This window comes from Camelus dromedarius, chromosome 36 (assembly GCF_036321535.1).
Source record: "Camelus dromedarius isolate mCamDro1 chromosome 36, mCamDro1.pat, whole genome shotgun sequence".
Taxonomy (NCBI): domain Eukaryota; kingdom Metazoa; phylum Chordata; class Mammalia; order Artiodactyla; family Camelidae; genus Camelus; species Camelus dromedarius.
This window is the reverse complement of record NC_087471.1, coordinates 7,120,795-7,365,082: the sequence shown is the minus strand read 5'-3', so window position 1 is coordinate 7,365,082 and position 244,288 is coordinate 7,120,795. Positions and strand designations below refer to the sequence as shown.

General features: G+C 43.9%; 2 protein-coding genes and 2 non-coding genes across 5 annotated transcripts; 2 read left to right on the top strand and 2 right to left on the bottom strand.

Moving 5' to 3' along the window:
• The first annotated feature begins 3,727 nt into the window (after positions 1–3,727).
• On the top strand, positions 3,728–7,480 carry GNRH1 (gonadotropin releasing hormone 1). Of its 2 annotated transcripts, XM_010995760.3 has the most exons (4): positions 3,728–3,798; positions 4,567–4,708; positions 6,031–6,126; positions 7,302–7,480. In XM_010995760.3, the coding sequence occupies exons 2-4, from the start codon at positions 4,568–4,570 to the stop codon at positions 7,338–7,340; spliced, it is 276 nt and encodes a 91-aa protein (XP_010994062.1). In that variant the 5' UTR covers positions 3,728–3,798; position 4,567; the 3' UTR covers positions 7,341–7,480. The 2 variants fall into 2 exon arrangements, with proteins under 2 accessions (XP_010994062.1, XP_010994053.1); XM_010995751.3 differs by lacking the exon at positions 3,728–3,798 and having other exon boundaries at positions 4,523–4,708.
• Positions 7,481–8,769: 1,289 nt separating this feature from the next.
• TRNAA-GGC (transfer RNA alanine (anticodon GGC)) lies at positions 8,770–8,841 on the bottom strand. Its single transcript has one exon. It is a non-coding gene; the product is annotated as a tRNA-Ala (tRNA).
• Positions 8,842–10,956: 2,115 nt separating this feature from the next.
• Positions 10,957–187,504, bottom strand: DOCK5 (dedicator of cytokinesis 5). The gene is made up of 52 exons (XM_031442198.2): positions 187,409–187,504; positions 140,134–140,217; positions 125,073–125,113; positions 119,734–119,789; positions 117,776–117,872; positions 107,658–107,806; positions 105,020–105,155; positions 103,802–103,959; positions 103,513–103,594; positions 100,999–101,128; positions 98,728–98,800; positions 94,908–95,050; positions 92,549–92,674; positions 88,098–88,222; positions 86,596–86,694; positions 85,219–85,291; positions 82,691–82,794; positions 81,482–81,665; positions 77,597–77,694; positions 77,274–77,363; positions 75,565–75,665; positions 73,009–73,143; positions 68,892–69,003; positions 68,140–68,210; positions 67,403–67,509; positions 65,393–65,529; positions 63,398–63,493; positions 58,717–58,815; positions 55,214–55,308; positions 53,895–53,973; positions 52,455–52,555; positions 49,956–50,014; positions 49,499–49,653; positions 48,653–48,738; positions 46,345–46,504; positions 45,514–45,554; positions 44,755–44,845; positions 43,328–43,447; positions 39,875–39,964; positions 38,291–38,395; positions 34,537–34,678; positions 33,456–33,537; positions 32,227–32,311; positions 31,703–31,789; positions 29,572–29,748; positions 25,603–25,686; positions 24,831–24,968; positions 23,232–23,398; positions 17,499–17,667; positions 16,689–16,827; positions 15,655–15,758; positions 10,957–15,075 (listed from the first exon to the last, which is right to left on the bottom strand). The coding sequence occupies exons 1-52, from the start codon at positions 187,449–187,451 to the stop codon at positions 14,971–14,973; spliced, it is 5,610 nt and encodes a 1,869-aa protein (XP_031298058.2). The 5' UTR covers positions 187,452–187,504; the 3' UTR covers positions 10,957–14,970.
• On the top strand, positions 73,373–73,446 carry TRNAT-AGU (transfer RNA threonine (anticodon AGU)). The gene has a single exon. It is a non-coding gene; the product is annotated as a tRNA-Thr (tRNA).
• Positions 187,505–244,288: the final 56,784 nt, after the last annotated feature.

The window sequence follows — 244,288 nt, the reverse complement described above, 5'->3', positions numbered from 1 at the left end:
AAGCGTATCGAACGAATTCATAGACCATGTGGCTATGTTCATCTAAAAATTTCAAAGCATTTTTCAGAAATTTAATACCAACTGATAGAAATAACCTACAAGAAATCCAGTGATGCTTAACCAGAGATAAGTGATTAATGTGACAATAAGGATCAGCAGTCTCACCTCCCCGTTCAGGAGCCCTAAGGAAAGACCATACCTGCTTGAGCAGCAGTCACTGTCAGAAGCGCATCTCCTCCAGCAAACAGGAAATCAGCTGGACAGTTTAAACAAACACCCATTCAAACATAATGGACTCTTGTTGAAAACCAACCTCTCACTGCCTTTATCATAGTGAGATGGGATTCTACCACTTCATGTCAGAATGGCACTACACATTTCTCCAGTGAAGACATACAAATGGCCAATAGGCACATGCAAAAATGCTCAGTATCACTCATTGTCAGAGAAATGCAAATCCAAACTACAATGAAGTATCGCCTCACACCAGTCAGAATGGCCATCATTTAAAAGTCCACCAAACAAGAAATGCTGGAGAGGGTGTGGAGAAAAGGGAACCCTTCTACACCATTGGTGGAAATGTAATTTGGTGCAGCCACTATGGAAAATGGTAAGGAGGTTCCTGAAAAAACTAAAAATAGACTTACCATATGATCAGCAATCCCACTCCAGGCATATATCCAGGGGAAACTCCAATTTGAAAAGATACCTGCATCCCAACATTCACAGTGGCACTATTTACAATAGCCAAGACAGGGAAGCAACCTAAATGTCCACTGACAGATGACTGGATAAAGAAGTTGTGGTACATATACACAAGAGAATACAAAAGCCATAAAAAAAGAATGAAATAGTGCCATTTGCATCAACAAGAATGGACTCAGATTATCATACTAGGTAAAGTACGTCACACAAAAACAAATATCACATGATATCACTTATATGTGGAATCTAAAAACATGATACGAATGAACTTATTTACAAAACAGAAAGAGACTCACAGACATAGAAAACAAACCATGGTTACCAAAAGGGTAAAGTGAGGGGGAGGGATAAATTAGGAGTTTGGGATTAGCAGATACAACTACTATATATAAAATAGACAAACAACAAGGACCTACTATATAGCACGGGGAACTGTATTCAAATTCTTGTAATAACATATGATGGAAAAGAATATGTAGTCATTTTTATGGCTGAATAGTATTCCACTGTATAAATATACCACATTTTCTTTATCCAGTCATCTGTTGATGGATATTTAGGCTGTTTCCATGTCTTGGCTATTGTAAATAGTGCTGCTATGAACATTGGTGTGCAGGTGTCTTTTGTGAAGTAGGGTTCCTTCTGGATATATGCCTAGGAATGGGATTACAGTATAACACCATTTGCAGCAACATGGATGTCCCTGGAGAATGTCATTCGAAAGAGAAAGAAAAATACCATATGAGATTGCTCATATGTGGAATCTAAAAAAAAAAAAAAAGAGAACATAAAATACAAAACAGAAACAGATTCATAGACATAGATACAAACTTGTGGTTGCCAAGTGGGCGGAGGGTGGGAAGGGACAGACTGGGATTTCAAAATTTATAGATACTGACATGCATACGCAGAATAGATAAACAAGATTATACTGTATAGCACTGGGAAATATATACAAGATCTTGTGATAGCTCACAGCGAAAAAAAATGTGACAATGAATATATGTATGTTCATATATAACTGAAAAGTTGTTCTCTACACTGGAATTTGACACAACATTGTAAAATGACTATAACTCAATAAAAAGATGTTTAAAAAAAAAAACCGGACACCCCAGTGAAAACTGGATGCATGTCATACGTAGATGATTCAAATTTACTTAGAGTCAATAGTAAAAACTACATTTAAAATTGACTACACTTCAATAAAAAAGTAAAAATTCTTCAAAACTTGCAAAAAAAAAAAAAGAATATGTATATATGTACCACTGAATCACTATGCTGTACACCAGAAGCTAACGTCACTGTAAATCAACTATACGTCAATAAAAAAAAAAATAATGGCACCTAAATTATTTGAAGTTTCTAAATGAAATAATTAAAATAATTTAAGTGAGATAAAGTAAATCACTTATGCTCTAGTTTTTAATTCCTCCTCTATTTGCATTTATACTTTAACGTTTATCCTCTTCTTTATCCTACCACGGATCTGACAACCTCCACAGAGGTGTCTGGGCAAAGCAGGAGTTTCTTTGGGCAGAATAAATATTGCTCTTTATGCTGAAATCCTGGCAACTGTAATCATTCCAAAGACACTGGTCAACAACTGACTCATTCAGCATCCTACTCAAGGAGAAATGGCCAATCCCAGCTCAGAAATGAACAAACATCCAGTTATTTTTAAATGTTCTATTGCTTGGTTAATGTAATAGGCCTGACATCCAATTGTACATGAAGGTTTAATTCTGTGTCAGATAAAGCACAGCTCTGATGCAGAAGTAGAGGATGGGTCTAACCTGGTTAAAAGCTTACTTTGCGGGGGGTGGGACAGCTGAGTGGTAGGGCGCATGCTTAGCATACACAAGGTCCTGGGTTCAATCCCCAGTACCTCCATTGAAAAATAAATAAACGGGAGAATTAAGAGGTACAAATCATTAGGTGTAAAATAAGCTACAACGATGGGGAATATAGCCAATATTTTATAATTACTATAAATGGAGTATCACCTTTAAAACTTTGTGAATCACTATATTGTATACCTGTAACACATATGGTACATCAACTATACTTCAATTAAAAAATATGATATTGTAAAACAAATACATAAATAAATTTTAAAATGTTTTTTTAAAAATAAATATATAAGCCTAATTATCTCCCCCCCAAAATAAATAAAATTAAAGAGGAAGAGCAAATTATTCTTTTTTTAAAAAAAAGTCCTTACTGTGTATTCACTCATTCATTCATGTATTCTTTCAAATCTATACTTACTGACTGCTGACTGTGCTATGGATTTGTTAACAGATACTTAAATAAGATGGGGTCCTTGAATATCCTGAGTTACAGCCCAGGGGTAAATCAGGGGAAGACAATCATGTGTTTAAGTAAATGTAATAAAGAGTAATGTTTCTCGCTTTTTCAAATGCTTGTGCTGTGTAAATAAAACGTCCAAGGGCTCACTGCTGGCGTGGGACATCTACCTGTAAAATTTGGATAATGACCCCCCTTTGCAGGACTATAATGATGAGCGAGGCTAGTCTCACTCACATGCCAGGTAACTATTATTTCTCATCTTTGTACTCCCACCGCCTTCAGCACAGGGATTCACATGTTTTAACTCAATAAGCATCTCCCAGACATCCTGACTCGACGTCTTTAATTATTACATGGCCTCGTCCGTGAAAACTTCTATGTGAGCATTTAACATCACTTATTCTAAGACGGCTATCTTCCTTGAACTCTTGATGGGTCTGTCAGTTTTCTCAAGGGAATCCTACCTGGCTAGATGTTAATCTCTCTGAATTGTAAAAGCCTTAGTCATGGTTTTAATGGCCAAGATTTAAATAAATTTATCAGATACAGCAGTGGGTGCTCCAATTACATACACCATTAAAGGGTTTTATGTGAAGATTAAAAAACATTTACTATTAAAACAACAACAACACAGTCCATGTGCAGTGCAATTTACCAGCAGGGGAGATTTCAGTGTCCTGGAAAAGTTCCATATAAAAAGGACGCTAGAAAAATGAAAAGTCAGATTCAACACACTCCAAAGGAAGCTTGAGACGTTTTCAGCTCTCTACTCTCAAACAGGTAAAATGCTTTGTATTTCTAGCACTTTTTTTTAGACTGCATGCCACTGTCTGTCTATAGCACATTTTACACCCTAAGGGCCAGGAAAGGTGTCTAAAGAAATCTTGAACTTCAGGGTCCTTGCCACCCCCAGCTACACAGATCCAGCCTTTGGGAAATTGCAACAGCTCATCAACCAGTGTTGGATTTTGTTTTTAGCCTCTTCCCCACCAGTGAAAATTCATTTGTGAAAACTCCACATGTCATCAGATAATTCAAGGCTGCCTTGGCCAGGGAGGCAGCTGGTCTGGGACCCCGTGCTTTGAAAAGTGTTGAGTCCTCTCTTACTTTCACAGATGGTCCAGCCAGCAATAATGTGTGCAAGACCAGGACAGATACTCAGCAAAATGTAATTAGCACCGCAGTGCAGTCATTTAATGTCAAGCAACTTACATTAGCCAGAGATTCCTGGGAGGAGCCATTTTCCGAGCAGATGGCTCAAGTCTCTTATTCCTGGAATGAAAACCAATCACAGAGTGGGGGGTGGGGAGTGGAATATTAAGGCAAAAAAAGCAAACTTGATAAAGGAGGAATCCTGGGATTTGGACAACCAAATAAATAAGAAACATTAAGACAGTTCAGTTCTAAAAACTACTCAACATGTGAGTTTAAAAGACTGACTCTAGATGCCTCCCACTTCCATCTTCTGCAGAGTTAGTGACACAAACCAGAGGTCTTTGCTCAACCCGGTCTGGATCTATTTTTGATGGTTGCATTGATGTTCCTTAGAATGGAGCCGATTTCCAAACTTCTAGCTGGACTTATTCTGCTGACTCTCTGTGTGGTGGGCTGCTCCAGCCAGCATTGGTCCTACGGATTGCGCCCTGGAGGAAAGAGAAATGCTGAAAATGTGATCGATTCTTTCCAAGAGGTAAGTGGTAAGTGTGTCTCAGCTTCAAAATGAAACGTGGCTTATGGGATTCCATCGAACTAACATCCTGTGTGCCTTCAACAGTACTCTCGGCTCTAACGTAGGGATTCCGGGGGAGATAAGGCACTTACAAGGTCCCATTCCTGCTGTAATGCAGACAGGGACCAATGAGACAAAGAGCGGGAAGAATTCCAAGAGGAGCAAACGCAAGGGAGTGTGCCATTCTCTGAGGATACAGAATTGCCAAAGGAATTAGGAACCATGGGATGCAGTGAAGGTCTCTGGTGCAAGATGATCCTTTGGGATTTGGAAAGAAAATCTCAGAATTTCTGCTTATTTTTTTAAAATTTCTATATAACCTTTTAAAAAATCTATATTAGGTCAGCAGTACATTTTTAGAACATAAATAAATATCCTTATTAAAGGGGCATGCGCTGTAATATTTTTAATGATATGAGCCCTCAAGCAAAGAAGTTGGAGCCCCTAGAAAAGAGGAGTTAGCAAGCTCAAGGAGACAAAATATATACTGGAAAATATGCTGAGTCTGACTTCCTATAAATCAGATTTCAGCACTAGTACCAACACCAGCACAGAGTACTTGATTTTTTTATCTAGAAAATGTGACTTCTTGGGGCCCTGTGAGGATTACAGAAGAAAGGCCATGTATCTTGGCTGGTTAATCCAAAAAATGTTAGTGGATTAATGAAAAACATTTGCAATTTTTTTTTTTTTTTTAGTTAATGGGAAACAAACTAGGCTTTCAAGGATGAATGATTCAGGGCTAGACACTCAGTATAGGTTGGAGAACGGCAAACATAAGCTAGAGAAACTTAATACTATTTAATTTTCATTAAAAAGAAACCTCTCTTTTTATGAGAAATAGTCAAGATAATTCAATAGGAGATAAAGAAGCCCAGAATTTGAAAAAGTCTCCTTCCCACAGACTATATGTGAGCAACTCTCTTAACTATGACATATTTAATAAAAACTAGAAAATAAAACCAACCCTATTCATAACTATAAATTCTTGTATTTTTTATATACCAGCCCCTCCTGAGGCTCCAAGTGCTTCATTCTCGTCATCTCCAGGGAGAAAATTTATCCCTCCTTACCCTTGCCCATTTCCTCCAGAACCGCACACCAACCTATAAAAATGCCTGACAGCAAACCGACGTTCTTTTGAAGTCCCCATCCCATTTCGCCGCCTTCTCAGCCCCACAATCCCCATGACTTCACTTTCCAGACACAATTTTTGGTGGAAACGGAAAATACCATTTCACTTCTTTATCTCCATCTCCAAGAATCACGTTCTTTTTCTGCAGATAGCCAAAGAGGTCGATCGACTAGCAGAACCTCAGCGCTTTGAATGTACCATTCACCAGCCCCACTCTCCCCTCAGGGACCTGAAAGGAGCTCTGGTGAGTTACAGTGTTAATAACATGGAGCTTTAGAGACGGATGGGCCTTGGGTACCACCTTTTGGGTCATCCACTTGGGACAACCACCTCTCAGCCACTGCGATGCTTACCTTCCTGATTGCCTGAGTTCCTCCTGCACTGGGCCCTCACCATTTCAAAACACTCTTTCTCAGTGGTTAGACAGTACTAATGGTTGGAACCTTCTTTTTCTTTCTTAAACTAAATTGAAATCTTGCAACCCGTATCTCCTAATCTTGGCTCTCGCCTTTGGGATGAATAACAAAAACCAATTTCTTCCCACTGCTACATGTCAGTTCTTCAGGTATGTTCATCAAACCCCCTAGACTGTTCCTCCCTAGGCTAATTCATACCTTCCCACCGGACGCCTCAGTACTTCTTGATATGACATGGTTTTGCCTAGAAATGTAGAGATCAAAAAAGGTGTTCTAATTGTTTCCCCTTTGCAATAAGCATTTCCAAACTAGTACACTCATAATTCAGAGCCACAGGTTTGACTTCCAGTTTGCTGACTGGACTATAACAATTTTCCAAATTCCCACCAAAGATGGAAATCTACTAACCCAATGTAAGTTTTTGATTAAAAAATTAAATATATATATATATATATATATATATATATATATATATATATATAAAGAGAATTGAATATAGAAACTGAATCTTGAATTCAATGCTGGTGTTCTCGGAGCTCCGTGGTCCACTTATTTGCAGCAGTTAGAAGGCATTACAATTTTCAGTTACGCCCAGGAACAGGGAAAGTCTGAATAAATCATATACGAAGACGAGCGAGTTTTTATTTTCTCCACTGACTTCAACTTCTACGCCCATAGGACAAAGGAAAATGTGCACAGACAGCTTTACTTCCCCTTTTTAATCCTGCTGACCTCATGAGAAAAATGATAGCAATTAGTGAAAATTTCTAAACACGACGTTGGAAGGAAGGAATTGAGGAGAAAGCTCAGTTAATAACAGATGGATAAATTCGACCTTTCTTTTACCTGTCTTCACACCCTTCAAACTGTTTATTAAACAATGTGTAGACAAATGGATCTATTCTTTCTATATCAGTACATTAGAAATTAAAATGTCACAAACATAATGAAATTCAGCTCATAAAATCAACCTTGATATATTTGTTACTCACGTATTTTTCAGGAAAGTCTGATTGAAGAGGAAACTGGGCAGAAGATTTAAATCCGCTGGGCCAGAAAATTTGACAAGTACAATTCTGACTGAAACGTGTGACTCACTTAATGTCTGTTAATTGTGTGAACTTCAGACATTCTTAACACCAGGTTGCACGTTTCATAATCAAGTGCTGTGCTGTGAATAAAGTAGCATAAATGTGAAGTCTTCCTCTGACTCAGAACTCTGGTGGGGAAGGGACATTGGAAGCCCACACAGGGGCCCCCAAGTGTGTCTACAGTGGGTGATGGAAGGTGGGATAACAAAGTCAACGTTATTATTGGCTACAGGTATCTCAAGGCTCACCTCCACCACCAACACCCTGCACCCACAAGGACAATGGTCACATATCGGTCTGGGCCCAAAACTGATTCAGCTACAGTTTTCTCTGCGGTTGTAGCTTTATCTTTGACCATACCCTTCAGAAGCAAGATGGCGACACGGCCAAAGCTTCCTCCCCAGATTGTCTCCAATCCCTTTGAAAGTCAATGGAGGGGGAGGGTATCGCTCAGTGGTATAGGTTGAGCTTAGCAGGCGCGAGGTCCTGGGTTCAATCCCCAGTACTTCCATTAAAAAATAAATGAATAAGTAAATCTAATTACCCCCCAAAACAAAACAAAAATAAACAAACAAAAATCATTCAAAAAAAAAGAAAAAAGAAAGAAAGTCAACCGGAACCTGAGAGAGGCCTCGGGGAAGAGGCTCCACTAGGCTCCTGGTCTGACGCTCCTTCTGGCTCCACAGGGTCCAAGTTCACCATAGCAAGCCGTGCACACCAGGTTTGGGACCAAGGCCGAAAAACCACAGTGTGCCCCTGCCTGATCTCTTCGGTATTTCTCTTAAGTGACACTATGGCCTGCAGTCAGTGAAGACAGGATTCAGGTGTTCCCATGTCCCCGGGTCAAACAGCACCGCCACCACGCATCCTCCAGAACAGGCTAGAATATGTGCTGAAGTATTTTCATTAACCTTCACAGTGACCTTGGAAAATAGATATTATTGCCTCTCCTTTAAAATGAGGAAAACGGGGCTCTAAGAGTTTACAAGACCCACTCGGTTCTGTCGGGTTCCAAAGTCAGTGCTCCTGTAATGCACTGCGATAAGCAGCCAATGGACTTGAACGTGGAAGCCCAGTTTTTTGGTTACTTGGAGTTGAAACAGGATCCTGGGGCGCCTGTGTCAACCTAATTTCACTGGTGACCACTTCTCCACGTGGCCCCAGATGCTAGGACACTCCTGTTCTCCTTCATCCTCACAGGTCCCCAGTGACTATGAGACCATTTGAAAACCTCAAATTTCAGATAACTTGCCTGATGTCACAGGAACTACTTATGCCTACATCTCATGGCGAAGACCTAGCTAGGCTTTTTTTCTTCTTTTAATCAGACATTGGGAACCTTCTTCCTTCCCTTCAAAAAAAGAATTTTTTTTTCCTTAACGGAGGTACTGGGGATTGAACCCAGGACCTCGTGCATGCCAAGCACATGCTCTATCACTGAGCTATACCCCCCAGGCGCACCAAAAAGACTTTAAACAGGCGTCAGAAACCCCCCATGGGGGAGAAAACCCCTACTTTTTAACACAAATAATTGCTACTGCACAATGCTAGATTTCCCAAATATCTCCATTTGAGAACTCTCTAAAATGGAATCCAAAAACTTCTCCTCCCTCCTTAATGAAATTAGGCAGTGAAGTGGTCCACAATCACCTTAGTTTTTTTAATGGAACAGAAGGCAAAACTGCATTATTTCATTAATCAGCTCATATGACACAGGATGAGAGGCTTTTACGTTGCCAAACACTCAGGAACTATTTTTTACTATATAAAAACAATCTAATTTACAATCTTTACATGAGTTAACACATTACAAAATTAAGCCCACACACCTGTTTATCTAATGCATCCTGTTTGGAAAATCAGGTTTCCTTGGCCAAAGCTTGTCTTTGGGACAATTTCTTTGGAGACAGCTGTGGACATTGCTGACTTGGGTACCAAAAAGATGCTCTCAGCCCAGCTCCCTGATGCTGAAGTCAGAGGCTGGCGATGGCATCAGGTTATTCGCAATTTATGTGAACACGTCAGATGTTTGATTCTCCAATGGCCCAAATTACTAGGGGGAAGGAGAGAAAATGAGCCCTTTATTAAAATTTTAAACATTTTCCTGAATCTGAAGAAGTCTCTAACTCATCAACGTAGCTTCAAAAAGAAGTCTGCATCCTTTCAAAATAAAGGATGAGGAAACATACTGAATGATACACTTAAAAAGTTCTCAAACATACACAGCTTTAAGTGATCAACTAACAGAAAGAACGGCTTGAAGATAGACCATTTCTAGCAAAAGTTTTAGAAGCGAGGTGACTGGGGAAAAAAGCTAAGAATCACTGCATGGGGTAACAGCACTTACACATTTTGACAGTGGAAGATGCTCTCAAGTAGCATTTCTCAGTGGGGACCCTAGATCCTAAGATTACCCAGGTTGACTGACTTAGTCTTTGGAGCCCAAGCCATCTGCATTTTGAACAAGCCTTCTGGTGATTCTTATGTACACAGACAGTGGAGCATTATTGCCCTAAAAAGCTATAAACTGTACAAGTTTTAAAGCACTGGGATGCCTTCTTTAAAATAAAAAAAAAAAATCTATGCATAAGCCCAGGATTTAGAACAGCAGTACACTCATAGACATAGAAAACAAACGTATGGCTACCAAGGGGAAGGCGGGGAGGGATAAATTAGGAGTTTGGGATTTGCAGACACACACTACTATATATAAAACAACAAGGTCCTACTGCATAGCACAGGGAACTATATTCAATGGCTTGTAGTCACCTGTAATGAAAAAGAATATATATAACTGAATCACTATGCTGTACACTAGAAATTAACACAACATTGTCATCAGCTATACTTCAATTAAAAGCCAAAACCAAAAACCAGTGGTGCTACGCTAGCTGGAATGCAGCTGCCCCTTCTTTCCAATCTGACCCACCAGCAGCAGGGAGTTTAAGAAATGCACCTTGAACACCAATTTTCTAAAGCTGCTCTTTCCTCTAAGGCATTGGTTCTCAACCTTGGCCTAACACTGGAATAACATGGGAGAGACTTAAAAGAAATACTACTGCCTGGGTCCCACCCCCTTCCCTTGGATATTCTGATCGAATTGGTCTGGGCTGTGGCTTCTTGCCAGGTTCAACCTAGTTTGTTCAACTTAGTTTGAGAATCAGTTCCCATCCTTTCCAGGGAAGTTATTACTAAATATCCCTTTTAACCTCTGCATTTCTCCCTTTCCCTCTGCCTAGTTATCTGTGGTGAATGAGTGGAGAAATAGAACTTCTGTATTAAACTAATTGTTATAAGAAAACTGTCAGATCAGATGCCAAACGGATGAATGGGGTGTGGGCGGAGGTGGGGGAAGAACCAAACAGTTTGCAGTTTTTATTGCTTCCCGGCAAAGATGACTCGATGACCCCACAGCACAAGTTGAAACAAACAGGACCTGTGATGAAATGAGACCAGAAGGAACAGTGGGTGTGAGGTTGTGAAGGAGCAACGGTAAGAAAGAGTTCAGGAATGATTTCATTTCATGAACGTAAGAGTAATTAATAATAAGCTAAGTACACAATGAACTTGAAAATACATTACCATTTTTAATTTACAAAATAAATAACAGCAAATCTGAACAAAAATTCTCTAGTTCAATGCACATCTTCTTAATGGTTCATGTCTGAAACCCAACTCATTTACAAAATCATGGCTACTGAGACTTTTGACAAAGTTTGGATGAACAACTCAGAAAACATGACTGATGGATGAGTCTGGGCAGCATAAAAAGATGAGGCTTGCCTGGATTATAAGAATCTGCCTGAAGTCATCAGCCTGAAAACTTTTACCTTCTGTAGATTAGAACTGATGGTTGCACTCTCCACCCACCCAAAGAGGAACTTACCTTTTCCAACTTAATTTTAAAATCCCACTTAGGCATGGTGTATAGCTCTAAAAGCCTTTGAACAACAACTTTCCTTCTCTCTCTCTTTGATTTACTTATAATAAAAGAGAGCTAGGGCTGGAAGGATTCTAAAAATCACGTAACCTCAAACACGTATTTTTTTTACACGAGGAAACTGAAGTCCAGGGACTGACTACAAATCGACTTGCCCAAAGCTATATTCATTAGAGTTTTGTTCTGTGTTGATGGTGCGGTTTTTCTTCCCTTTTCATTATACCTGAAAAGTGAGAAGAAGGAAGATACAAAATTGAAGGGCCTTTGAAATACCTTTTATAAGATGACAATACCTTTTATAAGGGACACTTCTGTGGTGCCGGAAGCAGTCCACGGGTCTGGGAGGTGGTGACGTGCGTGTGCGCTAACACAGAATTCCATCCATCTGTACACCTAAGATCTGTGCCTCTAACTTGCATATAAGTTATATCTCAGTTTCAAAGCCCATAATCTGGGGGAAGGACTCTCGAAACTTGGAAAGAGTCAGCAAAGGGAGATCGTTATTTCTAACCCGGCTTCATCTCTGGTTTTGTCTTAGGGACCTGAGGGTGGCAGTTGTTCTTCATGGGTCTCTCTGATTGAAGACAATGACTGTAACTCTGGAATCAAGGTGTGAAGGTGGAGGAGGGGGAGGCAGCCCACGGCCCAGCAGCCTTATTTAGGGTTTCACTTTCCTTGAACGCCATTCTCTTGCCAATCCCACGGCACACCACAGTCCTTGTACACTGGGGCTGTTTCCTTTGGACATGCTGAACCGCCATATCCTGGGGGTCTAGGATGGTGTCTGGCATTCAGTAAGAGCTTAATATATGCTGAACAAAACAATTCTTAAAAAATGACCTCAAAGCAATACAAGTCACCAGGATAGAGAAAGAGGGAAAAAGGGATTTAAAAAAAAAATCCCATAAATCAATACCCACAAGGTTGTGACAATTTAGGGGCTACTTCCAACGTCTTTCAATATTTCAGAAAGCTTACCAAGGAAACTAAAGACCAGGTCTTTCTCTTTTCATTCCCTGGCCCTCATCTCTCCTAGATTTACAGTAATCACAAGGCATTTCTTTGCCGTCTCCATCTTTGATTTCAGGACACACATTACTTAGGATCTTTTGTTAAATATGACTCTTTCTGACCCAGTGGCTTCCCAAGGAGATGACCCTTCCAGTGTCTCCCTGTGACCTACTGTTCACAACATTACTTGGAATCCTTTGTATTCAGCCAGGAGAGATCTAGTATTTCCATAACTGTGGGAAGGGAGTCCTATGGAAAAACATTTTTAAAAAGGGAAGGCATTTGGGCACTGGTGTATCTGATGTCCCAAGCCTCTGACCAAAGCCAGGCTGCAGGACTCACCCCCACTGCTCGGAAGGGATGTGCTTCTGGTCTGGTTTCTTTGTGACCTAGTCTACATCCTTCTATTTTAACGGCAGCCTGGAAAGTGGGGTGAGGTACTCGAATCCCTGCCAGCCAGTCTGCCCGGCAACTTCTCAGAAGCTGCTCCCAGCTCCAAGTAAGCCCTGCAGAGCCCATCCGTTCCTTCTCATTCTCTTTTCTTGCCACTTAAAATCCTCTTCAGGTCTTATTAATGCTTTGTCTCCAGATATAATTACATGAGATGCCACCTTTTGAAGAGGAACTGTTACGCGCAGCGCTAACCTGCACTCACGTTCCAAATGATCGCAAAAAAAAAAAAAAACAAAAACAAAGAATCTCAATCACGTGTTGAAAGTTCCCGATCTTACTCAGGCCCAGCAGAGACCACCAGAAAGGCCCATTTCATGAGCACCTACTGCACATATTCCATCTCACCTGAGCCCCAGAGCAGCCTGTGTGGCAGGGATGAGCCCTATTCTGAAAAGCGAAGAAATGAAAACTCCAGAGAATTTCAAATAGTTTGCGGGAGCTTGCAAAGCTGAGAGATGACATAGGTGGGTGGACTCAAACCTGAACGGGTTACTTCCAGAGCCCAGGTTCTTGCCTGGCACAACACCTCACTCTCAGGTGGAACAAAAACAAGAAAGTAGCACTTTTAAAGATGCACATGAATTTCTTGAGTAAGGCTGGACACATCTCAGACGCTTTTTTGTTTGTTTTGTTCTGTTCTGTTCTGTTTTGACTTCCCTGACCCTGTGATGAATTAACACGTCTCTCCTAAAAGAGGTGGAGGCCAGCGAGCCCTGATTCTCGGAGGTAAACTCTCTCCTTCTCTCTCCACCTGAAAGGAAAGGTGACCTGGCCAGGCTGTCCCCCAGAGAGCCTACCCAAAGGGTGGCCCCCGGGATCTACATTCAAAAAGTTTTCTATTTTGCTATAAACACCTAAGTGGTATAGAAATAGCTGGGACACTTCCACTGCTGTTCCAACTCGGGGTAGGGATGGAAGAATCTGTCAGGTTGCCTTCTAGACGTCACCTGGGGATAACTCTGGTCAGCAGGATGGATTAGTAGTGAGACTCAATATTGCAATTTTTTTTTTGTGCGTAGCCTCAGTTTCCTTATCTACAATGTGAGGGTGTGTTTTGTATGAACTTTAAGGCCTTTCCAGGTCAAAATGTCTTTAACTTTGTGTGGCTGTTTCTGTGTGTGTCGATAGTATTTGATCCTCTCAATTACCCCATTTTTTCCTTCCGAAAAGAATATTGACATTGGTACCATAAATATGTAATCAAATCAATTCCACAATCAAGAGGAATAAATAACCAAAGAGAGATATTGCACTGTATTCTCCAGGGCAAAATCAGGTTGCAGCCAGGGGTCACCGAGACACCCAACTGAGATCTGGAAGAGAAGCAGTTGAATCCAGGCTGCCAAGTCCCTCAGATCCAGTGATTTGAGCTCAGATGAGGTGACGGGGAACTGTGTACAAAAAAAGGAGCTTCAAGAGTCCGTGGGAGGAAAGAGTGACTGTTGGGCAGTGAGGCCATTTAGTTGGGAGTGTGGGGGACTCCTGGTGGGGGATGTGAGGGGCAGCTTTCCCAAGCCACAGGTGGATGGGGGTCAGGGATGCAGGAGCTCAGGGCTCATGATGGAGTCCAAGTTCTTTCAACGATGATAGCCATTCTTACTTGAAAGCAGCCCATCTCCCTTAAAAGGATGTTCTTTTCCTCCAAGAAGACACAGCAGACCTCAGAAAGATAGACTATTCTGGCTACCAAAGTACTTGTCTCAGTCTCTTTCAATAGGTTCTGAGGAATAGGGTATGTCCACGGGAGAGAACTAAATCTTACGCACAGCTTTTCAGAAACCAAGCGAGAAATTCCTCCAAGGACTAGGTTACGGGGGTGGCTCCTCCACCACCACGGTGGGGGAAGAACTTCTCCAGGTTCTTGGATCCCCCGGTGGCTCTGCACCAGAGGCTGCAGTGTAGTAACGGGGAGGGAGATCTCTCCTTTGAGAAACACACAGGATCTGGCCAATTCCAGAATTCCACATGGACTGGAGGAGATGCGGCAGGGACCCAGGCATCAATCAAAGGGAAGCTTTCGAAAGAATGAAACCAGTTCTGAGCTGGTGAACCTCAATCCCAGATCAGGAGAGGCAGCCAGCGGGGGCCCCATGCAATGAGGACACTGCCTCCCCGAGGCCAGCTCCCAGGCATCAGTGGTCCAGGGCACTCAGAGTTCCAGAGAGAGGACGAGATCCTTACTGGGATCCAGGCTCAGAAGAAAGGATGCCAGATTTCCGAGCTTTTGGAGGTGGAGGGGGTGGGGCTTTGGCTTCTCTTCGGACAGGCAGTGGGGGCGCAATCTGGTGGAGCAGACACACGGAAGGAGAAATGAGTCTTACCTTTCTCCCTAATTCTGCCGTCTCCTCCACATTTCCGACTTTCTGCGTTAGCTTCTAACTGATCTGAGTTTATCTACACAGCCTTTGCAAGGTGAAAAAGGAAACAAGACTGATTCCATCTCCCCCTTTCTCTTTGCGTTAATGAGATACACACCAACACTGCTGCATCCCCAGTACTTGAGGACTCAATAAATATGTGTTGAATGAATGAAGGAAATCCATCAGAGGCCATTCCAGAATGTTCACTTGGAGGAAGTAAACTCTTTAAATGTGAACCAGAATTCACTTATTTCACTTGCCTGTACCCAAGGTGAGGTACAAAAAAAGCTCTACCTTCAATGTGTGAAAGGTCTACTTGCACATGGTTCCTTCCCACTGAAAACTCCCCTTTCATGGTTTCAGGATTGAACCAAGACTCGATTAGAGTGAAAAATGGATGAGAAAACCTGCCTACTAAAAACCTTGGGACATCCAGTGCTGCATCCCCATGAGTTGGGGGGGAGGCGCCCTGGCCCCCTATGACCGCTGTGGCCCCCCTACCTCTGTGGAGTTCCTCTGGCTGCTCTCGTAGGGCTTGCTTTTGGGGGGCGGGGGCGGTGGGACAGTAGGAGTCATCTGCTCATCCGTCTGCAAAGATGGGGAGCCTGGAAATGACACAAAGTGGATGAAGGCAGAGAGAATTCATCAAGGAATCTCATGGGACTTCCAACCTGGTCTATCACATCACTAAGGTCACATTCTATTGCTTCTGTGGACAGAATGGAAAAGATCCCTTACCCTTTGTGAAAAATGCAGTGCCCTTCACTCACCAGAAGGCTTCACAAGACGTTCTTGAGTAAAAAATCCCATTTTGGGTTCAGGGCTTTTACTATTAAGCTGAAGATGAGAACATTTTCTAGAACTCAGAGTATTACTCTGTTCTCTGACATATCCCAGTGCTTAGAAAAAGCATCCATCACATACTAGGTAGTCAATAAATACTGGTTCAATTGAACTGTCATAGTTCTATCATGTAAAGGGGGCAAGATCCACTTGCTCCAGGAAAACTTGCCTGAATTATCTCTGACTCTTGGCTGACCATTGTCCCCTGTTTGGTACGATGGTTTCCCCCTCTGCTGTTCCTTTGTGCCAAGGGGACCTTATAATTCTTCTCAGGCGTTGTGTGCTGCTGATTCCCCAAGCTTGGCTCTTAAGTACTATATAGAATGGGTCTATTTCTTTTCCTTATTTTGGACCCTTGGCTACATAAAGTACACGGCTATCTACCCAACAGTTCCCAGGTTACTCGCTTCCTGTCTGGTCCTTGTCCAGATCTACCTCACTGATACCTTCACAACTAGAAAAGGGACAGTGAGACCCTGTGGATCTCTGTACAGAAAAGTTTAATGACTCTTACCATCCTAAGGACACCTTGCCAGACTCTAACTGAATTCTACCCACCATCCCTGAATTAAATCAACTTCACAACAATCTCATACACCTTGTGTCTATTTTGGCTAAAAATGGTCCAGATTCACACACATACTCCATCCCCTAAAACCACAAAGACAAGGGGTCTCTATAGGGGAACTTACTCAGGGTCCTGGTAGCTTTAGGAGTGAGTGGGGGTGGGCTGAGGGATGTCGACTGAGGCGGTGAAGAGCCATGAAACGGTGTCAGCCGATTGTCCGACAGCTGGAGACTCTTCGGCCTTTGTGCTTTCCTGGCTGGACTCTAGTCGGGGGGTGGGGTGGGGAGACACAGCGAAACGTCCTCATGGTGAGGAAGGCTGAGCTCATCAATGCTCGGAACAACCCTCCTACGGGGCGGAAACTTGTTAAAAGGGCAAAACTCCAGGAGCCCTTTCTAAGCTTATCGCTGTTGGGGGGCACGAGGGCAAAGACACTGACAGGGAACCAGGGGACCAGGGGACCACAGACAATTTTCCAGCTGGCCACGGACTTGATTTCAACCATAGTGTCATTTAGGTTGGAAATAAGCTACGCTGACTATCAGAGAGAGCTGGTCCTGCCACACTTAACAACTTGATGTGGCTTATGGAAGAAAAAGTACCTGTTTGGTTTTTTTTTTTTTAAGTAAAAAGAAGAGAAATGACAATGTTTGGACAGCCTTATGGAACACAGTGGCGAGAACCACACTCCAAGCATCAGCCCACATGTTACACTGTGGGTAAATCTTACGCCACTATTGATTTAGACTCTGATCTCTGTCTGCACTTTTCTCAGCACAGCCTGAGATCTGACACCCTCACAGGCTGCCACGTCCTGAGAAACCACGCCAGGCTTCCATCTGGTGACCCACGGCTGTGAAGTGGTTGGTGAGGTGCCCAGCTACAGGGAAAGCCCTGTAAACCTGTGGTGCTGTGTCTGGCTTGTTTCGTTTACCAGCAGATCAGGCTCCAGCGCTTTCTCTGCGATGACCTGGGACTTGCTCAAGCTCCAGTCTTTTCTCTTGAACTTGCTGACCCGGCTCTCGCCGTCCTCGCGGAGGGCCAGCTCTTCCACTCGGGCACCGGACGAGGCCCTGCGCTCCAAAAGCGGCTCCAGGATGGACCTGTCGGCCACAAACAAGGACAAAATCAGAAAACACTGATCACACGACAGTCAAAACTGACTCCAAAAAGACCAGGGGAGATGCTCCTCAGCCTGAACTTGACCCATAGTTTCCCTCTCAGGTTCTAAATCCGAACTCTCAACTGCCAGTGACTATCTCAGGGTCTGCGTGTACAGAAATGAGACCATCGAAGTAGGGAAAGAAAGCACTAGTGGATATTTATCTTATCCCAGGAAGACATGGTCTTGTTAAACTCAGAGGTAAAGACAGAATTCACACAGTAAAAGATGAATAGGCAGCTTTATGCAGTGGGTAAGAACACATGCTCTGGAGACCAACAGCCTGGGTTCAAATCCTGCCAACACTTACTTATTGGGTGACCGTGGGCAGATAGCCATTGTGTGCCTCAGTTTTCTTATCTGTGAAATGGGGGTAATAATACTACCTACCTCAAAGGGTGACTATAAAATGTTTAGCACAGTGCCGAGCAGCTAGGCGTACTCCTCAAATGTTTTTTAATGACAATGAGATTTTCAAGCACCACAGTGGAAAGTGATTCATTCAAGAATCATAAAACTGCTATCGAAGGGAAGAGCTTGCTGAGAAACAGGAGTGTTTCAAACTATCTCCCCATAAAGTACTTATTAATTACAAAAGGGAAAAATAGGAAGTACTATTTTATTTTAAATTTTTTTATTTGGGGGGGAGGAGGGAGGTAATCAGGTTGATTGATTGACTGATTGATATTTATGTATGTATTCATTTATTTTTAGAGGAGGTGCTGGGGATTGAACCCAGGACCTCAAGCATGCTAAGCATGCGCTCTGCCACTTGAGCTATACCCTCCCCGCCAGGAAGTACTATTTTTAAAATAGAAAAGACAGCGGGCAAAATCTTACCCTCATGGTCCATTAACATCACCAATAAGGGATGAACGGACATGATGGGTCTCTGGATATCATACTTGAAAAGGACACGACATTGCACAAAAATGGATAACCTGAATCCTAAGCATGAGGAAACATCAGGCAAACCCAAACGAAAAAAAATTCTATAAAATAACTGGTCCACCATCTTCAAAAATGTCAATATTATGAAAGACAAGGAAAGGCTAAGGAAACGATTTCAGATTAAAGAGGAATGAAGAGACATGGTTACTATAACACGTGATCCCGACTGGATCCTGCACCAGAAATTGCTACAGAAGACATTACTGGGACAGTTGACAAAACTGGAATATGGGTTGTAGCCTGAAGTATCGTGTCAGCGTCAAACTTCCTGAATTTATAGACTGCGCTGCATGTAGTAAGCGGCCATGGTAAGACGATCCACTTGTTCTACAGCCATGATTTACGCAACCCCCTCTCAAAGGGCCGAGTTGGGGAGTGGGGAGAGACAGAGAGAGAAGGAATGAACGTGGCAAAATGTAAAAAAAAAAGGGGGGGGGGATGAAGAGTTAGAAATCTATCTTTATGATGTATATTGCTAACAGCTTCTGAATGGGTATTTAATGAGCTCTGGTTTGATTTTCAATTGGTACAGGAGGGGAGGGTACAGCTCAGTGGTACAGCGCATGCCTAGCACGCACGAGGCCCTGGGTTCAATCCCCAGTACCTCCATTAAAATAAAGAAAGAAATCTAATTACCCTCTCCCCAGAAAGAATCACTTCAAACAGTTAATTGCTCAGGGACAGAAAAAAACCACCACCCAAGATCCTACTGGGTCTATTATCACTCTACCTGAGACTGAGAATGAGAGTGAGTGACTGCTGACACCAGCTCGACAGGCGAAGATGTGAGTTTCAGGAGGGCCCAATTACAAACCAAACCAAGCCATGAGATAAAGACAGTGTAGGCTCACAGTGTCTGTGTTTTTTTTTTTTTTTTTTCCTACACTGACTACTTCAGTGATTCTCCTGAAATACCAAAGACTAGTCTTTTTCTAAAAAAATTTTAGTTTGGGGCCTCTGCTCTGCTGGTGCTCTGGGCACGTTCTGAGTGCGCGTGCAGTGCAATCCCTTCCAGCTTCCCTTATCACAACGCCCTCTGTTTCAGCAAGTAATTCTCTTTTGGGGCCTCAGCCGCCCGTTTGCCAAACTGGACGGGTGCATCCTAACGGGAAAGAAGTGACTGTTTCTAGACGGCACACCCAACAACCACCATGGAAGTTTCAAGGAACACTATGACGTAACACTGCTAGTAGGAGAATCAAGGTCATTAGGTGGGGATGTTTGAGCTAAAGAAACATCCTGATTAAATGTTGGAAAAGAGTATCAGTGATGCCTTCTTACTCGCCGGGCAGATGTGGGCAAGAGCAGCGACCCACCTGTCTGGGGTCACGGCGCACAGCGGACCCCAGGCATCTATCTGTCTGTTCCCTGCCCTAATGGAACAGCTATTATGGTGTCTCTGATTCTCAACAGCTGCTTGAAAACTTCCCTTTTTTTTTTTCATGATACAGAGTTTATTTAAGAAAAGAGTCTTACTGAGCAGAAGAGAACTTCTATGCTTTCCACAAAGTACATAGTAGCACATTATGGCATGAAAAAAACCACAGAAGGAAAAAAATAAACAAGTGAATCATTACTTAATACATCAGAATTCACAAGATTAAAAATAGTCCAAATACTTAATATGGGTGAATATTATTACGAAAAATTATATAGTCACTCTGACATTGCATATGGCATCGCACGTTGGTATTTGTGTGATTACTGAGAATTTAAAAAATAATTTCACCCTCTGAGTAGGTAATATATGCTTCTGGAAATGCACCCTACACTTGCCCTTAACCAAAGGTGGAGATGTGATCTGGGAACATATCCCAAATAATCATAAAACTATATGTACACATGTGTTTGCTACAATTCTTAATAATATAAATGCATGTTACATTGGTGCAATCGAAACGTTTTTGTATTAAGTTTAGAATGAACTTCTATGATTATCTGTTTATAAATAATGACATGATAGCTAAAATATCCTATAGTAGGGAGAATTAGTTACGACCCATTCATATGATGCAATGGTAGATAGCCATCAAAAATGACAACAAATAATAAAAAAAATTATATAGCAACATGGCAAATGCTTATAATAAAAAGATAAAGAGGAAATGCAAATGCCAAACTGTATCTGTGCTATAATTACAACTCTGTAAACATATTTATGTCAGTGGGGAAAATAATGGATAAATTATTTAGGAAGTAATAAACATTTGATTTTTAGGTAGAAGGCCATTCGTACAGGTTAATTTTTGTGGTATAATTATTATTATATGGAATATCAAAATTATAAATAAATGTTGAGTCAACTGATTTAACTTATATTCAACACTAAAATACACAATAATGCTAAATACTCATCATGTATATTAAATGAGGCAGTGGGTCACGAAATGGTACATGCTTTTCCCACTTGAACACAATTATAAACTGACTCTTTTAAAATATTTGAACATATGGAAAGGCACTCCATGTTTCTGGCAACGAAAGCTCAACATCAAAAAGCCGTAAGTTTAGCCCATAAACTTAACAAGATTCCCAATAAAAATAACAATAGGGTCCCAGACAAGGTAGTTGAAAATAAGCAATGAGTAAAACTAGCCAAGTTCTGGGGAAAAAAAAAAAAAAACCTAGAAATTAAAGACCTTTAAAATATGTAGTAATTAAAACTGCATTAGCAACGTACATCAACTACACAGGTAGATGTAAGAAACAGGAAAAACAAAAGTCCATAAACTGACTAAAGGACATATTGGAACTTGATTTTTTTTTTTTTTAATAAGCCTGACATTTCAAATCAGTAGAGAAGACAGTTTGCTCACTAAATGTTTCAGGGAGAACTGGGGTAGCCTGTAGGGGAAAAAATTGGCGCTATACCTCACACTTCACATGAGAATAAATTTCAAAGAATCACAGATTCTATTGTCAATAGTGAACCCCAAAAATTAGTTTTTTGTAGTCTTATCGTGGGGAAGGCCTTTAATTATGATATAAAACCCAGAAGCCATGAAATCAAGTATTAACTTACCTGACTGCATAAAAAAAATTAGCCCAACTAAATAAAAACTTAGAAGTGAAGTCAAAAGACAAAGGAAAAATGGGGGGGGGGAGGCGGATATTTCAACTCATAATACAGACAAAGGGCCAACATCCAACAGAAAAATGTACAAAATATTTGACCACAGTTCGCAGAAAATAAAATACATACAAGCTATTAAACGAATGAAGAGACTTCACACAACTTCACACAAGAGAAATGAAACAAAGACACAACGTAACTGTAGAGCACAGAGAAATATATACAATATCTCGGTGAAAAAGCATGTGACAATAAATATATGTATGTTCACATATAACTGAAGAATTGTGTTCTACACTGGAAACTGACACAACATTGTAAACTGACTATAACTCAATAAAGAAAAAAAATAAAGTTTTCAGAAAGCAAAACCCTCCCCCCCACAAAAAAACCACAATGTAACAAAAACCCCATTCCAAGAAATTATTTTCCATCTATCAAATTGGCAAAAATTAAAAGGACTGATAAAGACACAATTTAGGGGCAAGGTGTGAGTGACCAGGCACCCTGTGTGTTGCTGGTAGGACGGTAAATGGGTATAACCTCCCTGGAGGTCAGTTTAGGAATCATGTTGAAAACTGCACTTATACATGTTTGACAGAGCCATTTCACTTGTGGAATTTTTCTCATATTGATATGCTTGAATATTTATAAAATAATACACATATATTTAAGGTTACTCATGGCCATCACCGCTATGATAGGAAAAGGCTGAAATCCACTAAGTGTCCATCAACAGACACTGATGAAATGCCTCGTGGTACAGAGATACGGTAAGATGTCTGCAGCTCAAAGAAAAGAGGAGGCTCTCTCTGTTCTGAAATGGAATGGTTTTCAAGATACAGTAAGTGAAAAAAAGCAAGGTAAACAGAGTATCATATGCTGCCATTTATATATCAAAAACACATAGGGAAGGCTATATATCTAGGAATCGCTCTGAACAGTACAGAGCTGCTGGGAAAGCACCCAGAACAAGAGCCTGAAAGCCAGCATCACTTGCCCTGGGAGCGTGGTCCAGGTGAGCGGCGAGTCAGGGACGGATGGGAGATTTTTCATGATACATCCTTTTGTACCTTTGAAATTTCATATGTGATTATATGACCTATTCCTAAAATAAATGTAAATTTTAGAATTACTTATGAAAAACTGAAATAATGTAAAAAAAAAAATCAAGCAGTAACTGCAAGTTATTGTGGAAAAAAAACAAAGTCAGGATGTGATGGTGGGGGTGACTGGATGTGATAGGATTATGAGTGATTTTCCCCCCCATTTATCATAACTGTTGTTGCCACCGTGTAAATAATGATATTTCTCACGAGGGAGATGAGGAGAAAGACTCAAAGGCTAATAACCTAGGAACTTGGAATTATTTCCCTTATGAAGATGCTGTACCCATACTGACCAAGTCTCACTCTGGTGACCAAAGGCAAACATCAAGGAGTTTCCCCACCCCTCCTGGCCGTTAAAGATCAAAGCCTTACCCATTAGAGCCTGGTCTGGAGGGGGCATTATCCGATGAGTTAGAAGAGGTGGAGATCACAGAGGAAGTCACCGAGGTGACGGACAGTCTCCGCAGTGTAGACAGCGTGATGTAAGGAAGCACCATGGACCCCGTGCGGCTTTGCTTCCTCTCGGTCAAGTTGGGCGGCTGAGGGAGACATGATCCCTCAAGGTCAGCTGGCTGGGAACTCAGCCCATATGAACTGGCACAGCCCCCGTCTGTCTGTGGCGCGTGCCTCCTGATTTCGCCGGGACCCCCTTCTGACGGCTGGTGCCTGACACACATTAGTTGTTAAATAGTGCCAATACTTGTATCCTTAGTTACAGACACAACTTAGGTTAAATCTTCCTTGTTTCTAAGACTAGAGAAAAATTCACCCTCATTTTCTGCCAGCCCCATGAGAAAGGAAAACCAAGATTTCATTACCCACTAATAAAACACAAAACCCTCTGTCTGCTTCTCCAGATTAGCTCCTATCAAGCCATTTAAAAAACAGAATAATTGGCCTAATAGAAGGGTTTTGGGTTGAAATGGCACACCTGACACTTAACCTGGTGACTTTCAGGACGTAAAGGAACACTGATTTACTCTTAGGAAATTTGTCTTTGTCAACTAGGAACTTGTATAAAAGACAAATGCTCCTAAAAGAAAACTCTCAACTAGCAGTAGGTTAGAAGGTAAATTCGTAGGAAGGCATGACAATACTTGGATGGGTGAGAGAGATGATCAAAAAGATTCTCGGGAGAAAAATGTAGCGGAGATGGAGGTATGGGGACAGGGGACAGGAGTACATGAAAAGAAACTCAAGAGTTTTGATTTGAGGAAGGAGAATTTTTGAAAACCTAGATTCAAGAAAAAGACTTCTAAAGAGAGCAGGATGAACTCCTGTTTTACAAAGAGCAGACAAATGAAGCTGGAACCAAGCATAGCACAGCTGTCAGAGTGAAAAGGTTAGCATACAAAAGCACCCCTCCACCTAAATTCTTGGGAGGAAAAAGGAAAACTCTGAGAAATACGTTACAACCGTCCAAAAAAAAAAAAAAATCATGAAATCAGCTACATGCATTGTAAAATGTAATTCACAATTCTTTCTCCCCTTCAAAAGTGTGAAGGATATGAACATTTCACCAAAATAAAAATAAAGATTAGGGAAAAGCTCTAAGAGTAAGTCTGGACACGACAGGGATTAGCGGTGTCCGGCATTAGGGAAACCTCAACTTCTACTGGTGGTCCCCAGACCCAGCAGTAGCACCACCTGGGGGCATGTTAGAAATGCAAATTCTTGGGCCCCATCCCAGACCAGCTGAATCAGGAACGCTGGGGATGTGGCCCAGAGAAGCGTGTTTTCACAAGCCTTCCACGTGGCTCCGACCATCATTCAAGTCTGAGAGCCGCTGTCCAGCACAACAGTGGCTGAAGGACACCCAGAGCAGACCCCGCCTTCTCTGACCTGCACCCCTAAGTGTTTTCCTGCCATTCCTTTGCTACTTTGACTCAATTGGCATTTGAAAAACTGATCAATATCATAAATGGTACAAGAGACCAGAGAAAGCTCACAGGCTATGTAGACAAAGCGTACCAGCGTGATAACCCCATAGAGCTTTTCCACTTTCTCCTTGAGTTCCCGAAAGCAAGAAGACAGCCGCTCGTGCAACGGCTTCAGCTGCTCTGTCAGCTTCTCCCCGTGGATGCGGATGCCCTCTGTCAGCAAAGGCATCTGGAAAAAGGGGCATGAAAGAACAGAATATGGTTTAGGAAGAATTCAGATTGGGAGGTTGGGGAAGGACGGAGGGTGGGAATGGGCAGATAAACCGGTGGACAGCATTGTATCGAACGAGAACGCTGCTTCTCAGTGTAGGGCTTGGGAACCGGACGCCCTTGGGTCAGTGACGCAGAGGAACACGCACACCGAGGACACAAGCAGCCGGGGAAGGGCTGATGGGCAAGGTAAGTCCACGTGAGCCCAGGGGCCCTTCCGTGCAGGAGAAAGGACAGGTTTCAGCCTTGGACTGAACTGGACGGCTGCACTTCCACTGTTCATTGAAATAGTGACAGAGAGAGAAACAGAGGCCGGCATCTCTCAGCTGGAAACACAAGCCAGCAAACCAATTTGGGGGCTTTAATCTCCCCTCTAGGAAGGCCTCTCCCAACACTGCAGCTTAATGGAATATTCTTCCTAGGTCGCTTCACCAGATAAATAAATAGGTTGTGATTCCAAGGGTTAAGGAGAAAAAAAGTAACCCTAAACATGGGCTTGTAGATGGAGCCCTAGAGAGTATCCTGGTGTCATGCGTTGTGACGACCCACGGACCGCGGAAAGCTGCCCGGCCATGCACCTCCCCTGAACATACCTGCAGCGCTATCAGTCGCTTTAGCAGCTCAACCTTCTCCTGGTCTTCAGGGTGCTCCTGCAGGTACTTTTCTGTGAAAAAAGCCTAAAAGCAGAGCATTTGCAAGCAGTGATTAGAACACATTCCTATCTGTGTATCTGACCCGCAAAAGAAGGGGAGGGAAGCCTGGAGGGGTGAAAAATGTCTTCTGCTCTGTCTGATCACCCAGGAATGATTAAGTAAACACTCATCCCTTTCTTGGGAGAGACCCGCAGCCACCAGAGTGGACAAGTCAAAAAGGTATGGGTCACCGTGTCGTCTTTCTGGAACCATGCAACTCCTAGCAAGAGTTCATTCTCAACAGCAGCTACACATGCACACACGCACACACGCACCCACACACCAAATCATCACCAGCAGAGCAGAACGTCATTCATTAAAATAACTTCCCCAAAGAACTAAGGACAGACCAAATGACAACATCTAAAGGTTCTTCATTAGATTAAGGGCCTAAATAATTATAAAGGAAAGAGCAAGACATTAATAGGCCGAGGATGGGGCTGAGAGCTCATCTGCTCTGTCACAGGTTCCAGGCTGCCTCACCATTTCTGAAGATTCAAACCTGCACTTTTTTACTAATCACCTATCCGAAAGGCTACTTTGAGGACAACATGAGAAAAACGATAGATGTGAACATGTTCTGAAAATGTTAAATGCAGGATGCATTTATAGGTCAAGACCGTGTCACCCATAATATCATCAATAAACATTCATGGAAAGGCCCTAAAATAGGGAAGTAAAACCCAAACTCAAACTATAAACATACGGGTTACACAGAAGACCGTTTTGAAGACAGAATTCATTAGAAGAGGAAAAATTAAAGTCTGGAGTGAACATCTGAGCTCCAAAGAGTTCAGAATGGGAGTTATCTATTTTCTCCCTTAAGCATCATTTCTGAGAGTGCTTTCAAAGACCAGTCTTCAGGGGGAAGGTATAGCTCAGTGGTGGAGCACATGCTTAGCACGCACGAGGTCCTGGGTTCAGTCCCCAGTACCTCCATTAAAAAAAAATCTCAAAGACCAGTCTTCAAAGTTCCCCCTCACTCTTCTGCTCCACTGCTATGAAAGTCACCCCATTACATGAAACCCCAGAGTTCCTGAAACTACATGATACGGTAATAAAAGTGCTCAGCCCACTTTACATGGAAAACAGAGTATGTATAAACTCTTTACTGTGTGGGAAGATGTTATGGGTTGAACTGTGCGCCCTCCTCCAATTCACAGACTAAAGACCTAATGAGCCCTGGAACCCAGAATGTGACCTCAGAAGGACACAGATTTGTTGCAGATGTAATTAGCCAAGATGAGGTCACACTGGAGTAGGAAGGACCCTTAATCCAATCTAACTGGCTGTCCTTACAAAAAGGGGACACGAGGAGACAGACACACGTAGACAGGGAGAACACCAAGTGATGAGCCAGGGAGAAGACAGTCGTCTGTCAGGCAAGAAATGCCGAAGACAGCCAGCAACCCACGGAAGCTAGGAGAGAGGCCGGGGACAGACCTCCTCAAGGTCCTCAGAGGGAATCAACCTGCGGACACCTTGGCTTCAGACCAGTGGGTCAATTCCTATTGTTCAAGCAGCCCTTCTAGTTACTGCAACACTAATTCAACAGAGAATATGGATATATGGAACCCAAGTATCACAAAAAGGAGGCACATTCACAGAGCAGCTCACTGTAGCACATTCATACCTGGAGGGACTGTCAATATAAACGGAAACGTGGTATTAGATTAAATCTTCATCTACCTTTACCTTTCAAAATACAAACAGTTTAAATTCTAAAAAACTTTTTTCTTTGTTGCTTTTTTTTTTTTTTTAAGGGGAGGTGGTAAGTAGGTTTATTTATTTACTTGATGGAGGGACTGGGGATTGAACCCAGGACCTCATGCATGCTAAGCATGCTGCTCTACCACTTGAGCTATACCCTCCCCTCTGAATTTTTGAAAGTTGAAAAAAGTTTGATTTTTTTTTTAAGTTTTTTTTTTAATGAATTTATTTTTTAACGGAGGTACTGGGGATTGAACTCAGGACCTTGTGCATGCTAGGCATGCACTCCACCACCGAGCTGTACCTCTCCCCTAAAAATGTTTGATTTATGATAAATGCACTGAAATTCCCAAAGCATCAGTGGAGTCGGGGGACATTAGAGCAGAGTGCCCTGAAATTAATTTTTCTAGCTGAGTCCTGCCTCACAACAGAAAGGGATGATGAATTATAGCAAACAGCTCCTGGGTTCCGTTCATGCAGGCAATGATTAAAAAGCTGCCTGAAAATAGGTCGCCTGCATCACGTAGGTAATGATGGGCTCCCCAGTTGATTGTAACAGTTCAAGGTGATCGATGAGTTTACCTCTTTCTTATGTTTAGAAATGTACAAAGTCATGTATATTAATTAAAAGTATAAACTATATTTTTTAAAAGTTCCTGAAATGTATTTGTTTATATCTTTCTTTTCCTTTCCTTTCCCCCAACCATTTTAATTAGAAGATGGTCATGTTGGAAAAAAGGTCACGTACGATTATGTAATACTCACAGATATTGGCATATATGAATCAGAATTCAGGGGCATTCTGAAAAAATATGAGTACTTGGAAAGATACATCAAAATTAGTACCAGACAGCTTGTAGTGAAAAACACACACTGACACGATTATAGCATAAAACCTGTATTGTATTTTGGGTCCTAGTTTTGTACTGAATTCCACTGTAACACTGGAAATTATTACTGAAACCTAACATTGGCAAAGTAGAATTTCTCTCTGGTGTTGAGACTTCCCTGGCTGCTGAGAATAATAAGACTAAAGGAGGCTGAGAGGTTGACGAGAACAGAGAAGAAAGATCACTATAGCAGCAGCCAGAGCAGAGGTAAGCACCAGTCATGAAGGACACTCAAACCACACATCTGTTCCAAGTAGGCAGAAGGAGGGAGGAAGCAATCCAGCATCAGTCAAGCCTCAACTACATGGCAGGCGTTGTATGATGTTCCGTATTTTAGGATATCTCCCTTATGCCCCACGTCACTCCTATGAGTTATTTATTTTCCTTGCTTTTTTTGAATATGACCCTGGGGCTCAGAGAGGTTACATATCTCGCCCAAGAGCACACCATGGCCAATGGGAAGCCAGAACCAGTCATAGAAGCAGCTGATTCTGAAGCCCCCGGTCTTCCCAGGACACTGTGTACAGATGGAAATAAAAGAATCAGCCCACTTAACCCCTGCTCGCCCTTCCCATCTAAGTCCTTTCCTTTCCACTCACTCTCCACGCTACTCCGCAGGGGTGTCTTGTTTATTGATATTCAAGAAGAGGACTCCAAAATTATTTAGCCACTGGAAACATAGTTAACAATGAAAAGTCTTGTCTCTGTTAGTTATATATACTTCACTGAATGTTACTTACTGAGTGCATTACCTCCACTTTAAATGGCGCAACATCCAAACCATATGCAATGGATTCCCACGTGGTGAGCATCCCTGTCCTGTTTTTCCAGAGTAACAGACACAACACGTAGCTGAACTAGCTTAACTGTAGGGCCAAGGCCAGCATTTGTCCATACAACCAATGGCACACCAAGTCGGGCCAGAGGTTCCTAGAATCTAGTTCTGAGTAGAGCGTGGCTCTGCGTTTCCCATGGACGCTGCTTCCCTTCCAGAGCACCCTCAGGTCTGAGGTCCACCTGAACGCTTTCTACCTCCCAGGGGAGAGCGGGAGTGGGAGAGCGAAGAGCAGGTGAATCAACCCGGGCTGGGTGGCTGATGGTCTCCAAGGGGTGGGAGGTGAGGGATAAGTTTTCATTAATTTCATTTGTCCATTCATAAATAGGGGAATGTGAAGTTGTAAGAAACGAATGCTGCACAATGCCACCGGAAGAGGCGGGAGACATACGCCAGACCTGGTGGCCCTGGAGGGGATCCCGGGACACAGCCTACCTTCTCGTAGTTGGAGTACCCCCCCATGACAGCCGGGTCCACGATGCCACTGAGCAGCATGGAGAGGGGGTGCACGGAGAGGGACCGGTCCCAGGCGTGCTGCTGGACACAGTTGCTGATCCTCTCGTTGGTGAGCTCCATGGTTTCAATGGCGTTTTCCAGAGGACTGATTTCCTCCTGGGACAGAGTGCATGGGACAGGAGGGACACTGTGAGCTCCACAGCCAAGACCAGAAAACACCTAAGTGTTCCCCACAAGAGGCACACAATTTCCACCAAGTTATGGAGGAGTGGTGTTCTGCTTTTCAAGGTCATGTTTCTTACTTAGGACAGCACACTTAACTTGAAATGGTGTTGGCAAGCTGCAAAATAAGCTTTTTAAAATCTTGTTAGAAAGTACAAGGGTGATTTAAAGGTTGGGGCTATGGTAATGATTACCTCTTGTGGCAAAGCAGCCACAGAAATTTTGAGAAGGCAAAATTGGAGCTGTAATAATGATTGTTTCTTAGGTAAATCTTCCTCAGTGATTTTTTGAGAGGATCACTGACAACAGAATAGCAGTATTATCTGATCCAAGATGCTTCTGCACAACCAAAAATATTCACTGGCAGGCGGAGTTGATGTTCCTTCCATGAGAAAAGGTAAGTGATTTTGAAAGACAAACATTCAGACCATACATTAAGTCACCTCAGTATAGGTTCTGTGGTTTACAGAAGTCAGAAATAATGGGATGTATTAGGTGTCACAGATGTATTGGGCTGAATTACTGATGAAAATGAAACAGAATGCAATACAGATTCAGAGAGAGGTCCTCCTGTGGAAATGTCCTCCAAACCAGCTTTCAAGAAAAATTAATCTCCTTCTTCGTTTTACCCATTATCAGCCAGCAGGAGCTACTCCAGACCTGATTCCAAAAGTCTCTGCCCAAAATCATATTCATGCTTGAAGAAAAATAGCTTATTACTAGTGGTATGGAACACATCAAACTTCAGATCTGTTCAAGACATATTTCTTGAATGCTTATTTTATGCAAGTTGTATGCTATGCACCACTGTTACGAAAGTGATTAAGATTTTTTTTTAAGTGACAAAGATATAATTCATGGCTGGGAAGAGGTTATGGTTTTACAAGGCAGTGGGGCGGGGTTCGGGGCACAGTGTTTCAAGACATGTAAGCACCGTAGGTCACTCTTTAGAAATAAGCCCAGTTGTGACAGGGTACAGAGAAAGGGCATCTAGCCCAGCTTGGGAGTTTCAGAGATGGCTTCCTGGAGAAGCTGGTACCTAAACTAAATCTCAGTGGGCGTTAGGTTGAGAAGTGGTGGTGAGAGGGCACTGTGGGCAGAGAAAATGACCCAATGTGATGGAGGATTGAAATAGCATGGAATGAGCAATTTAGCTCCAACAGACTTCACGGGAGATGAAGTGGAAGAGATGAGTCACAAAGATCCCGTACGTGTGCGCTAAGGAGTCTGGGCTTTCTAGTCTGGGCACTGGGGAGCCACAGCAAGGTTTTAACCATGAGAACGGAATGGTTTTCACCACAGAATTCACACTCTGAGGCAGTGAGGAAAATGGACCTGAAAAGCCAAAGCAGGGAGGCCAATCAGGAGGCGCTTTCAATGGCATCAACCAGAGATGAGTGAAGCACTAGAAACAGGGTACCATCGTAGGAGGGGCCAGGGGAAAACAAAGACAAAACGGATTTAATAATAACACTAAAAAGGTAAAGCGAAGAGCTCCGGGGAGTGATGAAGACAGAATAATCTAGGCTGAATGGTGATATGATTAGCTGAAAATGAGAGGAGATGTTCTGAGAGAGAAGAGTGTGACTGACAGGAAACATGAAGGAGGAATTCCAAAAATGTTTTTGGGCGCTGGCGGGATGGATGTGGAGACAACACTCATTGGGTCATAAAAGACTCATTCACTGTGGGTAACCTTTAGGGCTGCGGTTGTAACATCAGTTTTACAAAGGAGTTCTATTCTACAAGCATGTCTTCTATTTCTCTTTTGGAAAATGAAGAAGGCTGGCCGACCAAGCTAGGGAGAACCAAAGGGGGAATTTAACAAAGGCTCTTACTATGTTTGGAGACAGATTTTTTTCTGAGTTCCCATTTTCAAATGACTTACTGTTGAGATCTGCTTGACTTCAAACCACTTGAGGATCCCAGGGAAGGTATAGGCAGTGGTATATGTAGTCCTTTCAATCCACATGGTCTGGTGGAAGGAAGGAAAGTAGGATATGCTGGTTAATTCCCAGGCGAAACAGCAGACTCACTGGTTTAGTGGAATGCGATTCCATTTTCAAATGCCTCCGTAGTGAACGGGGCATGCGTTCTCCCAAACTTTGAGGATGCTGAGTGTTTAAAGTTGAAAGGAGTTATCTACTGGGGCCCTCTCACCCTCTTTGATGGGAAATTTGAGGTCCAGAGAGACATGACTTGCTCACGATCTCAGTGGTTGCAGGCTCAGAGTCCAATTTCTGGACCCCTAATCCAGAGGTTTCCACTGAGAGGATGGGCTGCTGTCTTAAGCTCATGGAACCTCTACCCCCAGGGCTGTCATCATTCCTGCTGCAGACACCGGGGAGGTGGAAGGCCACCGTTTTGCATGTCAACGTCATCTCGGTTGAGAGGGAAAGGGGGTGCACTCACCGCAAACTCATTGTCGGGGTCCTTCTCTCCTTTCCGGAACGGCCGGGAATACGTGAACTGCTGCACTTCATTGGCTCTGTAGTAGCTGGGGAAAGACACGGCCACCACGCTGTCGCTCCCTCCTTGCAACAAGCACTCCCTGACCTGACTCCAACAAAGCCTGGGACGCACCTCGCACAGACCCGGTCCAGCCCACCACACTATCTCAAAACTCACAGTCTCCACAATGTAAGGCTGGAGGTGGTGCACAATTCAGTTTCACTGCACATCTTGATTTTATTATTGATGGCTGCACATCACAGCTCACAATTTTGAAAGGTCTATGTATTTATGTCCATGTTTGTGATCTCAATTGTGCATTTTCTTACTTTGTTTTTTTTTAGAGGGGAGAGAATTAGGTTTATTTATTTAATGGAGGTACCAGGGATTGAACTCAGAACCTCGTGCATGCTAAGCACATGTTCTACCACTGAGCTATACCCTCCCCCCTCATTTGTGTAGTTTTCTAACAGTTCTATCAATCCTACTAGCATTTTAGCTTCTCAAGAGAAGGAATTAGGTTTTTAATCATGGGGGAACTCACCAGGCAAGGTGAGGTCAGCCGCTGCTGACCAGTGAATGCCTCTGAGAGGAAATAAGGGCTAGGGGGGTTGAAACCTAAGAACGAAATGCCTTGTTTCCATCCTTCTGCTTAAAAAAACCAAAATCCCCCAATTCCTTTGCGTTACCAAGCTCTTATACTGAAAATGGAATGGGCAGTCGCTATGGTCCATATGTTTGCGTCCTCCCCCAAGTTTCGTACGTTGAAATCCTAATGCCCAGTGTGATGATGATAGGAGGTGGGCCCTTTGGGGGATGATCAGCTCATGAGGGTGGAACCCCCACAAATGGGATTAGTGCCCTTATTGAAAAAGAGACTCCACGGAGCTCCCCCACCCTCCCTACCATGTGAGGACACAGTGAGAACGCGACCATCTGTGAGCCAGGAAGAAGGCCCGCGCCAGACACTGAACCTGCCAGCGCCCTGACCTGCACTCCCCAGCCTCCCAAACTGTAAGAAATAAATTTTCGTTGTTTATAAGCCACCCAGTCTTTGGATTCCTGTTACCACAGACCACTGGATGAAGACGACAGGTCTTCCCAACTGAGGCTTTGGTTTTGATGAACTTCTACATGAAGTGTGCGAGGGAGGCCAACGGTTTAAAACAGAAACCCCAAACCCCACTTACTTTAAGATCTGCTCCGGAACTGGTTTATCCTTATAGCCGGGAGGCAGGCTCATTACAGGCTTCACGGTGAAACACTGCATGTCTGAGGAGCTCATTAAGGAAGGAAAAGGGCGGGGCCAGGCAGAAAGGACCGCCTGTTTCTCTCGCTTTACCGATGGAAACAGCACCTGCGCTGATCATTCCTTTGAACCAAATGCCAGGACTGCATCGAAAATCGGATTCCCTTAGGTATTACCAAAATGCCTTAGTAAGTCATAATCTCAGGACATCTTTTGGTCAGACACATGGGAAGGAGAAAATAAGGATTTATCCCAGAAAACCTTTCTTTCCCAAGCATCCACGATGTATTAACAGGCCACGATGGCTCTTGTTCGAAAGGCATGTCTATTCATCTACCATTATTACCGTCTTTCTGTAGCTGCTAATCAATCTATATCAATAATCATTAACATATACTGAACTTTCATTATGTACCAGGAACTGTTCTCAGTATTTTACATACAATCTTTACAAGAACTCCAAGAGGAAGGATGATCATTCCCACTTCATAGATGAGAAAACTGAGGCACAGAAGGATTAAGTACTTTGCCTAAAGTGACACAGTGACAGAACTGGGACTCGAACCGAGGCAGTTTGCTCCACAGCCCTCTTATTTCCACCCTGCCACACTAGCCCTGTCTCTCTGACCTCTTTTAGAACACTGTTCGGTTTTATAGTATCTTTATGTTTAAGAAAGGATGTAATTGATTTTTCAATAAGACATTATATGTTACCAAAAAAAAAAAAAAGCTATGCATCTTTATCCAGAATTCAGAACAGGAAGTCTATATTCTCCTCCCCTGTGGCTATAACTCACATCCCTTCATATTCAAGACTTGATTATCATCTCTCTCTCCTTTAGTAACTTTGTAGCCACGAGCTAAGGACATTAGGTTCCCAAAACTTTTACACAGAATGTGAAACTGAGTCAGGATGGTTAAGCGAGTGGTCCATGGACAGGACACGTCTGCCGGCAGGGATGGGACTGAACCCTCAGCCTCTGGGGCCAGGCTGGGGCTGCAGGGGCGCGGGACAAGGATACGCTGCTTGGGGGAGGACTTGACGTCCTCTCCCGGGGGCGTGGTGCTGGTCATCTTCTCGGCGTTGGGGAACTGGGTCAGCAGCCGCAGGCTGAAGTCTTCCCGCCTCTCGTACTCCTTCCCTCGGTAGATGAAGATTTTGTTCTGCGGGTCAGAGACAGCAAGGGGAAGAATTCAATATGAAGATGAAGGGGCCCAGGGGGATCCTGGTCTTGAGGACAGCACTGTCCTCCCCAGGCGAGATGCAATCCACCACTGCGTTCTCACTGAACACCTGCCACGGGCCCCACAGTATCCATCCAGACCACATCACCAAAGAGCTCGTGGTTTATTTGGGGAGTTAAGTCCCAGGCATAAAAATGCTTTGTGCAAATAAGTTCATTTGTGTCATTTTTTTTAGATTCCACATATAATGACCCTTGTCTCTCTCTGACTTAGTTCACTTAGTATGATCACCTCTAGGTCCTACTGTACAGCACAGGGAACTATAGTCAATAGCTTCTAATAACCTATAAAGAAAAAGCATATAAATATATATGTATAAATGAGTCTCTACACTGTACAACAGAAACTAACACAACATTGCAAATCAACTATGCTTCAATTGAAAAAAAAAAGTTAAGCCAATAGGCACATGAAAAAACGCTCAATATCACTAGTTACCAGAGAAATGCAAATTAAAACTACAACGAGGTATCACTTCACACCAGCCAGAATGACCATCATCCAAAAATCCATGAACGATAAATGCTGGAGAGGGTGTGGGGAAAAGTGAACCCTCCTACACTGCTGTTGGGAATGTAGTTTGGTGCAGCCATTATGGAAAACAGTATGGAAATTACTCAAAAAACTAAAAGTAGACCTACTATATGATCCAGCAATCCCACTTCTGTGCCTGTATCCAGAGGGAACTCTAATTCGAAGATACATGCACCCCAATGTTCACAGCAGCACTACTTACAATAGCCAAGGCAGGAAAACAACCTAAATATCCATTGACAGATGACTGGATAAAGAAGCTGTGGTATATTTATACAATGGAATACTACTCAGCCATAAAAAAGAAGAAAATAATGCCATTTGCAGCAACATGGAGGGACCTGGAGATCGTCATTCTAAGTGAAGTAAGTCAGAAAGAGGAAGAAAAATACCACATGATATCACTCATATGAGGAATCTTTAAAAAAAAAAAAAGGACACTATGAACTCATCTACAAAACAGAAACAGACTTACAGACTTAGTAAACAATCTTACTGTTACCAGGGAAAGGGGGTGGGAAGGGATAAATTTGGGAGTTTGAGGTTTACAAATGTTAGCCATTTATATAAAAAATAGATTAAAACAAAATTAGGAAAAAATCCTGTGGGGAAAAAAATCTTTGTGCAGTGCTTCTCACAGGGCAGCCCCAGGATGACAGCTGGTATGCAGGACACACTGATCCACAAGGAGGCACGGAGTTTGTGCCCTAGTGGGCAACTGTGACGTCACCAGGTATGCTGCTTAGTTTAGCTGATGTTTCATGGCCAGAAATTCTCAACGAAGGAAGGAAGGGCATTATAAGGTACAGGCTCCCTTCTCATCATGGTCCACGAACAGTCAGGGAACCAGCACTTTGAGTGGCACTGCTGGAGAGAACTCAAAAGTACGAGAGCATCCAAACAGCCGATGCTGGACAACACCTCCATCTCCTGAAAAATAACTGCTCTAAATACCTTTCTCTCCGTTCCCAACTGCAGTTTTCTTCTCTTGAATAAAACGAATACAAATTGCGTTTTTTTAAAAAGAAATTTTCTAGGCCCCAAGCGTAGGCGGGATTGGCCTCACAGCGGTTGTAAGTTCAAATGTCGTCATGTTTCGAAGGTTCCTGCTCCTCTGACCATCCCTCACGTAAGTACTCAGCATTTAAGGCCCATACGTGATCCATTTTGAACTAAAATCTGGGCCCACGTTGTCCCATAAAATGTTTTTAAAAATCACCTGTCCATTCATATAACAAGTACGTATCGAGCAGACAGAAAATTTGAGAACTTTCTCCGAGCAAGCAGAGAAATGCTAGATGCCATGAGTATGATGGTGACCTTGCTTTCACAAAACTTACCTTCCAGTGGAGAGAAACAGGAATCAAACAAGGAAACAAGTAAGTAAAGATGATAATTTAGACAATGTAAGTACCGCAAAGGTAACACCCCTTCTAGGCTCAGCACAGAGGGTACTGAAACTTGCCAGAGCCTTTGGAAGAGATGACAAAATGCTTCCAGGCTGGGGAAGAGTTACGTGACCGGTACGTGCATTACGAAATTCCATCATTCAGGCCAAACTGTGGCGGGCAAGGGACCCGAGTACGAGAAAACACTGATTGTACGATGTGGACAGTAACTGAAAGGAACCCGATGAGCTGAAGGTCGGCACAAAGCAGCTCATCGCGAAGGAGAGGGTTTCAAGGAGGACCTGGATGGACGGCGAGGGTCAGGAGAGGACAGGACCACCTGGCACGGAAGCGAAAGGAAAGGCAACACCCAAGGCAGGAAGCTCAGAGTGCGCGCAGAAGAAACAGGCTTGGACAAGCCAGGTCACAGGAGGTCTTGAAAGGCAGGTCGGTGGTCCCAAGGCCCCGGAATTCACCGGAGGCTCTGGAAGGAGGGAGCAACATGATGAAGACAGAAGCGCAGACAACCTGATCTGCCCGACAGTAGGGATGCAAGGCAGGACCCAGGGGGAGAAGGAGGAGCTACGGGGCCTGGCGTTTGGTGAAGGGAAAGGAGATGGAGGCGTCCGTGAGGATTTCCCCTTGTCATCACCCTTGAGGGACGTCTGAATTATAGCCAGTCTTTGGCGATTATGAATAACAGTGCTGTAAACAATCACATACAATTTTAATGCGAACATAGGTTTTTGTTTCGCTTGGGTAAATACTCCTTGCTTAACCGACTCATTCAGCAGAGAAGACTTTTACGTCGGTTTGTGTGATTATTTAACTAACATCTCACCCATTAGGTTGTGAAATCCAGGAGAGCAAGGACCATACCTTATGATAAGCATAATGATATCTCTAATGCCTAGTGTGTGCCTGGCACACAGTAGGCCCTCAGGAAACAGTTACCTAATGAATGCATGAATAAACTTCCTTACTAGGTGCTATAAAGAATGTAAAGTCCTTTCCATTTTTTCTTGTCTCTTTTTAATTAGGGGAAGGAAGATGCATAATACATGTTTAAACATAGCTCAGCACTGAAAGAGGTTTCTTTTCTGTGGGAGAAGGTAAGGGTTTTTTGTTTGTTTTTGTAAAATCAGTATCACATTATAGAAAACTTTGAGAAGGAAAATAAACATGGTCCTTCGCAGCCTTACAACAAAACCATTTTTATTTTTGTGAAACTTTTGCCGTCTTGTCCTGGAGATTATTTGCTTTCAAACTAGCTCTGGCTGGAAATAAAATAAACAATCAGCTACATCCATCCACACATTTCCCCAAGCCTGACCTGCCGCAGCAGACCCTCAGAGGGGATGGTTCTGTTTTTCCCTTTTTCATTCCACCTGGGAAAAGTCATTTTACAAAAGAGCTGCCAGAATACCAGAGGTGGCAGGGGTGTGGGGTGAAGGGACCGGCCGCTCAGGAAGTGGAGTCCCTCCCCGACCTCCCACAATGAGAACACGGTGCTCCAGCTGCTAGCACTCCAGACGCATCTGGGAAAGAGATGAACGCCTCCCTCCTTGAGACTGCGCGCGGCTTAACGGACCACCCTCAGGCTCCTTACCCGCAGGAAGGAAGGAAAGCCCTGTCCGTAGTATCCAACAGCAAAGTATTCAGGCTGGGGCCGCATCGCCTTAATGATGTTCTCATAAAACGAGGCCCTTTTTTTCTGGAAAACAAAACAAGCCATTCCTTAGGGAGGTTACAAGGGCACCGTTAGGGTGGTAAAAAAAAAAAAAAGATCAGGTTATTTGCTTTGTTATTTCCCATGTAACACACAGAAATGAAAGGTCTTGGAAAATATCTCGTGGGCCAAAGAGTTATCCTTTCCTTGGCTTGGAGGTTTTGGACCTGCGTCAAGTAGGCCTGGGAGGGTCTGGGAATCCCTGCAGTTGTTCAAAAACACACGTGTGCAGTCATCTCTGGAGGGAGGCAGGGCTTAGCTTTGGCCAGTTTCCTGAAGGGGGTTCAGGACCCCTTAAAGGTTAAGAAGCACTTTCTGAGATTCCCGGAGGATGGCTGCACATACGAGAAAAGAAGTTAAAGAACTTTCTGGTTCATGCAGGTGGTTTGGATTAAAGTCCTCGGCTCAGCTCCCAGTGCCCAGAAGGTGGTGGTGATGCTCTGTTTTTCAGTATCTGGTACCACTGCTGTCTTTAATTCTTCCCCTGGGGAGAGGCTTCCCAGCTGAGACGTAGAGGGTCAGCCTTAAAGAAAGTCTAAATAGCCAGCCAGGACGGCGGCTTGGAGAGCCGTCTCCTCCCACAACGGTTATAGCTCGACTGTCCATGAAGGTTTCCATCACAGTGTTTTCTTAGAAGGGTAACATGTGACTAACATCTCAGCTCAGTGTAGTTCACGAAATTCACAGGTGATGTTTTGCATGCTGGCAGGAGCTGCTACAACACACTAGCAAATTCTTTTCAAAGTCATCTTGACAACTACCTCGTTCAATTATTACACGACAATGGGTGACCTGACCTTTTGTGATTCCCCCAGTAAGAATGACCACATGTAAACACTGTGCTGGCCTCCCATTGAGCATGTAAAAGGGGATTTTCATTTTGCTTGACTGTTTTTGTTTTTGTTTTTGGTGGGGAGGTAATTAGGTATATTTATTTATTCTTAGAGGAGGTACTGGGGATTGAACCCAGGACCTCATGCTTGCTAAGCATGCACTCTACCATTTGAACTATACCCCCCACCTGGTTTACTGTTTTGAAATAGGTGACCTGTTTCAAATAGGTGACCAGGCGTAACATACAAGTTCAGGAGACTGGAAGGGTAGAGCACTACAGTGACATTCAGAGCAGGAGGAAGGCAAACTTTGAGAATCAAAATGCGGCAGAAGCATTTTACAGCTTACTATAAATGTGCACCAGGGCATCTTTGAAACGGCAAAATAAGGCTCAAAGATGAGCAGTTCATACATTCAGGGCCCTGAGGAGGTGGACCACAGAACAAGTCATCTGGGGACTCATGATCACAGCTTTCAGATCTTATCTTTCTTCATTTTGATTTCAAGCAAGGCGGACTTCTCCACTGAAAAGAACAGCCTCGATGACCTTCTCAAACTGACGAAAACATTTTCACAATCACCATACTCAGCCTCCCTGCCGGAGGCGCGACATCTCCAACCAGGACTCACCAGGAGATTGCCAAGGCCCTCGTAGTCAAACACTTTGCTCTCGTAAGTCTCAGCCAACTCTTTGCTCAGCTGGATTGCCTTCTCCCACATCTTCAAAACAAAAAGAAAAGCAGGCTTACAAGGAGAAAGAACGCAGCAGTCAGAGACCCAGCCACAGAAGCCACTCAGGAGTCCCTGGCAGTGACGAGGGAGGTGAGGGGGTTGAGTTTCTGTGCAAATTCCCGCTATGCCTCACCTCTTGGATCAACGAAACCTGCCCTCTGACATCATGAAGCTACTGTTCCCTGGTGGCTTTGCCGGGGGGGGCATTTTCTGTTAACTCTGTTTGTATCTTGTGTCCCTGAACAAAGGCATATTGAGCTTAAAGGGCAAAGCACTAAATACCATTGAAGGCGGAGGGGAACCAGTTCCAAAGCCTAGGTCTTGAGAACAAGAAATTCTTGTTGGAGGGGAGAAGTTGGTGTGGGCTCTCGTTCTGCTTCTGGCATGTGCGTGTGTTGAGTTAGGTTGCTGGGGAGGAGGTAGAGTGAGAGAGAGAGGTCTAATCGTACTGCTGTGTGGAATTTGGGAAACTCTCTCCAATTTAGGACACTGATTTCCTATTTCTAACTAAACTATCTACTTAGTTAAAGATTAAGAGCTTCGGGAAATGCCCAAGAGCATTTATGACCATGTAAATTACAGCCTATGGCACATATCTGGTGTCTGAGGCTGGCGTCCCAGACTGACGGTCGCCTGTTCATTTGGGTATCTCATAAACATCTCTTAGCTGGATGCTACTCACAACGCAGCATCTGGAAATGCCCTACTTTAGTCTTATTAATCAGGTGCTACGTTCCATTGTTTCTGGCTGCTGAAGGAAATGTGCCTGCCATACACATACAACTGTATGTGCCACATACAGTTGGAAAACATTCTAAACTTACATCTTTTAATATTATCGTTTGCCAAACTTGCCCCTTCTGAAATCTCCAGGCCTGGATCGCTGAAAAGGCTCTGAAATGTGCCACATGGAAACCACTCCAGCTCAGCTGGTAAAGGAACAGCACCATGGGGCCCAGTTCTCTCCTCATTCACCAAATGCTAAGTGATGTGGGAGACAGCCCAGCATAGCAGTTCTTAAAGTGTAGTCCCTGGTCCCTGACAGCCCCCAAGACGCTTTCAGGTGGTCCATGAGGTCAAAACTATCTCCTCAATAATACTACTAAGGTTTGCCTTTTTCCAACGCTCACTCTCTCATGAGGCTACAGGTGGGAGTCTCCCAGAGGCTATGGGATGTGTGATGTCATGGCGGATCAGATGTAGCAGCAGACATTTGAATCTCGTTGTTTCTAACGAGCCAGATGAAACGGAGGCTTGCAGAAATGGCAAACGACGTGTATCACTAACGTTTTGGAGGATATAGTCATTGTTCATAAATAGGTCTGATTTCTATTAACAGGTAGTAAGTTTCTTACTGCTGTTAAAAGAACGAGCAACTATTTAAAAATTTTGTTTTAATTTCTAAGTGTATAGCCCTCAATACACATAATGCATGTGAACAAAACCTCTTGGTGGTCCTCAAGGATTTTTAAGAGGGTAAAGGGATGCAGAGATCAAGAAGTCTGAGCAAATATACTTGTTCTCGGGGCCTCAAGTTCTTCATCCGTAAAATAGATGTTGTACCTACCTTATAGGGTTATGGGGAAAATTAACTTAGAAACAGTCTGGAAATCACTCCAAATAGTAACTTGCACTAAATAGATGGTAGTTATTTTATTGTAATGATTGTGTGGCTTATTTATTCAATCAACAGTTTTCACTAATAAAACAGGAATGGTGACTAGGAGAGGCAGCCCTCAGAGCCTCCAGGCCTCTGAAAACAGTCAAATATGGAATCTGCTTTGTTTCCATAGCACACACATTTTTACTTTCTCCCCCTACCCTTTCTATGTTTTGTTTGTTTGTTTGTTTATTTTTCACAATTTTCAATTTAAAAGCCTTCCAGCTGGACACACTTTTCTCCAGCTGATCACAGATTCCACAACTTTGTGGCCTAGTTTACTTGGTTATTTTACTTTCTCTGCCTTGTGGGCATTTAAGTTGTTTGTTATGTACAGACTATGGGGTGAGGCAGGAAGGGACCTGGGGACGGGATGTGCCCCTGGTGTCAGCCAACAACCTCTGGAGAATGCACTGAAAATGATGGTACTAGCTCCTGGCCCTCGGTGACATTTAAAATGTAAAATTATGATTATGGGGAGTGGGGCCCTGGGCTGCCCACTGTATTCTCCCACTGGGTTAAGTTAACTTAAGATCAAGATACTGGGGTTGGTGGGGAGGGAGGTATAGCTCACGTGGTAGAGCACATGCTCAGCATGCACAGGGTCCTGGGTTCAATTCCCAGTACTTCCTCCAAAAACAAGTAAGTAAGTAAAACCTAAGTACCTTCCCAGAAAAAAATTTTAAAAAAAAGATCACGATACTGATCTCTATTTACTGCCTTTCTTACCTTAATTTATCTATTCATTTTCTCTCCCATTAAAAATACCAGAATTCAAAGATACATAAGAGAATAATAAAGATTAAGTCATGAGTCATTGTTACATAACAAAGAATAATCTGTCTGGTCTTTATCCTGGATTCCTGGGAGGAAGCTTCTAAACTCTTGGAATTTCCCCAGTGACAGAAGTGTCTTTGTTCCTCATGGTGAACCCTCAGACCACCTGGGAGTTCATGCTAATGACGCGAATCATGGTGGACACATAGCTAGTCTCAGAATGGGGGCTGGCCTGGCCAGCACCACCGCCCCCCTTGTGATTGGAGGGCTGAGGTCTTGAGTGACACCATATCAGCCAGACCTCCAGGGAGGAGATGGGGATGTGGGATGTAGGGGGAGGCAGGAGGGGTGGGAGGTGAGGGGGGAGGTGGCTGGAGATGGAGTTTATTCATGTGGCTGATGTTTCAGTCAATCCAGCCAATATCATGACACCCCAATAAAAGCCCTACACTCAGAGCTCAAATGAGCTTCCTGGTTGGTGAACACATCAATTTGCCAGGAACATGATGGGCCTGAATCACGGGGAGGGGACACAGATGCCATGTATTCGGGACCTTCCTAGACCTCACCCTGTGCATTTCTTCATTTGGTTGGGCCTGATTTCTGTCCTTTAAGTTAAAACTGCAATCATTAAGAACAGCATTTGACCAACTTTTGTTGGTTATTCTAGCATATTATCAAATTGGGGGGCGGGGTGTTTATAGGCACTCTCTCCCCAAATTTATAGTCAATTGGTCAGAAGTGTGGGTGGCCTGGGGACCCCCTGAACTTGCAGCTGGCGTCTGAAGTTTGGGCTGTCTTGTTGGGGACGAGGCCCTTAACCTGTGGGCTCGGCACTAACTCTGGCTGGTGAACGTCAGACCTACAGTAGCGCAGTCTTCGCCTCGTACAACAACAAACCACCGAACACTCACTTTGCCTTTGTCAAAATATGATATGATTTCTTGGTACAGCTTCTCTTTCAGCTCTTGCTGGGTGTACACGTAGTAACTGTCCCTCTGAAGCAAATGGGGTACACAGGGCTTGTCAGACCACTGAAAAACACACAAAGCAACGAAAGAGATTAACGGAAACGCATCACTTCATTTAATTAATTGAAGGCGATGAATGTAACAAATATTCAGCTGAAAAAATTCACAAAAATATTGGTATGTATCTTTGACTCACCCCTACTGTGTTTTCGATGATTTAGTAAACACAGAAATTGCATACACTCATACACCATACACACGCCAGCTTCAAAGTAAGCGTCATGCGAAATGGACACACCCTCAAATCATTTCCACCAAGGTCAGGAACAAGGTGAGGCTGCCAGTCAGCATGACTGTGACTGTGCTGGAGGTTAGCATGCATACAACCAGGTGAAGGAAAGAAATCAGAAGTACAAAAATGAAAAAAAGGGGGTAAAACTGTCACATGATAGCAATGACTGTTTTCTTCAAAATCAATCCCTTTGCAGAGGGTGCCGACTGAAAAACCGCCACAAATAAGGAGAGAATGAAGCAGTGGGATTAAAAAAAAATTAACTCATTTAGAAATCATTTAGAGATAGACTTCATATAAATTATAAGTGTGCTGAAGACACCAGAAGAAAAGACCCCAACAAGAATAAATCCACAATGACCAGGTTCCCAGGCACAATGATGTGAATACACCTAGTGTCACTGAACTATGCCACGGAACCACTTAAAAATGCCTCAGATGGTCAACTGTCTGCTATGTGTATTTTACCATAATTAAATTAAAAAGAAAAAGATATCTAGGAATCAACATAACCAGGAACACCCAAGACTTCAACACAGAAAACGTTAACATGCCATCGAAGGGCACCCAAGCAGACTGTGACAAATAAAAAGTCACACCATGCTTTTGGATAAGAAAGCACTCTTTCATAAACATGGAAATTCTCCCTAAATTAAATTATTTGATATTAGTTAGAGCTAGAAATAATTATTTGGGATTCATGATGTATCGATGTATTTGTATCCATGACACGGTAGAATTTACTTAGTGAGAGAGCATAGATGGGCAAGTACTTCTATGGTTCTATTTTAATGTACAACTTTGCAGTTTTACACATTTTTTAAACATATATTTAATTAGCGTGTGCTTTGTTTTTTAATTAGCATGTCAATACTAGCAACCTGAAAGCTGTGCTCTGCTTCTTAAATAAAAGACATTTTCCCAGCCTTAGTCTGAAAATTAGCTGTGCCGCTTGAGAAGGTATAAAAATATTCTTGGATGAAAGGGTCCCCCCTTGAACAGGGATGGCTTCCAACAAAATCATAATGTGGCCCCAAAGGGCCGGGCAGCTGACATCCTGCATCCCTGAGCCCCTTACCTGCAGGAGCTCGGCGTGGAGGAGGAGCGTGTAGGCAGCTTCGGTGTAGTTCTCACAGTCCCGGTGCAAGTCCCGCAGCTTGTACAGGTATCTGGTGAGGAGCGGAGAAAGGAGGCGCTTTGCCGCAGGGGGAACCGACAGAGTGTTCAGCCCGCGTCCCAGCCGGATGGCAGCTAACCATCCTCTCTCCTCTGCTCCACGTGAGTGCTTCCTTACTCTTAGGCAGAAAAGAGTTCGTTCCTATTCCTTAAAGTCTCTGTGCTGCTTCCGGGCTTTGTGTCTTTCTTAATCTACTGGTTCCACTTTGCACTCTTCTTTTAAGGCAATGATACTTAACTTTTTATTTGCTCAAAAAAATTTTTTTTAATGTCAGAGTCATGAGAAGTTCAATGAGAGCTATGGAATCTCTCCCCAAGAAGATGCATATCGGTTACGTTCAAGTTTGTTCCATGTTCAGGGCTTCCTGGACCCCAGGCTAACAGACCTTGACAGAAGGTGAATTTCCACGTCTCCCCTTTCCCGATCGCCTGGCCAGAGTCCTCTACCCTTTCCCCCAAATCCCAGCACAGTCCTCCCTCTGCACTTCTCTGTATCGTACTTAATTGTATAAAGAGTTCACCCTTTTAGGAGGCAGGGAGCATTTCAGATACTTGTTGGTGTCTCTCAAAGCAGGAAGCATGGTATTGGGGCTTATTATTTGTTTATTGGAGAAATAAATAATAAAGCCGGATGCAAAAGCAGAAATTCCCTCCATCTTACCTTATGTAGATGTCCTCTCTCTTCTTTTCTTTGTAAAAATTCTACAAAACAAACAAACAAACAAGTCACAAAATACCAGTGTCAATCTGTTATTGATGAGCTTGGCACAAAAATAGCCAACCTGTGACTTGCATTTTTCAACACTGTCCCTTTTCCAAAGATGCTCTTCTTTCCCTTTTAACAAATACTCCCCCCAAAAATATGGAAGTGACAGTTTACAAAGAAGAAAAGTTGAAGGACGTTTTTAGGACCATGCTTCTGAGAAATGTGAGGGAAATGTTCCGCGTGAACCGACAGCCAGGGCACACCCATGTCACACGAGACTCTGTTTTCTCGGGAGGTCAGAGGTGGTAGGTTCTTGATTTATCTTAAGCAGAGGAGCGTGTGGCAGCCTACACCTCCGAGGTCTGTGGTCCAGGTACAACTGTCTAGGGAAAGGCAAGACCACAGAGCTCTACCATTGTGAGGACTGCATGGACTAAATCCTCTACTCAAGCTATGCTGTTTCTACTGCATTTTTGTTGAGTCATTCTAACAACAAAGCAACCACATATAAACAAGACAGAGAAACAGGCTGAGGGTGGCCTTCAGCAAGAGAGTTAAGATCTGATGCTGCATTTTGCATCCCTGTTTCTGCATTTATCCTCAAGGTCTGAGGCAGCTGGTATCTGTGAGTTCAAAGCTGAGTTGGCCATTCTAATTAGACTCAGCAGGACACGGACTCCAGAAAGGTGGTCCCGAGGTGCCTGCTGGATCTACTTTGTGCTGTGCTGAGGGGTACAGGCGTGGCCCGGCCCTGCCCTCCCGCCATCTCAGGGGTGGGGCACGTACCAGCACATTAACGGTGCAGCTCATGCGGTTCTCTTTGCTTTCGTCATGCATGATGATGGTTCTGTAGTCTAAGAGATTCTCTAAGAGGCTGCTGACCAGGAGCGCGAATACTTCCCCGGAGCTGGAGAGGTATTTATGTTTCCGGCAATGTTCTAGGAGCCTGGAGGGTGTGAAGGAAGAGACAAAAGCCCACATCCCACATCGCCATTCCAGCACCACTTATGAGCGCTGTCCAAGGTCCTAGAAGCAGGTGGCACCAGACGAGGAGACACACACCCTTCGGTAACTCCATCCTATCCTACCCCGGGGCCTTCACGCACAGGGCTCCTCTCTGGTTCTATGTTTTCTTTAGGTCTGTAGCTCAAATCCCACCGTCACTGAGAATCCCAGCCCGTGATGACTTTCTTTGAACTCCTATGAGTATCTGTTTATTGTTTTTATCTTCTGTCAATACCACAGAAATGAGAACCTTTGCCCAAAAGGTCTCTGTGTACTATCTGATCCTTCTATTCATTTAAGAGATCATCTTTTCTCTGTCTTTATTCTCCCTAAGGCCGAGTACCTCAGGGCATCCTGAAGGCACTCTGGCGAGCCTCGGATTGCTGCCCAGCCTAGAGGAGCCTAGGAATCCAGTACACATCCAGACATATGGCACTTCAGATAAAAGTGTTATTTTTCAGGAAAAAAATGCACAGTTGTAAACAAATAGACTGAGGTTAAGCTTTTGGTCTAAATCCTCTCCCTCTGGACCCAAATAGAGCAAAGCTTCTATAGAAGCTTCCTAGATTAGGCAGTTAGAAGAAATCTTGCAGAACAGAAGAAAAAAAGAGGGAAAAAAAAGGGTTCAAAGCATTAGTCCAGACTCTCAGAATTATTCTTGTCCTTGAGCACTGGAGATTTGTGCAGTCACATTTTTCTGCATGTGTGATCCAAGAAGAATGAAGAAAAAATAAGATCTCCGGGTGAAAATTCAACTGTAGGGTTTTTTCAAAAGTGTAGTTTCATCATTTGTAAATGTCGTGCGTGTGTGTGTTTGTATGTGTGCATAACTTCTGCATTTAATTTCTGTACAAGATCAGAATTGGAGAAGTGATAGGTTAAAAGGTTTGAAGCTGAAAGGCAGACCTAGTGCAAACAGGAGGAAAGATCTATCATCCATCACAAACAAAGTAAGAAGGACTCCTAGTTCTTTAAAATACAGATGAGTCATCAGTTGCATTTCTGAGTACCCAGTGTGCTGGTTTCTTAAAAAAAACATTTAAAAAAGAAAAACAGAGCTGAGAGTCCCTGTCCTCAGACTCAGTCTAGTGCCCACCACCCCACAAAGCAGGTAAGTCCTAGAGCAACCTAGGTACCTACCCAATCAGCAGGTTGCCTGATATCGTAAGAGTTCAGAGAACACAGGAAATGGACAGTCTAGGGTAGTTACAACCCAGGAAGATGTGAGGATCCTCAGATAATGACAGTAACAGACACCAGAGCAGCTGACGCTGACATCAGCCTGAGCTCCGTGGCAGACGCTGTGTTTATGCATCATCTCACTTAATCCCCACTAAAACACAGATTCGACTATCACAGATGAAAACATTTAAAAAGGCGTCAGGATAAATCGTCTGTCCAATGTCAAAATCCTAGTATGTGGAGAAATGAGATTTGAAGCACAGTCTCTTAACACCAACATCCAAGGGTTTTTAACCACTCTTTTTATGTTGTAAGTCCTTGTGTGCAAAGGGGAGTAAGAGGACTGGAAGGTGATGGGTGAAGGTGTGTGGGGGTGCAGGGCGGAGCAGTGGGGATGATGTGAGCATAGGGAAGGAATGAGTATGTTGGGTTGAGCAGAGGGTGGGGGACGGGGGAGCGGGGAAAGGGCCACCTGGCTGGAGATGTCCCTGGTGTTCTCAGATATCCTTTACTGGGCATGAGGTATTTTTAAATGTAAGTGGACCTTGAAATGCTTTTCCTTTCTCCTTTAAATTATTGTTTTGAAGCCATAATTAGAGGCGCTAGCACTTTTGTTAAAGTTCAGCAATTCAGACACTGGGCTCGATGCCACCACTCTGTCCATCCCCCCCTCTCCTCCATCTGCTCTGTTCTCCAGGGCCGGGCTGGCCGGGGAAACACAAACATGTGACTCACATCAGATAAACACATGTCAGCAGTGGATGGTGTAAACTCCATGAACCCCACCGAGCACCACTTGTGGTGGTGGCCCCAGCGATGCTAAGATTACTCAACTGGCCTGTTAAGTGCAGCAGTTGATGCAATCAACTTGAGATTTTTTTTGTGCGTGTGTTTCTGAAATACTCACAGTTTTTCCAGAAGGACCTTGTATTGTTCATCTCCTCTGCCTCCTTCTACCTCTTGGTCCAGCCTTGTGATCAACTCATTCTCAAACTGAAAGCAGAGTCAGAATTTCACAGAACGCCATATTCTTAGAAGAAGACACGAAAGACATCCAGCCAAACTTTCTAGGTCTGGTCTGACCCATTTACTGAATTGTGAACTATTTCCAACATGCACAGAGGAAGACCGCACTTCACGTCGTCCATTAACGGTGCACCAAGGCCCCAGCAAAACTTCCTAAAGCAGTGCATTCTGCTACTTTGTCCTCTGCTTTATGTTTTCAGAAAAAAAAAAAAAATTTACCCTAAACATTATTTTCCTATCACAACTATGAATATAAAAACAACTTAATGATTTTAATTTCTTATTTTATTTTTGGTTCTTGTCGATGTCTCAACCACAGGATTATTCGTGCAGAACTTGGTGGCTGTAAAATCTTCCCTTCAACATGAATATACTGCAGAGATAAGGAAACTGAAGCATCGACAAAATATATCAGACAAACTTTGGTCTCAAAACTAGAAATCTCTGCACCATTCCCTTAATCCACTGAATATTTGCAAGAGATAGGATTGAAATGCAAGAAGTCAAATTTTAATTATCCAGAGGTAAGAGTGATGGTTTAGGAAACACAGGTAGCAAAAAGGCTGCTTCTAGGGACTGAGGTGGAATATCTGATTCTACATCTAGTTGCTTTACAAACTAAAATGCAAAATAAAAGTAGATCAACTTGGATTTACATTATTTAGGCGACTGCTTCTCTATGTAAAAGAAAATAAATAAGTAAGATTACAGGTCTACTGCTCCTTACCATATGGAAATTGCCATTTCCACTGAAATTGAACTCACACTGCATCATATCAAAGAAAATGGGGATGGTAGCTTTCCGGAGCTCGACTTCGGGGGTCAATGTGACCTCCAGAATGGGACCCACCATGGATGGGATGAATTTGATTTTGTGGGGACCTGGAATGAAAGTTAAGAAAGGGTATTAAAAAAAATAATTCACTGGAAGTAAAGTATTAAAATCTCCCTCCACAGGGCCCGTAAGAAAAGAAAAAGCTTATGTGGGTAAATCAACTCAATTCAGAAGTGAGTGACTGAAGATTGTATTCTGATTTAACATATGGATGTCATAGGAGACTCACGAGTCAACTTTCCCTTCCAGACACACACAGACTAAATAAATCTCAGGGTTCTTGGAATTACAACGATAAAGAATTCATCGCGGGATGCATGTCTCACAGGAGTTTGGGTCATTCACTTACCCAGGTTATACCACATGTCCCGGATCCTAAAGCCAATCTCCTTTCTCATGTCCCCGTATCTAGGAAGAAGATCACACACCACGAGAAAGATTACAGAGGAAATGAGTACACGTAATACAGTGATGAAGGGAGCAAAAAAGAGCCTGCATTCCTCTCGGTCACAAATAAGGCAGGTTTTGAGGCAAAGTCACGTTGAAAGATTTGGTTGCTACCTAAACAAGCCCCCAAAGAACTGAGCCACAGAGAAGTGGGGGGAGCTTTCACAGCAGGAAGAGGACCTAAGGAAGTGCTGAAAATGACTCAGAGGGTGAGACTGACAGGCTTACTGAAGGGAGAAGAGAGAAACACGCTGGTTGCTCTTTTCTTTCTCAAATTTTTAATTTAATTTTAATTTTTTGGAGGGGTAGGCAATTAGGCTTATCTATTTACCTAGTACTTTTGGTGGAGGTGCTGGGGATTGAACCTGGAATCTCATGCTTGCTAAGCACACGCTCTACCACGGAGCTATACCCACCCTCCCCCAACGAAATAAAACATAAACACGCAAGAAGACGAAGATGAATGAGGTGTGATTTACACAGTAATGTGGCTGATGTCTAACAAACATGCTGCCTTTAAAAATATATATATATATATATATAATTGAGTAACCCTTATCCACACCAGTTCACTCTTCAAAGTGCTCACACTGGAACATAGTAGATACACATTCTCAGTGGGAGCGACAGTGTCCCCAAAGGGGTGAAAATTGGTTTTGGAGGGGGCAAAAAAGCTTACTGTTTTTCCATATCAAGTACAGAAATACATTTGGTACATAAAGGGATAAACAGTCTATCTGTGGTATTCATGTTTCAGGGCAAGGATGTGATTAAAAAGCAATTTCTGAAAAGGTTCTTTACAGGAGTCGATAACGAAGGAAAAACAAGTAGAGATCTAGACAACGGTGCTTGGGTGGAGGTGAATCAGAGTCCCCTGGAAATCTCTCAAGGAATGCATATGCCTGGGGCTGCCCTGGACCACATACCGTATCAGAGGCTGGGGGCTTGGAAAACTGCATGAGGGTGGGTCAAAAGTGGATACTGAAAATGTTCCCAGGGAATTTGAATATGGACCTATGACCCATCCTATCAGCATGGTTCCACATCTTCTACTTACGCTATTATTGTACCAAACATTTTTTTCAAATTCCTGCTTTGGAAATGCCTTCAGAAGCTAGTATAAAAACATACTTAGAATTTTTAAAAATTAGAAAATAACAAAAATCCTATTTAAAAATTTCTCTTACTACTCCAATTTAACAAAAGTACCTAACCTAATTTTATAATTAATATTAGACAACGTTATGTGGTCCATGTCTGCCTTAGAACACACATTAAATGATGACTATTCTTATTCTTTATTAATAGTACTGTTGATGCTACTTTTAATAAAAATAAGAGGAGTCCTGAGAGAAAATTCACTCACATTCCTATGACCTTAATATAAATGTTATTTCCCAAGGTTTATCTTTGCCCAGATGCATATATATTTTAACAAGGGTTGTACTTACAGTCACACTTCCCTTTAACCAAAACCAGAACCATTAATCACAACTAGCCACTTTATTTACCAGACTTGGTGTCAACTCATTTCACTTATGGTCACTGAACCAAAATCAAATCCGTCCTTGAATGAAGTTATGTCATTTAAGGCATTCCAAAGAATGAAATTAAGGTATTCATCTTAAAAATCAAATATCTCTTGATGCCCACCCCACAGGGAAGTCTACAAAACAGGTTTTACTTTTATCTTTTAAAGTGCAATCACTAAATCTCAATCTCTGGGCCACCAAATTTAGCATTTTAGGAACCAGAGGGGTCCTAAATAATGTGCCTAGAATTCCAGACATGCTGGCAAGGGAACAGAACTAAACTTTCCCAGCGCTTTAAAGGATACATTTTCTCAAGTTCTTTTTAACTACACAGTCTTTGAGTTTCCAGACTCTCAATGAACTCTGAAACAGATGTGAGATGAAAGCAATGAAAAATTTCCCTACGTCTCTCATCACTCTTACACACAAGCCCGTTTTGAATTCTGAGCCAGGAATCTGGAGGGCATTTTTACGTTACGTGTTAGTTTTGGCTTCTCTGCTAAGACTGAGAGGTAGATCAACGGTGCCAGAGGAGCCTGCTTTGTGAAGAAATGAGTGAGAGAGGCACTATGCCTGCAATTCGGAAAAGCTGCCAGCAGAGGGCAGCTATTCTCGGAGACAGGAGGACTGCTGGCCTCAGTGCCTCCCCATGTAGAGATTCCATGAAAGAAAGCGATGGTTGATGGGAAAATAAACGGGGCCTTGAGAAAAGAGATGTGAATCTGGGAAATCTGAGGTCTGCTAAATGACTGTTTTAAGACCTACATCACTAACTACCTGAATAGCCAGTGAACAGTAATTTCTGTGACATCAAAAATCATGCTCTAAACAGAAATGATAGAATCAAGCAAGTTTAAGAGGACACTTACTTTTTTACAATTTTGTTGCGCTTGGCTTGAGAGAAGGTTTCCAGCTGAAGGGACTCATGGGTGAGAAATGCCACTGCCAAATGGAAGTAATTATTCCAGAGCTGTTCAAAATTAATTGTGTGGGTGAAAAGAAATGGAAAATCACATTAATAAGGGTCATAATGAAACAGTGCCACATGGTAGATTCACTTGCCAGAAATTACAGAAAAACAAAATAAAATCCGCAAGACTTCTTTTCCTCTCTAGTGTTTCAATTATTCAGCCCTGGAAGTTTTAACACTTTATTAATATTAAGGTTTATTTTTTTAAAAAATTCAAACTATGATATTTGTCTTTACTCCTGGGATAAAGAAAAGTTGCTGCCAAGAAGTGTACCTATTTTGTAGGTAGTTTGGCCATACGTATCAAAAGCCCTAACTTGTCCTGCCAAAGTTTTGAACTAGTAAATACTTCAGGGCTTTCTCCTGGCAAAATAAAAATGGGTATTAAAAAAATCTGTTTAAAACAAGGAAGGCCATCACAGTGCTATTTAACATAACAGAAAATGGGAACAATCTAAATGTTCATAAGAAGGAGGGAGGGTAGAGCTCAGTGGTAGAGTGCATGCCTAGAATGCATGTGGTCCTGGGTTCAGTCCCCAGTACCCCCATTAAAACAAAATAAATAAGTCTTAATTACCTCTCCCTTCCCCCCCCCCAAAAAAAACAAGCAAACAAAATGTTCGTAAGAAGAATTTGGTTAAATAAATCATGGTCCAGCCATATAATGGACTGTATTCAGCCATTAAAAATGTTGTGAATGTATTTATGATCATTGAAAAGATTACAGAAAAAGTAAATAAAAGCAGATCAATAGGTAACCAAAGAATTGTATAGCTTGATTCTGTTTCAGTGTCTGTGTGTGTATAGACACACACATATGTATACCATTTTGACATACATACACATACAAACACACATGTGTATGCAATATGTATATATAATCTCCTCTGCTTGTGACTCTCCACTTGAAAATATCCACAAATACAAACACAGGCCATGACACAGCAAAAGCATGTCACCAACAAAATACACGCTGGAACGGAAGCTTCACGAGAACTGGACCTTGTCTGCCTTCACCAGGGCCTAGACTGGTGCCCTGTACATAGAACTCGCTAATATTTGTTGGATGAGTGAATGAAGGAAGGAAGGAAGGAAGGAGATGGCGCAAGTTGTCACCTGGTTTGCTATCACCTGGACTTTGAAACAGGTGTGTATACGAACCGCTCTTTGCACACTAAACTGTGTGCAGGCAGAGGGATGCCTGAGTGCTTACCTGCAAGCACGCGTGTATTTGTGTGCTTTTGTTATGATAAAATCTGGGGTGATGTTTTCCAAAATGAAGCAGTTCTCTTGCTTTGGCTGAGAACTCAAGGAACCCGCAGGGGAGTCGCACGCCTACCTGAAGTTCAAAGCTTGCCTGATCCATGAAGAACCTTGTGAGAACCTCAGCAAACTGGTTTATGGCACGGAGGAAAACCCTGGGGGAGGAAAAACACACCAGATGGAAAAGGCAACTTCATGCTCTTTGAAACATTTTCCATACACGTTAAAAACCGAAGCCAACCACACCTGGACCTGGCAACGTAAGACCCGTAGGTCTATCAAGGTCCTTAAGACCAACAACAGCACAGTCGACACACAAGGTCAGCTTCTAGAACTGACTACTAGCACCGCTCAAGGCTGCACCTCGATGTAGCCAGTGCAGGGTACAGCTGAGGGACAAGCCAGGGGGCGCCTGGTCCTCAGATCTCTCCCTCTGTAAGTCTCTCCCTCCGTCATGATTGCTTGTGCTTAAAAGTCTAGGACTTTGGATGCAATTGTTCCTCTAATCTGTACATAGATGGGAAGGGTTCTTCTAATCAAGGATCAGGGCCATGTAGACTTAATAATGTTTATCATAATGATCTCCTCTATTTAGCTCTTTAAAAATCCCAAATCTCTTTTAATAGAGTATCTGTATTCAGTTCACTTTCCTTTCATTCAACACAGCTTTGTTGCTTACCAGCAACTGCAAAGCGCTGGGTCAGGTTTTGCTTTGAAAGAGGTGGTTCCTGGTCTCAAGAAGTCTACAACCTGGTGAGGGTCATTTGCAACCTGTACATCTAACCACGACCCAAAAAGGATATGGAAAATTCTATGCAGGGGTGTCAAAGAGGTATGGGGAATTAAAAGAAGAGAAGATGACATCCAGGCCAGACAGGCTTCTTTTGGAGATGGCATTTGAGAAGGACCCCAAGGAATGGGTGGCGTATTGATGGCCAGAGACGATGGGGCAGACACTTCAGATGGAAACGGCAGCTTGAGGGGAAGTACAGAACATGTTCAGGGACAGAGAGAGGCCAGTTTGGTTGGAGGGCATGGAGTATACACAGGGAAACAGTGGAAGATAAGGTTAGAGAAGCAGGGTGGGCGGAGCTTGAATGTTGGGATGTCAGGATAATGATGGCTGCATGGAGCCACTAAAAGATGCCACGTGGGCTGACACTGATAATCAGCACGGGAGTGACAAGGAGGTTATAGTAGGAAGAAGAAAGTTGAGTCCAAGTCAGAGCAACGGCAGCAGCCAGGGTGAAATCAACATGAACCCACAAACCAGGATCACGAAAACGGGAGGACCCTTACTTTCCAGACGACGGACTTGAGCTGAAGAGATTCACAAGGGTCAGAAAGCTCATTACCAGACCCAAGTGCCTCAGGACCCATCACGGGCAGTCTCACCTGCTCTGCGTCATATTCATGACCATCCAGTCTTTGGCATAGACATTCTTTCCAATCAGATCCTTAAACATGATAAAAGTTTCCATGAGGAAGTCCTGCAGAGAGCAGAGGAGAAATGGTTGGGGGAAAGCTGAGGTTACACTTCGTAAGTCTCTCCCCTCTGCACATGGGCATAAAGGAATGCTGGCTGTGTCAGAACAAGTGGTCCCCTGTCCCCCATGACAGCCTGCCTTTTGAGGAAGGTTTACAGAGCATTCTTACAGCCATCACCTGATTTGACTTTTACACCAGATAACCCGATAAGGAAGACAAGGATGAAAAAATTGTCTACATCACACAAATGGTAAAACTGAGGCTGTGAAAAATTAAATGACTTGTCTGAGGTCATGGAAACCAAGCAGCAGGGGAGCTGGGAAGAGACCGTGGGGCTCTGGATCCCAAGTTTAGAGCCATCATATCTGTAGTTCTCTGCTGCCATGTGTTGTCTGAAAAGATCTACTGCACTTACAGCGAATCCACCAATAACTATTGATAAAAAAAACCTGAGACTTAAAAAAATCATCTTTAAAAAATTGAGTTATAATTAATATACAATATTATATTAATAAATTTCTGGTGTACAACAGTGATTTGATAATTTTATGCATTATGAAACGATCATCGCAATAAGTCTAGTTGTTTTTTATATGGTTACCATCTGTCACCACACAAAGTTGTTAACAATATTATTGACTGTACTCACTATGCTGTACATGACATTCCCCCCGATTTATTAACTTTTGGCTGGAAGTTAGGCCCTCTTAATCTCCTTCACCTCCTTCATCTGGCTCTCTACCCTCCTTCCCTTTGGCAACCGCCAGTGTTTGAGTCTGCGAAAACGGATACTTCTAACAACTCTGAGTCCAATCCTCCTTTATTATTTTTAGAACAAAACAAAAATGCTATAAAATGAGAAACAAAGCCATGATTCTTCCTATTCCAGGAATGTTACCACATGTAGCCTGGGAGAAGGCTCCTAAATGGCCCTTAAAAAAAGCTTAGGCAGCGGACCGTGATGGCTGTAACAACAAATAAGGAAAGTCCAGCATCGGGAAAACAGCTGCGCTGCTTGAAAGGGGGCTGTAGCGAAAAAGGAACTCAGAACTATCGGACTGAAAATCAGAACTTCTAAAATTTATTCGTTAGTTAAATTTAGACATTTTCCACTTAGATTCCTGAAACGAAAATCCAGTCCAATTTCTCGGGCACTAAAGCGTGCCGTTCTAGCGTACGGATTACATCACGTACAGAAAGAACACGGTGCTTGGGAGGCAGGGGGCCTGGGTTCTGTTTCTAACAATATCCCCCCGAGACACTGATCAGGTTGGTTAATCCGGGCACTTTGGATGCCAAACGGCCCAGGAATGGGAGCGATTCTGGCTCTGAAGTCTGCACCACCCTTGAGTCTTCCCTCTGCTTCAGGGGAGAGTCAAACTTTTCTACCCTCCATTCTGAAATCAGAGACAAGAGTTCACAAGTTTTTCCACTCTTCATCATACATTTTACATGCACCCATTATTTATTAAGCATTCTATTAACTTGTCCCGTCAAGTCGAGGGTTCACGGTTTGTGAAGCAAGGATGAAATGTGGATGCCGGTTATCTGCTTCTGACACCAACTCAACATGCAACGCTTGATGCTCTAAGTTAACTGTAAACAGTGAGGGCTTAATAGAGGCGGTTCACAGATAATGCAGGATCACTTTATCTGCCACTTCCCCAAATCTTTCAAGTGATTATTCAGAAGGCAGCAGGAGAGAGAGAAAGGACAGTCTATCAGAAGTCGGGAGGCCCAGCTCCGCCACTGATGACCGTAGTCCTTCACAGGGACAACAATCCCCTTTTAATTAGGTGGTACAGGAGGAAGAGCTCACCACTGTCCTGGAAAACAGGAGTTAAACCTGGGTTTTCCTGCCTACTAAATGGAGCCCAATTGTCAAGACTCTGGATTTAGTATAACTCCTATTCTACCTGCTTTCAGATGGAAATATGGGGGGGAAAAAAGTCACTGAACCATTTTTATATTAATCTGTTATACAAAAATAAAAAATAATTTTAAAAATAATAAAATTATCATTAGCAGTAGCTGGCCATCTTAAGTATTAACTACATGCCAAGCACAAAGCTACATATTTTCCAAGTGTTAATTCAATCAAAATTGATGTTAGCCCCCAGGGAGGGACTATCTTACAGATGAGAAAATTGAGGTTTAGTGAGGTGCAACAGCTCTCCCAAAATTTTGTAGAGGAAAGTGAACCACCCAGAATTCAAACCCAGATCTGGGGTTTCTGAAGCCTGTGTTCTTAAACCAACACCACCATCTTCCCATGGAGGAGAAACCCTGCCACCCTCAGCTCCCACCTGTTTCCACCTCTCCCCACCTCCTAATCCTCTTGCCTAGATCTCTGTAAGTACAGCTACATAACGCTGTGCGTTCCTGTATCCACGCCACCCACAGAGCGTGGCCTGAATGGAGGCCCACCTAGCCCTGCAGATTAAGCCACATGGTCCAAGGACATCATTCTGAGAGTTCATCACTGGGTCAATGACAACCAGTAATAATAAACAGTACTTCCTCTGCCATTCCTTGTGTGTTTTTCCATCATGTGGACCTCACAGAAAGGAGGGTGATTGGCAAGGAAGGAGCTGGATATCCTTGGCTGTACTGGTCACATGCTATCAGCATAACATAGGCAGAAAGTGGAAAATCTAGAGCATAAGGAAGACTTGAATATGCACGAATGACGGGAAGTTCTCCGGAGCAAAGACCAGTGCAATGAGACATCAGACTGTTAATCCAGTACCATGTCCAGCCCACCGCTTCACCAGACAAGACGGTACCTTCAGGGATGTTTTAACAGCCGGTAACAATTCCCTGAAGAGAAGGATCCTGGGAAGCAGCCAGAGGCCTCACTTAGCCTCTGAGGCCGCCTTGGGTTGTGTGCTTAATGGTAACTATCAGAACAATTTTCTTGTTAAAAACAAAAGACAATGGAGTGTGTTCCACTGAAGATAACTTACAAACGTTCCAAAGGGCAAGCATTACCTCCGTCTCCCTATCCAGGGGATACGGAAAACGATGACACCAAGCACATCTTAGAAGCCCACACACGCCTCTGCCTCCTAAAATCCTGGCCACGGCATGAGTACCTACTGTCCCCGAAAATGAGGGCAAAGAGACCTCCCAAATGTTTCTAAATACGGGCTCGCTCTAAATCCAAGATCCTTCGTGGGGCTGCGTGAGAACCTCCTGGTCCATGCAGTGTTGTCTTCTTCAAATCCTACTGCAGAGAAACAGTAAGAATCAACACACTCCTTTTCGTGATCTCTGTGGAAACCACGCAGCCCTGGAGGTGTATGGGGAGAGAATCTTGAACTGCTGATGATGCTCAGTTTTGGTCAAGTGTTTTTTTTACCAAATACAGGAAGTCTTAAAGTTTCAAGGACCCAGTGAAGTCAACTTACAATGATGTCCTGTCTGGTTTTGAAAGTGCTGATGTAATGGCTGTAGTGGCTGTCATCCATCTGCTGCAGGATGGCAATCATGCAGGCGACAAAATTCCCCTGGAAGGAGACAGAGAACACACATCCAAGCTCCTCAGACCACCGACAAAATAAGATGCAGGTGAATGTGCTGTGGTCTCCCCCATCCAATAACCCACGCAGGGACCCCTCCACGCTGCAAACACACTGCATTCTAAAGGTCCAAAGGCACGTGCTTGGCTGTTTCTGCTTAAAACAAGCTCCTTCCAGGTCTGAGTTAAGGAACGTGGAGGGCTTCACCCATCCTGTTAACAGCTGTGATCTGCGAAATCCTACAGGTCAGGGGATATGGGCTCTTAAGATCTCAGCCACATTACTAGTTAAGCTAGAACAACTTGTAGACGTTGAGTTTCTTGTTGAGATAGAGGTGTAGCAGAGAAGTCCGCGGAGAAATGTCTGAAATACTTAGAGCTTTTAAAGAAATCTGAGCTTAGAGGAAAGCAAAGAGGAAACAGAGAGGTAATCACACTCAGAGCGGAAGAGCAGAGAAGAGGGCAGGAAAGGAGAGCTCCCTGCCAGAACACTTCAATGTCATTTCTCCAGCTCCAGAATCCTTTAGCCAGGGATGCTGGGCATCACTGGTATGAAGAAGGGGACCTGGTTTGAAGAAAGGCGTTGGAGAGTTGGATGATTACCATCATTTCTATTTTTGAGGTCAGGAATTACGTATTTAACTTGCTTTCCCCTAGTCCAACTATATCTGAATCATAGATTTAGACCTAATATCTTCCTGTATTCATACAGTTACGAAAACAACACACATTTCAATGAATTTGGCATGGAGATGAAAATACAGCTGCTCTTGGGATGGAGAGAATAACTTCCTAAATACGAAAGCAGTGAAAAGACTATCCACGTACACCTCTCTGAATGAATGTCTGAATTAGCCTCTTTCATTTAGAAAAGTTTATTCTTCTAATTATAGAGTAATGTAAATTTATTGCACTAAGGCTTTGATATCTATTGCCAAACCAGCATATAGCTTGCATTACCATCAGCACCTAACACTGGTCGTTTCTCCAGGCATTTGCTATTCTGGGCACTGGAGTTTTATTTAATCTCATTCTTGGTTAATTTGCATTCCCTTTGTTCTGAATGACACATTCTGTCCATGTTTATTATCCATATGGCCATTTGTGTTTTTTTAACTTTGCTTTTTGCTTATATTCTTTACCCATTTTTTAAATTAAAATATCTTTTTTTAGTGGTTTGCAATAGCTCTTTGTATATTAAGGCTATTAGCCATTTTACAATGTTTATAGTTTGGTGCTTGACATTTATTTTACATATATTTATCACATACTGGGGTTTAAATTTTTTACTTAGTAAAATCTAGTTTTTTCTTTTATAGTAGCCTTTCAATTTAAAAAAAATCAGGAATCTCTTTTCTCTTACAAATAGGTATGTACTTTTTTTTTTTTTTTGGTATGTGCTTCTAGCTGCTTATGGTTTAATTTTTTTTTTTTACCTTGAACTCTTGATTACATCTGAAAATTTTGTGGGTACAGCATGAAATAAAATGTCAGACAAATTTTTTCCACATTGTTCATATATTTTGCAAATCACATTTATTAAATACCTTCACTTTCCCTACTGAAAGGTACCAAAATTTCCATATAATCTAAAGTCTCTTTAAAGTTTCTTCATTTCGTTCTACTGATATATATCCTCCATTCATGAGTCCAACACTATGTTAATTAGAGTAACATTGTAATGTTTTAAAATCTGATCGGCAAGTCCTCCATTTTTACTTCCGTTTAGCTATTCATTTATGTGTATTTTTTTATTTCTTTTTGCTCTCCCACTTTTGTGAGTAAATTAAATGGAAATTTTTTTTTTTTTTACAATCTCTAAATAGGTATGGCTGCTATACAGAAAAGCCACTGAATATTATTTGTTTGAGACTGGTTAGTTTAATACACTGCTCATTAGTTTTATTAAAATTTCAATTAACTCTCTTGGACTTCTCAGATATGGTAGTCATCTCAGGTAAAAATAATGACAATTATGATCTTTTTTTAATATTTATATGCACTGTATTTTTGTCTGTCTTACTACATGGGCTAGAATTTATAGAAAAATGCTAAACAGTGTTGAGGTTTGACATCTTGATTCTCCTTTTTATGACCATCAATATAATGTGTTACCTGTTAACTGTATGCCCAGAACATCTCCTATTCTTAATTTGAAATAGATGTTATATCTTTCAAATATATTTTGGCATTCAAGGTGAGAGCCTTTTTCCTTTTATTAAACTGATAAATTTTATTACTGGATCCTCTAACATTTAATTATTCTTGAATAAGAAAAAATTTACTAAATTTATATTCATAAGATATAAAAAGTACATTATTGCTTTATACATGTATGGCATATTTCTCTTTGGGACTGCCTGTCCCTTGTCCCTCCTTATGTCTGCCCCTTGCTTTTTCCCTTCTTGTGTTTCTCTTTCTCCAGCATGCTCACTTGACTCCAGGCACCTCAGCCACGTCCCCTCCCTTCCTCTTATTTTAACAGAAATGTGACGGAGATTCTGCCAGTTTTACATTCAAACATTCAAATCCTAACCCTTCTCTTGGAACACAGTGAGCCAAGGTTCTTGAGTTAGCTTAAACAAGGGAGACAATGGATGATTTCACTACTAAGAGAAGCTGAATGGGTAAATTTAAATTAAGATAGTGTATTAAGTGTCACCTGTAAACCAATATGTCATTTCCTAAACAGAGTTACCAGTCTGCCTTTCTCTATAAAAAATTTTAAATCCATGACAGAAATGGCCTGGCAAAAGCAATTAATGGTACACTGAGTGTCTATGCCTTGAACACAAGATCTGAATCCTCTTGTAATGTGTTCTGGATCACCCTGAGTTGTAATCTAGCAGAGAGACACCCCCTTACTTGCAGTCATTTCTCTGTATTCTTCTTTGGGTCTGCTCTCTCAATTACATGTGAATCTTCTAAGACACACGTTAGGGTTTCTAACTCTGGCTCTTGCCTCTGCCTGGAAGGCCCTTCCCCATACATCCACGTGGCCCTCTACTTCGCTTCATCAAGTCTTTGTCCAAACTTTACCTTCTCAGGAAAGCCATTCTTAACCACCTTACTTAAATTTGTAACTCTTCTACCCTGACCCCGCTTACTCCGCTCATGTTTTCTCCGCAGCACTCATCTCCTAATACCATGCAGTTCATTTTTTGTTATTGTTATTGCTAGAACACGGCTTTTTTAAGGTAGTGACTTTTTTCTGTCCTCCTTTGTTTCCTGATTTATCTCCAGGGTCCAGAATAGTGCCTGACTCACTGCAGTTTCTCAATACATACTTTTGAATAAATGAATGGTTTTTATTTACTATAGCAATTTGGGATAGTTCTGTGTCTTCTAATTAAAATCTAACCATAGCTTTTAGTAATCCCAAGTAAAAGACACTTCATTTTAACATGATATAACCTGGCCTTTCAACAGTTACCTCTGGGCTCAATCACACTTTTTATCTGACATTTCCCAGACACAGTGGATGGAGAATAAGAGGCCAGGGCAACACTGGCGTTCCTAAAAGCACGCAAACCCCAAGTTCTTTCAACGTTTTTTTCTTTGAATCAAAAAGGCTGGATGGTAACAGGGCACTGATCTAAGAGCACACCAAATATCAGGGGAAACGTGATGCAAGGGGGAAAACTGGATTTATCAGAACTCCTCTCACGGTGACTATGGCACATAACCTGCTAAGCTGCCGAGGGCTGGGCATGGCCACACGTGCAGGGCTCTCCATCCAGACTGGCTGCCTGGGGCCAAGGCCACCTCGGTCCCCTGGTGCTTGTGTAACCTAGGGCAGGCTTCTGCACATTTCCACATTTGAAAAATGGAGGCTGGTGGGAGCTTTCAATGAGATAGAAAATGCTTAAAAGGGTTTCGGGCACACACACAGGAGTGCGCTAACAGTGACCACCATGGTTTTCATCACATGGCTGGACGTACTTATGTGATTACTGTTACCATTCTAACGAAGGTGGATCAGACAGCACGCACACACTGAGAATCACAGCCCAACTGCTTGAGGTGACAGAGGAAATGCTGAGTGCGGTCAGCTAAACCTCGAATTTTCTGCTCACAAAGGCTCATATTGTCATTAAATAAAATAGTAAATATTTAAAGAGCGTTAGGTGGAGTGGGTCTCGAGTTCTCAGTCCACCTAGGGTGCTCATATATCTCAGTGGGTCTCTGCTTTTATGTATTTTAAGAGTCTTTTGTTTCACCTTCCATATAAGCAAGGCTCCTTAAGAAGGGGTCCTTAACCCTCCCTCATTCGCCTTCCCTACCACCCCGTTGCATCATTTTCCCACAAGGGAAAATCAGCGTCAGATTTCTGCTCGCAGTAGTGACCAGGGGTCAGGCATCCGAGGAGGCTGTGAAGTTCTGGACTCCCCTCATTTCTCGAGGGAGCTATACACCCCAGCACACAGTGCAGACTAGGAGCTGGAGGTGGGCGGTGGCGAGGCCTACGTGAGTCTGGTCTCAAGATGCTGGGCCCTGAAGCCTCCCAGTAGGCAGGTGGGACGGGGCACCAGGACACAGCAGAGGCAGCATGGCCCCTGAGCAACACTCACGATGTGGGGAGACTGTCGGCTCATCCCGATCACGGTCCGGTTGATCCTTCGCAGCAGCCGTTCCATTATCCGCTGTATGTGCGCATCCGTGGGGCCCTGGGGGGGGGGGGGGGGGGACACAGGAATGCACTCCACATCTTCAGACTCAGCTTCACCTTTCTTAAGGAAACCTTGGACTGAGGAGTTGCACCTTTAACTCTTATTCTGGTTCTTCCCCACAAAGCAACTGCTTGTCCAAAGGGGGAAATGCTTTCATAGCATGACATATAATGTTATTAAGGAATCTGTTGAAAATAATTGGTTCCAACATTTAAAAGAGGAATGTGCAGATGTGGGGAAGGAATGCCTCCCTGATGACCCAGATCATCTGGTCTCACTGAGAGCTCACCGTGGCCACCGACTCGACAAACAGTTTTAGGGGGCTCCCCGTTAGCACGAGGTACCCAGTCCTGACACTGAGTAGGTTGCCCCGGACAACTAGGCACATGTGTGGGAACGAAAGGCAAAAGTACAAAGTTCTTGCCACCTTCTGGGTAGGAGGAAAGAAACCAAGAAATTCAAGTCAAGGAGACTGTTATGGACCAAACGTTTATGTTCAAAATTCCTACGTTGAAGCTCTGACGCCAAATGGGACGGTACTTGGAGATGGGGCTTTAGGAGGCAGTAAGGACGTGAAGACAGGGCCTGGACTGATGAGTTAGTGTCCTTATAAGAAGAGACACCAGAGAACACAGAGGAGGCAAGGCCATGTGAGGACATCGTGGAGCCCTGCCTAGACCAGAGTGTCCACCACCTTTTTTTCAATCTGTAGGGCTCGGAGCTCCATTTTACCATTTTAATTACTGAGTTCGAAGAGTTACTTTTAAAAAATACTGTCGTCGTGACATGTTTGGTCACATGTACTTATTTGCTGCAAAGCACCTGGTTAGAAATCAAATTCCAATCACAAAATTCCTTGGGAAAATTGATTGTACTTGACAATGTGGTTTCTAGGAACACATGTAAGCCAAGAAGAATAAAGGGAGGGGGAGTGACTTCTAATGAATAAATAGCAAATAAATCGCACAAATACTACGGAGGGGCTGCAGGAGCTCAGGGGAGGGGAGAGACGGGGGGGGTAGAGAAAGCAGGGGTGTCCTGTCCTTCCACCGCTGAGGCGGGGACCGGCAGGGCTGCCGGCCTGCCCGTGTGACAAATAGCAGGAGGTGAGGCAGGCTGGTGCCAAGCTGGGCTGGATCCCGGACGGGGGGCTAAGGATTTAGCTACAGGAAAAGGTCCAGTGCTCTCCAGAGCCCTCAGCAGAACCGAATCTAAAGATACTGGCCAGAGAAAGGGCTCAGGCGAAACCAGGGGAGGTGTCCGGGCTCTGTGGGAACATGGCCGTCATGGGGGCTGGCGACTCCGGTCTGTCTTCAACTGAACCCAGACTCGGGGGCAGGCTCTGACAGGCCTGGGAGCTGTGCAATCTCTAGAACACGGCAAATCCAGGCAGTGGGGCCCCAGGTTCTTGGAGGGGAAGGAGATGAGATAAAATTAACAAACCAACCAAAGAACCAACCCACAAAAATAACACATCACTTCCACTAGGCTCCAGAAGGAAGAATCAGTGTCAGAGAGAGTAAAAAACTGAGACCCTCTCAGAAGCTCAGGAGTATCTACAAGAGTACTGACAGGTACCAAAGGTAGAAGAGGATAGAGGTTTCTATGAAACAAGTCCAAACAGGGCTCTGGTTCTGGAAAGTCTCATTGGGGTTTTTAGTGATGGGCAAACTGGGCAAACTGGAAACACCAGCCGGGAGCAGCCCCAGCTGCAGGTGGACCTCCCTGGACCCAGATCCGCAAGGCGGGCTCGAGCCAGGAGAAGCCCCTCTAACCACCTCTGATGCGGGGGCAGCCGGCCCCAGCGCCCTGGGACCACGCTGCCCGGGGTCTCTCCAGTCCGCGGCCGTGGGACCAGCGTATGCCGTGCTCTGCAGCAGCGACGCCACGACTCACCACATCCTTCCGGTCCAGCACTTCCAGGATGCAGCTCAGAAGCTGCGAGCTGGCCTCGTGGTCAGGCCTGCTGGAGTTGTCGTCTAACTGGCCGCTGAGCTGGTCTGTCAGCAGTGGCAAGAGCACGTCTCTGCACTCTGGGGGAGAAAACGCGGCCAGCTCACCGCCCGAACAGCCCGGCTCCTTCCTGCCGCCCTCCCTCTGCCTGTTCCCGCAGCCCCCCGCAGGGGCTCCCCCGGCCACCGACGAGCATGTGGGTTCAGGCCAGGAACCTCAGCCCTGCACCCTGATCTTAAAAACAAACAAACAAAACACTCCAAAAATTACACCTATCACATGTATGTGCAGCCAAAGGTCGAAAGTATTTAACAATTCCTTTAGCTTTCAAAAAAAAAAGTGCCAACTTGATCTTTGCAAGCTAAGTCATATGAAACCAATAAACTAAGGAAGTTAAATTGCTGTAGTTTTTTTGAAATTTTCCACCTAAGGGAGAAAAGCTACTCTAAAATTCCTACAAATCCTGAGCTTTATCAGCACATCGCAGTGTGTTTCACACCCTGTTCCAGTCTTCGCAGGCACGAGGGCTTCATAAAGTAAGTCACCGCCTTTCTGCTCTGTCTTCCTCCCGGCATCTTCACGAATATAAAATGTTATTCCAATGAGTCCGGGGATTCTGGGCACTAACAGAAATGACTGTGAATGGTGACAGTACTTCCTCTAATGGAAGCATCCAGTGCAGGCTTGCTCTTCTGCTCTGACACCTCATCTTTATTTTAATCTTCAGGTATGCCTTCTGCATCCTCAGAGGCAGAGATGATCACAGCACATTAAGAGATGTACTAACATTAGGTTTTCTACTTAAGAGCACCCACGAGCTTTCTGCACTGCCTCCATCCGCGTCCTTGTGCCAGCTAAAACGCACAGGATCAGAAAACACCAGCACCGAAAGAGGCTGCTGGTTCAGTCTAGTTCAAGTCCGTCCTTCCATGGAGACAAAAGCTGAGACTTAGAGAAAAATCTCTCATTTGTCTAAAGTTACGTAACTAGCCAAGGGCAAGGTCAGGAGGGTTCTCCCACCAACCACCCACACAGCCTTTCCTATTTCTGGGGAGTCCTGCTGGTCCTCAGACCCGCCAGCAAATACATGCAGCATGAGTCATCCTCCGGGATCCCCGGACCTGGTGGTGGCTTCAAAGGAAGCTCCCGCAGCTGCCCCACCCAAGCGAGCCTGGGGTTGACTGGGGAAAGACCAGATACTGGACCTCCTTCCCCATGCCAACTTTGGGACAGGAACAGAGATTTACACTTGGTGGCTACGCGCTTGACTCTAGTTACAAAATGAAGAGTATTTTATCAGGGTCGAGTTTTCTCCCCTCCATCCCTCCCTCCCCTCCCAGCAGTATGCTGGTAATCCGGCTCCCCCACCAGACCCCACAAAAACCTCTCTGATTCATAGCAATAGCCAGTTTCCGTGGTGTAAGGATTTCCACCACGAGCAATTTTCAGCTACTAACGTGACTTGACCGTGACGGAGTCGAGGAGAGAGGCGCACAGCAGATCTGCTGAGCCAGCACCAGTGGCGCCGCACACACCGCTGCCCCACTGCATGTCTGCATCGCTGCCCCGCTGTATCCCTGTCTCTATCCCCCAGCCCCTATTTTTGAGGTTATGCAATAAGAATAAGTCAAAAGAGATGCATTTGTTTAAAAGGACCATCTTTCCTGCTTGCCTGTTACTCTCCAGGGTTCCAATTTTGAAGACAAAGTTTTCTAACGAATGAAAACACTTGATTCTTCGAATTAAAGATTAAAGAACACAGATTTTGCTCTTTGAGGAACTATGGGCAATACTGAACTGATTTTGCCTTCTCCTTAAAACTGGCTTTCCAGGAGGTCCTTAAGTACCAATAAATGACTGGCAAGGACATTACTGACATTAAAAAAAAAAAAGGGAGCATTGGCTGAAAAAGACGCAAGACTGGAATTTCCGCAGTGTTTGGTGGAGACTCACCCGACTGCCGAAAAAGACTGCTCTCTACTATCTTGGTCATGCAGTTCAGTTTCTGGCGAACTAACTGGTTGTCAGGGATGCTCTGAATGAACTTGCAGAAGAGCATGCTGAAAGAGAAACCCCGGGGGTTAGTGTTCTCATTCTGCCCAGTCGAAGGCAGCATTGCACACCTCCCCTCTGCTGTGAAGTTGATTTGGGCATGGAGAGGTTTACCTGGAGTTTGCTCCCCAACGACCTGAGAGTCTGTCTAGGGAAGGGGAGGGGGGAAGGGGGAAGGGGAAGGTGGGGGAACAGGAAGGCTGTGTTCCCTGCTCACTCCAGGGCTCAGCCTGGGAGCAGAGTGGGCTTAAATTGCCAAAGTTCAGTCAGTTCCATCACTGCTTTGCAGACCCTGCTCTCACACTCAATTTCCGCACAATCCTTTTCCAGCTCACTCCACCCTGTGTCAATCACCATCTGACTTTGCATTCCTGGGGTACTTAGGTACAGGGCTGGAAGCACATGATTATGCACATTTCTCTGTAGGTAATTGTACGTCTGTGTGTTTTGTTTCCCTGGAGACAGTGCAGACCTCTCTCAGGGGCCGGCTTTGTGTCTTTGACATCTTTACCCAGAACTGAGTACAAACATGTAAGCAGTCACCACGTGTGAGAAACACAGCACGGGCTGCGGCCCGAGCCCAGCAGGGGAGCTGCTTCTCTGTTCAAGTCAGGAAACAAGGGTTTGGGGCTCTTTACCTGAGCTCAACAGGATCGAACACAAGTTTGACATCATTTATTATGCTCGGAAGGTACTTCAGGGCTGCCCCCTGTAAGAAAAACACCAAAGGTAAGCTCAGGGCAGAATCCACTGCTCGATCCCAAAGAAACGACAGATGCTGGGATCTTAAACAGTAAACTGGACACAGACGCTCTCGCGATGAAGAAGAAAGCTAATGTTGCTAAACACGATCTCCCAAGATCATTTCCCCGAAAAGTCAGGAGTCAAGGCTTTCTGTCTTTACTACCAACAATCACTGTCCATTTGGAATTCATTTTTCTATCCAAGGAGGTAATTGAAAACTTGACGTTTCCCTCACAAAGTTGCCATCGTGAGCAAAAAAATAAAGTTCAGATTTGAGCCTTTAGGGATAACAGATCTACACTTAAAAAAACTGATGATGGTGATTCTGGGCGGCTGGGAAGAATGGGAGACCTAAGGATAAAACCTGTTCCCTGAAGAATCATCAGTATCGCTTGGCTGAATTCACAGGGGCCACAAAAGCATCCAAGGGACGTCTGAAAGGGTAGCTTGTCTTTGGCAAATCGACATTTGCAAATATAAATGCTCATAAAAGTTAAAACGCAAGGATTTCCTTTCTATAAGTCATTCTAACATTAACAAGCTTTCTGGGAACTAACTTTCATTTTTTTTTTTATCCCCCACCACGGCCAGTTCTCCGTTGTCCCAGAACAGCCTCCCCACCAACATAGGAGCTACCCAAGCTGACCTTGATCTTGACAGCTTCCTCCAGGGGCCTGTCCATCAGCGTATTGAAAGCGATAAATAACTGGCGGATTGAATTACTAAATTCATCTCCATCTTCGCTTTGGCCATAAAATCTTAACAGGAAAAGGAGAAAAGCAGTCAGATTTTCCATCTTTAAAAGAAAAAATTTCAAATAGATTTGTTGCTGAAACGATGCTGGAGGCCCAGGGCCACCACTTCACGCTGCGCATGGAGAAGTCCCAGGATGCTCTAAGGTGGCTCAGGGAGGAGCCCGGTGGCTAGGACGCTGTCACCACCTGGGCAAAAGGAAGGGAGTGATTCATAAGTAAAGTCCTACAACAGAGCGCTCCCATTGGCCCCCAGAAGCCATCTGAAGGCCAGCCCTAGGGATGTCCTCCATCCCCGTGGCGAGTGGGCGGTTCTGACACAGAAGAGGGGACAATAGGAAGCTGCTTTGCTTCAAGTAGCAGGTGAGCCCCACCCTCCTTAGCTCATTAGCGGAACGTCCAATCAGCAGGGGCCCCCTCCCCAGCTAACCTGCCTGACACCCCACTCTGGCCACACCTTCCCCTCCCAGCCTCCCTCATTCTCTTCTAATCATTCTGTCTAATCACTCTGGCACTGGAACCATTCTGCCTCCTCTGATCCAGCCCTGACCACTTGAGCTTAAGTTTCCGACAGTGGGTAGAGAAACTCCTCAACCCAGGAACGATCTGAACCCAACCCAGTCTGCAAGCCCAGTTAGTGTCACTGTATCCACTGAGCTGGCCATGCTGGCGCTGACCTCCTAGGACACAGGCCACCGTGGTCTTCACTGGTTCCTGCTTGTTTGATTAAAGTGCTCTGCTTGCCTTGAAGACCTGTCCCTCAGCTGGAAAGCTGGTTCTTTCTCAGAAGCAGAAATCAGAAGGTCTTTGTCCCGTTTCTCAGAAACACAAAAGTCCCCAAATAGTAATTTAAATGCATTTACACTGGTGGCAACTTTACCACCAACTGGTCAGAAGTAAGGATGGTTTGAACTTAGAACTTCATACACACACTCAAATGCATACGTACAGGCATGTACATATTTATATTAGCTTCCTCTTTTCACCTACACCTTATGTGGTACTCAGGGAATCTGAGCTCCTCTGAGATGATTCAATCAGAGAGCAGGTAATTCTCAACTCAAGCACCCTGCAGAACCATAAAAGAACTTCATTCGCAATTTTGTCCACGAAGTGCATCAAAATTAACACACCTCAAATGGAACTCACTTGATTTCTTGTTCACCTTTAAATCGTCCAAGTCTCGGCAAAAAGCACTCCAAGCCTAGAAGTCATCTTCCCTTTCTCTCGCTCCCCCACCAAATCTAACAGCAAGTCCTATGACCTCTTCCCCCTACATCAGTCCACTCTGCACCTCAGTGGAGACAGAGTCACTGCATCTCACATTTGAACTATATCAGCCTATTAAGTGGTCACCCAGGTTTCACTCTTAACCCCTGATAACTCATTTTCCACCCAAGAGATGAGATGATCATTTAAGCTGTAAGCCAGACAGCATTGCTTCTCTAACTGAAGTCCTTCAGTGGCTTCCCATTACACCTGGATTGAAACCCAGACTCCGTACTATGGCCTAGAAGAGCCCCCATCATGTGCCATGGCCCCCAGGCCCTGTCCTACCATTCCTGATCACCATGCCTCCAGCAACACCAGCTTCTCTTAATTCCTCCCAAATGCCCTCAGTGCCCCTACAGGACCCTTGCCTTAGCAATTCCTGCTCCCCATATTTCTCTTCCGAGAACTTCAGAGGCCACCTCCTCGTCTTTCAGTCTCTACTTCAGGGCCAGCTCCCAGAGAGGTCTCTCCCACCGTCTCCCCTGGTCAATGTCACATCAGCACCTCCCCTCCCAGCCCTCATCCATCTGAAATGGTCTTATGGGTTTCTTTCTTTATCAACTGCCTCCTTGGCCTTGATGTAACCCACAAGCACCATCAGAGCAGGAACCTGCTCTCATTGGCTGCTAGGTTCCCAGCACCCAGAGCCCTACTAGGTACCCTATGTCTGTGACTTTAAAAAAGGGGACTAGTGTGACACTGAGGGATTAAGATCAAGGTTCTTGATGTTCTACTGTGTCTATCAAATCCAAGCAATCGGAGAATGCAGATTGCGACTCTCTTTCCCAGATCAAGCTCTTCTAGTTAATTTCATGGGTTAATTAACCTGGCTCTTCCCTTGTTACCATGTAATCTGACGCTGAAAACAGTGGCCCAGATGAATGCAACATTATGAACCGTCAAAGAGCTAGTGAATCATTAATGGAAAATATTGTAAAATGTCATCAATTAAGGTTTTCTGTTTATGTTTCTATGAGGATTTTTATTGCTGGACATCGGGGCTTGCTATACAAACTTTTAGGCTAAGAGAATGTTAGGACACCCTAACTGAATATGAAAAATTCAACATAACTACAAAATACGAGGAACTCACTATAGGAGACCATTTGAAGAGGAGAGACTACAGAAACTGCGTATGACCTGTGCTGGGCAAACACTGCTTGCTTCTACTAGGGAAGGAGTTGTTGTTCAACCAGCTCAAATGTTAAGTCATTAAGCACGTTGAAAACCTATAAAAATGTACAAATTCATTGCAGAAACTTAAAAAAATGCAGGAAGAATAAAATGAAAACCTATGCAAAACTCTCTTACCTACAGTTTTACTCCTATTAAAATTTTAGCATCTTATCTACCAGCTTCCAGACCTATAATATCATATCACACTGGTGTCTTCTAAGACCTGGTTTTATTATTTAAGAACCTATCACGGTTATCTTGCCTCATTAACATACCCTACAATGGAAAGGGCTGAATATACACACTTTAACTTTCACCTCTGTTCATACCTAATTGATTTTTTTCCATTAGATAAATTTTCAGACAGGGAATTACTGGACAAATGTGATATTTTCTTTTGCTTTGTGCGTGTGTTTGCTTTTTACTCATAGTGCCAACTTCTGTTGTTAAGAATTTATATTCTTATCAGCTTTAAAACACAGGGCCACTTTTTGCCCGACCTCAGCAAAGAATAAAGATTTTTCACCTTTATCGAATGTATAAGTAAAGATGCTGTGCGTGTACTGCACTTTAATAGTATAAATACATCTTTGTTTTAAAATTTATCTGACCATCTGGATTTTTCTTTTGTACATCATGTTTTTGTTTTCTACTGTTTATGGATATTTATCATGGGATTAATTAGAGCCTTTAAACAGTAAATCTATTGACCTCTGATCTATACTATATGTGGCAAGCTTTTTTCCCATGTTAATTAAGCACCTTTAATCTTATTTATGGTTTTTAAATATACAAAGTTAAAAAAATACACATGTTCAAATCACAGGCTGGAAACCCTCTTACCTAAAGTTTTACTTCTATTAACATTTTAGCATGTTATCTATTCAGTTTCTAACCCTACCTTAGAAATATATTTGAACAATTTGGAAATCCAACCATTACTGAAGGGTAGAGATGGCACTGGAATTGTGGCATTCCCAGAAAAATTATTTACTCATTCTTGATTTCTGCTGTTTTTGATAGAGCTGTTATTCTAGGAATCCAAGCTGGGAACTATCATATCTCTAGGGCTTGGCTTCACCAAGTCCCTAAGCAGGGTATCAGCAAAGAAACACACGTCTCAGGCAACATCTCCCCCCAAACACCTGCCACTCTTCCACCTATTACCAACAACAGCTCATGATCCCGGATTGTACACCCAATATCACCACCAAGCCCCCTGCGGTATTAAATACAATCTTGCCACAGACACCTGACTTCTGAAAATTACTGTCACCAACAAGGGCTTTCAACAGGTTGCACTGAAGCTCCAGCAACCCTAAGTTCTGCTGTTGTGACTGCCCAAGAAATTCTACTGATCCAAGAGGACTCTGCATGGACCTTCTCTGATGGCTTCACAGTCCACCGTTATCTTCAACCTCATCTTCAATTTCAGCCCTGAAGTTCTGAAATTTGGCAGATTCACACCCCAACAGCTGATGGGGCTGAACATGACAATGAGGACTTAGGAGAACTACGTGAAGAGAGGACGGAGGGTATCGACACTTCATGAGTCACCATTACCTCAGGTAGAGCACTCTAGACTGGATGATGAACCTAAACAAGTACTTTAAGGCTTTCAAAGCAGCGAAAAGCAATTCCGTCTTGCTGGAGTCTTCTGCATTTGCCACGTAAAAGTTCAGTACCTTGGAGAGTTTCCTTAAAAGGATGAGAAAGGAAAATGTCAATGGGGCCAAGTGGTACTTGGAGGGTTAGGGTACCCTATATAGAAGGGAACATGGCCTCCTGGGGAAGCAGAAGTCACAACCACAGTAACTGTATCTTCTAGAACATGCCCTGAACAGAGAAATTAACTCCTTTGCAGTTTAGTTTCCTCACTGCTGTCTAAGTTTAGAGCTTCCCTTCTGTTTAGAAATGGAGGATGGGGGGAGGGTATAGCTCAAATGGTAGAGCGCATGCTTAGTAAGCATGAGGTCCTGGGTTCAATCCCCAGTACCTCCTCTAAAAATAAATGAATAAACATAATTACCCCCTCAAAAGAAACTTTAAAAAAAAACACACACAGAAGAACTTAGAAATAGAGGATGGTTTCTTCCCCTTTGCAGGATTTTTTAAAAGGATCAAGAAATGAAAGTTGAAAGGACTCGTACCATGAGCATGTTTTAATCTCTTACGTGTTAGACAGGCATCTTCAGATGTTCCTGAAAGGAAGGGATTGTCTCCCTAACGTAGTCATCTTAAAAGAAGTCTAATTCTGTCCAACCCGCCCTAACTTTTTTGGGGCCCATAAACTGGAGCCAGATGGACACTTCACTGAGTGTGGGAATAGGAGGATCCCATGGTTATGAGTATCTGAACAAATAAAACTGCTCTGGGATTTTATTTGTTTGGTTTTTTGTTGGGGAGGGGAGGTAATTACGTTTATTTTTTTATTGTGAGAGAGGTACTGGGGATTGAACCCAGGACCTCATGCATGCTAAGCACACACTCCACCACTGACCTATACCCTACCCTCTGCTCTGGGATTTGAGGTTGCTCTTTGTGTCCTTCTGGAGTCCTTGGACTGGGCACTGTCTTAATCTTGGGCTAATTCACACTTTGAAGGCACTGATATTTTGAATTTTCCTTCTGGGAATCTCTGAGTTCTCCTAGTTTTAAGGAAAACCCAGAGGAATCATGTAGAAGTGGTCAATTCTTGAAAATAAATCCAGATCACCAGACACATACCACCTGGACTGCTGCACTAGGCTCTGTGGGATAAAGACCCAATGATAGGGTTTCGTCACTTGTAGATACCGCTTGCTTGGAAAGTGGGGCTACTTGGGGGAAGAACCCTTTCACTGGAGTGTCTGCCGCTTCCCCCCATCCAGGGGGCATGATATCCATCGTGTTAGGGGTCATGTTGATGACACCTCTTTTATGTCACTTATGTCTTATTATACTTCTGGACCTTCCTGCAAATAAAACCAAGAACTTTCTCGTTTAGTTCAAACACGGACAGAAGGGCTGGATGATCTGACCTGACAGAGCAGGTCAGCAGCCAGCCTGATAGATCAGCCGGCAGCAACTGGCAGCAACTGGCACGAACTGGCACAGGCCACTGTCAGAAAGATCTCTGCCCGTGTCAGCTACATTCCTGTCACTGTCACGTTGCTCTGCACAAAGGAGGGGGTGACAGGCCACATCTAACACCGTGGTGAGCTGACCACTCCAGGGAGAAGCTCAGCGTGAACATTAGGTACTTTCTTTAGTCAGGGGCTCATGAACCAAGGACAGAAAGAAGGTTATACCATGGAAAAGGGAGAGACCACTCTTTCTTATGTGAAAAGAAAGGAAGGAAGGAAGAAAAAAAGAAAGAGAGAGGAAGAAAGAAAGAAAGAAAGAAAGAAAGAAAGAAAGAAAGAAAGAAAGAAAGAAAGAAAGAAAGAAAGAAAGAAAAAAGAGAAAGAGAAAGGAGGGAAGAAGGGAGGGAGGGAGGGAGGGAGGGAAGAAAGAAAGAAAGAAAGAAAGAAGGAAGGAAGGAAGGAAGGAAAGAAAGAAAGAAAGAAAGAAAGAAAGAAAGAAAGAAAGAAAGAAAGAAAGAGGAAAGGAAAGAGGAAAGAAAAGGAAAGAGAAAAGAAAAGAGAAGAGAAGAGAAAAGAAAAAAGAAAAGAAAGACATCTTATATCCTCTAAGTAATCAATGCTACAAAGCACCTGTGGGGCAGGGCTGAGGGCACGAGCCTCAGTTCCATCACATGTGGTCCTGATTAACCCAACGTCTGATGCCCTTGGGGCCTCATGCTGATCCCAGTGACATCCACCTCCTAAGATCCTGGGTAGGGTCCTCTGTCCTTGGCCCTGCTCCTAATGGCTTCAACTCCTCACCTGCAGATGCTCTGGATTCTTAAAGAAGTACACACAGCCTTCTCGCCCCTTTAACTTCCCAGAAGGCAGTGCATGAACACCATCCCTTTTCCAGGGTGAGGACACTGAGATGGTTCCCACCTGCCACCAGGAACCTCAGAACAAGGTCCTGCGCTTAGAGGCACAGCTGCTCAGCTCCCGTCCCCTCTGGTGTCCCCAAGAGCACACACACCCCACAACCCAACAGCGGGTCCCTCGCGGGCCTCGTACTTACACATAGGCCAGGGTGGCGCTGAAGTGCTTGTAAATGTAGGTCTCCAGGACAGGGTTAAAATGCTGGAACTTGATGTCTCCTATCAGTGAGATAATGAACACCTGCCAAAGGTGGCAGCTATAAATAGCGCAGCACCTCCCCAGGCTCTTCCGGCCACGAGCCGGGTCGGAGCGCCCGGGGCCTCCTTTCCTTCCCGCTCACTGTGGCAGCATCCCCACGCAACCCTTCCAGAGCTGAAGGCCAGTCTCGGGGCTGCTTTTGAATTGAACGGGAGCAGAGACTGTGAAGGGCCAGGCACTGGGCTAGATGCTCTGAGGGAACCAACCCCAGCCAGCACCCCAGCTGCCGGGGAAAGGGGACAGTACACGAGGGATCAAGTCAGGGACAACGAGGGGACGGGAGGGAGGAGGGTGTGGGGAGGGCTCTCCTGTGGGAAAAATAAACACGAACCCCAGGATGCAGCTCATGACATCCCCCCGGGACACGGGCCTCCTCGGTGCAGTGGACAGGCTCCCAGGAGCTGAACCTCACCAGACCTTCCTCTCAGCTTTCCCCTCCCATCTTCACTCTTATCACCACCAGACACGCCATCTACAAATAACCACTTTGCACCTACTTGTGACAGAAGAGGACGAAAGAAGGGGCCCCCGGGACGTGCACACATGCCCAACGCCAGTCAGCCACCCCGTCCCCCAGGAATCTGACTCCAGGCCTTGTCCCAGCAACTCATCACCATCATCTCCCTTGCCTGTAAACCTGACCAGATGTTTCACCAGCTGGGGGCCCTTCTTCTCTCTTCATCTCATATCCTCAGCTTCACTATCCTAACCTCTTCTTTTTTTTAGATTTTTTTTTTTTAAGTGGAGGTGCTGGGGATCGAACCCAGGACCTCGGGCATGCTAGGCATGTGCCCTACCACTGAGCTATACCCTCCCCCTCAGCCTCTTCTTGAATATCCCAGTCTCTCCAAGCTGATGAATGACCTAAAGCTGCCATGTACCTTCCCCTCCTTTGCTGCATCGTTCAGGTCAAAGTCTGCACTGAACTTTAACCCCGACCATCAGAAAACGATGTCTAGTTTGGATGTGCTGGCTTCGTCCACTCCACCGCCACCTCTGGCCTTCCCAGAGTCTGACATCCCTTCCCCTCACTGGGGTTTCAGTTCTCGGAATTGGCTGCCTGTTTTAGTACTTTGTTTGGCAAATGTAATTGTCTGCTGGGTCACCTACTGTACAGAAGGACACTAAGGCTCATCTCTGACTTGCAAATCCAGTCTCCCTTGCAGGAACACACCAATGCACACATACACAACAAGCCACAATTGCCTTCGTAAACGGCATCTCCCGGTTTAGGACGAGATGCTTTTCAAGTGAGTTAAAATGTAATTTTATGTTAAAATTAAAATGTTAAATGAATCCTGTTTTAATGAAGTTAAAATGAAATCCTGATTTCAAATGTAATAAAACACCTCATCTTCCCTAATGAGAAAGAGAAAGTCTATCAAAAAGTCAGCTCTAACAGGAAACAAAGACTTAAAGGTCTTGACTGTAAGTAAGCTACTTCTGGGAATTTAGCCTAAAGAAGTCATCAGAGAGATGGAGACAAATATTTATGAGGAAGGATTTGCATCACAATTATTCATAATAGTGAAATATCCCAAACTACACATTTGCGAGCACGAACACCCGTGAAGACGTTTAACTGCTTACCAGTGCATCAAACACAAGGAAGTCATAGGTTTCATTGTCCGACATCTCCATCATTATGTTAAACAGTGCATCTAGCGTATCCTGCAAAAACTGAAGAAAAACAGAGCGGTGATTTGGTGCTTTCGGTTCAGCTCCATACTACAGAAATTGGGGGATAATTAGCTTTCAGTAGAACAAGTTTAAGCATAGCGTTTTCTTAAAAATTGGCACACTTGCTTCGCCAGGTAGATAACAAGTTTTATGTTTACAGTAATTGGTTTAATTTAAAATACTGAACTAATGATTCGGTGGCTGTGTCTCTAACCATGCATATATAAACGTACCTTAACAATCTCTCCTCCGTCCACCTCCATCAACTTCTTTAAGTTGTGTTTAATGTTCTGAGAGTTCGAACGCCAATTTAGCAAGCCTAACAGGTCAACTAGGAAGAACAACCACAAACCATAAACGTGAGACACAGATGAGCAGAGCAACCCACACCGTTTCAGGACACAGCTACAGAGCTCTCTAGAAAAGATCACAGCTCCTAATGGTGGCTAATACCTTATGCAGTCTTTTAATTTACTATCTCCTACCTAAATCAGAGAAAACCCTGTGGTTTTCTTTCCTTCCTCACAGAGGAAAAAAACCTAACCACTAATGGGCAAGGACAGAAAAGGATGCCTGAATAGAATTCACCTCTCTCAAATAACCACATCACAGACTTACAGATGGAACACTCTTAACGTCCTACCTTTCATCCGATGCATCGCTTAACGTTTCCCTTGCTACTACGTGTGCTGTGCTGGATTCTGGGGCAATGGCGGGGACTTACGTACATGCATTAATTCATTTAAACATCACATCCATGCTGCAGATTTTACTTTTTCCATTTCTGAGATGAGGAAACCGATACTTTGTGACATTAAATTACTTGCCTTAGGTCACACAACTGCCAGGGAGTTGGTATGAATGGAATTTAAATATAGATTACTCTGATTCCAAAAAACCATGTCCTTGCTACCCTGTCATACTTGAAGTTTCCTGGAGTTCTTCAAAGAAATAAACAGATGAGCAAATCAGATAGGTTGCTATCTTGAAGGCAGGCAGAGCATTCGATGAGTGGTCCTTAGGGTAAGTCTGAGACAAAAACCTTGACATGTTTTTGGATTTAAATTGCAGAATCCTGCACCTACTGTCTAGCACAAGGAACTACATTCAATACCTTGTAATAACCTACAATGGGAAAGAATCTGAAAAAGAACAGACAGATACATGTATAACTGAATCACTCAGCTGTACACCTGAAATGCTGTAAATCAACTAGACTTCAATTAAAATTAATAAATAAAATAAAACGCAGGCTCTTGGATCTCTAAGCCACTTACAGCTTTAATGAACGTCTAGATTCTAAAAGCGTAACTAGAAAACAGAGGAGGCATCTGGACTGTCACTCTTACCATTTTGTTTAGTGCATCACTACTGTTAGCATTTACAAAGCATCACCTAGTAGAAATGGCAATATACTTTTTAATCAATGGATTTGTATGTATATACAAATATATATACAAATATATATGCAGCATATTGTGTGTGTGTGCATGTGCGTATATGTATATAGCTGAAAATGTATTCTGTTCATTAGAAAAGTCAATGTGTTTCACAGTCTGTCTGTTTTATTGGCTTACAAACTGTTTAGTCCCTGGGAAGCCTCCAACGCCTAGAAACGTCCCACTGTCAACAGAACAGGGTTCCAACACCACTCACAGAGGGCAGTAAGGCCCCAGCCACGACCCTCCTATCAGCCCCATCGCAGTCAGACAGATCAACTCCATACTCTCCAAACTATGAGAAGCTCCGGAATGGCTCCATGTCTTTGCATGTATCTTCCTATTGTCTGAAATGCCTAGAAAGATCATAATACTACGTGTTTGGTCAGCTCCTACTTATACTTCAAGACCCATCTCCAACTTTATTCCCTCTGGGAGGACTTGCTCAATCATTCTGTTATCTGCACGCCCTCCTCCTTGTACATATGCATTAGAACAAGTAATTAACAATGCACTTGGTATCTCTTGGCTCTTCCCATAGATCTGAGACGCTTACGGGAAGGGATCATACTGCACTCATTCTTCTAGCTCATCTGAGTGCTAGGCACCTGTTAGGTGTTCTATACATGTTTGACCACAGGTTGAATAGATGGATGGAAACAGAACCAGTTGCTCCAAGGAAGCCGGCAGTGTGCTCAGTACAATGCTTCAATGTATTCATTCATTCATTCATTCAGCGCCAGTCCACTAGGCACTGTCCACTTCCATCTCCCTGTCTTCTATCTCTGCCACAGGTTAGTCAACGGTACCATTACACTTGTTACTTCATGCACTGCCGCCTGAGGAAAAGGATTTCGATACTTCACCAGGGATGGAGAGTCGCTTATCAGATTCAAGTGTCTGCAAAGAACCCACTGATCAGCCTAGAGGTTTACTCCCTGGAGATACTAGCATGCCACACCACTGCTCATACTAGGAATATACCTGGCACCTGGTGAATCCTCAGGTCTCAGGGGTGTCACAGTGTTACAGAAACAGCCCCGGACTCCCCACATCTCTGGGATTCACACAGGTCAATGCCTCTAGCTCGAGTGAATTCCGTTCCCTGCCGCACAGGATTCAGCCCGTTGTACGGATGTACCGCACTTTGTTTATCCATGCTACTGTCAGTAAACAGCCAGGTGGGCTGTTCCCAGTTTTCAGCCATCACAAACAACCCTGCTGAGAACATTCTCATACGCCTCCTGGTGTCCAAGTGCAGCAGCTTCTCTGACATATAAAACGAGAGCAGATTAGATTCTAGACTATCAGGAAAGACCACTCCACCCATGTTAGATGCCACCTAAATGTCAGCCACACTGGCCCCAGTTTACATTCCCATCAGAGGCAGGTAAGAATTCATGGTCCTCTGAATAATAATCCCCAAATTTAGGGTAGTGAATACCTCTTTGGGAGAGGATTAGGGACATTTAAAAAGGAAAAGAATGACAACAGAAAAATCCTAAGTTTTCGGGTTACAAATATCTATTTTTAGACCCGAGTCCATCACTTGTAAGTTTAGGCAAAGTATTCTCGCACTTGAACTCGGCTTTCCGCTCAGTCAGCCGAGGTTAGTAGCGGCGACATGGGTGTCTGCGCGTGCTAGGGTGCTGGCACGGGCCCCACACCTGCAGACCCTCGAACTCCCCTCTCCCTCTCCTGGGACAACAAATCTATTCTCACCCTCCATACAAGCCCAACAACAAAATGATCCCACATAAATCAGTCTGTTCTGGTTTGGAAAAAATTCATAAAATAACGGAAGAGCCTACAGGCTCTGTTTGTAACCAAGCCCAGGGGCTTTTAACCTTTTGGGACTGAATAGCCCTCCTCAGGCTACTTCCTGCCTTTGGTCACGGTCTCCGTGTGAAAGGAGAACCACTACCCTCTTGATCAGCAAACACGCTCCTCAGCATCCTGCTTCTCATGACACGTCGAACTGGTTCTTTATCCTTCCCATCAAATCAGAAGGAAGCAAACACAGGAACAGCCACGCTCATGGTCTGTGGCTGGGAATGCCCTGTCTCCTCTGATGTTCACGATGGCGACCCATCTTCGCACGTCTCTGCCCCTTTCCTGTCCCCGTCCAGGCTGACAGCAGGCCACTCCCCTCCGGTTTTGTTTTTGTTTTTGGGGTGGATAATTAGGTTTGTTCATTTGTTTGTTTGTTTAAATGGAGGGACTGGGGATTGAACCCAGGACCTTTCTACTGCTTGAGCTGTACCCTCCCCTTGGCATCTTTTGTTATCCACATCACACAGAGCACAATATTCGAGTTCTTTGCTGCCTAGAAGTAAGGAGACATCAGACTTCTGAATTTTACAGCCTCTGCTAATGGATGCATTGATAAGTTTTTACCATCAATGGTGTTTAACGCAATGGTTTTACCATGGTGTTTAAAAAACACCAATGTGCTTCTCATCCTGGTTGAAAGACGAAGAAGCCCCAGAAAGAGCTTCAGCTATCTGATCAGTTCTACCCAGGACGTCATGTGCAGAGCAGAGAATGGAAGCCAGAGAGCCCAGGATCCCAGCTCAGAAGACACGGCCCCATGTGGTCCAGTCCCCTGAGGCTGACAAAGGAGCCCAGGCGGATCAAACAGAAAACCCATTCCGGTGCCCCGCAGGTCACCACACCTACCGTTCTGTGTGAGCTTCGTGGAGCAGATGAGGGTGGCAATCTGAAAGCTGTCTTTGGTGCTGTCCTTGGCTGGCGTGAAGTTGGCGAGGGTTTTGGATGCTTGCAGCTCCTTTTCTTCCATCTCTACCTTGGTTCCAGGCAGGGTCAGGTAGAATTTGGCATCTTCCATTTTCTTGTTGTCGCCCTGCAAAGGATGCATGTGAGGGACACCCGATGATGGACAAAATCCCTTACATGCAAATAAAACAGCATCTCTGACGGGCACGGTGCCTTTCCGGGAGCATGAGAAACGAACTCTTATCTAATTAGGTCCCTTCCAACTCTGAGACACTATGATACCTTTCCAGAGTCGGAGCCCAGAAACCATCTCAGCACTGAATGAAAACAGAGTAAGTTATGAACTAGAAATCAGTAGCCTTGTCTCCCTTTATATGTAAATAAATACAATAAATATGTAAATAAATAAGGTTGGATTTCATTTTCTTGAACATACAAATGGTCCCCATTACTTTATTGGGTCCACTGAGGAGAAACAGCTTGCCATGGCTTCCAACACTATTTACAAGCTAAGGAGAAATTACACATCAGGTATGAAGGGAAATTCACAGCAGGGAGACTCATCTCAAAAAAGCTACCCACTGTGTGGAAAGCCTCCCGAATCCTGCTGGACCCATGAGATCTCCCAGCGTCTACTTTCTAACCTACAATCTCAGGGAAGCAACAGATCTGCAGCAGTTAGAGGGGAAGAATAAGGACCAGACTGTTAGGGAAGGAAAGGAGGTCCCACAGCAGAGGAAGGGTGCCTGGCTCACGCTGATATGAAACCCACATCCTACCACACGCACCACACGCTACCCAAGCCCAACAGTGCAACTGTCAGTGCTCCACAAAGGGTGGCGCAAAGAGCAGAAGCAGAAGGGAAGCCCTGGGCTGCTCATCTCCCCGGAGGAGATGCAGGAGATGGAGGCACCATCCCTCAGAAGACTACCTGCTAAATGCAACTTGCTCTTTCCAGAAAGGGGATGGGAGACCAAGCAGCTGGTGTGACCACAGCCCTCCAGGGATCTAGACTTGAAGGGGCAAACCCGTACAGCGCTAGGGAAGTTTCTGATGTTTATATACATCAGTCTGAAAGGAGTTTTCAGAACCAATTTCGGGCAGAGGAAACATCTCCTCAGCAGTTTGTTGAGCCTCGTTCGTTAGTACCACCTTATAAACCACCAGGTCGTGCCTCCCGTCCTGCAGAGTGGTGCCATCCGGGTTCATCAGTTTCACGAAGGCCACCCCAAAAGCTCGCTCCGATTTATCTCTGGCTGAAAAGACAGGAACACACGTCTGAGTGGTGCAGAAAGATACCAGGAGGTGATGTCCATGAGAGCTGATCTGACATTTGGCTCTGGGGTTTGGTGTTCAAACACAGTTCGGCGAGATCCAATGAACCATCAGTACCACACATGTCACAGGCTCCTTAAATGCAATATTCCCCTAACTGAAATCTTCTGGTGCCCTCAAATCAACTCCTCTTTCTGCGTTTGTGAATAAATGAGACCAGCATCCATTCAGTCGGCCCCATCAGAACTTCAGGGTTGACACTGACCCCACTCCGATGCCAACTCCGAGTCCTGAGCACCTCTGGTTGCTCTGCCCTTTCTCCCCACCCTGCTGTTCCCACCTAAGTCCAGGCCACCCTCACCTCTTGCCTGTACCCCCACAACATCTTCATCACAGGTCTCTCCATCTCCAGCCCTTCTCCACGCAGCACTCTCTCCACACTTCTGGGATTTCCAAAATCAAACCTAATTAGGTCACCTGCCCTGGTCCCAAGCCCTCTCATGAGATATCTCACTATTGCTCTCTTAAGACAGACTCAGTATGTATTTTACTGATTATATTCTAAGGTTCATGGTGCCACCTAAGGCTTCTACTCTCCTTTCCAAGGTGGTAGCCCAGGTGCCAGGAGAAGTGGGTATGGGTGCCTCGTGGCATTTGGGGAGGGGGGTCCAGCCTCCTAGGGAAGCCAAGGACCTCCCCATCCTGGTCTCCAGGTGCGGGCCTCCGAGCTCACTGTGTCCCCTCCTTAGACGTCTTGGCTGCGGTGACTCATAACCTGCTCTCACCACAAGGACAGCCCCCAGGTCTGCTGTGACTCAGTGTCCCCAGGTGGGCTGAGCAGGAATCTGCCGTAGGATTATACAATACTTTACCTCTTCTCCTGTTGATGGCCGTTTGAGCTACGTCCCACTCAGGGGCACGATGACTAAGCTGTTGTAAGTATGTACCAAACCACCACCACCACCATCACCCACATAGCGCTCTTAACTAGCTCCTCCATAACATGGTTCAAAAGCAACTTCATCCTTCATGATCCGTCTCCAGCCTGGAAACAGACTGCTCAGCTGTCAATCCAGGTACTTACTAGTCCTGTGACCTTGGGCAAGTATTTAACGTCTCCGTGCCTCAGTTTCTTTATGTATGAATATGGATAAAAGTAGTGTGCACCGTATCAGACTACGGTAGACCCGAAACAAAATCGTGTACATACAGAGCTTCACATCATATCGGGTACAAACTAAGAGCCTGACAAATGCTAGCTTAGTGTAACTGAATGAGACTGCTGGTGACTTGCTGACATTTGACACTGATCGATTAAAATGGCAATTTCAGATGGTCAATCTAATATTTCATTTTCCAGGTTTTTTTTTGGGGGGGGATTAGGTTTATTTATTTACTTATGTTTAGAGGAGGCACCGGGGATTGAATCCAGGACCTCGTGCATGCTAAGCATGCGCTCTACTACTTAAGCTACACCCTCCCCCTCAATCTAACGTTACGACTGCTCCACTTCAGCCCTACCAAGCTCACTTTGCTTTTCAGACACGTTTCTCCACCATCAGTCTTTGCTGGGCGGACTCCTGCTCACCTTCCAGGCTCAGCTAGGACGCAGGAAATCTTGCACATAAACCCCCAGACGGGGCGAGGTGCCGCGCTACGTGCCACCTTACAGCCTGTGTTTGCTGATACAGCACGCATCATGCCAGGCTGCACTTCATCGCCTGTTTTCCTGCTCATCATCCTAACGAGACCACAGAGACTCTTCGGAGCAGTGGCTGGGTCCCATTTGCTGTCACACCCTGGCCTGCGGTCTGGTATGCAGGTGGTGCTCAGAACATTCAGCCTGGAATGAAGGGCTGCACTTTTCTGCAGTGCTCAGCGAGAGTGACACTTCCAGAAATTTGGGGAACAATCTGAAAATAACCAACATTCCTCCCTGTTCACACCTTAGAAAAGTCAATTCATGACCTGTGACCTAAGGCTTGACACAGTACTTTCATGAAAAAAAAATTATAATAATTTTGGAAACAACAGAGGAAACAGTTCTCTCACGCCAGGACTTCTCGGCAACATGGCAACAGATGTTGTCTAAGGCGGGAGCCATAACATACAGCATTTCTTACCCCTATTCAAGTGGGAAACCCTCTCAGAGATGTCAGAGAGCACCTACTAGCGTGTGGAGAACCTTAGAATTCACAGAACACATTTTTGGGGAAATTCTGATATAGAATGATAAACACCGATCTTGGAAGCCCAGAAAACTTCATTAAAAAAATTTCTTTAGTAGCTATGAATCTTGAAATAAAAATGTCAAATATTTCGTTCTCCAGACCTACGGAAGTGCTGTCAAGCACGAGTAAATACTTTTTTGATGGAAATTATTTCGTCAACCTCCTGATACTTACATTCCTGAGATGACCGGTGTCGGAAGGTAAATCTTATATGACAGTGAGTGACCTCTTCTATAGCAATGGACACCTACACAATAATAAGGAATTAAGAGGTTATATAAATACAGTACTTTGCCCTCATAGCTCATTTTATAAAATGAGGCTCATTTTTGAGTAATTCCTATAGAATGAGATTTGGGGTAGGGTTTCATTCAAAGGAGTCTGAGCTATTTTCAAAAATGAAAGAATCTCCAGAGAAGATCACCCTTACAGTTTATCATAGATTCTGAAATTGGAGACAGTACGCATTCCTAGTGCTTTCTCACGTATGAAATAGGAATTATTTCAGAGGGAAAACACAAGTCCTTTCAGGTCTATACGGGAATAATTAGGACCCATAATAGAAGGAAAAGATAAAATATTGGGAACAAGAAAGCTTTTTTTTTTCTTTTGCTGCTTACCTATATAGAAGGGGCACGGGAAATAGATTCATGAGGCAGTGAAAAGAGCAAAGAATTTCTGGCAAATAGTTAAAATATTCCATTTTATAATTATGGCAGGATTATAGACTGGAATATTATGCAAGTTTCTAAAAACAGATATCTAAAGAATTTTTAATGCCTTAAGCAGTTTGAAAAAGGCACCATATACATTTGTATGAATAACATGATTCAAAACCTACAAAGTATATAAAGTTGGGGGAAATGGTTCCTTCTGAATTGAGACATTAGTGAATTTTTTTTTTTTTTTTTTAGTTTTCTAAGGAGAGCTCACAAGACTTTGAAGATCAGAAAGATCTGATGGAGCCTGGGGTTCAGAAGAAGTGGGCCCCAGTTTAGACTGTGACACTAAGTACCCAGAGGGTCTCTGGGAATCACTGAACTTCTCTGAGGGTCAGTTACCTCGACAGCGAAAAGGCAACTCTGTCTGTTTTAGTTGCAGGGCTGCTGAGAGGTTCCCATGAGACGACTGATCTGAAAAGCACTTTGGAGTTTGTAAGACATATATTTAAACTGAAAAGAGGCCCAGAAACCTTGGTGAGAGGCCAAGAAGGGGGAAAAAAAAAAAAAGAAGTTAGGAAACTGCTTGCAGAGTGTGAAAATCTCCATTTGGTTTTGGACCAGCTTGGCAGCCCGTTACATCATCACCGCCACAAGTTTCTCCCTTCAAATTTCAACACATTCGCGAACGAGAATGTTATTTAAGATTTCTGAAGCCTATGAAAGATTAAATGCTCTTATGCAGAATTACGATGGTCAGTTCAGTTCTTACTGCACACCACAGACAGCCCACCTACAACATCAGGATAAAGGAGGAACGATTTGGGGGTGAAAAGAAGGAATCTCAAAGAGGTTTATTACACGACCGGGTTTACAAATAGCACAGTCTCACCTTGACAGTCTCATACCAACAGGGCTGTTTGACTTGGTAATAGACCACTGACTTGTACTCGGAAATGCCTTCATATCCAGCTCCGGGATGAATCGCTTTCTTTGGATGGAAAGAACGAATTAGGAGGGGACAGTATTATCTAGAACAATCTGGGTTCTCCATGTGGCCAGCACACCCCTTACACTGGCAAACATAGGCTGATTCCATCTAGGGGTGAGGAGCAGAGTAAGACTGAGTTTCTAAGCACTTTGAGGGTCAACGTGCATAAATGCGGTGGTCGGCAAGGCTCCCAGCACCCCACTTCCTCCGTGGTATCACTTTTATTCCCTCTTCCATCCCAGCCATTCTCCTCTTTCTTTCTTTCTTCCTTCCTCAGGGAACAGAGGCCAAGTGAGGGTGTCCAGGAGCTATGGCCCCTGTGCAGACGCACCACCGTGGGAGGTCCTGTCTACACTCTGCTTTGAGGACCTGGTGTGTAGGTACGGCACGTTCACTAGAACTCAGGGCTGCGTCTCTTCCTAGCAATGAACCACCTGGTTCAGCAGAGCCGGGTCTCCAGGGGGGCACTTCCAAGCTGGTGAGCAGAGCCGTGGAGACGTACACTTCAGCTCCCAGACCCAAGGGCTCCCCCCAGCGGCACGAGCAAACCACTCCCATCCCGTGGCGACACCAGTCTGCTTACGCCCCTATGCAGAATACAACTTGACTTGGTCGGCTGATTCCTTCAAAGTTGATCATACCCATGGGGAAGTGATGGGGTGTGTCCCACTGACTGGAGTGGATTCCAGAGCAGGTAACTGTGGCTCATCCAGGAGGGACCAGAGTCAGCTGAGCCAGTGAAAGCATCCCGTAGCCACCCCTGGCCTATCCTTCTCTTTCTTTCTTTCTTTCTTTTCAAAAAATGTTTTTTCTTTGATGTCAGAATCAAGACTCACTTCCGTTGGAGCAACAGTGCACTGGGAGCCAGGACACCTGTGTCCATTCCTACCATCACCGCTAAGTCCTGTGCTTCTCCTCTCTGGGCTGCAGTTTCCTGATCACTGCAACTAAAGAGCGTGGCATCTGACCTCGAACCAGGAGCCCTTCCAGTTTCACAGCTCCAGTGGGCACATCTCCGCTCACCCCGCTGGAGGATGTGGCCCCCACATCTCCTGGGGCAGGAATGCCACTTTGCACAAGCCTCAGAGGAACTTACCAGGCTTGAAAGTGACTAAGTAACTTGAAGATGATAAGAAACCACTGCATCAGAAGCGTACACATGACATCCCTGGTGGCCTGAGGTGCTTCTCAGCACCGGAGAACTAAGAGTCTAAAATAAGGGTCTAAGTGAATTTACTAGCAAAACTGGTCATTGCTAATCACAAATTCGACAGGTTTCCTATTTTTTCCTGATGAAACATCAAATGCACACCACAGAGGAGAACGCTCAACATCGCGCCCAAAGTGCTCATTACTGGAAGGGAGTGTGGGAGGGACGCGGGATTGCCGGGGGTGCCACCTACCTCCAGGAGCCTGCCGTCCTCGTCATACACAGACATGGTCACCTCCACATTCTTAGGCGTCTTCTTTTTCCCTTTGTCAAACTCCCCATGGATCAGGGTAACATAAATATCATTGCGAACATCTCCTGCAACATGACAAGCCAGCCATCCTGTAAGCAGTGCTGAGAGGAGTCATTTTTAACTTTCAGGATGTAACATATAAAGTGTAAGTAAAATATGAAATGCTCTGTCTTTATAATAAAACTACTCATATAGCAGAGGTTTTTATGCGTACTGTTACCTTTAGCTCACCTCATTCTACCCTTCTGTACATACCATAGTGTCTCTGAAGTACGGTTTAGTGGTCCATCAGGAGATGAATGGATAAAGAGGATGTGGTATGTATACATACACAAAGGAATACTACTCAGCCGTAAAGAAGAATGAAATTCTGCCATTTGCAACAACATGGATAGACTTGGAGGGTGTCAGGCTAAGTGAAATATATTAGACAGAGGAAGACAAATACTGTATGATACCACTGGTATGGGGAATCTAAAAAATAAAACAAACCAGTCAATATAACCAAAAAGAAACAGAGTCACAGATAAAGAGAACAAACTAGTGGTTACCAACGGGGAGAGGGCGGGGGGAGGAGCAAGATAAGGGGGGAGAAGTAAGCGGAACTATTATGTATACAATGAATAAGCGACAAGAATACGTTATGCAACACTGAAAATATAGTCAATATTTTATAACTATAAATGGAGTATAACCTTTAAGAAGTGTGAATCGCTATGTGCGTATCTGAAACTTACTTTTTTTTAATTTTCATTTTTTTTTTTAAGGGAGGAGGTAATTAGGTTTATTTATTTGTTTTTAGAGGAGGTACTGGGGATTGAACCCAGGACTTCTGCATGCTAAGCATGTGCTCTACCAGTTGAGATATCCCCTCCCCCTAGAACATATTTTATGTCAACTACACTGACATAAAAAATATGTGAGTGATGCTTTATCCACGAGGATATTCACTGTAGTGTTGTTTGTGAAAAAGACAACTTGGAAACATCTTCAATTTCCGGTCACAGGAACAGGGGGCTGAATAAATGATGGCACAATAAGATGAAATGAAATAATGTGCATTTACTCTTTGGAAACTGGACTGAGCACCGGCTGTGTACCAAGCACCGTGTTAGGTGTTTAGGGGACGGTGAGCCGTGCAGCAGCCACGTTCCCACACAGCTACAGTCTGGTGGGCGAGGGAAGCACTATCAGAGAATCACACACAATGAGATGCATTGTTACAAATGAAGGGGAAAGCCAGGCTCGGCGAAAACATAACACCAAGTCCCGACCTTGTTTGGAGGGTGTGGGACTCCTTCCTTTGAGCTAATATGGGAGAAGTGAGTGAGAGGGAGCGACAGCAGCATGTGCAAAGGCCCAGGGGTAGGAGACACATGCCTGAAGTCTTCAAGTGCGGGGGAATCTGGTGTGAGACGAGCTTACAGAGACACACAAGGGACAAGTCTCCCTGAGGCTTGCAGGACAAGTGAAGAATCTGTATCTTCTTCCTGATTATAAACAGAAATCATCGACATGTTTTTGGCAAGGAAGGAGTGGGACGGAAATCAGGGAGGCATTTATAAAAGCTCCTTCGTGCTACAGCATGGAGAAGAGTGCATGAGGGAGAAGGAGCAGAAACAGGAAACCAGTCAGGAAGTGATGGTCGATGTCCACGGAAGTGATGACAGTAGCTATGACTCGGGTGGTGGCAATGGGACGCAGAGGAGGAGGTTTCCTCAAGGGAAACCTGGTGGGGCTTCTCCACGAATTTTGTACGGGGTGTAAAGGGAAGGAGGCGTCAAGGGTGACTTCCAGGCCTCTTGTCTCTGCAAGGGGATGGATGAGGGGCGATTCTCTTGGAGAAGACACAGGAGAAGAGCCAGGTCTAGATGCACAAGGGTTACACATTCCAAACGTGGGTTCTGAGTAAGAAATAACCCACTGAAGAGAAGAGTGAGCCCATCGGAGGGGGGCATGTACCTGCTGAAGTCCTGAGGCAGGAAGTAGTTGGATCGATAGTAATGGGGTTCAAAGGAGGGGTCCTGGACCTAGAGATCGGGATTTGGAGGCAATGAACACACAGAAGTGATCACCGAGGGAGAGGACAGAAGGGAGAGAGAAAGGGGCCTGTTACGGACTGAACTGTGTCCCTCCCTCCCCGAAAGTCATACGCTGAAGTCCCAAACCCTAGTACCTCTGAATGTGATCGGATTTGGAGACACCCTTTAAGGAGGTGATCAAGGTCAAATGAGGTCATATGGTGGGTCCTGATCCAACATGACTGGTGTCCTTGTAAGAAAAGACTGGGTCACAGATGACACACAGACCGGCGGTGACCATGTGAGGCCACAGCGGGAAGGGGGCCTCCTGCAAACCAAGGCGAGAGGCTTCAGAAGAAACAACATCTCGACACCTTGACCTTGGACTTCCAGCCTCCAGAACTGTGAGAGGATAAACCTGTGTCATTTCAGCCTCGCAGCCTGTGGGAACTGGTTATGGCAGCACGAGCTGCCCAACAGGGGCAGAAGGACTGAACACTGAGGAACCCCAATATGCCAAGGTGAGGTCGAAGAAGATGAGGTGGCAAAGGAGTCCTGGGAGAGGCTTCAGGGGAACGAAGAAAAAGAGAAGAGTGTGGGGTCACCGGCAATGAGTGGGGAACATTCTAAGGAGGGAGTGGCCAACCCTGTCACGGGCTGCCCAGTGACGATCATTAGGCTAAAAATACCCACTGGACTTAGTGACGCTGTCATCTTTGCTGACTCGAGTGACAGCCATTGTGGATGGAATAGAGGGTGGCTGGCAGGTGGGAAAACAGAACATCATCACTTCCAAGAACCTCAGCTACAGGGAAAAGGGCAGCAGAGGAACCTGGAGCCTGTTTAAATGGTGATGAGAGGTGAGGGACGATGGTCCAGATCTGTATTTCTCAAACCTGGCTGATGACCAGAACCCCATGGAGGAGCCCTGGTCTTACAAACTGAATCAGAGTCTCCAGAAAAATCTGGGAATCTGTAATTTTAATGTTTCTCAGGTGATCCTAACACGCTGATACCAAAAGCAGCATTTGGGAACCACTGTCAAGACGGTGCTTTATGCCTCTGACAGGCCTGGCGGTCTCTGAATGAACACTGTTGATTAGAAAGAATCTTTCCAGACAGATGTCAAAGATAAATTCACTTTGCCCAAAAGATAACCCTCCATATTCGATTTTGTCAGATTTCTGTCTTGCTGTAGCAGTAAGACTGCCTTCAGTTATAGGAATAGCACCATTACTCATTTTTATAAACAAGAAGAAGACAACACATTTCCCCAGAATGATGATGAGTATGTGTTAGGGTGAAATGGCTCCGGAAGGGATGAAAAAAGCAGATGGAAAACTACTCTTCATGAGAAAAGGAGAAGATAATCTCCATTCTATGGGTCTTTCATTCATTCATTCCACAGATACTCTCTTTAACACTCACTATGTACAGAAATGTGTTACACCAGGAATTGACACAACACTGTAAACTGACTATATACTTCATGTAAAGAAAAAAATACATGTAAAAAGAAATTTGTGAGGCATCAAGTTATTACTGCTCCTTAATATCCCAAAGGAGGAATAAGATCTTATAATAGTTTAAGAGAAACTGAGTTTTTAATGCAATGGATAATAGCTCGGTTTTCTAGAATTTTTCTAACATGCCAAAGATTGTTTATTCATACAGTCTATCTATAAAATATACAATGTATTCATATTTTAATATCTGTAATACATATATTTTATATAAAGTTCCTTGAGGGGATGATTGCCTGTTACCATTATAACGATCAAGAGAGTAAATGAGTTAAACCAGTGAATTCAAGAGAACGCACATGCAGATCACCAACATGTGGTGACAAAAAAGATGAAAGTAAAGCAGGAAACTGCAGAATGTTTACAGTCTTGTCGCCACAAGTACAGTGAGAGCCAGGAACACAGTTGGAGCTCAAGCCAGTGGAGCAGAAGGTCCAGCTGCATCTGAACCGGGGAGGCACCGCGCCGGAGCTCCCTGGCGAGGAGCACATGGTGCTGGTGATGTCATTGTGAGAAGAGCGAATTATGCTCCAGGCAGAGAATCTGAGCTGTGTGGCTCTACTTAACGGGTGGTCTAGGAAAGTACTTCGGAGGGGCTTGTGCAGAACACGGAGAGAATGCAAACAGAAATTTCTGAGTTACTTTTAAAAGCATTAACTTAGGCTTTTCCATTCGGCAGTTTTTTAAGGTATGGAAACCCTGTCTGTATTTCCCACTGTCTTGGTATCACTGAATGCAAATAACGAAATCTTATGGCTCCAAGATTCCCATGAGAAGTAACTGCTGCCTGGAAGGCAGTCCTACAGGACACAGAACAGGACACAGGTGAGTCAAGCACAGTGTTTACCTGGAAGGATTATTTCCGGAAAGCCCATTTTCCGGGCAATCGCTGTTGATCTATCCACCAAGTGTGAAAAATTTTTCTGAACCTGCGTGAGGTCACCCGGCAATAGCTTCAAGGACACCCAAAGTCCTTTAAAGAAATAAAAGGTAAACTTTCAGTTCTTTGTTAGGATCTATATAATAAATGCACATACAGACGCTGAGAAAAATAAAGGCGTGGTATTGATACACAGACACATGATTATAAAGATGTAAATTCTCTCCCAGTTAACTTAGAATTTTAATGACACTCCCAACAAAATCACAGGACTTCTTTGAGAATTTGAGAGATGTGAACAGATGTTTAGATAGCCCCCATGAGATACCAAAATACTGTAAAGTTATAGTAACTGTGATATTAGTAACAGAAAAGATATATAAATCAATGGAAACAATGAAATCAAGTAAAATTATATATAGCAATTAACCATACAGAAAAAGAGACATAACAAATCATGAAAAATGGAACAATTTCAGACATGAGCCGGGATAATTTTCTACCTACTTAGGACAGAATTAATCTAATCTCTCACCACACATTCTCACTAAAATAAATTCCTAACACAATAGAAAAAAAGATAGGAAATTAAAAGAAAAATAAGTGTACAGCTATTAAATCTCTCAGAATGAACCATTTTTCTAAATAGAAAAACAAATGCATAAATCATAAAAGCAAGAGTTATCTATACAAACTGAAATTCTGATATTCATAAAAAAGTACAAGGCACAGTCCACATGCCTATAAAAGGCCTGGTGAAATCCTTGTAAGAAATTACGAATTTAGACTCATTAGAAGAAAACCCTTAAGATTCTCACAAATGAACAGAACGTGAATAGACAACCCACAAGGAAGTACAAGAAGTTTATAAATATTTGACAAACCAGAAATTGAGATGCATACGCCCTAAACAAGACAGGTTGTTATTTTCATTAAACAAAGAGCTCACAAAAACTGAGAAGGAAAACTTGAGGAACAAATATACATGAGGGCTAGAGAATTCAACATCAAGTTGTTTCTTAAAATTTGAGAGCGCTTTGGAAGTCGACTTTTCCCCTTTCAAACAGGTAAAGATTTTTAAAGATCAGTTTGCAAAGCAGGCAGCTGGGAATTAGTGCCCACTGGAAGAAATCTATGGGAAGCTTCTGGCAATATGTTTATGTCCAGGTTTAAGCTTGTTCCCATCGTTTGACCAAGAAATCCTACTTCTGGAATTTTCTTAGGGACGCAGTCCTAAATACAGAAGCTTCATATATAAAAGTGATCATAGCAGAATTATTTTAACTTACAATGGTGACAAATTAGAAAGGACTTAAACGTTTACATAGGGGATTCCATGCTCTAAAAAAAAAAAAAATCCAAGCAATGGACTATTACACAGCCATTAAAATTTTTTATGAACAGCATAAAAACATTCGAAACTGTTTTGTTCAGAAGGGAGAGGAGGAATGGTATTTTTTTCAATTTTGTTAAAAAAAAAATTATACATCCACAGCAATCTATCTAGTGTAAGGGTCTTCTACTCTAACAAATGACATCCTTAGACTAGGAATTCCAAAACAACAGAAAACACACTGAGTTATTTACTTTCAGATTCTCTGATGCCTCACATGTATTCCTCACTCAGGATCATTGAGACTATGCGGCAAACTAAATATGCTAAAAATGTGTTTTCTAATTGCTTCCACTTTGGAAGACAATTATAGAGTAGTATAAAAAAAATGATTCAATCTTCAAAATTATCCCCAAGTAATCATCATTTTGGTATTTGAATTTTGAAATTTTAATTATTTTCCATTTCTATTTGAATTAAAAATGCACTTTCAATTAGCAGAACTTCTCTTCATTAAAACTATGTCAACAAAATGATATACAGAGGTGCTAAAAACAACGAAAAAAGTTTTGCTGGATAACCCATTATTTTATATTAATACGTATTCATTTGCATCCCTTTGGTCTCCTTCTCAATTAGAGGCAATGGAAGGCAATAAACATATTCAGAGAGTGGAACATGATGATCCTTATAACTCTTTTTCTTTGTGCATTTACCTAGAGACAGCACTGGGATTATGGGGCAGACAAGAGTGAGGAAAGACTCACAGGGAAAGAATTTGTTCTACAGAATTGACAAAATACACCTGCGGTCCAACTCCAGTCTCTTTAGTCTCCACTGCCTTCAGCAGGAAGCTGAGGTGGACAGTCCCCAGCACGGTCTGTTTTATATCAGAGGAAGATAATGAATGGGCCAGAGTCCAAGGACTCAGCTCGGAACGCCACCCCTCCCCTCCCAGAGGCCCCTCCCAGCTCAGTCCACAGGGCGGTGTACCTTGTCCTTTGTGATTCACTTCCTTGGCTGCGATCACTTTATTCAAGACTGAAGTCAGTGGCTCATTCTCTCCAATCACGTGGGATGTTATCAGGGGCGACATGATTAGCTGCCTCTGCCGGATGTAGGTTTCCATTGCAATTCTGGGAAAGTCAGAAATGATTGGTAAGGCAAAAAGAGGACCCCTCTGTAGCACAGCCTCAGATAGTGGTGGGTCCGACAGGAATAACTTGGAAATATAAACACTAAACGAGGCAGGTGAGTATAGGTCAGTGGTAGAGTGTGTACTTAGCACGCATGAGGTCCTGGGTTCAATCCCCAGTACCTCCATTAAAAAAAAAATTTCTTTTTAAAAAATAAACACTACACGAACCTAATCACAGGACACTTTCTATCTTTCTTTTACTTTCCCACCCTGTGCCTATATCTTAGACACCGAATTCATCTTGAGATAACCTAGGGGGAAAAGGAAAAAAAAACCAAGAACAAACAAAACTGATGGCCACATGTTAACAACCAAAACTGAGGCAGCGCCTGACGCACTTTACAAGGTGGGAGAGGCTGTGGTATTGGAGTCAGAAGGACGGGGAAGGGACAGGAGACCCAGTTCTGGTTCTACTGGACAGTGAGCTCTTCCAGAGTGGGCCCTCTGGGCCACAGTTTCCTCATCCGCAAGGAAACGGGCCTGGATCATGAGCCTTGAAGGCCCCCATCCTGTGCCAACCCTCAACGTACACGAGCAGGACATATGCAGCGGCTCCCAGATGTTCTTAGATTCCAACGTGATGACAAACTGTATTTAGGGTTGTAACGGCACAGACAGCGGCAAACAAGTGTCACTTTAATGATCACATCGGGCTGAGGCTCGTACGGGGTGACCAAAGAGCCCAGCACAGCCCCCATTCTGCTGTAAGCAGCATTATCAGTGACCGAGGATCAGCCTGGTGCAGGACAATGGTCTCCAGTCTTCTCTGCTGTGGTTCTGTTCTCCGCCCAGGACACACAGGCCAGCTTTCTCTGCAGGGCTCCGATCTGTACCCTGACAATAAGCGGGGGAGCACACTCCAAGATGTTACTGGAATGTGGGACTGTGACAGTCTGAATTGTTTTCCAACGACTCTCAGACGGACTCGCAGAATGCACACACAAAACTCCCCCAGGAAAATCACTATAAAGTTTTGAGCTAAGTTATGAAAGCATCTGCCATCAATCGTAGGAGTTAAACGCCAGAGGCTGTGATTTGCATCGTGAGAGCTTTACTGTGGCTGCTGGCCGCCCAGTGAGTGGTAATCAAATTAGGGCTGGGCTCCTCGGAGATTCAAAGCACGTATTATTATCCGGTGGAGATGATCTGAGGGCTCACTGTTCCAGCAAGGCTGCCAGATAAGTGCTGGTTCCAAAAGCAAGCAGGGAGGCACGTAACCAAAGGAAGAAACTCACAGCAGAAGTGAAACAAACATATAAAAGAAACACATCTGAGATAACGCGTATCTATAATGCTATTCTTATTCCATATATACTTATAATATTATTTTTATGGAGCAGAATAACTTTCATACCAATGAATGCTGCCCCTATTATTTACATATACATATGTAATATTATATATCAGATTATTATAAAATATTCCATAACTTTCACATCCATGATGTTGCTCTTATTACATATACATATATAACATATCTTATACATAATACATACATACGCTATATGTGGATATATAATAGAAACAACTTTCATGGATATAAAAGTTATTTATGTTTTATCGTAAGTATAATATATTTATATTTTATGTATTTATATATTCATATTTATGCTATGTATTTTATTTAATTACATTTATATAAGCTATAATATACTTGAGTTAATGTTTAAAATCATTTCATTCAATATAGTAATATCAAAGTATAATATATTTTAATATATCATATTTACTTGATGTATTTAAATCTATATGTATGTATTTATTCTGGGAGCAGCATCCATGAACTTGAAAGTTACATCATAGTTTATACTAGCACTGAGCTACAAAAAGTACTGACCTCACCATATTCTTGGAGGGTCGGTATATAGGTGGTAGGATACTGGATAAGTATATACTTTTTAAAAATTTAATAGCAGCTTCTGGATGAAGGGGAGAACTATTTAGCATAAGCTATTTGTACTGCGATATTTAGGAATGGGTCCAAAGGTGCTGGACTTTAAATTGAAAGATAAAGATTCCTATATTTTAAATAAAATTATATATAATATTTATTGTAGAAAAAAATAGAAAACAGAGTTAAACAAAAAGAGGGGCAAAATCTCCCAGTTACACCCACAAATAATCACTGTTAATTACGGAGTATATTCTTTGAAATTTCTAAATTTTACGGCTTTCATGCACTGTAATAATTTGTATGCTTATGATTAATGTTTCTTTACACCCACCAAATGCTGGATATCATATATATTTTAAAAACTTGGCCAACCCAAAAACTAAACCCCATTGTTTAGTTTGCCTTTCATTGATTCTGAATGAATTTATCGGCCATTTCTTCATATGTTTCCTTTTTATGTCCTTATGAACGCTTCCATTAATTCTGTATCTATTAAGAACATTTACCCTTTTTCATACACATTGCAAAGATTTTACTACATTTTTTTCTATGTGTAAGTTGTTTAAGAGTTTTGTGCGGTTAAACCTACCAATGTTTCTTTCTCAGTTGAATCTTTGGCGTCTGACTCAGAAAGGCCTCCCGCATGTAACTAACATGTAAAACTCTCATTTTCCCATAGTTCCTGAAGGTTTGGCTCTTACATTTACATGTGTTATCATCCGGAATTTACAATGTTATAAGTTGTGAGATGAGGCTTTAATTTATGTTTCTTAAATGGTTAGCTAATTTTCTCAATGTTTTTTTACAAAGTTTATCTTTCCCCATTGATTTTAAATTAATTTTTAAAAAATCATATATTACTTATTAGTTAATAAAACTCTGTGTTAATTCAAATAGCCTCGGGCTGGTTTTGGGAAAGCTGAGTTTGTCACACTGATCTGTTATGGTGGCTGCGGGGTGACCAAGACAATCATCTTCTCTGACGGACAAGACCGCCCTGTTGGGAGTCAGATCCAGCACTGTCCCCATCACTCGTGCGAGGTAAGTGGCACACGGCTGCTGGAGCCAGCCAGGACGTTGACACGCATGCTCCTTCAGAGTTATGGGGGGTGAAAGTCATTCTCCATCAGCCCCGCGGTGGCCCACCCAGGGCTCCCGCTCCTGAAGCTCAGTAAGGGGAACTCAGCACAATTCTGTGGGGAATCCTTCCACTCACTCCCGAGCTGGCTTTCTTCCACTTGTAGGAACCCAAGGATGAGACCACCCTTCACTCTCGCATCTCTACACCCCTGTTACTCAAAGTGTGGTCCCCAGACCTGCAGCAGCAGCATCCCCTGGAAACTTGCTAGATGCAGACTCCAGGCCTCCTGGATGGTGTTTGCGCTCCAGCAAGATCCCAGGGGGTTCATATGCAGGTTACAGTCTGAGAAGCCCTGCTGAATCCTTGTCTTCCGTGACACCTGTTCCTTACGACAAAGTCCAGCTAGACTTTGGCATTTCTGGCATCCTTTGGTAGATTTGCCCTTTATGTTCCTTTGGTCATTTCTGTAGAATCACTCAAGTTCAGTTCACCCTCTTATATTGGTGTCCAGTAGGAAGGACTTTGAACAACATCTTCTGTTGGCTTCTCTCAGACAACCTGGCTCTGTGCTAACACGCCACCCAAAGGCCTCACCCAGGTCTCAAGTCACCCAGGATAAGTGCCCAAGGAGTTTACTTACTGCTGAAAGGGAATAAAATGTTGCTTTTCTTCATCATCCACTTTGCCATGTATGATATCAGTAATATCCATCACTAGGAAAAAGAGAAACTTAATTAAAGATACTAATTGCTTTCAGGCCCCAGTGCGTAACTATGGAAAATTACAGCATCAGCGACCGCAGAACGCTGCAGGGAGAAAGATAGCAAGCAGGGACGTTTCTTTCATTTCTTCACCACCAGTGACTCCCGGCGTGCCCACGCCCCGCCGAGCAGGACAGCAATTCATCAGGAGCTCAGGCCGGAGCTTGAGGGTTCGCAGATCAACCCTGCAGACCACGCCCCTTTAAAAAATTCTGCTAAACCAAGTTACTGAATTCTTGAGTAACTTGACACTGACACTCTGTAGTAAGCCTGCGTGCAAAGGCAAGGGAACACATATCTTTGGCAGGAGTGTCAACAGAATAAAAGATTTGGGAGAGGAACTTAAGGCTTGAAGTGGTCCACTGTCCCTCTGACATCTGCTCACCTGGGGTCCATATAAACGAAGGGCAGGCAGGACACGAGCAGAGCAGACCAGGGGATCACACAGGGACCTGCTCCTTCGTGCATAAGAAGAGAAATGGAGAAAGCACGGGTCTAACCCTACCGCGCGTGCTAGCTCATTTATACCAATATCATTAGTCCTACTTTAAGAGATGAGGAAACTGACCACAGGAAAGGCAGGCAGTGTTCCCTAGATCAGAAGTTTTAGGTGAAAAAGCCAGGGTATGAACCCAACAGCAATTACAAGGCCAAACCATTTAACCTAACCATGCCTGCTGCCCAGAGAACGAATAAGAGGGCCACTCACTCTACAGTTGCTGAACTTACAGGGCTCCTGGCAAGAGGCCATCCCTTCATTAATAAATTACCATCTGGCCATAAAACACACGCCAGTAATCCCCTCCCCCAGGTAACCCATTGGGAGATTAGAAGAAGTACTGACAGAATGCAATACTATTCAGCCATAAAAAGAATGAAATTTTGCCATTGGCAGCAACTTGGATGGACTTGGAGGGTCTCAGGCTAAGTGAAATAAGTCAGCCTCACCATCCACCTGACCCACAGGTCGGCCCTGACAACATGGAGTGTCTGGGCCCTCGTTCAAGGAGCAGAATTATGACCTTCCACTGATGGCTTTCAAAACCACTTCGTGACCAACTGTCAGAGTAAGACCGAAAAATATACGTCCTCAATTTAACAAACTCCAGATGAGAACAGAGGGCCTCTTGGCAGGTTAGGGAGTCTGATTCAAGACAAGAACCCTCCCTGAAAGCAGTTCCTCTGAAGAGGAAATTTCCTAGACAGGCAAACCGCCTTCCAGGGAGAATTCTATTTGATTGAAATCAGTTACGCGGCCGCAGGCAGGCAGGGAAGATTCCAACAGTCCCACGGAGGCTTTACGGAGAGGGCCTGCTGTGCGCAAGACACAGTGCTGGGCAGCCAGGGAGAAACAAAGCAGGGCACCCAGGACCCACGAGACACTCGCTGGCCATTCCAGGCAGTAAATGCTGTGTGTCTGATACTGACGTTGACAAGCAAACCCAGCTCGCGCTGTCTCGGGGCCTCCCTCCCTCCCTCTTCTTTCTTTAATTTTTGTGTTATTGTGGAAAAATATACGTAACATAAAATTGACCATTTTGACATTTTTAAATGTACCGTGCACTGGCATTAGGAACGGTCACGTGGCTGTGCAGCCATCACCACCCCCACCTCCAGATGCTTGCATCTTCCCAAAGGGAACCTCTACCCGTTACACACTGACTCCCCGCTGCCCCTCTCCCCGGTCCCTGGGCCCCCACTGCTCTACTTTCTGTCTCTGTGCATGTGACCACTCTAGACCCCTCCTATAAGGGGCATTGTACAGTATTTGTCTTTTTTGTGACTGGCTTATTTCACTTCACATAATATCCTCAAGGTTCCTTCCGGTTGCAGCATACGACTGAATTTCCACCCTTTTCAAGGCTGAATGACAGCCCGTTATGCGGACATACCATTTCATTATCCACTCATCCATCAACAGACAGCTGGGTTGCTTCGACCTTGTGGCTACTGTGAACAATGCTGCTGTGAACATGGGTGTACAAATATCTCTGAGACCCTGCTCTTAATCCTTTTGGGGGTACAGAAGGGGAATTACTGGATCGCAAGTTCTACGTTTAATTTTTTGAGGACCCACCGCACTGTTTTGAGGACCCACCGCACGGCTGCACCGTATTACATTCTACATCCATCTCGCGGTCTTTCCATACCTGCAACCCCAAAGGGTCTTCGGAGCCCACAGGTGTGCTTTTTGCCTTCCTTGAGCTCCATGTGGCCGACCCGGACGATCTGGCACACGAGGCTGATGCGAGGCCGGATGAGGTCTGTGCTGCTGAGGTCCTAACGGGGCAGAGAGCACAGGGAGGCGGTCACACTGCGTCACTCTGCCACCTGCACTTTTTACTTCTTTTTTCTCTTCACTCTATAACACAATACCCTTCAGAGCACACTTCCTCCTGCTGAAATATCAGGACAACTCCTCTCTTCCTTGACCCACCCAAGATTATCAAGGCATCAGAGGAAAATGGCTGGATTCAAAAAAGGAATTAAAAAAAAAAATTCCTCGGCTCTTACTTCAAATTTATAAATCAGATCGTGTTCAATCTCAAGTCTCTAGTTTACGCAGGGTACTTAAAAATCGGGTTGTTGCTACTTTCCACCCTGCCAAGGCATATCTGAGCATCAAACGCCTTTCAATGTCAAACGAAATTAAAACTTGCAAGACACTGATGTTTACTTGGTATCCACACGTGCTGGTGATGTTTCATTTCATCTTCCAAATAATCCTGCGGGGCAACTATAACCCGGAAATTCACATGCACTGCTTTCTGTAATTATTTACCTATTTTATGAGAGGTATCCACTGAGAGCATCTGGGTGTGTGTTGATTCATGAGAACCTTGTTGATGAATGTCTGTCTTTTTGTGGCTTGTGTTCTATGCTTGTTTATAGCCTTAAAAACGGGTGAGTAAACCCACAAATGAGCTCACGTGTCTCACTCGCATGAACAGCAGAAATGATGGAATTGCACCTCAAATTCTTTCCATGAAACAGCTGTCCAAGGGCCTCTTTACTGAACCAAGACTTAAACTTTTTAAGTTAATCACTCCAAATTCATCCTCTGTAATCTAGTTAACTCAGGCCTCCAAGACAGGAATATATACCAATGGTAACATCGGCCTTGAACTTCTACTCTAGGTTTTGTGAGGCTACCATTAACAAAAAAAAAGGACTCCAGGTGACAGGTTACATGAACTGTGGCACACTGATAATATTCAGTAACAGATAATCATTTAAAACGAAGTTTTTGTAGAACATTTAATGACCAAGGAATTAGCCACCTTTTATTTCATTGAAAAAGTTGGACATGGAATTTGCATACAGGAAGGGCCTAACTGACAGGGGGAGTCGGGTAGGGGGATGGATTGCAGCTCTTCTAAAACGGTGTTGGTTAGAAGATGGACCACAGAGTCAGTAACACGTTTTTAAATGTGTTTTTGTCAGTGTAGACATTGACCGATAAATGCCTTCTGAGCTTAGGGGAAAAAACCTCTGCAGATCTTAGACGTGAGGAGATACTCTGCGTGTTGCGGAGAGGTTTTGGAAAGAGGTCTAGGTCTTCCTTGTCAATGTTTACTAGGTGGTGAAGATGTGGGTGGGTCAGCGCAGGGACAGTAATCAGACCATGCTTATCCAGGGGTGGGAGGTGTAGAGAAGAAATGAAGAATAATAAGGAGAAATGAATGAATGAGCCAGTGCTGGGGCCACTGCTCCTTCCTATCAATTCCTTTGCTGCTTTACCGTAGACCCTGCTTTCCTTGCTGTGAGGGCGGGAGGAGAATAAGGAGATACAATATGGGCGTGGCTTAAGGGAAAAGGGAGAAAAGGAAGCCGGTATCTCCTTCAGGCCTGATGGGAACTGGGACACCTGCCCATCAAAGCTGCTCAGAGCAGGTGACAGCAGCTCCAGGGCATGTCAAGCACTGATGTCATTAAAAAAAAGTGAGAGAGCCCCCAAAACGTTCCGAGCCCACAAGAAAGAGTCACCAGTCTCCAATCTATAGCCCAACAGTCTTCCTTGCCCTTGACCCACATACAGCAGCACCCCTCCAGCCTTGGGGATGTGGAGGAAGAGAGGACAAAGCCCATTAGAACATAAAGCAACAGGGAAGTCTAGCCCAGTCTTTGCTGGGACTGTCCGCTCGCCCTGGAATGCTCCCCGCCTTGTCTGCACCGCTCACCCCTTTGCCAACTGGAAGTTCTTGCACAAAGGCCCCTCCTCCCCGAGGTCCGCCCTGACGCACCTATTTCAGACGGCAGCCCTTCCCCAGCCCGGAAACTCCCTCCCAGGCCCCCCAGGGCACTCGTAACTTCTCCCATTGCACAGAATGTGCTCGTTTGTTTGATTATTGTTTACTCCTGTCTCCCCCATTAGGATGAAAAGCTCTTTGAGAAGTGGGACTTCTTTTTTTTTTTTTTTTTAGAGGGACATTTTTTTTTCTGATGTATCTCAAGCCCCTAGATCAGAGCCTGGCATCTAACAGGTGCCACTAAATCTTTGTTGCATAAATGAGCGAGTTACTCCTGCTGGAGGGATGATGATGAATATTGTTTTCATGTTTTCTTTCTTTTTTTTTTTTTTTTTTAAGTTTTCCATATGGTTTACCACATGCGCCCACCAACACCATAAACAAAGGGAAGTGTTAAACGCAGCAAGGACTCACAGTGAAGACGGCTTGAAGGTTATTGAGTTTCTCTATTTCCTTGGGCATCCCGTTGCTGCCCCAGCGAATCAGGTAGTTCTCACTGGTGAAGAGGACAAAAAAACTCTCAGTGAGGGCCTAACGGGGGTGGAAACTACTCTCAGTGCAGACTTAATGGGGTCAAAAGGCGACCCCGAAAAGCTCAGTGAAATTCACCAGGCAGAACTGAGACCACGCCAAGGACCACCCTCGGGTCTCCTGGCTGTGGCCCGACCTCCTCCATGAGGGACACCCAGAGGGTCCCCACTACCTGATGAACGTGGACTGGTCCGGGTCATAGAGGGCCATGAACAACTCTGCGTCTTCCCCGATGTTGCAGACAAAGTTCTTGAAGTTCACATAGAGGCCGTAGGTGTGGACAGCACTGAAGATGGACTGACCCCGCAAGTCCAGATTCTGCAGAATTGACTGAACACAGCAAACGAGAGAGAAAAGCATCTTGGTTTCAGCAAACGGGAACAAACTGGCAAAGACACTGGCCTGCACATGGAGGACAAACGTTATCACCACCCACGAGGAGAAGCGCTTACTGAAAACAAAACGCATGTAAGCAGACGGGGGACCGAGCGAGCCCCAGCAACTCAACACGTGCTGTTTACAGAGCAAGCATCTGGACGTTATGATAATTCACGGTTTTAGCGTCTTCAAGAAGTTCTCATGTCTCACAATGGCTTCGGGATAAGCCTCAAAAGCGTAAAAGTTATGGCCCATTATCCTCTGTTCGGGCACAATTCTCAGTGCAAATAAGAGATTCCACTGGAAAGGTCCACCCTCAGGCATGGTTAGCCGTTGGAGTCAAAGACACAATTAAATATTATTACAACTGCGCTAAAGAAATAAAACCTATCAACTAAAGAAAATAACAGAAACCTTTACTCATCGGAACAGAAGGACTGGAAAAAGATAAACCAAATCATCAGTTGGGTTGGGCAGCCACATCGGTGATTTTTTTTTTCTTTTTCTGTACCTTTCTAAGTTTTATTTACTGGCCAATTGATACTTTCAAAATCTTCCAAACACTTCATTTTATAAATATTATTTTGGGAATCGTAATCTATGTACTAAATATAGACATTTACACAGTACAAAGTCTTTCCTCCCACCCAGCTCTCTTCCCAGAGGCATCCATTCGTTGTCAATTTCTTGTTCATCACTCCAGAGTGATCTGCATGTAGGCAAGCACACGTACGTCTATTCGTTTTAAGAAACACAAATAACACTATTTTATACACACCATTCTGTATCTTGCTCTTTTCCCCTTAACTTTGCAACCTTTGCCATCTTTCCAGGTCAGAACATACAAAGCTGCCTCACTCTTTCTGTCATATTTTGCTTCTAAAACCAAGAGAGGGATGTTTTTCTAAACAACATTTCCATCTCTGTTGTCAACGACTCCCTTTCCCTCATTAAAAACAAATGCAAAAATGGAACCTCCACGGCCAGAGCCTGCACGTGCGAGGAAACGTACCTTCTCTTCCTGGATCTTCTCCTCAATCCTTCTCGAGGCCACTTCATGGGCCTTGAAGAGGGCGACGGTGCTGGTCTCATCTGGGTCCAAGATGTTCCCGTTGTCGTCCCGCACGACCAGATCCAAGCCCAGCATCCTAGAAGGAGAGGAGTGGTCAGCTGGGTCTCCTCACCAGGAAAGCAGACCCTTTCCTGAAGAGTCTGCAGAGAAGAACCCAGAGGATTCAGGTGAAAGGTTGGGTGCTGGACAAGCCAAGATGAGAAGAGCCCCCTGACTTTTCTCCTTTCAATTTCTGCCTCCTTTCTACACAACAATGATGCTAAAAAACTTAAGATAATGTTACCCACACTCATATAATGATGTGCAAAGTAATTTGGTCCACAGAACCTCAACAGAAAAGGCAAAACTGGCACTACCTCCAACCAAAATCCTCTGACCGACGCTTCTTCCCCCCAAGCATGTGTAGTTTGGCACGGGAACTATGAACGACGAATGCGCAGATACTGGTGAGGGGGTTTGCCTTGATTTTCTTAAAAGCACAGCCCTTAATTCAAGACCATCTTAAAGGAGATCCAAGAAGTAAGTCCTGGTTGCTGGTATCACAAAACCCATCTCAGAGCCTGGGCTCTGGTGTCAGCTGGACCAAGAGTCACATCTTGGCTTGAATACTTGCTAGCAAGGTGACTTCGGATAATCTACTTCATTTTGCCAGGCCCCGGTTTCCTTAGCTGTAAATATTCCCTACCCCTCAGGGCTGCTGCGTGACTTGAATGAGAGGATGCATATAAAGCACATAATCCAATATCCAGCATAGACTGTACTCTCAATGAATGTTAGTTCTCATGGCAGAAACTGGCACGAGGAAACCCCTGGCTGCATGAAGCGCTGAGCGCTGAACCACCGAGGCTTTTACGCCCGATGTGTGCACAGAAGTAGAAAGAGTTTTGCTTAGTTCTGAGAAGTCCGGACCGTGGTGGAAACAGGACACTGCAATCTGAATGCCCAGTGTGCATTCCAGGCACTAGCAGTTTGGGAGTGGGGCTGTCCAAATGGCCAGAAAGCGCAGGGGTAACAGTGACCTGGGCCAAGTCTTTGGGAAGAAAGCACAAGTGCCTGATTTCCCTCCTGTCTGTTTACGGCATCTCCATCAATTGATTCACTCCGGTAAGTCTCCTGCTACGGCAGCCAGACCCACATGCCACCCACACTGATGAGCGAAGAGACGGGCCTCGCTGGCCGCTCAGGCCGCATCTCTGATGTCCCGATGCAGCAGCTTCATTTCTTGAGCGGCTTCCAAGGGCTGAAATGGGAAGGCAAGCGCGTTCTGCTGTTTATGGGATGTGACCATCCTGTGCCAGAGACCGGGGGCCTCCAAGCCAATGCCTTACTGTGCCAAGACCCAAAACTCCAGAGGCTGCCTATGTGCAAGGAGGGAGCAGCCTTACCCCAACTCAGCTGTTTTTTTAAGCATCTCCCCAGCACGACATGACTGGCAGTGCAACTCCTGTGGTTGGAGTCCTGAATGTCCAAGCAAGGAGGGAGAGAGAGATTAATTCCTAACCCTAGGAAGGGAGCATTAGACGCGGACTTGAAAGTCTTGGGTTCAAATTAAACTTCCCCACTTAGCAATGTATGCGACATGGAAACAACTCACTTAACCTCACTTGGTCTGTTTCTTTAACCATAAATGGGAGTAACAGCTACCTCACAGAGTTATAATCAAGGGCTATATGCGAAGTGTATGCGGAAGATTTCAAAAACAAGGGTTGAATGCTGATGTACACTCTTTACTCCAGCTCTTCCTGAATACAGCTGTCAGAGTCCATAACACTTAAAGGAGGAGGTAATGAGCGGTATTTAACAGGTCTTTGAAGTACATCCCAGGGTCCTGAAGTTGCAGAAACAGGGCAAAGAGGGAGGAAAAAAAAAAAATCACACATGCACATGTTGAAGAAATTTAGAAAATGAAACTTAAGGTCAAACAAATCATCCACAAAAACTGAGAAACCAACCCGGGATTTTAAAAAGAGCTGATCGAGAGGGATGAATCCCAGGTCACCATCAATGCTGATGAACTGACTGAATTTCTTATTTTCCAAAAAGCGGAATAATATACTTGCCTGAGCCAGTGGGAAGATTAATGAAGTGGTTAACTCTTTAGAGGTTACTGGAGACTTAACAGGCTAAAAGCATGTTTACTACTCCAGGTAAATCTGGTTTTTACACAGTGGAAACAGTGGTCCCAGTTAGGGGAAGACAGAGAGAGAGTGAGTCTGATTCTGATGTAAAATCCATTGTTAGAAGAATAGAGACAGTCCCAGGTCCCCGAAAATGTCAGCTTCAAGTGCTCAGACACTTTGAGTCTGTTTGGCAGTGCGTTTGCTTCCATCCCAGCCCCAGTTTCGCTACTCATCAGTCAGGTCCTCGAGACCAGAGATCCAGCACAGGGTCTGGTCCATGGCCGCTGCTGCCAAATTTTCTTCAACAAAATTCAGTGTTTTCCAAGGCAGAAAGAGAGCAGTCAGCACTATTCTTTGGCGAGTCTAAGATCAAGAGCTCGTGGGGAGCTGTGTCCTTAGTTAGCATGACTGTGCTCAGCTCCTTCTAAGTTCCTGGGATAAAGTTATCCCTGGCTTACCTGTTCCCGTGATCGATTTTGGCTGTGACCTTCTTCTTGAGCTCGGCCAGTTCGTCCTTGGGGAGTGTTCCAGACAGGATCTGCGACCGCCACTCGATCAGGTTGTACGTCATTTGCTGCAGCTGGCGGAAGAGTGTGACCTTGTTGTTCTAAGATGGGAAAGTGAGGCAGAAGAAAGGACCAAAAAAAAAAAAAAAAAAAAGCTGTGATGAAAGATGGGAACATCTTTTGACTTGATTCTTTATAAAGTGCTATTTAACCAATTATTTTTGCCATACAATGTGCTGTGCACTCTGAGTGGACCTTTTTATAACACTGAGACAGGAGGGAAGAGGGTAGGGAACAGCCATCTAAAGAAAGACACAGCAGTTAGGACCAAGACGGTGGAAGGTTCAACTCCCAGCTGACCATGAGCTCGGATACACACTCATTGAAAAACAACAGCTGCTAAATGGCCCTCCCACAGGTGCCATGACAGTTTCGAGGCTGATCGTAAAAGGTCAAAAAGTGGGTGATGGCCCAATTCCTGGGCATCCCAGCCCCTTCCACAAAGTAGTTGGAATAATCCTCCCACTTGTCAGCATATGAAGTTACTGAGCCCATAAAAACTAACAATCGCTCACCTTGTGGCCTTTCTCTTGCCTTTCGAGATGGCCTGCACTCAGCCTATGGAGCGTGCATCTCTCTGAATACACCTACTTTGACCCAAACATGGCTGGCTTTTGAATTCTTTCCTGCGCGAAGCCAAGGACCCTCACTTGAAGGGGCGCGTCCCAGGGACTTGCCTGGGACCTGGAACGTGGCCATCCCCTCGTGCCCCATTTTTCTCCTGTATCAATAGTAGGGATGGCTTTGCCCTGATCCATTCCCACTTCCTCATCTGTTGCGTCTTTTGAAGTAGACAAGCACTGGGAGGATAGATGGCTGGTCCTAACTCATCAGTGTACCAAGTCACCTATGCATTCTAAAATTCTGCCCAGGTCCCTTCTTTGCTTAAAACCCTCCAGTGATTTCCCCTGTCTTCCAGATACAGTAGATCACACTGTAAGTCCCCTCCTATCCTGTCTCGCACCTGCACTCCCACTGCTCTGTGCACCATCACCACCTCCAAAGTCTACACCCCTTCCACACAAAGCTCTGTCCATTTCTCCCAAGCGCTCGAGACCTTCTCAACGTGTGACTCCTCCTCCCCCACACCGTCCCCCTCTCACTCACACACCACACCCTCCTCCAACTGCTAATTCTGATTCTACAGTCAACACTTAGAGGTCTCTTCCTTGAAACCGTAACTCTGGGTTGGCTGTCTCTCCCACAGCTGCTGGAATTTACTCCCATCACAGCACGCCGAACCCGGACCACCTCAGCTTGCTTTAAGTCTCCCATTAGATGGCAAGAACCCACAGGACAAGGAGGTTGTTCTGTTTTGTATTCATAGGCGCTGATACAGAGTAGGCACTCTGTGAAATGTACTGCGTCCACGAGATATGGATGGAGAAAGAACTGTAATTTCAGAGATAAGGGATAATCAAAAATAGAGCATGCAATATTATTTTAAAATCCGCATAAAACTGTTAAACCATCTCGAAAAGTGTCAGATCTAGAATAATTAAACCATTATTCAGGGCTTCAGGAAGGACTTCCCGTAACTGAACTAAATTACACTTATGACCCACTGAATTATTTGAGCCTCAGTCATTTTAAAAGTCTAATACTTGATGTGCATGCCATGATGATCTCGGTTCTGTCTAAAAGACTGACTGATTCATTCTGTTAAACAAAACAAAACAAAACAAACAAAAACAGTCAATAAGCATCTGCTATGTGCTGGAAATAAAGTTCCTGCCCATTCTAGAAGGGGCAAGGCAGCCATAAGTAAACTTTTATACATATGTAGGTAAATATATGAAAATATACAAAATAAACGTATATACATTATGTGTAAACAATATACCTCATCAATATCATATATAATATTCACATAATGATATATAATACATATACATGTACAGACACACAAGATAGTTTCAGATTATAAAAAATACAAGGAAATAGGTCAGTGGGATAAGCGGCGAGGAGGTCGCTTTAGACAGAAAGGTCCGGGGAAAGTTTTGTGTATCCCTTTTGATATACAAATACACACTATCTCCCCCTATATACTATGAAACACTTCTTTTTTATTTATTGGCAAAAAGTCAAGATATATTTATATAGCCATAAACTTCTAAAATGATATGAAGTATTAGGATCTGCTATAAAAACAATGAAAAAAAAAAAAGGCCACACAAAGAGGCTGCCGATGGCTGTAAGGCATGTTCTTTAGTGATGTTATTCCACAGGAATCAGGGCTCAAAATTTCTAAGATAATCCTGAACAAAATAGTCATGGAGGGAAACACGCTCAGCTCAGGAGCAGGGACAGCGGAGGCTGCAGTGGCACAAGCAGATGTGCTAAGAGCCCCACGAGAAGTTCAAGGTTCAGTGAAAACACAAAGAGACAAAGAACTCATTTGTGTTTTTTGCCTCACCCTCTCTTAACACCACTGATCTGAAAAATACAGAACACGAAAAGCAGATGAGAACTGCAAAGCCACCTACATTTAATGCCTTTAGCATTTTCTGAGTTGCCTCCTTCTCATCAGCCAATCTTTAGAGAAAGCAGAAAAATAACTTAAAAAACAATCCCATTTCAGAAAAGCAAAGGTTAAAAAAAAAAAACACCCTGCTTTTTCTTCATTCAATTCTGTATAAAATGTTTCCAACTCCTTGTCTTTCAAACTGAGAGATTAAGCCCATAAAATTTTGCCTTTCAAAGCTGCTAAGCAGAAAGGGATCTTTTTTTCCTTTCTTGCAAGCCATTTGTCTGTTCCTAGTTGATTTTTCCCCCCAATGTTTTCTCATTTTAATTAAGATATTGGGTCACATAATACGCAAAGAAAACGCTCCAAAACTCAGGGGACCCTCCCTGAGAGACAGCGCTTTGTCTGGGGTGCGCATTCAGAAGTTCTTGGTCTCAATTATATTAGACACCACCCAAGGCAATTTAATTACTGCCTGTCCATATCAGCCTGGGTTGCCAGAAGTTCCCCCAAAGAAGGACTGAAGATGGCCATTCTTCCCTGGCTCACTGTGCCAAATTAATTCTGAACAGACAGGCTGCAACACGCCAAGGGAAGCAATTTCCCCACTGACTTTACGGAAATGGCTGTTGCCGCCACATTTCTGAGGCTGCTCTAAGCAGATGTTCTGTGTGGCACTGGCCCCTGACACTTTGTTCCTGGGGAAGCGAATGAGGACAGGTGAGGAGAAAAGAAAGCCTTCCCGTAACGCCAGGAGCCAAGCCATCTTCTCCCCCGTTACGCCCCAGCCTGCCCAGGGCAAGGTGCCTTCCCTGCCATCTCCAGCCCTCGGTAATCCCAGTCTTTTTACACCAGCAGCCACTGTCACATCATTTAGAAGGGCAGAGAATGTATGTAATAATTTCTTTGGTCCTTTCTGCAGAAGTCAGCCCAAGCCTGGGACACAGGGGCAACCAAAAAACAGAATTTGACAGCAGCAACTTAAAATAACACTCTGGTTTCAATTTGAGGAACAGCTACAGAAAACAGAAATCTAAATATTCTTCTAACCAGGCAGTAAAGGTCTTCCTGCATCTGCTTAGAATTTCTCCTGCTTTTCTACTTGGAGATCTTAGAGGTCTCATTTTTTTATATTTCTACTGTGGGTGTCTATCTTTTTTTTTTTTTTTAAAGAATGTATAGAGATAAAAAACAAAGTGGCAAGAGAAAAAAACAGCTTTGCCTTCAATACCTTCAATTACTCAATCCACTGAGTAACTTACACGTTCTGGGGGCCACTGTGACCACGGCATCACCCTACCGAGTGTCAGAAAACCTGGATTCTAGTCTTTACTTTCCTTCCCAACGAAAGCAGACCACAGTCAAAAGCCTCTTCTCTGGTCCTCCACCTCATTTCTCTCTCTGCTAGAGAACCAGTACTTCCTCTGTTCACCAGCCTTTCCTCTTCCATGTAAAAGTTCTCTGCTGAAAGTATGGGGACTTGGCTTCTATCGCTAATTCTATCACAACGTGCTAAGGGACTTTGAGCAAATTACTCTCTCTGGGAGACGCATCTGCAGAATAAGGGGGCCAGCACTAGGCTCCATCCAAAGGATAAGCGACGTCGAGTCTACGGTTGAAACATAAAACTCAATTACTCCTCCAAGCAACTTCCTGATTAGCTGTATCTGACTCCAACCATCTCACCCCTGATGGACTCACACAGTGGGGTGGCTCTGTATCAAATTTCCCCCAATTATAGCTTTCTTCACAATTCATCTCATGTCTCTTCCATGTATCTCTCTAACTCCTGGGATCCCGAATGGTTTCTTGGTCCTTGCGTCCTTGCTGCACTGACCCTCTGAGCTCTGGGAGGACACATGGGCCCTGCCAGTCTTCCTCTCCACCTAGTGCCTTTTCTCTCTGCCAGAAAAAGATTTGCCTGATGAGCAAAAGCTTGATTTTAAAGGGAAAAATCTCAGTAAAAGACAGCTTTTACCTCTGGAAGTAATGCAAGAAATCCTGCAAGCCAGGCACCAAAAATCAGAGAAAAACAAAACTGGAAAAACACCCAAAGCACCCCGTCTGCCCCGTTCCAGGCATCTCCACGTCTCCTCCGGCCTCCCATGAGAAGCAGGCACCCAGGGAGGGCTTGCAACTCACGGCTGCAATGCCCTGACACCAGGATGAAGCTCTCTGTGGGAATTTCTGTCCTTGGTAATAAGCGATCAGATGCCGGTTTTAAGCATGAGGCCAGCTTCATTACACTTCAGAGCATGTGCCCCAGCAGCCAGGAAAAACTACCAGTTTAAAAAGATTAGACTTGAATTGCTTTAATCTGCCTGGATATGCCAAGATAGGAAGAAAGAGCGATTCATTGTGTCTGGCAAGTTCCCCCACCCCCACCTCAGTTATGGGTCCTTTTTCTGCCCTAGATTTTTATGGAACTATAGACCCACACAAGGTTTTGCTCTGCTGGCAAATTTTAAATGAGAGGGTATCAGTGCTCTCGATGAGCTGCATTTTGGCAATTAAGTTCACTAGATTCAACAAGGTGTACCAACCACCTTCCACCCCCAGGCTCTTCTGCGATCTCTTTTCCGTAAGAAGGCAAGGTTCAGTCTCCCAAACTTATATCAACAAAACAGCCTGGCTGACCAAACCTCACCACACCATTCCTCCCGTTGGGAGGCAGGGAAACAGCACTGAACTTAACCTCGGGGTGAGATGTTCGAGAGGACACTGTTGACGACTGAACATCTCAGAACTTCCAGGACAGCCCCTCTTCTGAAAATTCTTGTCCCAACGTCCCCACAAATATACCCGAACGTGTCACTTTCCAAGACCTGATTTTTAGTTCAGAAAAGAGGATAACTAGGACGTGGGGATAGAGATTTGTGCATATTCAGAAAGTATCACTGGGTTGTCACTGGAGAGGTAAACTTAGATACGATATCCATCCAAGCACATTTTTAAATCAACACACCGGCATCCGCCCTTGCTGAGAATCCTCGCGTGCAAGCAGAGAGATGTGCTGTTAGCAGAAAAAGCAGCCGGAGTTCAGCTCACTGGATCCACCTTCCCAGGCTGAGGAAAACCCTAAGATCCTGCGAGGCAGCAGCAAAGAGAGGATGGAATACGTATATACTCTCCACCTAGCGTAGCTCAGTAACTCTAGGGCTGGAAGGGAGCCCACCCGAGCCCCAGCTGGAGGACCAGTGTGCGACCCCTTCAACCACCTCAGGGCGAAAGTCCACATTCATCTAGTTCCTCCTCTGACGCTGTTCGTCATCAATCAGCTCTTCCGTGAAGCAGCGCCATAAGGGGACAGTCAGGAGCTGTCCCATTTTGACGATGACATGCAGGCACTGTCCTAGGAGCCTTACACAGATGACCTGTTGAATTCCACAGCAGATCTGCAAGGCGTGGGTAATGCCTGCCACCACCACAGCAGCTGAGGAAAGAAAAACCTCGGAGGTCAAAGGGCTTGCCGTAGGCTGCAGGATCAGTCGGCTGGCGGCACACCCTGAACCAAAATCCCTGCCTACAGAATCTGCGTTTTTCTGTTCCAGTTTGTTTGTCTGCAGTAACTATTACCGGGTTTGTAAGTTGTTTCTGACTATAACTACATGCCAAGGAAGGGAGCAGGTCAGAATTTAAGCATCACCCACCTGACTGACCCCCATATCCAATTTAGCCACCTCACCCGGCCACCACCTCCTCCTTCCCAGCGTCCCCTGCGTCTCCGGTCAAGCCCTCAAAACACACCCAGTCAATGGAGCTGCAGGAGGCAAAGCGCATCCGAAACTGCAGGGAATTTACACGCTGCCCTGGCGTGCTTCCCCTTGTGGTTCTGGAATGATCCACGCCTCCTGGACTTGAACCTAAGCTAAGGAGGCTCAGTCTCCAGGGGGTGGAACAGGCAGCCTGGTTACTGAGTAGTCAAGGCCACTCCACCTGCTATGACAACACATGACAAAGGAAGTGGCCTTGGATGGAAGGGTGGACACAGATGGAGCTGCAGAGTTTCCGCGTCGGGTCAGAGGGGCACTGAGCCACGGCCAAGCGGTCCAGGGCGGCTGCTGCTTGCAGCGAAGGCGGCGTCAGGTCTCCCGGGCTCACGTGCGCAGAGCCCGCGGGGGCCTGTCTGCACCGTGGCTTCACGGCCACCGCCACTGCTCGTACCCTCACGACTCTATGGAGTCAACGAGGCGGACTTCACAGCACTTCTACAGAGGGGCAAAATCCAGCAGACGTATGGACATTTCAAGCGCTTTGCCCGAGACCAGAGTCGGCTAGGGCGGGGTCAGGACGTGAGACCACGCTTCCTAAGTTCGAGTCCCCTGTCCGTCTCCTGAGCTTGTTTCTTCCCCAGAGCAGGAGGCCAACATCCGCTGGGAAAAACCATTAAATGAAAAGTCAATAAATAATATTAACGTAGAGGGGAGGGTATAGCTCAGTGGTAGAGCGTGGGCTCAGCATGTGCAAGGTCCTGGGTTTGGTCCTCAGTACCGCCATTAAAATAAATAAACAAACCTAATTACCTCCCCTTCCAAAAATTTTTTTAAAAATCTAATACAACAAAGAGAAAAAAAAGGAGCGTGTGGGAGTCTCCGTTTCTTCTTTCTACTCTGGACTGGGGGGGGGGGGGATCCCCTCTCCTCAGCACAGCCACCCCCCATCCCCTCTACGACACATTTATGGTAGTTTCACAAGGTTGCAGTCTGCTGCTAAAAAGAAATCAGAGCTCTACAAGTACCTTTCTTTTCCAGAATAATTACCGGCGTCTGCGGGGCTGGGCTTATCTGGTTAGTGGACCACATCTTCCCCTCACTCAGGACTTTAGATCAACCTCATAAATTTCTCATGAACTCAAGACTGGAGAGAAGAGAACTAACGAGGGTGGAGAGAAATGGGGAGGTTCCAAGAGGCCCTTCAAAGTCACCAAGCAGAAAGCCTGGCTTCATAATCTGTGGGAGAAAATGCATGGGAGATGTGAGTATTGATATGCACGAGTAAAATCTGTGTTTATCTTTACACAGACTGCAGGAACTCACACACGGAATCAGAAAACAAACACTGCTAAGTGAGTGTGTGTGTGCACATGCACGCGCGTGTGTGTGCACGCGCATGTGTGAGTCAAGGCGGGGGGTGGGGTGGGGACTGAAAGCTACAGATTTGGGCTTCTTTTACTTTCCCCCCAGTGAAGCCTTGTATGTAAGGCTTGCTACCTTGACAGACACATTTTTGAGAAAGCAGTTCAGAAATTCTGCCTGGAGGGAACTGTCAGCGCTTTGAGAAGGGGTAGGGAAGAACGGCGGAGAGCCACAATTTCCATTGTAAGTGGATGATTTCTTAATGGGTGAGCCTTCATTAAAAGCAGCAGCAGACTCTCAGCCCCATCGACTGACTCAGATCCCCACCACGAGGGTCTTTTAGTCAGCCGACAGCAGCTGTAAGACATTTCTAAATACTCGCAAATAACAAAATTATGTTATGAGATGTCAAAATTAAGATGGGAAATGTGCTGCCCTCCAAGAGGAGGGTGCATTTTGTTTTAAACTCAAAATCTAATCCTGCTGTTAAAGAGTGGAACCTCCACGTAGGAAATCCTCAACCAAAGCTTATCACCGTTCAACTACTGAGATTTGGGAACCCAAATGCATGAATCACATTTCTTCCTCCCTGGCTCACTCAGTTCTCACTTCCAGTCAACAGGGGACTTGGTACAATTGCCCGTGGACACATATTAGACACAGATAATGAACTAAGCACAGTTGTGTTTTAGCAAGAAAAAACGGTAGCTCCTTCACCCCCCCCCTCTTGTATATTACAACCATGAAAATCTCATTTCCCAGCACTTATTAGCTAATACATTTCACCACCTACCGATTTCCAGAAACAATGTGTTAAGGAGCTAACCCATCCATCAACCTTGTTACATCTATCACTAACCAATCAATTAACCGGAACCAGAGAGTGCTTTCAACAGAAGGACAGGATGATGGATGTAGGCCAAACGGCTTTAAACAGCATCTCTCTCCTCCTCCAGCCCGTGATTTAAGAACTTACAGGTTAGCTCTCTCCTCGATTAAACATAAAGAGATCAAAAGATCACTTGCATTACAAGACACAGCCCAGGGGACCAGATGATGGGTTCAGCAGTTAAGTGTTCCTGTAATCCAGAAGGAAACATTATGGGTTGGCAATGTATAGAAGACACATTGTGAAGAAGAAAGACTTCACTGGGGCTTTGAAGCATGGGCAGGCAGAGAAGAACAATGTGCTTTTCCATGGAAGGGGTTGGTGACATCTACTGCTCTGACCCATCCTGGGAAACCACACAGCCCTGGGAAACGAAGCATCTTACACTATGTCTTAGAAGTTATGCTAGAAAGAGTTTTGATTCCTGTTTCTAGTATGGAGGGTCTCGAGTGAGGTGCTCCCAGTTACTTATTACGATTGGCTTTTGACAGTTAAAATGCAGAATCAACACGGACTGAACAAAAACTTAGATGAGCAAAGCCACATAAGGAAAGAGACTGGCCCCCAGGCATCGAGTTAAAGTCCCTTACCTCACCAACCTCATTCACACGTCGGGCAAGGAAGTTACACCCAGCAGAAGTCCTGGGCAGTCCCCGAAGCCTGGAAGACGCTTACAGAAGGCAAGACCTAGAGGTGCTTATCTGCAAGGCCTCCAGGAAAGAAGGAACTTTAGAAACCAGTGACCGTGCACTCCAAAGTCGAGCAAGGAGCTTCCTGAAGTGGACAGGGGTGCAGGCTTGCTGCCACCAGAGTCTCAGTGCTCTTGGCCTCCTGCAAGGTGGCTGCCCCAGGTGTCCTCAGTCTGATAATTACCAAATGCTAGATTTACCTTGTCTTGGTTGCAAACCCACACACAAAGCATGTGATTATGGTTCATCAGGGAGAGAATGTGCTGGTTCTTGTGTGATTTCCCACTGATCCTGGCATATCTTATTAGCATTCTGGCGTCTAACCATTGTTGGGAGAAACAAGACTATGAATTGGCCTCAAAAAGAAGACTCTTCAGAGCATGGTTCAACACGGCTTAAGTTTCCGCTGACCAAGGCAGAAAATGCCACCCTCATGGCAGCCCTCGTGTGGCTGAGAACTGAAACCAATAACAAATGTCTATTCACTGGGATACACAGAGAGGCTAAGACCATGACCTCCCATTTCCCCATTGATAAACTGGTAACAATTGCACCTACTTTATAGGAGTGTTGTGAGGATTAATAGTTGCCGGCACTTAGTCGGGATGACGTGTTTGCAGCTGTAATTATCCTTACAGGATCGCGATCAGCGTATCAGATCGGAAAACACTGTCCTGATGGTTATGCCCACTTCCTCCACTGCCCACATCATCAAGAACCCTGCTCCAGGACCATGGGAATCTGCTGGTTGTCAGCCATCGCCCTGTCCAGGTGAGACGCACCCCCCTCCATGCAGAGAGCTAACAAAAGGCCAACCCCTTGCAGCAGAACAGACAGGCTGAGGGCCCAGGAAGAACGCCGCCGGCTCCAAGCCCCAGGGATCAACTCACCACGTAGAGCTTGCGCCAGATGACAGCCCATTCTCGCAGCGTCGAGGTGAGCTCCTGCACCAGGGGGAGCTCCCCAGGAATCACCGTCTCGTGCTGCCTAAAGAGAACAGACAGACACTCCCTTCACTCTGGGCACTCACCGCTGCATTTATTGAGATGGAGGTCATGATCCCCAATACTCAAAGATGGGAACGGGGCTGCTGGGGGCTTGAAACAAAGCATAACTTGTCTGCTTAGGGCAGGTTTCGGTAGGGACTCTTATCACATCTAAGAACCTGAGAAAAGAGAAAAGAGCTGAAAACACCCCAATTCTCAAAATGAACTCAGTTTCTGCGGTGGAATGGTCCAGAACCCAGCCTCCATCTCCCCATTTGGCATCTTTCCAGCAGCCTCCAATACCAGGCTGGCTTCAGCAACTCCCAGGGATAGCAGCCCAAGTCCAGTACTTTAGCTGGTTCTGCCAAGCAGCCATTTTAATGGGGAAGGTGGGTGGAGACGTGTTCACAGCACAAGGGTCCTGGGGCTTGTCATCTCACACGGGACCTGCGGGTGGGATCGAGGCAGGGCCCTCTTCTGCAATGGTACTAGCTTTGCCTCTCATCTGCTGCGTCACTGCCCAGAAAATGTATATATACTGAAACCCCCACTGACTCCCAGGAGACTTCCAACAAGGGAGACCTGACATTCATTCCCATAAATCCTGTCTGGTATTTTTACAATTAGCAAAAGGAGACAAGGAGGGAGTGAGAGCTAGCAAACGAATGGGGATTATTGGCGGGGTCATCAGACCTAAATAGAAAGCAAGCTGTCCAGCTAGGTTTGGATTTCCAACAGGTTAAAATAATTTTTAACTGTAAGGATGTCTCATGAAATACCTGGGACACACTTTCTTGAAAAAAATGGCTTGTTGTTATCTGAATTTCAAATTTAACCAGGCATTCTGCACTGGCTTTACCTGGCAACCCTAGTTCTTGGGAACATACCCCCACCCGGCCTTTCCACCAACGTGGCTGTGGCTAGTGACACTGGAGGCTGCCCGGGAACGGTCCATCGGAGAGAAGATTCTCCAGGAAGGGAGGACCCCTGGTTTTCAGTCCTGATTCGGTGTGAACTTGGGCACATCTCCAACTCTCATCTATAAAACACAGGTGCGCAACTTCTGGCTGAGAATGCTCTCTGCAGCCATGAGGCGCTCTACCCCCTAACGGCCCTGGGATTCCGGGGCTGCTCCAGGCTCTCATTACTCCCTCCTTAACTCTCCTGCCTGCCTTCTCACCTGTCAAGTGGCCTCGCCCCCACTTCTGGCCAAGTGTCTCACTCTTCTGAGCCATCAGAGAGACAGTAGTTCCCAGGACAAATGGGAAGGTGAGTAAGAAACAAGGATACCCAGAACTTCATGGGTTTTATCGGCAAAGCACGTTCACACACATTATGTCATAATTTCACATCGAACTCATGACCAACATAGGGCCAGATCTGTTTTCCCTGTGCAGGGGGAAAGCCCCAGGGGCACTGAGGCCAAGTACCTCGTCCAAGGTTCAGAGCTGAACAGCACAGTGGGCAGCCTGCTCACCTGTCACCCAAGGTTCCCAAACAGGGGGCTCTCAGGTCTTAAAGGCAAAAGAGCATCAAATGGTCGTGCGTGTGCACACACAAGCGCGTGCACGCGATCGCTGAACACCTAGTGCAAGAGGAAGGTAAAGGCCCCTCCCTGTTCATTCATCCTCCGTCCTGACTGCTCTGGGAAAGGATGCCAGGGAGGAACAAGCATAAAACGAGAAGACAGAAGAAGGAATTATGTCACGAAAAGGTGTTTATTCCTTCCTCTCTCACCTGAGACGTGGAACCGATGAGAGGAAACCACTAACGCAGGGGCACTATTTCAAGACCTCATAAAGTCTTTAATGCTGTTTCACATCCTCCTCACCCGTTAGGGGTCTTCCTCCCCTAGAACTTACCCGCGGTCCTCCACAGTCGCCTCTTTCAGATGGATATACGTTTCGGGGAAAATCCCCTGCAGAGAGAAGAGCTTGGGTTACACGGCGTTTAAAAAAAAAAAAATCTCAGCCCAAAGTCAAGAGCAGAAGCAGCAGCAAGAATGAGCTGGGGAGGTGGCAGGCCACCAGCACAACGGCTGCAGCTGGCAGTCAGGGTGGAAGGACGTCATTAGTGGCATGGCCTGGCTACCGAAACCAAGGCAGGGCTGAAGCCCCGGAAAGGCAGGCGTTAGGACAGGGGTTCAGGGTGCGTGAGATAAACGCTTCAGAGACGACCAGGCAAACACGCCCGGGTCAGCTCACACCTGCGATCATGGTGAGGAGCTGGACAGCGAGATGATCCTAAAACCCGTCCAGATCCCATCCACCGAGAGATGCTTCCCTTAAAGGGCTTCGTGTAATTAGTGAGATGGAGGGCCATGTACTGAATGGCCCGTAGAATTACACTGATTTTTCTAGACTAATGCCTCTCAGCACTTCACTTAAACAAAACGCACCCAAAGCAATTAGGACTAGTTATCTGGTTATTTTTAGCACTTCCCAGTCTCAAATTGCTCTCCATTCTATATCCCTAAGAGGCAACCCGACCTCGTAGGGTATGGTGACATCACCTTTGGGAAAACTAGCGCTGAGAAAGATGTAGGAGAAACCCTGGAGACTGGTCAGTAGAAACTGCAGGACTGGAGATTGGAGCTAACGAACAGGAAGCAAGCCATGGGTGTGAGTTTTCTTAAAAGCCAAAAGCTCCTGTTGTTCAACTGTGTGATATGCTCATCAATAAACAGAGAATGCGCCATCTGGAAAAGGCACCGCTGTTCCCCGGTTTGTGGTCCTTTGCCTGCCAGACCAGGAGAGGCAGGGGAGGATGCTGTTTAACAGGCACCATGGGCTCAGTGGCTCGTCACCTGGCACCTGTAAAGGTGCGACCATGACCGTGCAGACGCTCGATGCCACGGCAGGCTGACCCCAAAGGTGGGAGAGGGACATTCTGCTCCCTGGGGGACTGGGTCAAAGATGCGTGTGCACCCAGTGATCCGTAAGCCATTCAGAGCCAGAGACCTAGTGCATTTCAACCAGGGCTGCTCTTGTATCTCGTTCCATGTGCTATGTTTATCTGAGCATGCACAATTCTCTCCTTGCTCCCTTTTAATCCTTCGCCAATAAAACAGGAAACAGCAAGAAAACTGGAGATTAAGCTGCTCCCAGCACTGGTGATGACAGGGAGGATCCTGCCACTGCTGGAGTCACAAGCAAAACAGCCTTCCTTTCCCGCCAGGCAAGAAGAACCAAAACACAAGTACAGACGTACCTGCCCCTCCTTGCTCTGAGAAAGGGGCAGGCGGGGGGCATACGAGAGAGAAAATGCTACCCCAGTCCTGTCACTGGTAAATCCCAGGGCACACACAGAGACGACGTAACACTGACCTCTTTCAAGACAAGGACAGGATTCAGAATGACTTTGGAAAACCAATCAAATAATTAAATTCAACCCAAAATTCAATGTGCATATCATTTCTTTGGGGTCTGACTTCTGGGGTTCTGAAGCTCCAGGTTGGTCCTGAAGATGCCTCAGGAAATTTGGGTGTTTATTCTGTTTGCTAAGCTGAGGCCAATGTTTGGCTGATGACCATCTTTAGGGAGAACCCAACAGCTGTCCAGCGCTCACCTTGAGGACAGGAGGCTAAGTGAAACAAGCCAGACACAGGACAAATACTGTCTGACCCCACTTGTATGAAGGACCTCATGCAGTCAGATTCATAGAGACAGAGTAGGATGGGGGCTGCCAGGGGCGGGGGTGAGGGAGGAATGGGGACTTGGTGGTTAACACGTAGAGTTTCAGCTTGCAATAATGAAAATGTTCTAGAAATGAACAGCGGTGACAGCTGCACAACACTGTGAACGTATGTAATACCTCTGAACTGTACGTCTTAAAACATTTAAAATAGTGACTTTTTTGTTAAGTATATTTTACTACAATAAAAAAAAATTGTCCATAACTCATAAAAAGGTGGAGCATTGGGTAAGAACGAACCACTTGAAGTAGCAGTTATAAGGAGCCATATTTGCAGGTTAAAAGAAATATCCTTGTAGATGTTTTAAATCAAGAAGATAAAGGACTGATTAATTTTTTCATGCATCTATCATGTGATGACTGGTCTCCTCCTAATAACAGGGAGAATTCCAAAACAGAAACATTTGCAACATAAATGGCTTACTTTGTGAATGTCTCAGCAGATCATAAGCAGATCATTTATACTGGGTATACAGACACAATGATTTTCATATTAAGAGAGTATTTATTTGATACATAACTGAGACATTGTGCTGTACACCAGAAATTGACACAATGTAACTTACTACTTCAATTAAAAAAATTATTTGCTTGCAAGTCAAATAAATAAATAAAATTTTTTAAAGAGAGTATTTATTTGGTTGCATTTCCACTGTTACCACTCTGTAGGCATCATCTTTCCATGACAGCACATGTCGGCTTACAGCCATTTTAATTGCTCTGATAAATCCAAGGCTGTAGGCACAGAAAGCCAGAATAAACCCAGGCAATACATTTCTGATTTACAGCCTCTCTCGCAATTTTGCTTTTGCTTTCTCAATGCAGGCTACTCATTTGAGTAGGGGGGGAAGAAAAAAAAAAAGAATGAATGACTTTCTAGCTATTGTCCTTATCCATACTGCCACAATCCTACCAAGATCAATAATCGGTTTCTGCAAAGCTCTTGGCTTCTTCAATTTGTAAAACCACTAGCTCATTTCATCACCAGTCTAAATGGCTAGGTCTGCTTGTAAATGACACCAAAAATCTCCATTAAAACAATAGGCCTTTCAAATACCTATTCCCCTAAAGCCTGGTAAACAAGGAAACCCCATTAGGAGAGCATTCCAAACAGGCTGGATCTCTTAATGAAGGGGTGTCAAAGCTGAGCTCTGAGTTCCCGTTTTTTCCTGGATCTTTCCACCAGGAAGATATTTCAACGTAAAAATCAAGAAGTAAATGCAGAGCCCCTGTTTGTCCTATTATTTCATTGAATCACAAAGTTTAATCTTCAAGAACTAAGAAAAGCTCTTACTGAAGTAATTCTTCTCAAGGGTGAGGTTTAAGTTTAAGTGAGGATTGTAAGAAAATAAACACCAAAAAAAAAATTTGAAAAAATAATGGAGACCCTGTCATGCAGACCCTAGCAAATCACTCCATCTATCCACTTTCCAAAGCAGACAACACATGAATTCTGATGTTTTAGGACATCCCAGGATGCCTTAAAGATGCTTGAGAAAAGAGCCTTACAAACCACAGACTCTCTGCAAGGGAAAACTGTGGTCTGGGACCTTGTTTCACTGCAATTCACACTCAGCAGTTAAAAATAAAAAATTCTGAAGGGGATGAGAATAGCTCAGTGATAGAGCAAATGCTTAGCATGCATGAGGTCTGGGGTTCAACCCCCAGTACTTCCACTAAATCATAATCATAATCATAATAAACAATAATCGTAATAAAAAGTAAAAACTTCTGTGTGCTCTTTAAATTCACGTGATCTTATCTGAGAGTGGAGTTTTATGTTTTAAAAAAATTTTTTAAAGGATTGGTAATTAAGTGACCTAAGTATTGTTGCTCTGTAATAAATGTAGAACTTCAAAATTGTTAACGCCAATCATGCTTTGAAAAATGACTACCACTTTCATAATTTTAAGTAAAATAAACATCGATGGGGTTAAATCCCAACCAAGAAGAAGGAGAGGTCGTAAACATGTATTCTTGTTAAGAAGTACCAGAAACTGACACATTGTAATTGACTATACTTCAATTTTAAAAACAGAAAAAAAAAAAGCAGCAGCATCTCAGAAGGAAAGGTCTTGGCTTTAGCCCTATCACGTTCTCATTCATGTCAGAACATCTGTCATCTTAGGTCCTTATATGAAGGCCTGGAGAAACTAAAGTCCACAAGAGATTATTCATGTAATCAAATAACGTATAATTATTTTCACTAGAATTCAGCTGCAAATGAAGACACAAGAATCTAACTGTGGGTCGAAAAATTCAGCAACAGGATGTGGGGAGGGATAAAAGGGCCCAAATTGTGGGAGTTGATTCTCGCATGAAAAACAAACACTCCTTTATCGTGGCAGATTATTAAACTGTCAGAGTTAATAAAGTGTGTGCATATACACATACATGAGCAAATGTTGAGTGTGGTCTGAGAGTCAACAACCTAGAAAGCTTGACTAGGGCAGTCCTGGCTTTCAGTGGCCTCCAGCTTACAGAAAGGTGTTTTCCTGCCCCAGGGTCCCTTCTGTCCTGTGCAATATGTGAAGAGTAAAAACTGGGGATGTTTTGTTTTTTTGTTTTTAACTCAGCTCGTGACAAATTCTGACATGTCTTCGCTCAGCCCTCCTAATTCACTATTTTGCATGTGACCTAACTGTGAACCAGGACGGCCCTACCAACTTGGTTCTTTCAAAAGGAATGGCTGATGCGCTGTGCGGGCCCCAGCCAGCTGCATCACAGGAAAAGCGCTGACCTGACCTAAAATCAACTGAAGGGGTATTAACATAACCCATAGATTTTCTTTAGCGTGATCGTTCGTGGCTTTGGCACTGGGAAAAGGAACCCATTGAAGGTCAGTATTTTTCACTATTTAGCCACCAGGAGACAGCCACCCAGGACTACTGTCACAAAAGAGAATTCAAAATACCCAACATACTGTAAAATATATACCTAAAACAAAAGTTTCACAAAACAGTACTGAGCATGGCACTCCATTTTCTTTTCTATTTTTCAGTTTTGTTTTCGAGAAAATGCTGGCTATAACCCACGGTATTGATTTCATGTGAGTTTCACAGTTTAAAACCCACTGCTCCAGTTTATCCATTTTACAATGAAAGAAAGAGTCAAGTGCTCACGGGGAGACCCTCGAGTTCGGGATTTCAGCCCTGGGAGAAGCCAGCATCCTTCCCTGGAACAGACTGCCAACTCCAGCCGCGTCCCAGGACCCCGCTCGGCTCAGCCTGAGGGCCCGGGGGCAGGAAGCCTGAAAGGCCCCGCCCAGTGTGTCCAGTTCGCCTCTGGCCTTTATCCTCGAGTTGCCGGGTGGGAAACGGGGCCGGTGGGACTCGCACTGCCTTACCTAACGGTGAGATCAGAGGATTTGCTTTCAAATCTAAAGAGCAGCCAGTCAGAGAACGCAAATGAGGTCTGGGGATAGCAGACAGCAGAGAATGGGGTCAGATAGCACAGCACAGAGCTAGCAGGCAGATTTCAAACTAAAAAACTGCGCGATATGCCATACCTTTTTAGACTTATTCTGGAGGGTATATCCTCTGTACCAACCTGTCGGGACAGAAGAGAACACAAAAATCCTTCAGGTTATCTGTGAGCACATAAAGACATTCGCAACACACACCCACAAGTTGTGTTAGAATCCTGGGATGGAATCCAGGACACAATTAGCAGACAATAGGAGCATTCTGCTTTACTACACAATAAAAATCTAGATCTATTTCAGAGCTTTAATCACTGCATAACTAAAAGATTAAAAATTCACTTAGAACCACGCCTCACCCTCTACTCCTTCGGAGAAAGGACAGAGCGAAAAGACAAGACAGGAGGCAGCCCAACATCTTAACATCTTACACCTTACAGTCATTCCGTAAGTATTCTTGCCTGAACGAATATGAACTTTCACCCATCTATATACATTTGGCAAGTTACCCCTTATACTATTCAATTAGGTATTTTAAAATAATTTATACATATTCTTTCTCGCCTTCCTCCCCACCCTTACTTCCCTCCCTTCCACGATTCCAGGTTAAGAATCAATATTCTGGAACAATTTTAACTGCAGTAGCAAATCTTATATAAAAATAATATATATATTACCTAAAAAGAAACTGAAACAAACAATAAAACATTGTAAACAATTCTTGGCAATACTATACATGCCTCCCACATTGCATAATGAGGCTTTCACTAAAGACTTCAACTTCTTTACGATTGCAATAAAGACACACAGAGCTATGTCTGTCCCCCACCCCCTATCTTATAGAGGAGTACACAATTTAATTTGTCCATAAACAGGTATTTTATACCAAACATTTACTGAATAGCCACCATACGTAACTCACTGTAATAATTTTCCTCATTCCTCACACCCCTGAGGCATCAGCGCGGCCATCATGCCCAAGTACACCCTGTTGGGAGCGGTCCAGGTGTGCGAAGCAACCACACACACACAGTGAGCAGACGGAAGCTGTAATTAAAACTGCAGGCACCTGCTAACAGCGTTCTAGAACTCCCCTGTAATCTGTTCTATGAAAACCATCCCGAACTGGACACACAATCTATTTTGAACACGTTACAAGTAGAAAGTTGAATTTACCTTCTTTGAGCACAGATTTATTAATATTTTCACAAATTTTAAACTGTCGGTAGTCAACAATTTTTTAAGGATTTTGCTTTTTTTTTTTTTTTTTTTCGGGGAAGAATGAGGTATTATGCTGTGAATCAGTTACAGGTTTGCATCAAGGCTCACGGTTGAGGAAAAGATATCTGAATAGGAAACACTGCTCCTGATTTAGGATGCTAAAATGCACAAGAGATCCAGCTGAAACCACGCCAAACATTTCTCTCAAATCTCAAGAGTCCTGACCATCGATTCGCACTTGCTTGGGTCTGCTGACATGTCCAAATGGCTTTTGCATGACTAAATGGCTTCCACTTCATCCCAGGATGGGGAGGGGGAGGCCATCTGAGAAACAATACCTTACTCTCTTCCAAGCAGTTCTCATCTCTCTCTGTCCTATAAAGCCAAGATGTTACAACCCAGACTTGCCCCACTTTCAGAAGGGAATTTATCTGTCCATGTGTAAACAGTGTTTTTGCACCACCATTCATCACAGAATTCAGCTTCCAAAACCTGTCATTTTTGAATACTATCTTTTTTTTTTTTAACCTCCTCCATCTTCTCCAGAACTGGGGTCTGTGCATAATAACTCTGATCTAAAGGCTCAAGATGACCACGCAGAATTTCACAGAAGTGAGCGCTCGCGTTCCTTGGCGTTAGGCAGCAGCAGAATACCACTTCTAGAGTTGTAATTACGTAGGGTTAGGACTCTGCAAATTCAGTTGCTAACCAATGCAAGGGATACGGTCGTAGTCCAAGAGTACATTTGCTCATTTCCACATTACAAACTGGGGTTGTGACACAAGCAAGATCATAGTTTTCCAATTAACTCCAATATTTAAAGCAAGCTAATTGCAGGTAAATATGGCGTGCTACTGGCTTCTTAATGCATATAAACAGGCAGTTATAATCACTGGAATGTGAATGGGTCAGAATCTCAGATGCTTTCTTTTTTTTTTTTTAATTGAAGTATCATCAGTCACACTGTGTCAATTTCTGGTGTACAGCACAATGTCCCAGTCATGTGTATACATACATATATTTGTTTTCATACTTTTTTATTAAAGGTTATTTCAAGATACGGAACATAGTTCCCTGCACTATACAGCAGAAACTTTTTAAAAATCTATTTTTATATATAGTGTTTGTAAATCTCCCAAATTTATCCCTTCCCATCCCCTTTCCCCAGTAACCATAAGATTGTTTCCTATGTCTGCGAGTCTGTTTCTGTTTTGTAGATGAGTTCATAGTGTCCCTCAGATGCTTTCTTAAGTGAGCACATTATTAAAATGAAGGGGACAGTGGGGGCTGGTTATTCCAAAGGAGTAGCCTCACCTACCTGCAGGGGAAACCACACTCTCTGAAGTAAGTTTCCAGCAACCACAGGGAGCATCAAGTGATTCTGTGCTAAAGGCTGCTCTTCCACTGGGGAAACAAGTCATTTCTGTTTTCCTGGGACTGCCCCAATTCAGAATACAAATCTGTCCCCTCCAACTTAAAAATATCAGAGAGTTCGTAATTCCATGGTCAAAGCTGCTGGCTTTTATCTGGTTTCTCAGATCATCTCCATCAGCCAAGATTCTATCACCAGCTCCATTTCCCCTCACTGGTCCAAACGCATCTCCGGCGACTGCATGCTTTCCGGCTCCCATCGGACAGGTCCCTTACTTGGCGCTTTGCCCCTTCTACAGGCAACCACTCAACAAATGTTTATTAAGCATGAGTTTAGATGCCATGGGGCACTGGGAAGCAAGAGTGACTGTGAAGACTATAGTCTAATGTGAAATGTATATATGATGATCTCAGACAATGACGGCGCAAGGAAGACGCACTCTAGGGGAGTGGTACCTGGCAGAAAACAGTTAGTAACCTGGGACATTACCTTAGATAATGTGACCAAGGAACTGCCACTCTGAGAAGATAAATGGAACCAGTCATGAAAGGGAGACAGCAGTAAGAAGGTGGCCAGAGGGAGGCATGATTCTCAGCCCTGGCTGCCTAGTGGATAGAAAACACTGATGTCTGGGCCACATCCACAAATATCCTGATTTAACTGGACCCAGGCTTAGGGCTTCTAAAAAGTTCCCCTGGCGATACTAACATCAACCCAATATATAGGTATCTTGGGCCTGGGAGGACCTGGGGTTTTACCCTAAGCACAGTGGAAGCCGCTGCAAGGTTCCAAATGACATCACGCCTCGCAATTTCAAAAGATCGTCCTGGCTGCTCTCTGAGGATGGACAGTGGAGGGAGGACCCCAGGGAGGAGACTGGCAGGTGCAGTGACGATGGGGAGAGATGAAAAGACGCAGGACAGATTCTGAATCAAGAGGAGTTGCTCATGACTGAGCTGGGAGTAGCCAGGAACTGGGGGAGGGAAGGCAAACACTCAAAGGCATTTCAATCTTGGGCGGCAGCAAATGAGCCGACAGTATCATCCCCCGCTGGGAGAAGATTGAAAAAAGTAAAACACTGGTGAATGGGAGACAGAATCAATCAGACCTATCTTGGCCCTTTTGCTTCCCATCCTGAACTGAGCCCTGAGCTCTTAGGTAGGACGGGGCAACTCAGGCATCTGCAAAGGCGTGAGTGGCGGGGGGATCCACGTAGGGGCCAGATGGGCACCGCATGTTGAAGCCTGGGCAGAACAAGGTGGGCATCCCTGTGGGGGTGCAGGGCCCGCATGGGGCACCAGAGTCTGCGTGGGGGGAGTGGGGCATCCACCCAGCACTCGGGGTGGCGGACTCTCACGGGCCCTCAGAGCCGAGGAGGACGTCCACGTGGGAGAAGGTGGAGATGGGTTTACACACAGAGGAACTGATCAAATACGTAAACATAGTAGAAACACTGACAGTCAGGCTTCTTTCTGTCACAGAAGGGAGTTACAAGCACAGAAAAGAAAAAACGAGAATGAACCCTGTGATACTGGGTTAGAACAGAAGTCATCCCCCGGTACTCACGATTTTTAAAATGCGCACTTGGTGCGAAGCTCAGTGGTAGTGCGCATGCTTGTGGTAGTGCGCATGCTTAGCATGCACTAGGTCCTGGGCTCAATCCCCAGTACATCCATTAAAATTTTTTTAAATAAATAAAACCTCACTCTCTAGCTAACATGCCGAGATGTGCTCTGGTCGCCTGCAACAGATGGTGACACAGGACTCCTCCTGCTAACCAGCCAACACCTCGGACGGACAGAGGGACCTGGTCCAGGGAGCGGACCAGCGGGAGGAGCAGATCCAAGTCCCAGCCCACAGAATGGAGCGATGACACAGCCAAACATCCCCTGCAAACCTGGGACATCGCTGTGACTTCACAGACACCCTGCCGCCCAGTGAGACGGAGGAAATAACACTTCCTCTCGTCTCATCAACATCATTGCTCTACTCTGCCAATTTCCTTTCTGTTTTCTGGATGTGGCTTTTTCTTTCTTTTTTAAAGCCAAGTAATCTCACCAGCTGTGAGTCCTTCTTGCTCTTGGCTCCAATTTCCCTCTTTTCTGATCCATTTCTCTGACTTAACCAACAAGGTCAAGCAAGCCAAGATGAACGGCCACAGCACAGGGGTTTCTCAGGGGTAGCAATGAATCTGCTGTCACTTACTGGTTTTGTTATCACTGGCACCAGTTTGCAAAACGACGTGAGGGGTTACAGGCATGCAAATGAGGAATCACCTTCTCTAGCAAGATGCATTTAAGGAGGCCTGCTCTCCTAAGGAACTGTGCCAGGCTCTGAGGGGTCTCACCCAGGGAGTCTGGGATTAAAATAAACCCCAACTCCTCATCTTCCAGAACGTCTCCTCTAACTGCTAGTGGAACAGAGAGACTCCAGAGAGGGGGGAACACAAACTTGCATGGCTAGTTTACCAGGATTTCTGGCATTTCAGTGCAGACTGCTTTTTTCGGGAAACCACCTAAGCTTCCCGAGAAGGACACTGAGATTCGAGGCGAGAGGAAGGTTGTCTTCATTTCTGAGGGGGAATGGAGGCTCCAGAAAGAGAGGAAGCTCATCCTGCGCAGAGGCACTGGAAATTTGCGCATCTGAGCTCAGAGGACGAGTCAGGGGAAGTGAGGGAAGTCCTCCAGGGTGACCCTGCACTGGACCCAAAACCCTGTCAGCCTGGGTCACGTAGAAACCTGCTCCATGCTCTTCAGTGGAATGCCTCCTACAAGTGAAAAAGCCAGGCTACGTCTTTGGGCTCCAAACGTGAATCCAGGGGCCCCACTTTGTGGACCCGGACAGCTGAGGCCGAGGAGACACTGCCAGGGGTGTGACAAGACCAGCAGTGACAGAAGCAGTGGTGGCACCCGGGGGCGGTGACAGCACGAAGAGCCCCGCTGGCAAAGCACCGGAAACAAGAGGAAGAATATGAACCTCGTGGGACCATCCGAGAGCATCAGAGCTTAAGACCACTGAGTCTGACACGCAGGCCTCTTTGCTATGTCAGGGACCCGAATCCACTGCCACAGACACACAGGGAGGGAGAGACAGGCTGGGGGAGTCAGCGACCTCTCTGACGATTTTGTCCTCCCTGACCTCCCTGCACAGCGAAGGGGCCCGGATCGACTGTCAGGACAACTGTCCACCACCTTGGTAATTCTTCCCGGGAGTGTGCGGGTTGCAGGAGGGGGATCAGCATCTCCTGGGGCGGGGGGATGATTCTGCCGTGCTCCCCCGGAACAGAGGTGCCCACCTGCTCCGAGAAAGCCAGCGGCTGAGAACAGGCAGGGGAGGAGATGCGCGTGGAGGGCAGCCGGGGAGCCGGCACTGGGGCTGAACGGCACACAGCGAGCTCGGAGGCCGAGGGAGGGGACCACCAGCCAGAGCAACAAGTTGGGGGGGGGGGGAGCCACAGATGGGTGTCAGTTCCGAAAGACTGTGCCCTGATACGCCTCTGGGCTGGCGGGACACCTGTCTGACAGCCACTGAAAAAGCAGAAGAACCTCAGCCCCCGTGGAAAACTGTATGTTACGTCCCACATAGAAGCGTCATGTCCTCAAGGGCCTTGAGATGTGGAAAGAACACTCGAGTTGGATTCCGTGGGACCCCAGCGGGAATCACAGCCCAGCCATTTAACAGCCGTGTGAATGTCTTCCAGTGTCCTCAGCTTGACGTTCCCATTTATGAAACAAGCACCAGTCACTCTGATCTCCCAGGACTGTAACAACTGAGATGCAGTCTAAGAGAGCCCCCAGCTCAAGGCCTGGCACACAGAGGCATGGAAAACGCCAGCTAAAGTGAGCACTGTGGGTACCCAAAGACAGAATCGCGGGACTGGCTCCTGCTCTCAGGGCCGCCATCTGGCCCCTGCGCTGGTGACCGAAGGAGATGCTCTTCGGAGTTCTCCTTCACTTGTGTCCGAGGTATATGTCTGTGCTCCCAGGGAGGGCGAGTGGAACCTCTCTAAATTACCGTGAAATGACTGACAATGAACAAAAAGCAGGGAGCTGGAGTCCACGTGGGGGGAACTTCACTCCAGAGTCCTCAGGACTGATCAGAAGGTGGACTTTGATTTTCCAACAAAGCTCCCCCCTCCAAGAAAATGATACAAAATACAACTTTAAGGGAAAGAGAACAAGAAAAAGAAATAACGTGGGTGATTCAGAAAAAAAAAAAAAAACCCATAAGACAGTGGTGAAGACCCCGGGGCCTGAGCGGAGACTGAATGCAGCCCCCAAAGAACTCAAAGGTCAAAGGAGAGGTGACGTGAGGGCCCAGTTAAACAGGCAGTGGGCAATGAACCTGACAGGAGGCTAAAGAAGAAAAAGTGCCCCCCACTCCCCACCCATATCCTTCAATTCCAACCCTAATAACAAGATTCCTGTCCCTCATGGTGAACGTCACACCAGCACTCAAGGTTAGGAAGTTAGCACTGATTGTTCATGCCACTTAGCAGACAGACTAAATTGCCAGGTACAGTTATTTAAAGCCTTCTGTTTCTGCTGTCAAAATTCTACACACACACATACAATCTTCTCCTTCCAATGACAAACTCTGAGGATGCCCTGACAGAATGGAAGGGTTAGACTCATCCTCTTTAACAAGCATCCTTCCTGTCTTGCCACGTCCATTTTTCAGCCTGAAGCCCAGGTGGAGGAGAGAGATGGGAAAGAATGGAAGTTCTCACGTGGCAGGTGTGTTTTCTGCTCGTCCAGTGCTTTCTGTAAAACGACTCGCCTCTGCAGGTTGAGTAAAATGGGGGCATTCTAGCAGAGAGTTAATATTAATGAGGCCTAAGTCTCCTTACATGCTTTTAAAGTTCATAAATGACTCGATGGCCGTGAGCAAAGCAGAGGCATCTATTTCGCCTTCTCTTTCCAGACATAAGCAAGAGGAGAAGCATCTTATTCCGACGGGCCCTCGATCAGTTTTGAACTTTCCTCTAGGCCTTTCTCTTCACACGGATTCCTCACCGAGTCTGACCCAGCCCCACAGTGATTGATGCCCTGAGATCCGCAATGGGGATGAGACAGCCAAGGCACTGTTGATAAAAGTTACACACCCAGTAGCGTGAACGGCCAGCATCCAGAGGTGGGAAGGCAGCCAGGCGTGGGCATGTGCGTGCATGGGAATGCAAGGAGCCTGCCCACCACTCTGCCTCCTTCTCGACCCCTAGATCCCACCAAGATCCCTCGGAGACCAAAACGCACGGGACACCAAGCGCTCCCGAGAACCTTCCTCCAGAGCAACCCCGATACATCTTTGCGTGCAGCCTGCGCTTGCCTCCTTCAGCACATGGCCAGCTGCCCAGATGGGCCAACGCCAAGCACCAGTTCATGATGAAGTAACTGAATGAAGGCTGAAATCAGGAAAGGGTTCTGACTCTGGTCCTAAAAGATTCCACACCTGCCCAGATGTAAATAAAAAATTTTAAAGGTGGAATTTCAGAAGCCTGTCCAAATGTTCCCTCCCCCAAGAAAATGGTAGAAAAATGGGAGGAAAAATAAGAGCAGATATTCTCTTCTCTGCTAATTTTTCGGGGGGTTTTTTTGGGGGGAGGTAATTAGGTTTGTATTTATTTGTTTGTTTTTAAATGAACGGAGGTACTGGGGATTGAACCCGGGATCTCGTGCATGCTAAGCACACACTCTACCACTGAGCTATACCTTCCCCCTGGTAGCGTCTTCTTGATCAACCTGGGATAAGATTGTCATCTGCTCTACTTTTAATCAGTTTTCCTCATCAACACATTCCTACCGCGACATGCACCTACTGAAAAAACACAACTCGGGAACATGTGTCCTGCTGTACTCAAGGGAAAGGTCACACAGATGTGGGAAGTGACCGGCACATTCACCAAAATGCCACGGGGCCTGATTTGCTTTCAAGACTCGAGCCAAAATGTTTGCACGCAATCCTGGTCATAAAATCCGAGCCGTTGGGCTCACTGCCACTCAACGTTTGATAAAGGCAGCTGTTTTCCCCACTAGAACACGGCAAGACAATGGATTCTGAATTGCAAATCAACTTTCAGTTATCTTGACGAAGGGGGTAACAAAAGTCGATGAAAGTTAATGAAGACATCGAATGTCTTATTTCAGCTTATACACAGTCAACTTGCACACATGCTGTCAGGAGCCAATTTTTAAAAATCAGTTTGGGTTTGGCCTCTCGTTTGTTTTATGGTCACTGGGTGCAGCTGACCACACATAGAAGGAAGTGAACAGAAAAGAGGAACAAGAAAGGGGTGACAAGGCTGCCAGCTGGACTCACTCTTGCACAGGATGGTAGGAGGTGATAGTCCAGTTTCTCGAATCAGACATTGTGAAGAGTGGGAAGACTTTACTGCATCATGTGGTCCAATGCAGGGTTTGTACCACCGCAGCTCAGAAAGATGCTCATCAGGCCTCTTCTTGGAAAACACTCTTCAAATGCCCCCTCTTCTTCTTTATGCCTCTGCTGGAAAGTTTTGTCACCTATGAAGCTCAAATTCGGTGGCAGGTAACTTCACCTATGCATCATAATCCTGCCTTTCAGACTTCCCAAAAAAAGCCTACTTTATAAGGACAAGATGCAAAACATGTCCAGCCCAAGTCAGAGTCCAATTTTTTCTTTTTCATATCATAAGGGAGTGGATTTCTTGATGAAGGTTCATTTTAAAACTGGCTTCATTCTACACAGAAGACATAACCTGGGTAGATTCTAGAGGCCCTCTTAGATAGACACAAACGCTTTTTCTTATTGCAACTTTTCAGGATTGCCCGTTTCCTCAGGTTCCAATCCACTCTTTTGTGCTCTCCTCTGGGTCTTTACAAATCACACTGAAATAATATAAAAACTACGCCATGCCTGCCTCTGGAAAGCTTGGAACGCCTCTGAGACATTATCTCACTTTGTTATTTCCAACAGGGGCCAATGGTGTCATGCTCACCCCCAGAGATCACTGTTAACACCACTCAACCTCTCTCTCGAGCGTGAGACTGGTTGATGGAGCTGAAAACAAGTTAACCAATGGACAGGAATCAAACACAGGAAACCTGCATTCTGCTGGTGGAACAACAAACCCGGGGCATGAAATGACTTGTGCCTGGAACTTGGTTACCCCAGGGCAGGAGCACTTCAGGGCAGCAGGGATGCTGAAACCTGAACTTTCAAGTCCCTATCATTTAATCACTTTCAATTCCAAGAGTGACCCAATTTTAGATGCACTGACCATGACACAAAGAGTTTAAATGGTTTGCTCAGGCACTGTTAAGCCAGATAAGATAGAGACAAAAGCATCCAATCTAAAGTGGTCCTTCCTCCTCACCTTCTCTGTCACCCTCATCTACCTCTGGTCTACGTAACACCATCTTTTTCTCACCATGGCACTTTTAAGTATCTCAATGCTTTTGTTTATATATTTAGGTCACTTGTTTTGTCTACCCATGAATGAACACCCTACGTGAGCAGGAACCTTGCCTGTTTGTCACTCAGGTGACCTCAGTGCCCAGAACGTCTCCTGTGCTCAGTAAGCATCCTTGGCACCTGAGGGCACGATCCTTGCTCAGCCAGTCCTGCTGAACGCACAAATGGCCACAAGTGGAATCCCCTCTGGGTATCCACACTTCTTCATGGATCTGGGCAGGGGGAAAGAACACTCAGACAGAGAACAGCTGTCTCGCTGCCAAACCTTCTGTCTGGTTAAAAAGCAAAGACTCGTCAATGACCACAGGCGGGCTGGTGCCAGACAGGAAGAGAGGCAAGAACGCTTGCTTCGATCCTTGAAGATTTTTGTCCCCTGGACAAGTTTCTGCAAGCAAACAATTCTCGGGGCTCTATAAAAGATGAACAGCATACAATCTTTCAGTCAATTCCACCTCCTTCTTATTTTTAGCAACAAATGACGTTCAAGGGCAAGGTTACAGAGAGAAACAGCGATAAGGGATGAGGGATGGAAGCTCTCTCATGTGGACTGTGGTCTCCTGTTTTTGGAGCCAAAGCTCAAGCAGTCAGTCTGGCAGTTCCCCAGAAGGTTAAACACAGAGTTCCCATACGATCCTGCAATTCCACTCCTGGGATACAGCCCGGAGAAACAAAAACATACGTCCATACAAAAACTTGCACACAAAAGTTCAAGGAGGCAGCATTATTCATAATAGCTAAAAAGTAACAACCCAAATAGCCATCAACTGAAGGATGGATAAATAAAATGTGATATATGTATACAACGAATATCATTTAGCAATAAGAAGATATGAAGTAGGAACACATGCTACAACATGGATGAATCCTGAAAAGATTGTTTTTTAAAATTTTTTCATGAAGTATAGTTGATTTACAATGTTGTGTTAGTTTCTGGTGTACAGCAAAGTGATTCAATTATATATATGTGTGTATATATATATTATTTTTCATATTCTTTTCCATTATGGCTTATTACAGGATATTGGATAGAGTTCCCTGTGTTATACAGTAGGACCCTGTTGTTTACCCATTTTATATGTAATAGTTTGTATCTGCTAATCCCAAACTCCTACTTTATCTCTCCCTCACCCCCTTTCCCCTTTGTTAACCATAAGTTTGTTTTCTGTGTCTGAGTCTGCTTTTGTTTTGTAAATAAGTTCATTTGTATATTTTAGATTCCATATGTAAATGATATCATATGGTATTTGTCTTTCTCTTTCTGACTTACATCACTTAGTATGATCATCTCTAGGTTCATCCATGTTGCTGCAAATGGTATTATTTCATTCTTTTTTATGGCTCAGTAGTATTCCATTGTATATATATGTATATGCAGTGTGTGTGTGTGTGTATCTTCTTTATCCAATGATCTGTCGATGGACAGTTTCCATGTCTTGGCTATTGTAAATTGTGCTACTATGAACATTGGGGTGCATGTATCTTTTTGAATTAGAGTTATCTCTGAATATATGCCCAGGAGTGGGATTGCTGGATCATATAGTAGCTCTGTTTTTAGTTTTTTAAGGAACCTCCATCCTGTTCTCCGTGATAGCTGCACCAATTTTCATTCCCACCAACGCTGTAGAAGGTTTCCCTTTTCTCCACACCCTCTCCAGCATCTGTTATTTGTAGACTTTTTAATGATGGCCGTTCTGATCAGTGTGAGGTCTGAAAAGGTTATTTTAAATAGAAGAAGCCAGTCACAAAGGACTACACATTAAATGATTCCATTTACGGGAAATGTCTAGAAGTAGCAAACCTATAGAGACAGAAATTAGGTTAGTGGTTTCCTGGAGCTGGGGTGTAATAACCACTAATGGGCAGAGGGTTTCTTTCAGGGATAACGAAAACATTCTAAAAGTAGACAGTGATGATGATTGCCCAGCGCTGTCAATAGCACTTTGTAAATAACCGTTGAATTGTCTACTTTAATGGGTAAACTGGTGTTAGAAACCTATCTCGATAAAGCTGTTATTTTAAAAAGAAGCTCATGCAATAACCAAATCCTTCTGTAGTCTGCACAGGGCTGGAGATGCTGGCCTGTCATGGAAGGAGAAAAGCAGCCCCGCCCTGTACTCTCTGGGGCTCTGTGGCGGTGACAACCCCCTGACCCTCCACACTAGCCTGCCTTGGTCTCCTATTCATCTGAACTCGTCCCAGACTCGCCGAGCACCTACTGTCGGCTAGAGCTGTGCAAGGCACGTGCCCTACAGATGAAGGAGGAACAGCCTTTGTCCTCAAGGAGCTACCGCTTTCATAATCATTCATCTACCACAGAGCAGGAAACAACAAGAGGAGAGTTCTAAATGGTATCCTGCTGTGGCCTGTGGGCAGAAAAGAACTTATCAAGTCTGGGTTCCAGAAAAGTGGACTCATGCCACACTGGAAGAGCACACACAGGTCTGATGTGCAAATATCTCAGAGGCAGGGTGCAGCAGGGCGCGCAGGGCTGGGTGGGGGACACCCCTGGAGTCACAGTCGACAGGAAGCTGAAAGGCACAACCCCCAGGGCCATGAAGCGGTGCCGGCATTACCCTTAAATTCCATCGGGCAGTCCTGTGGGTGTTTGCAATTTTGTTTACTTTTTTTTAAAGGAAAGAGGAGATGGGGGAGGAGAGAGAGAACCCGAATGATTACTCAGCGTTTCCATCACGCTGAACGTTTGCAAAGCACTCCTGCTCTCACTTCATCCTGAACTGCCTGGAAGCAGCAAGGAATTTGAGAACCCAGCCAAGAACTCAGAGTACTCATCAGATAGAAGAACCTACCACTGCATCTGGCAAGGCGCATGCACTATTAAAAAAATTAATCCCATAAAATAAACACTATTTTAAAACGTAAGCCAGTCTAAGAGTCTCTGTAAAGCTGACGCGCCATTTGGTAGTTAATGAACTGAATGAGTTCATATTCTAAGTCTCCCCTTTCCTTGGCACACATCCACTTCTACAGATTGGGTACTGGCGTCCTTCTTCGAGATGAAAGAATTCTGTGTCTGGTCAACAGCATAATGCTTCAGTCATACCTGAACATACATATATTCATTTTCATATTACATTGTAAACTGACTATGTAAAAAAAGAAAAGAATTCTGTGTCTGGCATCCCACATATATTATGGATTAATAAGAAAATAATAAGAAAAGCGGGGGAGAGGGTACAGCTCAAATGGTAGAGCGCATGCTTAGCAGGCACGAGGTCCTGGGTTCAATCCCCTGTACGTCCATTAAAATAAATAATTAAATAAACCTAATTACCTCTCTCCCACTAAAAAAAAAAAATTAAGAAAATCGGCTTCTTGCGGCCAGGACCTATAGCACCTGGATCATCACATTCCAGATGCAGCCATGATAAAGTAACAGCTTTTTGTATGATTGTCTATTAGCCAGGCCAGCACTTCTGGCAAGCGTACCCCTGTGTGAGTCACAATACATTAGATGGATGCAGGTGGCTTCTGGATTTGAGCCCCAGAAGGTATTTGACATGGACGAGCTTGTGTGTTTATATTTATATTCAGCTAAGCTCAGTGACCACCTCAGCCTGTTCCGCAGGAATGCCACTTTTGGGAATGCTCACTCGTCAACTCAGAGATTGCTCGGTAAAGTATAAATAGTACACACACTTAAAATTGCCACTAATACGAACCCTATGAGGACAAAGTGCTTCAATTAACTATTTCAAGAAGCATGTTGGGGTCACATAAAAATGAAAAAAAAAGAAGAATACAAAATGTATTTAAAAGATACCATCTACTCAAATTCAGATCAACTCTCCACTCTGTCATCCCACACGCCGCAGGTCAAACAGAAAAGCTGGAAAACACAGACACACAGACACACACACACAGGAGCTCACATGGTAAAGTGAAGAATTACCAGGTCTAGATCTGAAAAAGACCAAACTCGGAAAGATGAGGCCAGCATTGGGGGATGCTTTCCTCTGGGGCAGCTGCTGAATTAAGAAAAGGTTCCCGAGTGGCTGAGCAGTATTTCTGATAGCCTTGTGGGGCCAGAAGGACAAAAAAACTGGAACCCCAGCACTGCCAGTGAACTGGCTGGAATTTCAGACGAAACAGAATAGGGAAAAAAGCATCAGTGCAGGTGAAGGTAACGATTTAGAAAGTTTTACAGACAGGAATTAAAAGTTGAAATTATCAATCAATCAATCGACAAAGCTGGAATGATCTAATGTACCAATTCTAAAGTTGTATACACCTAAAAACAGGCCTGAGAACACAGAAAGCACAAAACTGACATCATTGTAAATTGATACAAACTGCAATCGTGGTGGAATATTTAACTCAGTTCTCTCAGTGACAGAAAAAGCAGGAAAAAAATGTTAGCATGTAGCAAATCTAGGGGGAGAAAAAGAGAAACAAAATCAGAAACTAATTCTCATCCATAGAACTCTGTGCCCAGTAACTGTAAAATATACATTCTTTTCAAGCCCATGTGGAATCTGAACGTGTGCCTTTTACCTGTACAATGAAGAAAAGTGTGTCATCAAAGACTAGAAAGAGTGGTTGAACCAGGCCCCTGACAAAGCGATGTGACCGAGTAAGGCTTGGGGGACCCATGGTTTCAAAAGGCAAAGGAGTTCAAGAGGATAAGCAGATGGTCCTAGTGTGCTGGTGACTTAGGGACACCATGGAATTGATATCATCAGTAAATCTCTCCCTCACTTCTTCCCCAGTCTGGCAACATTCAGTGCTGAGTAGAAAGAGCCACATAACCAGCAGCGCTTCGTCCGAGCTCCTGCCAGCCCGGTGTCCCTCGGAGCCAGCACTGCATCCGTTCCTTCTGCGTCCAGTGGCTGGCGCCCCACAGAGCCTTGCACTTTGATTCTGGGTGTCCAGGCACACCTGCACTTAACGCACCCAGCTGGCTGTTTTGAAATCGCCCTCCGTATAAGACTGTATAACCTGAGCACTTCCTGGAGTGTTACCACCCTGCTTCAGGAAACAAAGTATGTTGCTGTCTGCTCTGAGTGCGTCATTAATAAGTAACATCCCCTGTTCCTGCCTGCCCCTCCCACCCCCACCCCCGTCTGGCAGAAGGCCATCCAGACTTACCCTCATACATCTCCAGGATGTGAACTGTGTCTCCAATCTGCAGCGACAGCTCCACATCTTGGGAGGCGTTGAAGTTATAGATGGCTGGAAATGAGAAACAAAAGCGGGGAGAAATGGCGTCAGTGGCAGTTAAGACATAGGTCACCGAAGAGCACATCCAGCAGTGAGCGAGCCACTTCTTGAACACATAACCCTCTCTTTCACGTGAACCACCCACCGCGAAGCAGAGAACGTCCTCCTGGGCCCCCATGACTGGTATTTTACTGTCATTCCTCCATCCAGCAAATACTGGTTGGCTGCCTACTATGTACCGCAGAATCGTGCTGGAGACCAGTGACGGAGTGTTGAAACACACATGCATGGTCCCCGTACCAAGGGATTTTTAATAATCTAACATGGGAAGAGAGATCGTAAATATATTATTACAGAAACAACGACAGAGTTAAAATGGTGATGAGAGTTAGGAAAGAAAAAAAACCAGGCTACGATGAGACTACATTGTGGGGGTCTGTGGGTCAGTCCTCTTGTGGGTCAGACAAGAGCCAGGCTACACCACCACTGAGCTTACCAGCTTCCCTGACACAGGGGGCCGCTTGTCAGTCCCACCTGCTCTCCGGAAACAGACTTAAGCAGGCTTCAAGGCAGGGGTGGCTGCGTTGCCCCAATTCTAGGCACCCTGGGGAAATGGGCTGCCCCAGCACATCCCCATCAAGGTGACCTCAATCACCACAGTCCTTAGGATTGGTAATGACTGGACCAGATCATGAAAACCAGGAGACAACCTCTTAGAACTCGAGAAGAAGACAATCCAGTTTTAAGATGGGTAAGAGCTCTGAAGAGACACTGTGCCGGGCGTCACAGATGATGACTGGTTAGCACAAGAAAAGCTGCTCCCACACCGTTAGTCATCAGGGAATGCGAATTAAAACCACAGATGAGATTCCACTTCACACCCTCTAGGATGGCTATGATTTTTAAAAGGCAGACTTGGCAGGAATGTGGAGAAACTGGAACCCTCAAACACTCCTGGTAGGAATGTAAAATGATATGCCTCTTCAGAAAAGAGTTTAGCGGTTCCTTAGAAAGTTAAACATAGATTTACATACAATCCAGCAATTCCGCACCCAGTTATCTACAAAGGGAAATGGAAGCATGTCTACACAGAAACTTTATGTGAAAATTTTAGCTGCTGTGGGAGACAGAAAAATCGCCCCCAAAGGATATCCCCATCAGATTGGTTTTTTTTTAATTGTGTAGTCGGTTTATAATGTTGTATTAATTTCTAGTATACAGCATAGTGATTCAGTTATATACATATATATTATTTTTCAAACTGTTTTTCATTACAGCTTATTACAAGATATTGAATATAGTTCCCTGTGCTATACAGTAGAACCTTATTGTTTATCTATTTTATATATAGTAGTTAGTATCTGCAAATCCCCAACTCCCAGTTTATCCCTCCACCCTCCCCTTTCCCCTCCGCTGTAAGTAAGTTTGCTTTCTATGTCAGTGAGTCTGTTTCTGTTTTGTAAGTAAGTTCATTTGTGTCATTTTTTAGATTCCACATATAAGTGATATCAAATGGTCCTTTTTTTTCTTTTTCTGGCTTACTTCACTTAGTATGATAATCTCCAGGTCCATCCAGGTTGCTGCAAATGGCATTATTTTCTTCTTTTTTATGGCTGAGTAGTTAGTACACATCAGATTCTGGAACCTCTGAATGCTTCCTTATGTGGCAAAAAAAACCAAACAAACAAACCCTGAGCAAGTTAAGGGTACTGAGAGGAGGTTATTCTGAATATTCAGTGTGTGTCCTCAACACAATCACTTGCACTTTGATGAGAGAGAGACAGGACGTTCTGAGAGACGCACAGAAGAGAAGGCAACGGGAGGATGGAGGCAGAGGTAGAAGTGATGTGACCTCAAGTTGAGGTACCACAATCACTAGAAGCCAGAAGACACAAGGAATGGAATCTCCCCTACAGCAGCTGGAAGGGGCACAGCCAGTTGACACCTTGATGTTAGACGTCTGGGCTTCAGAATTGTGACAGAATAAAATTCTGTTGTTTTAAGCCACCAAGTTTGTGGTAGTTTGTTATGACAGCCACAAGAAACCAATATAGCAGCCTTATTCACAATCACCAAAAACCAGAAACAGCTCATCAGGTGAAGGATGAATGGATGAATAAATGGATGGTATATCCCTACAGTGGAATATTACTCATCAATAAAAAGGAATGAATCACAAACACAGACCACAATGTGGACAAACTTCAGAAACGTTACATGAAAGTCTTATGCACAAAACATATGTTAAGTTTCCACGTATATACAATGTCCAGAATAGACACATCCATCAGAGATGCGGGGCAGGTGATCAGTTCCTGAGGTTGGGGGTGGGAATGGTAACTGAGCACAGGAAGCACAAGGGAGCTTTACAGGAGAGACGGAAACATCCTAAAACTGGACTGGCTTGTGGTGATGGTCATGTAACTGCGCACTTATTAAAAATCAATGGACTATATGCTTAAAAATGGGTGGATTTTATGATATGTCAATTAGACTTCAAAAAAGTGTTTTTTTAAAGTTGATTTCTTTCTTTTTTTTTTTTAAACATTTTTTTATTGATTTATAATCATTTTACAATGTTGTGTCAGATTGATTTATTTCTTGCTCTCACTCAGGATGAGTGATCTACATTCTTCCAGGGAAAAAGAACCATCTTAAAGATTCGGTTCCACCCACTGACCTGACGATCTAAGGAGACCACGATGCTCCCAAACTCTGCAGCTCTGATGAGCAGAGGAGGCTGGTCTGGTCACTAGATCCATCAATCCATCTGCCGGATCCCACAAGGGCCATTAAAAAGGGAAGAAAGGTGTCCCTGGCATTTGCCAGTCGTGGAGACCTACCGATCCTCCCTGAGCCAGCACCGCACCTCAATCTGCAGCCTCACTGTGTGCTTTTCCCTTCAGCACAGTCCATCTGTCCGTCAAAGGTAGGCGCACACCTCCAGCCACCTTTCTCAAGTGGCCTCTCTTTTTGAAGAGAATCACCCAAAGTCCAGAGTCTTGGCACAGAAACCTAAACAGATACTGTTGGAATTGCTTTACTACTGAGCTTTTGGACTATACCATGCATTCAGAACAAGGACTGACTGATGAGGTGGGTGAGGAGAAACTGCACAGAATTCAGAAGGAGAGGTTAGTTCTGGGTGTTAGACACCTTCGTGGGCCATAAGCCACAGCTACTATTCCACTGAAGTTCACTTCCTTCGTCTGACAGCCAGTTGATGCAAGTGTCTGCCCACTAAGGACGTAGCTGGTTTTCTAGAGAAAATGTGGCTCTCCCATCCCTGACTCCCCCGAGCCCCCATTCACCACCTCCCACTGAACTGGTTCCTTCCAGCAGCCCCACCAGCAGATGGAATCCGGAAGTAGTGAGGTCGCTGTGTCACACTGTGTTGTGTAATGACCAAGCGTCACCTCTCCCTTGCTCTTAGTCATCAGGAAAGTGAGCAGAAGCTCTCAGAGCTGGCCCCCAGCAATGGCAGCTCCAAGCACAAACACCTACCAAGGACTGGTGTGAACACACACGAACACGAACGAACACACACACTCACACACACACTCACACACACCATAGACTATTAGGTTTCCCGAAATCCTAGACTCCAAAGCCTGACAAAGTGCTCCCCAAATTATCCCCTCCTTAACTATCCACCTCTGCCTCCAACATCTGCCAAATTCCACCCTCTGCTCCAGGCAAGACTTTTCTATTCTCCCCTAAATTCTGTGCTCAATTCATGGATTACCTCTGCCTGGAACAACAGCATATCTTTTTCTTCCTAGCACTGAGAAGCTCACATTCACAATTCCATAAATGATTACTGATTCCCCATCACCCTGCAAGGATCTCCTGCTTCTCCGAACCCCCCACCTTTTCCTTCCAACACAGTTTGGGTTTCTCATCACAGATAATCTGTGTTATCTATCATCTGCCAGCAATCAGAAGGTAAACTCCTCACCAGTGGGGAACCTGGTTACGCAGTCATCTGTGTCTGTCACATTCCAAGGCACTGGACGAGGCCCCACGAAGGTGCTCCAGGCACAAGAGTGACTTTTATAAAATCCGCCGATCAATTCAGTTATTCACCACTTCTTCCCCAAACTTCAGGGCACTTCTGCCTCCCTCGGGAGCAGCAGCTGTGGTTTCCCACCACCCAGGAAAGGGGTATCAGATCCCCTCTCTGGCCTCTTTTTGCTGATTACAGGAGAGAATCTGCCTTTCCAAGCCAAGCCTTTGAAGAGACTCACATGGGAAACACATCCTTCGACAATGCCTTTCACTGGAGTGACAAGTCACCAGTTACAGGACATCTGTACCACCTGTTTGATGTCTTTGGGCAGAAGTGTCCACAAGTTTCCCATCAGTTCCAGCCGTCGTCTCTTCTCACTCACCGCAGACCTGAGAACCGAGTCCATCCTACCCTCTCTACGCACCTCGTTGCCGCTGCACTTTAGTTTCCATAGGCGATACAGTAACTGTGTCCGGTGGGCGCTAACTAACCACATTATTTAATGAGGAAACTGAGACTCAGAAGGGGGAAGCACTTTGCCCCCAAGGAACCCAGCTTTACAAGCAGCAAAGCTGGTACCAACGTGGTCCTGTGATGCCCCATTCATCTCATTTTACCAGGCTGGTCCTGGATGGCAAAGGAATGCCCTCCGATAGCCCAGAAGCAGAGAAAGGAGCCTGACAGACTCTCATTATGTTGTCTGCCTTAGAAGTCTCTCATTCAGTGAGACTCCACTTCCCAAATCAAGCCAGATCATACAAATCAGTGACTGGGGAATCATGTCTGCTTGTCTGGTACTGCTTCCAGAACTGGCACATAATTAATACACTCCCTGGAGCGTCTTCTCCCTGGGATGTGAGTAACTGTTACAGAGAAAGACAGAGAAAGGGGGAACGAAGGAAACCCTCCGGGTTAAATAAAAATGAAGACTCGAGGAGGGATAAATTAGGAGTTTGGAATGAGCAGATACAAACTTCTATATACAAAACAGATAAACAAGGACAGCGAACTATATTCAATATCTTGAAATACACTATAATGAAAAAGAATATATATATATATAGATAGATAACTGAATCACTATGCTGTAAGCCAGAAACTAACACAACATTGTAACTCAGCGATTTCTCAACAGAAAACAAAGACTCAGCTCCACCACGTACACAGGCATGACCTTGGATGGGTTAGTCTGGGCCTCGGATTCCCATCTGTAAACTAGACATTGGACCAGATGTCTCTAAAGGTCCCTGTGGCCCCGACTTCCTCTGATTCATGAGGTGATGATAAGAGGCGAGAGAAACAAGTTGTGCATTTTGAACGAGCAGGCACCACTGCAATCTCTTGCTTCGTCTGAGGAAATTAAACAAGAACGGGGAGTCGCTGTGTGGGAGCCGCCGTGCTGGCTGCTGAGTGCGAGGCTGAGAGAGACACGCTGTGGGAACTCTTCCCTGAGCAGCGTGCTGCTTACGTCCCAAAAGCACAATTTTGCAGAGCCAACCAGACAAGACAGTATGTCTACAATGTAGAACAGTTTGCGTTTCACCAAACCTTTGATTTGGCCTGGACTTCCTTTTCACATCAGGCTTACATGAGAGAGGGAAAGAAGAGAAGAAATTTGAGGTCTTAGGATTATGCAACAAGAAACCAGCAAAACACACAGGCCCCCAAATAAGGATTGGTTCTGACAATGAAAAGTCAGTGGGTAACTGGTAGTTAATCTTTCTAATGAATTCAATTCTTTCATGAATCCTCCAGTTACAACCCCCTGAAGAATAACTGAAAAATGACATTTTCTACTAGTCTTTCGGTAGAATCTAAGAAAAGAAAACCTAGAAGATCTAGGTAATCTAGAAAAGACCCCACAAACACAGAATGAGGTCCCAATTTGAGTTGTTTACCATTCAAAATACTATCAAGACGATCAAATTTCATTTTTTTTCATTACTATCTTAATCTGCCTACTTTCAGCCATAGAAACTCTGAAAACTAAAAAGGCACACCTCAACTTTATTTTCTCCTGGATTCAATGCAATGATATCCAAGAAGGCCGAGTAGATTTTTTTTTCTACTTTGTCTTTGTCTTTTTTAGATTTTTAAAAATTGAAGTACAGTTGATTTACAATGTTGTGTTAGTTTTAGGTGTACAGCAAAGTAATTCCGTTACATATATATTTTTTCCATTATAGGTTATTATAGGATATTGAGTATAGTTCCCTGTGCTGTACAGTAGGTCCTTGTTGTTTATCTATTTTATGTATAGTGATGTGATTTTGTCAATCCCAAACTCCTAATTTACCCCTCCTTCCCCCTTGCTTTCCCCTTTGGTAACCATAAGTTTGTTTTCTATATGTCTGTGAGTCTATTTGTTCTGTAAATAAATTCACTTGTATTTTTTTAGATTCCACATGTAAGTGATATCATATGATATTTGTCCTTCTCTGTCTGACGTACTTCACTTAGTATGATCATCTCAACGTCTACAAATAATAAATGCCGGAGAGGGTGTGGAGAAAAGGGAAGCTTCCCACACTGCTTGTGGGAATGTAAACTGGTGCAGCCACTTTGGAGAACAGTATGGAGGTTCCTTAAAAAACTACAAATAGACATACTATAATATATGATCCAGCAATCCCACTCCTGGGCATACATCTGAAAAAGACAAAAACTATTTTTTTTTGAGACATGCACCCCAATGTTCATAGCAGCACTATTTACAATAGCCAAGACACGAAAACAACCTAAATGTCCACTGACAGAGGACTGGATAAAGAAGATGTGGTATATGTATATGTATATACATATACATATACACACAATGGAATACTACTCAGCCATAAAAAAGAATGAAATAATGCCATTTCAACTTTTTCCTTTTGCTCTTTAATTCCAGTCTACTACCAGGATCAGAGAATCAACTTCAATAGGAGGTACGACCCTAGGAATAAAACAAACAAACAAACACAGTTTTATGCTGATCATTCCAGTTAGGCTCCAAACTAGCCATCCAGACCAGGGGCTCTCAGATGAGGCCGTGAGCCTGACTTCTCAGCAGCAGTCCTCCCTCGGAGTCAGCTCTTACCGGAGTCTCACCTTTGTTCTCCAGAGCTTCTGGGAGAATGGAGGAGTTCATGACCAGTTAGTTGGCTATTCTTTAGAAATCCCTCTTTTCAGGATTAGATCTATCTGTGGCCAGAATAGATACATATATCTTTAATGGGAGAGCTATTTCACAGTTATAAACTCAACTACAGTTTATTTAATTCCTCACTGGTGCCAAGTGATGACCTATAAGCCATCTCATTTAAATTAATGGGAAATTAAGTCTCCTTAGAATATGCAAAGGAGGTAAGCTAAAAACAAAGCAACTCGAAATTACAGAATAGAAACTCTGTTCTAGAAACATGAGGCGCTTTCCCCCAAGGCTTCCCTAAATATAAAAACAGAGGCAACAGTTTATTCTTCCTTTGGTTTTGCAAAGCCCACAGAGGAGAATGTATACAGAGCCCCTGAGACAATGACAAGCCCTGGGAGACACGGAGTAAATGACACCTTCCCCTTTCACCCTTCCCCTTTCTGGCCCTGTCCAACTTCCCACTTTGAGTACGGTGGCAGCCACATCCTCAAAGATGGACACCACCACCCTCACCAATAGGACAGTGGAAGCCATTCAACACAAACTGGGATTCAGGAAGGGACTGCACAGGGGACAGAACAAGCTAGCTTCAAAGGCCCAGCCAAAGTCAAGGGATTGGACAATGGAGGGCAGATGTCCTTAAGGACAGCAAACCCATTTTACTGCAGGCAGCTAAGTACAGAGCTCCCCCAAGAAGCAGCATGAGAGCAGGGGGATAGTTTAGTCATTTGAACTATTTTCTTGCTGCCTCTTCCAAGCATCACTGCAGTGATTCAACTGAGGATCCAGGGTGTTACTCACTATCACCCTCTCAGTCCGGATGTAACACTAGCGGTACACATTCGAATGTCACCACGCTTCAAGTCCCGGTAGCTTATGTTCTTTTCAACTGACCTCTTTCTTATTAAGGAAAAGTTAAAAAAAAAAAATCAGAGGGCCGCTAAGGCAGGGTTTTAATGACAAGTAAAGAAATTAACTTAGTAACAAGCGCAGAACACCTTCCCCCACTCAAATACGGCATTATCATCAGGTTCTTTCTGCTATACAGATAAAAATGAAACAGATCTGTGATAATAATGGTCAGATGTAAGACTGAGTTGAGTTTGCAGCATCTACCTAATGGACAGAAATCATCACTGAGGAACAGAGATCCTAAACATAAAAGCCACCGATCACTGTGGAATCTGGACAAGCACTTTGAAATGACAGTCAAAAATATTCCGGGGCAGGGAGAGCATAGCTCAGTGGTGGAGTGCATGCCTAGCATGCATGAGGTCCTGGGTTCAATCCCCAGTGCCTCCATTAAGTCAATCAATCATTCAATCAATCTAATCCTCCCCTCGTTTAAAAAAAAAACTCCTATTTTTCTGTATGTACATGAATTTGAGGCAAAACACATTTCAATTTAATAAAAAACAAAAATGCGGTTCACTGAGGAAAGGAATGATCCCTAACCAGACTGGAAACCCCGTAACTTAAAATCACCAGCCTGAAAATGCAAATAGGACAGCAGCAGCTTTGGACCTGGACTTCACATCTCCGCAGGACCTGTCCTAGGACAAACCCAACAGGCCTCCCTTACCCCACAGAGGTCACCTTCAGGAAGGTGTCAGAACTGAAGCCCAGCTTCTCCCGTGTTATATACTCCAGAGGCATGTCCTACTGAAAGCACCATGAGAAAACAGAGTGTGTGTACATGTGGCTGGGAGGGAAGCGGGCACCAGAACAGCAAAGAGCTGAGGAAGGAGCTAGACACTGAAGAGAAATCTCGTCGTGCCATAAATAAAGAAATGGAAGCCCCGTGTGTGACAGATCAAGGTGAAACCAAATTACAATCCAGCTATCAAAGGTACTTTCTGCAGCTTGGCCCAAAAGCTACCATTCTGGATTCTCAGGTGAGTCACTGCATCTTTTTGTCTTCAGTTTCCTCATGAATAAAGTGACATTTGTAAACTGGTATTTTGTCTACCTCTTAGTTTGTTGTTAAGACCAAGAAGATACAACACAGAAATAGATTCACAGACATAAACAACAAACTATGGCTACCAGTGGGGAAAGAGGGGAGTGGAGGGAAAACTGGGAATTTGGGATTTGCAGATACTAACTACTATATATAAAAATAGAAAAACAGTAAGGTCCTACTGTAGAGCACAGGGAACTGTATTCAATACCTTGTAATAGCCTATAATGAAGAAGAATATGAAAAGAAATATATATATATGTATAACTGAATCACTATGCTGTTCACCAGAAATTAAATGTTGTATACTGACTATACTTCAATTTAAAAAATTAAAAGAAAAAAAGAATAAAATAAGAAGAAACATAAAAATGGATAACTATTGGTAATGTCTTTGGAACAATTATCTTTCAGCATAACAGAAAACACAAGTACGAAATCAAAAAGATACACAACTCTGAGCTAATCTTTTGGAACTGGAAATACAGTAAGAATTTGGAATATTTTTTCTCTCTTAAAAGAATACACGTTCGTTTTTACTTGTGGCCATAATGGACCAGAGGAACCATCAGGGATCACTGAACTACCCTGTCTTCAACACCCAGAAAATGGACAAAAATATGACACAATGGTCTGCAGACATTGAATAGTATTCAGTGCAAGAGAGTGATGCCTGACAGACGAGAAACAGATGAGGTCAATCTACAAATGCATATTCAGGAAAAAGTGCAGGGAGGAGAAATGCAAACAGAACCCAGCAGTCACCCTGAGATGAGGAAAAGGTTGAGAAGTCAAGGAAGTCATGACGGCTGAAATGTGCAGGGCAGGGAATCAGCAGAGGAGGAGCTGCAGAAGTTTCTCTTGGAGCCTGCACGTGACTCCCGGTCAGTGCGTGCACATGAAGAGAATTCCTGAGGGCAAGGAAAAGAACCACTGGGAAAGAACAGGAGGAACAAGTCCCAAGCCTCACGCAAGACTGGGAACAGGACACATTCTTCACAACCTGAGTCAAGAAACCCTGGGCTACATGGCCACCGATCTGAGTACTCTGGAGAGTATTGCCCTGGTAATGCAACAAGCTGGCCGGAGACTACTGGCTGAGCTGGTCCCACTGAATAAAGATCAAATGCAAACCTGATAAGAATGTAAGTTTCCTCATAACTCAACTGCATCCCAGAACAAGGCTCAAACTCCCAGCAAGATAAAATTTACAACGTCCGATACCCAGTTCCCGATTACCAGGCAGGGAAGGGAAGGAGGGAAATGTCACCAATAGTTAGGAGAAAAATCAGTCACTAGAAAAAGACCTAGAAATGATGGTGGTCAGGCAACAGAACAAGTCCCAGGTAACCGAAAAGAATTCAAATCATCCAAAGCATTTTCTCTGACTACAATGGAATTAAACTAAAAATCAATATCAAAAAGACATTTTTAAAATTCTAGAATATCTGGAAACTAAATAACACACCTCTAAATAGCCCCAAGACCATCAAAAATCAATGTAATCCACCACATTAAGATGAGAAAAGAAAAAAAAAACATAGGATAATCTCTACAGATGCAGAAAAAGTATTTGATAAATTGATATTCATTGATGATAAAAAGAAAAGGTGTGTCAGCAAATTATGACTATCTTCAACCTGATAAAAAGCCTATGTGATGCCTATGTGATGCACCTATAGCAAGCATCATATTGAATCATCAAATATTAAATGTGCTTCCCTAATACTGGGAACAAGGCAAGGATGTCTGCTCCCTGTTCTGCACTTTAATGGTGGTTCTAGCTAGTGCAATAAGGTAAGAAAAAGAAATAAAAACTTATTAATTGGAAAGGATGTCATAAAGCTGTGTTTATTAGCAAACAGCATGATCATCCATACAGAAAATTTTAAGGCATTTACAAAAGTTACTAGAACTAATGAATGAGATTAAGGAGGTTCTAAACCCAACTTTGGCCAATATACAAGAAAATCCATCATATTTCTCTATACTATACCAAGCAAGCTGAAATTGGTGGGTTATCACATACAGTGCACTTCTTCCTATAGATTGCAGGTTAAACAGTTTGAAAACCAGTGCCCCAGAGAAACTCTTGCACAAGTGTATTGAGAAATATCTGTAAGAATGTTCACAGTAGCAGTGTTTGTAATAGCAAAAATGAATCAAGCCAATGTCCATTGAAAGGAAAATGGAGAAACAAGTTATGTTATGGTCAAATACAGAATACAGCAGGGAAAATGAATGCATTCGTCAAAGTTGTACACATACCACTAACAATGTTGAGCAAATTAAAAAAAAAAAAAAAAAAAGCCAGGAGAAATATTCACAAAAGAGTGCCTTTCGGTAAAATTCAAAATCTTGGAAAACTAAATGAATTCGGTTTTTTAAATACACATACTATATGTAGGTAAAACTATAGGAAAAATTATGAAAATAAAGTACCATAATTTCATATTTTTACATCCAGGGTGGGGCTGGGGTGTCAGACTATTGGGGAGAAGCAGGGATATGGGGCTAACATACAGAAAACTTTTGCAATTCATTCATTAGATGGGCATACATGGGGATTTATTAGCTTCTTTTCATTCAAGTGTTGTAAATATTCTACGATTTCAACATTACAGTTCCAGTGGTTCACAAATTTTAGCATCCATCAGTATCAGCAAGAGAGCTTGTTAAAACACAAGATTCCTAGGTCCCACCTCTAGAGTTTCTGAGCCAGCAGGTTAGGAATAGGGCTCCAGAATTTGCATTTGAACATGTTCCCAGGTAGCAATGACACTCCCGGTTCAGGCCAACACTTCGAGAATCCCTGCGTTACTGTATTTGAGTCTCATACAAACCAGCAAAGAAGGAGTGAACGTGGGCCTCATTTTACAGATTAAAAAAGTAATCTCTGAGAGATTAAGCGATCTGTGGTATTAGACTGTGGTTAATCACGCCAGCCCTGGACTCAACTATCTATGTCCAAACACGGGCTCTGTATTTACTGATTCTTACTGGAGGTGATTTAACCTCTTAGTGCCCCCAATTTCCTCACCTGTAAAATGGGTACAATTATAGCAATTCACATACAGGGTTCTTGTGAGGATAAAGGGATTATAAATGTAAAGCACTTAGATCTGTGCCTGGTACATAGTAAACCCTGGGTAAATGCTCACTAACTTTATTATCAATAGGTTAGTTAATTGGTAGAGATGAAACTCAAATCTCGGTATTCATATTCATTTTCAATCACTGTCAACACAAATGCAGTTTGGTACTGCAAAACAACGTTGGTGAGTTCCACAAAACCTATCTTTTAAAAAAAAATTGTTTTAGGAACCTTTAAAACTAGAAGACTTTCACAGAAATTGAAGACCCAACTGTTCTTTCCACTTACAAGAACCTAGGACCTCATGATGCTAAGCATGTGCTCTACCATTTGAGCTATACCCTCCCCGCTAAGTGGTCTTTATAATAAATTTCACCTTGTATTGGACTACTTCTAAGGTAAACAATTAAAACAGTGGAGGAATAAAAACCATCAATTACCATTTATGCAATAAATGAATGAATAAGCAAGCAAGCATTGGGGTCTATGACCGTGAGGAGCTAACGTTCTGATTTATCTGCCTTCTTCATATATTTATTTTAGTAACCAAACAAAAGTTTCTTTTTAAGATACGAATAGTTAGAGTTAATTCAATGCAAAGATACGGAAAATTCCTTTCCATCTCCTTTCTTCTTCTCATCTCTAGAAAAGTAAATACAATATTTCTATGATTTAATTTTAGAACAAAATGAAAAATCAAAATTTCACGGGTTGTATGCCAGTATTACCACTTTACATTTCAAAAAATTCACCTGAATTCCTCTCTCTTTTCACTGACATTTGAAAATCATCAAAAACAGAGTAGCATGCAAATTCAAAAATGCCTCTTGGGTTATCCCTAAAGCATTAAAATATTTTAGGCACAAATATTCATACAGAGAAAATATTGTTCATAAAATATAACAGCCTAACTTACAGCACAATCTAAATATTAATAGCAAAATAACATTTTTCCAACCAGAAATCTAGCCCTTCTTGGTTTTTGGCATTTTAAAATAGAAATCACTCTAAAGCTAGTGGAAAACTTATTTCCTGGTCTTCTACACAAGCATGTTATATTTTATTTCAATATACCCAATTAGTCAATAAGCAGTGACCTGCAGTGTAGGAGTAAAAACAAAGCTCAGTTTATTTAAGAGCGATGACTGGGGACTTCACTCTTCTGTGTCACTAAGGCTTGACACCAATGGTCAGTCATCTTAGACTTGCTGTTCTCCATTTCCAGTCCCATGATTTTAGTCTTTCCTTCATGATCTAGGACTCAGATGAATGCCCTTGGGTCTTTACTGACAGCCCAGCAGGCAGTCTCTCCTCATATATAATATGGCACGTTAAAGAGAAAAACCACAGGCCCAAAATGGCGTCACTTGTGCTAAAGCCCAAGACACTAAACCGAGATTTAATACCCGACCGACTGCAGTTTCAACCTTCACCAGAAATGTAATCTTAATCAACAGACTGGGGTTTTCCGGTCAGCAGCAGCGAGGTCACCCGCCAGGTGGGCCCCCTCCATCTCCCAGAGGGAGAAGAGGCCACCTGCGTGGTAACACCCTTGCTGTCCTCTTCCTCCCGCAAAAGAAGACTCCTGGCCTCAAATAATCCTTTTTTTCTTTCACTAATAGCCCCTCACCCCACCCTTCTTCCTATAAAAATCTTCCATTTCCTACAACCTTCTGGAGCATCCATCTAGTTGCTAGGCGGGATGCTGCCGGATTCATGAACCACCTAATAAAGCCAACTAGATCTTCAAATTTACTTGGTTGGATTCTGTTCTTTGACATGGGTGCCAACATTTGTATCATAGGGCTACTGTGGAGATTGAATAACATTTCTAAAACATTTACCATGGGAAGAACTACCTATTATTGGTATTATAATGCTATTTTGTATAACTGTGCCACTCTAACTTAACACTACTTAGAACATCTTATTCCTCAGCTCAGAAATCTTCTGGTAGTTATTTTCTACTCATGCATGTGATTTAAGAATCTTCAAACTCGTCCTGTCTTGACTCTTGTAATCCCCTTGCTTGAATGGCCCTCTCTACTTTCCTCCACTGGACCAAATCCTATCCATAAATTAAATTTACAAAAGGCCAACTTCAAATAAAAAGGCCAAAATCAAATAACCATTCATGATTAAGATTCTGAATAATCTAGGAACAGAGAGGAATTTCCTCTGTTTGATAAAAGAATACTTGCAAAAAGCCTACAGCTAACGTCACATTTAATAGTGAGAAACTGGAAGCTTTCCCACTAAGATCAGGAACAAATCAAGGCTGGCTCCCGTCATCACTCCTTTTCAGCATTGTACAGGAAGCCCTAGCTAATGCAGCAAGGCAAGAAATGGACATAAACAGGATACAGGCTGGGGAGAAAAGAAATTAAATGTGTTTGTTTGCAGATGACATGATCATCTATGTAGAAAATCCAAAAGAATCTAGAAAGAAAGAAAGCAAAAGAAAAGAAGGAAGGGAGGGAGGAAGGGAGGAAAGGAAGGAAGGAGAAAAGAAAAGGAGAAGAGAAGAGAGAAAGAAGGAAAGAAGGAAAGAAGGAAAGAAAGAAGGAAAGAAAGAAAGAAAGAAAGAAAGAAAGAAAGAAAGAAAGAAAGAAAGAAAGAAAGAAAGAAAGAAAGAAAGAAAGAAAGAAAGAAAGAAAGAAAGAAAGAAAGAAAGAAAAGGAAAAGAAACGAAAAGAAACGAAAAGAAACGAAAAGAAATGAAAAAAGGAAAGGAAAAGAAGAGACGAGACGAGACGAGACGAGACGAGACGAGACGAGACGAGACGAGAAGGCTCCTGGAACTAATAAGCAATTATAGCAAGGTTGTAGGATACAAGGTTAATATACAAAGGTCAATCACTTTCTTATATACCAACAATTAACAAGCAGAATTTGAAATTAAAAGCACAATGTCATTTATATTAGAACCAAAAAAAGAAAGACAGAAAGAAATACTTTAGGTATAACTCTAACAAAATATATACAAGATCTTTGGGAGGAAAACTACACAACGCTGATGAATGAAATGAAAGAACTAAATAAATGGAGAGACATTCCATGTTCATGGATAGGAAATCTTCATACCTTCCTCTTAGTTTTGCTGTGAACCTAAACTGCTCTTAAAAAAAAAAAAAAAGTCTTTAAAAAAAAGTGATGACGTATATGACAAAGACAGAAAAATATATGACATAAAATATAAGTTATCGACCATGAAGGCAAAGGAAGGTTTTTACCCAAGAGAAAAAATGAGCAAGCAACACAAACAGACCAAACAGAAGAAATATCAATGTCCTATAAAAAAAAAAAGTCCATTAGAAACAAGAAAGTGGAAATTAAAGCGGCAATCAACTTTTTTTCTATTAGAATTAGGAAATATTTTAAAATATGGGAATTCCCAAGGTTGGAAGGGTACGGAGACAGGTACTTAAAAACATGGCTAGTAGGAATACCAATGAGACGTTTTTTGGAGGCCACTTTGAAAACAAGCATTACATTTTAAAAGGAAACATTCTGAAAAAAGGAAAATGGTAAGGGATTTTCCTTTCAACATCTTCAACTGTAGGCCTTCAACTTACACACTTATGTCAATTATTAGTAACACTGGGGGAAAAAATGATCATAAAGTTTCTATATATGCAAAACCAATTTAGCACTGATACAGAAATAGAAAAATAAATCAGTGGAATTAAAGAGTCTGGAAAAATATCCAAATACACATGATAATGGCATTTTAATTTAGTGGGGGAAAATGGTTTCATAAACAGTGCTGACATAACTGGCTATTCATCTGAAAGAAAATAAAATGAGACTTCCTATCTTATTCCATACACAAAAACAGAAAAAGAAAGAAAAAAAAAAAAAGCAGAGTTAGTACATTTTAAAAGATACTCAACTTCACAAATACCATTTTGAAAAATACTAGCAAATCATTAGCCACCAGCAGATTGCAAAGCCTGGTACCAGCAGAGAGGTCAACAGGGTACCATCTCACACAGGACTGCGTGAACGCGCAGGGTTATAAACGTTTTGGAAAACAGTCTGACAATACTCTTGACTGAGCGATAATTTTTGGAAGTCAGCAGAAATAATTCAGCTGTTTATAAGGAAATACGAATAAAGTTGTTTACTAAGGTCTCGTCTGTAGTGGCTACCAAACTGAAAACAGCCTGACGGGTCAGAAAAAGGAAACATTAAAATAAATCCCAACACACACATCCTGTGGATACTCAGTCATCTTTGAAAGACACATGACTCAAATCCATGTTTGCTGATCTGAAGAGATATACATAATATGTCTTTAAAAGGGTTAAAATGGAAAGCAAGTTACCAGTTACTGAGTAATATATGTAATATGATCTCCCCATCTTTTTTCTTTTTTTAAAGCAAACAGGAAGCAAGAAATAGCCTGACGTATTTGGTTTATATGAGCACTGACACAGGTGTGGATGATACAAACTACCTTTCTTCGTTTTCCTTAAAAAAAAAATTTTTTTTAATTGTGGTAAAATACACATAACTGAAAACTTACCATTTAAATCATTTTAAGTGTACAGTTCAGCAGAGTTAAGTATATTCACACTCTTGTGCAACCGATCTCCAGAATTCTTTCATCCTGCAAAACTGAAACTCGGTACCCATTAAATAGTCACTCCCCGGCTCCCGCTCCCCCGCAGCCCTGGTAACCACCCTTCTACTTTCTGTTGTTACGAATTTGACTACACCAGGCACCTTATGTACAGGGAATCAGACAGTATTTGCATTCCTGTGACTAACTTATCCCGCTCAGCGTGAGGTCCTTAGGTTCATCCATGTTATAACATGTGTTGGAACTTCATCCTTTTTTTTTTTTAAGGCTGAATAATAATACATTGTAGAGATATGTCACATTTAGTTTATCCATTCATCACTGATGGACACTGGGGCGCCCCCACCTCTTGGCCACTGCGAACAGTGCTGCTCTGTACACGGGTGTACTCGTATCCACTGGAGACTCTGCTTTCAATTCTTTGGGGTACATACCCAGCAGTGGGGTTGCTGCATCATAGTGGTAATTCTCTCTTTAATTTTTGAGGAAATACCATCCTGGTTTTCTACATTCGCTGCATCACTTTACAACCCCATCAACAGGATACAGGAGCTCCAACTTCCCCACACTCTCTCCAGCCTTGCTATTCTGCGTTCTTTTCATAGCAGCCATCCAAATGCGTGTGCGGTGACATCTCAGGTGATCCGGATCTGCATTTCTCTAATAACTTGCGATGCCAAGCATCTTTTCATATGCTTGTTGGCCATGTGTCTAACTTCTCTGGAGAAATGTCTTTTTAAGTCCTTTCCCCGTCATTTTTTTAAACTAGGCTACTCAGCAGGCTTTTTTGCTGTTGTTGTTGTTAAATTATAAGACAGACTATCTCCTTAACATCAGTCACCTGAGAGGGGTGCCAGGGTGGCCCAGGGAGAAGTGGGGGCAGAGAAGCCAGGTACTTTCATTCTACAGATCTGTATTATTTGAATTGCTATTTAAAAAAAAAAAAAAGATTACCTTTCTGATTGTTTCTATATCTAATGAATTATAGAGAAAAAAAATGAAGCTGTGTCTCCCACTGCAGGGAGGAGCTTCCCATCGACCCTTGCAAGCTCTTGCCCATCTTCCTCAACCTATTTCAAGTTCAAGTTTCTCTCTCCGAAGCAGACTCACAGATGCACAGAGAACAAACTAGTGGTTACCAGGGTGGAGAGGGAGGCAGGGGAGGGGTGACACAGGGGGAGGGGACTAAAAGGTGCAAACTATTAGGTATAAAATATGCTACAAGGATATATTGTGCAACCTGGGGAATAGAGACTATATTTTATAAAAACTATAAATAGAGTATAACCTTTCATAATTGTGAATCAGTATATTGTACACCTGTAATTTATATAATATTATACAGCAACCATAGTTCAGTAAAAAAGAATAAAAACAAAAATTCCTACGGTTAACATACTCACTTAAAAAAAATAAGTTTCTCTCTCAAGAGTTGAAGAAAGTTTGTTTTCAGCTTATTCATAGCTTTTCCAACTGCAAGGGAATAAGATTCAGAGGCGCACGCTTCCTGGTCTTTTTCTTACAGTTATAAAAATATCCGTAATATTTACCATAGGGTAAAAAAAGAGATAAAATTTGTTATTATATAGATATTATTAAAAATACTAAGAACTCAAGGATATTATATAAATCTAGGAAGCTTAATGTTAAAGGTTGCAGGGGAGAGTATAGCTCAGTTGTAGAGCACATGCTTAGCATGCACGAGGTCCTGGGTTCAATCCTCAGGACCTCCATTAAAAAAAATTTTTTTACTGTTAAAGGTAAAAATGCTTTATACATTCATTCAACAAATATTAACTGAATGCAACCTGGTCCTGTTCCAGTTGCTGGGGATATCACAGTAAACAAAACAGAAAAAGCTGGAAGGTGGTAAGTCCGATAGAAAGTAATGCTGGGTGGGGAGGGTGGGATAGTATTTTGGTAGAAAGGTCAGGGAAACATTCTCACATGGTGAATCTCAGGTATGACAGGCTCTGAAAGTCCCTGCTTCATTCATGAGGTACAGAGTCCCCTCAATTAACAGAAACTTTAAATAAATAAAGCCTCTTTTTTTAAAAAAAACTTAATTCTCAGAAGGATTTTGACAAATTTAAACAATCATCTACCAAAATGGGCCTAAATCCATCTGAATACGTAACTGTGTACTTATAACAATTTTTTTTAAAAAAAGAAGTTATTTGTCATGGAATGACTGCGTCTCTCCCAAAATTCATATATTGAAGCCCTAAGCCTCAGTGTGATGGCACTGGAGGCATGGCTCTGGGAGGTAATTAGGTTTAGATGAGATCATGAGGATGGGGCCCCCCCTGATGCAATAAATGCCCTTTATAAGATGAGGAAGAAACCAAACATACCAAGAAGGAGGCCGTCTACAAGCCAGGAAGGCCCTGACCAGAACAAGATCATGCTAACATCCTGACCTCCAACTTTCCAGCTTCCAGAACTGTGAGAAATAAATGACCATTGTCCAAGCCACCCAGTCAACAGTACTTTTTACAGCAGCTCAAGCAGACCAAGATATTACTTCTTGACAATAAGAGCAATCCATTCTTTTTTTTTCTTTAATGGAGGTACTGGGGATTGGACCCAAGACCTTGTGCATGCTAAGCATGCGCTCTACCACTGAGCCATACCCAACCCCCCAACAGCAAATCCATTCTCATCACTCATTCTGACTTCATTTTTTGTTTCATTGTGGATATACTGAAAGTCCTTTATTTATTCATATTTTAATTTATAAACCATTCCACAAGGTTCATAGCAGTACTATATACAATAGCCAAGACATGGAAACAACCTAAATGTCCATCGACAGATGACTGGATAAAGAAGTTGTGGTATATTTATATAAAGGAATATTACTCAGTCATAAAAAAGAATAAAATAATGCCATTTGTGGCAACATGGATGGGCCTGGAGATCATCATTCTAAGTGAAGCCAGAAAGAGAAAGAAGAATATCACATGATATCACTCATATGTGGAATCTACAAAAAAGGGAAAAGAGGAAACTGAAGAATTCATCTACAAAATAGAAACAGACTCACAGGCACAGTAAACAAACTTATGGTTACTGGGGGAAGGGAGGTGGGAAGGGATAAATTTGGGAGCTTGATAAATTTGCAGATGTTAACCATTGTATATCAAAAACAGATTTTAAAAAATGCTTCTGTATAGTGCTGGGATCTATATTCAATATCTTTATAATAACCTTTAATGGAAAAGAATATGAAAACTCGAATATATACGTACATGCATGACTGGGACACTGTGCTGTACACCAGAAATCGACACACTGTAACTGACTATACTTCAATGTAAAAAAAAAAAAAAAAACCCTTCCAGCACATGTGCTTTGTTCAGACAACTGAAACTCAGGATGTATATTCCAAAATCTGGGCCTGTGAGTAAACCGCTGAGTCCGACAAAGACGAGGGGGGGTTGGCACCTAGTTACAGCCCTTTCCATGGAAAGGCTCGGCTGACCAGAGCAAGGGCCCCAGCACTGGAGCCTGAGTGAGCAGTGGCCTCATAGGAGGAGAGGGCAGCAGTTAACGGGGTCACACAGTGTGTCGTTTGCTGGACAGGCCAACATCAGTGGCTCCAAGTACGCAAGACACTTTGGTAAATTTCCTCCAACACTTCACGCTTCCTATAGATGGAAAAGTCTGCTTGTAGTAAAGGAAATGCTGGTGGCCGGCAGCATTTATAAAAGTCTTTTTTTTTTTTTTTAAGCTGACTGGGCTATGTGCTTGCTAAAAATAAACAAAAGCATCCCAGGGGTCACCAGGTGCCTCTGCGGAAAGGTATGAGCAAAGATTAGATAGAAAGGAATGCTTTCTAAAGAGCTCTACCTCGGGGTGGTAATGTGCCAATAATTACGATTCCTGGCCTTCATCCTCTCTGATTAGAGGAGGAAAAAAACCAAATTTACGGGGATTCTCTTACTTATTCTCATGGAACTTCTGTGAAACAGCGAGAGACAGGGCATATTATTCTTTTATTTATATTTGAGAAAAGAAAGGACTGTCTGAGTCAGGGGGAGATTCAAGCCACCTTGTCTCCTAAGATCTATCAGATCCACCCATCCAGAAGTGAACATGATAGGACCAACCGACTTGTATTTCCATTTATTTTAGAGATGGGGTTTGGGAACTATTCCTAAGCAATAAGGCAGAGGCCCACAGGGGTATGATCTGCCTCTCAGATCCCCTCTGGAATAATACTGGAATTATAGGAAGTAAGAAAACTCTGCAGCCAACATAGAAACCAAACCAAAGCGCTCTGCACATGCCAGAGCCTTGGAGAGATTCTTCCTATGCTACAATGCAGACCGGGGCTGCAGGAAGAAATCAAGACCACCAATTCATAGTTTTTCCTTGAGAGAAAATGTAGTGTCCTCAGGAAGGGCCAAGACCCCAAGCAAAAGACTACACTCCTTGCTAACTTGGAGGGATGGAGGCAAGAGGGAGGGTAAGACTCTGAGCATATTTCTTCACTCCCAAATGCCCTGAAGATGAGCCCTGATAAGCAGGAGCAGAGAGCAGCAGCCCTGGGGACGGTGTGCTGACAGGATCAGCAGAACTATGCAGTCAGGGCATCGGAATAGGAGTCCCAGCTCTGCCACCTACCAGCTCTGGAATTCTGGGCAAGTTATTCAACTTCTCTAAGCCTCCACTTTCTTCTCTGCCAACCTGCTAGCAACAGTGCCTTCTGCACAGGATTGCTGTGAAGATGAAATGAGATAAGAATGTAAAGTGCTTAAAACAGTCCCTGCAGGTGCCCACTGAGTGATGATCATGATGGTGCTGATGGTGATAGATATGATGATGGTGATGGGGTGAAGAAGATGGTGATGATGAGGAATAGGACGATGGTAGTGATAACGGTGGTGGTGAACACACTGATGGTGGTGATGATGGTACTGACGAATATGCTGATGGTGGTAATATATAGGATGAGGATAATTAGCAGTGGAACTGGAATTTGAGATCCGGCAATACACAGCTAAAGCTTTCAAAAAGCTTCAGATATTTTAAATATTCTTACTCTTTGATCCAGTGATCCCACTTATTGGAAATATTCTTTTGGAAATAGAAATAGGCAAGAGAACTTAAAGTTTAGTTGTAACTGAAAAAAAAAAAGTTTAGGTGTAATTGGAAAAACAGTAAACAAGTTAATAAATATGTAACAACTGCAGAGGTTTTGGGGGGAAAAAAAAACCTGTAGAAATAAAGTGATCTAGATAGACGGGCCCCGATTATGGACAGACTGGAGAAGCCAGCTGTCAAGATGGGGAAATTTGAGAGGCTGGATAAATGAATGACATCCCTACCCGCTCCACACGTCCAGAGAACAATCCCTTCTCCACAGGACACAGGAAGTTTGTCCTCTGTAAAAAATTGAATGAGAGATGTTCCAAACTCAGGGACACCAGGCAAAAGAGAGAGAGAGATGCTGGAAACAGGACAAAGCAGTTTCCATCTTAAATTGTGCTGATCTGCCCAGCTCTCTCCTCCCACTGATGTCCTCGAGTGCTAACAGCCAGGCGTGTTCTCCCTAGGTGAGAAATTAGAACCCCCCTTCTAGGAGAATCTGAACCTTCCCAGACAAAATCCTACAGATAAAAACATTTAAAGTTCTTAAAAAGACAGAGAGTTCCGAGTTTCTCATTCTTCTAGACGAACAAGCAAGCAAGAGATCAGCAAATATTTGAGGGAAATTCTCCAACATGAGGACTACAGCACAGAAAAGAAAAGAGAAGAAAAAGGAAGAAAAATAACCTGGCAGAAGAGACAACACAGGTACCAGAATCACAGTCTCAGTGGCTACAGTAGCCAGCAAGGTCACGCCCTGAGACTTTCTGTTGGGTGAAACCAGGGCTATTGAAAGACAATTCAAAAGGAATCATTTCCTCGCCATCTGATTCATTGTTACATTCACGCCACGTACCACGCCATCTAAAATCCTATGAAGTCACAGACACGGCTGCCTCCTTACAAGTGCTGGCCTCGGGCAACGATAGCCCTTCCCAGCCACCTGGAACCACTGCCCTCCACCAATACATCCCTGCCCCAAGCACCCAAGCTTGATTTCTGTGAACTGGGTCACTGAACTCACGGCACCAGAGCTATACTATACGCCTGGCTTCTGGTCTGTTCGATGCTGACATCAGCCGGCATAGAAATAAGAACCCACAATTCTCAAATAAAATAATCCCGCGGATCAGGACTAGCGCCATGAGGAGGAAGTTCAGAAAACTGATGATGACCCAAATAGCTAACTCGACTGCTCCTTTCTAAGATACCCACTACTCAGGTGTCCAGAGAACATCAACGTAATTAGTTGTTTTAAACACAAAATAGTTTTAAAAATCACCTCTCAATTATTATATGAGAGAGTTATGAGAGTGTGTGAGTGTGCAGTGTTTCCAGGGTTTGAAAAGATTGTAAGAAAAATCGGGGATTTTATTGGGGGCAGCAAGGAGGGTAAAGTAAATAGGTTTATTGATTCTTATTTCTTTATTTTTTAACAGAGGTACTGAGGATTGAACCCAGGATCTCATGCATGCTAGGCATGCACTCTACCACAGAGCTATATCCTCGCCCTGAGATGTTATTTTTAGTAACAATATAGAAAATATAATAAGCTTTTACTCTATCCAAATTAGGGGAAGTGATATCAAAGTTAATAGCTGTCACTTTCTATTATTGTAAATCCTTTAATAATAGGACAATGTTGCTTTAGTAAATGGTCTTTTCATGGTTTAAAAAAAAAAACCACCCTGTGCTCCAATGTTACACACACTGTAGTCAGAAACGTCAGTTGCCAGAAATAGAAACACACAAAGTCCAGGAGACTGAGTAGGTTGTCAGTGGCTCTCCTGTTTGGGAAGAACAATTCTTTCCCCCCATCTCTGCCCTCCTGGAGAGGCACTGCTCCTCCCTCAAAATGAACCACCGCCATGACACAGCGCGTAAGTGGCCAAGGAGACCCTCCCAGAGTGTAAGTGGCCAAGGAGACCCTCCCAGGACCTGATCACGGGCCAGGTGCTGGGGGAGGGCCTGGAAGAAGCAACTCCTGCTCTCAAAGGACTGAAATGTCTGCATCGCTCTCTCCTCGATGACTCCGGATGCGGGACACAGGGCAAAAGAAACCTTCCCTCCATGCCCCCTCCGGTGACCCTGTTTTGTTCAAAGGTGCTCCGTTCCCACAGAATATGCTGACTGCCATGTCACTCGAGCTTATCCAGGTTTTAACGCTGAAATCAAACTGGTCACCCAATTCCCCCACGCTTTTCAAACAGACACAAAGAGTCCAGCTGACCCACTGTGAGGGCGCTCCCTGGTCTGAAGAACCGTATCCCAGCGGCGGAGACAATGACTCCTGCTCGGAAACAAAGAGTCCAGGACTTCCCCCAGCTCAGCGTCCTGCTCATTTTCTCCAACCCCATTCACAGATCATGTCCCTTCCCTCAGAAGACTCATCAGGTGATGCTCAGGAGAAAGACGTCCAGCGGAATCACATGAAGTCTTTTATTCCAAGCAACTTCACCGGGGGAAGTCCTGTTCAAAGTTCAGCAAGTCACTGGCTTGCTGCTGGTTGGAGGCAAATGGGAGTTGGCCAGCAGAGGAGAAAAACAAAGTTGGGGACACTGACCCAAGGCAGCCCATTCTGGTCCTCTGAGCTGTGTTCCGCCCCCTCAGGGCCTCTCCCTTCCATCACAATCCAACACCCCATTCATCTCTGTCCCCTTCACACGTACTCAGGACACAACTCATAGGAGACGACCAGTTGACCGATGTCCATGGAACTGACAGGACCTGCTTCCACCTAAGGCAAGAGGAGGGAGGGGCTGGCATTTACCAATGCTCTAAGGGACCAGAGAACCGCCTCAGCTCTGTAGCCCCGACACCAAACACCAACTGGCGGGGGCTGGGGGGTTGACAGACTGTAGGGATGGCTTCTCTCGGACCCTCAGACACTCCTACGGCGAGAATCGTTGAGCAAAATTAGAGATATCGACCGTGAATGTCACACCCATGGAGGTTGAAGGGAAGATCGAAGATGAGATAAAAACTGGGAACTACCAGATCAGACGTAACTGCGTGTTCAGGTGTGAAAATGCCACTTCCCCTTTATCAGAGGTGCTCAGCACCCCACCCCCACCGCCGTGGGTTACTTAACCCCAAACCACTTCCCACTCGCAGGCCATGCCCGGGGTCCTGCTCATCTGTCTACACCCGCCTGCACACCAAGCTCACAGGGAACGGGAGCCAAGCACTCCAGGTTACAATCAAAAGAGGAACAGGCAGAGCGAAGTGAAAAGTTCGTTCTCTAAAAGCAGAGGGGCAGGTGGGAGAGCAAACAGGACCCAGGAGCAGCTCTGCTCACCCAAGCATTGGCCTCCCACCTGCCCTGAACGTGCTAAAGGGACCTCCTCGCCAGAGTCAGAAGCATAACCTTGCCCAGCGCCACGGCACTCATTTTTGAGAAGAAATGTGCTTTTTAAAAAAAAAAAAAGAATAAATGTGTTGATGACTGCAATCCTGGATGTGCATTTAATGTGTGCTACTCTTTCTCCCTGGGGTGCAGGGAGCTAGTCACAGAGCATGCTTCCTCCTCCAGGAAGGCTGCCGGCAAGACGGCTCTAATTAAGCCCTGCTGCAGCACCAGGAAAACCCAAACTGGAGTCGCAATGAGCCCTGCCTCCCGGGTCACCAGCCTCTCACGCCTCGAAAGCCTTCAGAAAAGAACACGATGCCCACAGGACACAAAGGAGAAGCCATGCTCCGTTTTCCCAGCCAGAAGGGCCACAAGCAACCTAGAGATGATCGGCTTTGCTCTGCTACATGTAATGTGTTTTTCTCAGGCAGCTCCTGACTTGTGCATGGGACAAACAACTGTGTGTAGGTGAGCAGAACGCTGAACAGGAGTTCCCCCAGGGAAGTTGCTGGAACCCCCACCCCCTTTTCCACATTGTCAGTTCATTTCAGGCCGGAAATAGAGAAGCCGTCCCCCAACTCTTGGGTCTGGCTGGATCCACAGGAAACTTCTCTCTTGATTACACTCCCACTGAGCCCGGGGTTCGACTTTCCATCTTTCATTCCAACCCACACACACACCTCCCTCCACTCCACTGGGGCCCAGCCAAGGGGGGCCTTTGCAAACAGACTCGCCCACCCACATCCACTGCGGACCATCTACAAAGCTCAGGCTAAGAAGCAACTGTTCCTTTTTCTTGGAATCAAGAAATGATCCTTGGAGCCTCCAGGGAATAGTCTCCAAGCAGCAGATTAATCCTCATTCGGTTTTGGCAGTCACGATTCAGGGCTCAGTTAAACAGAGCCCAGCCCCAGTGCCTTAGCCTGCTTCCCGAGAGCTGACAGGCGATACCGGAAGAGAGTGCGGCCCTCTGTCAGCCCCACGGATGCCTCGCAGGGCCTTCCCCTTCCCAGGCTTCCCTCCAGCCTAGCGCACACAAAGGGGGTTCCAACCCTCACCCACTGGCAAGCGTCAGCGTCGGCAAAATGACTTAGACTCTCTAACGACTCTGAATGAAGCGATCGCGGTCAAGTGACCCGTATGGCTGTTTCCTTTTAAAACAGACTTTCCGAGGCAAATGGGATCCAGATGTTGTAAGCGCCATGGGTATCCAGTGCCCTTCCTGGGTGGCACCAACTGAATGAAGGCTCAGCTTCATTTGACTTTTATGCGTACGTCTTGTTTCCCCTCCTATGATGTCAGCGTCTCCAGACCTCGGGCACGGGGCACGGCCCCTGCACTGAGCACCACGCTTGGCCCACGAGGGGGTCCTTAAAAACTGGTCCAGTAAATGAAACAATAAATAAAGACAAGGAAGATGGTTCAGATGTAGCAGATTAAACCCCAATTGATATCAGGAGCAAAAGGTTTCCTGTATAAGGTTATGCAGATGGATTTAGATTTGGAAAATCTTGAGCCCTTCATTAGCCAGGACTATTCATCCAGCTAACAGTCAGACACTTCGCCCCCCTACCTTCTGTTGTAGCTGGCTATTTGAATGGCCCTTTATATGGAAGCTTTATTTATAAAATCTTTATTAGATGATAAACTACGTAGATAGAATTTTCTTTTTCAGAAATCCTAGCCATTCCTTAAGATCCAACTCCAATAACTGGTCACATTCATCAAGCACTTGCTACGTGCCAGACCCTGTTGGGAAAGCTCTCAGACACCTCCTCACTTTGCCCTTACAACCCTCAGGGGTGGATTCTGCTAGAATCCCAGTTTCACGGGTGAGGAAACTGGCTTAGCTGCTTCTTGGGCTTCCTCTGTCCTCTCCAATACACAGTACTCACTTCCTCCTCTGAAACCCTCTTTAGCACGTTTTGTGCTTCTCTTATGAAACATGCACTCTCCCACGAACATGCAACAATTCAGGGTCATCCCGTCCCCCCTGCTCCACCGTCAGCTCCCCGAAGACGGGGCGACCTTATTCCAAACGTACTTACTCCCAAGACAGGTCCAGCAGCCACTTATCAGAACCACCTGGAAAGTTTTTGACACCAAACACAACAGCCTGGAGACGCTGGCCTCGGCATTCTGGAACCTTTATCTTCAGGAAGATGTCCAGGTGCTACATACACACACCAGGTCTGAGGACCACATTGTCTTATTCAAAGTGCAACTGCCTTGCACTTTGTGGGTAACGAACAAAACTTAACCAAATGGCTCAGTGAATAACCCATTATTATGAGATGTCACTCAAGATATTTTCAACTGTTTTTCAAGTGCTCCAGAACTCCCCACCCCCCAACTCTGCGGACCCCTCCACCTACCTTTGATCACTCCCACCCTGCCTCCTGCCCTCTCTCATCTCCGCATGCACTGGCCCTCCAGAGTGTTCTCAGTTGTGCCAAGCCCTCTGCCTGGACTGTCCTTACCCTAGATTTTCATGGCTCATTCCTTCTTTTATTCAGATCTCTTCTCAAATGCCACTTCCTCAGAGAAGCGACCTCTGACGGCCGGCACTGAACCAGAGCACCCACCCCCATCACTCTTTATAGTATAATCACAGTCCTTTATCAAAATGCCCATGGTCATTAACATTAACTGACACTTTATTATATCTACTTTGCTTTTATTTGTTTAATGGAGGTACTGGGGATTGAACCTAGGACCTCGTGCATGCTAAGCATGCGCTCCACCAGGGTTATTTCCTTCCCCTCCACATGATACATACTTTAAACATACTGTCCATTTCTTCCCACTTAGAATGCACACTCCAGGAGGGTATGGATTCTTTGGGCAAAACAGACAAGCTTTCCCTACTGTTTAAGCCTTCTTCTGTCTGAAGTGTCTCAGAGGAGTCTTGTTTCTCACTGAGATAGAAAGGAGGGGCCTGGCTTACTTTCCAGGTCCCTTCCAGGATCCGAAGTCTTAGAAAAGGAATTTTTAGTGGGGAGGGTATAGCTCAAGTGGCAGAGCACATGCCTAGTGTGCACGAGGCCCTGGGTTCAATCCCCAGCATCTCCATTAAAAAATAATTAAATAAACCTATTTACCTCCAACCCCATCCCAAACCTCCCCCCACCAAAAAGAAGAAAGAAAAAAGGAATTTTTTAGATAGAAAAAAGCTCAGGCATCATCCAGTGCAAGACTTCTTCTTAACCTGGAGTCCATGAGTCCTGGAAGGTGTGTAAACTTCCTAAAGTGGTCTGGGAAATTGTGTTTGCACGCAGGTGCACGATTTTCTGTGGAAAGACTCTGTAGCGCTCACTGGAGTTTCAGAGAAGTCTGATTTCTCAGACAGAAAGTTAAAAGTCTCTTGGCAAAAATTTCTCATTCTGGGTGAGGAACCTGAGGTTCCCCAACAAAGCAACTTACATAAGGTCAGTGGGGTGGTCAGTGAGAGAGTTCTAAGCAGGATCCACGTTGGCTGATTCCCAGGGGTCCCCTCCTCCCCCTGCATCCTCCCCCTGCAGTGTTCCTTCGCAATGCCAGATTGCCCCTCCTGGACCATTTGACTGCCGCAGTAGCTACGGTCAAAACAAAGCCCTGAGCCAAAACAGTGAGGCACGCCTTCCCCTTCCTGACAATTTAATTATTCACAAATTTGCATATGGTGAGAACATCAGACAGGGCTGAAGGCTCCAAATTGCCCTGAGCCTCCATCAAATGGCATTTCATCCCAACGTAGAACAGGGTAGAACAGGGCATCGTCACACAGCTACACTCACCAGATGCCCTTAGCAAATAAAGAACTCCTTTTCTTTTCTGGCTAATGGCTCCAATTTTCTCATGCTTTCCCATAATGGTAAGTGCCCATGAAACATCACCCCGTCACATGTCCTACTGGCTACACTTTCGACATCGTGGATTCCAAACCAGCTCTGCGGGAATGAAAGAAATAATATTCACAAGCCACTGGGGAGGAGTGCGGAGAGGGTGTGCAAGGAAATAAGAGGCAATAGCATACTGTCTCCTCAATCAGAAGCAGGTGATCAGTCCGCTACTCTTAAGAGATGCGCTGTATTCATGAAAAGTTCTCCAAAGGGCTCCGAAGTGCCGTGTAAACTATGCCAGTCAGGTCACTGCATTGCAAGGAACCGAGACCCTCTCAGGTGACCTGAGGGAAAGGTATGTTTTAGACCTGAAACTGGAACGTCACTGAGAACAAGGACATCTCTATGGCCTGGATGCACCCCCTCTCTGCCCCTCATCCTCCCACAATGGTTGTTGGGTGTCCCTCCACATCTGCTCCCTTCTATCCATCAGCTTCCTCAGTTTCCAGTTTTTTCATTCATAACTTTGGCGGCCACATGACTTCAGTGTGTCACGGATCCAACTCTCTTAAATGCCATCCTTTTTTGCTTTCGCCTCAGTGGCAAAACACTTTTTGGGATTCCTCCATTCAAATTCCCCAGGCAGGGAATCTAATGGAATCTACTTATTTCTTTGGGCCAACACCTATGTCATTGTCCAGACTCCAGAATGGCCTCCCTGGGGTGGTGCACCCATCCCTGCACCAATCCGCGTGGCCGTGGGAGTCGGATGCGGTGCACAATGTGACTCCAGAGCCTTCCCCAGGTCTTCTGCAGAGGCTGTGCCCAGACAGGTACAGCGATGGCTATTTGTTACACTAACATTTGTCATACAGGCACTAAATAAGCCAGGCTGTGCCACAGTGTGCTTATGCTGGCGTTCGAGCTGTTCAATTTCCCAGAATTTTGAGAGCTCTGCGTTAATTCACAGGTAACTTGAAATCGGCCACAGGGGGAGTATTTACACCCCAGATGTTGGCAAATGCTACAAATGAGGGCTTCTCTGGCTTTCCTGGAGAGCCCGCTTGCCAGCACACCACTGCGGCACTCATGGTCAAAGAGGAAGACAAAAAACATCAAGGCAAACGAGGCTCCCCAACAACCTGGCGTCACCTGCGTCCTTTCCCTCTTCTCCTCCTCAGCCAGCCTTTGGTCCAGCCAGGATGGAAGCTTCCTCATCCTCCACTGGCCAGAGGACCTGCCTTACAGCCAGCACTCCTGCTAAGCCACACCCCCAGCCTTCCCAAACACGAATACCCTTCTCGGTCAAGTTCAACCTCTTCCCTGAAGCCAACAGAATTCCCTCTGATAGAACCACCTCTGCTTCTCTAAAGCCCTGGAATCCAAAGTGTGGTTATCTGCACCCCTCTCACATTCAGCCTTTTACTATGGTTATTGCTGGCTGCATACGGTGGGGTCCTTTCCTCCATTATAAACTTCCCATGAATGGGATCTGCGTCCACTTCTCTGGATCTTTCTAAATGCCAACTATATACCTGCTCCGCACTTAGCTACTCGGAAGCCCATGGTGAATGAATTCAGAAGACTTATTTCACAAGTCTGCTACCTACAATTCTAGGCCTGCTAACCCACGAGTTCCCCAACAGATCTAAGCCATGATAACCGAATCAGGATTCGAGTCTGGAAGGTTGCGGAAGGCCCGGATCTGGTTGGGGTTGGGGGGGGGGGTCAATTATCCTCACTAGAGCCGCTAGAGAAGGAAAAAGTCAGGGTTAAATGTGGAGATTAGACTTTGATCTGACAACATCAGATTCATGCTTCACACCCCCCCCCCAAGCCCCTGCTAAACCCGCTCTCCCTTTCAGACTCTGGGAAAGATGACTGGGAGCATTAAGGGGAAATCTCAGACCTCAAAACCAGATGAACAAGATCACAAGCTCACTGTCAAGTGGAGGACATTAGTTTTTCATGTCACGGGTCACTTAACAGCCTGAACAGTATATAAAAGCCGCCAAGAAATTAGAAGGAAAATGATCAGATTACTTGGCATGTGAAGGGAAAGTCCAGGAAGAAACGGGCTTCTCTGCCCCAGAGCTTTTTCTAGACAAAACCTCCTGAGCTTGTCTTCAGGCACAAAGCTCAACCTTGGATCTCAGCATTCTAGGGTCCGTGCATGTAGCCTGACCATTTCTGCTTACTTTACAGAAAGATTCAACGTTTAAAAATTCTTCCCACTCTGAGAATTTGGAAGGAAGAAAATATTATCTCTGTTTTACAGATGGAAAAGCTAAGCTAAAAAGAGTCAAGGCCACCTGACTCTATGTAACCAAGACTGAGACACAAACCCGGCTTCCTAATGCCTGGTTTCGGTACCTCTCTGTTGGCTTCATTCCACCCCCACCCCTCCAAACCCTAAATGCCCCCAGAATATAAAAAACAAGTGACCTTTATGAAACGGATAATTCCTAAAGCTTAATCCAAACACATGGTGTTAAAAACTAGCAAAAAAAAAAAAAATTCTCAGAACTGAGGCAGACAAAAGAACACGGCAGAGCAAGAAAGCAAGCCCTTTAATCTTCCCAAAGTATAAAACCCTGTCACTCAGGGCTGCCGATAAAAGCAAGAAGATAAAGACATATTATGGCGGAACACATGTTTTATTTTAGATATCACTTCTATTTCCTCCGTCTGTCATTTCTTGACAGGAATTTTAGGAAGACAGGACCACAGAGGTACCGTACTTTCCTAAGACTTTATAACCGGTAGCCAAAGCCTCCTCACCATGCAATTTTGCCCGCCCCCCCCCCCCCAGGATCTCAAAGAAATCAAACTAAAAGTAAAGAAGAGAAAAAAAGGAAATAAATGAAGGCAAAAACCCACGTGTCCAAACATCCACCCTAACACACTGATCTGCTCCTTAAAAATGCAGTCCTTTGGGCAACAAATGAGGGGCTCTCCGGTTTTCTGGTCTAAAAAGTGTCAATGCCTTATGTCAGCATCAAAATGCCACCAAAAGAGAAAGGAGATGGGATGGTGGGTTGGCTTCAAGGGGTGAGCCATTTGTTTCTGACGTATTTCACATCTGACCTGAGCAAGCAGACGCACACCTAAGTCAGCAAAGCAGCTAAGACACCGGTTGAAAATGTCCAAGGCTCCTGGCTTAGATCAGAGCTCGAACATGAGAAGAATTCTTCTACAGACGCAAACCGTTTCTAAATTTGTGCGTTTCTGAAAAGACCTCCTTTCCACTACCAAGCGGTCTGGAAACCAGCTTGAGTGACAGCCCTCATGGTGCCAAAGACGAAGGGGGAACCAGCCTCTCCCAGGGCAGGTAAGGTTCTTCTGAAAAAGGCCTGCAGAGTACTCCGCATGCAGACAAGGCTTCCGCTCGAGCAGGTTCCGGCTTTAAGGAAGGCTGCAGGCCCACAAGCAGGACCCTGCCCTCGACGGATTCCTACAGTCAGATTCTAAGATAATGTGTGGTTGGACCAGAGGCGGCCGGCCCAGGGCTACTGGTCACGAACGTCTGAGTTCACCAGGCTGGAGGTGGTATATTCTGTGGCTCTGTCAGGCCACAGCGAGGAAAAGCAGCCTTCTGTGAAGCCCCGCCTACCCCTTCTATGTAGTTTCTATACATTTCTTATCTTATATAATCCTCACAACCACCCCCATAAGCCCCTGGAACACAGTGGGCGCTCAGAGATTAGTCTCAGGGAATCGGATTCAAATTCCAGTTGGACTGACTCAAAACATCCATGTCCATTAGTCCAGTTAGTTATGTGTGAATTTATTATTTATTGCTATCTCTCAGGATCCCAGATTATTCTGAGCCAGTGAGTGCTACCCCCTAAAAAACACAGGCACAGAGACAGGAGACCCCCATCGCCCAGAGACTCCTAAGAATTCAAACACGTTCCATGGAGATTCTTGCAAGGCCAGGCCATCTCCAGCCATAAGGAAAGGCTTGGAAACTGGAAATAACTACAATCCAGTCTAGTCTGGACCTTCAAGGATGAGTTCAGAGCTAACCAAATTTCTTTCTTTTGGGGGTGGGGGGTGGGGGGGGAGGAAATTAGGTCTATTTATTTATTTTTAGAGGAGGTACTGGGGATTGAACCCAGGACCTTGTGCATGCCAAGCATGCACTCTACCACCTGAGCTACACCCTCCCCTCTCAACTTGCTTATCTACCTAGGAATCAACCCTGCTCTGCAAACAAGGGCACCTACTGGGGGGCAGGCTCCCGCGTCACAAACCTGCAGATAATGACTGCCTGGTCCGCTGACCCAGGACGCGTACAACTCTTATTCCTCCTTTCTCACTTGGCTTAGAGCCTTCTATGACTTCACAAATGCAAAGAGTAATAAAAGTGAGAAGACGTAGACTTGAAAACTCCAAACCTAAAAGCTACTCCCCAAAGCTTCACTCTGCAGCAAATGCCTCTTGCATGTACCCTGACGATTCTGATCTTCAGCACAGCTTAGCCACAAGGCACTGTAACAATGGTCTGCAGGACATAAGTAGCACCCACGGTTCTGATGTCAGCTCACCACGTGTCCCTGAGTGAATCAACATCTTCATCTCCAGCTTCTCAGCAACTCAGAACGTGGTTTATTTTTTTAAAAGGCATATCATATTAGTGATGCTGTTAACTATAGAAATAATTATATATAAATGTTTCATTGGTGAAATACTCTATTTATGTAACACAAGACTGTGTATTTGGGATGTTCATTCCCTTATCAAAATAAAACAGTGACATCACACTTTATTATCTTCCAACAGATAGAGGAGTCAAAGTCTGAGACTACCATAAAATAACCACCATAAAATAAAATAACCGTGTAGACCCTGAAAACAACCAGCACATTAAAATTAATGACATGATTCCGCAAGGTTTTTGAAATTTTAGGGTTATAAAGCGATGAGACTAGGATAAACATGGAAATTCCATTTTGACCTTAACTGAAGCAAAATCTTGGATCTGGCTTTGATTACAAACAAAGAGACAGAATGTGTCATAAGTAATTAACTGAATGGTCGAAAGCAAAGTGTATGAAATTACGGACAGTCATCAAGAATAGAGGAACATATCAAGTTAGACTGTTTGCTAATAGACTATGCAAGAGTCAGCACAGTTTGAGATACCGGGTGGAATGCCTATTTGCCAAACCCAGCCAAGACAACCCGTGTGATCTGGGGCAAATCACAAAAAAATTGTCTGCTTCAGTTGCTGGATCTCTAAAGCAGGGGTGACAACAGCTGCTGCCTTTAGCTCACAAGTTATATTACTAGTAATAGGATTGTTAAGTTCAATTTATTTATTTGTTTAAATTGGTCATCCACTCACATTGCACAAACTTGAAAAGGTGCAAAAATATTCCGTTAAAAAATGCTCCACAGTCAGCCAAGAAATAATGGGCAATTTCTTATGCACGCTTTCAGAAATAATCTAGCACTTACAAATACACAAACATACGCTCTTCTTTGTCTACTGCCTTCAGTGCCTAGAACAGTGCCCACACAGTGGGTACTGTGTAAATATTTGTTTAATGAATGAAATTAATGCTATATACACTTTTTGAATCTTGCCTCTTTCCTCAAACAGACCTTGGAAATAGCCCATATCAATGTATAGAGGGCTGTCCCGTTCTTTTTCTTTAAAAATAAATTTTACATAAGTGTAATATACATAGCGTGCACAAACCATACATGTACATTTCACTAACGTTTCATAAACTGACTGTGCCCGCCTAACTAGTACGCAGATCAAGAAACAGAACAAACATTACCAGTAGCCTAATGTCCTGCTCATCCTCCTTCCAGCACAACGACCACCCCTTTACCCTGCAGACATCGAGGGGAACCACGATCCTGACTTCTGAAAACAGCCAGCTTTGACTGTACTGGTATTTACAGAAACTGAATAATGCAGCGTGAACCCTTCTGTGTTCGCCTTCTCTCACTTAGCCTCATGTTTGTGAGATTTATCTATTTTTTTGGCATGTGCATGTCAATTACTCATTCTCACCATCTTATAATATTTCCTGGTGTGAGGACACCACAATTTATAATCCATTCAACTACTGATGGCCACGAGCACGGTTTCCAATTTTGGGCTATTTTGAAGACTGTACTAGCAACCTTCTACCCAAGTCTTTTTGTGGAAGTTTTTCATTTCCCCAAGAGTGGAACTGCTGGGTCACACTTTACTAGGAACTACTAAACAGCTTTCTGAAGTGGTTAGACCAATTTACAGTCCCACCAGTGCACAAGGCTACCTGTTGCCACACATCCTACCCAAAGCTGGAATTTCCATTTTTGGCATGTGGGTTTTTTCCCCACCCCCCATTTAGCCCTGCTGGCAGGGCTGCTGTTGTCCGCCGTTGTGTTTGCATCTCTGTGATGACAAATGGAGATCAGCACCTTTCCAAATATTTACTGGATGTTTGGATATCACTTTTTTGTGAAGTGTCTATTCAAATCCTCTGGTTTTTGTTTTCTCTTATTTATTTGTAGTTGTTCACATTTTCATAACAGAGCTATTGGTCAGATATGTGTATTGAGAATGGCTTTTACGCTGTGGGTTGTCTTTTTAATCTCTTCTTCAGGGTGTTCAAAGTTCTTAATTTTAATATGACTCAGCGTTAATTTTTTTTTCCTTTAAAGTTAGTGTTTTTCTGTGTCCCTTTAAGAAACCTCTGCCTATTCCAAGGTCAAGATGCTCTCTGATGCTTTTTTCTGAAGGCTTTCATTGTTTCACATTGGGACATTTGAAATCAATTTTTTATATGGCACTTAGTAGGTGTCCAGTATATTTTTTTCAATATAGATAACCACCTGACCCAGTACCATTTTTGAAGAGATCAGCCTATAATCACTGCATGCCAGTATCATCACTGCATGCCAATATCATCTTTAGCAGACACTTTGTCACTGAGTCTGATTCTTTTTAATGGCTGTATAATATTCCATGGTATGCACATGTCTACATACACATAGCTACATCCCCCACTGATTCAAATTTAAGCTGTTTTCATGGTTTTGCTATAAATAATGCTATAAGTAATCCTGTCCATGTAACACTCATGTGTGTTCATTTATCTGTAGGACAAACTCATAAAAATTGGATTGCTAAGTCAAAGGGTATGTGCATTTTTAATTTTAACCAATATTTGAGAGATACTATACCAATTTTAAATGGGTTTTTCAGATCACAGTGAACTGTACACACAGTACGGTTATAAAACACAGCACATCAGAACTTCAATTATACCAAAGTCCCCAATATTTCTAAGCCTTAGGAGCCCTTTTTTAAAGGATGACAGATACATAACTACGCTTTTAGTAACTACTGATGGAGAAATATATATAACCATGTGCAGTTCACAGAAACTGTGCCTCAGAATCCTGAGAGATGGAAATTAAAATGAATCACACTGTCATGCTTGGAGGGGCAGTGTGCTCTGCTTCACACAGTGAAGAGCCGGGACACCTGCTATTTGTGCCTGTTCTGAAGGAAGCTCAAAGCCCAGCACGGTCAGAGCAAGGAATCTTACTCAGACTCCTCCCACATCAAGTGTTTAGAACAAGACATCACCATTTTGTTCAAAATACAAGCCTAAAAAAAAACCCAATGTCCCCTCACTGCCGGGTCAGTATTCTAATCCCTTATGATCAATACCTAACCCTTCACTCATCAGCACCTTGTAACCACAGTAACACTTGTTCTCAAACATGCCTGTAACATCATGAGAATGTCACACTACTTATTAATTTTGCGACTAACATCATGTCAGTACCATGGTGCTAAGGACCAGAGACACTAGCCCATCGCCGTCTGAGACATGGTGACCACCATGGAACCCACAGCGTGACTTCCACTTTGCAGGCTCAAACCTCTAAACACACTTCCTTCTCAGAATTCTTAAAAAGGGGAAGGTGATCAGCAAAAACCATCAAAAAAATGAAAACACAACCTACCAAAATGAGAAAATACCTGTAAATCATATATCTGACAAGGGGATACTATCCAAAATAGGTAAAGAACTCATAAACTCAATATCAAAGAATCGAAACAATCCAATTTAAAAATGGGCTGGATCTGAACAGGCATTGCTCCAAAGAAGACTCATACAGGTGGCCAACATGTGCCTGAGAAGATGCTCAGTATCTCTAGTCATCAGGGAAATGCCAATCAAAACATGAGTGAGGGATCACCTCACACCTGTCAGAATGGCTATTCTCAAAAAGACAAGAGATTAACAAATGTTGGTGAGGATGTGGAGGAAAGGGAACCTTTGTGCATGGTTGGTGGGAATGTAAATTGGTGCAGCCACTAAGGAAAACAGTTTGGAGGTTCCTCAAAAAATTAAAAATAGAACTACCATGTGATCCACCAGTTCCACTTCCGGGCATTTACCTGAAGGAAACAGTAACCCTAACTCAAAAAGATGGAATAGCCAGAAAAAAGAAGGAAATCCTGCCATCTGCAATAAGATGAGTGAACCTGGAGGACATTAGGCTAAGCGACATAAGTCGGAGAAAGACAAGCACTATATATTATTACTAATAACACAGGCTCTAAAAACAACAACATAAAATCAGAGTACAGACTGGTGGTTGCCAGAGGTGGGGACGGGGGGCAAGAAATGAGTGAAGGTGGTCAAAAGGTACAAACTTCCAGTTATAAGATAAATAAGTCCTGGGGATGTAATGTACAGTATGGTGACTATAGTTAATAACATTGTATTGTATATTTGAAAGTTGCTACAAGAGTAGATTTTTGAAGTTCTCATCAAAAAAAACAAGAAAGTAACTTGTAACTCCGTGTGGTGACTGATGTTAACCAGACTTACTGTGGTGATCATTTTGCAATACATGAATATCAAATCATGATATTGTACACCTGAAACAGAAATAATGTTCTGTGTCAATTATCTCTCAATAAAAAGGGGGGGCAGATATTTAATAGCTGGATCTTATAGAACAAAACCTCCACCTGGACAAAACCCAGGGCTGACACAGGCATTTTCCTGGGTGGAGAGAATGTACTCCTCAGACTCTCAAGCAGACGTGATTTAAAAAACATGCCGTCTCCAGTTATGAAGAAAAAGGAAGCAGCCAGGAGACAACAAGTTGAAACACATTTGCTACAAGCTTTGGGATTTTAGTTAAGTCATTTTATGCCTCCGGGACATAGTTTTCCAATAAAATGAGGTGTTCGCCAAGAGGTGATACATAATGAATCTGGCTCTTAATGTTTTGTGAGTCTACACACCAAAGGGCAGCAGGGCAGTTAGATTTCCGTAACTGAGACTTCTGACTTAGTCTTCGAACCGGTCTCCTGCAGGACGGCTGCGGAGTGACAGCCCTCTGGTTCCAGGCTCACAGACAGTCCAAACACAGCACAGACCGTCCTGCCACCGGCACCCAGGTAACACGCCAGCTGTTAGGGTGCGTTCTCCCTCACCTGGGTTGAGTCAGCGAAGAGCTATTTTCAAGAGGGAATTAATCTCTGCTGCAATTTCCTACCTTCAAGTTGTTTTAAAAGGCAAAAATTGGACGCCTGAGGTTCTCAGAGGACATTGTGGGGCTCCAGTGACTTCAGCTGACCTGGACAGTCCCAGGGGGTGTGGAAAGGTAAGAGAAAATGGCCCAACCCGGAAAGGTGGGTCCATCTGAACAGCAGCAGCTCTGTGATGGCCCAGAGGTTTGCGACAACACAAAGACCACTTTTGTCTCTTGCTGGGGAACCGGCTGCCAGCAATTCAGACAATGGTTTGCGTGAGCTCGGGCTGCTGGCCCGGGCTCCGAGAGGACGTGGCCTGGACCTCGCTTGGAAAAATTATATTAGCCCTGCTTTTCCTTGCCCACCCAGATCTCTGCCTCAAAATCATTTCTTAGCCTGTTCTCCAAAGCATGTTTTTAACTCTTTTTTTGTAAACTTCTTTTTTCTTTTCATGGGTGGGGGTGATAATTATGTTTATTTTTTTAATGGAGGTGCTGGGGTTTGAACCCAGGACCTCCTGCATGCTAGGCATGCACTCTACCACGGGGCTATACCCTCCCCCCAAAGCACTTTTTTAAGCTTAAAAATAAAACCCCCTTATTCCTGAGGTAGGCTGGACGCCACTTCTAAACTCAGGACAAAGGCTGCCCAGAGGATGTATCACACCCTTCAATGTCCACACACAGTAGGCATTTCTTGGGTGATTCCACCTGATGACGGAGAAAACTAGCTTTCCCACCTTTGAAATATTTACTGAAGAAGAAACTATGTGACCTTAGTCAAGTTTCTGGGCCACAGAGATATGGGTCAAATTCTTACAATTCTATTACAGCTCATTTTGAAGAAATGAAATGAGGTATGAGATTCTGACCCACGGTCCTCTTTTTATCCTTTGGACAGTACTAAAATATTCTACATGTATAAACTTACTGTTATTATATTGGATATTGCTGGGGATACACTCAAAGTTGGAAAACGTTTCCTTTACAGAAAAATTCATGGCCATGAGATGATTCCTTACCCTCAAACCCCACTGGTTTGTCTCCTAAAATTCAGATGAGGCGAAACCGCAAATTAAGTTACGTGTCAAGCTACTATGATGGCAGATCTGACCACTGCAAAAAGCCTTCTGTTGATACAACATTGTAAACTGACTATACTACCAAAAGAAAAACAAAAGTCTTCTGTAAATTGGGACAAACTAAATTGTAACCATGACCTTTGCTTCCAAGCCCCTCGCCGGTACTCTAAGTGACGTTTTCTTTTCCACGTTACTTGTGATCTCTTACCTTCTTGGTTTAACTACCCTGCACACAGTCTGCAGGTGCTGACTGAACGGCTTCTCGACTCCTTCCTGGTAATGCGAAGGGACGGGTGACTTTAAACGCCTGGTTCCCTCCCTTAGGTTGCATCTTCTTTCCTTTCCAACTCGTGCTCAACACGGCGCTAATCCAATGAGTCAGAACCTCCTAAACCCTATTCACCACTGTGGTCAAGCCTTTTTCTTCCATTTAGCCAAGGCTACAGTGCATTTTCCTCCACAAAGCCTCCACCAATAATGACGGGGGGGGGGGGGCAGTAGCCACAAAGCGCTCCCATTTCCCTCCTGTCTAATAAATCATCGCTTAGGATTTCCATTCCTCTCCCGCCATGTTTGCACGATCCTTTCCTTAAACAACTTATTAAGCCAATGTTATCTATCCTTTCCTTTTTTTTTTTCTTACAGCCTTTGACTATCTCACTGGAGGCGCACAGAGGGCAATATACATGGGGAAAATTCCCTCTCATGGCCCACAAGACAGGTTTCGGGAGGTAGCAGCATTCATTTACTCCCTCAGTATTTATTTGCTGAGTGCTGACCACGTGCCAGGTGCCTTCCCCGGAGCTGGGGAACACTGATGACAAGGATAAAGTTCCCGTCCTCATAACCCCACATTCTAGTATGGGAGACAGGCAGTAAATACAAACAAACAAACAAATAGGGCAATTAGGGAAAAGGCGAGATGTCGAGAGCTGTGGCCAGACAGGCTGTGGGCCAAGACAGTAGTACCTTTCACTAGGCTTCTCAGAAAGAGCTAAGAAGGGAATGTGATTCCATTTTTAATTCTCTATCTAAATCAACTACGGTTGATCCTCATTATTCGCAGATTCTACAGTATTTGTGAATTCCCTCACTCACTAAAATTTATTCGTAAGCCCCAGATCAGCACTCCTGGGTGCTTTGCAGGTCACTCCCAGGTGTGTGCAGAGACACGCAAGTTCCCACTCGAGGTGGGACACGGGGTCGCCCCCCCACCTTTCTGCTTCAGTCCTCATGCTGTAAACAAGAGTCCTTCTCAGGGTCTTAACTTCAGTGCCATGTTTTAATTTTGTGCTCTTTGCTAAAGATTTTGCTATTTAAATGGCCCCCAAGCTTAGCATTCAAGGGCTGTGTCGTGTTCTCAAGCCCAAAAAGGACGTGATTTGCCTTATGGAGAAAATACACAGGTTAGGTAAGCTTTGTTCAGGCTTGAGTTATACAGGGTTCTTGGCCTTGAGTCGAATGTTAGTGAATCAACGATGTATATTAAATGAGGTCTTTAAACCTTAAATAGAAACACAAAATAAGGTGACATATTGATCAGTTGATGAAAATGTGACCAGAGGCTCCCAGGAACCTGACCTTGTATTTCCCCTCGGAGCAATGGTTCAACACGCACGAAGTCAGTGTCTGAGGTGGCTTTATATAATTTTAACTGCCGCAAATAGAGAGAATCCACATTAATACACCAAAGAGAAAATTTCAGCTGGGCACCAGCCTCCTCCCTCTTTAATGGAGAAAATGGCTTGACAGGCAACGGCATCGAGCCAGAATCCAATACACTGCTGTCTTATCTCTGCTGCCTTTACTTTGAAGGTGGCCTATTTTTAAAGCAAGTGATGCTGGTTCTCCTTTAACGGTAGGAAGGTAAGGTTTTCTTGTTCAATAAATTGTTGTAGGTAAAAACAAAAAGCAGGCAACATAAAGAAAATATTAAGTAAAAACATAATAGAGAAGGAAATGGGTACAGCAACGGGCAAGAAGCAGCTACACGAGGGTACCTGGTGTAAAATTTGGCACAGAAACAGAAACCTCTATTAGAATAGTCAGGAGGCCAGACGTGGAGGGCTCCTGCCCTGCATAACGGCAGAACCCAACAGGAAGAAGAGCCTTCCTCTTCTTGCCTGGCAGGAGCTCAGCCAATGGGACCGATCACAACGCAGCCAATGAAAAGCCACTACGCTTCAAACTCTCAATTCCTCCAGTGGACTATTTACTACAGCCCTTCCTTGTCCCCCCTATGAGAGGGTTCTCCTCTCCTGGTTGCAGGGACCTACTTGCATGTGGCCTGCAGACCCACAGGGCACTTCTGACCCTGAATTGCAATTCTCCGCTGATCCCGAATAAATCCATTTTTTTGCCGGAGAAATGACTGGCAGTCTATCTGTTTAAGGTCAACACGGCACGTGGCAGAGATCAAGGTGATGGATGAACAATTGAAACTGTGTGTTTGGGAAACACACAAGGAGGAGAGTTTTGGCTTATAACGAGATTATGTGGACATGGATGAAAAAAATGTATATTTCTTATCTGGGATTTCTTATCTGCAGAAGGACACAATCTGTGAGAACTACAGCATTATCCCAAAGATTTAATGCAATAATGTGTAAAGTAGCAGCATTGAAAGTTTTAGTCTCAGAACCCCTGTAATACTTTTCTTTTAATTAGTTTTTTTAGGGTTTTCCCCCCCATAACACTCTTAAAAGTTATTGAGAAGTCCAAAGAGCTTTTGTGTATGTGGGTAACAGCTATCACTATTCACCATATCAGAAATTCAAGCTGACACACTTAAAAAATATTTTTGGTAATTAAAGTAACCATAACAAACCCAATACATACTAGCAAATATATATACATCTATTTAGAGCAAATCTACTTTTCCAAACAAAAACACTCAGAAGAGTTGCATGGTTTTGCATGTTTGTAAATCTCTTCGATGTCTGGCATCACTAAAGGCAGTCAGTTTCTCGTATCTGGCTCTGCATTAGTCCATCCCAGTATCACATTTGATGCCACCCCTGGGAAACTATGCTGTATGCTCATGGGAGGACAGAGTGGCAACAGGCCAATGACACCTTAGTATTACTGCCCAAAAAAAGTTTCAATCTCATGGGCCCCCTAAAGGGTTTTCTAGACCCCTACATGTTTCTGGAACATACTGAAATAAAAGGTTCAGAACAATGTCACAAAGTGAATTCGTAATAAATATTAATTCTCTATTCCTTCTCTTCTCAGCCTCAGTGTTGTTAGAACACAGACGCCTTAGGGGGAGGATTCCTCAATTCATTACAAATGTATAATGTCTAGCACCTGTGTGTCACAGTGGACAGCTGATCAATGTGTTACTGTTGTTGCTTATATCTGGTTCTGTAACTAATTAACTATGTGATCTTTACAGCCAAGGATTCTTCATCTGTGTGCAAATTCCGAGGAAACATGCACTTGAAGAGGGAAAAAAATTACACCTCTGTTTTCTGAGACTCAGCATTTACTTCAATTATGACCGCAGGCAATAAGCCACAGGCGTACTCCTGGTGCTCAGCATCAATTGAAATCACAGGTGTTTTCATTCGTATTATGGTGATTACATACATCTTGGAAAAAAAAATCGTACGTGCTCATCACTAATTCAAAAGTACAGCAGTTATTCTGCATTAATAAAGAACACTTGTGTTACAGTATCACAAATTTTTACCACTAACATTCGAGAATCTGCAAAGTTAAATGTTTTTAAGCTAACTGGGCCTACCCAGTACACGAAACAGTTGAAAAGCTAATAGCGAAGCAAACATTCCGTCCCAAATTGCCTCTCATCACATTATAACAATATATATGATGAATCCCAACCAACAATAAAGAACGATTTTGCAAAGAATCCATCACCAATAAAATCTGGGTCTGTTCGTGATATGAATAGCTTGTTAGGGAGCAGACAACTCTGATGAAGAAATGTTTCAATCATCAGAAGGCTACGCTGAATATACATCACTAATGTTTGCTTGACATCTAAATAAAAGTGTTTTACAGAAACAGACTCACAGAACTACAGTTACCCAAGGGGGAAAGGGAGTGGGAACGGATAAATTGGGAGTTCTAGATTTGCAGATACTAACTGCCATATATAAAATAGATAAACAAGTTTCTACTGTACAGCACAGGGAACTATATTCAGTATCCTGTAGGAACCTATAATGAAAAAGAATATGAAAAGGAACATACGGATGACTGAAACATTATGCTGTACACCAGAAACTAACACAACATTGTAAACTGACTATACCTCAATTTTAAAAAAAGGTTAAAATAAAAATAAACATGTTTTACCCTCATATCCTAAAACAAAAAAATTATAGAAAGACAGAAAGAAAGAATAAAGGAAAAGAAAACAAGGAGAAGAGAAGGAGAAAGAAAACAGTTTTCCATGGCAGCGGGGCGGAGCACTTGTTCCTAAGAACTTAGCACAGAAGTTTAAAGAAGCAAGTCTGTGGTCCTCTCGCCTGAAAACACACAGAGGTCATTTCAGCCCACCTAATGCTAGACGTCCAGCCAACGTCTGAAGAACTAAGCAAGCCCAGACAGACTGCACGTCGGTCCCTGTAGAATAATCTAGGCTGTCAGCGACAGCCAATCGTGGCCCTAAGTACAGGCTGCTGGCTTCACCGTGCACAATTCAAACTGAGATCAAAGCGCTCCCCCCACACAGAGTGGCTATGAGTCATTAAAACGCTTCAAAATGTCCATCACAGGGTTTGCTTCATTTCCCAGAAATGAAATCTGTCCAACAGACACTCAGAAGTGAACCCCACGGCAAAGGCTAATAAGCCAATTTTTCCAATCGTATTTTTAAAAGTCTGTCTATTCTGTTTGTTTTCTCAGTAGCATGGTTCATTTTTTTACTTGCAAAGACGAAGACCGACTAAAGGCTCTCACTTCATCCATCTAACAGAACAAAATAAATCTCATATTGGAGTGAGTGAGATGCTAAAACCTGATTGGGGAAAAAACTGCATTAAGTCATAGAAATAAGGCTGGTGCTTCGGAACACCACCCCAACACCAAGGACAAGTACCTGCTGAAAGCATGCTCTAAACTGAGGACCCCTCTTGAGTCACAGGGACACAGAACCATAACCTTCTCGTTCACTGAACCGCAAGATACAATAAGCAAGAAAATGGAGGAATTGTGAGGCAGCGGCGTGAAGGTATGGGGCCTGGTGAACACCCAACCTGAAGGAGGCGGTACCGATGGGAGCCCTGAGCGGAAGGCTGGACTGTGGGACGCAGAGGTGGGAGGGCACGCAGAACAGGGGACAAGTACAGGGGGGCAAAGTCCCAAAGGAGGGACTCTCCGTGGTATATTGCACAAGAGCAAGAAGGGCAGTGTCTGTGCGGGAGGGCTGAAAGAATCTGTGAGAGAGACAGTTTGGGAAGGTCTGTGGAACTGGATTATCAGAACCTTGAAAGCCGGGCTCAGTCCAGACTTTACCCTGTAGGCCAAGGAAGGCTTCCCAGCAGGGAGGTAACAGGAACAACAATGTGTTTTAGGAATAAACAATGGAGATTTGTCTCATCAGCTTATCTGTCCTAACAGTGGGTCCTTTTGTCAAACCAGATTAATCAGAATCTATTGTGTCTCTGGAAATTCTCCCAAATTATATCGTGGTGCAATTTGGCTACCACATTCTAAGGGCATGTTTGCATTTAATGATGCCAAAGTCATAATGGTTTTGGAAAGCTTTTTCCCCTGTTGAACGAAGTTAGAACTGATAACTTTTTTGTGACTAGACTGGTTAGCCATTGCTAAACATACTTTAATTTAGGAGTTAGTACCCAGTAATACTCACAAATAAACTGACTCCAATTCACTTCCACAACAATTGACTAGCTACTTAACTAACGTACACCTGATCAGGAGTCCCTGTCTGAAATCTCGCGACCAAATCACAAAGGGGTCGTCTGGGACAAAAACATCTATGTAACATCGGAGATACAGCCTTAGGAGAGTGCAAGGATTCCAAAAGAAATTTAAAGGGAAAAAGGTTTTTGCAACATATGGAAAATAAGGAATTATATATATATCATTATATACATGACCACATACATACATAAAGGATCAGAATCTAAAAGTAAGAAATATGAGCATGTTTGTTTTCTTGTAACTGACTCATGGCCACAGAGTTTAAAGTCACCTAGAGATGGATGATGTTAAGAGTATCTCTGAAGGAAGGGTCTAGCTCAGTGGTGGAGTGCATGCCTAGCACGCATGAGGTCCTGGGTTCAATCCCCAGCACCTCCATTAAAATAAATAATTACATCTAATTACACCCCCTCCAAAAAAAAGAAAACAAAAAAATAGAAGTATTTCTGAAATAGCCATCAGAAAACAGATTAACAGGTTCAAAGAGGGCTCCCTAGTTAACCACTAAGGTGAAGGGGGGAAAAAACTGGGGGCGGGGTGAAGCGGAAGGCTAAATTACAAATAGGCCAAATGAATGACCCTGAGAGGAAGTGATAAAATTTCTCAACGCACACAACCGTATATACCAGCGAATCGCACCCAAGCCTAACTGGCCACTGTAATAATCGCCCCGCTAATGGCAGAGTTTTCCCTCAAGACCTCAGCAACCCTACTCCTTGTTAGTGGAGAAGGACCATTTTCACCTGGGTCAAGACCCTGCCCAGCCACTGCTTCGGATCGAAACCCAACACGACAGCAACCCCGCGCACGTCGTGGGGACTCTCTACACCGTGGTTTACAAAATGCCAAGTGCCCTGCACGGGACCTGTCACAGTTTTCTTAATAAAATGTCCCCGACTTATTCGACAGAATTGGGATTCAGAAGGCAGTCTGCAACCCTCTCCTTCCATACACGCTCCGCTGGGGGCCAGTGTCCGCACAACCTGCCCCGGGGGCCCGCCACCCCCGTTCCCATGCCGCACACTTCCTGTCGCTTCCATCACCACACCACAACTCGAATTTCCCAATCAGTTTACAACTGCTATCGGGATCCCAGTGCCTGGGAGGCGTGAGGGGAGGGCGGCTTCCCAGCCCGAACTCTTTCTTCACTCTGGGCTTCGGAGAGAACCGAAGAGGGAAGGCACAAGGCACCGGGCCGGCCAGCGGACTCGCGTTCCGCCGGCCTCGGCCGGTTACAAACTACCGAATGAAGCCACACGGCCGGGGAGGAGAGGGGCGAGCGGCAGAGCTGGTGTCCCAAACCAGCCGCAGGCGAGCGCCCTCGCTTTGCGCGTCTCTCCTCCGCAGAGCGCTGGAGCTTTGGAGCCGGAGGCAGGATGGCCAGTCCCGGAGCCCAGAAAGCACTTTTAGCCACTGGATTCCCCGAAGCCAGCACGACTTCCCTCGCCGGGCTCCCGGAGCGGGCCCCGGCTCCCACCGCCCCCGGACGGCGGCAGCCGGAGCCGAGCCCTCCCGGCGCCCCCGAGGGCAGCGGGAGCCGGACCCCGGTTCCCCGGCGGGCGCGCACCGATGGCCCGGCGTCCGCCGCCCAACTCCGCGCAGGGCAGGGCCGCTCCCGCGAACTTGGCGGCGGGTGGGGCAGACACTCACCAACCCCGTACTTCTGCCTCTTGGTCGGGATCCAGCGGGCCATGGCGGCGACCTCGCCCCGCGGCGGCGGCGGCGGCGGCTGCGGCGGCTACAGCTCCCGGGGCTCCGGCCGCCGCCGCCCCGCGCTCCCGCGCGCCCCGAGCTCTTCCGCCATGTTCCAGCCAACTTCGCCGGCCCCGCGCGCCGCCTCCCAGCCGCGCCTCCCGCAGTCCGCTCCGGCCCCGGCTCCAGCCCGCGGTCACCTGCTGGGCCCGGCGGCCACGCCGCCGTGCGCGCCCCTCCGGGCGCCGCCCCGGCCCCTCCCGCCGGCCGCGCCCTCCGCCCGCCCAGGCCGCCTCCGCGCCCCGACCCGCGGGCACCCGCCCGCCCGGGACTCCGCGCTCCCCCGGGCCGGCGCCGGCGCCGGCTCCGCCTCGCGCACTTCCCGGGAGCAGTCTCCCAGCACGGCCGGGGAGGCGTTTGTTTTTCCTTTCTGTGTTTTGCTTTTTTTCTCCCCGCCTTCCCCACCCGGGCTAAACCCCGGAGGCTGGATCCCGGGGGGCGGGTTCCCCGCCGCGGGAGGCGGGAGGGCTGCGCTGGAGGCACGGGGCACGCCGTGCGGGGCGGGGCGGGCGGGCGAGGAGCGCGGGGTCCGCTCGCACCGCGCGCGCGGGAGCCTCTGCGGGAACGAGGATGAGTTAACAGGAACTAAGATCCTGCGTGAGTTACTTCTCGCCCCCGGGGCACCCGCAGTGCCCGGCACTCAGCGGGCGCTCAGTAAATATTTGTTGAATGAGCGCTTGATTGCTGCGTTCACCCCCTAGAGCTTTCAGTGACACCACGAGAGCTGGAAGCCCGACTCCAGGACAGACAAGATCTCCTGCGGCCACCGATTATAGCCTTCAAAGCAGGAACGTCTGTCTTCTGGTAAACAGAGAACTAATGCAGGGGAGACGGGCTTCTCAAAAGTATCAGATCGTTTCCTAGGGGGGGCCTCTGTGGGAAAATGACGTAGGGAGCCCTGACTTGGAAATCCTGTCTCCCCCAGACACCGGGAGCCCTCCCCAGCTGAAGAGAGTCAGACCCTCATGCTCGAGGGAAAGGTCCGCCCCACAGATCTCCCTTTTCCAGCAGCCCAGCAGCCCAGAGAGCATCCCTGCGGAGAAGGGGGCCGGGCACAGCCAAGCCTGTCTCGTTCATCGACCGTATGTTTGGACGAAGAGCCAAACTCAGGGGCTGCTCATTTGAACGGCCCCAGGCTCCTCTGAAACTCTCCTGGATCTCACTTCCTCCTGGAGAGACGTCAAGAATGAAGACTGGATCTGGATCCGAGGTGGGGGTGGGGCGCCTTGCTACCTCGCACACAGAAGTAAAATCAGAGTAAATGACCAGCTGGTTTGTGTTCACCGCCTCAGAAAATGCCTCTTGAAAGAAACTGGTTTGTCCTTGCAGGCTGGGAAGGTTTTCTGGCCTATTTGGAACATGAAGGGAAGATGTAGTGAAACTTCATTGAAGACTTAGTGCATTTTAACTTTGGTAACTTTTTGCAAAGTCAGATCTGAATTTTTTTAAAGGTCTTATTCATGGTGGGTCACTCCTAGGACTCCCTTCGCCATCGACGAACAGGTATTTATTCACAAAGTGTAATGATAATTTCAAAAAAATCTGTCCCTTTAGACTTAACATTCAGAAGGAATCCTACCATCTCTCCCCAAATTTCCCTTCCTCTGCCAGTGACATCACAATCAGCCTGATCTCCCAGTTTCTACTTTCCTTAATTTCTTCTTTCCACAAATATTTATTAAGTGCCTACTAGATGTCAGCCATTGTTTTAAGAATGGGCTCACAGCAGTGAATAAAGTTAAATCCCTACCCTCAAATAGAGCTTACAGTCTAAAAGAGGTGAGCTGGGCAATGAACAAAGTATGCAAACAAGGCTAAGCCTGTAGAAAAAATCCAGAGCAGGGAGGACAGGACAGGTAGGGGGCCCTGCAGTTTTATACTGAGTGGTCTGGGAAGGCATCTCTGATGCAGTGACAGTGAAGAATAGACCTGCAGGAAAAGAGGATTTCAGAGGAAAGTATTCTGGACATCAGGAACAGCAAGTGCAGAAGCCCAGAGGCATGTTTGGCAGGTTCCAAAGACTGCGAGGAACAGCATGGATTCCCGGGTGCTGAGAGGTGTTAGTAAGGGGCAGAATACGGGAGGAAACTTGTTCCAAGAGGCACAGGGCGATCCAATAAAACAGGATCATGAAAGGCATAGCAAGGGCTTTATATGTTGCTATGGGAAAAATTTGGAGGATTTTGAACCGAGCAAGGGCATGATGGAGTTTGCCTGCTGTGGGATGAATAGACTGTAAAGACACAAGGGAAGAGGCAGGAAGATCAGATGGATGGAAGGCTGTTTCAGTAGTTCAGGCAAAAAATGAAGGTCGTTGGGTCCAGGATGGTAGGAGTGGAGGTGGAAAAGAGGCTGGGTTCTGGACATAAATTGAGGGTGGAAACAACAAGAGGGCAGTGTGGGCACTGAGGCTTCTTACTATCCTTTAATCAGCATATGTTTTTGGAAAGTTTGGTGGCTAGATAGATCTAGTTTAACTTTCTGATGGTGTTTTGAAGAGGGTTATTTTAGTTTTTTTTAAAGGTTCTGAAACATTCAAAATAGTTAAAATAAATATGTAATTGCATTTTCTGTTTATTGTAATGTATACTAAATTAATGCAGAACCTTGCGGAAAGTTGCACTAAGATCCACCGCCAGATTTACTTTCAGTATCCTTCTTTTCATCTGTGTAATATTCTGGTTAAAGCATTTTTTTTAGCTTATATAACATTTGATTTGCTTGAAGAGGGGAGCTCTGTTTTCTTCACCAGAACTGCCGCTAAATAGTTCCCAGTAGAAAGCTGCTTCTTTCCATTCATGGAAAATTCATCATAGTTTGTATGCTAAAAGTTTTCTCCAGAAACTAGTGAAACTTTCTGTTCAGCTGCATTTGTAAATAAACATGCTGATGTATTGGGAAAAAAATACAAGTTTTTTTTTTTTTTTTTTAAGAGCCTCACACTATAGGCTTCAGGCCCCAGATGCTCTGGATCTTGCCCCCAGGCTGTGCGATGAAAGATGGGTCAAGGGTAATTCTAAGGTTTGGGGCTTGAGCATCTGTTACCAAACCAAACTTGGATATACTCGCCCAAATGCAGTAGAGCCAATCTGCTGGCACCAGGTTGCAGTGAAGGAAAGTACAGCATTTATTACAGGGCACCAAGCAAGGAGTGCAGGACAGCTAGTGCTCAAAAAGCCCAAACTCCCCTGTGGGTTTCAGCAAAGCATTTTTAAAGTCCAGGTGAGGGAGGGGTGTCCCCAGGTCTGTGATCAGCTGTGCACAATTCTCTGATTGGTTGATGGCAAGGTAACAGGGTAGGGTCATAGAGGTTAACATTTTCCATCCTCAGGCTCCAGAGGGCTGGGGACTGTGTGCTCAGGGTCATCAAGTAGTTAACATCTTCCATTTGGTGGGGGTTTTAGCATCTGTAAAACAACTCAGGAAATGTTCATCAGATACTATCATCTGGGTACTTCAGAGAGGAGCTACAGCAGAGGATATGGGGGAGGGGTCTATCCCCGGAGGGCCGGTCACGCAGCTACTAAAGAGAGTTGCCACTTCTTGGTCACCTGGGATATGCACCTCATCTTCACCCTTTACATCCAAGTTGTTCTGTGCTGAAGTCCTCCTTTGACATTTCCTTAGGATTCACCTCTTCACAGCTTCCTCAGCAATGCTTCCATGAGGACCATTAGGAACAGAAGCATTTTGCCTTGCGGGATTAGAGGCTTCACAGTTTTTTCAGTGTCACCTGTGTTCAGGAAGATCACATAACCAATGTTCTCTAAATTTAACCCACATCAGAGTATTAATGCTCATTAAGTAGAACTGGATTTCAACCAAAATGATTTCAGCTGCCTCGTACCCCCCCCCACTCTTCACCCCCAGCCCCATCCCCACCCCTACCCTGCCGCATTGAATTGAAGGCTTTTTGCAAAACTTAAGGTTTGAATTTGGACACTGGATATTTCAAGTTTGACAATAATTGCAATAAGAGGGTGGGAGGAAAACGGAAAATTGTAATTACAGCTTTCAGGATGTTTATTCTTTTTTCCTCTGAAGACTGAAGTCCACCCACTCTGTTATATCAGATGGTTAAATCCCAATTTGAAAGTCCATTTAAATCATAAAAGCAGAGCTATTCAGAGTCTTTTATTAAAATGTGGCTTAAAATTAGAGCGTCAACAAGACAGGTAGGTGGAATAACAGCATGATTCCCAGAAATACCCTTTTTTCCCCTGATATCTTTTCAGAAGGAACATTAAGCGTATTCCACAACCACGGATACTCAGATGCTAAAACAAACACTTAAGCACTCATAAGCACTAGCGTGCTCTGTCTGAAGGTGCCTTGGAGAAAGAAACGAGGATAAATGAATTCAGAGGCTGCTTTGACAGGAATATTGTGATGATCCCTTACAATGCCTAAGAGAGTAGACGGATGTGAAGACAGTTGGCAAGGGTTTCACTTCCTCCGTTGATTGCCAGGTTTATTTGGCCAAATCTGGCTGACTTAATTGCTTCTCCCAAAGAAACTATGGATTCTATTAAAGGAAATCTTGCCCTCTGCCCAGATGGAGGAGGCTCCTTTGATCGATCCTCCAAATGACTGAGTGTAGTTGCTAGAGCTACAAAAAATGGGGGAGGGGGATGTATTTAGCTCTCAGTACCACTTTGCAGTCTTCTGAGGGCAGCTGCTGTGAGACTGGGCGGTTCTATGCAGGTTGGGAGCAGGTTCCATACAAGTTCTATTATCATTTGGGCCCCATGAGCTACCCTGGACTGAGGAACGGATCTCTTCAGCCCTAGAAATGCCTTTTGCATAACTTGCAGACACATCACTATTGCTCTCTGCCCCCGAATGACTTGGCTGGGAGCATCTCGGGGGTCTGTCCGTGGCTGTGCTCTGTGGCCTTGGAGGTCCAGTTGCTCTGAATGAATGGGGAGATGATCGTCAGGGCACTCACGCTGTTCACGTTCCCATCCCCATCACTGTGAGATTCATGCTTGGTGAGCGCTTTTGCAGCCAAAAGCTTTTAGTTTTGTTTCTAGAATGCTCTTGGCTGCTCTGAGATCACCTTGGGGAGAAGTTGATGACATGAGCAATTTGAAGTCATTAGTTTAATGAAAACTGGGTTGATCGATAGGTGAGAAGGAATGAAAACTATTTGAATTTAAAAAAAAGCTATAAATATATATATCTTGAAAAACGTATGTTGAAAAATTATCTTCATTAAACTGCTTAACACAAAAGATGAAAACTAAGAAGCAATGTGGAAAATTACGATGTCAACTTAAGTAAAAATAATTCGGCTGCATATACCATAAGATGATTATAATTACATAACATTATATATTTACATGGAAAATAACTATAGGGGAAAGTGGGAAAAATTTTTATATTCAACCTTCTTCAAAACAAGATAAAAGACACTACTTGGTTGCTGCAATTCCCTGGACCATGCAGAAAAGCAGGAAGTTAAACGCCTAAATTTGACCTCTATTTGTGACAGGAGGGAAGTTTCACTTTGCAATTCCCTCTTAACAACGACACTTCTCCTATACTGTTTAGGTGACTTATATTCGGCAGATTTTTCTTCCTATTACTTTGAGGTCAGTTAGGAAGCAAGTCTGATCCAGAATGTTTACTTAACACCAGGCAGGTTTTCCATGGTCACCAGCTATCGTGTAACAATAATAATTAACATCTACGTCCTGTGCCTGGTAGGGTTCTAAATCCACTTGCTTTAATCCCCAAACAATCTAATGAGGTCAATAGGACTGTTGTCATCCCCACTTTACAAGTATGGAAACTGTGGCTCAGGACATGGTAGGATGTTACCCACGTAGTTAGTGGCAAAACTAAGTTCAAACCCCAGGCAGACTGGCTCCAGTTTCCACGGTCCAAACCAAGGGTCAGTGAACTTTTAAGGGCCCCTTTAAGTATTTTAGACTTTGCAGGCCGTCTGTTCTCTGTTGCAAACATTCCACCCTGCAATTGTAGCAGAGACGCAGCTGTAGGGCAATACATAAGAAATAAGTGTGGCCGTATTGTGTCAATAAAACTTTATTTGCAGATGTGGCATTTGAATTTCATGTAATTTTCATATGTGATAAAATATTATTCCTCTTTTGATTTTTCAATCATTTAAAAATATAGTAAACATTCTTCACACACAAGCTGTACAAAAACAGGCGGTGGGCCGGATTTGGGCTGACTCTGCCAACCCCTCTCTGCACTGTGACTGCCGCCCTTTGAAGTGGTGGGAAGGCGGGGGTGGAGGGTGGCTGGAGGGGGCCTCCCGGAGAGGGGACAGGGAACAAGGGAGGCACCAATGTGCCCACATGGGACTGACCCACCAGAAGCCTGTTGCATAAGGAGTTGGTAGAAGCTTCTGGGAAAGAAGTCATTAGGAGAACTCCAAGTAGTAACGGTTGCCTTAGAAATCAGAGGTCAGGGTACTTCTGAGAGCAGTGAGAGTCTGTTTTGGGGAACTGCCCTCTGGCCTAGCCCCTCTGAACTCTATTCTGAGTGATGGAAACTATAAAAAGATAACAAAATCTCTGTAAGCCAGCAGCACAGAGTCACTGCTTTGGTACCCACTGAACAAGCAAGCAGACTTTTAAAGAGGGGAAGGAGTTTGGGATTAACAGATACACACTGCTACATATAAAACAGGTAAACAACAAGGTGTCCTATGGCAAATAGCACAAGGAACTGTATTCAACATCTTGTAATAACCTATAAAGGAAAAAAGAATCTGAAAAAGAATAGGTATGTATATCTATGTAAGTATATATAGATTAGATATGTATGTATGTATAACTGAATCACTTTGCTGTACACCTGAAACTAACACAATGTTATAAATTAACTATAGGTCAATAAAAAAAGGTTAAAAAATAAATAAAATAGTTAAACAACAAGGACCTACTGTATAGCACAGGGAACTATATTCAATATCGTATAATAACCTAAATGGAAAGAATCTAAAAAAGAATAGATATATATGTATAAATGAATCATTTTGCTGTACACCCGAATCATCGTAAATCAACTATACTTCAATAAAAAAAAGCTAAAAACAAAAAGAAAGAGGAGGAGCGAGGCCTGTTCACTGCAGCATTATTCACAGTAGCCGAGAGGTGGAAATGAAGATGTGGTAGATACAAACAATGGAATATTATTCATCCATGAGAAAGAAGGAAATCTTGCCATTGGCAACAACACTGAGGTCCTTGAGGGCATTATGCTAAGTGAAATAAGTCAGACAGAAAGACAAATCCTGTGTGATCTGTGAACTCACAGAGACAGAGTAGAATGGTTGCCAGGAGCTGGATGTTGGTCAAAGGATACAAATGATGCAAACTTCCACCTAGAAGAGGAGTTGAGTTCTGAGGGTCGGATGTAGGGCGTGATGCCCACAGTTAACGATGCTGTGTTATATCCTTGAAAGTTGCTAAGAGAGCAAGTCTTAAACGTTTTCACCTGGACTATGTAAAAAAAGCATATGATAATTAGGTGATGCACTGAAGGTGTGAGCTATAGCTGCGGTGGTAATTGTTTTGCAGTATAGACGTATCAGATCAACACGTGGTCAGGGGTGAGGGTGAACAGTTCAAGAGCTTAGCATGCGCGAGGCCCTGGGTTCCAACCCCCCAGTACCTCCATTTAAAAAATAATGAAATAAATAAAGTTAATTACCTCCAACCAGCCCCCCACCACTCCTTCCCCCAAAACCTGTTGTCTAGCTTAAACTTACACAAGGTTATATGTTAATTATACCTCAGTAAAGCTGGGGGGGAAGAGAGTGGAGGGAGGCATTTTTGTGGCTGTCCTACTGGAAATGGCAGCGGACCTTGGCTGAGATCATGGTGCTCTGGAAAGAAATGTGAAAACACCTGCAAAAAGGTTTGCAAGGCCATGTAGATACTGGTGACACCACCAGGTCAGAGTAGAAAATAAAAGAGAATGGCCAGGGGAGGGGACAGCTCAAGTGGTGGGCCGCATGCTAGCATGCATGAGGTCCTGGGTTCAATCCCCAGTCCCTCCATTAAAAAATAAAAGAGTAAAATAAATAATAGTTAAACCTAATTCCCTGCTCTCCTCCCAAGAGAGGCTATAGGTTTAAAAAAAACAAAAAAGGTGACTCAGAGTTTTAGGGACGGTTCATTTGGATGGCAAAATTTTAAATTTGGATATTTTGTAGGTTTATTCTTTGAATCAAGCAAATATGTGATTACAGCACCTATTAATGACAGCTTAACAACAACCCGTTAATGTTAACGCGTTGGCAACGTTATGAAAGAATTTTTCTGGTATGGTCTTCAATCTCAAAGTCTGGCTTCATTCCAGGGTTGTTTGGCACCGCATCTGGGCGATATTCTGAGCCCAGTTCTTTCACAGCAACAGGTTATCTTGAAATGCTTTGCAGCGATCACCTGGCCCAGCTGGACGGGGACAGCGCCCCAGGCGTCCTTACTCACAGAGTTTCTTAGCCATGTTCCTGTGGCATAAAGTTCTTATGTAAACAGGCCCTTCCCTCCATAAAATTATGCCTCGGGGTTTGTTTCTCAGAACGACTCAGGCCCCAGACACAGAACGTCCCTTAGGAGGAGAAGTAAGCTTATAAGAAATAAGGAAGATCTGGAGGCAAACTCCGTTTAGCAATGGAGTCAGCGTCCGTCCTTGTTAACTTTGGGCCTGGCCCGCACTTCAAGTGCCAAGAGGGAGCTTAGCCCTGCGAGGTGTGTTTTGATTTCCCCTGTCATTTGCCAAAAAGGCCTCACTTGACTTTCGTCCTCCTATTTTTAAAATTGTCATTGTAATTCATGGTCTGGGTTCTAATGTCAGAATTCTTTGGGATGGTGTGCTATTTGAAGATAGGAAACTTCTGTCTACCTAGAATATGGACAACAGGGAAATTCAAATGGCCATATATTTTCCTTAAATTTCTGTAAGCCATTTTAAGTAGAAGTATACTGATAAAATGAACAGACCTGGAGTGAATCTAGTCAAAAGTGAAAAAAAAAAAAATACTGTACACACAGTTAGGGATGTGAAAGGACACAGGACCGTAGATGGACAGAAGCGAATTCATGTAAGACTATGCCTTAGAGCTCTTAATTATTAAATTGGACAGATCACAATGAAAGACAGAATTCACTAGGAAAACAAAGATGAACAAAACTGAGCCAAGAAATAGAATATCTGAGCTGACGAAACAGCGTAGAAGGCATGGAAAATGTGGTCCAAAAATTACATCTAAAAAAAGTGCCTAGACGTAGAAAATAAACTTACGGTTACGGGGGGTGGGGGTGGGGTGGGGAGATGGAGTGGGAAGGGATAAATTGGGAGTTCGAGATTTGCAGGTACTAACTAGTACATATAAAACAGATAAACAACAAGTTTCTAGTGTAGAGCACAGGAAACTGTATTCAGTATCTTGCAGTAACTTATAATGAAAAAGTATGAAAAGGAATATATGTATGTATATGTGTGACAGCAATGTGTTGCTGTACACCAGGAATTGACACAACATTGTAAACGGACTATACTTCAGTTTAAAAAAAATAAAGAAAAAAATTAAAAATTAAAAACATGCCAGCTCTACATATAAAGACATGTACTTCTGTATATTCAAAGACTAGATCCCTTGAATGTAATACAAACTATTCCGTAGAAAAAGATGCAATGCTTCCGAATTTATTTTGTGGAACAACATAACCCTGGCAGAAAACTTTGTTAAAATGTAGACGAAAATAATAAAGAAATACACATGTGTATTTGTACAAATACAGCTATAAATTGGGATATGAAATAAACCATTAGTGAATCTCATCATACAATCTATGACAAGAATACAGAATGACTTACATAAGTTTTATTCTAAAAATACAAGGGTGGGTCAGTAGTAAGAAATTTATCAACAGAATTTAGCTCTTTTAAAAGGTCTCCAAGAAAAATCACGTGATCATCTGGGTAGCTGTGCCAAAGGCAGTTGGTAAAATTAACATTCCTTCTTGATCCAAACTCTTAGTCAACTAAGAAAAGAATATAGTCCTTAACTTGATGAAGAGTATACATTGGAGACCAGCAGCTAGCATCGCAGAGTGCGAACTGTCATGCATTCCCACTCACCAGAAAGAAGAAATTAAGTCCCCACTGTTAGATCAGTATTCAGGGCGGTTCTCTCCAACGCAAGGAAATGTGAGACAGGAGTTGCAGGAGAACAAATTGTCTTTATTTGCTGGTCACGTAACTGGCCAACAATGAATCAACAAGGAATATTTTCAAATAAATCAGAATTTTATCATATGTTTAACTGTTCTCTCTTCTTTGGATATACACATGAAGGAACCTCATAGGCCAAAAAAAAAAAAAAAAAAATTAGGGCCATTTCATTACATTTATTACCCTACTATGTATGTGATATTTCAGTGTCTGCCAAGTTTAGTCTTCCCCAGCTAAAGTTAGCCATCTTTATTTTTTTAATTCTTATTTTTTTATTGACATGTAGTTGATTTACAATGTTAGTTTCAGGTGTACAGCAAAGCGATTCAATTATACATATACATACATATATATTTTTTCGGTTTCTTTTCCGGTACGGCTCATTACAAGAAATTGAATACAGTTGCCTGTGCTATACAGTAGGTCCTTGTTGTTTATCTATTTTATAGATAGTAATGTGTATCTGTTAATCCCAAACTTCTAATCTATCCCTCCCCCTCTCCTTTGCCCCCTGGTAACCCCAGCTTGCTTTTTATGTCTGTGAGTCTATTTCTGGTTTGCAAATAAAATTGTGTTTTTGTTTTTTTTTTTTAGTTTCCACACATAAGCGACATCATATGACATTTGTCTTTCTCTGACTTAAAAAGTTATCCATCTTTTTTTGTTTGTTTTGTTTTGTTTTGGGGGGGAGGTAATTCGGTTTATTTATTTATGTATTTATTTATTTTAATGTAACTTTACTTTTAAACCGAGGTACTGGAGATTGAACTCAGGACCTCGTGCATGCTAAGCACACCCTCTACCACTGAGCTGTACCCTCCCCCCATGGTACTTCTATTGACATAATCAAAAAAAAAAAAAAAAATAACTTACTGAGTGCCTACTTTGCACCAGGCACTATTCTAGGAATGGGGGTTTGGGGGGCGGGAAATAATTTTTCCTCTACCCTTTTAGGTTCTTAGCTGAGAATTCCCTGTAATAAAAAATTAACAAGAGAAAAACAAACAGAAGTTTAACAGCATGAACACTCCTGTATACATGAGAGGTACCCAGAAAAACAGAGCAACTCCCCTAACGTTATCCATCTTTAAACACAGGAGAGAATTTAGGTTCAAAATCATTTCTCTTGTTACAGAGAAGTTTAAACAGGTCGACGCAATTACTGTTCTTTTGTCACTACTGTACTTTCTTGGATGGGATGGGACTTTCGCTGGGTTGCAGGATGTCGTTCTGAATTCCTCCCCCAAAGCTGGTGCCATTCCTCCCCTAAAAGGCATTATTAGCAGGCCCCTCAGAGTTCACCTTCCAGCCCAGTGTGAGCTGACAGACCTGCCCTTGTGGTCGATCTCCGTTAACACCACTGTTTGTTCTCTGACCGCAGAACTGTGGTTGCAAACGAGACTTTGGGGTGTGGTTGCACAAATGCATTTTGCACAGAGCCTGTCGTTGCCTTCGGTTGGCTCTGAGTGAGCATCGTATTGTGAAGGGCTGAGTTCACTCTGAGACTCCGTAAAGTCTGTGATGCAAGGAAGCCCGGGGCCATGCTACAGTTGAAGCCTGATGCAGCCCAATAAAAGTCAAACCTTGGGGCTTTCCAGCTGGGCTGGTGAACCACCTGCATTACTGCAATGGCAGCCACAGGTAGTTTGCCTTTTGCCATGCTCAGAGTCTTTTCTTCCAACATTCCTTCCAAGAAGTGTACATCCTATGGTTGTCTGGAAAAAGGGCTTGAAACTTTCTTAGGAATAATGGAGACCACAGATGTAAAATATTCTTCTTTCAGTGTCCATAGGAAAACAATACAGTCAAATTTAAAGAATGAATTAGAAAGAGGGCAAAACTTCAAAATAAATGTTTAAATTTCATGAAATCAGCCCAGGGCAATTTGTGCCTGCATTAAAAATATTAAAAATAGGAATAATTTACTATGTTATGCTATGCTACTGAAAATAGCTTACTAAACCTTAAAGGGATAAAAAAAATTTAAAAGATCAAGGGGGAAATGCTGCTATTTCTGGAAAAGAAAGCTGAAAAGGAATACTTAAAAAAAAAAAAATCCAGGGGCAACGTAGTACTGGATAAATGTGGTACTAGTGCCACCTGCTGTTGGAAATGTAAATTGCAGCTGCCCAATAGCGGATTTGTTCTGAATATTCAGCGTTCTTTTAAAATCTCTTCTTTCAGGGCAGGAACAGGTAGATGTTTTTTGTTGTTTTCACTGTTTCCACTTACCCACATATTACTGTGCACTAAGAATTTCACACAGACCATCCCATTTACTTGTTAGAGCAACTCTACCAGGCAGGTAGTATTTTTATCCCCATTAAATAGGTAAACAGAATAGACCTTGAGAGTCACTAGGTAGCTTACCCAAGGTCAGGTACGTGGTGAGTGGCAGAGCCAGGGTGAGAACTTGGACTGTCGGGTCAGAAGCCAACCTCAAGGTGGTTATTCTGCCTTTTTATGCTACGTTACTTTGTCCTGGGAGCTCCCTTTTGAGAGATCTTTCAGAATATACTTTTCCATCACTTCAGCCTCGGTTTATCATCTTCAAAAGGATTCATACAGAGGAGTGAATCATTATAAAATACTAGTAGAGCCAAGAAGAGCATCTTTTGGGTGGTTTTTTTCCATTTTAATAAAAAGTGCCCATCAAGTTTCAGACCCTTATCTGCCTTTGTGCAAATTGGCGTGTCTGACCCGAATAACTTGTACTTGACTGTTTTCAGACTACCACAGCTTAGCTACAGGCAGGTGGGTCAGATTTTCCCTGAAAGGCGCCCCGTTAGATGGAGGAGTCCACAACCATCGTATTTTTCTATCAGGAGGACAAGAAGGGCTTACTGGTCCTTATTTTGTGTATATGGCTTGTTACGATCAAACCTTCTTTGGTTATTGCATGCAGCTGCTAAGAACTCTGAGCCCTACCTTCTAACAAACCCCAGAGTTTGTTGCTAAATATCAGATATTTTGTGTCCGAGATTTAAAAACATAAAACAGAGAGGGCATGAAGCCAATGGAAAATTGTATCAATAGATGGGAGCCCAGCAGGGCAGAAGGGAAAAGTGGAGGGAGGCACAGGCAGGGTAGCAAATCCAGTCGGAGGACAGAAGCAAAATCAGAAGCGCGTGCCCAGGTGCCAGTCACTGGAAGAGCAGAAGCTGGGGATGTGGTCCCGGCAGCTACAAAGCGCAGCGCAAACAGCTGGAGGATGTGGAGCCCAGCCTGATTACATGGGGACTCCGCGACAGTGCGTGCTGCTTCTTAGGGGAATGTCTCTGCGATCAGGAGAGTCAACATCCAACCTGACTGAGCCTGACGTATGCCAAAGCCACAGCTTTGTTATCTAGTTACAGCTTAGATTGGCATCTCAAAGCCAGGTAACTGATTCCCGGGCCAGCATCCTCCTTTTCACCTGGAGAATTCTGCTTCTTATGTGTGTGGGTGTGTGAGTTGTAATTTTTTCCTTTTCCTTTTAAAGGTTGTTTTTTTTTTAATTTTTTTTTTCTGGCTGGGGGAGGTAATTAGATTTATTTATTTGTTTGTTTATTAGAGGAGGTACCGTGCATTGAATGCAGACCTCATGCATGCTAAGCTTGAGCTATACCCTCTCCCCTTTTTCTTTTATTATGGTAAAGAACATATAAAATGTACAGACCCACAGATACAGAGAACAAACTAGTGGTGACCAGTGGGGAGAGGGAATAGGGGAAGGGAGGGGATTAAGAGATACAAACTGCAACGTGTAACATAAATAAGTTACAAGGATATATTGCACAGCACAGAGAAGACGGCCACTATTTTATAGTAACTATGGAAAACAATCTATAAAAATTTTGAATCGCTATGTTGTACACCTGAATCTAACATAATACTGTACATCAACTCTACCTCAGTGAAAAACCACACAAAATTTACCCTCAATCATTTCTAAGAGTACAGCTCAGTAGCATGAAGTGTATTTACATTGTTGTGCAACAGATCTCTGGGACTTCCTCATCTTGCAAAACTGAAACTGGATACCTATTAAAATGAATGCCTCCTCCCTCCAGGCCTTGGTCACCACCTTTCTTTTTTTTTCTTTTTTTTTTTCCACCTTTAACATTTTTTATTGATTTATAATCATTTTACAATGTTGTGTCAAATTCCAGTGTAGTGTAGAGCACAATTTTTCAGTTATACATGAACATATATATATTCATTGTCACATTTTTTCCTCTGTGAGCCACCATAAGATCTTGTGTATATTTCCCTGTGCTATACAGTATAATCTTGTTTATCTATTCTACAATTTTGAAATCCCAGTCTATCCCTTCCCACCCCCCACCCCCTTGGCAACCACAAGTTTGTATTCTGTGTCTGCGAGTCTATTTCTGTTTTGTATTTATGCCTTTTTTTTTTTTCAGATTCCACATATGAGCGATCACATATGGTATTTTTCTTTCTCTTTCTGGCTTACTTCACTTAGAATGGCAGTCTCCAGGAGCATCCATGTTGCTGCAAATGGCATTATGTTGTCGGTTTTTATGGCTGAGTAGTATTCCATTGTATAAATATACCACATCTTCTTTATCCAGTCATCTGTGGATGGACATTTGGGCTGTTTCCATGTCTTGGCTATTGTAAATAGTGCTGCTATGAACATTGGTCACCACCTTTCTACTTGTGTTTCTATGATTTTTGATTACTTTAGATGAGTCCTGAGAGTGGAATCGCACAGTGCTTGTCCCTCTGTGTGCTAGCAGTCTAGGGAGTCTTGATGGAAACTGAGGCAGAAAGATGGTAGCTAAATGTCTCAGGAAACAAACAGAGCCCGTGGGAGAAATCTTGGCTTCCTTGCCTGACTGCCTGTATATCCCACTTGGAAAGAATAGTGTCGCTTTTAGCGTGACCTCTTCGGTTTATAGAAAGGCAATGTTGTAACAGAGGGCTAGGTCTTTCTTCAGTAATTCAACTATGTTATCCAGCTCGTGTCTGCAGTGTCCTTGTTAGCACCCAGAGGGGTTGTGAGTCATCTCTGCCTGCTTCCAACGTGGGGACACGTGTGCTTGTCAAATTCTGCCAAAGGAGGCATGGAGGCTGGAGGGGAAGAAGGAGTATGGATTCTGAACTCTGGAACTTGAGGACACTAATTTTAGTCCTTGTTCCTAAACTTGGGTAAATCGTTTAAATTCATTACCTCTTAGCTTTCTCTTTTGTCACATAAGGATGGTGATACAGACAGCAATTTTCCTGTGAGGATTTAATGGGAGGAGCTGTAAAAACATTTAAAAAGTGTTATACACACACTGACTCCATTGGTTTTAATGAGTATCAGTCTGGTAGCCTTTCTAGCACATTTCTGTTGCAACTTGTCTTTTAGTTGCTTCTTTTCTCTTAACTCAGAGGAGAGTGAGTTTCTTTATCTGATCTCCTTCGAGGGTTCTGAAAAGTAACTTCTCTCCTCTGCATCCTAATGGAAAAATGCCTGGAACCTAGGACTGATGACTGCGGGATTTGTAGCTACTTTGAATACAGAAATAGTTACTGGATATTTATCAACTAGTGAAAATGTCTGTGGGTGTGTTAGAGATTGCAACTTTCCCCTGGATATCCATTCTCCACACTCCTTTAATAACAGAACTCCCAGTTTTTGTGTGTCCCAATTGGACACATGGCTGCCTGGAAGACTTTCCAACAAGTGGGCATCAGATGCTAAAACCACCCCCATATGGAAGAAGTTAACTACTTGATCATGAGCACGTGGCCCCCGGACCTTCTGGCGCCATAGGATTGAGGATGTTAACCGCCTTGTTGTTACGTTACCACCAGCCAATCAGGTGCCCTGGGGTGCCCCTTCCTCATCTGGCCTTTAAACACGCTCTTCCTGGAACCCTCCTACACTGTTGGTGGGAATGTAAGCTGGGGCAGCCACTATGGAGAACGGTATGGAGGTTCCTTAAAAACCTGAAAATAAAGTTACCATATGATCCAGCAATCCCACTTCTGGGCATATATCCAGATAAAACTCTAATTCAAAAAGACACCTGCACCCCAATGTTCATACCAGCACTATTTACAACAGCCAAGACATGAAAGCAACCTAAATATCTATTGACAGATGAATGGTTAAAAAAGTTGTGGTATATGTGTACACAATGGAATATTACTCAGCTATAAAGAATGAGATAATGCCATTTGCAGCAACATGGATGGACCTAGAGATGATCATACTAAGTGAAATAAGTCAGACAGAAAAAGACAAATATCATATGATATCACTTATATGTGGAATCTAAAAAAATTGATACTAAAGAACTTATTTATGAACCAGAAATAGACTCATAGACGTAGAAAACAAACTATGGTTACCAAAGGGAAAAGGGGTGGAGGGGATAAATTAGGAGTTTGAGATTAACAGATACACATTATTATCTATAAAATAGATAAACAACAAGGACCTACTGCATAGCACAGGGCACTGTACTCAGTATCTTGTAATAACCTGTAATGGAAAAGAATCTGAAAAAGAGTAGACGTGTGTACAGATAGGCAGACAGGTAGATAACTGGACCACTTTGCTGTACACTTGAAACTGACACAACATTGTAAATCAACTATACTTCAATTTAAAAAATTAAAAATTTTAAAAAAGAAAAAAAATTCAGACCCATAGAAAAGTTACAACAGTAGCACAAGACACTCCCATATACTTTTCACAGATTTCCCAGCAGTTAACATGCTGCCACCTTTGCTTCCTCATTCTCTCTCTGTGCATACAAGGTAGATAATACTTTCCAAAACTGGTCAGCACACTATGCCACTGTTCCATACGCTCTTCTAGAATCTGGCCACTCCGCTTCAGGAGGTGTGGTCCATGTCCCCTCCTCTCGAGCCTGCATGGGTGTGTGTCTGCTGCAACCAACAGTCTGGGCCGAGTGAGGTTATGTGACTTCTCAGATTAGGTCATAAAAAGGACACACCTTCTGCCTAGTTATCTTCTTGAGACACCCTAGAAACCCAGCTGTCATTTTGTGTGGAAGCCCGGGCCATGTGATGAGGCCACATACAGATTTTCTAGCCCACAGCACCAGCATCAGCTTGGCCGACAACCAGCATCACTGGTCAGACAACAGACTGATGCCTGAGCCCCTGGGCTTCCCGTTTTCCAGGTGAGGTCCCAGGCATCATGGAGCAGAGACAACCCTCCCATGCCGTGTGCTGTCTGAACTCCTGACCCGTAGAATCCACGAGCGTGGTAACCGGTGGTTCTATGCCACTAAGCGTTGGGGGTAATTAGCTACTCAGCATAATAACCAGGACAATAATAATCTCTTTTTTCTGGGTCATTAGAGAATAAATTACAGACATGACACCCATTACTTCTTGATGTTTCCTAAAAGCAAGGACAGTCTCCTGCACAACCACCGAGCAGTCATCAGTCAGGAAATTAACATCCAGAGAGCCCATTCGGATCTCACCGATCGTCCCAGCAATGTCAGGTAGGGCTTCAGGACCCACGCCAAGGTCACACGTTGCAGTTGGTTGTTTTATCTTTTCAGTCTCTTTCAACCTGGAACCTTTCCTCAGTCTCCCTTCGGCTTTCCCGGCTTTAGCAATTTTGACAAGCAGAGGTAGCTTACTTTGTGTAAATGCCCCTCAGTTTTGGTTTGTCTGATCTTTCCTCATGGTGACATTCAGACTGTATAATATTTTCAGGAATACCGCAGAAGGGATTCTGTGTTCTTCTTAGTGCACTATGTTAGGAGGCACACGATTTTAGCATTTTTCACTCGGCTAAAATCATGCCTGCCATATATCTTTATTGTAAAGTTAATAAATGTTTTTTACTTAGTACTTTGTACAAATTTATCAAAGTTTCCCCTACTAGTTTACTGCTAGTTATCTATTAGCAATTCTTTGTTTTAATCCGTTGTTACCACAGTGGCTGCTAAGTGTTGATTTCCTAATGCCATTATTCCTGCTACCTGTATTAGTTGACATCCCATTGTCAGGTAGAGTTGTCCCTTCTTATATATGTGTGTATATCTCATGATTCCTACTTTACTGAATGCATTGTAGTCTGTTACTTCATCATTTTTCATCTTAATGATCCGATTGTCCATTGGGACAGTGGAATGTGTTTCCTTCATTCTTTGGGAGCTTCCTTTCTCCCTGGCACAAAAAGCTGTTCCAGACCATAGCGGCAAACTGTAGTCCATTGGCCAGGTCTGGCTCGCCAGCTGCTTTTGTAAATAAAGTTCGCATACCATCTAGAGCTACTTTCACAGCCCTGTAGCTGAGTTGTATGATACCTATTTACTTTTTAAGAAACTGCCAGAATTTTCCCCAAGGTTGTTGTACCCTTTACATCCTCACCAGCAGTGTGGTAGAGTTCTACTTGCTACCTATTATTGACAACACTTGGTATCGCTCATCTTTCTAATTTTTAGCCATTCTAATGTGTGTAGAGCTCTGTTTCATTGTGGTTTTAGTTTGCATTTCTTGGAAGACTGCTGATGTGGAGCATATGTTATGTGCTTATCAGCCATTTGCACAGCTTTGCTGTTGTGACGTTATCTGTTTGTCTTTTTTTTTTTTTTAAATGGGGTTGTCTTTTTATCATTGAGATGTGAGAGTCCTGTATATATTCTGATACAACTCCTTTGTCACATATGTATTGTCAGTGTTTTCTGTCACTCTGCCGCTTGTCTTTCCAATGTCTTAATGTTGTCCATTGTGAAGAAAAACATTTTTTATTTTATTTTTTTTATGGTTCGTGTTTCTTCTGCCCCAAGACAACATTGCCTCCCTCAATGCTGTAAAGATGGGCTATTAAGTTCTCTTCTAAAAACTTGGCAATTTTTCACTTTTCACTTAGGCTTCTGATACACATCTAATTTTTGGGATGGTGTGAGGTAAGGATTAACGTCCAGTTTTTTAAACTCAGGTAGCCAGCTGTCCTAGCACCACCTGTAGAAAAGACTTTCCTCTCCCCACTGAATTGCCTTGGCATGTCTGTGGACAATAAATTTACCATTTAGAAGTGGGTCTATTTCTGGAGTCACTTTTCTGTTCACCTTTATGGCTCCTCTTTTATCAAAACCACATTGTCTTAATTGTTGTAACTTCAGAGTCAATCATGAAATCGGATCGTTTTCTCCAACTTTATTCTTTTTTCAAAATGAATTTTGTTCCTCTAGGTCTATAGGGATTTTCATTGCAAGGTTTAGAATTAGCTTGTCAGTTTCAGCCAAAACGCCTGCAGGAAATTTGATCAGGATTGTGCTGATTCTGCAAATCAGAATTAATAATATTGAGTTTTCCAATCCATCAACATGTTATATTGCTCTATTTACTTAGATCTTCTTTAATTTCTTAAAGCAATATCTTATTCTTTTCAGTAAAGGAGTCTTGCACATCTTTTGTTAAGGTTAACATGCCCAGTTTTTATAGTTTTTCTGTGTTGTTTGCTATTATTATATTTTTTGAAACCTAATTTTATTATTGTGGAATCTAATAATCAAAGATTTGGGAATTGTCCTTGTTTTTTTTTCTTCATTTCATGTTTTCTAAAGATTGAATTGTATAATATTTTTCAAAAGTGTCAGTCCTTGAGAGATTGTCATCCACCACAGACAGAGAGGCGCTGGTCTGTAGATAGAAAGTCCAGGTCTGGTGCTTTCAGTTCTCATCACCTTCCAAGCATTCTTGGGAAGGGGGCAAGTGCCAGGGCAGTGCACACGCAACTCTTTTGAAAAATGATCTGCAAGTGGCACTATCAATCCTGCTCACATCCCGTGGCCACACCTTGCTACATGGGAGGCTGAGAATGTAGCTTTTGCTGGCTGCCCTGAGTCCGGAAACAGCTATTACTCTGGAAGTGGGTGGCGGGGCATGGATATGGATCTGGTCGGGGGGCTGTGAGCACTCTGGCACTGTCGATCCTTCTGGATCCCTAAGTGTTAACTCATCTTTCTCTTCCAATGCAGGGAACGTACTCACAGCTCCTCAGGTGAGACCCCTCACGCGGTTGAATGGCTGGATTCTCCAGCTGCCGTGTATTCTCCTCCATCACGTTTGGATGCGGCTCCTCGTGATCTGATGCGCTGTTGTGGAGCAGAGTCCCGGGCACCACTCGCCAGTCCCAGGGGAGGACCCCAGCTACACGCGGTGTAGCAAAGACCACCACTATGCCAACCACCAGGAACGGAAGCCCAGACTTCTTCCTGTTGCATCTTGTACAGAAGTGGCCAAAGAAGACAGCACTGGATGACTCAATGCTTCACTTACATAGAGAGGAGACGGGGCAAGATGAGTTTCCTCTGTGCACCTCTGTGCCCCACGGCCAGTGGCTCTCTCCTGGCAGTGACACAGGGCCGCTGGCCTGTAGTCACCCTTCTGGTGCTGCAGTTGAAGGAAGGCTGTTCCTTCCCTGCAGAGAACGGACATAGCAGTGGGGCTGGCCAGGTGCCACCTGCCACACATGCTTTAAGCAGAGACAAGAGAGTGTCCACTGAGCCTGAAGCCAGGAGAGAGATCCCCACACGGGGCGATAGGCCGGCAAGGCTGCGTGGGCTCACTGTCTCTTGGCAGGAAGAGTTTCAGGCCCAAGGCCCGTTTGTATGTGGGGGCCAAACCAGCCTCTCCCAACACCTCCAAAACAAAACCCACATTGTTTGTATCCCCTCCTGGAGATGCATTATGAAATGGTAGACCAGGACAAGGACATCTGCAATAAAACTGTCCCTTATTTGGAAAAAAGAAAAGAAAAGAAAAGAATTGGAAACACACAGCGGCCAATGTCCATGGCATTGATTCCTGCAGGACCCACTGTGAAGGCTCCCTGCCCCAGCGGTGGGGTGGCTTTGAGGCCAGATTCCGGGGCTCCACGCTCTTGTCCGTTGTTCTCTCTGGTCCCTAGTTTTGTAATGAAGTTGACCCCAGGGAGTCTGGGCCACTTAAAGCCTGTGTCACCTTTACTACCTGCTTCCTGGTGCAGGACACACTGCGCCCCTCCTCAAGGGAGGCGGCCCGAGGTCGATCAAGCCCTTACATCTGGGTCAAAACCCCGGACCTCAGGTGGAGGCACAGGCCTTTCCACGATTTGCTGGAGGTTTTATTGTCTAGACCAGGAGGTAGCACCTGCCGTTTCTCTCCAGTCTCATTGCTAGAACTCTTCATGCGGCCCCTCCTGGCTGCAAGGGAACAGGAAGGGGAGACTTCAGCTGGGTAGCTGGGTCCTCAGCTAACACTCAGGGGTCCTGTTTGGAAAGATGCTGATGAAGGATGCTGGTGAACCACTGGTCAGTCTCAGCCGCATTCAGGCATGAAGTGTCTCCCCTGCACCACGCCAGTCCATCCACGGAGCTCAGCATGCTTCTGTGTCTTACACACACACCCAAACACATGCACACTTACACAAAGCTTTTGCTGGTGCTCACAGACTGCGTACGCCCTTTGGGGAGATGGGTGGTGTTTATGTAATAAAATTTAAATGGTAGAAGTAGACTTTCTTGTTCTTTAAAGAAACCTCAGCCATTTCACTGCGTTTCTCAACCTCCAAAATTACTGTTCGTTCCTGTTGTCAGGTGGTTTGGCTCTCCTTCTGTGGCCTTGACTGTTCCTAATGCCCTGACAGTCTCACTTCCCACCCAAGTGATATTATTAAGGAATTTTGCTAAAGGAAGACAGTACCCCTTTAAAAGGAATTCAGGGGCCGTACTGGGAATGTAATTAAGGTACAACATGGTAAATACAATGAACACTGATATGTGTTATGTATGAAAGTTATTAAGAGAGTAAATCCTAAGAGTTCTCATCTCAAAAAAATTTTATTTTTTTCCTATTTTGTTAATTTTGTATTTATATGAGATGATGGATATTCACAAATTTATTGTCATAATGATTTGATGATGTATGTAAGTCAACCTGTTATACCGTACACCTTAAACTTACAGTGTTATGTGTCAATTATATCTCAATAAGACTGGAAGGAAAAAAATAAATAAAAAGACGACAACTGGAAAAAAAAGAATTCAAGGGCTATTAAAATTATGATTTTCTTTCACCCCGCCCAGAGTTTGTGTATGGTATAGAAGAGACTGGAAAGGATCTAGACTATATAAAATGCATTTTGTTGAACAGTGAGATTATGGAAATTTTATTTTTTTCTCTATTTTACAAGTGTATTATTATAGAAATATATTTCTTTCATAATCGGAATATGACAGATAAATTAACAGATTGATAATTTTTTCTTGAAAGTGGTGACCATGTTTTGTCAGTTATATCCAGCCCAGCTTTCTATCCACATTTGTATGTGTATGAAAACAGAAGAGATCAAGTATTAATAGCAAACATTCACTGAGTGCTTACTACGTTGTAGGCAATTCACTACATACTGTTTGTGAATTAACTAAATCAACACTTGTAATAACCCTAGAAAGTAGTTATTATTTTTATTTGCATTTTATAGATGAGGAAACTAAAGCACAGAGAGGTTAAGTTACTTGTGCAAGCTCACACAGCTAATAATAATAATAACAACACACACTTACAGTGCTTACTATAATCACAGTTCTGAGTACTTTATAAATAATAATACCATTTAATTCTCGCCTGTGTGATAGCTGATCACATGATCCCCATTTACAGATGAATAAACTGAGGTCCAGAAAGGTTTAGTAACTTGCCCAAGGTTACACAGCTAGTAAGTGGCAAAGCTGGGATTTGAACCTGCAACAGTCTGGTCTAGGTCTATGCTTGTAAACTTACCCTCTTAAACACTCACATTCACAACCTGAGTTTATATAATAAAATTAACGACTTTATTCTGTCAAACAAAGAGGTCCCGGCAGTCACCACCTTTGAGGATGCCAACATCAGGCATGTAAAGGCCCGGGGAAGGTTCTGACTGCGGGGTGCTGACGTGTGTTAGGTCTGTGGAATTGGGTGCATCCCCTCACAGTGGGGTGGGAAGACTCCTAGGAGGGCAGGGTTTGAATTACAGCAACGTGAAAGCGGAGTGAGGCCCTCGCCTGGAAAGTAAACAGCAGAATGCTTATTCAGAAAGCAAAGCCTGGATTTGCTGGGCTCTCTCGAGAGAAGCCACCGTTATTAAAGGCCTTCTACCAGCTGGCTCTCCGTGCACAGCAAAGCCTAATGATGCTGACAGGTCACATAAGCTTGCACTAATGGGCTCGTGTTTTATTTATTCAGGTGCTGATTTGACATTTCCCAGCCCCGATGAATCTATGGATTTGGAAATAACTGGGTCCCCTCTCTCTCTACTGTGATGTTATCTCCCCCAAATGAAGGAAATGAGAAACAGAAAAGGCCCAGAGTCCCTGCAGACAGCTCTCAGAGTTTATAATAAGAATTTCAAATGCTACAAAAAGCATTAGCCAAAATCTAGAACACAAATCATTGGTGTTTAACATGATATATTGCAAAGAAATTTCTGGCACTGAAAGTCTCTCTTTAAGCAACACTTCCACACAGTGCCAACTAAATAATGTAACAGCATCTGGACTCCTTCTAAATCAGGTATGAAATTATGTATTTCTCCCGTGACACAGATGAGACCAAAAGGCAACATTTCCTAAAATAAAAAAAAAAAAATGAAGGGTAAATTAAGCAGGGGCTAAGGAAGATTCTCTTGTGCTTTCTTCCTTTTATTTTTAAAAATATCTTTTGTTATTGAAGTAAAACATACATACAGAAGAGTGAAGAAGTCATGGATGTTTATTTCATATTTTTACACAAATCCAAGTAACCACTACTTAGACCCCAAATGAGAATGTCGCCATGTCCTCAGAACCTTCACGCGCTCTTTTAAATCCTCCTCTCCAAAATTAATCACTATCCTAGATTCTTAAAAAAAATTTTTTTAAAAAAATATACCACAGATACATAAACTACACCAAACAATTGCAAATAATGAGGAATGATTATAAGGCGAACACTTGTAACTACCACCCAAGTGAAAGGATAAAACGTGACCAGCTACTCAGGACCTAACCCATGCCCCTCCCTCTAGAGGGAAGACAGAGGCTTACCTGTGCTCAGGTAATAGAAAAATCGTTTCTTTGCCCAGCTTCATAGTTTTACCACCCAACTGTCTGTCCCTAAACAATGAAGTTTAGCTTTGTCTGTTTCTAAAAAAAAAAGTCACTCAAACCTCTTTCCATGGAACGACTCCCCCTCTGGTATCATCATTACAAGTGCATTGTATTTGGTGAAGAAACTGGGCCTTTTTCCACCCGGACTTTCCCATTAGGAAGTGATCTGACTCGGAATTTCAAACGCGACTATGAGCAAGCCTGTAGCTCCAGATGCCGGTTTCTAGGAAACGCAGAGGACGGAGGGATTTGTTAAAATACTAGTGGAGACGCACTCAGGCGTAGTATCTGGTACAGCTTCCAGGGGAAAGTAACTGGCGGGGAGGGTACAGGTCAGTGGTGGAGCGCGTGCTCAGCACACCTGAGGTCCTGGGTTCAATACTCAGTACCTATTTAAAACAATAATAAAATAAACCTAAGTCCACCCCCCACCCCCCAAATAAACAAAGATGTTAAAAAAGAAATTAGTCTAAAAATTTATTTTTAATTAAAAAAAGAAGATAATAGGAAATGCCTAATTCTTGCCCCTCTCCCCCCACCTTTTAAAGAAAAACCAGTATTAAAAATAAGGAGTTGACTCCCTACCATTGTTCAGAGATAGCCAAATTCCTTTTTATTTTTGGTGGGGGAGGTAATTCGGTTTGTTTGTTTGTTTATTTATTTAGTGGAAGTACTGGGGATTGAACCCAGGACTTCGTGCATAATAGGCATGCGCTCTACCACTGAGAGAGAGCGCCACGTTCTTAAAGTGTCATTATGAACTCATGTATTTAACTTGCACCTTAGATTAGGGTGAAAATAATGACCCTAGAATTCCAGAAAACAGGATGATGTATTGAAGAATATATAAAATGTTTCTTCAAAGTCTTTCCTAAATTAGTGTATTGTTTTACAGAGAAACTTTCTTAATGATGGATCATTGAAAATATTTTAGGGGGAGGTTACAGCTCAGTGGTAGAGCGTGTGCTTAGCATGCATGAGGTCCTGGGTTCAATCCCCAGTGCCTCTGTTAAGGAAAATACATGGATAAATAAACCTACTTACCTTCCCCAGCAACAACAAAAAAGTATTTCAGGCTTTTTCTCCTAATAATCATCATGTCCACCTTCGGCCAATGGAAGCTTCTTCAACTTGCTCCTGTGCCCTTTTGATGACCCCCCAGTCGTCTTTGACACTTCTTGACAAAAGGCACTACGCTTGTTTTGTGTATTTCTTGCCCAAGTCCTGCAATTGGCTATTTCTTCTTTCTTTGATTTCTTTTGAGTAGAGAGTGGTATTTCAAGACCACACCCGGGGGCTAGAGGTGCTCATTGCTACTGCACAGGTCACCGTTATTGTGCTTTGTCAGTGGACAGAACTAGAAAAAATACATTAACCCCTGCCATGAGGCCAACTTAATATTTTCAATACAAATACATGACTACAGGGTTTTTATTTTACCTCTTCTGCTTTTTTTTTTTAAGTGTTTTTTTTGGGGGGCGGTGAGGGAGGTAATTAGGTTTATTTACTTATTTTTTTAGAGGAGGTAACTAGGGGTTGAACCCAGGACCTTGTGCATGCTAAGCATGTGCTCTGCCAGGTTGAGCTATCCCCTCCCCCTAACCTCTTCTGTCTTAAATCTTAAATCTTTTCTTTCACACTGAGAATAGTTCTCAAGGATACAGAGGACGACAGAGCTAGACTATCACATGAGCACACACTTACTTTATCCCACCTTACACACGTAATGGTCCCAGGACAGACTAGCAATACCACCAGCACCAACATGATTACAATTATTTTTGTGCATCTGTTTTCTCTGTTTTTCTCCTATTAAAAAAAAAAAAGTAATTGTTGTGCATGTAGCCATTCCTACTATATTTTCTTCCTTATAATCCTCATCTGGTCTCAGTTTTCTCAGTAGCTACTATGTATTTAACATTCAACAATGGTCTTTATAACAAGGTCCTGCTGTATAGCACAGGGAATCACATTCAGTATCTTTAATAACCTATAATAATGAAAAAGAATATATATATGTATCTATCTGAATCCCTATGCTGTGCACCAGAAACAAACACAACATTGTAAATCAACTATACTTCAATAAAAAAGTAAAAAATAAGGGTCCTACTGTATAACACAGAGAGCTATATTCAATACCTTGAAATAGCCTATGATGGAAAAGAATACAAAAAGGAATATATACAACTGAATCACTGTGCTGTACTCTAGAAATTAACACAACGTTGTCAATCGACTATACTTCAAAAAAAAAAACAATCCCCCACTGGTCTTTACATCATGATCTCTCAGATCATGTTGATGGTTGAGAGCTCTTTCTCTAGCAGATTCTTTGAGAAGCGTTCATTAGCACAGCTATTGCCCAAGTCCTTGAAGGTTAGTGAGAGCTTTTTATTTATTTCCCTTTTTATTTTTACTGGGGGGACTGGGGATTGAACCTGGGACCTTGTGCATGTTAGGCATGCACTCCACCACTGAGCTATACTCTCCCCCCCAAGTTCTGGGGGAAAGGTAATTAGGTTTTTATTTATTTTTCTTTTAATTTTTTTTTTAATTGAAGTACAGTCAGTTACAACGTGTCAACTTCTGGTGCACAGCACAGTGTCCCAGTCGTGCATATACATACATAGATTCATTTTCATATTCTTTTTCATTAAAGGTTATTACAAGATATTGAATATTGTTCCCTGTGCTATACAGAAAAAAAACCAAACTATTTTTATACATAGTGGCTAACATTTACAAATCTCAAACTCCCGAGTTCATCCCTTCCCACCCGCTTTCCCCAGTAACGTAAGATTGTTTACTACGTCTGCGAGTCTGTTTCTGTTTTGCAGATGAGTCTGTCAGTGGTAGGGGAGCACATTAGTGAAGGAGCACTTAACATATTTTAAAAATCAGAATTTAATTGAGATGCCAGATTCATAGTAATTTACATCTTTACATTTCTAGATAATTTGGAACTGAGTTTTGTGTTAATATCAGAAAGTTATTTTGGCTAGATGTTAAAGTTCTTCACATTTTCACATTCTTCACATTTTCTTTCCTTGAATGTCTTAATGTTTTACTCCATCTTTTTCCAGGATAAAGCATCACTGTTGAAAAGTCTGATGACAATAGATTTTCTTTCCCTTTTAGGCAACTTGCTCTTTTGCTTAGCTGTCCAAAGGATTTTTTTTTCTTTAAAAATCCAATAATTTTACCAGAATAAATGTTGGTATTGGTTATTCTGAGTTTATTTTCTCCGGCATGGGGTGTGCCCTTTCCACATGATGACTTTTGATTCACACGCGTGCATTTCTGTAGGTCAGTACCGGAAGTGAGAGTTAGAGATGCGAATTATGCATGTGCTCAGATTTATTGGATATTGCCAAAAAACTTTCCAAAAGTGGTGGCTCAATTTAAGTCCCATCAACAGCATGTGAGAGTTATATTTGTCCCAAATCCCCTTCGCCTGTTGGTATTGTCAGCCCTTTTAGTTATTTTGATGAATGTGTAGGAGTAACTTATTGTGGTATTAATTTGCATTGTCTTAATAATAAATTAAGTCTAGTGCCTTTTCATATGTTTATCAGTCCAGTTGATTATCTTTTTTTATGACACTCTTTTTTTTTAGTATTCAGTTTTATTTTTTTTAACATTTTTTATTGATTTATAATCATTTTACAATGTTGTATCAAATTCCAGTGTAGAGCACAATTTTTCAGTTATACATGAACATATATATATTCATTGTTTTTGACACTCTTATCTTGCTCTTTGACTCTTTTTACTGTATTGTTTATATTTTTCCTATCTATTTGTAAGAGTGCTACATATATTCTAGATAAGAGGTAATAATTATATGAATGGCAAATATCTTTTTTTCGCTCTGGGACTTGCTTTTCTACACACTCTTAATAGTATCTTTGGTGAATAGAGTCTTTTGGTTTTAATGTACAGCTGACCCTTGAACAATGTGGAGGTAGGGATGCTGACCCTCTGTGCAGTCGAACATCCATGTGCAGCTTTACAGTCAGTCCTCCATATCCATGGTTCTGCATCCATGGATTCCCCCAGTTGTGGATCGTGTACTACTGTATTTACCATTGAAAAAAATCCATTTGTACGTGGACCTGCAAAATTCAAATCTGTGTTGTTCAAGGGGCAACTGTACTTGAACTTATCAAAAATTTCTTTTATGGTGTGGATATGTGTTGTTAAAGAAATGTTTGACTCCCCAAGACGGCACAACACTGTTTTCTTGTGATCTTTGCCAATTGGATTAACAATCAACTAGAAAGCACTTCCGGAATGGCAAAGTGAAGACCTCTGGAAACTCGCTCCTCTGTAAAAGCAATGAGAACACTGGAAAAACAACCACCTTAATAACGACTAAAAAAAAACCCTATGGAGGGCGCTCACCAGCACCAGTGTCCACGAGGTGGTGGTGGGCTCCCGAGAATGGATGCTGCTGGTGTCTATGTCACCAGGTAAGCAGCAGTTGCCTCCAGCCTCTCAGGTGTTTTGTTTGCTTTGTTCTCTCTGATTGCCATGCCTCACAGGCCAGCTAGGCGTGGCCATCACAGAGGAGAGAGGCAGCTGTCTATAGAATGTCGATGTGCAGTGCAGAACATTAGGGGCTGAAAGCATCTTAGCATGCATCCTGTCCCATCTCTTCAACTTGGAAATGCAGAACTGAAGTCCAGAGAAGTGACCCGGCCAAGGTCGTGGGTACTGGTGGTGGAAATGGGATGAGAGCCTGCTCTTTTCATCCACGGAACAGAGATTCCCATGGCTCTCGCTCTCGCCCACTTTGCCACTGTGCCCCACCAGGATGGCCAGATGGCCAGAGGATAATGTCACTTTGGGGGCTCTACGACTATTGCAGGTGAACCAAAGTCAAAATTTTCACCTTTAAAATTTTGCCTTAAGACAATGCACTTTTTTTTTCTGGAGTACAGCATAATGTTGTAGTCATACATACACACTTACATATTCCTTTGTAGTCAGAACGGCCATCATTAAAAAATTCACAAATGATAAATGCTGGAGAGGGTGTGGTGAAAAAGGAACCCTCCTACACTGCTAGTGGGAATGTAGTTTGGTGCAGCCACTATGGAAAACAGTATGGAGATTCTCAAAAAACTAAAAATAGACTTACCATTTGATCCAGCAATCCCACTCCTGGGCATATATCTGGAGGGAACTCTAGTTCATAAAGATACATGCACCCCAGTGTTCATAGCAGCACTATTTACAATAGCCAGGACATGGAAGTAACCTAAATGTCCATCGACAGATGACTGGATAAAGAAGTCATGGCATGTTATACAATGGAATACTACTCAGCCATAAAAAAGAAGAAAATAATGCCATTTGTAGCAACATGGATGGACCTAGAGATTGTCATTCCAAGTGAAGTAAGCCAGAAAGAGATAGAAAAATACCGTATGAGATCACTCATGTGTGGAATCTTAAAAAAAAAAAAAAGAAAGGAAAAAAAGGACACTATGAACTCATCTACGAAACAAACAGATTCAGAGATATATTAAACAATCTTATGGTTACTGGGGGAAGGGGGTGGGAAGGGATAAATTTGGGAGTTTGAGATTTACAAATGTTAGCCACTGAATATAAAAATAGATTTAAAAAAATTTCTTGTCTAGCGCAGGAACTATGTTCAATATCTTGTAATAACCTTTAATGAAAAAGAATATGAAAACGAATATATGTATGTATATGCATGACTGGGAAATTGCGCTGTACACTAGAAGCTGACACATTGCAACTGACTGTACTTCAAAAAAAAAAAAGAATTGTTTTGATGAGGAAGTCACTGTGATACTGTGATACGCTGACTTACAATAAGAAATACTTAATTGCACAACACTGTAAACTGACTATACTTCAATTAAAAAAATTAAAATGAAAAAAAAAGAGAAATGCTTAATTGGTTTTGGTTCCGCTTCCAGGCACAGAGCTGCTAAACCCTTGGAATTCCCTAAGTGTTGAGAGCAATCAAGGTGTCTTTTGTTATGTAAATGAGGTGACCTAAGGAAAGATCCTGAGGACTGGGGCTTGTTGCCAGGAGAACCAATGGTGCCAAGAGAGCATAAGAACTTTTGGTCCCTGCCCCGCCCCTGTCATCCCTGACCTCTGTGGAGGGGAGAGAGGCTGAAGATTGAGTCCAGCCACCAGTGGCCAATGATTTAACCAGTCATGCCTATATAATGAACCCTCCTTAAAAATGTAAAAGAATTGGGTTCAGAGAGCTTCCAGGTTGGTGAACACATGGAGTCTTGGGAAGAATGTTTCATTTAGAGATCAGAAAATTCTTGATGCTCTATGCATCTCCTCCATCTCACTGTTCCTGTGTTATACCTTTTCATAATAAACTGGCAATCTAGTATGTAAAATATTTCTCCAAGTTCTGTGAGCAGCCCTAGCAAATTTGTCAGAAGCCAAGGAGGCGTTAGTGGGAGCCTTTTGATTTATAGCCAGTTGGTCAGAAGCACAGGTACAAAATTTGGACCTGTTAATTGGGGTCTGAAATTGAAGGACAGGGTCTTGTAGGATTGAATATTTAAATTGTGGGATCTGATGCGATCTTGGGGGAGGTAGTGTCAGAACTGAACAGATTTTGGACACCCAAGTGATGTCTGAGAATTGCTTGGTGTAGGGGAAAAAAAATCCTACACATTGGAATCGGTGATGTGGATAATCAGAATTGGTTATCCCCGAATATTCCACTTTGGCATATTGATTAATTTGAGTTAAATGTACTTGAAAAACAGCCAGTACAAGAAGGACACTATGTGACCCTTCTTTGTCCCCCTGAGAGCGAGAGATAAACCTCCCATGTGTCTACCCTCCTACAGGAGGGTAGACATCACGAGAGAAAGGGAATTTAGGACCAAAGAAGGCTACATAAACATCTTCTGTTACTTCTTCATCATTTTACTACCCTTAGCCCGAACCCTTCTGTCTTGCCAATTCTTCACAAATTCATTATTTCTTTGTCTAAAAGGTATACCATCTCTGGTTCTTGTCACTTCTTTGAGTCTCATGTCTTTGTGAGGCTTCCATACATATGCACGCAATTAAATTTGTTTTTCTCCTGTTAATCTATCTTTTTTTTGATGGGGGGTCTCAGCCAAGAGCCTAGAAGGGTAGAGGGAAAACGATTTTTCCTCTCCTACAGTGCTCAGAACCTAGAGTCCCTGATGGAAAGTACTCCTGGAATCTTTGGGTGCTGACCCTACACCCTGTCTGGTAATGACACACGCGGACCTGACCTTGAAGGGTGAGGAGCAGGGGGCTCAGGGGCGTAAGTGGTTTGCTTGCATGGATGGAAGCAAGGACTAGAACCAAGTCAGGTGACATCTGTTCCACTCTCTGAGCCTTTCTGCTCTTGCCATGAAAATGACTGTCTTCACAACAATACAACTAGAGAAGGTCTAGAGAAAATCAGGCCATAGAAAGAACTCTAACACGCTCTTGGCCTCTTCTCTTGTTGGGGATGGAGAGGTGGAGATCTTCGTATGGGAGGAGATCATGATGGCTTCAGTCACAAGCCGTGTTCTCAGACCAGTTCTGAAGGTGACAACAGCCTTTGCGGTATTTCCCTCCCCTGCTGACTGTTAGCGGAACACGAACATGCTGAAATGCCCTAGGATCTGTGACCCTAACATAAATGTGTGCAGTAGAATAAATCATGTTTATTGTCTCCTTTGCTAGAAGTAAGCTGTGATGTAAGAGCTGGCCCCAAAGAAGGGCTGAGTCTGGAGGAAACAAACAAACACTTTCTTGGGTTCTCATTTTTGGCCTCAGACTAGCACTGGGAAGAAGGGGATGATTCCCAAGAGTGAAGGAAGAGAAACTGGCACGATACCAACCCTTTGGGCCAAATGGAATTCAGAGAGCACGATGTGTTTTTGAAAATGCTTGGCAAGGTAGTTATTTGAGATCCCCTGGGGTGCTAGTCAAGCTAGGCTCAGAAGCCTGTTTAGATCTGTCTGGTCAAGACCATGAAGATGTTTAATGACTATTTGCATTTCCTCAAGTGACTGTCAGAAAAGTGTTACCATTCCCTGAAAGATTTGTGAGGTCTTTTTTGCTGATGCCACAGGACGTGCAGAAACTTCGATCGTCAATGCCAAGTTTGCACACACAGACAAATCTTAAAAAAATATCTTCCTGCCGGCAAGAAAAATGATTTTTGACATGTTTCCCAGAAGCCAGAGTTTGTTTGCTTTTTCTAGGGCTTAAAACCAAGGCTTTTCCTCTCCTAGTGCAGTTGACTAAGGGTATGAATGGAGTTGAGTTGGTTAGGTCAGTGTAGTCTGGCTAACTTAAGCAAAATATGAATTCCTGGTTTCAAGGACAATGCCAGGGATGTTCTGGGATCTTGACAGCAGAAACAAGTCAGCTCTCCCTTTGGGGTGAATCGTGGAAAACCCGTAAATCTCTTCGTTTCCATATTTCAGCCACCAGTTTAGGATATGCAATGTGGCAAGAGGGGCTCTGGTTGAGCTGTGGAGACTCTGAGTCCACCTCTTGATGGCAGTGACATCAGGACCATCAAAAATAGGGAAGGGGTAGCTCCCCAAAGAACAGAAGAAGTGCAGAGTGAGCACAAATAGCCCGTGTCTCCTTCAAAACCAAGGGAGGAAAGTCTCTTTCCTGGACCTCTTGGAAGAGAGCGCAGCGCTTAACGTGAAACGAGGGCGGCACAAGGGAATCAGCAGCGGAGTGGGAATTAGGGGACCCGGCTCCACCGCTGCTGACTCTCTGTGACGTCCAGGGAAAGTGGGGAGCCCTGTGCCTGTGCTTTGGGGCCCTGTGATTTGACCTCTTCTTTTCACCTGCGGAGCTGCCCTGAGACTCGGAGGAGAAAGTGGATGTGAGAGCGCTTTGCAGACGACAAGGCACTAGAGGATGAAGAGGACCAGGCCAGGTGCATCAGACAGCAACATGCAAAGCGTAGCACATGAGGAGACAGGCTCACAAGTCCAAGTTCACAGGGGACGGTTTTGGGGCCGGGGGGGTGAAGAGACAGTTTATCAGCTGGTTTGGCCCCGAGGTGGACTATCCCCTCTGTGTCAGTTTCCTTCCATGTTTTTGCTTCCCAGGAATCTAATTCCTTGCTCAACTCTAGCACTCTTGGAGCCCTGCCGCCTGGTATATCAGACAGCGGGTTTGATCCTTGGTGCAGAGAAGATGACTTGTCCTAGTCCGATTGTGGCTCCTCTGTCTCTGCCTTCTGAATGGTCCCATGCTTTCCAGATTAACACGCAGCATTTTATTTTGCCAGAATGCTTTTCAAACATTCTTGCGCGATTTCTTTTAACTGCGTCGGGATGGGTGTCGCTGGGATTCCCAGAGTACCTCACTGTGGAAGAATTTAGCCACAGGCACAGAAGTAAGGAGCCGCCCCAGGGAGACCAGGGCTGGACTGCAGGGCTGCTGATGCGGCCACTTTCTCATCTCTCCTACGTCTTGTCAGATTTATGGCAGTTATTGTCAAAGAGCGCTCAAGAGACGAGAGTTCTAAAGTCATATTTCAACTCAGTTAATGAAAATTCTGATCTGCTCTAGGGGGATGATTGGTCGGGGAGTCTATTACAGCAAGTCAGCAAAAAGATCTCATCGATGATATGGTGCAGTTCGCTGAACGCACTCCGTGGAGACACAGGGTTTGGCATGAATCATGCATATTTCAGCCTCATCCACGGGGATTCAATTACCTGTAGGGCCTTGTGATCATGTGCCTTCAGGGAGCTATGATCTTCAGATAGAGCGGCGTGCTTTATCACAAAGGACTGCACAGTCATCATTCAGAGGTGATGTCTGAATCTTCTGCAGGGGCAGGACCACTGGATGGCACGAGAGGCCAGAATCTGAGAGTGAGAAAAGTCTCGAATAAACAGGAAAGCAAGTCAAAGCCAGATTCCAGAGGTCCGAGGGGAGCAGTAGGTCAGGACCCGGCAAGCTGGCAGATGAGAACAGAGAGGACCTGGACACTGAGAAGCCCCAGGGGACAGTCAGGCAGGGCTATGATCATGAAACCAGCCAGTGAGGCAAAGCCCGTCAGAGGGGAAAGGCCCAGCACTCCCTTCCAACTTGTTTTAGTCTCTCCAGTTTCTGCAACAAAACACCACGGCCCAGGGGGCTTAAATGACACCTTCTTAGAGCTCTGGAGGCTGAGAGTCCAAGATCAAGGTGCTGGCAGAGTCAGTGTCTGTTGAGGGCTCTCTTCCTGGCTTATAGCAGCCACCTTCTTGCTGCATCTTCAAATGGTAGAAAGAGAAAGGGCATCTCTTGTGTCCCCCACTTAGAAGGGCACTAATCCCATCATGAGGGCTGCACCCTTGAGACCTAATCACCACTCAGAGGCCCCACCTCCAGATACCATCACATTGGTGTCAGGGTTTCAGTATGTGAGTTTGGCAGGGGAGACACCCACATTCGGTCCATAGCCCTGTCATAGATGTATTAGATGCCAGTAATCGATGTCTGCCCTTCTTTTTTGGTTGCTCATCACTTGGTCCCCATACCAGTGTCTCCAGTGTGAAGCAATCTCTGCTGCATGAGTCTTTGTGGGAATCAGAGCCCACCTGCCCTCATGGGAACTAAAATTGCACTTGTGTTTCCAGTGTCCCTTGCAGTGAGGCCATGATCACATGACCTAGGCACTGCCAACCTCATACCCCACTGCCCTTGGATTTGAACCAGGAGTTGGGGACACCCAGAAGCAAGGACTCTAGAGAATGGGCTGGTGGTGGGGGCAGCTGCAGCAGGACTGTGTCCCCAGCACAGGGTGGCTGCACTGCTGGAGGTGTTGCTGGATGTGGCAAGATTAAGATTCCATGGCAGCAGTGGGGGCAGTGAGATGGGAAGTAGCCGCTGTTTGGAGGAATTGCTCACTTGGGCGTGGGAAACAGGTCTGTGGGGGATTTGGGGATTCCTGACCTCTCTCCTAGTGATTTCACAAGATGCTTAATATCTTTTCCATAAATTGCTCTTTTCTAGAAAGAAAAATATCATATACTGTCACTTGTATGGGGAATCTAAAAAAATGAGACAAATGAACTTACTTACAAAACAGAAGCAGACTCACAGACATCGAAAACAAACCTGTGGTTATCAGGGGGAAGGGGGGGTTCCCCTCTAAATTGGGAGTTTGGGTTTGCAGATATTACTATATATAAAATAGATAAACAGCAGGGTACTACTGTGTAGCACAAGGAACTGTATTCAATACCTATTCAACATAGTAATAGCCTATAATAAAAAAGAATATGAAAAGGAATATATAGATATATAACTGAATCACAATGTTGCACACCAGAAATTAACACAACGTTGTAAACTGTCTATACCTCAATAATTCTAAAAAAGTTAAGTATTACCTTAAAATTGTATGTTAAATGAGTTTTTTTGTAAATAAATTAATAAGCCTTAATTTAAATGTGGAAAAAATTGCTCTTTTTGCTTAACTCAGCCAGAGGTGATTTCTTTTGCTTGCTGCCAATGGTCCTTCCTAACACATTGCTATGTTCTAGACGGCAAACAGACAGAAAGTACACGGAGAAATCCAAACATCCAGGACCAGGAATGTCAGTATGTAACAGTAGCTCTTGCTTGTTGAAAATGTATTTTTTTTCCCTGCTTCTTTAAGCTATAACGCTGTCAGGTTTCCCTCCTGGCGAAACCTCAGTTGAGAACGGACCGTCAGTAAGCCCCATGGGGCTGGATGCCCAGAGTTGGTAAAACTTCCTTAAGGCCTGGGCTGCACTGGCTAAAGCACAGAGTCGTGCCTTGCTCTGTATCAAGAATGGGGGCTCGTGTTTCTCCTGGTCTCTTCTAAACTCACGTAAGGGCGTGGCTTGCTTCTTTTCTCCCTTGACTTAAAAGAACGCTTGCAATGACCACAACTCTGCCTGGTGTTCATAGAATTTCTTTCTTTTTTTTTTTAGGGTGGGAGGAGGTAATTAGGTTTATGTATGTATGTATTTAATGGAGGTCCTGGGTTCAATCCCCAATACCACTCTACCCACCGAGCTATTCCACTCCCCCCCCACACCCCCACATAGTTTCTGCTTTTCGCTTCCAGAGCTGAGTCTTCCTCCCCGACCCTCCCCGACACCTCTCCAGCCCCCGGCTGGTCAGGTCTCCTCTTGGTGCTGGCCTGGAACCAGGGCCTGCTCATGGGTTCTCGGTCCCTCTTCAAGATACTCCTGACCCTGACCCTGTTCCCCTCTGCCCGTCATGTCCCATGAAAACTTTCCTCCCTATGTTCCCAGCAGTGACCCCCAACACCGGTGCGGGGGATCCTGACAACACCAAGGAGACTTTGATTCTGAGGCACAGTCTCGTCCTGGCCAGAGTCTCTTTCCATGCTCCCTGATGTGACAAATGCCCACCCTGGAGACAGAAAAGAGAACAAGGTCAAAGCCGCTAGCAGAGACTGACAACTGTGATTTTCCTCAGATTACCACGAATGAGCACGAATGACAGCTTTTTGTTTCAGGCATTAGAAAACAGGAACGAAGAAAGTGAAGTCTTAAAGGCAGAGAGAGAGAAGAAATAGCAAATCAAAATCTGATCTATTACATTCTTAATAGCAAATGCCAACATCAAATACCTGATCTGTTACCGGCATCCAGAAACCCCGGCGAGGTGCTTTCTATTTTTAAATTGTTATTATATTAAAAAAAAAAATGGAAAGGAAAATCATGCCTAAAGGGAAGCGGAAACAGAACTCAACATCACCATTTTTGTTTATTATCAAAGGAGTCATCCTCGATTTATCCACTGTGATCCGCTCAGCGCCTGCAAAGCCGTTCCTCTTGTATTTGTCTTTGCAGCTAAGCCCTTAATCTAATCAGGGGTCAAATTAGGCAGGAAACACTTCTTTGCTGGGTAAAGAGAGGCCTGTCTACTAAGCTGGCAACTATCCAAGCCTCATATCCTGTATTATTTCAAATCATGTTGACTGTAGGAGTCCCTGCATATGTTTACCTTTGATGAACTTGGTCTAACGAGGTAAGTCTCCAGTCGTTTTAATTAGTTGGTGTGAAAATGCAGACTTTTCATGCCGCGTTACGTGGGCTCATCTCGGAGAGAAAGAGCAGTACATCTTTTTTTTTTCCCTCCCTGTTTCCTGATTACCCAAGTCTCAGTACAACATTATCCCTTACCTACTTATCAATTCAGGAAGAGAATGCTGTGCGTCTTCACCAGCAGGTGTTGTAAAACTCTAAAATTAGGATCACTGAAACCCGATAGAGTGGCAAATTAGGCCCCGTGGTGCTAGAAAGTTCTGAATGTTCCCCTAGTTGTTCCCCAAATGTCTTTGTTTTCTGGAATTCACCAAGGCCCACTTATTCCTGACACACTAGATATGAAGGAGAGCCCTGGGCCCCCACTTGATGGAAGAAATCAGGTTGTGAATAAATTAATTCTCAAAACTTGGCTAAGTTTTGTTGTCTAGAAGCAATCAGTAATAATTTTAAAGGTGCTTGGCCTTTATGAGACACTGCAGAGAATTGGCTTCAAGAATTAGCCAAGCAAATCAAAAAGGTGTGCCTTTCTCAACGGTGGGAGATACAGATTCAAGGAGTGTTTTAAGTCTGGGATCAAAAAACTGTTGAAAAGTTGGCTTGACCTTCACAAAGCCTCAGGGATGAATAGAAAAAAAGAAAACTGCTTGGGGATTTTTTTGCTTTTGTCTTTTAATTGGTTCCTAATCACGTTCAAGTCCTGTTTTCTTACTCCATGACTGCTGTTATGCTTAATTGTCGATAATTCTTCCAGCTTGGAATTCCACTTCCATCCCAACTATTGGGACCAGAGGCAGTGTGTCCTCCAGGCTTCGCAGGTGCAAAAAGAGAGCGCCTCTGGTTAGTCTGAGCAGAAACGGGATGTATTAAAAGGGGATCAGAGAGCTCACAGGAAGGACAGGGAGGTTGGAGAAAATAGAAATGGTGCAATAGGAAGAGGGAAGCGGGGGGTCGTAACCCCAGAGTGAACCCAGGTAGAGGGTCCGGAAGCCCCAACACTGCTGTGGCCACAGGAAGCCACACACCATCTTCAGTCTGCCGCTGACCCCACCACCAGGGAGACTTCTTCAAGGGTCCCCTAATTTCTTGCATCACTTCCTCCAGAGCAAAATTCTGGGGGATCATCCAGTTGGCTGAGGCCTAGACCAAAGCCCAGTCGATAGCTGCCAGGGCCCCAGGGCAAACAACCATCCACGTCTGGGGCGAGCTGACATCTTGTCAACCACCGAGAGTCCCACAGTAGGACCTGGAGGAGCCGGGTAGCTCAGAATATTGACCTTGCAAATGATTTCCAAAATGGATTTGTGTTTTGGAGCATAACAGAAGGAACACCAGGGGGATGCAAAGCTGGAACTGGGCTGAGTCCCTCATCGAAGTGAGGGGTATGGAGACCCAATTTGCAGACAACAACCAGGAAGTTGAAGGCACAGGGCCCTACTCTTACCCAGCCCTCCAGGGAACAGTGGTCGGTGCTGGTAGATAATTAAGCGTCACTCCTCTCACTCCTGGTAGATTCCTTTTTCTCTCACTTTACCAGTTTCCAAACAGGCAATGAGCTTGGACTTGGTGGTTCCCTAATTCTTCCTGCTCAACACCTGTGGGAGTCTTCTGATTTTTTCAGATTCTGATTTTCGTTTTGATCTTCATCCACTCACTTGGACATCACTTTTAGTAGATCCCAACAGTTTGGGCTCACTCTTCTTTATTTTAATCTATGTCTTGACCCCAGTGACAATGACCTCAGTGTCCAGTAGGAAGGATGTTACAGACTAATTGTCTGTGTTCCTCTCCACCTCCACACACACACCTTGGGTTGAAACCCTAACCTCCAATATTGACTATATTTGGAAACAGGGCCTGTGAGGAGGTGATAAAGGTCAAATGAGGTAATGGGGTGGGGCCCTAGTCTAATAGGTGCCCTTGTAAGAAGAGGAAGAGACATGGGGGCCCACTCTCCCCACCTGCACTTAGAGGAAAGGCTACGTGAGGACAAAGGGGTCCTCGACAAGTCAGGAAGAGAACTCTCACCAGAAATGGACCCTACCTTTGTCCAGAAATGGACCAAGAGCCTTGATCTTGGACTTCCAGTCTCCAGAACTGTGAGAAAATGAAGCAATGACTGTTGTTTAAGTCACACAGTCAACTGTGTTTTGTTACGAGAACCCGAGCACACTAATACAAAGGAATAGAACATATACCGTCACCATCCAATATTTACTTTCAGGATGTGTTTTCCCTCTGCTCATCTGTTGGTTTCATCAGATTTCATTGTGGTCACTTGATCTGTTGAGAACTTCTCCCCCTGCAAACTTTGATTACATTCCAGTGTTCATTTAACAATAACAAAAGTCTTTCTAAGTTTGTGAGCCTTCATTCGTGATGCGTCTTCTGGAGTGGAACCGAATGTGACATTGTCGTTGGGAAAGTCATCTTGGAAAAACATCTCATTTAAATGAAGACTGTAATTAAGTAAAGAAAGCAAAATGCTGGGGAAGATTGTTGACATTTTTTTTCTACCCTTAAAGGCACAGTTAAAGTACGTGGTCTATAAAATGCTGTGACCAATTCTTTAACAAAATCCCAGAATCTGAACATTCCAATGGCTTTCTCTCTCATGCTGGGAACATTGCGAGCTAACACTTGGATTATACCCAAGACGCAAAGTACCTTGGAACTTTTACATTGGAATTGTTTTAGTAAAGAAGCCTATTTCTAGGGGAATTCTCAATAGATAGATAATGTTTGACTTTTCAGATAGCTGTTAAAAATGGTCCCAAACTCACTGGTAACTCACTGAACTGTGTGTATGTTCTTTGGTCACAAAAAACAAGTACTGGGAGGATAGTGACTAAACTGATTTTTTAAATTGAAGTTAACATTGGTTTATAACATCACATAAATTTCATGTATACAACATTATCTTTTGACTTATGTATATACCACCAAAAATCTAGGTTTCATCTGTCACCCTATAATCGACCCCCTTAAGTTAACGATTTTCACCCTCCTCCTGCCCCCCTCTGCTTACCATTACTCTGTTCTCTGGATGTGTGTGTTTGTTTTGTTTGTTTATTTTTTTATATTCCTCATATGAGTAAACTCATATGGTGTTTGTCTTTCTCCATTTGACTTATTTCACTGAGGATGGATCTCAAGACCCATCTGTGTTGTCACAAATGGCACGATTCCATTCCTTTCTATGGCTGAGTAGTAAAAAAAATCTGTATCATATTTTCTTTATCCATTCAGCAGTCGTCAGTGGGCACCTAAGTTGTTTCCATATCGCGGCTCTTATAAATTATACTGTGATGATCACAGACATTTATGTATGTACATTTTTTTTCAAATGGAATAGCTGGATCATGCGGATGTTCTAGTCTTTATTTTTTAGGGAGTCTCTATACTGTTCTCCACAGTGGTTGTACCAATTTACATTCCCTCCAACAGTGCATGAAGGTTCCCTTTTCTCCACATCCTCGCCAACGCTTGTTATTTCTTTCCTTTTTGATAGCCATTCCAAGGGGTGTGAGGTGATATCTCACTGCAAGTTTGATTTGCATTTCCCCAATAATTAGTGATGTTGAACACTTTTTCATGTGCCTGTTGGCCACCTGGAAGTCTCTTCAGATGCTCTGCCCATTTTTCAATTGGGTTGTTTTGTTGTTGTGGTTGAGTTGTATGAGTTCTTTACATAGTTTATATATTAACCCCTTATTGGATAGATGGTATTCAAACATCTTCCCCCAGTCGGTAGATTGTCTTTTCTTTTTGTTGATGGTTTCCTTTGCTGGGCAGAAGCTTTTTAGTTTGATGTAGCTCCATTTGTTCATTTTTGCTTTTGTTTCTCTTGCCTAAGAAGACATACCCAGACAGATACTGCTAAGACCAATGTCAAAGAGCAGGTTGCCTATGAAACTGTTTTTTTTCCATCTTCCCTCTCTTTTTTTCTTTTTAAAAAACTTTTTTTTTGGGGGGGCTAATTAGGTTTATTTATTTATTTTAATGAAGTGCTGGGGATTGAACCCAGGACCTCACACATGCTAGGCAGGCACTCTACCACTGAGCTATATATACTCTCCCCCTAAACTAATTTCTTATGGGTCTCTGAAAGTGGCTCAGAAAAGATTCAGAATGGTCCCCAAACACTCGCAAATGGCAGCATCACTGAAATACGTGTGCTCTCCCCTGTGGGGATTATTTTGAAGGACAACATGCATTTGCACTGTCATTTCACTGCCACTCCTTCTGCGCTGTCTCCCAAGCATTTTGGGGTTTGCTTCCTTTTATAGACTGATTTCCCTGAGTTAGGAACAGTGATCAAGAAGGCTTTTAAAATGGATACCCGTCAGGATGGCTGTTAATACTGGTTTCCAAAAAAAGATGCCTTGATTTATATAAGGCTTTGATGCTGAGCAAAATTTATGAACTTTTCTTTATACCATGACTTTTCAGTGCCTAGGAACTAACTGTAAATCCTTGAACTAATGTATTTATTTAGACACATTACACTGCTGTGGAGGTGAAGTCTAAAAAGCAGTTGGGTGGATCCAGGCTCAGAGACACCTCACTTCTCATCTAATCCAAAGAATTCTGGAGCCGCAAGATCGGAACTTTTAAGGTTGAAGTTAATTTCTTTCCATGCAATTGAGGCATTGAAATAAGAGCAGTTTCGAGAGGAACCATGGGTGAATCAAAGCAAAAGACACTGGACTTAGGGCCCTTGGAGTCAGGCTCTAACCCCTCCCATTTTTGGGCAAATATTTACCATCTGTTTTTCATTTTTTAGTCACAGAAATGAGCTCTTTTGCAAGAATCAATGTGGATTTATTATGAGTTTTTGTGTGCTTGAAATCTTTGTATCAGAATGGTCTTTGAAACAAAGGATTGTTAGAGAAAGGTTTACACACTTATAAAACAAAGGGTAGGACCAAAAATAGCACTATGGCTAATATTCTAATATAGTAACTGAAATGACATATTTCCCCTGAATATATTCAGTGTTGCAGAAATTACACGTTTAGTTTCAGAGCCTGAAATAATTTTACATTATCACTAATAAGGGCATAAGAAAAATGTGAGTCCAAACATAGATTTATAAATAAATTGGCTTTCACTTCAGGTTAAAAAAATATCATAATACTAAAACAGAAAACTGAGGCTGGGAGACCTAATTGTAAATATTAAAATGTGGGCTGGGCATTTTCCTACACAAAAATAAACTCAAATGGCTTAAAGACTTAAACATAAGACAAGACACCATAAACCTCCTAGAAGAAAACACAGGCAACACATTCTCTGATATAACTCTTAGCAGTGTTCTCCTAGGGCAGTCTGCCCAGGCAATAGAAATAAAAGCAAAAAGAAACTAATGAGGCCTAATTAAATTTATAAGCTTTTACACAGCAAAGGAAGCTATGAACAAATCAAAAAGACAACCCACAGATTGGGAGAAAATAATTTGCAAATGATATGACTGACAAGGGCTTAATTTCCAAAATATACAAACAGCTCATACAACTTAATAACAAAAAAACAAACAACCCAATCCAAAAATTGGCAGAAGACCTAAACGAGCAATTCTCCAGTGAAGACATACAAATGGCCAATAGGCACATGAAAAATGCTCAGTATCACTCATTATCAGAGAAATGCAAATCCAAACTACAATGAGCTATCACCTCACACCAATCAGAATGGCCATCATTCAAAAGTCCACAAATGATAAATGCCGGAGAGGCTGTGGAGAAAAATGGGCCCTCCTACACTGTTGGTGGGAATGCAGTTTGGTGCAGCCATTATGGAACACAATATGGAGATTCCTTAAAAAGCTAAAAACTGACTTACCATATGATACAGCAATCCCACTCCTGGGCATATATCCAGAAGAAACTCTAATTTGAACAGATACATGTACCCCAATTTTCATAGCTGCACTATTTACGATAGCCAAGACATGGAAACAACCTAAATGTCCATCAACAGATGAATGGACAAGAAGTTGTGGTATATTTATACAACGGAATACTACTCGGCCATAAAAAAGAACAAAATAATGCCATTTACAGCAACATGGATGCACCTGGAGACCGCCCCATCCAGAGGCTCCTGAAGAATGGAGGGGGACTTAAGGTGCATCTCAGCAAAACTGGATTCTTTGGAATGTTAGGCTGTCAAAATGCTCTAAGACAAAAGGCTTTACAGTTAAATGACTTGGGTTAATGTTATGTATCATATCTTTCTTTAGATTATTACAAGGCTGCTTCACACATTACAGGCTCTGAGAATCCCTGCATAAAGAAGCCATTTTTTTAATCATTAAAAAAAAAATGGAAGTATAGTTGATTCACAGTGTTGTGTTAAGATTCAGGTGCACAGCAAAGTGATTCGGTTATACATATATATAGTCTTTTCCAGATCCTTTTTCATTATAGGTTATTACAAGATACTGAATATAGTTCCCTGTGCTAGACAGTAGGACCTTGTTGTTTAAAGACGCTTATTTTGGTTTAACCTGGTTCTTCAATCTACATATTTACAAAAGCACCCCCATGTTGCCAGCACACTTTGCCCCCTACCCCCAACCTATTATTTCCCTGCAAAACAGTGTTCCCCCAGACAGAGGGTGGGGAAACACTGGTCTGACAGAGAAGGAAGCTGAAGCCAGAGGAATTAGGGCTGTGAAGTAGAGAGAGCGGGACCAGGGCCACAGATCCTATATTTTCAGTCCAATCTTCTTCCCACGCATCATTCTCTCCACCCAAATGGAGTTTCTCATGAGAACCCAGGTACCCAGCACTGAGCAAAGCATTGTGGAGGGTACCATCCACAGACGGTTTCTGCCAACTTCAGGTGAAAAGGAAACAAAGCAAATCAAAACCCCATTCTCTGACCCACGTCACACAAACGTGCTGGGAATGAAGGATGCGTTCCAATCTTGAGCAGGGACATTAAGCAGATATTAGCAGGGATTTGGGGCAAATGTGCGGTCCCTGGGATGGGCCAGCCCTCCAAGAATAAAACCCAGGCAGGGGCAAGGAAAACAAGGTTCCATTTCCAGAGCCTGGTGGGAAGGGAAGGACCTGATCTAGGGTGATCGGGATGGACTGTGGCCTCAGAGGGACACAGTAATAAAGACCTGGCTCTGATTCTTAAGTCAAAGGCAGGCCGTCTGAGAACTAGGGGAAGACTGGAAATCATGGCTACTCGCTGGGATGCAGTGCTGGCAAAGATGAAGCAACTGGATCCTGTTAGCACGTGAGGGTAGGGAGGGGGTTCCCTTGTAGATGCCAATGTCCTGGGGTGCGTGTGGCTGTGCTTGTGCACGATTCAGTTTCTCAGGTGTGTATGTGTGTGGATGGGGCCATGTGGGGAAAATATGGGGATGGGGCAATCCAGGATACTTCCCTTAAATAAAGGGCAAAGCAGAGCAGGTCCTTGCCCTCACGGAGATGGGGGAGGCGGCCAATGGAAGATGGTTGCAGTGATGCTCTGTAAGTCCCGGCATCAGAGCCCTCAGACGCACATCAGAATCACATTGCCACCCACACAGATACAAGAGTTACAATACAGTTATAAACACTGATAATTGGAACAAAGGAATAAGGCCAGGTCTGATCTAGCTTGCTGGCAGCTTGCCTTACCTTAATGACTGTAATAACTAATTAGATGCTGCGTCCCCGCTGTTTTCATAAAGTGGTGTCATTCCTTACCAAGATCCTTGAATCCCTGCTTCTTGTTTCTCTCCCTTCACATCATCCTAAATTAGCCGCTGTTGGACTCATCTTTCTTCATGGAGCTCTGGTCACACGACTCGCCCACTCAAGGAAATCAGTGATGAACGTTCTCCATCCTCTTAATGAGAAACATCCAACCTTTTACGGTGTGGCATTAGAGGGCCCCAGCCCGCCTTTACGAACCTTACTGTGAGTCCTCCTCATCATCCTGTGCTCTGAGATGATGCTCAAAACTGTCACAGTGGGTAAAGTCTGGGCGCCAATCAGCCCAAACCGATGGGACCACAGCCCTGCTGTGGCAGGGAAAACTCCGGTCTCTGGCCGGTGGGGAGGTCCAGGGAGCCCAGGTGGTGGCTGGGATGGCAGTGTGAACATTCGAGGCCAGGACCGGTGGAATTAGTTCCAAAGTGTTTCATTGTTTTAGCAATTTGCACATCCTTCCAGCTGACTATCAGCCCGGCAGCTCCAAGCCCCACCTCCCTTTTTCTCCCTCTCTGTTCCTTACATGGAACATAGTCTCTATTTTCTTGCCTTTGTGCCTAGTTTTTACCCCCCCCCCCACATGCCAAATAAAATTTATCTCTGCATTTCCGAATCCTAGAGTCTTTCAAGTTCCATTTCAGAAGTTCCCTTCCCCATCAAGCTTTCCCTAATCCCTTTTGCAAAAGAGTGGTGAGCTGGCACAGGACTTCATCTTCCCCTCTCGCATGTGGTCACTGACAGAGACTGCCCAGACACTCACCAAACAGTCCTTCCTGGACAAGGAACCAGGCTCCCTCTCCCAGCTTTCAACGAGGGCTGGCCATGTGGCGGGGTCTGGGACAATAGAACGCAGGCAGAAATGATGCGAGCTGCTCCCAAGTCTGGCTGATAAAAAAACCTGCCTGCAGTCCTCCACTCTGGTCCCCGGAATCTTTAGCTGGATGCTGAAGAGCCAGTGAGGGGCCGAGAGGCTGAAAGAAATGGTGGAGCCGTGAGAAGACGGAAGCTGGGTCCCTAAATCACCATCTAGAAAGCTGCACACTGAACACCTGCTTGGAACTGGTAAGAGAGTGAGAAACACACTATTTTTGTATCCCAACCAGGACCTTCAAATTTACATTCCCATTGCTTACATAGCTCTCTTTTTCCTGCATCTTGATTGAAGATTTCTTCAATTTAGAGTCCAAGTTGAATTCAACTTAAGTGAAATATTTCAAACACATTTGGAAAGTATAATGATCCAGCCACCATAGGCACTCAATAGCCATACTGAGCAAACGTTATACTTTACCCATATTTGCCTCAGATCCTTTAGTAATAAAACTACTCAGATACAAAGTATCTGTGAAGTAATAAAACTTCACGGATACAAAGTTCTCACTCCTCCATTTTCACCAAGCTCACTGCTTTGCAACTAGTAGGTGTTCAAGAGATGCTTTATGAATGAACACATGAATTCTGACATCAGTCAGTTGCTTACTCACTGATGATAGTTGATTTAAATTTGATGTTCTTTGGGGTCGGCTCTCTGTATTTCTGTGATCATTTGCTAACTTCAGTATCGTAGTTTGGCTCCATGAAACGCAATGAAGCTAAATAACCCAGACTCCAATGGAAACCCAATCAGTTACCTCTACTGGTATCAAGACCACCTCTTCCACCTGTAATCTTACAGGTAAGGGCAACTGGTTTTCTTCTAAATGTGGAAGTCCTGGACATTCCCTGCAAACAAAATTTATTTTTCATTGTGGACTAGTCAAGTTCAGACTGAGTTTATTTGAATGTAAATCTTTATAAACTCTGGGACTGTACGTCTTTCTATAGTTCTATTATTATATGAACTTATCCTAGCAGTGGATATATAAAATATAATTTGATATAAAATATAATCTGATTTTATACTATCTATTACTCTATTAAATGTTCTGTATCTAATCTAGTTTATACTTTTATTTCTTCACTTGTCTTTGGACACACCAATATAAGTGCCTCTAAAACAAAGCCCTCATTAATGCTGAGTCTCAAATATGTGATAAATAAGCTTCACTTTAACCGTGTACTCTGGATGGAGGGACGTAGCACCATCTAGAATGAGTTTCTCCAACGTGGCTGCCCATTAGAATCACGCGGAGAACTTTCAGAATCCCAGTCTCAGCCTGCATCTCACTAAGTCAAAATCTCTGGGGATGGGACTTGGGTTTCAGTATATTTTAAAATTTTTCAGATGATATCAACATGCAGCCAGGTTTGAGAAACAGGGCTTAGAACTTTTAAGATTTTCTTTGTGGTTTCCAGAAAGTTCGTAGATGGTGAGAAGAGAGTTGCCTCCTTTATATCAGGTAATCATTACTTGATACATTTCAAGTGAGTCAGAACATTATCCTGTTTTGACCGGTCCTTCCCCATGGCAACGCACTGTCTCATTTGAACGCAAATGGGATTTTATGATCCTCAGCCCACACTCTGGTAAATTGCTTAGTAACCTTCTCACTGAATAATAAGACTGCAAATAAAATCTTTATTATTACTATTATCAGAAATTACACTTCGTAATGCTGGTTATTTTCTTTTCAGTTGGTATTAAGAAATGAAAGTCTGTTAAAATCTAGTAACAGGACTCTTTGCTATTCATTTCCTTTCCTTCTAGAAGAAAAAGTTCTCATAAATAATTTCTTTTCTGAAGCCCATCTTGCCACTCTCATTAAATGACACTTGAGTGAACGTGGAAATATCCTTCTAAGCACAGAGACAGAAATGGCTAAATTAGGGGAAGTGCCATCTTTGTCACCTAAAAAAAGTTCAAAGCAAATATCTCATAAGAATAAAGGTTTTCTAAAGGAGACCTGAGTCTGGGGGATGAATTCCAGGAATGAGCAGGATGAACCAAAGTCAGAATGGTGTCCCTGCTACCCAAAGACGATGCCCTAGAGAAGCATTGCTATTTCTGGTTCTCTGAGAGGTCTTAGGGGTATGTTTTTACTAATAGTGACATGACCCCATTAGGGCTACGTGTTGCACAATTCCAAGGAATGCCATTCACACTGAGGTCTTGTGACAAAAGCCTGCTGTGTTGAGCACAATAAAAGTGATTTTGCACCGAGGCCCCTGGTCTGTCCCCTCTAAGCAGTGTCACACATCTGTAAAGCAAGTCCTGGAGTTCTTCCAATGTGACTGGCTTGCCTGCTCTCTTCAGCAGCTCTGGAAACTCACTGTGGCTGGGGGCATTCTGATTCTTGGAGAGCAATATTACGACTTTAGGATAAAAGAGGAAAGCTAGGTAGTGAGTGAATTTGAAACGAATTTGCCAACTTCTTCCTTTGCGCTGGACTTTCCCCTACTAAATATTTAACCCAGGCTTATGGATCACATTCTAGAAGATTGCAAAAAGCAAGCCACGGTGACAGCAGCAGAGCCGGAGTGAGGCAGCGGGAGGAAGGCTCTGCTGGCCGCTGCTGGCTCTGAAGACAGAAGAGGTCAAAGCCAAGGCGTGCGGCAGCTCTGTGTTGGAAAAATGGATTCTCCCCAAGACTCTCCAGAAGGAAGGCAGCCCTGCTGACACCTTGATTTTAACCCAATGAAACCCAGTTTCAGATTCCTGGCCCCCAGGACTGTGAGATAATACATTTGGGTTGTTTTAAGCCATCAAGTCTGTGGGTAACTAGTTACAGCTGCCCTGGGAAATTAATACATAGGATTCCACCCCCCCTTATAAGAAGGCATTACCTTTACTAAACTTGAGAGTCACTGCTTATAGGAGATGGATGGCTCTTAAAACATAGAGAAGGAATTTAAGATGTAAGTGTTAGAAAGGGTACTCCGGATTGGAGGATAAATCAGACAAGGTGAGGATTATAGACAGACAGATTCAAACGGAAGCTATTGTAACAGCTCAAGAAGAGATGATGGGTCCCTGAACTCAGGCAGAACCAAGTGAGGTTTCAGGATAAGGGCTGGATTTGAGAGGTTTAGAAGGAAGAATCAACGGTGCTTATTAAGGGATAGGAGAGGATCTTGGGTGACATTCAAGTTTAAGACTAGGGGAACAAAGTACCCCCCCCCCCTTTTTTTTTAACAGTATCAAGAGATGAATTTACTCATGTTACTTACAGAAACAAGGTTTTACATGGAGGGTAACTTTTCTGGGATATTTAATTAAAAGTTTTTTTTTTTTAATTTTTAAAAATTGAGATATAATTGACATGTCACATCTTATCAGTTTAAGGTGTACCACATAACTATTTGCTCAATGCATATATTGCAAAATGATCACCATGAACAGTTTAGTTAACATACATCACCACATATAGTTACGAATTTTTTTCTTATAATGAGCATTTAAGATCTGTCTTAGCATCTTTCATATACGCAACACAGTATAGTTAACTATAGTCACTATGCTGTGTGTTACATCCCCAGGGCTTATTTATCTTATAACTGGCAGTTTGCACCTCCTGATCTGCTTCACCCGTGTTTCCCGCCCACTGTCCCCTACCTCTGGCAACCACCGATCTGATCTCTATGACTTTAGGTTTTCTTTTAGATTTCACATATTAGTGATATGTACCATTCCTGTTTGGTATCTGAATTGAAAAGAATCTGAAGTTCAGGAGGGGAATTTGAGATGGAAATACAGGATTAGTGTAGATAAATGTGGGAGCCATGAGCGTGGGTGGGATCACTCTGAAAAAACAAAAAACAGTAAAATGAGGAAACAAATGGAGTTGAAACTTGGATTATCCACCTCACCTCCAAGACTTCCCCAATTATTTTATATAAATAGAAAATATTCACTCAAATTAACCATTTTATGGTGATGCAACCATTTAATGGGAGCAGTTACCAACACATCTCCCAAGCCAGGGATGGGCCAGGGCCCATGTGATCTGATTTTTGAAGATATTGTTACTTCTGGCACATTTGGGGGAAAAAAAGAGAGACCACATCTCAGTGCATGGGGCTTGTGTCTCTTGACCCCCCTCGCCCATTTTGCCCCTCCCCACCCCCCACCATGAAGCACACGAAACTTTAGAGTTTGTAGTGGGGGTCACATGGGTCAGCCTGTGACCACTCTGTGAAATTACTGCCCGTATCTAATAACTTAGCAAAATGGGCTGTTATTTATTTAAAACTTTTTTTTTTGAGAGGCAAGAGTCAACCGGAAATAGGTACAAATGTAAAATACTAGCACATAAGGGAAAAAGTCTTCAAACTTGCTGTATTTTGTGGGTGAGTCATTGTTCCTCAAACAGGTTACATATGTTCAAAACCAGAAATTTTGAAAAGATACATGAACCCCAATGTTCACCGCAGCACTATTTACAATAGCCAAGACATGGAAACAACCTAAATGTCCATTGACACATGACTGAATAAAGAAGATGTGGTATATATACAGTGGAATACTACTCAGCCATAAAAAAGAATAAAATAATGCCATTTGCTGCAACATGGATGGAGCTGGAGATCATCATTCTCAGTGAAGTAAGCCAGAAAGAGAAAGAAAAATACCATCAAATCTAAAAAAAGGACACAAATTAACTTATTTACAAAACAAAAAGAGACTCACAGACATAAAAAACAAACTTATGGTTACCGGAGGCTAAGGGGGTGCGAAGGGATTAACTGGGAGTTCGAGATGTGCAGATACTAACTATTAGATGAAAAATAGATAAACAACAAGATCCTACTGTATGTCACAGGGAACTATATTCAATATCTTGTAGTAAATTATAATGAAAAAGAATATGAAAAGGAATATACGTCTGTATATGTATGACTGAAACACTATGCTGTATGCCAGAAATTGACACCACATTGTAAACTGACTCTACTTCCAAAAAATAAAAAGCCTATGGATTTTCAAGCTGTTCTCCTATAGACTATTTTGTGACACAGGCTCAGATGTTTTGTCTACAGTTTACTGGGGAAATTTCACAATTTCTGGAAAAATTTAACCAATAATAGAGTTTTTGCAAGTTTTTCTCTTATATTTTTACTAAAACCTTTTGTCCCTGCTACCTTTGTGGGATAAAATGAGTGAAAATGTGACACACAAACACACACACGCAGCAAGAGGCTCAGAAACACCTAATCATTCTTAGTCTGAGAGCTTGTTTTGTTCTGGAACGAGAAATTAGAGTTGCAATTTTTAATGATAATTAATAGTCATATTCTCTGCTAATAAAGATGCTCCCAGGTTGGAGGATAAATGAACTCTGTCTTCCAGTGTACATTTTGAATTTCATGGGACTTTTGGCTCACACAATAGAAGTCTTCAGTCAAATAAATCTGGGGAATATTGGATTAAACAAAGCTAAACTGTTTTCTTGGAGTCTGTAAAATGAGAATGTATCCACAAATCTCCAGGAAAGAATGAAGTTGCAGTTTTTCTCAAAATTATTTGACCTCCCCCACACCATATTTTTTCTCCAATCTGTCCAGTGGGACTAATATTCCATGGGAGACATTTTTTGAAACACTGATATTGAGAATCTCATATTCACATTTGGGCCATGATTCCTAGGTGATTTACCTCCTAAACAAGCTTGAGAATCACTGTTCTGTGGTACCCAGAAAAAGCTGAGAGATCACTAAACAGTTGACATAATATGGTAAAGACTGCTAATTGTTCCCCAGTATCTATTCTCACCTGCTCCCTTTGATAACAGAACTTGTGAATTTTAACTACGCACAGAGCTGCCTGGAATAAAGTTTGCCTATCAAGCCCTCTAAGTGAGAACATTGACTGCATTCTGGAGGAACCGATGTGAGAAATCTCTGTGTTGTTCCCTCAAAGAAAAAGGGCATATTTTCAACTTCTTCCTCTCCTATTTCCACTGGCTGGAATACAGCTGTGATGGCAGGAGTTGGAGCAGCCATATTGGCATAGGAGATGAAAGCCTCAAGAGAAATGTGATAGAAATAGTTTGGGACTCTTATGACTGTGGAGACACTACGTCTCCCCTGGAGCTCCGACCTAGTGTTTTACATGAAAGAGACATGAATCTTAATCTGGTTTAAGCCATTTTTAAATTCTGTTTTTTGTTACAGCAACTGAATCTATATGCTAACTAACCACTGAGCAAATGGATCCGAAGGAATAAGGAACATGCAGAGAGTGTGACAATCCTGGGTTCCGAACATACTTGGAACAGCTCTAGTTTGCTGGTTAAGGAGCTGAAGGGGGCGCTTTTCCTTTCTGATTACGCACGCTGCCGTCTGGTTGCTGTGACTTTCCGTAAACCGTATGCATATTAGCTGTGACTTTTCTTCCTGGGGCTGTTGTTAAGCCTGTTAAAAGAACTCATTTACATCATTTTCTTTTACAGCTCCCTTCTTCAGAGTTCAGGGTGGAAAATTTATTTTTATTTATTTATCTCAATGTGGAAAATTTGACTTTTTTTTTTTTTGAATTCTTTTCTCGGGCCAATTTTTGGAAGAAATAAAGAACCCACAGGAAGGGTGACAAAGCTGAATTGTCATTCCCATCTCCATGTCACCTGTTGCAGAAGTTCAATTAACAGAGCATCTGAAAGGGAGAAGGGCCCTGAGGGCTCCCCCACCGCCCTTGCCTCGTGTATATGGGAAAGCTGACGTCTCCCCGGCCTTCCTGAGTCTCAGAAGAGCAGATTCAAGCAGTTGATCAGGACAAGCCTGCAGGCGCTGGGGGATGGCAGTGACTCTGACCACCTATCTCAACCATTAACTGGGATTTCGCCCCCATTTCCCTTTAAAACTTTCATGGCTAAGCAGACTCTTTAGAAAATTTTTTTTCAGCAGTGGGGATGCTGGGTCCACCAGATCGCAGGCATTCTGGTTAAAAGCAATTTTCTTTTTTGTAACCAAGTCTGTTGCCCCCAGGATGATGCCCCCACCCCTCCCTCAACTAAAAACCAATTACTCTTATCTAAGTCTCAGGAGGCAGCTGCAGAGAAGAAACAAGAACTGGTTAGAACTGATGGGGCCCAAGATGGCGGAGGATTTGACTTCCCGTGGACCTGAGCCGTCATATACTCACTGTAACGTATTAGCATGTTAAGTGACCACCCCCCTCCCTCAGCACCATGACAGTTGACGGTTGCCATGATAACAACCGGAAAACCCTGTACAAGGACTGATGGGTGCCATCACACCCAGATGGAGGACATGATGGCAGAAGCCTCCTATAAAAGTCCACACGGCCCACCCCGGGCCAGAGCTGCCTCCACCGGCCACTGTGGCTGACGGCTTCCCAGCCGAGTGCTTCTCTTCCCCCTCCCTGCTTGAGCACTTTCCTTCCTTTTCCCCTGCTGAGCATTCAAAAAAAGCGCCATCTCTCTGCCTGTACTGTGTGAATTCTTTCACAGCAGCGGCAAAGACCCACACTTCGGTGGGCTTCCTAATTTAGGGGTCCCTCTATCCACTAACACATCTATTGAAAAGCTATTAAACACTCAGCTTTATGTAAGATGCTGTGGATGTCAAAGACCCCACGATCAGACTGCAGATTGGTGTTCCTGCTCTGCAATCATAGGGTTTTTTTTTTTTTTTTTAAAGCACAGAAGTGCTCTATACAGCTCCCCCTTTCCAGGTACAATGTTTCCAAAATGAGAATGAACCAATCAGCAAGTGCCGGACACCGACTGTGTATCTAGTGTTGCTGTAGATATTGTGGATGTTACGAGATACAGAAAACATGATCCTTTAAGACTGATGAGAGGATCACATGTAACAATTAGCAAACAATATAATACAGTGTATAATTAATTGGTGCTGAGTTAATGGCTGTGGGCATCCAGGTGGTCAGTGTGAGCCAATGCATGACAGATTTCTCATAATCTCCCTGGCTCAAATTTCTGTAGTTCTCTGTCAAAGAATGAATTCCCTTACAGAGGAAAGAGTCAGGAAGAGTCAGGTGTGAGAGAAGACTGTGATGGAGATGGAGAGGGTTCCCCCTGCTCCTTGCCCTCTGCAGATCCTGTCTTAATACGTCCCATTTGTCACGCTCATTGTATCCCGGGTTAGCAAAATGACTCGCGGCATCAGAAAACTTGTCCGTACTGTCAGGAGAGAAAGAAGGCAACCAGCTTTGATGAAGATAAACAAGCCCTTTTACTAGACAACTTGCTTGTGTCTGCTGGTGGTGTCTGTGCTTTACTGAACTGCCAGATCCACATTTTCTAGATGAGGGAAGGTCATTCTGACACTGACTGCATCACCTGGAGGCAGAAATAATCACAGATTCTTGCTTCACAGTCGTTTATACCTCCCGGAGTCCCCAGGCATCCTGCAGATTTAAGGCAATCTTTCTTTCTTTGACTCTCATGATTCACCAGATCTCTACAGATGTGTGGAGTTCTAGGATTCCAGGAGAGAAATGATGCAGCAAAATTTTTAGTACAGGGTTGAGAATTTGGGGAGGATAAAGTTGAGTCTTTTGTATGCGCACGTTACAAATGCCTCAAGAATATGCACTCTGACTTTCCTCTCTTGGCTGCTGATCAAGGACAAATTATTTTGACCCTTGTTAAAACAGTACGGTAGGCTTTATTTAGGACTGTCGCCATCGGTGTGGGATTACTGCAGTGGGGTTTTGCAGAGAGAAATTGGGCTCAACTCCGAATATAACAAGGAAAAGTGGGGGTTTACAGAAGGGAACTGTAGGTGGAGGTGGGGTGGGAATTTTCCGTGGATGGCAGGTTGCTCAGAGGGTCGAGTAATTCTTTGGCTAAACCGACCTAACAGGACTCTTGCTGCAGGCAGGCCTGGGCGGTCAGGCAGCCCCTGGGAGATGGGGGAGAATGAGGAACTGGACTAGGTGATAAGGGTGATTAGACAGTGAGGGTGGGCGATTCTGGCGAGACCAAGTCAGCAGGACTCTTGCTCAAGCTGGGCTTTTGAAGGTGTGCTCAAGATGGGATCTTGTGGGAAAAGGGACCGAGAGGAGCCTGAATGGAGTTTGAACAAGAAGAGTGGATTTGCCAACCCCCAGGAGAAAGCTGGGGACCAAGTAGGAACAAACAAGGGCAGCGTGACTGGAGGCAGTGGTTTTATGAAAGGAAATGCGGAAACAGGGAGAGAAGGCCTTTGAACACCTATGTAGCTGACAGGACCCTGTGGGGCCTTCCCGGGACAGACCCCCTCCCCCACATCATCCTCTTTACCTCCCCTCTGAAGAACCCGGATAACAGTCACTGATGCACATTTCCTGAGTTGCTTTACAGATGCTAAAATCCCCACCAAATGGAAGAAGTTAACTACTTGATGACCCTGAGCACACAGCGCCCCGCCCTCCTGGAGCCTGAGGATTGATCATGTTAACCCCGTGACCACGCCCTCTTACCTCACCATCAGCCAATCGGAGGGTTGTGCACCGCTGACCACCCGCCCTGGATGCCCCGCCCTCACCTGGCCTTTAAAAACACCTCCCTGAAACCCAGCGGGGAGTAAGGCTTTTTGAGCATCAGCTGCCCCGCACTCCTTGTCTGGCAACTTGCGATGAACACTGCACTTTCTTTCACCACGACCTGGTGTCGGTAGATTGGCTTTCCTGCCAGCAGGCGAGCGGACCCAAGTGTGGTTCTGTAACACCCATCCTATGTCAGGCCTGCACTTCCTTCCTCTTAACTTCATTTAATCCTCATAAGGTGCAGATCCAGTGATTGTGTGGTGTCAACCAAGGACACCTGAAGAAAGCGACAAGTAAGAGAAGAGCTTCTCTGGGGGGATCTTAAGGATTGCAGTTTGGGAGACAAGGAAAGAGTGCTCCGGGGAAGAGAAAGAGTCAGGGGCTTATAAAGACAAAAAGCCACGAGGCTGTTAAAAATTGCCCGCAAGAACTGTGGTGGACTGACGGGAGTGAGGAAATATTTGCCCTTAACGAATCACGGGGTGTTTTAGTGTAGGGGTCCCATAAGTAGAGAGGCTGTCCGGAGTTATTTTAGGGGAAGGGCCCGGGTTTCTGGCAGCTGTTCTGGAAGCCTTCATTAGGACAGTAAGTGGCCCCCAAATCAGATTCTGTCCAGGATGAGAAGTGCACAAGTCACCTTCCTTGATGGGCTCTCGGTTCTGTTTTAGAGAGCTGTCTTAGCAATACTGACACCATTTTGATTTTCCTTCCATGATGCAAAAGGAAATTGAGATTCAGGGAGATTAAGTGACTTACCCAACCAACACTGAGCTGGGGTTCAAATACTTGTCCACCTGTATCCTGGACAAGGAGCAAGTCAGTGGTGACCCGAGTAGGCTGGAAAAAATGGAGAGCACTTGCCTAGATGCCCTGCATTATGTAAGATCTCTTGAGACCTTCTCAAACGATAGGTTTGAGAGTTGTGGGGAGAGAACACATCCAATGCCTGAAACAGAATTTTTCTGACAACCTAATGGGATGGTGGATCCCATCGGGTTATTTTGGGTTTGTTAAGTAGTTAGATAAGTGGGGGCACTGGGCAGACAGGTGGAGGAGATGGAGGATGGTCCAGAAGATGGCGTTGTGCCCGCCTTTACTTCTTCTAAATGAGCGCCAGCAAGAAACGGATTAGAACCCAACAGCCACAACTGCACAGTAGAAAAAGGACTTATAACCAGACAGGACCCAATGTTCATCGGACTATAATTAACATTGCGATTTGGGCCCCCTCCCATAGGCTTGTCTGTGTGCATCACGGGTAAGAGCGTGTGCAAAGGAGATGGGCATCCCTAAGCACTCAAGGTGTTGCC

What these genes read in the sequence shown, in the direction of transcription:
- GNRH1 (XM_010995751.3), top strand. Translation starts at nt 4,544, where the DNA reads ATGGTTGCATTGATGTTCCTTAGAATGGAGCCGATTTCCAAACTTCTA. An exon ending in TGATCGATTCTTTCCAAGAG is followed by an intron (nt 4,709 to 6,030) that starts GTAAGTGGTAAG and finishes CTTTTTCTGCAG; the next exon opens with ATAGCCAAAGAGGTCGATCG. An exon ending in GGGACCTGAAAGGAGCTCTG is followed by an intron (nt 6,127 to 7,301) that starts GTGAGTTACAGT and finishes CGTATTTTTCAG; the next exon opens with GAAAGTCTGATTGAAGAGGA.
- DOCK5 (XM_031442198.2), bottom strand. Translation starts at nt 187,451, where the DNA reads ATGGCCCGCTGGATCCCGACCAAGAGGCAGAAGTACGGGGTTG. An exon ending in CATTTTATTCCCTTTCAGCA is followed by an intron (nt 95,051 to 98,727) that starts GTAAGTAAACTC and finishes TGACTTTCCCAG; the next exon opens with AATTGCAATGGAAACCTACA. An exon ending in TAAAGCTACCAGGACCCTGA is followed by an intron (nt 15,759 to 16,688) that starts GTAAGTTCCCCT and finishes TGTCATTTCCAG; the next exon opens with GCTCCCCATCTTTGCAGACG.